This window comes from Bubalus kerabau, chromosome X (assembly GCF_029407905.1).
Source record: "Bubalus kerabau isolate K-KA32 ecotype Philippines breed swamp buffalo chromosome X, PCC_UOA_SB_1v2, whole genome shotgun sequence".
In the NCBI taxonomy this organism is placed as follows: Eukaryota; Metazoa; Chordata; class Mammalia; order Artiodactyla; family Bovidae; genus Bubalus; species Bubalus kerabau.
Genome location: NC_073647.1, coordinates 93,996,778 through 94,238,424, shown reverse-complemented (window position 1 = coordinate 94,238,424; position 241,647 = coordinate 93,996,778). Strand labels below are relative to the sequence as shown.

At 40.4% G+C, this 241,647-nt stretch overlaps 5 protein-coding genes, 1 long non-coding RNA gene, 1 other non-coding gene and 1 pseudogene across 17 annotated transcripts; 6 read left to right on the top strand and 2 right to left on the bottom strand.

Annotated features, from left to right (window-relative positions):
- The first annotated feature begins 4,246 nt into the window (after positions 1-4,246).
- On the top strand, positions 4,247-14,638 carry LOC129639430 (rho-related GTP-binding protein RhoG-like). Its single transcript, XM_055564588.1, has 4 exons — positions 4,247-4,369; positions 5,037-5,132; positions 9,469-9,569; positions 9,745-14,638. The coding sequence occupies exons 3-4, from the start codon at positions 9,558-9,560 to the stop codon at positions 10,333-10,335; spliced, it is 603 nt and encodes a 200-aa protein (XP_055420563.1). The 5' UTR covers positions 4,247-4,369; positions 5,037-5,132; positions 9,469-9,557; the 3' UTR covers positions 10,336-14,638.
- Positions 14,639-21,778: 7,140 nt separating this feature from the next.
- On the top strand, positions 21,779-130,075 carry TAF1 (TATA-box binding protein associated factor 1). Of its 8 annotated transcripts, none has more exons than XM_055565223.1 (39): positions 21,779-21,994; positions 23,013-23,127; positions 23,272-23,388; positions 27,735-27,854; positions 28,961-29,202; positions 29,596-29,814; positions 30,203-30,433; positions 30,785-30,992; positions 32,190-32,366; positions 32,726-32,853; positions 32,951-33,058; positions 33,179-33,352; positions 34,098-34,271; positions 34,505-34,609; positions 36,122-36,322; positions 36,492-36,633; positions 37,006-37,136; positions 37,804-37,884; positions 42,049-42,198; positions 42,374-42,493; positions 43,020-43,195; positions 43,962-44,140; positions 45,752-45,965; positions 46,399-46,564; positions 47,870-48,081; positions 51,261-51,369; positions 51,569-51,667; positions 54,461-54,638; positions 57,665-57,732; positions 59,047-59,169; positions 59,970-60,062; positions 60,147-60,231; positions 81,970-82,037; positions 82,585-82,701; positions 86,454-86,579; positions 87,359-87,460; positions 87,716-87,872; positions 88,420-88,597; positions 128,491-130,075. In XM_055565223.1, the coding sequence occupies exons 1-39, from the start codon at positions 21,875-21,877 to the stop codon at positions 128,639-128,641; spliced, it is 5,664 nt and encodes a 1,887-aa protein (XP_055421198.1). In that variant the 5' UTR covers positions 21,779-21,874; the 3' UTR covers positions 128,642-130,075. The 8 variants fall into 8 exon arrangements, with proteins under 8 accessions (XP_055421198.1, XP_055421197.1, XP_055421196.1 ...); XM_055565222.1 differs by lacking the exon at positions 128,491-130,075 and adding an exon at positions 91,837-93,197 and having other exon boundaries at positions 29,024-29,202; XM_055565221.1 differs by lacking the exon at positions 128,491-130,075 and adding an exon at positions 91,837-93,197 and having other exon boundaries at positions 45,755-45,965.
- On the top strand, positions 39,581-39,652 carry TRNAS-GGA (transfer RNA serine (anticodon GGA)). The gene has a single exon. It is a non-coding gene; the product is annotated as a tRNA-Ser (tRNA).
- An 820-nt stretch (positions 130,076-130,895) lies between the features above and the next one.
- On the top strand, positions 130,896-135,368 carry LOC129639281 (uncharacterized). 2 transcript variants are annotated; one of them, XR_008708323.1, is made up of 3 exons: positions 130,896-131,056; positions 132,821-132,941; positions 134,808-135,368. It is a non-coding gene; the product is annotated as an uncharacterized LOC129639281 (long non-coding RNA). The 2 variants fall into 2 exon arrangements; XR_008708322.1 differs by having other exon boundaries at positions 132,793-132,994.
- A 22,496-nt stretch (positions 135,369-157,864) lies between these two features.
- LOC129640103 (suppressor of cytokine signaling 6-like) lies at positions 157,865-162,864 on the bottom strand (annotated as a pseudogene).
- On the top strand, positions 162,817-206,735 carry OGT (O-linked N-acetylglucosamine (GlcNAc) transferase). 3 transcript variants are annotated; one of them, XM_055565163.1, is made up of 22 exons: positions 162,817-163,092; positions 166,505-166,655; positions 167,525-167,768; positions 177,405-177,473; positions 180,748-180,864; positions 183,649-183,728; positions 184,204-184,399; positions 184,688-184,828; positions 185,411-185,511; positions 185,670-185,823; positions 185,927-186,028; positions 186,227-186,406; positions 187,267-187,425; positions 187,542-187,631; positions 189,535-189,660; positions 190,054-190,224; positions 190,355-190,471; positions 190,564-190,734; positions 192,110-192,262; positions 194,867-195,119; positions 195,362-195,485; positions 206,003-206,735. In XM_055565163.1, exons 1-22 carry the CDS (start codon positions 163,056-163,058, stop codon positions 206,175-206,177), a joined length of 3,111 nt encoding a protein of 1,036 aa, XP_055421138.1. In that variant the 5' UTR covers positions 162,817-163,055; the 3' UTR covers positions 206,178-206,735. The 3 variants fall into 3 exon arrangements, with proteins under 3 accessions (XP_055421138.1, XP_055421137.1, XP_055421139.1); XM_055565162.1 differs by having other exon boundaries at positions 162,818-163,092; positions 166,475-166,655; XM_055565164.1 differs by lacking the exon at positions 162,817-163,092 and adding an exon at positions 165,163-165,186 and having other exon boundaries at positions 166,475-166,655.
- Positions 206,736-208,513: 1,778 nt separating this feature from the next.
- GCNA (germ cell nuclear acidic peptidase) lies at positions 208,514-236,429 on the top strand. Its single transcript, XM_055565339.1, has 13 exons — positions 208,514-208,517; positions 208,598-208,694; positions 211,540-211,646; positions 212,249-212,303; positions 220,157-220,203; positions 220,611-220,647; positions 223,083-223,165; positions 225,596-225,949; positions 228,100-228,175; positions 231,400-231,544; positions 233,991-234,129; positions 235,104-235,308; positions 235,608-236,429. The coding sequence occupies exons 1-13, from the start codon at positions 208,514-208,516 to the stop codon at positions 235,855-235,857; spliced, it is 1,599 nt and encodes a 532-aa protein (XP_055421314.1). The 3' UTR covers positions 235,858-236,429.
- Positions 236,430-239,077: 2,648 nt separating this feature from the next.
- CXCR3 (C-X-C motif chemokine receptor 3) lies at positions 239,078-241,369 on the bottom strand. The gene is made up of 2 exons (XM_055565338.1): positions 241,358-241,369; positions 239,078-240,211 (listed from the first exon to the last, which is right to left on the bottom strand). Exons 1-2 carry the CDS (start codon positions 241,367-241,369, stop codon positions 239,078-239,080), a joined length of 1,146 nt encoding a protein of 381 aa, XP_055421313.1.
- Between the last annotated feature and the right edge of the window lie 278 nt (positions 241,370-241,647).

The following is a 241,647-nucleotide window of genomic DNA, read 5'->3' as shown; positions in this document are numbered from 1 at the left end:
CCACACCAGGCTTCCCTGTCCTTCGCCATCTCCCAGTGCTTGTTCAAACTCATGTCCATTGAGTCAGTGATGCCATCCAACCATCTCATCCTAAGTCACCCCCTTCTCCTCCTGCCTTCCATATTTCCCAGCATCAGGGTCTTTTCCAATGAATTTGCTCCTTGCATCAGGTGGCCAAGTACCAGAGGTACCAGAGCTTCAGCATCAGTCTTTCCAATGAATATTCAGGGTTGATTTCCTTTAGGATAAACTGGTTTGAACTCCTTGCAGTCCAACGGACTCTCAAGAGTCTTCTCCAACACCACAGTTCAAAGGCATCAATTCTTTGGCGCTCAGCCTTGTTTATGGTCCAACTTACACATCCATACATCACTACTGGAAAAACCATAGGTTTGACTAGACAGACCTTTGTCAGCAAAGTAATGTCTCTGTTTTTTAATATGCTGTCTAGGTTGGTTATAGCTTTTCTTCCAAGTCTTTTAATTTTATGGCTTTTCTTCCCAATCTTCTAATTTCATGGCTGCAGTCATCATCTGCAATGATTTTGGGGCCCCCCAAAAATAAAGTCTGTCACTGTTTCCATTGTTTCCCCATCTATTTGCCATGAAGTGATGGGACCAGATGCCATGGTCTTAGTTTTTTGAATGTTGAGTTTTAAGCCAACATTTTCACTCTCCTCTTACACTTTCATCAAGAGGCTGTTTAGTTCTTCTTAGATTTATGCCACAAGGGTGCTGTCATCTGCATATCAGAGGTTATTGGTATTTCTCCCGGCAATCTTGATTCTAGCTTGTGCTTCATCCAGCCTTGCATTTCGCATGATGTACTTCAGCATATAAGGTAAATAAGCAGGGTGACACTATACAGCCTTGACGTACTCCTTTCCCAATTTGGAACCAGTCCATTGTTCCATGTCTGGTTCTAACTGTTGCTTCCTCGCCAGCATAAAGGTTTTGCAGGAGGTAGGTCTGATGATCTGGTATTCACATCTCTTGAAAAATTTTCCACAGTTGGTTGTGATCTACCCAATCAAAGGCTTTAGCATAGACAGTGAATGAGAGGTAGATGTTTTTCTGAAATTCTCTAGCTTTTTAAATGATCCAATAGATGTTGGCAGTTTGATCTCTGGTTTCTCTGCCTTTTCTAAATCCACCATGTATATCTGGAAGTTCTCAGTTCACGTACTGTTGAAGCCTTGCTTGAATGATTTTGAGAATTACTTTCCTAGCAGGTGAAATGAGTGCAATTGTGTGGTAGTTTGAACATTCTTTGGTATTGCCCTTCTTTGGAATTGGAATGAAAACTGACCTTTTCCAGTCTTGTGCCATTGCTGAGTTTTCCAAATTTGCTGGCATATTGAGTGCAGCACTTTCACAGCATCATCTTTTAGGATTTGAAATAGCTCAACTGGCATTCCATCACCTCCACTAGCTTTGTTCGTAGTGATGTTTTCTAAGGCCCCCTAGTCTCCATACTCCAGGATGTCTGGCTCTAGGTCAGTGATCACACCATCATGGTTATCTGGGTCATTAAGACCTTTTTTGTATTCTTGGCACCTCTTTATATCTTCTGCTTCTGTTAGGTCTATACCGTTTCTGTCCTTTATTGTGTCCGTCTTTGCAAGAAATATTCCCTTGGTATCTCTAATTTTCTTGACGAGATCTCTAGTCTTTCCCATTCTATTGTTTTCTCCTATTTCTTTGCATTGTTCACTTAGGAAGGCTTTCTTATCTCTCCTTGCTATTCTTTGGAATTCTCATTCAGATGGGTGTATCTTTCCTTTTCTTCTTTGCCTCTTGCTTCTCTTCCTTCCTCAGCTATTCGTAAGGCCTCCTCAGACAATCATTTTGCTTTTTTTTTTTTCTTTTTCTTGGGTATGGTTTTGATCACTGCCTCCTGTACAATGTTACGAACCTCCATCCATAGTTCTTCAGCCACTCTGTCTATCAAATCTAATCCTGTGAGTCTATTTGTCACTTTCACTGTATAATTGTAAGGGATTTGATTTAGGTCATACTTAAATGGCCTAGTGGTTTCCCTACTTTATGCAATTTAAGTCTGAATTTAACAATAAGGAGTCCATGATCTGAGCCACAGTCAGCTACCAGTCTTGTTTTTGCTGACTGTATAGAGCTTCTTTATCTTCAGCTGCAATGAATATAATCAATCTTATTTCAGTATTGATCATCTGGTGACATCCATGTGTATAGTCATCTCTTGTGTTGTTGGAAGAGGGTGTTTACTAGACCAGTGCATTCTCTTGGCAAAACTCTGTTAGCCTTTGCTGTGCTTCATTTTATACTCCAAGGCCAAACTTGCCTGTTACTCCAAGTATCTCTTGATGTCCTACTTATTCATTCCAGTCCCCTATGATGAAAAGGACATCTTTTTTGGTGTTAGTTCTAGAAGATCTTGTAGGTCTTAATAGAACTGTCCAGCTTCTTTCGGCATGCCAATGTTTATCGCAGCATTATTCACAATAGTCAAGTTTGGAAATGACCCAAATGTCCATCAGTAGATAAATAGCAGCCAGAAAAGTTCAATCCATGGAGAGAGAAAGCAGATTATAGGATGACTTACCGGGGCTGTGGGAAGAGGGGAATGAGAAGCTATTGCTTAGTGGGTAAAGAGTTTCTGTTTGGAGTTGTTAGGTAGTTAAAATACGAAAAAGGAGTCCAGAATGGCGGTGGCTAAAAGATAAGGAAGGGAAAAGCCTGGGAAAATAGAACAAAGCAAGGCCCAAGGACCGGAGTGAGGACCTCAGGTAAAACAAACAGCACTCCTGGCTAGCCCAATTTACATAGGGCAGGCCCAGGGGGAAGAGAAAAAACATATAAAAAGAGGAGCCAAAACTGGGCCAGGGGCCTCTCTTCTCTTGGAGTCTTTTGGGTAGGCATGCCCTCATGCCTTGAGGATGTATTTTTCCTTTACTTTCTAAATAAAACTGAGTTGTAACATGGAACTGTAACACTAGTCCATCCGAGAGCTGTAACACTGGTCCATCTAAGAGCTGGTCTGTCCGTCACTTCAAATTTTTGTTGCAATGAGACAGAACAGAGGAAATTACAAACTCCCTGACATTGTGACAAAAAAGTTTCAGAAATAGACAATCCTGATGGTTGCACACATTGTGAATGTACCAAATGCCACTGGAATTGTACACTTTAAAGTGGCAAATTTTGTGTTATATATATTTACTACAATTAAAAAAATTAATGATGTAGTATATCAAAAACTATCTAATTGTACAATTTAAATTGAAGGAGGAAACAGACAGAACAGGCTCCATCTTGAAAGCAGGACTCCATCTTGGGCCGGACTGTGGACTTTGAGCTATATGCCCAGTATCTATGGAAACAACATACCAATGGAAAACCAGACCCCCTGGATGAAGGAGCCTCAGGACTTGTACCTAGATGCTCCATCACCTAAAAGAATATACTAATTATCTCTGTAATGGAACAGGAACAAAGTCGTAAATCCCATTATGCTTAATAGGGGTATGACCATAGGCCTATTGATAAATGTCCACTGTTTAACTATCTAGGCTCATGACAGATGAGTCATGGGTTAACTTTGATCATATCTCTCTTTTACCTTGTCCAGACTAGTTTCAGGGAATTTGGGGAGGTGGGTTTGAGCACATACACTTAAGGTATATAAGGTTTTCACAAAAACTGGTCGGGGTCCTTGGCTAAGAGGAGACTCTGCCTTGGGCCCCATGGTGTAACAAACTGCACTCCAGTATCTGCATTGTCTTTCTGAGTGAGTTTGTTTCCTGGAATGCGTGGCTACAAAAAAATGAGTGAGCTGTATGGTATATGAATTTATATCTCAATAAAGCTGTTAAAAAAAGAGTCTATAGTTTATGATTTCATTTATATAAAACTCTAAAAAATACAAACTTATATATGGTGACAGCTGCCTTAATTCACTACCACATTTTCTTTTACTGCTTCCATTTTTCCTAACACTTTTTCAATTCCCTGATTGCCTCTTTATGTTAATATTTGTCTTGAGAAAACACGGGTCTGCGGAGGAGAAAGTGGTCTCATTTTGCCACAGGAAATGTGAAACTTGGGGGCTTCCGAACCGAGGAACTGGTATTGGGGTCCACATCACAGTGATCCTTGATTACCCAGAAGTGTAGTTTAAAAGCCAGTGGCTTGCAGACCACGTAGAGGGCGCTAGAACTCCATTTCCCAGGAGGTCTCAGGGCACAGGGTGGAGACTGCGTCTGACGACAGGGGTGGGACTCGGTCGCTGCCGGAATGATGCCCGGATCCCGCCTTGTTCGCTCAGCCATGAGAAACCTGGGAGGCTATGTGAGCTGCCGTTGAACGGCGCTGGAAGACGACCGCTTTGCCAGGTAATCCTTATCGAGAACCACCCGCTAGGCGGGCCCCTTGTTCGCTGTTTTCTCATTGAGTCTCCCCATCTCCAGGACGGTTGCCTTAGTGATCCACTTCCTTGGATGGAAGGGATTTGAGAATGAGATGAATTGTATATATTCGGGGGAGACTGAGCCTGCCCTTCCTATTGGGAAGCCGACGTTAGGCACTTATCTGTCCCAGGATCACGAGTCCAACCGAAGTTCCAGAACCAAGTACCCCTGGTGGAAAGGCTGCGAAGGAAGTGCCGAGCGGGCTTTGGTGGCTATGGATGGGTCACTACAATTGCCTCTCTGGTTTAAGTTTCCAGGCACAGGATAGTCTCCCCTGGCTCCAAGTTGGGGAGTGTTCACATGGCTTCCTTCGTCCCCGAGATTCTCGAAGTTGTCTTTGACTGGACTTGAACCAAAAGAATCACTCTTAAACGTGAAAAAGCTTCCTGGACTTAGATAACTAAGTTGCAGAAAGTAATAAATAAAAATGAGGGTCTTCTGAATTGTTTTGTTTCAGAAAGTTGCAGAGTGATTTAAAGTGAGTTAGACTTCTAGAAAGGGGGAGACTTGGGGGAGAATGTGCTAGAAATAGTAATACTTTGAACTGCATTTTTGTCCTTACTGTGTCTTTTATGTTGTGTGTCTAACCTAGGAGAAAATTGACTGCTGAGCAGTGTACATCTGAAGAAGGATGCTTTGTCAGATGAGATTGGAAGATTTAGAAGAAACTATAATTCCAAGGTTAAAAGTGAGTGCCTTCTGAGATGTTGGTCTCTGCAGATTGAGGCCACTTTTAGTTTCCAATCCTAGAGACATACTTAATGATCTCTGAACTGAGCTGGTATCTACTTCACAGTGCTACTATGAAGCTTAAATAAGATATGTGAAAGTATTTTACACAATGCCTATAACAGCCTCTCAGTTTTTATTTTCCACTTGCTTCCTCATAGCAACTATTTCCTCTGGGCCATGCATTACTGTGTATTATTGTTTACCTTTTTATAAAAGTCCTGCCTTTACCATAAAACTATAAGCTTCTATCATCATTTGTTGCTTTTAACCCTTTTTTGAGTCCCTCCTAGCAGTACATTGTGCATAGTAGTACCAGGGAGAGTGGGTGGATAGTGGTGGTGATGAGAGGAAAGCTATCATCTGTAAGGAGAAAGCATTGTGCTGGATGCTGGAGCTGAAAGAAACAAGCTTTCTCCTAACAGTGATAAACAGAATATTTGCCTTTCTCTTGTAACTCCCAGCCTTTTCTCAGAGCTCCCAGCCCTTTAAAAAGTATTGTTTTTATTTTCAGTATTTTTAACCATTTTAAAGTGTACATTAACTATATGCACATTTTTGTGCAACAGATCTTTAAAATTTTTTCATCCTGAAAAATTGAAACTCTATACCCCTTAAACAGCTCCCTATTTCCCCTTCCCCCAGCCCCTGGCAACTACTATTCTACTTTCTATGAGTTTGAGTATTCTAGATACTTCATATAAGTGAAATCATGCAATATTTGGCTTTTTGTGACTTTACTTCACTTAGCATAATGTCCTCAAGGTTCATCCATGTTGTAGTGTATGAAAAGATTTCCTTTTCTTTTGAAGGCTGATCTATGTGTGTGTGTGTGTGTGTGTGTGTGTGTGTATTTCTTTATATGTTATCCATCGATGTACATTTAGGTTGCTTCCACCTCTTAGCTATTGTGAATAATGATGCAATGAACATGGATGTGAAATTATCTTTTTGAGATCCTATCTTCATTTCTCTTGGATTATATTTTTTAGTATTATTTTTAAACTTGTTGACTATGGAGAAGTTCAAATATACACACAAGTAGAGAAAAATCGTATAATGAATATGTGGGCTGGATAAATGAATCAGCTGTACAAAGCACCTCCCTCCTTTTGCTGAACCCCTCCCTTTCATTGAGAGTTTGCACCAGGTGATTATGTTTTGTTTTGTTCAGACCTGCGATGTTCTAGGTACATTTCATCATCTAGGCCCGCCGTCAGTGACTTGAGTGCCTATCTGCAGATCATTTTATTATAGATACCAGAAGTACTGGTAGATGTAAACTAGTAGAAAAGAGTATAGTTGACTTTTCCTAGTTACAGAGATGAGGAGCTAAACTTAGGGTGCAAAGTGGTCTTTGTGCCTCAGAGTTTTTCTCTGGTTCAGTAGCCACCAACCCCCCACCCCCCCATCAGATGCACTATTGTCCTTAAAGCAGTCACTCTGAATGGTATCTAGAGGAGTCTGGGAAGATGAGTCATACAGGCAGTAATTGCTATCAGATGCAAAAGAAATTAATCCAAACTGGGAAAGCCAAGGAAGTTTATTTTCAAGGAATGCGGTGGTGACTTTGCCCTATTTCTACTGTTGTTGTTCAGTTGCTAAGTGTCCAACTCTTCACAACCCCATGGACTGTAGCACGCCAGGCTTCCCTGTCCCACTATCTCCTAGAGTTTGCTCAAATTCATGTCCATTGAGTTGGTGATGCTATCCAACCATCTCATCTTTTGTTGTCCCCTTCTTTTGCTTTCAGTCTTTCCCAGCATCAGGGCCTTATCTAATGAGTTTGCTCTTCACATCAGGTGGCCAAATTATTTCCATTGACTTTGTATGTTTGATCCTCATGTCTGTTCCTAGATGGAAAAAGACAGAGCTGATGGTCAGTGAATACTCTGGGATGGTTGCCTACTAGGCTCTGGACTTTTAGCTGTGGGACCTGTGCCAAGGAAAGGAAGACTTCTAGGGGGAATACCTCACTGGTCAGAATTGGCTGTGTGAGCAGAAAGCTATTCCTAGTGGGCCTGTGCAAAGCATACTGAGAGGGCCAACTTTTCTTTAAAGGAAAGTGAATTCGCTCAGTCATGTCCGAATCTTTGCAACCCCATGGACTATAGCCTACCAGGCTCCTCCATCCATGGGATTTTCCAGGCAAGAATACTGGAGTGGGTTGCATTGCCTTCTCCAGGGGATCTTCCCGACTCAGGGCTCGAACCCGGGTCTCCTGCATTGCAGGCAGATGCTTTACCCTCTAAACCATCAGGGAAGCTAAGTTTTCTTTACCTTGACCCAAAATGAAGTGTTTGGTTTGGTTTAGTTTTTGGCTATGATATGGGCCTAATAAGACAACAGGATGGAGGATATATCTATTCCTCTGAATTCCCAAGGTGAGAAACTGATTCTCAATTTTTTTTCCTGTGATCAAATACATATGATAATGTATCCCCTTTCCTCCATGTTCTGATACTTGAAGTTAATGCTATGAGGATCAGGTATGAAATTAGGGCAGTAGTTAAGAAGCTAAAGAAAATGGAGTGCTATGGGGGCACTGACACAGCAGGACACTGACTGGATATTAATATGGGGGTGTAAACATGGACGTGTGCATGCTAAGTCGCTTCAGTCATGTCTGACTCTTTGCGACCCTACGGACTGTTGCCCGTCAGGCTCTTCTGTCCATGAGATTCTCTAGGCAAGAATACTAGAGGGCTTGCCATGCCCTCCTCCAGGGTATATTCCCAACCCAGGGGTCGAACCCACATCTCCTACGTCTCCTGCACTGGCAGGTGGGTTCATTAACACTGGCACCACCTGGGAACATGGGAGCTCATAGTAAACATGTTCCTTGGAGATCATCTGTGTTTCATCATTAACTTGCAAGTACTCGATTCATGAAGAAATGGACTAGAATATAGTGGTGTTATGAACTGTAGTTTTACTCAGATACGGACAAAAGGGATGAGACAGAAGGGTTTGTCTAGCATTGTAATCACATTATAGAACTTTTGCCTTCCCCAGCAGAATAGTAATTTTTGTGAAGTCATAATAGCTTCTAACACTTTAATGAGTACTTCCTATGTGGCAGGCACTAATGATTACAGCACATGCATTCTTTCATTTAAGCTTCAGGTTAAAAAACTTGTCCAAGTTCACAGAGCTTAGGAAGAGAGAGGACTGGTTTTCGACTCCAGGCGATCTGACTTCAGAGTCTGCACTCTTAGCCACTTCTCTATATGGCTGAAGCTGACTGGCCTACTTTTCTCTCCAGTATTTTGATGCCACTATGGTTTTTGCAGTAGTCATGTACAGATGTGAGAGTTGGACCATAAAGAAGGCTGAGCGCTGAAGAATTAGTGCTTTTGAATTGTGGTGCTAGAGAAGACTCTTGAGAGTCCCTTGGACTGTAAGGAGATCAAACCCATCAATCCTAAAGGAAATCAGCCTTGAATTTTCATTGGCAGGACCGATGCTGAAGCTGAAGCTCCAATACTTTGGCCACCTGATGCGAAGAGCTGACTCACTGGAAAAGACCCTGATGCTGGGAAAGATTGAAGGTGGGAGGAGAAGGGGTAACAGAGGATGAGATGGTTAGATATCATTGATGGACATGAGTTTGAGCAAACTCCTGGAGATGGTGAAGGATAGGGAAGCCTGTGGAGAAGGCAATGGCACCCCACTCCAGTACTCTTGCCTGGAAAATCCCATGGATGGAGGAGCCTGGAAGGCTGCAGTCCATGGGGTCGCTGAGGGTCGGACATGACTGAGCGACTTCACTTTCACTTTTCACTTTCATGCATTGGAGAAGGAAATGGCAACCCACTCCAGTGTTCTTGCCTGGAGAATCCCAGGGACGGGGGAGCCTGGTGGGCTGCTGTCTGTGGGGTTACACAGAGTCGGACACGACTGAAGTGACTTAGCAGTAGCAGCAGCAGCAGGGAAGCCTGGTGTGCTGCAGTCCATGGGGTCGCAAAGAGTCAGACATGACGGAGTGACTGAACAATAACAAACAACAGTGTTTTAGGAACAGAGTGTATCTTTGCTGAGACTGTAGCCACAGATCTGAAGTCAGAGCTATCTTTCCTATTGTTTCAACTTTGGGAAACAAAGGTTTCTTCTTTCTACACCAATTTTAAAAAATTAGTTAACATTTATTTAGTATCTATAATATTTTAGTAGCTTTGATACAGTGTATGTGAGGCCTTATGACAATATTGTAACCTTTGTATATAATAGTTTTTAATCTTGTGGGGCTCACAGTCCTTTTTGAGTCTGATGACAGTTTTGGATCTTCTTTCCAGAAAAATTTACCTACGCACATACACATAATATTGTGCACAACTGCAGAGGTGGCTTCTAGAATCTTCTGAAGCCTATCTTCTAGCAGGCCATGGACTCCATGGTAAGAACTCTTGCTCCATACAACCTTTCCCAGCTTCTGTGGTGTCAGGAGGCCAGGTAGTGGGTGGGGGGAGGGCCTTACCTCCTTTCTTATCAGAGAGAAATGTTTATATAGCTCAGGCTCCCTAGATTAACCAAACGTCTATGAACATTCTTTCCTTCTCTTTTATACATAGGACTCCAAGGGAAGAATGCAGACGATCAAATGTGTGATTGTGGGAGATGGGGCTGTAGGTAAGACCTGCCTCCTCATCAGTTACACAACAAATGCCTTTCCTGAGGAGTATATCCCCACTGTCTTTGACAACTATAGTGCCCAGACATCTGTGGATGGCCAGATTGTCATCCTGAACCTGTGGGACACAGCTGGCCAAGAAGAGTATGACCGACTGCGAACACTGTCCTACCCCCAGACCAGTATCTTCATCATTTGCTTTTCCATTAGCAACCCATCTTCTTATGCCAATGTGAGGCATAAGTGGTACCCCGAGGTGTCCCATCATTGCCCCAATGTACCTGTTTTGCTGGTAGGCACCAAGAGGGACCTGCGAAGTGACCTTGAGACAGTGAAGAAGCTAAAGGAACAGAGCCTAGTGCCCACAAGTCCTCAGCAAGGCACTTCCCTGGCTAAGCAGGTGGGGGCTGTGAAATATCTGGAATGTTCAGCCCTGATGCATGATGGGGTCCGTGAGGTATTTTTGGAAGCCATCCGGGCTGTGCTTTACCCTGCCACAAAGAAGAACACCAAAAAGTGTGTCCTCTTATAGCTTTTGGGATGATGGTTGGGGACTGCACCCACAGAGAAAAAAGGGGAAATTCCCTTGATAGCATTTAGCATTGCCAGCGTGAGCCACTTATCTCTTCTCCTAGAAACCCTAGGCTCCAGGTTATTTGGCTTTTGGAGGAATGAAGAGAGGCTAGTTTGTACTTGGCTGCTTTGAAATTCAGTCTGAACCTTTTAGAGAAAGTTTGAGAGTGAGAGAGTGTGTGTCTCTCCTGTCAAAGTGATGAGAGGAGACGTCACCAGATGTTCTTTTCGGCACTGGCCAGGCCACAACTAAGCAGATCAGCCTAGTACTGTTCTTTGTAGGCTTTTGCTTGACTGTTTGAAATCTAATTTCAGCTTTCCTGGATGTATTTATCATTGAGCTAGTACCTCACAGAAGGACAGGGTTCTCCGTTTTCAAATCATTACCTGAAGCTTTCTGATATACTAATTTTTGGAAACCATTTTAGGTGTGATTCCTGGGTGTTCCCAGTGTTGACATTTTCTTTCCATTCTTGAGATGAGACATTTTTGCAATAATGGTTAAGCTGCATTTCTAGAGTTCTGTGAGATCGTAACAGATGTTTCTTAAAAGCGTTCTATGGGCCTCTGGCCTTTTGAGATGGCTCACACTCCATCTGTGGAGTGTGTTTCTCTCTTAATAAGTCTGCTTGTTACCTAAAACAAAAAATGGTTCTGTGGTCAAATAAGGCAAGAATCATTGATTTAAATAATGCCAAATAGTTTCTTTTACTGCAGGAAGTTTTATAACTTTTAATAAGTATGCAATATTTCCCAAACTTATTTCACTGAACTTTTGTTTTTTGGTCCCATGCAGCACCTATTAATATCTCTGGGAACACAGTTTCAGAGATGCTGGGTTACTGGGGACTGGGTATTCCCATGGTGGAGACTTAAAAAAGCATAACGTGGTCCTATTCTTTGTGATGTTTCCTTCTCTGTGCCTTTGAAAGGAATGTTTACCAGCCATGGCCTTGTTATTGATTCCTCTTCCAATCCTCAGGAGGTGGGTTTGGCACTTAGTCATAACAGTACATTGTCTGTGGGATCTGATGTTCAGATTTGCTTTCTGATTCTGCTAGCATTCTGGGCCCTGTGAAGGGAAAAACTGTGTCTCTGAGGCTTCTGTGTGGCCCTTCTCACATCACCCTTCCACTGTAAGGAAAGACCACTGAAGATTAACCCTCTAAATGAAAGCAATGAAACAACCAAACAAGTAAGATGTCCTGCCAGTCAAGGGGTTCTGTGATTCCCTCTGAGACTTCTCTTCTGCTGTCATTCCTCTGAGCCATTATAAAGGCTACTCTGCTCTTTTCCTGTTCCTCCTCTGTATGTCTCTCTGTTTGTGTGTGTTCATCCCTGTGTGCCTTTTGAGTTTGCTTCAAGAGTGTTGGAGTATGTTGGGTTTCCAGGCCGAAGGGGCTATCCTCACCCTTGTGGCAGTTTTGTTGGCTTTCCTCAGTTTGCTCTGGGGCGAGATGAGTTGACTTCTGTCTCCCCGTGGACCTGCTGATCCTTCCCCCAGCTGTATTTTTGACCTTCTTCATTTGATATGGAAGGAAAACTTCTCTACCTGACAGATAGTGGTCAGCAACTTCACCATGCACATGTCCTCTCATCCTGCCAGAATAGCATGGGATTTTTGAGAATTTGGGAAATGGAGCTAAAAGGATCTCATACCTCCCCTTGGGGTGAGTGAAGTGCCTGTGCTTTGCTCTGTGATTGTCTTGTTGTTGCTCTTTGACAGGATAAGATCAGAGTAACCTCAAGCTGACTGAACTTCCTGGATAGGGTTGCCAGATAAAATAATTTTTTTAACCAATTTTTTAGTGTAAGTGTGTACCTTGTAATATCTGGGACATGCTTAACACCAAAAAGATTATTTTCTGTTTATCTGAGATTCAAAGTTAATGGAGCATCCTGTATTTTTATTTGCTAAATCTGTTAACTCTACTCTTTGAGAATCTGGAACCTGGAGGTCAAGCAAATATCAAGTATTGATAGAACATAAAAGGTTATATAAATACTCTGTTCTTCCTCCCTTTCTTCTGGTTTCCCTTTTCCCTCACAGTGCACTAAAGTGCTTTTTCTTTTTCCTTCATCACTGTACTCGCCACTTCATGCAATATTCCATTGGTGTGTATGTCTACAATGTTAATTGTCTGAAGCTGTGGAGGATCCAGGATGAATACTGTTGTCCAGCACTTGCCTTCTCAGTTCCAATGTACTGTATCTATTTTCCAGCATGCAACTCAGGGTCTCCTGAGGCTGGCAGGGATTCCGTATGAGCAGTGTGTTAACTTGAAGAGGGTGAACGTGGCCCTCCTCAAGCCAAGGCTCAATCAGATCAGATCAGTTGCTCAGTCGTGTCTGACTCTTTGCGACCCCATTAATCGCAGCAAGCCAGGCCTCCCTGTCCATCACCAACTCCCGGAGTTCACTGGGACTCACATCCATCGAGTCAGTGATGCCATCCAGCCATCTCATCCTCTGTTGTCCCCTTCTCCTCTTGCCCCCAATCCCTCCCAGCATCAGAGTCTTTTCCAATGAGTCAACTCTTCACATGAGGTGGCCAAAGTACTGGAGTTTCAGCTTTAGCATCATTCCTTCCAAAGAAATCCCAGGGCTGATCTCCTTCAGAATGGACTGGTTGGATCTCCTTGCAGTCCAAGGGACTCTCAAGAGTCTTCTCCAACACCACAGTTCAAAAGCATCAATTCTTCGGTGCTCAGCCTTCTTCACAGGCAAAACTCTCACATCCATACATGACCACAGGAAAAACCATAGCTTTGACTAGATGGACCTTTGTTGGCAAAGTAATGTCTCTGCTTTTGAATATGCTATCTAGGTTGGTCATAACTTTCCTTCCAAGGAGTAAGCGTCTTCTAATTTCATGGCTGCAATCACCATCTGCAGTGATTTTGGAGCCCAGAAAAATAAAGTCTGACGCTGTTTCCACTGTTTCCCCATCTATTTCCCATGAAGTGATGGGACCAGATGCCATGATCTTCGTTTTCTGAATGTTGAGCTTTAAGCCAACTTGTTCACTCTCAACTTTCACTTTCATCAAGAGGCTTTTTAGTTTCTCTTCACTTTCTGCCATAAGGGTGGTGTCATCTGCATAAATGAGGTTATTTATATTTCTCCAGGCAATCTTGATTCCAGCTTGTGTTTCTTCCAGTCCAGCGTTTCTCATGATGTACTCTGCATATAAGTTACATAAGCAGGGTGACAATATACAGCCTTGATGTACTCCTTTTCCTATTTGGAACCAGTCTGTTGTTCCATGTCCAGTTCTAACTGTTGCTTCCTGACCTGCATACAGGTTTCTCAGGAGGCAGGTCAGGTGGTCTGATATTCCCATCTCTTTCAGAATTTCCCACAGTTTATTGTGATCCACACAGTCAAAGGCTTTGGCATAGTCCATAAAGCAGAAATAGATGTTTTTCTGGAACTCTCTTGCTTTTTCAATGATCCAGTGGATGTTGGCAATTTGATCTCTGGTTCCTCTGGCTTTTCTAAAACCAGCTTGAACATCAGGAAGTTCACGATTCACATATTGCTGAAGCCTGGCTTGGAGAATTTTGAGCATTACTTTACTAGCATGTGAGATGAGTGCAATTGTGTGGTAGCTACAGCATTCTTTGGCATTGCACTTTGGAAAGTGGGGCTGTTATCGTAATGTGGCCACTGTGGAAGTCAACTGGCTTCTGGGCACTGGGCCCACTGCCCTTGTGTAAAGTCACTGGGTTTTTCCAAAGACAGTCAAATGGAAGTGTATTCCAGTCTCACGATGTTCTGATTGATGCCACCTTGGGTGCTCACAGGACTTTATGGTTGAAAGGGGCTAGACACATGGCTGTCATCTGGGTCTCTGGGAACTTTCTATTTAGCTACTGACATCTTTTAAATTAGCTTTTAATTTAATAGTGCCTCCTGCTCCTCTTTTGCCTGTCAAATTCACAAATGTAAGCCTGGGTTTGGTTTGGGCAAACTTGTGTTCTCTAATAAATGGAGGTGTGATCCACAAGTCTGAGTGAGTGGTTTTGTTTTGCTCTGATTTAATAGTCTTATGTATACACTGACATCTTGGTTTTTATATTTAATTTATATGAAGACTAACTGCTACTATCACTTTTAAATTTTTCACAAGGAATGCTAATAAACTTTTCTGATTTTACTGGGTCTGTTGCTTTCTAAAAATCCAAGCAATTCCTCACCACCACCCCTTTGTCTTGTGTGTGTGTTAATTGCTATCTTGTCCAACTCTGCAACCCCATGGACTGTAGCCCACCAGGCTCCTCTGTCCATAGAATTCTCTAGACAAGAATACTGGAATGGGTTGCCATGCCCTTCTCCAGGGGATGTTCCCAGCCCAGGGATTGAACCCGGGTCTCCTGCCTTGGCAGGTGGATTCTTTACTGTCTGAGCCACCAGGGAAAGTGAATGGTTTCTAAATGCTTTTCAGCAAAAGAAGAAATAACTATAACTGTCATATTGCACATGGTGCCTATGTGTAACTGTACTTATTTTTCTACATCACATAATCAGCATAAGGAATTGTCTGTCCTGCTAACACTGATTCTCTAGTTCCTGCCCACCCCTCACCTATTCATCTCCAGGATTTAGCTTCATATCCTGGTTTTCAATAATGATGGACCAGTGAGTTGCCTGTTGGTGATTTTTCTCACTTATTACACGACATTCAGTAAACAATTCTCAAGCTCTTATTGTGTTACAGGCTTGACTGTGCCAGGGGTAGGAAAGATTCTGCATTTAATGTCTTTTGCCTCTTCCACTTAGCTCAGGAAAATCTCCTCCTGTTTGTTTTAAAAATGAACTAAGGAATTCCCTGGTGGTCCAGTGGTTAAGACTGCTTTCGCTACTGAGGGCACGGGTTTGATCCTCCCTCCTCCCCCCAAAATACCTAATCTTGGCTGGCAACTGTAAATAATGCTGGTATACTAGTAAGTGCACAGGAAGAGCAAAACCATGTTTTTTGTTTTTAAAAACCACTTTATTGAGGTATAATTTACATACTGTACAATTCACCCATTTTAAGTGTACAATGTAACAATTTTGAGTAAAGTTACTGAGTCATGCAACCATTACCAAAATTCAGTTTGACAATATTTCCATCACTGCAAAGAGACCCCTCATGTGGTTAATCCCATTCCCATCCCCAGCCCTTCATATAAATGGAATCAAATATGTGGCCACTTGAAACTCTTCTTTCATTTAGCAAAATCTTCTCAAGGTTCATCCATTTTGTAGCAAATATGGGTAGTCATTTCATTACTGAATAATATTCTACTGTATGGGGTACACCATATTTTATCTACTCATAGTTGAGGGACGTTTGGATTGTTTCTACCCTTTGGCTGTTACAAATAATGCTGCTGTGAACCTTCATATAGGTTTTGTGTGGGTGTGTTTTCCACTGTCTTGTGTATATACCTGGGAGTGGAATTGCTGGGTCATATAGTTCAGTTCAGTTCAGTCGCTCAGTAGTGTCCTACTGTTTGCAACCCCATGAACTGCAGCATGCCAGGCCTCCCTGTCCATCACCAACTCCTGGAGTCCACCCAAACCCATGTCCATTGAGTTGGGGATGCCATCCAACCATCTCATTCTCTGTCATCCCCTTCTCCTGCCCTCAATCTTTCCCAGCATCAGGGTCTTTTCAAATGAGTCAGCTCTTTGCATCAGGTGGCCAAAGTATTGGAGTTTCAGCTTCAACATCAGTCCTTCCAATGAACACCCAGGACTGATCTCCTTTATGATGGACTGGTTGGATCTCCTTGCAGTCCAACAGACTCTCAAGAGTCTTCTCCAACACCACAGTTCAAAAGCATCAATTTTTCGGCTCTCAGCCTTCTTTATAGTCCAACTCTCACATCCATACATGACCACTGGAAAAACCATATGAGAAATGCTGGACTGGATGAAGCACAAGCTAGAAATCAAGATTGCCGGGAGAAATATCAATAACCTCAGATATGCAGATGACACCACACTTACGGCAGAAAGTGAAGAGGAACTAAAAAGCCTCTTGATGAAAGTGAAAGAGGAGAGTGAAAAAGTTGGCTTAAAGCTCAACATTCAGAAAACGAAGATCATGGCATCTCGTCCTATCACTTTATGGCAAATAGATGGGGAAACAATGGAAACAGTGACAGACTTTATTTTTGGGGGCTTCAAAATCACTGAAGATGGTGACTGCAGCCATGAAATTAAAAGATGCTTGCTCCCTGGAAGAAAAGTTATGACTAACCTAGACAGCATATTAAAAAGCAGAGACATTACTTTGACAACAAAGGTCCACCTAGTCAAAGCTATGGTTTATCCAGTAGTCATGTATGGATGTGAGAGTTGGACTATAAAAAAAGCTGAGTGCCGAAGAATTGATAGTTTTGAACCGTGGTGTTGGAGAAGACTCTTGCGAGTCCCTCGGACAGCAAGGAGATCCACCCAGTCCATCCTAAAGGAAATCAGTCCTGAATATTCATTGGAAGGACTGATGCTGAAAACTGACTCATTTGAAAAGACCCTGATGTTTGGAAAGACTGACGGTGGGAGAAGGGAACGACAGAGGATGAGATGGTTGAATGGCATCACTGACTCAATGGACATGAGTTTGAGTAAACTCTGGGAGTTGGTGATGGACAGGGAAGCCTGGCGTGGTGCAGTTCGTGGTGTCACAAAGAGTCGGACACGACTGAGCGACTGAACTGAACTGACTGAAGGGAAAAAGGAAGTAAGTCTGAACTTACTGGTGGCTGTTCTCTGAATGGGCAAATAAAGTGATGAATACAGAAAGTGAAAGAAAGTTTTGTGAGAAGTGGACCCCGAGAAGAGAGTTTTGTGCATGGTACAAGTTTCTTAAGACATTAAACTGCCTTTGAAATCTTTTATTGTTACTGTGCCTAAGTGAATAACTATTGTTTCACAGTGAATATAAGCTGGTGCCAAACTGGAATTTGGTTTCTCTCCTTGTTAAATGAATAAAGTTTTCTTAGAATGCAGCTTTTTGATAACAGACTATGTAAATTCCCTTGCCTTTAAGTGATTTATATTTGTTTTTAAAATCTTTTGTTACTTTGGTAAACTATTATTTCACAATGATCTATGAAGACTATGGCACACATAGACAAAGCTCATTCCACTTCTACAAAAATTAATCCCTCATTGACTCCTAAATTAGGGAATTTAAAATGGATAAACAACGGCCATAAATCAGAGTTATGGGAAATCTGCTTGGCTTTTCCTGGCTCCCTGACAAACCTCACTTTTATTTGATGGGATAAAGTCTTTCCTAACTTCAGGGTTAATGCTCTCTCAACAGAGGAAAAAGTGTTTAAAAATGTGCTTTGCACTTTGGGTATACTTTCTACAATCTCCAGTGATCAAGGCACACACTTCACTGGACAAATCATACCATCATTAACAAAAACTTTTCAAACTTCTGAAAACTATCACTGTCACTATCAACCTCAGTCATTAGGCAAGGACAACAGAAGAAAAACTAATTACATGGGATTAAATAAACTGCTAAATATGATTACAATTTTCATGACTTTTTGTCTGACATATTACTAGCTTCTGATCTTTGTTTCAGATATCAAGAAACTTTTCTCCTCAAGCTACTTATGGTTTAAAACAATTTGGTAATCTACACCTGTGGGTAAAATTAAAACATTTTTCTTTTCTCTCTGCCTTGTCCCTCTAGAAATTGGAGACACTTGAGTTCTGAATAGATTTATCAGGTAAATAAAAAGATTGTCTCCTGACAAATATAGACATCTCAAAGTATAGTGGGGACCTCTAGAAGAAAAAACTCCAACTCGACAAAAACTGATGACAGGCCTGTGGCATCTGTAGTCAATGGACCAAATTTATTTTAAAAACAAATTAGTTTTGGCTGTGTTTAAAAAAAATGGGAATAATTTTAGAAAAAAAAATATTTCACTGAATATTAAATTCTAGTTTTTTTAGTTAAGGTCTGTGTTTACTGAAGATTCACTTCTCATTTAGTCCCTTGCTGTTATGTTATACTGTTACAAGATAAAAATCAGATGCTTCATGATCTACAACCAGGAGATTAACATCAGACTAAGTCAGACAACATGGTATATACTGGACTACACCTAAAAAAAGTTCTTAAATTCTTACTTGTGAACTTACTATTACTGCAAACTATATTATTTTCTATATTGCCAGTTTTATAAGACTATTCTCTTACATTACCAAATGTGTGACTGAGCCTCTAATAAAATAATGATACATAGTTCCATATGAAATCAATGATTGTAATAATGTAACTCTAGATGGGAAGAAGTAACAAGAGGGAGTATTTTCCTGGACTATAAGAGACTATTAGTAACACAGATAAGGTCCAGGACTTTTGCTACTTTCATGGCCTAGTCCAGTAACAGAACATTGAGTGGCCAATCAAAATGTCTTCACTAGACTTGGGAATGAGCCTTCCTAGCAACGTGGGACAAAATGATCATAAAATGCCCCTAAACCAGTGGTCAAATTTAAGGCAATGAAGGGGCCCTGCCAACTGAAAACTGGCACTTGCCATCTGCCTCTACAAAGAGTAAATCAGGAGCCACTCCAGTTGCTGACTTTCAACACCCGCTGAAAGGAGTTCAGGGTAGAAATCATGAATGAGGCATTCTGTGCTCTGGGGAAAACTGGCAGAACAGGCCTCAGATTGTTATATATTTTCAAGAAAAGATTTTCATGAGCCCAAATTCTTGCATCTTCTCATACCTAGAGAAATACCAACATCACAAGCCAACATCTAGCCCTGGTTCTCCTGGCTAGCCCCTCTTCTAGGCCCCTTAGCAGCTTTTCTACTTCTATTCATCTTGGGGCTATGTATCTCTAACTTCCTGTTAAGTTTGTTTCTTCTAAAATACGGTACATAAATCTCCAGATGGTACTACAAGGATATAAGCTGGCTGACATATGGATTATGTTGGAACAAGTGGTCTTGTCATTCCATGGACATCTTCCTCCATATGCGCACCCTGACAGAGAGTGGGCATCAGGACCCAGACCCCATGATGCCCGTCCAGCAGGAAGAAGCCAGAGCAGTCTCCGCCCCTTTCCCCAATGACCTGTGTCCCTATGTCCTGCGGAGATAGGCAGGTAGTTAGACATGAGCAGGGTGTTAAGCGGCCAAAGATTTGGCCCATTAATAAGAAGGGGGGGGGGGGAAATGCAGAATCCTGCCCTAGGCCATAGGTATGAGGTATGAGGCCTTGCACCAAGGCCTCAGAAGCAGAGCCCAGAACCAGTCACCTCTGAAGCTGACTGAGCCCCTTTGTAACCTTGCCAAAAGCCCCCTGATCATCAGTAACAAGCTTCCTGACTCCCAATTAAGCAAAGATGCCCACTCCAGTAAATACCCTATAGCATCCCAGCCAATCACCTAACATCAACCTTCCAGCCAGAATTTTGTCTTAAGGCTATATAAATTGGTTATTAACCCATGAACACCGTCAACTCTCCTTGGTCTCTGTCAGGAGGTTGGCCTGCTTCACTCATAGTGCCCACTTTTATCTCTCTTTGTTCTTAATAAATTCACTCCCTTCATAAATGCTTTGTCTGGAAATTCTCTTCCAACTGTGTTCCAACTGCCTGAACACTCTCCTAATATAATTGATTCAGGAAAGGATCATCGACAGATGCTACAACCTTTGGGTGTAAGGACAATGGGGAACAGAATGTTCATACAGTTTCAAAGTATCACCCCCATAGATTATTTACTAATTACAAAAGGCAAAATGTCCCATTGCAATGGAGAGATCTGTTGGGCACCACTTTCTTGAAGTGCTCAAATTTAGCATTATCAACATTGGGACAACCTGACATTGTGCCTTCTGATAGCCAGTAAGATATTTAACCAGAATCACTTGGAAGAAAAGACTACATGAATTCATAGTATAGCATATTTTCAAGACAATTTCCCTGGATTCTTTCAAATAGGTAGTGTCATGCAATACAAAGAAAAATGCTGGTGGATTCTGAATTCAGAGGCTAAAGAAAGATAAATGCAATGCATGAACCTTGAGTTGATCTCGGATTGAAATGTAAAATGCTCCGGTTAAGACAACTGAGGAAATTTAAATGTGGATTGTATGTTAAATGATATTGACTTAACGTTAAGTTTTAAAGATGTGCTAATAGTATTATGGTTAATGACAGAGGATGAGATGGCTGGATGGCATTACCAACTCGAAGGACATGAGTTTGAGTGAACTCCGGGAGTTGGTGATGGACAGGGAGGCCTGGCGTGCTGTGATGGGGTCGCAAAGACCCGGACACGACTGAGCAACTAAACTGAACTGAACTATGTAGAAAAGTGTTAGTCACTCAGTCAAGTCCGACTCTGCAAGCCCATGGATTGGGACCCACCAGTCTTCTCCATTTATGGGATTTTCCAGGCAAGAATACTGGAGTGGGTTACCGTTCCTTTCTCCAGGGGAACCTTCCCGACCCAGGGATCAAAACCTGGTCTTCCGCACTGCAGACAGACTCTTTACCGTCTGAGCCACTAGGGAAGACTATTTTTAGGGGTGAAGAATCACAGTATCTGTAACCCAGATTCAAATGGTTCAGGAGAAAAAAAAAAAACTAGCAAAATATTAAAATTGTGAATCTAGGTGAAGGTTCGGCTGTTAATTTTTCTCATCTCTTACCATCTTTTTTTCCAAAAAAGGAGAGAAGGAAATCTATTTTTATAAGGGAATGTCAATTCAAAACAACTAATTTGCACTAGTGCCTTCGGCACAGTGCGATACACGGCCAGTTTCTCTTTGGGACGGTGCAATAAAGGCGCCGACAGCGCAGACGGGAAGAACGTGAACGTGCGTGCTCAGTCGTGTCCGACTCTGCAAATTCTATGGGCTGTATCCCGCCAGGCTCTTCTGTTCATTCCAAGCAAGTATACTGGAGCGGGTTACCGTTTCCTCCCCCAGGGAATCTTCCCAACCCGGGGATCGAACCCACGTTTCCTGTGTCTCTGCACTGCAGTCAGAACATTATTTACCACTTGAGCCATCCCAGAAGCCCACAGAACCGAAGAAACGGTTCTAATGCTCATTTCCGTGGCAACGAGGAAGTGGGTCACGTGATCCACGAATCGCCTTCTGATTGGAGGAAGATCCGTCGCTCTTCCCCAAGGTACTGAGACAGCGCCTGCGCAGATTAGCAGAGGGGGGGAGGGGCCAAACAGTCTCTTCGACCAACGGTTTTTCACAGATCCAGCCTCCTGATCGCGTATTGTCCAATCAAAAGCCCTTAGTAACGTAGTGTTACCAATTCTCCTTTTCTCTTAGGACGGGCGGTCTTTCCGGTTCCTTATTCCGCTTCCGGTGGGAGCTTATCTTATCCAGGAACTTAGTGAATTACTTCTGGGCGAATGGTTTTTATTTCCGGGCTATAGGACAAGACAGAGCCGTTTAGCCTCCTGTAGGCGCTGAGGCAGCGCTGCCGCCGCCGCCATCATGTCAGACACGGATAGCGATGAAGATTCCGCTGGAGGCGGCCCATTTTCTTTAACTGGTTTCCTTTTCGGCAACATCAATGGAGCCGGGCAGTTGGAGGGAGAAAGCGTCTTGGACGATGTGAGGGGTTGGGCGTGGGCATAGAGTTAGAGGGTACATCGGCTGAGGGAAAGGGGACGTGAGGAGAGTTTAGGATGCTTGGAGAGTTGAGAGTGCTTAGGAAACTAGAAGAGAGGAAGATGTGGCCCTCCCTGACTGAGAGGGCGCACTTAACGTACGCGAAGAGAGAAGCGGTTGCCTTGCTAGTAGGTTGTGTAGTAACAATCTACTAGCAAGAGAGCGAGGGGGCTCAGTTCTGGGCGAGGGTGGGGACAAGAGGTGAACGGTAAGCCAAGCGGCGCTGATATGGGTGGCTTTGGCGGAAAAATAGCCTAAGCTACTGAGATTACTTTCAAATCGTTGCTATGAGAACCTTGGAGATTCTTGAAACCGTCTGCATTTGTGACATCACTGACTGGAGATGGCTCTAATTAGCTAGATCGAGAGGGCAGACCGGCGCCAAATCCTGTGGTTCGGGCCCCAGTTGTTAAAACAGCCAATGTTAAGACCATCCATTGCAGGCCTCTTCTGGTCCCAGTGCACACTTGCTTACATAGTTTTTCCACCATTCACTGACATTCATGAAATTGTTTCCTGTGCCCAGTCGACTCTTAAACCTATCTTTATTTAAAGTTCATTTTCTCAAGGAGAAAATACTGACCAGTATTCCTCCTTCGCTGCAACACACAGTAAAGATAACAATAAAGTTCTTGATTTGTTTTCTCTAGTGGGAATTACCTGTTTTCTTAGACTTTATTCACGGATCTGCTATTTAATTTAGTCTTGGTGGTGTTCCTTGAATAATTTTTCCTTACGTTACTTTAAAGGATGGTGATGAAATTGAATATGATGTGTTATATCTGATCAATGTGGACGTGGAAGATGTACTTCACAGTTCTCAAATGTGATGCTTCTTTTAGCATGCTGTGGAGTCATTTATATGGGTTTAAACTTTGTTGTGGATCTGGAAATAAACCTTGTGGTGTGGGAAACTTAGGTTTAGTTATTGTCTTTGACTCTGGTGCTGTCCCTTTTTCAGGAGTGTAAGAAGCACTTGGCAGGCTTGGGGGCTTTGGGGCTGGGCAGCCTGATAACTGAACTCACAGCAAATGAAGAATTGACTGGTACTGATGCTGCCCTGGTAAATGATGAAGGTGAAGTCTGGGTCATGGGGAGTATGGTGGGCGAGGAAGCTAGCCACTTACTGTACATGCGCTTTTCAGTGGGAATTATCTAAGGGAGTGAGAGTTCCTGGCACTTTATTTAGATCTACCCCCCCCCCCCACTTTTATTTATAGGATGGGTCAGGAGTACAGAAGATGCTGTAGACTATTCAGACATCAACGAGGTAGCAGAAGATGAAAGCCGAAGATACCAGCAGACAATGGGGAGCTTGCAGCCTCTTTGCCATGCAGGTGATTCTTCAGTGCCATTAATAAGAGCATTCTAGTACTTTTTTTTCTTTTAAAAAAAAAAAAGATTTATTTATTTATTATTTTTTGTCTGTGCTGCATCTTCGTTGCTGCATACTTTCTTTGGTTGTGGTCAACAGTGGCTACTCTTAGTTATGGTGCGCCAGCTTCTCATTGTGGTGGCTTCTCCTGTTGCAGAACACAGGCTCTAGTCACAGGCTTCAGTAGTTGTGGTGCATGGGCTCAATAATTGCGGCTCACGGGCTCTAGAGCAAGGGCTCAGTAGTTGTGGCACACAGGCTTAGTTGCTCTGAGGCATATGGAATCTTCCCAGACCGGGGATTCAACTTGAGTCCCCTGCGTTGGCAGACGGATTCTTAACCACTGGACTACCAGGGAAGCCCCTAGTACATTTTCTTGCTGTGTAGTTCAGTTTGTTTTTATCCAAGCTTTCTGTCATTGTTCCTGCTTTTTATGTCTTTGCTTCTCTCCCTTTGTCAGCTTAGTTCCAAGTAGCTGCTATCCTTTTTTGTGTTCTGGGGCGGCATTTTTATACTTAGGCTTTTATTCCTCATACTGGTTAGTCCCAAATTCTTGGTGAATGCCAAGTAAGAATGATAATGCTTTCCTCCTTATCATCTGGTATTTGAGTTCCTGTGGGGTTCACAGTACTAATTTAGATGCTATTTGAACTCAGTCTTTGCCCTCAAGGAATTGGTAGTTCAAGAAAAATTAAGTATCCAGTTCATATATAAATGAGCACATGTATTTATTGGTTCAGCTTCTGTTGATCACTCACTACCTGTATGTTAACACAGTGCACTTAATGCATGCTCACAACATTGGTTTTCCTTCCTGGTATAAGGTGCTACATTATAGAATCAGAATGTTAGAGCTCGAAGGGGTTTTAGTGATTATTTATTCTTAACCTCATCATAGATAGACTTGAACTTCAGAGAACTTTAATAAAATGTGAAACTTTATTAAAAGTTCTATAATTAGCTAGTGGCAGGCCTTGACTAATTAAACATTTCAGTTCATTAAACATTGAGCAACCGTTATATGCTATAAACTGTAATAGTATTGTACAAAGATAATAAAATCCATTTTCTGATTTTTGAGGAGCTCCGTTCTGGTCATAGTTCATTCTTTCCACTGCCCTATACCATCTTGGGACTTTTGTATGAAGTTGTTCATTGTTTATTCATTATCCATTTTTTTGAATTAGATTTCAGCTTGTGGAGAAATGTAGGTAAAACCTTGGTAAATAGCTGAACCTAAGTTTCTTCAGAGTCAGTTAATGGATTTGAGTGCTTCTTTTTTTTTAATATATTTATTTTTATTTACTTATTTGACTGCCAGATCTTAGTTGCAGCACTTGAGATCTTCAGTCTTTGTTGAAGCATGCAAGATTTTTAGTTGATATTTAGTTGCAGCACGTAGGATCTAGTTCCCTAACCAGGGATCAAACCTGGGCCCCCTAAATTGGGAGCACAGAGTCTTCGCCACTGGACCACCAGGGAAGTCCCTGGGTGCTTCTTATATAAAGAGATTAACTACACTGTATACACAAGAAGTAACTTAGAAAAACAGAAAATACAAGCTTTACTTTCAGGGATATTATTATCATTTGGCAAAGGCAAAATAAACGAATGCTAAACAAATCTCAAAATTTGTATGGAGACATTAAAGACCCTGAATAGCTAAAGGAATCTTGAAAAAGAAAAAGGGAGCTGGAGAAGTCAGACTCCCTGACTTCAGACTGTACTACAGAGCTACAGTCATCAGTATAGTATGGTACCAACACAAAAATAAAAGTATAGATCAATGGATCAGGACAGAAAATCCAGAAATAAGTCCATGCACCATAGAATCCACCTTCCAATGCAGGGAAGTGGGTTCAAGCCCTGGTCAGGGAACTAAGATCCCACATGCCACAGAGCAACTAAGCCTATGCACCACAACTAAGACCTGATACAGCTAAAAATAAATAAATAAATACCAAAAAAAAAAAAGAAAATCTGCTGGCCAATTACCTTCACACTACTTATTTCTATCTCCAAACCTTTACGAAGCCATGTTACCAAACCAAAATGTCATGCTGCTCCTGCTGCTCCTCTCTGTCAAACCTTTTCAAAATTCACCTCCATGAAGCCTCTAGAATGCCTTATACCTACTTCTAATTATTCCAAAGAAACACCCTTGTAAATCAAGCTGTGTGAAGGGGCCAATGCCAGGGAAGGAGGAAGCTAAGGGCATAGATGAAGGTACCCTCAGAAGACAAGATAACTTGGAAATGAGCTTCCAGAGTACCAACACTATCAAATATAGCATCCTCCTTTTCCAGGAAGTCAATTCATAGAATCCAATTAAGAACCCCCTATCTAGCTTCTTCCTTACTATTCCTAGCCATGACAACAAATCCAAATTTGAAAATTATAACATTCCCTGAAAATCGGAGCTGAAGTCAGGCAGGTTGATTCCTCCAGTTCCATTCTTTCTCAAGATTGCTTTGGCTATTCGAGTTTTTTTGTATTTCCATTCAAATTGTGAAATTATTTGATCTAGTTCTGTGAAAAATACCAGTGGTAGCTTGATAGGGATTGCATTGAATCTATAGATTGCTTTGGGTAGTATACTCATTTTCACTATATTGAATCTTCTGATCTAGGAAGGCAGGTTTCTTAACCACTGTACCACCAGGGAAGTCGCCCATAGAGCAGTTAGACAGCACCTTTATGTACACATTACTTGGAGTTTCATGCTGTAATAATCCCTCAATTTTCTTGTCTGTTTATGTGTGTTAATATTTACCTCATTAATAAGACTTTGGTGGGAATTTAAGTTCATTATCACATGGTATGAAATCACCTACATAGAACAGTGTCATGGTAGGAGCTCCTTAAATGTTGCTTGTCTTCCCTTCCTAAATGAAAATGAAAAGGGATACTTGTTGCTTTGGGATTTTGATTAGGAAAAGGGTAGAGGGGGACTTCCCTGGTGGTTCAGCAATGAAGAATCCACCTGCCAATTCAGGGAACATGGGTTTGATCCCTAGTCAGGGAACTAAGATCCCGCATGCCTTGGGGCAAGTAAGCCCACATGCCACAGCTATTGAAGCCCTCTTTCTCTGGAGCCTGCATGCCTAGAGCCTGCTTCAGGATGAGAAAAGCTACCACAGTGATAAGCCCGTGTGCTGCAACTAGAGAAGGCCCACACAAACATCAGACTCTGCAGCCGAAAATAATAAAGGAAAAGGATAAAGAGGCCAACTAACTGAGAGACTGTTTTTGTGAGCTAGATGTAAAGTTACCAAAAGTTACCAAGGTCTGGAGTAGGGTGACAGTTGTGGAAAATGATAGGCAGGGTCAGACTTTAGAGTTGCTGATAAAACATCAGTAGGACTTGGTAAGTGAGGAAGTGTGTTGGAAAGACACTGTTGTTAAACCAGGCTTAAATTCTGACTTTGTCACTTAAAATTATATGACCCTAAGGAAGTCACTTAACTTCTGTAGCTCAGAATAATTTCTGCTTTGTAGCATTACTGGGAGGATTATAGATAAATAACTAAGAATACCTGGCACATAATACCTGGAGCTCAATGAATAGAAGTTGCCTAATGACTGTTATTAATGATTTATTGGAAAAGATGTGTTGGGTGTAAGAGATTGATGAAGGAGACAGGAGGCTAAAATCATAAGCTGGGAAAATGAGGATGGAGGTGGTATTGATAGTAACAAAAGGGAATTTAAAAGAGTTGAAGGATATTTCAGTGTGATAGTGAAGTATAATTGTTGAATAGCTGAATGGAAAACCTTTAGGCAGCAGAACATGCAGTACAATTGTAGAGAGGCTAAGTCAGGGCAAGGCATAGAGGTTTGGATTTAGTCTAGATAAAGGCAATTCTTGAGAAAGGGAATGAAGAATTCAGTGGTTGAAGGTTAGTGGAAGGAATAACAGGCTACAGAAGTCAGACAGAAAAAGTGTCAAAGACTAGGAAGATGAGAAGAAAGTCCAGTTTTAAACTGACAGAGAAAGAAGATTGTTAAATTTAATTATGAGGTTGAGCAGGTTGAAAAGAAACAGGGTTTGACCAGGAGAAAGAGCAGAGGTTTTATTAATAAACAGTTCTTGGGGGCTCCCTAAATTCCTGTATGAGATATACATAGTGTTACAGCATTTGGCGATACATTGTCATCTCTTTCTGAAGGCAGAAGCTGTACCTCTTGTGTGTTCTCAAGGAATCTGCATAGTTCTTCATATGATGCTTTAAAATATTGAGTGACAAGGGAGCTCAAGGTTGTTGTGTGACATTCTGGATATTGAACTCACTTTCTTGGTTTTATTAGATTATGATGAGGATGACTATGATGCTGATTGTGAAGACATTGATTGCAAGTTGATGCCTCCTCCACCTCCACCTCCAGGACCAGTGAAAAAGGATAAGGACCAGGATGCAATTGCTGGTGGTAAGTAGAGACTTACTTACTTTTATCTAAGGAGCAAGTTCTATTTCTGGTCCAGATTTTTGGCATGCTCATAGGGGGCTATTCAGATTAAGCCGCTAGGAAATGATACAACTTCTATAAGCGATTCATACAATTTTTAAATTTCAGTGTTAAAGGTAAAATTTAAAACATTTGACAACAGTATTTTAACATGGGCTCAAGAAAAAGTAGTTTAGGTTGATGTGGTTCTCAAATCTGACTGCCCATCATAGTCACCTCAAGTCTTCAAAAAATTGCAGGTTTCTGGCTCTCACCCCTGGAGAATCTATCTGATCCAGAAGATCTGGGGTAGAGCCCAGGGATTTCACAGAATTTCCTCAAGTAATTTCTGATGCAACTGATGTGTACTGGTATTTGGAAACTACCTGTCTAGATGGTTCTCTTTAAAAAAATGATTAAATGAGAAGGTACCTAGAATGGGTATAAATCATTTACAGCCAGCTGTCAGATTCAGAGATTTCAAAGTCAGGGACTTATCTCACCTATTCCTATGTCTGCAACTGTGGTAAGTCATCCTGTTCTAGGCTAGAAGGTTGGGGAAGAGCAGTGTCTTTGATCTCTAGTGTTTTGAGGCTTATGTCAACCTACATGTCTCCTAGTAGAGTTTTAAGCCCTTTCCTTTTTAGTCTGCAGGCTAAATAGCATTTGGTAACTTTGTGTCTTAGATCTTGTTTTATGCTAAATAATTTCATGGTTACCCTGTGGGCTTAAATGTTTCCAGTTTATGGGTTCCTGAATCGGGCATGAAAAGGCCTGATTGGTATAAAAGTGTTATGTAATTTTTCTATTGGTCACATTTCTTTAACCTAATATAGAAAGTAGTAAATGTAGTAATAGTGTTTGTTTTCTCTCATCACAACCCCAGGGTACCAGGTACAAGGTGAGTTGTGGATGGTGGGAGATAATGAGTTGGAATGAGTTTTCCGGGTTGCATACCTAGTAATCTGGGTGCTTAGAACTGTATCCCCTGCCATTGAGCCATGCTTAAGCCTAGAGTGGGTGTTGGCTGAATTTGAGGAAATATGCTCACAGTTACATGCCAAAGGGGTTTCTCTTCCTTGTTGCAGTGTCTGAAGATGGAGAAGGCATCATCTTGCCCTCCATCATTGCCCCTTCCTCTTTGGCCTCAGAGAAAGTGGACTTCAGTAGTTCCTCTGACTCAGAATCTGAGATGGGACCTCAGGAAGCAGCACAGACAGAATCTGAGGATGGAAAGCTGACCCTACCATTGGCTGGGATTATGCAGCACGATGCCACCAAGCTGTTGCCGAGTGTCACGGAACTTTTCCCAGAATTTCGTCCTGGGAAGGTACTTTTGGTGGAGAATGCCTGCATTCCAAACCACTGCCCTCTTGTAAATACTGAGTTTTGTTGAGATATTGAATATAGAATGAGCAGAAAGTAAAGGTTTCCTTATTCAGTGATATTGTATTGGGTCTTTTTTTAAGTTTTATGCCTTGATCATATTAATACATGTGATTTATATAGTTCTCATTAGGAATTGTCCTTTCCCTCTTAAAAGAACTAGTCCAAATTATTAAGGAATACTTTACTTTCTTGGTTGGTGTTGTAAATCTGAGTTCGGCATTTCTTGATCCCTCCCTCACAGTTGAGTAGACTTCTCAAAGGAGTTCTAGCTCAGAGCTACTGTCTTCTTATCTGACATTGGGTCTCTTACATAGAAACATGTTTTGTGTTCTAGGTGTTACGCTTCCTACGTCTTTTTGGACCAGGAAAGAATGTCCCATCTGTTTGGCGCAGTGCTCGGAGAAAGAGGAAGAAGAAACACCGTGAACTGATACAGGAAGAGCAGATCCAGGAGACGGAGTGCTCAGTAGAATCAGAAGTCAACCAGAAATCTTTGTGGAACTATGACTATGCCCCACCACCACCTCCAGAGCAGTGTCTCTCTGATGATGAAGTAGGCAAAATAGAGATCTGGAATTAAGACCCAGGAGGGCAACAAATGAGTTCTTCCTAGCTTATGTCTAAATTGAAAGTAACACCTTAGTGTCCTGTGCCTGTTATCATTAAGTAGTCATGATTTCAGTCCCAGTAGCTATCCCTTCCCTGTTGTAATAGAGAAGTATTTTGGGCAGGCAGATGGTGATATACTGGTGAATAGGAAAGTTGAATGATAGGCAGAGTGTGCCATGATACACCTCCATTGTTTGCATTTAACCCCAGTCCTGTTCAAGAATCATCCTTATGGATTCTCTAAGTTCCCCCTCCTGCCCATTAACTCCCTATAGCCTTAGGGCATCTGGGATCAGGATGTCTACCTCCCCTTCTACTTTGTTCTGTTACAGATCACAATGATGGCACCTGTGGAATCCAAGTTTTCCCAGTCAACTGGGGATACAGATAAAGTGACAGACACCAAACCAAGAGTGGCTGAGTGGCGTTATGGGCCTGCTCGACTGTGGTATGATATGCTGGGTGTCCCTGAAGATGGCAGTGGGTTTGACTATGGCTTCAAACTAAGAAAGATGGAACAGGAACCTGTGATGAAATGTAGAATGGCGGATGTAAGCAACACGGTATGTAAGAAAGGAATCACTGTGCCCAGAGCCCTATCAGTATTACTTTACTTTTCAATTGGGGAGACACTGAGTAGGGTTTCTTTGGTGGGAGATTGAGGTGTCAAAACCTTTTGTTTGGTGCGGTATATCGCCCTGGCAACTTGGCCCTATTGCAAGGATTCTTGTTTGTGAAATGAGTGTTGTGCCAGACTAGGAGTGGGAGGAGGCAGGTATTCCTTCATTATCAGGTGTGTGTCTCTCAAGTCAGGACCACATTTGATGTATCTGATTTATCTGCTGTGGGATTTGAAGTGGGAACTCTGGCCAGTGACCATTCAGAGATTTGTTGTTCTTCCCCTACTTCTGTAGGAATACAGGATACCTGAGGAAAGCAGTGGCACCGATCTTCTGGCTGATGAAAACTTCCTAATGGTGACACAGCTGCATTGGGAGGATGATATCATCTGGGATGGGGAGGATGTTAAACACAAGGGGACAAAACCACAGCGTGCTAGCCTGGCAGGCTGGCTTCCTTCCAGCATGACTAGGAATGCCATGGCTTACAATGTTCAACAAGGTTTGCATCTGTGCCCACTGTGTCCAGCACCCTGCCCTTCACCTCAGTCATTCTAAGTAAGCTTAGCTGTGATCTTTGCTGCTGAGGGACAGTGAAATGTTTTAGATCTGAGCCCTGATTCTAGTCTGTAATTTTTTTTACACTGTTAATGAGCTAGGATGGACTCTGATTTCTCATTAAAAAAATGTGAAAAGTACTTTAAAGTTAAAAATATTTCTGAGATATAATAATGCTTTTAACTTTATAGTCTACTTTTGTTTCCAAAGGCCCCTTTATCATTCTAGAATTTGCTTTTTCGCTCCTTAAATACATACGCACACACAAAAAAAGGTATGCTATGCTTAATGTAGAAAACTTTGAAAATACAATGCAGTGTCAAAAATAACTGGTAATTCTAGAGACTATCAGCTCTACCTTTTTGGTGTACTATGCTTTCAGTGTTCTATCCTGTATGTGTATGTAGCTGAGCTTATTCCTAGAGGTACAGTTTTATGTGTTGTGCTTTTTACTTAATGTTATTTTATGTTATTTAAAATTCTTCATAAAAATGTTAAATGACATGGGAAACTCATTTTAAATGGAAAAAAAAAGCCTAGATATGCACACTATATAAACAGAAAATTTCCTGAAAGGGAAAATACCATGAGATTCACAGTGGTTCTTTCTAGTTTGTAAGATCACAGATAGCTGTGCGGTTTTCTTTATATCTTTTCTGTCTTTTCCAAATTTTCTTGTGTTAATGTGGATTTCTTTTGTAATTCAGTGGAAAACCAAAAATGTCTTATTTTTTAAATATAACAAATAATTTTTTTCTTTTTTCCTTCCATTCTATGTAGAAACACTGTTGGTTACATAGTAGTCATATATGGATATCTTCATAATTTTTAGTTACTATTGTATTTTAAATATACTTCATCACATTTATTGTTAGCATATCTTATCGTATTATTTATTACCATAATTTGTTTAATCAGTCCTATGTTAAATATTTGGTTGTTTAAATTTTGACTATTATAAAAAATACTGCAGTGAACATTGTTGTCTGCAACATTTTTTAACAGTGAGAAATACATTGTTTCCAATAGGTTCTTTTTCAGTAGCTACATGAGTAACTACTAGCGTTTACTCCTTTTCCCTTTGCTAGAATTGAAGGGAGCATGAAATGTTTTGTTTATTCTTTCCTCGTGTTTTGACTAGGTTTTGCAGCAACGCTGGATGATGACAAGCCTTGGTACTCCATTTTTCCCATTGACAATGAGGAGCTGGTATATGGACGTTGGGAGGACAATATCATTTGGGATGCTCAGGCCATGCCCCGGTTCTTGGAGCCTCCTATTTTGACACTTGATCCCAATGATGAGAACCTCATTTTGGGTATGGTACTGGTTGGGTCAGTGTTCCTTCTCCATAACTGATAGCTTGCTGTCCTAATGTCAGCGGGCAAGAGGCAATCAGAAGGGTTGGGAAGGTCAAGACTGGAAGCTTCTAGATAGCAGTTTGAGACAGCAAAGTTGTGGCTGTCAGTTTCTAATATTGTGTATTGTTTTAGGGAAAACTCATAATGTAGAAATGTTGGAAAGTAGTACCTTGGAGATGTCAGGAGTGTAGTTTGATTGGTTGGACTAGAAGTGGTCTTGGGGGAGATGAAAATCTGGTTAGGAATTGTAAAGGTGTCAGTAGGAAAGTTGAATCTTCAGGGATAACAACTCCAGGGTGACTTGTTTCCTCCTTAGAAATTCCGGATGAGAAGGAAGAGGCTACTTCTAACTCTCCCTCCAAGGAGAGTAAGAAGGAATCATCTCTGAAGAAGAGTCGAATTCTGTTAGGGAAAACAGGAGTCATCAAGGAGGAACCACAGCAGGTCTGTGAAGGGAAAAGGGATTTGGTGTTTAGAAGAACAAAGAAAGGTAATGAAGAAGGGTAGTCTGACTAAGGTTTATTTGATAACTTGTCATTAGAACATGTCTCAACCAGAAGTGAAAGATCCATGGAATCTCTCCAATGATGAATATTACTACCCTAAGCAACAGGGTCTTCGAGGCACCTTTGGAGGAAATATTATTCAGGTAAAAGTAGTGTTTTTTTTTTTCTGTGGTGAATGTGAACCACTGCTTTGTTTTGGTGTAGACATGAGTAAATCTTTCTTTGACTGGAGTTCAATTTGAACCCTTATATTTCTATCTTAGCATTCAATTCCTGCTGTGGAATTACGGCAACCCTTCTTTCCTACCCACATGGGGCCCATCAAACTCCGGCAGTTCCATCGCCCACCTCTGAAGAAGTACTCTTTTGGGGCACTATCTCAGCCAGGTCCCCACTCAGTCCAACCCTTGCTAAAGCACATCAAAAAGAAGGCAAAGGTATGATTGAATCTTGGTTAGGAAAAAAAAAAGAGCTATAAAAGGCATTGGAATACAAATGGGGGAGATGGACTGGATATTAGATGCTTTTAGGAAATTGTCTATCTTCTTAGAAGTGATAAAATATTATTGTGGTTATTTAGGAGAATGTCCTTATTCTTGGGAGATGCATGGCATGTGAAAATAAAGTAAAATGTCATGATAACTTCAACTTTAAAAAATGGTTCATGGACTACCCTGATGGCCCAGTAGTTGAGAATCCACCTGCCAATGCAGGGGACATGGGTTGAATCCCTGGTCTGGAAAGATACCATATCCCACAGAGTTGCTAAGCCTGTGCAGAACTACTGAAGCCTGCATGTTCTAGGGCCAGTGTTCTGCAACAAGAGAAGTCACCCACAATGAGAAGCCCACACACCACAGTGAAGGAGTAGTCCCCACTCACTGTAGCTAGAGAAAGCCTGTGCACAGCAACCAAGACCCAGCTTAGCCAAAAAGAAAAAAAGGAAAAAGGTTTCAGCAAAATCTATTGATAGTTATAGCTAAAACAAATATGGTAAAATATAAAGTAATATATAAGTGGTGGGATAATAAGTGTTCATAGTTTTGACTTTATGCATAAACATTTTTGCAATAAAATAGGAAAAAAAAGCAAGTAAAGTTTTTGATGTCTCAATGAACAATATCACTGTGTGTAATTATTGTCCTGTCAGTAGCTGTACCATATTCTCCTTGTTCTCGGCAGATGAGAGAACAAGAGAGGCAAGCTTCAGGTGGTGGAGAGATGTTTTTCATGCGCACACCTCAGGACCTCACAGGCAAAGATGGAGATCTTATTCTTGCAGAATATAGTGAGGAAAACGGACCATTAATGATGCAAGTTGGCATGGCAACCAAGATAAAAAACTACTATAAGCGGGTGAGTCTTCTCAGAAAAATCTTTGTTGTTAATAAATAATTGTAGTTAAATATTCAGCAACCATATGTGAACATACATATATTTTTTTTAATACTAGAAATTTATTGGGAGAAAGGAATGGTATATGTTTTGCAGTTAGTAATATTAGTAGAATGCTGTGCTCATGGAATGTTTTATTTAGGCTTATTGATTATGTTCTGGGATAGTAACTGGGTCTGTTGCATTCCTTATAGAAACCCGGAAAAGATCCCGGAGCCCCAGATTGTAAATATGGAGAAACTGTTTACTGCCATACATCTCCTTTTCTAGGCTCACTCCATCCTGGACAATTGCTGCAGGTGAGGAATTATTTCCTGCTATAACTTTTTCCTAAGGAAATTGGCAGATGAGCTAGTCAGCCCAGAAAGAACCAATTCTGTTTGATTGAGACACTGTTTAACTAAAGTATGGGAAAGAACAATATAAGCTAAAAATTATTATAATCCAAAAATTTGTTTTTGCATCTTTTTATTAAAACTGGCTCCTTATTATGTTATTCTATAAGTTAAATTTTAAATAGTCTTTTGGAAATACATAGTGGTAAGAAGTCCAAAAACATCTGGGTAGCATAGGGAAGTCAACTGGATTAATAATTTACTATAGTTAATTTATGAATGTTTAATTTGTATGTGTAAGATTGGTGTGTTTTGAGTATTGAACCACACCCCAGCTATAGTGAAATGGTTTTTCCCCTCTCTGTTCTGATGGGTATAGAAATGCCTTCTGGTAACCTAGCTTTTACATACTTTGTTAAGGGAGGGTATAGAGGTCCACGAATGATGTGAGGAAATCTTTAGCACTCTACTACCTTGTTTCCCCCTCACTCCCTCCCCAGTTTATTTCCCTTGGCAATCTTAACCAATTTAACTGTTCTTATACCTACTTTATCCCATTGTTTCTATTGCTTACTCTCTTAAAGCATCTACAAAGCACATTTTTTTAATCCTTTGCATCTATAGTCCATTTCCACCAGATTTTGAGTATCACCTTACACTGTTGCTAGAGTTCCTGTCCCTATAACTTTCTGTTGAAGTTTTCTACCAGTTCCTACCCTTTTGTGGCTACTTTTGTAGTCTCTCAGATATCCTTTTTCATCTTCCCCCGTGACTCTTTTTCCACATTTAGAATTTTCTTTCCACACCTACGTATTGGATCCTCCCTCTTTCTGTCTACTTTTCTGATTTTTTTGAGAAGTCTTTCTTTAGAATCTTAACGACAGGTTCTTAATGACAGTTTGATCCTCATCCGGCTGCCACTTAAACAAGCTCAAATGTTTCTGTCCTGCATCTTTAGTTTGTCTTTTTTAAGCATAGTTTCTAATTCATTAGTTGTTTTTTAAATTAATTTATTTAACAAATGTTTTGATTTCACATATTATGTCAGGGGCTCTGCTGGGATCTAGGATAAGCAGTATGGTACTTTTTAGATTATAAAGTGATTTTCAGATGTAATCTTCATAGTAATCCTGTGAGTATAGGAGTTTTAAGTATCTCCATTTTGTAGATGAGGAAAATTGAGCTCATAGATATTAAGTAACTTATCTGACATCATACAATGAGCTAGCACAGCCAGTGTCATCTATAGTGTCAAATCCTATAGTTTCCCCACTACTGAATCTTAAAGGTGACCAATGGGTAAAAAATTATCTGTCTAATCCCATTTGATATTCCATATTTTAATTTATGTTACTCAGTAGACCTTAGATGGCATAATGGGGATGGAGAGCCAACAAGCTTGATTTTCCATTCTCATGAGTTTACTAAATTTCCAGGGCTTCTCTTATATTACTTTTGTGTTTTTATTTTTGTTAGGCATTTGAGAACAACCTTTTTCGTGCTCCAATTTATCTTCATAAGATGCCAGAAACTGACTTCCTTATCATTCGCACAAGACAAGGTTACTATATTCGAGAATTAGTGGATATTTTTGTGGTTGGCCAGCAGTGCCCTTTGTTTGAAGTTCCTGGGCCCAACTCCAAAAGGGCCAATACTCATATTCGAGACTTTCTCCAGGTAAGAATGAGAGGATACGGAGGGGGTCTAGATGTACATAAAAGGATATTTGGATTTGGGGTCATATCAGGGAAGATAAAACATATTATGGGCTTAGCAGGGGAAGGGACCCTGGTGAGGAATTTTATCCTTATTTTGCCAAATAAAAAAAATTTGGTATGTTGAGCAGGTTTTTATTTATCGCCTGTTCTGGAAGAGTAAAGATCGCCCACGACGGATCCGAATGGAAGATATAAAAAAAGCCTTTCCTTCTCACTCAGAAAGCAGCATTCGGAAGAGGCTAAAGCTCTGCGCTGACTTCAAACGCACAGGTCCTCAGTTGACTGATTATGTTTCTCTGCCTCTTTCCAAGAAAGGATTAAGGCTTCCAGTTAAAGGAAAAGCATACAACTAATAAAATAGAAAAAAAAATTGAAGTCATCAAAAGGAGGTAGCAAATCTTCTAATTATGGAGGCTCTGATTGGTAATTTAATTTTGCCAGTCAGGAAATTGAGTTTGATTGTTGATGTCTTAGATGCAGGAAACCTAGCAGCAGGGCTTTTCTTGGCCAGACATTCAGACTGGCTAAGTCTGATACCTTCTGGGACATTGCCTGGTTCAGTCTTGGTTTGGTATCCCTGTTAATGGCAATGAAAGGGCCTTTGGAGTTCCGAATGGTCTCATTTTCTCTTATCTGTTCTAGGCATGGATTCAAACTGGTGGGTGCTGAAGTCTGATTTTCGTTTACCAACTGAAGAGGAGATCAGGGCTATGGTGTCTCCAGAGCAGTGCTGTGCTTATTACAGCATGATAGCTGCAGAGCAGCGACTGAAGGTGAACACTTTCCTTTTAGGCACCACCTATGCCTGTGGGTGTTTTTCAGAGAGATGAGGGTGAAGAACTTTTCTCACTAGCTTAGGAATGATGCATACTAGATTATTACTAATTATTTCAAAAGTCAAACTGTATAAGGTACTCCATGTATACCAGTTCTGGGGTAAACTACATTGTAGATAAATACCAGGGGGAAGGCTTAGTGAGGGACTTAGTGTTTTGCTTTGAAAATGGTTGCTCATTCATTTGGGTGATGGCTTTAATCTCTATTCTTTGTAAGACAGGTGTATAAGCAAGGAAAGTGCTTCTTAGTTGTTTTCCATAGCCTTCCAGGTGGGCAGAGATGCTGATGGTGCTGGACATGTAGTTTGGAGAAGGATAATGTCCTTATTAGGCCAAAATAGGAAAGATCTAGCTGGGGTGGGACAGCACAGTTGTGTCCCACGGAGTTAATGAACATCTCTATTCAGCTTCCTCATGGGGCCTTAACTATCCACATATGTTAGCTTAAGGGTGTAGAGTGGTGATAGGTATACCTAAGACTTTACAGACTCCATTTTCTATGCAAAACTGTGCATTGGTGTTCTGTACTTGGTATTTGGTGAAACTTGTGCTTTGCATTTTCCAATTTATCGATTGACTTACACACGGATTTGTCCTCTTCCAGGATGCTGGCTATGGTGAGAAATCCTTTTTTGCTCCAGAAGAGGAAAATGAGGAAGATTTCCAGATGAAGATTGATGATGAGGTGAGATTTTAATCTTTATTAGTACATCCCATTTATCCTTAAAAAAAACAGGCTTATTGAGATGATTGACATACAGTAAATGGCACATGTTTAAAGTGTACTATTTGGTGCGTTTTGATGCATGTTTATACCTGTGAAATTGTCATGACAAGATAATGAGTGTATCTGTCACCTCCACAAGTTTGTGCCTCTTTAAAATCCCTTTCTCCCCTCTCCTCCTTTCTCGCTAACTCTCCCTGTCCCCTGACACCCATTGATCTGCTTTCTGTCACAGATTAGTTTGTATTTTTTAGTGTTTTAGATAAATGGAATCATACAGTTATATTATGTACTCTTTTTTTAATTGTGGTAAAATACATGTAACATAAAATTTATCATCAAACCTTTATGTGTGTAGTCAATAGTGTTAAAGTACATTCACACTATTCAGCCAATTTCCAGAACTCTTTTCATCTTGCAAAACTGAAACTTGATTACTCATTAAATAGTAATTCCCCCTTTTTCCCTCCCCCAACCCCCTGCAACCACCATTCTACTTTCTGTCCCTATGAATTTTACTACTCTAGGTACTTCGCCTAAGTGGAATCATACAGTATTTGTTTTTATGTCACTGATTTATTTCATTTGGCATAATATTCTTAATACTCATTCATGTTGTAGCATATATCAGAATTTCTTTCCTCTTTTATGCTGAGTAATATTCTCTGGTATATATGTACACACACACAAACCATGGAATATTGTTTTGGTTATCCATTTGTCCATTGATGGACATTTGTATTATTTCCACATCTTGGCTGTTGTGAATAGTGCTGCTGTGAACAAGGGCATGCAAGTATCTCTTCAAGACCCTGCTTTCAATTCTTTTGCATATGTACCCAGAAATGGAATTACTAGATCATATGGTGGTTCTATTTTCAGTGTTTCGAGGAGCCTCCATAATGTTTTCCAAAGCATCTGCACTGTTTTACATCTTGTCAATGATGTATAAGGGTTCCAGTTTTCTCACACTTTAAGCAGCATTTGTTATTTATTGTTTTTTTTTGAAAAGTACTCATCTCAATGGGTGTGAGGTAGTATCTTGGTGGTGTTTCAGTTTGCATTTCCCTGATAGAATCTTTTCATGTGCTTGTTGGCAGTTTGTATGTCTTATTTTGAGAAACGTGTATTCAAGTCCTTTGCTCATTTTTGAATTGGGTTGTTTGGTTTTTGTGATTGAGTTAGTTGTAGGAGTTACATATTCTAGATGTTAACATCTTTTCAGGTGTATGTTATACAAATATTTTCTCTCATTGTGTAGGTTGCCTTTCACTTTGTCATGTCCTTTGATGCAGAGAAATTTTACATTTTGATGTAGTCTAGTTCAGTTTACCTAATTTTACTTTTGTCCCTATGCTCTTGGTTCCACATCTAAGAAATCACTGCCAAATCCAGCGTCAGGAAGCTTTTTCTCTGTTTTTTTTTTTTTTTTCTTCTAAGAGTTTTACATTTTTAGTTCTTACATTTCGGTCTTTGACTCATTTTGAATTAATTTTTGTATATGGTGTAAAGTAAAGGTTCATCTTTATTATTTTGTATGTGAGTATTCTGTTTTCCCAGTACCATTTGTTAAAAGTGTACATTCTTTCTTGTCTGTGTTCTTCACTCTAATTATGCTGAGATTCATCCAGGTGGTTGTGTGTATTAAAGCTGGGCTTCCCTGGTGGCTCAGAGGTTAAAGCGTCTGCCTGGAATGCAGGAGACCCAGGTTCGATCCCTGGATTGGGAAGATCCCCTGGAGAAGGAAATGGCAACCCACTCCAGTACTCTTGCCTGGAGAATCCCATGGAGGGAGGAGCCTGGTAGACTACAGTCCATGGGGTCGCAAAGAGCCGGACACGACTTCACTTTCACTTTCACTCTTATTGCTGTATAATATTCCATAGTATGGATGTACCACAGTTTGTTTGATCACCTGTCAAAGGACATTTTGGTTGTTCCCAGATTTTGGCTATTGTGAATAAAACTGCTATGAATATCCATGTATATATCTTTATATGGACATATGTTGTTTTTTTTTTTTCCTTGGGTAAATATTTAGAAGTGGAATTGCTGGATTGTATGGTAGCTCTGTTTTACCTTTGGAGGAACTGCCAGACTTTTCCACAGTGGCTACACCATTTACATTCCTACTAGCAGTGTATGAGCATTCCAGTTTTTCCACATCCTTGTCGACATTTGTTATTTCCCATTTATTATATTATTGCCCACCTATAGTGGGTGTGTCATTGCAGTTTTAATTTGCATTTCCAAATAGCTAAAGATGTTGAGCATCTTTCTATGTGCTTATCATCCAGTAATCTTCTTTGGTTGAGGATCTATTTATCTCTTGCCCATTCTTATTTTTAATTAGTTACTTGTTTTCTTCTTGAATTTTGAGAGTTCTTTATATATTCTGGGTCCCAGTCCTTTATCAGGTATATGATTTACAAAGATTTTCTCCCAATCTAAGGCTTGTCTTTTAATTATCTTAGCAGTGTCTTATGAAGAGCAGAAGTCTAACTTGTAAACCTTCTCCTTTGATGCTTACGGATTTTGTGTCAGGTCAAAAATTTTATCTAATTCAAAGTTGCAAAGATTTATTCTTATTTTCTTCTAAAGGTTTTACTGTTTTAGATTTTAGGTTTAGATCCATTTTGAGTTAATTTTTGTTTAGGGTGCAAGATGTTTAGATTAAGGTTCATCTTTTTGCATAGGAATGTCCAGTTATTCTAGTACTGTTTGTCAAAAAATTAATTGATCTTTTAAAACAAAAGTTTGATCATATCACTCTTGCTCAAGGACTTCCTGTGGGTCCTCATTTGTTTTAGGAAGTAATCCGTAACATGATTCACAAGGCTCTGTGTGATTTTGGTCTTGTAATATAGCTCTCATCTCCTCTCATCTGTCACTGACCATCTTATACTCTTAAGCTCCAAACATACTAAAGTTCATTCAGTTCCCTAAATTTATTTCTGCTGCTTTCTAGGCTTTTGCAACTGTTATTCCCTCTGCCTAGAATATTTTCCTCTCCCCTCCTCTATCATCTGACCTTCATCTGCAAGTTATATTCTTTTGGAAGCTTTCCCTGACTCTTGCCCTCACTCCCACCCTTCATTCAGATTGGATCACCATCCTTTCCTTCTTTGTATACATATAGCACTTTTTACTTTCCTATCATGGCACTGATCATGCAGTATTGAATTTGGTTGGTTTATTTGTCTTTCCCTCACTGACATTAGGCCCTTGAGAAAGTAGTGCTTGATGTGTAGATATTCAATAAATATTTGTTAAATGAGTGAATGCTTGTCAGTGAGGTCAGGCAGAGTGAGTAAAGAATCATTGTTGTATGTACTGTACTTTTGAGGTTGGAGTGAACAATAAGTGGATGTCAGAATTTCCGAAATGAAAGATTCTTTTGAACGGCCTTCAAGATTGAATCTCGAATAGAGAATTGGCCACTTTATAGCTAAGCTATATATATATATATATATATATATATATATATATATATATATATATATATATATAACATATACCTTTTCTTGTCTGTTTAGACAAGCACATTCCCCTTTTCTTAATTGCCTGCTTATTTTATTTGATCAGTAAACACCATTTAGGGTTCTAGGAGAGGACAGGTCTTTTTGACCAAACCTGTGGCAGAGGTGGAATACACTTTGGTTTATTGCTACTGAGACTGGGGCCAGTACTTTGTAGAGCATGTTTATCATCTAATTGGGAGAGTATGTATATGGGTCATTCTAAAGAAGGCGTTTGAGCAATAAGACAATCAAATGTGGTCATCAGTCTAACTTAACTCTTTGAAAATCATGAGGGTGGGGACAACACTGTCTTTGAGAACTCTCAGTCAAACCCAAGTGATGTGGAGCTAAAGAGGGGGTACCACTTTTCCATGTATTCCTACTTAGACTGACTGAGACTTTGGCCTCTTACTTATTATCATGATTTAAGTACCATAGAAAAGAACAGGCTGTGTCCTGGGCAGCTTTATGTAGCTATTGATCTCTGTGAACAGTTTAAGAAAGCATCAGATTGTACATTATTGTTATTATCCCCGCCTTCTAAGTGTGGCTAGACATAGAGCAAATGTTTTTCACCACCCCCTGAATCTTTTTCATACTTCAGGTTCGCACTGCTCCTTGGAACACCACACGGGCTTTCATTGCTGCCATGAAGGGCAAGTGTCTCCTGGAGGTGACTGGGGTGGCAGATCCCACAGGGTGTGGTGAAGGATTCTCCTATGTGAAGATTCCAAACAAACCAACACAGCAGAAGGTGAGACTGAATATCTGGAAGGTGAAAAATCAGGGGAGGAAGAAATAGAGGTTAAAGAATGGAGATGAATGGATGGGGATCTGGGAAGCCATGGAAATGTTAACAGTATATCTTAGGTGCCTACTATAAAGAGTTCAGCTTACTAGGATTCTTTCTTGTTTTGTTTCTGAGGTAGGATGATAAAGAGCCTCAGCCAGTGAAGAAGACAGTGACAGGAACAGACGCAGACCTCCGTCGCCTTTCACTGAAAAATGCCAAGCAACTTCTACGTAAATTTGGTGTGCCTGAGGAAGAGGTGGGCATGGAAGAGAAAAACTTAGAGGCTCCCTGGGGCTCTTTATAGAGAGGGGAAAGCTTAGAGGCAGATATTAAGAACTATCTGGAGGATTTTGTCGTTTAGGTTGTGATAGACTGAATCTTAGAGACTTCTTCAGGAGTTAGCTTTCTCAAAGCTTTCTGTCTAACCTGCTTGGGTGATTTTTTTTTTTTTTTCTGATTTCTCTTCAGTTATATTTTTATTTTTTTTTCTGATATGGTTAGTTTTTTTTTTTTTTATTTTATAACTTTACAATATTGTATTGGTTTTGCCATATATCAAAATGAATCCGCCACAGGTATACATGTGTTCCCCATCCTGAACCCTCCTCCCTCCTCCTCCTCCCCATATCATCCCTCTGGGTTGTCCCAGAGCACCAGCCCCAAGCATCCAGTATCGTGCATCGAACCTGGACTGGCGACTCATTTCATATATGATTTCTAACCATGTGCACTGGTTTTTTCCTTTGAAATCTCCAAATGATTTGTGTGTGTGTCTCTCGTAGATTAAGAAGTTGTCCCGCTGGGAAGTGATCGATGTAGTACGCACAATGTCAACAGAACAAGCTCGCTCTGGAGAGGGACCCATGAGTAAATTTGCCCGTGGATCAAGGTTTTCTGTGGCTGAGCATCAAGAGCGTTACAAAGAGGAATGTCAGCGCATCTTTGACCTGCAGAACAAGTGTGTTGTTTTAGTACTGCAGAAGATCTAAGCTGGAAAGGGGAGGGGATCTCAGACATTATTTTATAGGGGAGAGAAGGTCACCTAAAAATGTGACTAGGTGGTCAGGTATCTGAGATTTCAGGTGATATCTATTCATGATAATGCTGTGGTACCTACTCCCTTCAAAACAATAGGCAAAGTTTTTGTTTTTTTGTTTGTTTTGCTTTTTTAAATTTTGTATTGGGATATAGCTAATTAACAATGTTGTGATAGTTTCAGGTGAACAGCAAAAGGACTCAGCCATACATATACATGTATCCATTCTTCCCCAAACTCCATTCCCATCCAGGCCTGGCAGAGGTTTTCAGTGGCAAGAAGTGTTAGGTTCCATGGCAAATCTTGTGGCCTGCTTGAGCCTGGCAGCCATTACAGTGGTAAAAGGGGATTGTGGGGGTTTTTTGGAGGCTAAGTGTTTAGAGGATGATAATGCCCTATTAAAAATGACTACTATGCTGATTTGTTGTTTCTCAGGCTTTTTCCAAGAATTCTGAAAGAGGTTGCTATACTATTTCATATTTTGAACTTGCCTCGTTGACTGAATTTCTAGGAAAACTTGTAGAGCTTTTCTGTTCAGGGTTCCATGTTTTAGTGGATTTTGAATATTTCTCTTTTAAGGTTGATTTCTCAATTTCCTACTCTTGCCTAAACTAAAATTGTTTTTTCAGCTTTTTTTAAAACTTATGTTTCCCCTCCTTTTTAATTTAACATTATTTTGTCTTTTTAGGGTTTTATCATCAACTGAAATCTTATCAACTGACACAGATAGCAGCTCAGCTGAAGACAGTGATTTTGAGGAAATGGGAAAAAACATAGAGAACATGTTGCAGAATAAGAAAACCAGCTCTCAGCTGTCACGTGAACGGGAGGAGCAGGAACGGAAGGAGCTACAGAGGATGATACTGGGTGAGGGTAGTGACTTTACAGATACACAGACAAAAAAAAGAAAGATCAAAAAATTGTAAATAACTGCTCACTGATAACTAAGGTAAAGATGGAGGCAGGAGAAGTAGGACATGAGTATAGAAAAGCCCATAGATGAATTAGAGAGATTCTGCAAACTGGACTCTAGGTATGTCTGTGGGGCACAAATTGAAGAGATGCTGCCAGTCTGCTACTGCCTTTGTTTGTATCAGGCCTGGCCAAACCAGGGCTATCAGTGCTCTACATCACTTGAGCTTTCTGGGCATTCATCCTAGAGGGTAAGAGTTTTTAATACAAAATCCGTGGATGAATTTGGGGGTTGTTCGTGAACCCTCTGAAATCACATGTAGAAGTCTGTACAGGTGTACTTTTTCTGAGGAGAAGATCCATGGCTTTTGGAAGATTCTCAGAGGAGTCTTGGATTCTAAAAAGAGTTTAAACTCACCAACCCTAAATTGCATAAATTGAGGGTGGGGATGATGAAGGCCTGAACTGGTTTGTCTTTTTTTTTTTTTTTTCTGTTAAACAATGATTTTATTGCTTTAGTACAATACACAAATTTATGCAACCAGGGCAGAGGCTGTGGATGACTCGTATTTCCAATTAGGGGGTAGGACTCGTTTGGTCTTGTAGTCTGAACTGGTTTGAGATGTGGTCATTGGGAATGAAAAAAGGAGAGAGATCAAAGTTAAGGTTTCACTCTGGCTTGCTGTAAAGATGGTGGTACCATTGATTAGGGTAGTACATTTCAGAAAAAGAAGCAGGTTTAAGAAGGAAAGGTATAATATGTGGATTTTGAGGTCCTTATGACACTCCCCAGTATAGATGTCAAACAGGCAATTGAGAACTTGGATGTAGATACTGAGAGAGGATAAAGGCTGAAGATGAATGCTTTAAATGACTACACTCACAGTAGTCTTTCCTTTGTTTTCCCTTTGTAAAAGCTTTGTGTGATTTGGTTGTTCTGACTACTTTGTAAAAATATGATAAAGCCTTTCCTCGAATGTGGTCTTGAACCAGCAATGTCTACATCATGTGGAAGCTTGTTAGAAATGCAGTATCAGGTTTCACTCCAAAATACAGAATTAGAATCTGTATTTTAACATGATCCTCAGATGATTCCTGTTCGTTCATATTAAAGTTTGAGAAGCATACTCTAGGCCTTAAGACCCTGGAGTTTTTCTGTGGTGTCATTTCTGCCTGCCACACCCTAGCCCCCACCCCCGTCATCCCCAGTGCTTGGGTGCTTTTCTATAGTGTGATCATCAAGTACTTCCTACTTGGACTTTCCATTTGTGCATTGGTTCAAAGAAATCAGAATACAGCTACTGCTCTGCTGTCCTCCATATGACAAACGTGTTTCTTTGAGATCCTCTCAGAACTTTCTGTACTTATAAAAATGGGAACATTGACAGTGATAAAATGAAGTCAGGAAAGGACAACTAGTGTATCCTTGGGGCTGGTGGTGACTTTGATGCTTTCTATAGAACAATAGTTCTGTGGCATGTTGAGTTTTTGGGTCTCCACTCAACCCCAAGAAAATAGCCATTTTGGTGGTAGGGGGACTGTGTGGAAATCTTTTTCTCCTTGCAGCAGCAGGCTCAGCAGCATCAGGAAACAATCACAGAGATGATGACACTGCTTCTGTGACAAGCCTTAATTCTTCTGCCACTGGCCGTTGTCTCAAGATTTATCGCACGTTTCGAGATGAGGAGGGGAAAGAATATGTTCGCTGTGAGACGGTCCGAAAGCCAGCTGTCATTGATGCCTATGTGCGCATACGGACCACAAAAGACGAGGAATTCATGTGAGTTTGACTCCCCACTTGCCAGTGTGATAAGGAGAATGATAATGATGGGGAAGTGGGTGAGGACGGATACTTGAATTTTAGTGACAGGATTCTGCACAGCTGTCCCTGGAAATCTGTGTTAATTGAGAACCATCTTGCCTTTAGAACTTTGGGTTTGAACAGAGCCAGATCACAGGGAGAATCCCCAGTTTGCTGGGTCCTTTGTGTTTTTGTTTGTTGGTTGGCAAAAATCTTAGGGACTCCTCAGGGCTCCTCATTCTGAGAGAGGTACCCCTCTGCACATGGAAGACTGATGAGCAGGGTAAGTAGGAATACAATGTAGCCCCTTTTGTTTCAGTATTACTTTAGTTCTGAGATGTTTGTTATCAGTACAGTCTTCTTGGTTTTAAGTTCGCTTATGGATCCGTGAATTTTTTTCCCCTTTATATAGTCGAAAATTTGCCCTTTTTGATGAACAACATCGAGAAGAGATGCGAAAAGAACGGCGGAGGATTCAAGAGCAACTGAGACGACTTAAGCGAAACCAGGAAAAGGAGAAGCTTAAGGGTCCTCCTGAGAAGAAGCCCAAAAAAATGAAGGAGCGTCCTGACCTAAAAGTAAGTATAGTGTAACGTGATCATAACTAACAAAGCAGAGAAAGAAAGCATACCTTTTCCTTTAGCTTTTGGCATCCTCCCTTACTGGGAATGAAGGCAGTATTATGGAAAGCTAGTTTGAACTGATGTGGCCACTTGGGTGTTATAAATGCTATTACAACTGGAACTGACAATACCAGATTTAATCTGGTGTCATTGGGTGTCATTTTATGCTTCATCCATTGAAAATATTTTCTGTGAGTTGAGACAGGTGTGGTGGATTTTTTTGACATGTATATTTATGTACATATGTAGACACATCTTGTTTTTAAATTGCATGTGTTAAAAGCAGTGACTGAGAAAACATACAATACAGGTTGCTTTGCATAGTTTAGGTATCACTGTGCAATGTAACGTGCAGCACAAAATGGGGCAACTGTGGTTCAGTGGAAAGAGCCGTGGACTTGGAAACAGAAGATCTGGGTTCAGGTTCTTGTTCTGCCATTTAGTAACTGTGACCATAGCCTCTCCAACCTGTTTTTTCTTTTTTAAAATGATACCTATATCACAGTGGTATTGTATTAAGGAATGTAATACATGGGAAGCACTTTATACCTGGTAAAATTCTCAACAAATGTGAACTGTTAACATGTACTGAGCTCATTAAGTATTCTAATGTTTCTTGTATGTGATATTATATGATACAGTATTGATTCCATTTTACAGATGACAGTGAGGGCAATTGCACAACTAAGATGGAGACTTGTTTTGTTGTTGTTTTGGCTGTTTTGTGTGTGGAGTGTTTTTTTTTTTTTTTTTTTTTTGGCTGCACTACACTCACTGCCTGTGGGATCTTAGTTCCCTGACCAGGGATTGAACCCAGGCTCTCTGCAGTGAGAACACAGAGTCCTAACCACTGACTGCCAGAGAATTTCAAGAGACTTAGTATTATTAAGCCTTTTCCTTGAGACTGAGAATATACTCATTCTGGCTACCTGTGCTGCTGAATGCAACCTTGGGCTTTCAATAGCCTTTCTTCTGCATTTTTAATGTTTTCATAGTTTACAACTTAAGTTGGGTTAAAAATCCTCTGCCTTTTCTTCCTCACTTGATTTTTAAAGTAATGTTCAGTCTCTGGATTTCATTTTGTTTTTAATGTGTCATTTCCATACATATACTTTTGTTCGGTCGCTTCTGGTTGAAAGGTGTGTGAGAATAAAAGTTCTGGGCCTGCCTTTGTTTCTCTTCTGCCTTCTGTGTTATTTCTTAAAGCTAACATGGAGAAGCCTGCTTACCTCTGACATGTTGATACTTTTCCTTTTACAGCTGAAATGTGGGGCTTGTGGTGCCATTGGGCACATGAGAACAAACAAATTCTGCCCTCTTTATTATCAAACAAATGCTCCCCCTTCCAACCCTGTTGCCATGACAGAGGAGCAGGAGGAGGAGTTGGAAAAGACAGTCATTCATAATGATAATGAGGAACTTATCAAGGTTGAAGGGACCAAGATTGTCCTAGGGAAACAGCTAATTGAGAGGTAAGAGCGGTGGGAGAGATCTGTTGGAGGTTGGCAATATTGGTGGGGGGCAGGGGTGGATGTGACGTGTTCTCTGAAGTGGAACTGAGGACATAGGAACTTTAATGGACTTTCCTCAGTAATTGTTGCCAGTAATGGAAATTACAGTCTTGTAAAGCACTCATTAGGCTCCACCACCTACTTGCCCTTGGGCATGCTACTCAACTTTTCTGAGTCTTAGTTGCCTTATTTACAAAATAAAATCACCCTTTCAAGGGTAACTATGAAGATAAAATGAAGGAGACTATATAAAGCAAGTAGTACAGTACCTGGTATATACTAGATGCTCTTCCTGTTCTAATTCCAGGCACTTGTAATATTTGTAAGGTCCCTGGTCTCAGATGTTTTGATAATGGACCAGCCAAAAAGATTGAGGAGACAGACTATACTTATACTTACCTAGCCCTTGTCGTCAGAGAATTTGATAATCAAGTAGAAAAGTTTTTATTTTTTTTAATTCATTTTTTACAATGTTGTATTGGTTTCTGTTGTACAATGAGAAAAGTTTTTAAATTAAAAAAAAATCCTCCCAACTTTTTTTTTTCCAGGCATTTTATTTTATTTTTTTATGACCCCCAACTTTTTAGTTTGAAAATTGCAAACCTACAGAAAAGCTGAAGTAATAATATAGTATGTTTTTTCTCTAAATTCACCAACCATTAACATTTGTCACATTTGTTTCATCTTTATATATCAAAAACATTTTCTTTTTTGCTGAAACATTTGGAAGTTGTAGGGATCATGACATTGCTCTCAAATTCTTTAGCACACATCTCCAAAGTATAAGGACATAACAAACATGATACTTGGAGAAGGAAATGACAACCCATTCCAATATTCTTGCCTGGAAAATCCCATAGATAGTAGAGCCTGGCAGGCTGTAGTCCATGGGGTCACAAAGAGTCAGACATGACTGAAGTGACCTAGCATGCATAAACATGATACTACACCTAAGAAATTTAACATTAATTCAGTAGTATCTAATATTCAGTCCTTATTCAAATTTCCCCAGTTGTCTCAATGTTATTTATTGCCTACACCCTACTTCCATTCAGGATCCAATTCCAGTTCAAACATTAAGTATTTTGAATCTCTCTTAATGTAGAACTGTCTTCCCCACGTTGTTTTTCATGACATTGAATTTTTTGAAGAGTCCAGGTCAATGGTCTCATAAAATATTCCACATTCTAGATATGTCTGTTTTTGTATTGATTATATTTGGCAGGATTACAGCAGAAGTAATATTATGCATTTACTGCACCACATGAGAAAGCATATAATGTCAGGTTTCCTCAGTATTTTAATCATTTCATTAAAGTGGTAATACTCAGATTCCTCTATAATAAAGATTTTTTTTCCCATTGTAATTAATTTGTGGGTGAATATCCTGTTCTCTTACAATATTTCTCTCAATAGTTTTAACATCCATTGATGATCATTACCTAACTCAGTTATTACATAGGGGGTTGCTTAATTGTTTTTCTAATTCTATCATTCTTTATACTAACTGACATTCTGTAAAGCAGGACTTCTCCCTCTTTTTTTGAATATTACTATGGATTCTGAAATTCTTCGTTTTGTAAACTATAATATATTAAAATTTGTTAACATCATTATTAATTTGAATGCCCAAATTGTCCCAGATTTGATTCCTTCAAGCCAGAACCTGTGTCCTTTTGAAATGAACCTATAAATTTTGCAAACTTCTTTGCTTTCTGGCACTAGATGTCAGGCTTTCCTTGAAATTTCTCTGTCCCAAACCCAGAATCAGCCCTTTCTCAGAGAGTCCTGGTTCCTTTTATTGGGGAATAGTATTTTGGAACCAATATCTAGGTGTTAGGTATGCTCATTGGCACTGAGATGTCGCTGCTTCTAGGTTCTTAGTAGATAGAACTAGGAAATATATAAATATTGTAAGTCACAACCTCATTTAATACTTCCAATACAAATTATATCTATAGATTCTTTGTCTTTTTCTGCTTTTTAGCTATAGTTTGCATTTTATTTTTAGCTCACACTTTTTAGGTTCTTGATTTAATTAAAATCAATGAAAACATTATATCACCTCTATTTGTACATCATTAAGTTTTATTCTTTTTCTGTTTTATATTTATATCCTGTTTGGTTCCCAGCATCAGTGTATTTATACATTTGCCCATCCTGTGATATGTGCAACATAATTTGAGAATTTGGAGAAGGAAATGGCAATCTACTCCAGTATTCTTGCTTGGAAAATCCCATGCACAGAGCAGCCTGGCGGGCTACGGTTCATGGGGTCGCAAAGAGTCAGACATGACTGAGCAACTGAGCACGCATACTACTACCAATAACAAACATGTAAAGTAGATTCAAGATATTTTCTGTAATTTGTTGTCCTTGGATTATATGCCACTGACGTTGTACAGTCAGGGTATTACATTCAAAATATATTTATTTTTTGAGTATGTAATTTTTAATTTAATATGTGATTATACTCATTTATTCTGTTTAGATTTGAGAGTTTTTTCCTATCCTTGTTAATTTATCAACATCTATAGTAATGTTTTGAAGCACATTAGAAAAAGAAAATATAGTATCTTGATATATGATTAAAGGGAAGTAGGTAGTTGGGCTTTTAATAATTGAGGGAAACTCAAACTAGTTTTTTCTCTTCTTTTCGGCCACTCCGTGTGGCATCCAGGATCCTAGTTCCCCAACCAAGGATTGAACCCATGCCTCCTGCAGTGAAAGCATGGAGTCCTAACCACTGGACCATTAAGGAAGTCCCTAGTTTTTCTTTTCAAACAAGCTTTAATGTCTTCCCTTGTTTCTATTCTGAATAAGTTAAATTTCCTAGCCCTTTTATCCTGAGATAGAATGTTCGAGATAGAAAGATTTTTGAAATTCCTTTAGCCTAGTTCCTTTATCTTCCAAGTAGGAAACTGAGGTGAACTTGTTGCTTGCCTAGTTCTTTATTAATTTGGAGATACTATGAGGTCTTGCCCAATCTGAGCCTTAGGATGTGGATGTCTGGCATTTAGTTTGGCTTTTTACTCCCCAGGCTCATGCTCAGGTACTTTGGGCTTTTTCTTTGTGGTTGATTTTTTTCTGGGGGCTAGAAATATGGACTGCATGCTATGAAAGTGTTATGATTATTACAGTGCAGATGAGGTTCGCAGAAAATCTCTGGTTCTCAAATTCCCTAAGCAGCAACTTCCTCCCAAGAAGAAACGGCGAGTTGGAACTACTGTTCACTGTGACTATCTGAATGTGAGTATCTGCATTGCTGCTTTCTGACTAGATGGGATTCTCATTAATTCCCCCTGTCCTCTAAGCTATGGCCCTGATACAGCCTTAAATTCTCACTGTGGCGTTGCTCTGAGAATTACATGTACTGCTCATTACAAGGTTTCCAAATGTATTCTTTCTTTAATTTAAAGAAGCATTCTGATATTTTGTTTCTCCTTAGAGACCTCATAAGTCCATTCACCGGCGCCGGACAGACCCCATGGTGACATTGTCATCCATTTTGGAGTCTATCATCAATGACATGAGAGATCTTCCGAATGTGAGTTCACTGCATTCAGGTCTGCAGTATGGATTGCAAGGCCCTTTGTTCTGTCTGATTTCAGATAGAGGGCGGTATAGTCCTCAGTTCAGTTCAGTTCAGTTGCTCAGTCGTGTCTGACTCTTTGCGACCCCATTAATCGCAGCACGCCACGCCTCCCTGTCCATCACCAACTCCTGGAGTTTACTCAGACTCACGTCCATCGAGTCAGTGATGCCATCCAGCCATCTCATCCTCTGCCATCCCCTTCTCCTCCTGCCCCCAATCCCTCCCATCATCAGAGTCTTTTCCAGTGAGTCAACTCTTCGCATGAGGTGGCCAAAGTACTGGAGTTTCAGCTTTAGCGTCATTCCTTCCAAAGAAATCCCAGGGCTGATCTCCTTCAGAATGGACTGGTTGGATCTCCTTACAGTCCAAGGGACTCTCAAGAGTCTTCTCCAACACCACAGTTCAAAAGCATCAATTCTTCGGTGCTCAGCCTTCTTCACAGTCCAACTCTCACATCCATACATGACCGCTGGAAAAACCATAGCCTTGACTAGACGGACCTTTGTTGGCAAAGTAATGTCTCTGGTTTTGAATATGCTATCTAGATTGGTCATAACTTTCCTTCCAAGGAGTAAGCATCTTTTAATTTCATGGCTGCAGTCACCATCTGCAGTGATTTTGGAGCCCCCAAAAATAAAGTCAGCCAATGTTTCCACTGTTTCCCCATCTATTTGCCATGAAATGATGGGACCAGATGCCATGATCTTCGTTTTCTGAATGTTGAGCTTTAAGCCAACTTTTTCACTCTCCTCTTTCACTTTCATCAGGAGGCTTTTTAGTTCCTCTTCACTTTCTGCCATAAGGGTGATGTCATCTGCGTATCTGAGGTTATTGATATTTCTCCCAGCAATCTTGATTCCAGCTTGTGCTTCTTCCAACCCAGCGTCTCTCATGATGTACTCTGCATATAAGTTAAATAAGCAAGGTGACAATACAACCTTGACATACTCCTTTTCCTATTTGGAACCAGTCTGTTTTTCCATGTCCAGTTCTAACTGTTGCTTCCTGACCTGCATACAGATTTCTCAAGAGGCAGGTCAGGTGGTCTGGTATTCCCATCTCTTTCAGAATTTTCCACAGTTTATTGTGATCCACACAGTCAAAGGCTTTGGCATAGTCAATAAAGCAGAAATAGATGTTTTTCTGGAACTCTCTTGCTTTTTCCATGATCCAGTGGATGTTGGCAATTTGATCTCTGGTTCCTCTGCCTTTCCTAAAACCAGCTTGAACATCAGGAAGTTCACAGTTCACATATTGCTGAAGCCTGGCTTGGAGAATTTTGAGCATTACTTTACTAGCGTGTGAGATGAGTGCAATTGTGCGGTAGTTTGAGCATTCTTTGGCATTGCCTTTCTTTGGGATTGGAATGAAAACTGACCTTTTCCGGTCCTGTGGCCACTGCTGAGTTTTCCAAATTTGCTGGCATACTGAGTGCAGCACTTTGAGGCCCACTTGACTTCACATTCCAGGATGTCTGGCTCTAGGTGAGTGATCATACCATCGTGATTATCTGGGTCGTGAAGATCTTTTTTGTACAGCTCTTCTGTGTATTCTTGCCACCTCTTCTTAATATCTTCTGCTTCTGTTAGGTCCATACCATTTCTGTCCTTTATCAAGCCCATCTTTGCATGAAATGTTCCCTTGGTATCTCTAATTTTCTTGACGAGATCTCTAGTCTTTCCCATTCTTTTGTTTTCCTCTATTTCTTTGTATTGATCGCTGAGGAAGGCTTTCTTATCTCTTCTTGCTATTCTTTGGAACTCTGCATTTAAATGCTTATATCTTTCCTTTTCTCCTTTGCTTTTTGCTTCTCTTCTTTTCACAGCTATTTGTAAGGCCTCTTCAGACAGCCATTTTGCTTTTTTGCATTTCTTTTCCATGGGGATGGTCTTGATCCCTGTCTCCTGTACAATGTCATGAACCTCCGTCCATAGTTCATCAGGCACTCTATCTATCAGATCTAGGCCCTTAAATCTATTTCTCACTTCCACTGTATAATCATAAGGGATTTGATTTAGGTCATACCTGAATGGTCTAGTGGTTTTCCCTACTTTCTTCAATTTCAGTCTGAATTTGGCAATAAGGAGTTCATGATCTGAGCCACAGTCAGCTCCTGGTCTTGTTTTTGCTGACTGTATAGAGCTTCTTCATCTTTGGCTGCAAAGAATATAATCAATCTGATTTTGGTATTGACCATCTGGTGATGTCCATGTGTAGAGTCTTCTCGTGTGTTCTTGGAAGAGGGTGTTTGCTATGACCAGTGTGTTCTCTTGGCAAAGCTCTATTAGCATTTGCCCTGCTTCATTCTGTGTTCCAAGGCCAAATTTGCCTGTTACTCCAGGTGTTTCTTGACTTCCTACTTTTGCATTCCAGTCCCCTATAGTGAAAAGGACATCTTTTTTGGGTGTTAGTTCTAAAAGGTCTTGTAGGTCTTCATAGAACCGTTCAACTTCAGCTTCTTCAGCATTACTGGTTGGCTCATAGACTTGGATTACTGTGATATTGAGTGGTTTGCCTTGGAAACGAACAGAGATCATAAGAACCTCAAACTTCTTATTCTTTGGAATATGGTTTTTTATTTATTTTTTAACAGTTAGTAGAGGAAACAGTCAGACCTGCTCCATCTAGAGAGATTCCTTTGAGAGTTGATGGCCAGATAGACAGGTAAGATGTGAGAGAGTCTTGAGGAATTGGTTATGGCAAATGTTCTTTGCTCATGGATGGTGCTGGCTCTTGTTTGCACAGACATACCCTTTCCACACTCCAGTCAATGCAAAGGTTGTAAAGGACTACTACAAGATCATTACCCGGCCAATGGACTTACAGACACTCCGTGAAAATGTGCGTAAACGCCTCTACCCATCTCGGGAAGAGTTCAGGGAGCATTTGGAGCTAATTGTGAAAAATAGTGCAACCTACAATGGTAAGAATCACCTGTCTTTGACTGCAAAGGTGACCTTTCAGATCCTTACTTAATTCCTTACTAGTCCTAAATTCAAACTAGATTGGACTGATGGAAAGGACCTACAATGTATTAGTGAATTTGAGGGTTATGAAAGTCAGGTAACGTATGTTTTTAGTCATTTAATAGATATTGCTGCTTTTTATTCCCACTTTTTAATGTATCCTCTGGAGAATTTGGAGTCTATCTGTTGAAATGAAACAATTGGATGGCGAGTATGGGAGGAAGAAGTGAGCCTAGGTAAATAGAAGAGGCATTCGCTGTGGATGGAACCCCCACAGAGCATGTGCTTGTGACTGTATTTGTCTTTAATTTGATCTACAAATATGTTATAGGGGCTGTTATATTTCCACTTTGCTCAAAAACTGAAAAGACAAGGAGGAAGAAATCTGTTTTCTGAGTCTTAAAGAGTTCAAGATATAGTACATACAGCTTTTGCATGTAAAGGATAAAATTTTCTGATTTCCAGTTGTATCCTTGAGCACAGATTCGTCTCTAAGTATAGAGATTAAGGGTACAGATTAACCATGGCACTTAATAATTGAATTACCTTAGATGACTTGTTTAGCATCTTACAACCTTTTCCGTTTTCTCACCTGTACGCATGGGACAATAGTTGTACCTAGATTTTAATACCTTTCACAAGCAGGCCTGACCCGTTTATCTAGTCTCATTTCCAGTGACTGGCTCCCATACCTACTATAGATATAGATTCCTGCCACACTCAGCATTGTATTTCACTAAATATCCTATCCCATGTCTTCATTCCTTTGCACAGTCTTTGCCCTTTGTAAGGAATGCCCTTTATTCTCTTTCCATTCATATTCCAGACCAGCTCATATCCTCGCTTCATGAAGATGTATTCACATTGCTCACAGTACCCATTTTTCAATCATCTGTGCCCCTTAGCACAATTAAATCAACTTTTATAGCTCTTATTATGTTACATGTAATTGATTATATATTTGATTTTCCTACCACTTTGTGACCTCCTAGAGAGACTATTCATCTTTCTGTTCCAAGGGCCTAGCAGAGTACCAGACACATACATACAAAGGAAGAATAAATTTGTTAGGTCCAACTATCATTTAAGTTGGCAAGCATAATTGCATAAAAAAAAAAATGGGTAGGTAAGAGCTGACATTGAAAATGCAGAGCTTGAGGTACCTGTGGGTCATTTAGGGGCAATGTTAGTAAAAATTTGGAAATGATTTTCTCCTTACATCCCCCTCTAGCTCAATCTTCTTTCTTCCTTATACCCAAATGATGATAATAGTAATGATACCACCATCAGTGGTATTACTATCCTTCCAGTTATACAACCTAGAAATATTAGTCATCGTTGATTCACTCTCCCTCTCCCGCACTCATAGATCACTAAGTTCCATAAATTGTACCTTCTAAATTTTGCTAGAACAAATTCCCTTCCTTTTGGTCTCCATTGCAACTGTCTTAGTTGAAGCCCTTGTCATCTCTTCTTTGACCTCTTGCAATTGCTTCCAGACTTTCTCTCTGCTGCTTGCCTTAATTCTTCATACTGTTGACAGGGTATTTTTTTCTGATATACAAGTTTGAAAAATTACTCTCTAGCTTAAAATCTTCAGTGCCTTTGTATCTCCTATGAGGCCACTGTAATATGTCCCATCCAGCCTTTCCAAGTTCCATTTCTGGTTTCTCTTCCTCACACATACCTGTATTCCAGTTGTATAGAACTACTTGTGATTCCTGTTGTGAAATGTGTTGCTTCGTGTTTCCATGAATTTGCTTACTTAAATGTTTTTGCACAATTCTTCTTCCCTCTGGAATGTTTTTCTACAATGCTATCTACCTGGTGGACTTCTCTTCATTAATGACATTGCTCAAGTATCAGTCACAACAAGCCTTTCCTGTTCCTGGTACTCAGATTTAATTGTTTTAAAACTGTTGCAAACCCTCCACAGTTCATAGTAATCAGTATATTCCTCTATTTGCACTTACACTCACTTTTTAAAAACTTTAATTATGGAAATTGTTAGGCATATACAGAAGTAGAAAGTAAATAAACTTCAGTACACCTATTCACCCAGTTCAGGACTTACCAGCATATGGCCAGTCTTGTTCATTATTTATATTTCCAGATATCATATCATTTCACTCATAGATATTTCAAGCACTTATACCTTGTTGTATAGCAATTTATTTTCATGTCATTTTCTTTGACTAAACCAAGAACTTTCTAAGGTAGGACTTGTGTCTTATTTTCCCTTTAATCTCATCATTGAATATATCACAGTCATTAAAAAATTGCTGAATGAACAAATAAATGCCAGCTAATTAATTAATAAGTAGTTGAGAATAGAGCTAAGGTTTAGGCTCTGGGGAGCACTTACTTTAAAAGAATTGACAGGAAGATAAACAAAGGATACTGCAAGGAAATAGAATTACTGTTTAGAAGAAAATGTTTTGACTATCCCTATGATGAGCTTAAACTAGGGTAGCCATAAGCAGGGAATGTAGGTGATAGTTGGAGGATTTTGTGAAACTCTTGTTAGGGACTTCAGGGAAACTAAAGTAGTAGTCTGAGCTAGGATGGAGATTGTTTTCTGACGAAGGCTTTGGATTAGCCATGTGTTGGGCGGACATCACAAACCATGAGTTCTGCAAATGAAAATTGCAGTCACAAATTTTGAATGCTAAAGATGATCTCCTTAGTCATCCTTAAATAAATTGTCCTTCCCCTATCCATAGTATTATTTTCAAGGTATTAAAGGCAGCAGTATCAAAGGTAGTCTGCTGTGTGTGGATATACACAACTAAGGGAGAGAATTAAAATTAGTGTGTTCATCCATATTATTCATCTGGTATGTGTTAGGCACTGAAAAATGGAGGTAAGACTGAACATCTGTCTGACTCAGCAGCTAGGTTGGTGCAAGTCTGGAGAGGTGTTGGTACTCTTGCCTCCTGTGTCCGTGGTCTCATCTCTTCCTGTTTGTTTCTCTGTAATCTAGGGCCAAAGCACTCACTGACCCAGATCTCTCAATCAATGCTGGATCTCTGTGATGAAAAACTTAAAGAGGTAAGACATTTAAAATGAGAGAAGGGCGGTAGAATTTGAAGCTGGCAGGTACCAGAATTGAGGAAGTAGGGAATGTAACAGAAGATTAGAGAAATGAGGGAGAAGCAGGTCTTTCGTACATTAGAGTCTGGAAGGGACCTTAGAAATCATATAGTCTAATTACCTCCCTTTTGTTGATGGAAAAACTGAGGTCCATAGGAGAAACTAACTTGTCTTGGGCATCGTGGCTGTTAAATAGTAGAGCTAGGATTAAAATCTAAAATCCACATAACACTTTAGAAAGGGCTAAGGAAATTGACTTCCTGGAAAGCCAGCTGAAGCTAAGAGACTGTTTTGGCAGGGATAAATTTTAATTTTTAAAAGATAATCTGTATTTTATCTTCTTAACAACAACAAAATATGGCAGCTGTACAGGCCTAAAAAATATAAATGTGATGATGTTAATATTGAAGTAGAAATTTCATAAAAGAAGATTGCCAAATGGCCAATAAACATGAAAAGATTATAAGTTTGGTTGATCATTGTGGAAATAAAAATTTAAACCAGTTAAACCAGTTAATACTTCATACCCACTTAGAAAGGCTAAAAAAAAAAAAAAAAACAAACTTAAACAAAAGACATGGTCTTCCCTGGTGGTCCAGTGGTTAAGAATCCAACTGTCAATGCAGGGGACACAGGTTCGATCCCTAGTGGGGTAAGATTCCACATGCCACAGGGCAACTAAGCCCATGTACCTCAGCTGCTGAGCCCAAGCTCTAGAGCCCGTGCTCCACAACAGGAGAAGCCATTGCAGTGAGAAGCCCATGCACAGCAACAGAGACCCAGTGCAGCCAAAAATAATTTTTAAGAAGATTTTTAGTGGGTTAAGACATGGAGCAATTGATATACAGACTTTTTCGTAGTATAGTCTAAAATGAATTTATTGGGTTAGATTCCCTTGTATAAAAGTTACTAATCAACAATAATGTGTTCAGTGTTTTCAGTGATAGTTTTACAGAAAAAACAGTGTGATATTAAAACTTAATTTGGTGAAGATGTTTTTGTTGTGGGAACTAAGCTGTTGTTGCCCAAGGGTGTATATTTTTGATGATCTACAAGACTAGAAGATAGAATACCTATAAGAATGGTTGACACATCTCTTTTGATCCTTTTACTGGAGTATTATTTCTTATCTGAATTTTTGTCTGGAACAGATGAGTTTACAATTCAAAGTTAGACTTTTTGGGACAAGAGAAATATTAATTGTCCTTAATACTCTATGATGATTATACCTCAGGGAAGCCTTTATGTTTCCTTTGCTTTGTTTCATGTCAGAAAGAAGATAAATTGGCTCGTTTAGAGAAAGCAATCAACCCCTTGCTGGATGATGATGACCAAGTGGCATTTTCTTTTATTCTGGACAACATTGTCACCCAGAAAATGATGGCAGTTCCAGATGTAAGTGGTCTGTATGTTGAATATTGTGAAGATAGTACAAAGGAAAGAAAAGGACAAAAGAGTGTCTGCATGTGTGTGTATCACTGGGGAGTTTGGAGTGTGGTGTTTGTCAATTCAAACTGGTATGTAATTTTTTTCTTTTTTTCAAACTGGTATATAATTTTAAAAAGAAACCTTTTTGCTATATGAGTGCATTATCATTGAAATCAAAGAGGCCAGGAATCTGTGATATAGAGAGGGTCTTTATTCCTGTTGTTGACATTCAGTATTTAATGCTCCTGAGTAGCTCAGGAGAGAAATTAGGATGCCAGGTAATATGGGAGGCTTTGGATTTAGAGGTGCTTCTTAACAAAGCAGAGTTTGATAATTACCCAGCATTTGTTGTCTTTTGTTTCAGTTTTTCCCTTTTGCAACTTTATGACAGGGCTACCATGTTGGGTCTCTGTATCATTTTGTTATAATGATCTTCCCTAGGGAATTCTGAACTGAGTTTCCTTTTGTGTTATAGGCATATGTTGTGTATGCAATAATGCTGTGAACCCTCTGCAATGGGACTAGGGGATGCGAGATTTTCATTGTGAATATAGGGCAGGGGTCCTTACCCTGTCAGGGCACATGAACTCTTAAAAGAATCCGTGAACCCCTTAAATTATATGCAAAGTTTTGTATGATTATGTGTCTTTCTGGGAAAAGGGTCCATAGCTTTTGTCAGGGTCTTAACATTATGACCCAGTGAAGGTTGAGAAGCTCTGGTATAAAGAATGGTTTCCATTTAATTTCTCATGCTTTCTTTTTACTAGTCTTGGCCGTTTCATCACCCAGTTAATAAGAAGTTTGTTCCAGATTATTACAAAGTAATTGTCAGTCCAATGGATTTAGAGACCATACGTAAAGTGAGTGATTTGGTCTAAAATATCTTTTTGGAAGCAAGTAACTTTATATGTGTATCTGAGTCCCTTGATTTCTTTTAATCACAGAATATCTCCAAGCACAAGTATCAGAGTCGGGAGAGCTTTCTAGACGATGTCAACCTTATTCTGGCCAACAGTGTTAAATACAATGGTGAGTATGTCTCCTTTTTTTCTCTTTCCATCAGTATATCCACCCAACATTAGTTAGCATTATTAAAATTTTGTTAAGTGCATAAAGCAGGCTTGAGCTGTGATAGTCAGCAGAGTCAATCAAGTGACTTAACTGCATTTTTTTAAAAAGACATATTTTAGTGTGTTCTGTAAAGTTTGCTAATAATGTTTAATGATGACAAAGCAATGTACATTTATTTTCTAAACTTCAAAAGCACAGACAAATGAAATGAGAATAAAAATCAAATGGATGTCACTTTGGGCCATCACTACTTTCCATGAGTTGTGAAAGCTTACCTAGTCCCCAGGCCCTTTGATGGAACTTAGGGAAATGTGTTAACATAACATAGACTATGGTGTGCTTCCTCAGAGCATGGAATTCCTGCTCAGTATATGAACTGATTGAATGATATGTGTCAGGTTCTGTGCTAGCTACTCCCGTCTACTGATGGGAAAGACATCACTGTCCTCATGTAATTCACAGTCCAGTCAGTGAAGAGAAACAGTTAAAATGCAGCTTATCAGGGGCTATATTAGAAGGATGTACAAAGTGCCCTAGAGGAGATGAAGGAGCACCTTCACCTAAGGGTTAGGAAGGCTTTGTAAACAAGTTAATCAAGTTCAGTTTTGAACAACTCACTTGTTAAATAAACATCTATTGAGCACCTAGTATGTGCTGGCACTGATAGATATTACAAATATAAAATCAAATTAGATATGTTCTCTGCCCCCAAATTGGCTATAGTTTAGTTGGGAAAACAAAAGAAAAATCACAGAACTTGTTGTAATGCTAGATGCACGCACAGAGTGCCAAAGTAAAACAGAAACTGAATATCTTAATCAGAGTGGGATGAGAGGAAGCTTCTTATAATAGAATTTTCTTAAGCTGAGTTCTAAAGGATCAGTGGAGTTTACTAAGCAAAGGATGTAGAGGAGACAGCATTATAGGCAGAGAGAATAGCATATGTGAAGGCACAGAAGCCTGAAATTACATCTTGGGTTCAAGAAATGAGTTATTGGGGTTGCAGTTAAGTGTAGAGTTAAATGTAGTGAATGACTGGTTATATGTAGAGAAGTAGATGTCAAATCATAAAAGGACCTGCTGCTGCTGCTGCTAAGTCGCTTCAGTCGTGTCCGACTCTGTGCGACCCCGTAGACAGCAGCCCAATAGGCTCCTCTGTCCCTGGGATTCTCCAGGCAAGAACACTGGAGTGGGTTGCCATTTCCCTCTCCAGTGCGTGAAAATGAAAAGTGAAAGTGAAGTCGCTCAGTCGTGCCTGACTCTTAGCGATCCCATGGACTGCAGCCTATCAGGCTCCTCCGTCCATGGGGTTTTCCAGGCAAGAGTATTGGAGTGGGTTGCCATTGCCTTCTCCGTAAGAGGACCTAGTGTATGCCATATGCCATATGCCATGCTTAAGAGTTTTTCAGGGACTTCTCTGGTGGTCCAGTGGTTAAGACTCCACACTTCTAATGCAGGGAGCAGGGGTTCAATCCCTGGTCAGGGAATTAAGATCCCACATGGTACAGCCAAAAAAAAAAAAAGTTTTTCAGTTCAGTCGCTCAGTCATATCTGACTGTTTGCAGCCCCATGGACTGCAGCATGCCAGGCTTCCCTGTCCATCACCAACTCACAGAGCTTCTCAAACTCATGTCCATTGAGTCGGTGATGCCATCCAGCCATCTCACCGTCTGTGTCCCCTTCTCCTCCTGCCTTCAGTCTTGCCCAGCATCAGGGTCTTTTCCAGTGAGTCAGCTTCTTGGCATCAGATGGCTAAAGTATTGGAGCTTCAGCTTCAGCATCAGTCTTTCCAATGAATATTCAGAACTGATTTCCTTTACTTTATCCTAAATGGAAGAACACTGAAAGAATTAAGCAGCAAAATGACAATCCCATGTAGCTCGTGAAGCAAAAAAGAAGAGGGAGCTAAGGGAATTTAAGAGCATTGCCTAGCATACTGAGGTCTCAACTAAAAATCTACATGTCTATATGACTTTTCTCCTACAGTATTCAGCAGCCCAAGTAGTGTGGCTGTTAAGTTCATCAGAAGGGACAGAGAATTGGGAGGAGGAGGTGAAGGAGGGGACAACCGGAAAGACAGATGAGAAAATGGGTATTCTGGGTATAGAGGATAGAATATCATGGAGGAATGAAAGAACAGGGCAAGTTCAGGGAACTGTACTTGGCTAGAACCTATATATTTCATTAAGAGAAGTGGTAGGAGATGAGATGAGCCTTCTAGTTTATTCCATCTAGGTTGGGTTAAAAGAATCTACTTTGTCCCTTGTATCCTTCTTCTTGCTGATTGTAAAGTGGAAATGCAGGTCATTTATCTTTCCATTATTGTTTCCTGAAAATACCTAAAGCTAATCAGCCCAAATTCTGGTAATAGAAGTTAGCAGCCTCACAGGTGTCTTAAAATGAATATAACAAGTAATAAGCAAGCAGGAATGTTACAGAGATGATGTTTGGCCTGGGGATAGCTGCCTTAAGATAGAGGGTAGGTTTATGAGGAGCTTAGGTAAGGCAATAAGGAGAAAAACCCAGAAGATGGTAATTGGAATGAGCAGAGGGCAGTAGACAAATCACAAGACAAAAATCAAATGCAAAATGAAAATGAATAAATATTCAGTTGTATCTGGTAATCAAAGAAATAAAAATTGAAGCAGATAAACCATCTTTTTTTTTGCCTATTAGATGAGCTTGGTTTCCTTTTTAATGGAAGTATTCAAAATGCTAGTGAGGTAGGTACTCTTACATATGCAGTATAAAATTACGAGACATTTCTAGAAAGCTCTTTGATAGCACTGAGACTTAAAAATAGTTAAGTGAACAGATCTTATAGTCAGGTAGACTTGAATTTGAATATTGCCCCCCCCCCCACTTCATAGCAGTATGACTTTGGACAAGCAACTTAGACTCTGCTTTCTCATCTGTAAAATGGGGGAAATAATAATACCCTCCTCAGATGGCTATTGTGAGTATTACAGGAAATAATGAATGTAAGTGCTTAGCATGTAGTAAGATAATCTGTCCTAATCAGAGATACAGAAAAAGCTATTCACAATAATGTCATTTATATTAATGAGAAATAACTTTGGAACGGTTAATGTAAAGGGAATGACTAGTTAGTGTGCCACCTGCATGATAGATTATTGTGTAAAGATTGAAAGCTTATTCTAAAAAACTAATGACAAAAGTGCTTAGAATGTTAAGTGAGAAAAGTAAAACACATAACTTTAATTTCATCTCAGTTATGCTTTTTATGAAAAGATACATACATTAAAAAAAAAGTGATGATAATAGTGGTTATTTCTGAGATGTAAGGTTAGGATTATCTTCATGTTCATCTTTTGTAGTTTTCCAAGTTTTCTACTGGTATGGAAATCAGGAAACTCTTTCAAGAGGATGTAGTTTTTGAGCTAAAATTTAAAGGATGATGATTATTGCAGCTAATTCTTTATTGAGCACCTGCTGTGCTGAGCAGATAGTCAAGTGGAGAAAGGTAGGGAAGAAGTTCCAGATAGAGAGTGCAAATGCTAGAAAGATGAGAGCACCTTGGACAGGGAAGTGCAAACAGTTGAGTTTGGCTATGGTGCAGAGTGGGAGCTAGTTTTGGTGTTAATAAAGGAGTTTTTAAAGTTCAGTTCAGTTCAGTCGTGTCCGACTCTTTGCGACCCCATGCATCACAGCACGCCAGGCCTCCCTGTCCATCACCAACTTCCGGAGTCTATTCAAACTCCTGTCCATCGAGTCGGTGATGCCATCCAGCCATCTCATCCTCTGTCATCCCCTTCTCTTGCCCCCAATCCCTCCCAGCATCAGGGTCTTTTCCAATGAGTCAGCTCTTCGCATCAGGTGGCCAAAGTATTGGAGTTTCAGCTTTAGCATCAATCCTTCCAATGAAGTTCAGATCAGATCAGTCGCTCAGTCGTGTCCGACTCTTTGCGACCCTATGAATCGCAGCACGCCAGGCCTCCCTGTCCATCACCAACTCCCGGAGTTCACTCAGACTCACGTCCATCGAGTCAGTGATGCCATCCAGCCATCTCATCCTCTGTCGTCCTCTTCTCCTCCTGCCCCCAATCCCTCCCAGCATCCAATGAAGTTAGGTGGGCCCAAATCATGAAAGGCACCTAGTATGTCTTACTAAGCCTTTAAAAGGACAAATCACCAATAAAGAAACTATTAACAACCATCCAAGTTAAAGCACTGAGAGTTTGAACTAAGTTACGAAGCAATAAAAATGGAAAGATGGGGACAGATGGTAGAGATGTTGAGGAAGTAGAATTGATAACCTTCATAAATGGCTAGAAATTGAGGGTATAGGTAAAGGACTACTGCTAAGTCACTTCAGTCGTGTCCGACTCTGTGCGACCCCATAGACGGCAGCCCACCAGGCTCCCCTGTCCCTGGGATTCTCCAGGCAAGAACACTGGAGTGGGTTGCCATTTCCTTCTCCAATGCATGAAAGTGAAAAGTGAAAGTGAAGTCGCTCAGTCGTGTCCGACTCTTCGCGACCCCATGGACTGCACTCTACCAGGCTCCTCCGTCCATGGAATTTTCCAGGCAAGAGTACTGGAGTGGGGTGCCATCGCCTTCTCCAAGGTAAAGGACAGGGAGAATTAAAAATGATGCCAAGTACTCCTGTTCTCTTGGTGAAAACATAAATTGGTACAAACTTTTTAGAGGACTATAAATGTGTATTCCCTTTGACTAAGTAAGCAAGTTCATCTCAAAGGAATATTCCATACAAGTTTGCAAAGGCATATGTGCAAATGTACATATGTTTGTAATTGCAACTTTGTAATTAAGGAAACAGCATTCTAAAATATCCAACAATAAGAAATTATTAATAGTTAAACTATGGTACATCTATATGATGGAATACTGTTTAGCCATCAGAATGGTAGATTAGCTAACAAATAAAGCTGTATCTTGTATATGCTGATACCCAAATATATCCAAGATATGTATTGATGAAAACTAGATCACTCAACAGTATATACAGAAGGATTTGTACATTTAGATCCTATGGAGGCCAGACAGGTAACATAAATGAGTTGAAATGGGCTCAGTAGTAATGATGAACTGAAGAGCCCATCTAAAGGGCTCAGTCACTAGTTCAATTGTCATAAGGAAGAATTACTAAAGGGAGAGGTGGAGGATAATCTTCACTTTATGCTTTTTTGTACTTAGATGTTTGAATTTTTTTAATTGAGCATGAAGTACTTTTGTTAATTTAAAAAATCTGGTTTTTGGAAGGGTGGATAAGCCAGATGACATTCAGAATTCTGACTTGGGCAAACTGGTGGTATCATTGACTAATACAGTCATCCCTCGATGTCCACAACTCCCAGGAATACCAAATCTGTAGATGCTCAAGTCACTTGTAAAATGGCATAGTATCTGCATCTAATTGTCACACATTCTCCCATATACTTTAAATCATCTCTAGATTACTTACAATACCTATACAATGTAAATGGTATGTAAATAGTTATAAATACAATGTAAATAGTTTCCAGTGTGCAGAAAAATCAAGTTTTGCAATTTGGAACTTTCTGAAATTTTTTTCACAAATGTTTTTGCCCAATGATTCCATCATTGTGGAACCCATGGATACAGAGGGCTGACTATAATAGGAAATAAAGGAGGAGTAGTTTTGGAGGAAAAGTGGTAGAGTTCAATTTGGGCTGTGTTGTATTGAGGTAGGATATCCAAGTAAAGACTTTGAGTAGATAATAGAGGTACAGAGCTCAAAAGAGAAGTCTGTACTGTTTGTATATATGGATATTTTTTCAAATCATCAGCATATAAAAATATAAGTGGATGAGTTCAAATAGGGAGTCAGGTACATTCCTTGAACCCTCTGATGCTATAGCTGAAATACGCTTGTATGTTTTTCTGGGTAGAAAGACCATAGCTTTATCAGATTATCAAAGTTATATGTGACCCAAAAAGGTTAAGAACCACTGTTAAGAGAGAATGTAGGATGAGAATATATTTGACAGATACCAAACCAGCATTTAAGGGATAGGGTGGAGAATACTGGGGAGTGACCAGGATGAAAAAAAGGAAAACCAGAAGAGAGTAATGCTCTAGAAACCTAGAGAATAGGAAAATGGCCAGCAGATCAAGTGCTACAGAGAAGACCAAAGAGAATGGTCATTAGAAGAGCTAGTTCAGTGCAGTGGTAGAATCAAAAGCCAGACTACAGAGGATATGAGTGAATGAGAATTTAAAAAGTGGAGGCTGAAATTTGCCTAAGAAGGGAAGAAGGAAGACTAATCAATGTGTTAGAAGTGATGAGTCAGTTGGACAGAGGGGATCTTTGTATAGATGAAAGAGAAGAAAATAAAGAATATGAGATAAGATCCCTGTGAGAATGGGAATATAAACATTGAGAATGTTTCTGCCCAGTAGCCTCTCATTTTCTCTGCAAAATAGCAAACAGGGCCTTTTGCTAAGAATGAGTGAGGTGGTGGGAGAGAGAATTTGAAGAGAAATGTAGATAAAGGTTTGAATTAATACAAACTTTGTATTAGGGAAAATCTGTTTATAGTTTAACATGTTTCAAATTTCTTACCAAGTTATTTTAAATCCCCCCACCCCCACCTCCTGATGAAGAAAGATAAATAACAGCAGTCCTATAGCTTACTTTGGTATACTGCTGTACATTGCCTTAGTTTTTGAACTAAAGTTAGGAGAGGCCTGATAGAGACAGGATTTAATGGGGGTGCAAGTTTCCTTTGGATGAAGAGACTGGACAGATACAAGGCTGTGATAAGGAAATGTAGGATATTGGAATTGAAACTTTCAGAGGTTAAGCAGTAAAATCTGCTTAACAGTTAGCAGTAAAAGACAGCATTCTAGATATAGCCATGGATATGTTTGGCTGGAATGGAGGTGCAAACCATTGGCATGAAGATTTACAAGGATTTTGGATAGGTGGTACATATGAACATTAGAGTAACCCATCATAGTGGAGAGGGATTTGGGGCCAAGAAGATTGTGCCAGGTGTGTAAGTCCTTGGTGAATGTGAGTTAGTTAATGATGGTGAGTAAAAGTGAAGAGCAGAGATCTCAAACTCAAGTGGCCTATAGGGGCCAGGCTAGTAATGTAAATGAGTTGAGGTGGGCCAAGTGTGGATTGAACTCTGAAAGCCAAATAAAAACATCTGTCTGCCGGCCAAATCTAGCTCCAAGGCAGCTCGTTTTCAACCTCTGGCATGGTAGAGAACAAGCCTCAAAGTAGGAGGAATTTTTTTTTCCCCAAGGGGAAGTAAATAATAATTTGGTAGCAGCAGTAGACAGCCTAGAAGGCTGTCGTCCCCTCATCCTTAATCTGTGGGTGAGAGTATAAGAAACCTCTGAATAGGGCAGAAAGGGTTAGTGGTGTCATGAGATAAGAAATGTGATCTTTTTTTGTGCTAAAAGGATATCCATTATGGAGTTGAAGGCACATATGAGATGTTTCCTACCATCAGGTACTATATACAAAGTAATACTTTTATTTGAAACTGTGTTGGTTTGGCCAGATATGAACCTGCCTCTATTTCTAATTAATAGTAATAAAGTCCATGTGGAATCTATTCCCTGCTTTAACATTTTTATTTCAAAAAAATTTTCTAGCAAAGTTAGTAGAATGGTATCTCTGATTAACATTATTTTGACCCTTTCCATTCAAATTCTTCACACATATCACACTGCATATGGCATATTTCTATAGCATTTTACATACTTTCATTATCATGTATGTAACATATGAGCTAAGTTGTACATAGCTAGAATGCTTAGCACTAAGGTTAGGATCATTGGGCAACAAGTGAAAGATAAGTAATACTTACCTAGAAGTATGCAGTATACGTTGGAGGACTCAGGTCTTGTACTAGAGGTGGTGGTGATAGACTGCACGCTAGTGTTCAAGCCTCTAGGTCTGTTCAGCTACCACATAGGTGCTGAATCAATTGCAGAGCCTCTGTTCATGTTCAGATTACATTTGAAGGAACATTAATAATCAGAGAAACCCAAAACTTGGGATTAGAACTATTTGCAATAGTCTTAAAAGTCACATAACATTCCATGTCAGTGAGAATGATACAGATAAAGAAATCCTGTCTGAAAAACACAACCCAAACTTTATACCAGTCTTAGCAAAACCATAAAGTAGTTGGCAGAGGCCTTAATACTTAATGTTTGATTAAATTTAAGATAAACTGCATAGTCTGTGGGCTTCCCAGGTGGCTCAGTGGTAAAGAATCCACCTGCCAATGCAGGAGACAGGAGACACAAGTTTGATCCTTGGGTTGGGAAGATCCCCTGGAGGAGGGCATGGCAACCCACTCCAATATCCTTGCCTGGAGAATCCCATGGACAGAGGAGCCTGGCGGACTACAGTCAATGGGATTTCAGAGACTTGGACATGACTGAGCATGCACACATGCCCGCATAGTCTGTACCAATAGATGATGCCAAACTATTCGTGATGAAACCCCTTTTCCCAAAGAATTTCCTAACAAGTTCCTCCTCCAGTGTTCTTCAAACCAAAAATTAATAAGAAGCCATCTTACCTATGATAAGTAGATCACATATCATAAAATCTCAGTGCCTGAAGTTTTAGAATGCTCAGCAGGACCCTACAATCTAGATTAGATAAAACAATAAATTTCCCAAAAAATCTCCAGGGAAGTTTTTTCTACACTTTTGTTTGAGTAACTCCCAACCCTGTGTGATCTCTAATAGTTCTGTGTATAGGACTCTTTTGTGGAGCTCATCATATACACATGTGCAGCTTAGCATTCAGCTGAAGATTTAAGAGAGCTTTTCTGCAGATCTTAGATTGTCTGTGGAGTTCCAGCCTCTCCAGTTCTGTCCTGCAATTTCTAACTGTTGTAGCCTCTTCAGACTCCAGTATCTGTTTCTATGGCTTAGTCAGACTGCTGTGCTTTTGTTGGATTCAGCAGAAAGCCAAGGACAATTGTAGGGCTCACTTCCTTTATTTCCTTTCTCTCAAGAATGACAGTCCTATACTTCCTGGTTGGAAACAGTTGTTTCATTTGTTTTTTTGCAGTTTTCTGGTTACAGTGGGAAGACTAATTCAATAGCAATTACTCTATTGTGCCCAAGAAGGTCTTTAGGTTTATTGTATTTTCTGACATAGAAATTTCATTTTTATGTAGTTATATTTATCAGTCTTTGCTGTTTAGATTTCTGTATAATTGTTTAAAAGACCTTCCCTACTCTGAGATAGCCAACTATATTTTCTTCTAATATGTATAGTATTTAAACATTTACTGATTTTTAAAAATAGAATCTAAGATATAAGGTAAATATCTAACTTATTTTCTCTTCCAAAGAATTAGCCAAAGTGTCCAAGTTGTACTTATGGAATGGTCTGTCCTTTTGTACATTAGTACAAAATGCTACCTTTATCATGTAGTAGATTCTTATATATTCTTTAACCTATTTTGGAGCTTTCTGTTTTATTTATTTGTTTATCTAATCTGTACTGTTATCACCAGATAGTGTCTCTGATTATCATTCAGACTTTATAATTTTAAATTCCTCTGATGTGACTATCTTTCCTCTATTAGCCTAAATAAACTCTAGGATCATTTTTGTTAAATTCTAACTTGCCAGTGACAGATAATTTTGAAATCTTATTTTAATTTATGGATTAATTTGAAGAGAATGTATATCTTTGTAATATGTTTCTCCATCTAGAAGCTCATGTTTCTTCATTTATTCACATGTTCTTTTACCTTTGTCAATAAAGACTTTTAGGTTATGTTGAATAATTTCTAGGCATCTTTTGTTTATTTCTATTTATAGTTTTTATTGCTATTGAGCATCTACTTTTTTTGTTGTTGAGTTTATTCCTGGCTAATTTAAAAGTTTTGCTACTATTGTACATGTGCTGCCCTCCTGCAAAGTGGTTATTAAATCTAAAGGTTTCAATCAGTTTGAAGAATAGTATTGTTAACAGGTTAATATAATGCTTAAAGTATTTTTGTATACTAGTTTCTAAGTCTGTAAGTTTGGCCATTAATAAATATTAAGGTTCTTTTTTTCTGTTAATAACTTTCCTTGGATTGGGGCCAAGGTATAAGTATTCCTACATAGAGGTTAAGTCTCACATCATTAAAGAGAATAAAATCTCTTTTGATATCGCTTCAGCCCCTTGCTGCCATCCATTCTTTTCATAGCTGACTTTTTGTTTGTTTTTATTATGGTAAAATATACATGAAATAAAAATTTACCTTTTCAACCATTTTTAAGTTTACAGTTCACTGGCATTAAGTACATTCATAATGTTGTGCAGCCATTACCACTATCGGTTCCCAGAACCATTTCTTTATCCCAAACAGAAACTCAGTATCCCCATTCTCCCATTCCCCCAGTTCTTGGTAAACTCTATTCTACTTTCTTTCAATGAATTTGCCTCTTCTAGGTACCTCATATGAGTAGACTCATATATAGAATATTTGTCCTTTTGTATCTGGCTTTTATTTCACTTTGCATAATGCTTCCAAGGTTCAGCCATCCATGTTGTAGCATGGGTCAGAATTTCTTTTTTCTTTTTTAATGAACATGTAATTTGTCTCTCCTATTCTTTACCTGCCATTCATGTCTCACTCAGCTTTAGTTTCTACCCTGCCAAGCATACCAAGTGAACAGGATCACATAATTGCCAGGTATAGTGGGCACTTTTCAGTCCTTATCTTTACCTCATCCCACTCTTTGACATCATTGAGCATTTCTTCCTTGAAATTATAGTATGATTGGCTTCATGACAACTTTCAGCTCTTACTTTCCTCTTACCTCTTAGACCATTACTTTTCAGTCTCCTTTACTGAATGTTATTCTGCCTGTTACTACAAGTTTAACCACCACCTCTTTCTGATGACTCTCAACTCTATTCTGGGCAAAGATCTATATATATCCCAACCACCTGCTGAACATTCCCTCTTGGATGTCCCAGTGGAACTTGAAACATGCTTCAAACTGAATATTCTACTATCCTTTTCTATTCCAACTTTCTCCCTCTGTCCTTTACTTGACTCACTCCTTTACTGTTTCCAGTCTGGATTTAATGGGTTACTAGCATCTTGCCGGGAGAAATATCAATAACCTCAGATATGCAGATGACACCACCCTTACGGCAGAAAGTGAAGAGGAACTAAAAAGCTTCTTGATGAAAGTGAAAGAGGAGAGTGACAAAGTTGGCTTAAAGCTCAACATTCAGAAAACTAAGATCATGGCATCTGGTCCCATCACTTCATGGCAAATAGATGGGGAAACAGTGGAAACATTGGCTGACTTTATTTTTTGGGGCTCCAAAATCACTGCAGATGGTGACTGCAGCCATGAAATTAAAAGACCCTTGCTCCTTGGAAGTAAAGTTATGACCAACCTAGACAGCATATTAAAAAGCAGAGAGATTACTTTGCCAACAAAGGTCCATCTAGTCGAGGCTGTGGTTTTTCCAGTGGTCATGTATGGATGCGAGAGTTGGACTATAAAGAAAGCTGAACGCAGAAGAATTGATGCTTTTGAACTGTGGTGTTGGAGAAGACTCTTGAGAGTCGCTTGGACTGGAAGGCGATCCAACCAGTCCATTCTAAAGGAGATCAGTCCTGGGTGTTCATTGGAAGGACTGATGCTAAAGCTGAAACTCCAGTACTTTGGCCACCTCATGCGAAGAGTTGACTCATTGGAAAAGACTCTGATGCTGGGAGAGATTGTGGGCAGGAAGAGAAGAGGACGACAGAGGATGAGATGGCTGGATGGCATCACCGACCGATGGACATGAGTTTGGGTGAGTTGGTGATCACAGGGAAGCCTGGCGTGCTGCAGTCCATGGGGTCGCAAAGAGTCAGACACGACTGAGCGACTGAACTGAACTGAACTGAGCATCACTGAGTAGCAGCTGGAAACCTCACAGTTATTTTTGATTCTTCCTGTTGAATAAATCCCTGACTTCCAGCATATCACTAAAACCCTCATTATATTTTGCCTAAATTATTACAATAAATAGTCACCTGGCCAATATCCCAGCCTAGACTTCTAGACTTATCTCTTTCTCACCTATTATTTGCATTTTTGTCAGATAGACCTCTTTAATTGGAGAGGGAAATGGCAACCCACTCCAGTATTCTTTCCTGGAAAATCCCATGGACAGAGGAGCCTGGTGGATGGTCCATGGGGTCATGAAGAGCTGGAATGACTGAACGACTAAACAACAGACTTCTTTAATAATTCATACTTCTTATAAAAAAGGTCAAATGATACAGAAATAGATAGAATTAAATATTAAAACTTCCGGAGACACTGCTTTGGGAAAGATCCCTAGTGTTCTTACTTGCTGCAAGTAATAAATCTTTCCTTCTCCTGAAAAAGAAGAGAAAAGCTTCTTCCTACCCGCACACTCCTATTTCTATGGTTTTATTCCCTGGAGGTAACAGTTTGGTGTATATCCTTTTATACTTTTTTCTGTACTTGACTCAAAACATGGTAAATAATTACACATTAGTTTTTAACTTTTTGTCTTTTTTTTTCTTTTGGCAACAATGGACATTTTTATATATAATTATTCTGTAATTTGCTCTCTTTGTTCATGAATATATCCTGATCCTCTTTTTTTAAGCTTCTATTTTGATATAATTTTTTATGCAGTTTTATGCCATCACCTAACCACCACAATCAAGGTTTAGAACTGGTCTGTCATCACAAAAGAACTCCCTGATGATACCTCTTTGTATTCCTGTCCCTCCACGTGCATGCACCTTTCTCCTTGTTCCCTGGCAACCACCTAGCTGTTCTCCATCTCTGTACTTTTGATACTTGAGCATCTTATACAAAGAATAGTACAATATTTTTGAGATTGACTTTTTTTTTCACTAAGCATAATTCTCGAGATCCATTCAAATTATTGTATGTGTCAGTAGTTCTTGTTTTAAGTTGTTGAGTAGTGTTCATCGTACCAGAAGTTTGTTCAGCCGTTCAGTCATTGAAAAATATTCAGTTCTCCAATATTTTGCCATTGTGAATAAAGCTGGTATGAACATTCGTGTATAAGATTTTGTATGAATGTAAATTTTCCTTTCTCTGAGATAAATGCCCAAGAATGAGATGGTAGATATATGTGTAGTTTTGTGAGAAACTGCTATACTCTTTTCCAGAATGCCTGTACCATTTTGCATTTCCTCCAGCAATGAACTAAATCATACAGTTTCTCTGCAGTATTTAGTATTACCGCTATTTAAATAAATTGTATCTGTTCATCTTTTTCATTGTGTTTTTACTTTGCATTCCCCTAATGGCTATTGATATTAAATATCTTTTCATGTGCATATTTACCACCCATGTATTTTCTTCGGTGAAGTGTCTGTTTCTTTGCCCCAGGTTTTTTTTTTTTTGGCTGTACTGGGTCTTTGTTGCTGCTCAGGCTTTTTTCCAGTTATGGCGAGTGGGGGCCACTGTCTAGTTGTGGTGTGCAGGCTTCTCATTGTGGTGGCTTCTCTTGTGGAGCACAGGCTCTGGAGTGTGTGGGCTTCTGTAGTTTCAGCACGTGGGCTCAGTAGTTACGGTGTATTGGCTTAGTTGCTCCACTGCATGTGAGATCTTCTGGGACTTGGGATCAAACACATGTCTCCTGCATTGGCAGGTGGATTCTTTACCACTGAGCCACAAGAGAAGTCCTGCCCCAGTTTTAATTGCATTGTTTTCTTATGATTAATGAGTTTTAAGGTTTCTTTATGTATTTTAGGTACACTTCCTTTATTAGATATATGATTTACAAAGAATTTTTCTAGTCTGTATCTTTTCAGTCTTTGGACAGTATTTTTGGAAGAACAGAAATGCTTAATTTTGATGAAATCCAGTTTATCAGGTCTTTCTTTTTGCATTGTACTCTTGGTACGTCTCTAAGGAGTTGTTGCTTTACCCAGGATCACAAAGGTTTTGTCTTATATTTTCTTTTTTAAAAAAAAATTATTATTTATTTACTTATTTATTTCTGGCTCTGCTAGGTCTTCGTTGCTGTGTAGGCTTTTCTCTAGTTGTGGCTAGTGGGGGCAGCTCTCTAGTTGCAGTGTGCAAGCTTCTCATTGTGGTGGCTTCTCTTGTTGCAGAGCAAAGGCTCTGGGGCTCTTGGGCTTCAGTAGTTGCAGCACATGGGCTCTGTAGTTGGGGTTCCCAGACTCGAGAGCACAGGCTCAGTAGTTGGGGTACATGGGCTTAGCTGCTCGGCAGCATGTGGGATCTTCCCAGATTGGGGATCGAACCCTTGTCTCCTGCATTGGCAGGTGGATTATTTACCCCTGAGCCACCAGGGAAGCCCTCTTATATTTTCTTTTCTAAAAGTTTATAGTTTTAGTGTTGTACATTTAAATCCATGATCCATTTTGAATTTATATACAATATGAGATTTAGATTGAGGTTTGTTTTCTTTTTGCCAATGGATGTTCTACTGTTCCATTGCTGTTTGTTGAGAAGACTGTTCTTCCTTCAGTAAATTGTTCTGAGCATCTTTGTGAAAAATCAGCTAAGTGCATGGGTCTGTTTCTGGGTTTATTTTGTTCCACTGACCTATCCCTCTGCACACTGCCGTGATTACTGTAGCTAAGCTACTGTAAGTGTTATCATCAGGTAGCGTGAGTCCTCTCACTTTATTCTTTTTATAAATTGTGTTCTTTTGCCTTTCCACATAAATTTTAGAAGTATTTTGTCTATGTCTATAAAAAAAAGTCTTGCTGGAATTTTAATAGGAATTGCGTTAACCCTATAGATCAATTTAGAGAAAATTAACATCTTTACTGATCCTGTCTTATTGTTGGTACATAGAAATCTCTATCATTCTTTTTAATGTATTCCATAGCATGTATATTTGTATCATAATTGATATCCTTGTACATTTGTAGGAAATTTTGATAGATGTTCTAACATTGTATTCTAAGAGGGTTGTACCTGTTTATAATAAAAACAACAGTGAAGGAGAATGTCTGTTTCCCTACAACCTCTCCAACTCTGGGATTATCAGTGTTTTAAAGTCTTTGCCAAATTATGTCTGTAAAATTCAAGTATATAACTTAAACTGAAATTTTCCATCGTAAAAAGTTGCATGCGCATTAAAAAAATCAAACCATCTAAAATTGTATATAAAGTGAAAAGGAAAAATCTCCCTGTCCTTCCCCTTTTCCCATCCTGCTCTCCAGAGTACCATTGGGTTTGGTGTGAAGTATCTGGGCCTTTTTTATACATACCATATATTTTTTCTTTTTCTTTTTTTTTTCTTTTACAAATGAAAGCATATATTTGGTTATACAGTTTTCACCTGACATTGTTATGGACAATTTTTCATTCATCTAAGTATGTGATATTGTTTAAGTAAATTCTGTTTCTGTATGACTCAAAAAGGCAAAAGAATGAACTGTACAGCATTATGAATGCTTCAGAAAAAAATTGAATTTCTACTTTGTTTTTAAAACTGCTGTGGCTGTTGATTATGGATAACAGTATGGAGATTCCTTAAAAACTAAAAATAAACCTGTTTGCAAAGCAGAAATAGAAACACAGACTTAGAGAACAAACATGGATACCAGAGGGGAATGGGGGGAAGGGCGAGGTGGGATGAATTGGGAGATTGGGATTGACATATATACAGTATTGGTACTATGTATAAAATAACTAATGAGAACCTGTATAGCACAGGGAATTCTACTCAATGTTCAGTGGTGACCTTAAATGGGAAGGAAATCCAAAAAAGAGGACATATATGTATACATATAGCTGATTCATTTTGTTGTACAGCAGAAACTAACACAACATTGTAAAGCAGCTATACTCCAATAAAATTTTTTTAAAAAAAAAAGAAAAAAGAAATAAGAATAGAGTTACCATATGATCCAGCAGTTGTACCATATGATCCAGTAGGCATTTGTCTGGAAAAGGTGAAAACTCTAATTCAAAAAGATATATGCACCCCAGTGTTTATAGTAGCACTGTTTACAACAGCCAAGATATGGAAGCAACCGAAATGTCCATCAACAGATGAATGAATAAAAAAAGAATGTACACACACACGCACAATGGAATATCACTCAACCATAAAAAAGAATCTTATGATACTACTTTATGTGAAATCTAAAGTGATACAAAAGAACTTATTTACAAAATAGAAATAGACTCACAGACATAGAAAACAAACTTACAGGGCTTCCCTGGTAGCCCAGTGGTTAAGAATCAGCCTGCCAATGCAGGGCACACGAGTTCAATCCCTGGTCCAGGAAGATCCTACATGCCGTGGGGCAACTAAGCCTGTGCACCACAACTACCGAGGCTGCATGCTCTGGACCCTGTGCTCTGCAATAAAGAACCCACCACAACGAGAAGCCCATGCACCATGAATAGAGAAAGCCTCTCGCAGCAGCAAAGACTCAGCGCAGTCAATAAATAAATAAAACATTGAAAAAAGAAAACAAACTTACAATTACCAAAGGGGAAAGGTGGAAGAAGGGATAAATTAGGTGTTGAAATTGATACACATTGCTATATGTAAAATAGCTAAATATCGGAAACTATTAATATATTCAATATCTTATAAAAACCAATAATGAAAAAGAACCTGAAAAAGAATGTATATTAATAAATGAATCACTTTGCTGTATACCTAAAACTATCACAATGTTGTAAATCAACTATACTTCAATTAAACAAATACTGTGGCTTCTACTATGTATAAAAAAGGTACAAGGATATGTTGTATAGCACAGGGAATATTAGCCAGTATTTTATAACTAAAGGGAATACAATGTATAAAAATTTTGAATTACTATGTTGTACACTTGAAACTGATATAAATCAACTATGCCTCAATAAAAAATATGAGTGTCTATATATATATTAAATCTGGCACTGATTTTTTTAAAGCTTTCTACTGCTACTGAGATTTTATTTTTTAATTTTAATGCTATTTTTTCTCTGAAACCTTTTAGATAGCAGTAATACTTGTTTGCTGTCTCACTACTAGAACTACAAAGCTTGTAGCTTTCCTTTCTTCTCCTGACATTACTAAAGAGCGAAATTAACTTAGAAATGACAAAAGGAGTTTTCTTTGATTTTAGTAAAGTATCAACTTTCCAAAGCTGTCACTAAAATTATCACTATTTAGGGATATTTGAATTTGAATTACATATGATTCTGTAGGCCACTGCCAGTCCTTATGAATGAGGCAAAGTATAAATATAAATATATATTTTTTTACATTTGCAGCTGCTTTGCCATGATTTACTAAATAAGGAGAGAGAAGAAAAACAAAACTTTTCTTTTTTGCAAACAAAAACATTTCTTTTTTGCAAATGGGTCACTTGTTCTCTTGTAAGGCACAGTGGTAATTCATAGACAGCCTTATCTTTCATATTCATTTTCATGCCGTTCCGGAAATTATTCTTGCTAAATTCTGATTTTCTGTATAGTAATTCTTTAGAGACTGGGAAATTGAAACTTAGTTTCTATTTACTCTCTTCTCCCCCACAATAGCCCCAGCTTCTTTATTATTCCCACAGAGGCCTTGTTGTCTGTGTATGTCTTCACTGGATGACTCTTTTCTTCCTTAGCTGTGAAACCTAAAGCTGATCATCCTACTTTGAGTAAGCACCTGATTACTGCAGAATATAGAGCACAATTTTTAGCTTTATGGAGGTGGTTATGGACCCCTTTGAGAATCTGATGGAAAAGCGTGGATCTTCTACTCAAAAAAATACATATTACATACAAAATTCTGTTTGCAGTTTCAGGAGGTTCATGGATCTCTCATTACCACCCCATTCAAGAATTTCTGGTATAGGTATAGATATCTGGGTATTTTTATCCTTTTTCAGTGGTGTTAACAGTGGTTTGCCAACTCCGCCACCATCTTTCATCAGAAATACTTCAGTGCTGTGGAGCTCTGCTCAATGTTACCTGGCAGCCTGGATGGGAGGGAAGTTTGGGGGAGAATGGATACATGTATATGTATGACTGGATCCCTTCAGTGTTCACCTGAAACTATCACAATATTGCTAATTGGCTATACACCAATACAAAATAAAAGGTTACAATAAAAGGATACCAAAAAAAAAATTAAAAAAATACTTCAGTGTTACTTTTCATATATGTAGAGTTAAGTAGCTGAAACACTTGTAACTCCTGAGAGCATGGACTGTCAAAAACTGAGAACAGACACAGCTAGTAATCAAAACACATAGAGAATTGTATTTGCTATATAAATAAGTATATTTTTTATATTCTGGAGTATTATTGGTGGATATTTCTTTGGAGTTATGTGTTGCAAAGAAAATGGGGAATGAAGAGGACACATCTTTTTTTAAATTTTTATTATTATTATTATTATTTTTACAATATTGTATTGGTAAAATGGTTTAAGGGAGAAAACTTTGCAAATGTATAAAATTAATTTTCCCTTGCATTATAAATGAGAAGATTGAGATATTGAAAGGGTTGGTTTATGTTTCAGTTTCAGAACTGAAGAGCTGAATTCTTAATCTGTAGGCTGGAATTTTAGCGATGAGTCAGGTTCTTGTAGGTGTATGAGCCAGGATACTGCCATAAGCTGCTGATGTACTTGCTCAGTAAAGGAAGCCTGTGACTTGTATGCAACCTATTTTCTCTAGCATCATGCATTTCTAATCAGCATGAAACCTTGTATGATAACTTTTGCAGTCTGTCTCCATCAGTACTTTGAGGACCAACCTCCTGGTGGCTTTAGGAGATTAGAACTCAGAAACTTCAGCTGTGGACGCCTATCTCTCAAAACTGTTCCTGACTGTGAGCCAGCTCTGGCTGTCTTTATGTCCTGAATATCTTTTAGTTGACTTAAGTTTTCCTTCTGGTTTGGCACAGGCAGCTTGTGTGAGGACACAACTTAATTTTACATCTTTTATGAAGAATAGATGGACCTATGCTTGTGAAAAATTTAATCTGAAGTGAACTTATTTGTTTGTATAAAAAGTATAAAGTGTTAGTCGCTCAGTCATGTCCAGCTCTTTGCAACTCCGTGGACTGTAGCCCACTATGCACTTCTGTCCATGGGATTCTCCAGGCAAGAATACTGGAGTGGGTTGCCATTTCATTCTCCAGGGGATCTTCCCAATCCAGGGATCGAACCTGGGTCTTCCTCATTCATTGCAAGCATATTCTTTACCAGCTGAGCCACCAGGGAAGAATAGCTTAATAACAATACTCAGAGTAGTTATGTAGTTATGGCACGAAAATGTCACATGGGGTATATTTTTTATACTTTACATCCTGATAAATAGTAGGTTTAATTCAAGGATCACCTCCTCTATGAAGCCTTTCCTAATTCTTCTTTCCCTCTTCCATCCCAGCAGTGGTCACTTCCTCCTCTATGCCTCTACTAAACCCTCTTATGTATTTTTTCACTGCATTGTATCACCTCATTTGTTTATAGTCTGTCTCACTGGGCTCTCTGGTAGCTCAGACAGTAAAGAATCTGTCTTCATTTCAGGAGACCTGGGTTTGATCCCTGGCTTGGGAAGATCTCCTGAAGAATTCCATGGATAGAGGAGCCTGGCAGGGTGACAGTCCATGGGGTTGCAAAGAGTTGGACACGACTGAGTGACTAACACATACACTGTGCTAAGACCATAAGCTTCTTGAGGATATAGTCTGTATCTTACTCATGTCTGTGTATTATGCCTGGCACCTAGAGGTACTCAAAAATGTTTTACAAATGAGGAGGTGAATAATTAGTATATTAAAGAATATTATAAAGCACTTAACAACTCAGTTAAGTTGGAAATAACAACTCAGATGCTTTCAGGCTCCAGGCATAAACAAGCAGACCTGGTAGGGACTGTGTGAAACACATGCCTTATCTAAAAGGGGCAGCTGCTACTCAGATCCAGCCCATTGGTGCTTCGTGAGAATGCTGACCGTGTGTTGCCACCTTTTAATTTTTTGAGAGAAGCCGGACATTTGGGTTTTTATATGAAATCTCTTGATTGTTAAATGTTGCCAGTTAACTAATTAAGCTCTTTTTAAGCTTTTAATTGAGGTGTAATTTACATACAGAAGTGTATGAGTACACAGCTCAATCCGTTTTCACAGACTGAAGTGATTTTTAAATTGAAGTATAATTGACCTACAACAATATATTATATATATACATATATATACACTGTATATAATATATATATATAACTATGTATATATGTGTGTGTGTGTGTATATATATATATAATATATATATATATACAGTTCCAGGTATATAATACAATAATTTGATATTTCTTCACATCACAAACTGATCACCACCTGAACTGATTTTTTGTGAGCCAAATAAAACTGATTGACCTGCAAGCCACCAATTTACAACTTATAACAAAATCTATATGGGGAACTGTGTAGTTTGGTTAAGAATCACCCTATAGGTTAACTATCTTAAAGAGACACATCTGTCAAATGCAGTGTGTGGACCTTATTTGGATTATAATTCCCCCCCCCCCAAAAAAAATCAAATGTAAAAGAGCATTTATAAAAAAATTGGGGAAATGTGAATGTTGACTGGCCATTTAATAATATTAAAGAATTATTGTTAGCTACCTTAGGTGTAATATGGTTTTTTTTTTAATTAAAAAAAAAAACATTTATTTATTTATTTGGCTGCACTGGGTCTTAGTTGTGGCATGCAGGCTCTTTGTTGCAGCACGTGGGGTCTAGTTCCCTGACCAGGGATCAAACCCAGGCCCCATGCTTTGGGAACATGGAGTCTTAACCGCTGGACTACCAGGGAAATCCTCAGTAGTTGTTTTTTTAATAGTTGTTACTGTGTTTTATTTTTTAGAGCAGTTAGAGCAAAATTGAACAGAAGGTACAGAGTATTCCCATGAACCCTGTGCCCCTACACATGCACAGCCTCCCCTGTTATCCACATCCCCCACTAGAGGGACACATTTGTTGCAACTGATGAATCTACATCATTAGCACCCAAAGTCCATAGTTTGCATTAGAGTTCACTCTGGGTATTGTACATTTTATGGGTTTGAAATCCTCAGTAGTTGTTTTTTTAATAGTTGTTACTGTGTTTTATTTTTTAGAGCAGTTAGAGCAAAATTGAACAGAAGGTACAGAGTATTCCCATGAACCCTGTGCCCCTACACATGCACAGCCTCCCCTGTTATCCACATCCCCCACTAGAGGGATACATTTGTTGCAACTGATGAATCTACATCATTAGCACCCAAAGTCCATAGTTTGCATTAGAGTTCAGTCTGGGTATTGTACATTTTATGGGTTTGACAGATGTTTAATGACATGTATCTACCGTTATACAATTGTCCATGTTCATTTCTTTTAAAGAGTCCTTTAAGACACATAGTGAACAATTTATGGATGAAATGCTAGAATTTGCTTCAGAATAATTTGGGAAGAGTGTGAAAGTTGGTGTGTAAATGAAACAGGATTGACCATTTATTGATAATCGTTAAAGATGGGTAAGAGGTACATGGGAGTTCATTATGTTAGTGTCTCTGGTTTTGTATGTGTTTGAAATTTTCCCCCTCCAAAGTTAGAGCACGAGTCCAAGTTAAAGCTGAAGCATGATTTTTTGGACCTAGGACAAGAGGACACCACTGCTGGTGACAGAAAGTGCATTTCTGGAGCTGAAGCAATGGCATTCTCTTTTTTCATTTATAGGGCCTGAAAGTCAGTATACTAAAACTGCTCAGGAGATTGTGAACATCTGTTACCAGACACTGACTGAAGTAAGTGAAAAAGAGGACGTCCTGTAGGATCTAACTTTTTGGAATCCTTTTGTTCCCTAGGGCTGAGGGAGGCCTTCTCTGCCTATCCTTTTTTAAAATGTAATATCCCACCCCAACCCTCAACCCACACTCTGTATTCTTCCCTTCTTTATTTTCTTACCCAGCACTAAATGTTTTTAATAAGCTGTATAATTATTTACTTTATTACCATATGTATCCTTGTATCCTGCCACAAGAATACAAGCTTCATGAAGACAGGGATTTTTTTCACAGGCTGACATCACTTTAGTAAGTTCATCAGAAAGTGGTTTTTATAAACTTATTTTTCTGTGCTCATCTTTTAGCTTTTTAAATTATATTTATCTTTAATTGACTGATGATTACTTTATAATATTGGTTTGATTTCTGCCATACATCAACATGAATTAGCCATAGATGTACATGGTCCCCTCCCTCTTGAACCTCCCTCCCACGAAGACAGGGATTTTTGTTTGCTTCTCAATGTCTAAAATACATGTTGAATGAATTCAATGCTTTTCTTCCTCAGTATGATGAGCATTTGACTCAACTTGAGAAGGATATTTGTACAGCTAAAGAAGCAGCTTTGGAGGAAGCAGAATTAGAAAGCTTGGACCCAATGACCCCAGGGCCTTACACACCTCAGGTAAGTCTGAGGACTAGAAACTTCCTCTTACAGTTTTCTTATTGATTTTGGAAATTGGGAGCATGTTAACAGATGTATTTACTGAGATACCCTTCTTCTCTGTCCTTCCTCTTCATATGCCTTTCGTGTGCTTTCTTGTCTTCTCAAAGGCTAAGGTGAGTGAGGGCCATGGGTCTTGGTAGCCTTGTTGGATCCAAAAGAGACAGGCGTGGGATGTATGAATGGGGTGGGGTCTTAGTCGTTTAGGCAGTACTTAGGAGTACCAGACTCCTGACTACCATGGCCAAAGGCATCCTCTTGAATCCCTGGAGTTCCTTTGTCCCCAGCATTGGGGTTCTGTGTATGCTGTGCTAAGTCGCTTTAGTCGTGTCCAACTCTTTGCGAACCTTTGGACTGTAACCCGCCAGGCTCTTCTATCCGTGGGATTCTCCAGGCAGGAATACTGGAGTGGGTAGCTATTTCCTCCTCCAGGGGATCTTTCTGACCCAGGTATCGAACCCGCATCTCTACATCTCCTGTGTTGCCAGGCGGTTCTTTACCACTAGCACCACCTGGGAAGCCCCATTAGGGTTCTGTGACATCCCAAGAGTATAGACATGGGCCACATTATTCCCTCTGAATTATCTTAGTGTAGCTCAGACGTCACCCATTTTCCTGGATTGACTTTCTCTCCCTGTAAATGAAGAAGGTAATGTTTATAATGTTCTTAAATTTCCATGTCAAAGACTAGAGAGCAAGATTAATAAGAAATTTTTAGTCTTTCTGATCTGACCCTTGAATATACTGAGAGTATTTCATCTATACTGTACTCTTAGAGGGCCAGCATATTTGAAGACTAGGACTTAACCAGACTATAACTGTTGGAGGCACTGTGGTAAAGTGGAAAATACATGAAGTTTGGTATAAAACAGTCCTGGCTTTGAGTCTTGGCTTTGAGTCTTATCTCTGCTGCTATCTAGCTTTGTGAACTTGGGAAGTTGACCCCTCTAATCCAGTTTCCATTTCTCTAAAATGTACTTTTCAAGATTATTGTAAACATTAAATGAGGCCATTTGCCTAGCACACAGTAGACATTCAGTAAATGTTTATTTCCTTATGTGTATGAAAGTCATCTACAGGGTTCTCAGAGGTTCTTTCAAATTTAACCAAATATTCTAATACAAGTTTCTCCCAATTCCCACTGGAAAACTTTTTCATTCTGCTCAGGTTTCACTCTGAACTAATAAATGCAGCCTTTGTGATCTCTGTTGGATAATTGCTGTCTGTATCTCATTCATACAGTCTCCCTATCTATCTTTTACTCTCTCTTTTACCCTAAAACCTAGGTCACTGAGGGGCCAAATACAAAGAGCCCTAAGATACTTCCTCCAGGCCCAGAACAAGGAAAAGCTCTAGGAGTATGTGGGCAGATTGGGTCAAGGGGGCTTGGGTGAGTGATGTTCCCCAGGAAGGTCCTATTTGCTAATAGGCCCAACAGCTTCCACAGACCCTTTCTGGTAAGTTAAAGCCTGGGTTTTAGCCATCATTCCTCAGGAGAGTCTAACTACTGAGTGGCACATGGTTTGCTCTGGTCTATGACAGCATCAGTCTAGCACTGTGGTGAGTCCTTCCCCTCCAATGCTGTCTCAAAAATAGCTGAGGAAAACCTGGCAACTGTGCTCCCTCCTGAGCAGTAGCTGTTTGGTGCAGTTAGAGGATCTCCTGGTAAGAGTAGGGTGTAGGTATTGCCTCTTCATTATTCCAGTTCACTGTCTTATCATTGCCTTCACTCATATATACACATTTAGTAAGCCCAGTTCATTACCTCTGAACCTGAGGAAGATACATGTGAGTGATTGTCCTTACTTAATATTACTCTCAAACCCAAATGCTATTAAATACTAAAAAGTGTGTAAGTTTCCCTGGTAGCTCAGACGGTAAAGCGTCTGTCTGCAATGCGGGAGACCTGGGTTCAATCCCTGGGTTGGGAAGATCTCCTGGAGAAGGCAATGGCACCCCACTCCAGTACTCTTGCCTGGAGAATCCCACGGACGGAGGAGCCTGGTAGGCTACAGTCCACGGGGTCGCAAAGAGTCAGACACGACTGAGCGAGTGCTTTGCTTTTGCCTTTTTAATACAATTTTGTTGTGTAGAAATATGACAGTAATCATACTGTACTGCCACCTCTAAATGGGTGGTAATCAATGTATTTTCACTCAACTATTTCTACCCAGCTTATATTGCACTATACATTCAGCTTGACATGTTATCTAAAATTGCTTGCTTTATATTTTTCCACATAGTGTTTCATTCCCTAATTTTCTCTTCTTTTGTTCCACAACTGCTTTATCTGCACTTGTAATCCTTTTGAACTCAGTTTTTCCTTTCTCCAGAACCCTGTTCCCACTCAGCCTTGTTTGTTTGCTTTAAAAACAAAACCAACAGCAAAGTAACACATATGTGGGTTCTTTGTTGATAAAAGTACATGTTCATTGTGACAAATTGGGAAACATACAGAATAAATAAATTACTTAAAAATCAAGTCCACCACTGAGAAAGAACCAAACCACTGTGAACATTTTGGTGTGTTTCTTCAAACCTGTAATGTGCGTGTGTGTGCATTTATAACGTGAAATTGGTCATTATTATTTTGTGTCTTGTTTTCACTTCACATTATATTATGAGCATTTTATTTCATTAAATGGTCTTTGAAGACATTTTTAATAACTGTGTGATATTTATACCCTCAGCCAACTTTTTAGAGAGCCCTTTCCTAAATGAGCAGGCTTTGCTAGCCTGTTAATTTTTAGTCCCTCCTGCCCTCCTTTCCCAGGTGGTGCTAGTGGTAAAGAACCCACCTGTCAATGTAGGAGACATAAGAGACTCGGGTTCAGTCCCTGTATCAGGAAGATCCCCTGGAGGAGGGCATGGCAACCAACTCCAGTATTCTTGCCTGGAGAATCCCTATGGACAGAGTAGGATCTCAAAGAGTCAGACACGACTGAAGCTACTTTGCACACCCTCCTTTCACTGAATAGTCCATTTGCTAAATCCCTCTTCACTTTAGGAGAAGGAAGAGGGAAGGGAGCTATAATTTTTTGACTGCCAGGCATGGGGTAAGGAGCATGTATACACATCTCTTAATTTTCCCAACAACCATTTGAGGTAGACATTACCATCCATGTTTTAAAGTTGAAACTAAGACTTAGAGACATTAAGTTATTTGTTTAAGTTACTCAGCTAGCAAATGGTGGAGCCAGGACTCAAACTTAGGGCAGTTTACTCCAAAGTCCGTGGTTTTTCACCATGCTATTTTGCCTCATATTATCCTCTAGTGAGCTCATAAGCTATTACCCCTTTCCATGTTCTGGTTGGAATTGACATTTCTTTATCCCATTTTAGATGTCTCTACACCAAAACAGACAGAATAGCAGTGGTGTGGAGCCCTGGGCCTAAAAGCAATAAGACCACACTTAGAAGAAATTAGGTTATTGACCAGAGAGGCTATTAGGACATAGAATTGTCCCATAGCTTGGATGCTTTTCTGCTTCAGGCTTCTGATCATATACATCGGATGCCTCTTTGATAGAATGAGCAATATTTGTGAGAGCCCCCAAAACTTGCCCATAAAGCTGTGTCAAAACTATGTTTTTTTTTCCTTAAATGGATTGTTCTGCATGACCTTTTCTTCAGTGAATGCACTAAAGGGGAGTTCTCTGAATTTTTTACTCCCTTTACTAAATAGAAGCTAAGTTGTATGATTTGTGCCACAGCCTCCTGATTTGTATGATACCAACACATCCCTCAGTATGTCTCGAGATGCCTCTGTATTTCAAGATGAGAGCAATATGTCTGTCCTGGATATTCCCACTGCCACTCCAGAAAAGCAGGTGACACAGGTAGGATAGTCTTTTTCTCTTAGTGAGATTGGTAGTATGCTTAGGGGTAGGGGATGGGTGAGTAATGGTGGTGATATATGACATGTGTCAAGGATGATGATCAGACCCCTTGGCCCTGGGAGTGAAAGCCTGGAAATGTGATTTCAAGGTGGGATGGTGGCAGGTCACGTGACTGGCTTGTCTTCTGTCACGATGGGCAGAGTCAGGCACAGCAGAACTTAAGACACAAGTGTGAAAAGTGTGTGAGGCATCAGAGTATCCTGACTGGAAAGACCAGCTGCATTCAGAGACATAGTTCAAAATAATTGCCCTGCTACCTTACTGTACATGTGTTATCAAAGTTGTTTTTAAAATTAAGTTTTTTAAATTGGCCTTTTCTAGAGGTATCAGCAGATACTCCTGATCTGAAGCCAGAAATCTTATCAGCTGATCTCGGTCAAGGTTCCACTGGCGAGTGCAAAATCCAGGAGGGTTTTTCTGTCCCAAAGAGTCCAACACAAGCTAGGAAAAGCTTGTTTAGAAAGGAAGTCTCCTTGTGATGCTATACTAATAACAGACCAAGGACCTTCCTATTCTTTGGGTTTAATTTTTACCCTACCTGTGATTTCCAAAGAATGAATGGGGGAAAATGCACATGCTTTGAGCTGTGTAACAGCCCCCACTAGCTGTGGGGTTGGCCGGGATATCAGGGAGGAGCATCTGTCCTGGGTGAGAGCCCCTGGTTAACTCCTCCTACCGGCATGTCCCTCAATGATGTACTATTTGTGTTCCTTACTCAGATGCACCAGGGCCGAGGTAGGCTGGGCGAGGAAGACTCTGATGTAGATATTGAAGGGTATGATGATGAGGAGGAGGATGGGAAACCTAAGACACCAGCCCCAGTGAGTATGCTTACAGAAAGCTTATGGTTTCATTATACCTTTATATGGTAGGTGCCCCAGAAGTACAGGACAGGCCAAGTCCCCAGGCGATACCATAGGGTCTCTATAGTGAGGCCCAGTATGACTTTAATCCTTGGAACCAGCTGACCAAATCTATCCACCAAAATTATATCTTGTAAGGCAGCAAGGGGGCGGCTGGTGGTGGCTTCTGGTCTCTTAGTTGGTCAGTTAATGGTCTCAACTGGTCTCCTTTAGGAAGGTGAAGATGCAGATGGTGATCTTGCAGATGAAGAGGAAGGAACTGTGCAACAGCCTCAAGCCAGTGTCCTGTATGAGGATTTGCTTATGTCTGAAGGAGAAGATGATGAGGAAGATGCTGGGAGTGATGAAGAAGGAGATAATCCTTTCTCTGGTACATAGCTCACCATAGCACACTCAGGGCTCAGAGGAAGCTCTGGGCCACATATGCTGTTAAAAAGCTGTTCTTTTATTGAAGTCCCATTAATAGACCTCAGGGTGCTGAGCATTCACTCATAGGATGATTAAATTCATTGGTCTTAGAAGAGGTGAAAAAATACAGCATAGGTAGAAAAAGATGATAGTCAGAAAAGCAATGCCAAAGCAGCGTTTGATTTGAATACTTGGATAAAAATGAGAAAGATGTGTTATATGTGGCAATAGGGAAAGAAAATTAAGAAAAAGAGATGTTTGTGAATTAATCGCAGTGGTAGGGGAAGAATATAGAAGGAGATGATGGGGAAAAAAAACAGATTGCACTGAAATGGTTTTTTAATTCATTTTCCAAACTATAAATCTTGTCAATGTTGACCCTAGGCAGTCCTCTGAGGTGGAGGGTCCAGGCAAGATACCTGTGTAGATGCATGGGATTAACTGTTCTGGAAGACTAAGCCAAAGATGTTAATTCTGTCAAGCTTATCTCAGGATTTCTCTTTTCATAGCTATCCAGCTGAGTGAAAGTGGAAGTGACTCGGATGTAGGATCTGGTGGAATAAGACCCAAACAGCCCCGCATGCTTCAAGAAAACACAAGGATGGGCATGGAAAATGAAGAAAGCATGATGTCCTATGAGGGAGACGGTGGGGAGGCTTCTCATGGTTTGGAGGATAGCAATATCAGGTAATTGATAGCAACATGCTACGTACGGGGGCTGTGGCATCAGTGCGCAGCTATGATGTCAGAGGGCCCAGCATCATATTACTTTCATCCATCAAACATTGCTTGAGCACCTACTAGGGCCAGGCACTATGCTAGGCCCTTGGGAATACACAAAGGAGCAAGACATATCCTGCCCTTGAGGAGCTCACAGTCTAGTGGAAGAGACTGATACAAAATCATTGCAATACAGTGTGAGAAGAGCTATGTAGCATAAGTTTAGTACAAAGTGCCAAGTCACACTCAGGAGGAGGAAGTGTCTCACTCTGCTTGGAGTAATCAGGGAGTATCACAAATGAGGGGACATTTGAACTGGGCCTTACAGGATGAATAGAAGTCTACTAAGTATATAAGTGGCAGCAGGTGAGGAGATCCTTAGAGGTGAAACAGTATGTTCAAAGGCACAGAAATATAGCAAAGAAATTCCAGACCAAAGGGAAGTTGTTGGGAGTTGTGACTCTAGAAGCAGCAAGGGATTATGTTGTTAGAGGACCTTAAATGGCGTGCTAAGACATGTGGATTGTGGTTAATGAGAATCATCACTTTAAGGAAAAGAAAGTAACATCAAGTTTATGTGTTAAATAACTCTAGGGCAATGATTGGGCTTCCCTAATAGCTCAGTTGGTAAAGAATTCACCTGCAATGCAGGAGACCCTGGTTCAATTCCTGGGTTCGGAAGATCCGCTGGAGAAGGGATAGGATACCCATTCCACTATTCTTGGGCTTCCCTTATGGCTCAGTTGGTAAAGAATCCTCCTGCAATGTGGGAGACCTGGGTTTGATCCCTGGGTTGGAACGATCCCCTGGAGAAGGAAAAGGCTAACCACTTCAGTATTCTGGCCTAGAGAATGCCATGGACTTCATGGGGTCACAAAGAGTCAGACATGACTGAGCAGCCTTCGCTTTCACTTTCAGGGCAATAATAAGAAATTCAACTAGGATCTGTGAGGAGTGGAGGAAAGGGAAGGGACATATTTAAGAGCTGTTTAGAGGACAGATCATTTGGATTTAAGAGGTAAGGAGATTAGATACGTAATGAATGGGAATGTCACTGACATAAGAAAGAGGGAAAACAGGTATTAGATGGAGTGGGAAAGGAGGCAAAAAATGAATTTGTCTTTGGATATGTTAAGATACATATGATACATCTAAGCCAAAGGTATCCAGCAAGCCACCAACAAGCCTGGTGGCTCAGATGGTAAAGAATCCACCTGCAATGAGGGAGACCCAGGGTTCAATCCCTGGGTTGGGAAGAGCCTCTGGAGGAGGGCATGGCAGCCCACTCCAGTATTCTTGCCTGGAGAATGGACAGAGGAGCCTGGCGGGCTACAGTTCATGGAGTCACAAAGAGTCAGACATGACTGAGTGACTAAGCACACATCGGGCAAGCAGTTAAGAGCCTTAATTCATCGAGCAAATATTTGTCACAAGTACAAAAGCAACTAGGATGTTATCCCTTCCTTCAGGGAGTTCAGTTTAGTGGGAAGTCTAAAACAGGCAAACAGATGATGATCACAGTGTAACATGAAAAGTGCTGTGATAGGAAACCACGGGATTTTTCTGGGGCTTGGGTAGGAGTGGAGTAGGGGAGCTGGTTAGAGAAACTGAGCTGAATCAGAGTAGGAATTAGCTAAATGAAGAAGAAAGGGAAGGGCATTCCAGAGACCAAGAAGAGCATATATGAACACATAGAGACATGAAACACTTCTCAAGAATACAAGTAGCTCAGTGTAGTTGGTGCTTTTCATCATGATCCGTGTAATAGAGACAGTTTAAAGAGGTAGGTAAGTAAGGACCAAATCATGAAGGGCCTGAGAATTTTGGGCAGACATTGAATGAGAGTAGTATGATCAGATCTGTATTTTAAAAAGATTGCTCTGTACCCCAGAAGAAGGATGGGCAGAAGCCATGAATTAATTCACAGAAGAAATGCAAATGGCCAATAAATTATGAAAACTCAGCTTCCCTAAGAATCAAAGAAATGCAATAAAACAACCAAATGCAATTTTTTTCCTATCAGATGGGCAAAGATTAAAATGAATAATAATGCCCAGTGTTGGAAAAGACGTGCATAAAAGGACATTCAGAAACCACTGGTTGGTAATAGAAATTGAAAAAATGGGGTAGGTGAGAGAGGTATAGCAATTTATCTTACAAATCAGAAACTTAAAAAATGTATATCCTCTTTGGCCTCCCAATTCCATATCTAGGGAGTTATTCCATGGGAATAATAAAATAACCTTCATCAAGATGTTTGTACAAAGATGTTCATCACAGCATTGTTTCTAATAGTGGAATAATTGAAGACAGGTTAAATGTTCTAGTGAGAGACTGTGAAATAAATCATGTTACAGCCACACAGTGGAATACCACACAGCTGTTAAAATGGTGCTATCGATGTATGTTTATTGACATGGAAAGATGTTCATTATAAACGTTAGTGAAAAAGCAGATTCCTGAAGAGTATATAGAGCATTCCAATTTTGTAAATTAAAAAAAAATGTTTAAGCATCAAAGTAAACTGCATAGAAAAAAATTTGGAAGGTCATATACTGAAAGAGTATCTCTGGGTAGTAGAGTTATTGGTGATTTTTTCCTTTTTTTTCTGCTGTATATTCTAATTTTTTTAAACCAGTAAACGTGCATTACTTGTGTGATTTTTTTTTAAGTAAAATTAAGAATAAACAAACAAACAAAAATAAAGAGCACTCTGGCAGAAATGTGAAGAAATTAATTGGGGAGAGCAAGACTGGAAGAAGACTGATTGCAGTGGTGCAGGCCAGAGATCTCAAAGAATGAAGCCAGAGCAGGCAGAATAGGGCTGGAAAGATGGGGATAGAAGTGAGATATATTGAAGAGGTAGAATCTTTAGGACTGTTGACTAATTGGATATGTAGATGAGTGAGGCTATAAGTGGTCGACAAACCTACAAGGCTTATCAGAGCATTTATGGTCACGTAAGCTAGCAGTGTGTTGTTCAGGTGTAGGGGAGTTTCATTCAGATTCTTGCGTATATGAAGTTGGCAAGTTGATGTTTTAGAATAGGATCATTTTTCTCTCAGGTACCCGTAGAATAGTCCAGAGCCATCATTTTAGTGGCCAGGGGAGGTGAGATGGGCTGATTCCTTGGTGGCACTGAGAACGGGACTGGTCAGCTAGAGGATGGTGTCCGAGCTTGAGAGATGACATGTTTCTTTTCTCAGTTATGGGAGCTATGAGGAGCCTGATCCCAAGTCGAACACCCAAGACACGAGCTTCAGCAGCATCGGTGGGTATGAGGTATCAGAGGAGGAAGAAGATGAGGAGGAAGAGCAACGCTCTGGGCCGAGCGTACTAAGCCAGGTCCAGCTGTCAGAGGACGAGGAGGACAGTGAGGATTTCCACTCCATTGCTGGGGACAGTGACTTGGACTCTGATGAATGAGGCTTCCTTTCGGCCTCCTTGGTCCGCCTTCCCTGTTCTCCAGCCTAGCTCACCTTTCCCCCATTTGTTTATATTTTTTGTTACAGTGTCTGATCCTGAAACTACCAAATTAATGAATACTGTAGCTTTTTAAAAAATAATAAGTAAATGATAATAAATTAACTCTTCTGATTTTTCTGAGGCAGTGCCACCCTTTGATTTAAAACCAGGCAACCCCCTTTCCCCATCACTAACAAAAAGAGAGCACTCTCCTCCTTCTGCAGTACTCTCCTTAACTCTATTAATTGCTTTTGGTATCATTTTGTTCCTGGGGAAGGAAGAGAAATTATGAAATAGCTAATAACTTTATGTCCTCTTGATGTATTAGAAAATTTCCAAGCATGATATCACCTCAGTTTTCTAATTTGCAGGCTGTAACCATTGACAGCCCCCTGTTGGGACAGAGAATTGCGTTCTGGTGGACTCTGTGCCACACTAAAACCATAAAGCTATTGGACAAACTGAACTGCCCGTTATTTATTATTTATTTGATTATACAATGCCTTGTTCCTAAGTGGATTGGAGGCAAATAAATTATAAATCTTTGAAACAGCATATTTGTCAGAAATGATATGTCGCCATGTAAATGTGTTCTGTCCTTCCCCCACCCCCAGGGGAAATGGTAGGGAAATGGTAAGTTCTTTAGGGCAAAGACTGTGTCTTCTGTTTCTTTTCATGCTTAGGATATGGTTCTGTGCAGAATAGGTACTCAGTAAATGTTCCTAGAATCATAAAATCCTCAACAGATTTGTTATTAAGCATCTGCTCCATGATAAGCATTCTATCAGCTCCTTGGGATGCAAACTTAAATAAGACACATTCCTTTTATTGAAAGAGCTCACCATTAAGTTGGGGGAGGGGGAGGGAAATTCAAAACATGTTAATAAATCGTTACAGTACTGTAAGATAAGTGCAATTAAGCTAGGTATAAAACATAGGAGAAAATAGAGGAGCAGTCATGTCTGAAAAAGTCAGGGAAGTATTCTTAGAGATAATTTTTAAGCTGACTGTTGAAGAATTAGTAGGAGCTTGCCAGATGGAAAAGTCTAGGCAGAGTGTCACATGAAATGAAAAGGCCAAACTCCAGAAATGGCAAATAGCAGAGTGTGTTCCTTGTTTGTTTGTTTGTTTGTTTGTACCTGCCTTGTTCCAGAAAGGATTTAAGGTGGTTTATGTTCCAGTCCCTCCATGCTGGAATGGCTCTAGGTGAGACTGAAAGATGGACAGGAAGCATATCATCAAGAGCTTTGAATTGATGCTAATGAATGTGAATTTTATATTAATTAGAAATGAAATGTGCTAGTGGAGTGATAAAATATGATTTGTGTTTTAGAAATTCTCAGTATATTGAATGAAGAAATAAATTGAAGAGTCATGTGTAACAAGTGTGATCCCATTTTTGTAAATGATAAAACCACATGTATATATTTATATGTGTTTACATATACTTGTATATGCAAAGGAAAAAGTCTGAAAGGATTTACACAAAATGGTTGACAGTGATAACCTCTGGGCAATGAGATTGGAGGGGAAGGGGCTATATGTTTATTTGTATACTGGGTGGGGCATTGTGCTTTTATTTCTGTATTTGAATTTTTATAAGAACATATTATTTTTGTAATAAAAATTAAAAAAAAATAATTCCAGTGGTAGTGTGGAGAATGGTTTGGAGGGTGGCAAATACAGTTGAACTAGGACTGTGGCATTAGGATAGGGAGGAAGGGGGTGAATTTGAGAGATATTTAGGGGACAGATCAACAGGACTTGGTGACCAGTTGGCATTTGGGAGTGGAGAAGGAAAAATGGAAGATGACTTCCAGAATTTTGGTTTAGGAGATTAGATGGATACATGGTATTCATTCATTCATTCATTCAGCATTTATTGAGCCACCGGGCTTCCCAGGTGGCGCTAGTGATAAAGAACCTGCCTGTCAATTCAGGAGACATAAGAAACCCACAGGTTTGGTCCCTGGGTCAGGAAGATCCCCAGGAGGAGGACATGGCAATCCACTCCAGTATTCTTGCCTGGAGAATCTCATGGACAGAGGAGCCTGGCAGGCTACAGTCCATGGTATTGCAAAGAGTCTGGCACAACTGAGCCACTGAGCACACATGAAGGTCACAGAGAGCTCTGTATGCAAAAGAATCTGGACTTAATCCTAAAGGCAGTAAGAATCTATTGAACGATTTGGATAATTTTAGCAGCAGTTTGGGCTATGGACTATAGAATAGGACTGCATATGGTTGTTAGTCATTTAAGCAAAGTATGAGTCAGTTGTTCTTATGCAAGAACAGGCAAAGATTTGAGAGAATTGAGGGGAGGTAAAATCTACAAGTGATTAAATGTGAGGGATATTTCAGTTAATTAGTGAAGAAACATTGATTGAGCCTAGTGAGTACCAGGCATTATTGTTGGTGCTCTGAATATAGCAGTGAATAACACATACCCCCTTCCCTCATAGAGTTCAGGATCTAGTGGGAGAGGAAGACAGATAAGTGAATGAGAGTGAGAGAAGTACTCTGAAGACAAAGTGATATGAGAGGGTTTGGGGTGAGGGTTCTAATTTAATGGTCAAGGAAGACCTTGCTGAGTAGCTGTCATCAGTGTATAAATAAGCATGTGTTGCTGTGATAAAATATTTTTTAAAAGTCTGAAAAAGGAAGCAATGAAAGAACCAAGAAAGTTACTTTGAAAGACTGGCCAGAAGTATGAGGAAACCAGGATACACTGTTTTTGTTGTTGTTCAGTTGCTAAGGTGTGTCCAGCTCTTTGTGACCTAATGGACTGCAGCACACCAGGCTTCCCTGTCCTTCACTATCTCCCAGAGTTTGCTCAAACTCATGTCCATTGAGTCAGTAATGTCATTCAACCGTCTCATCCTCTGTCTCCCCCTTACTTGCAGAAAGGTCAATCAAATAAAGACTGAAATTTGTCATTTGGACTTGGCAGTTGGTGAGCCTTGTGAAAATAGTTTCCTTGTAATGGTGGGTACAAAAACCAGATGGCAGGTGGGTTGAAGAACTCAATGTGAAGAAGTAGAAACAGAGCTTGGTTTGATTAAATAATTGCTGCCGTTCACTTTGCCAGCTTCTGTACAGAGAGCTCTTACCTGATCTCATTTGATCCTGAACCATCTGAGATAGGTGTTACTATTTCTGTTTTACTAATGGGGAAACTGGACTGGAGAAGGGTCACCTTTAAGACCAGAAGGATGAGTATTGGATAGAGAAGCAACTAAGAAGGAAACCATACCTCTCGGCATTTGTAGACGCTGGTAAGAAGTTTTGTCTATATCCTGAAAGTAGTGGGAAATTTTTCAGTGGGACTAGGATTGAGCTTGAAAAGGTGACCTCAGGATTGTGTTTCCAAAACATGAGCTCCATATCAGTGTAAAAATAGCCAATCTTTTCCTATTGATAGTTTAGTTACACTTCTTTGGCAACTCCAGGGTTTTAGGAATTATGTTGCAAATATTTGCTGAATATAATCTAATATTACCCCCTGACTTTGAAGATAAATCACTGGTGTGCTTCAGGAACACTGATTCCTAGGCCCCAGTTAAACCTTCTTGAGTCACAATGCCTAGGGAAGATTGGTGGTCTGTATATTTTACAGATACCCCAAGTGATTCTTTTCTTTCCAAGTGATTTTTTCCCCCACACCACGTGGCTTGAGAGATCTTAGTTCCCTGTCATTGAGTCGCTAAGTCATGTACGACTTTTTGTGACCCCAGGGACTGTAGCATGCCAGGGTTCCCTGTCCTTCACTATCTCCCAGTTTGCTCAAACTCATGTCCATTATGTTAGAGATGCCATCCAACCATCTCATACTCTCTGTCGCCCCCTTCTCCTGCCTTCAATCTTTCCCAGTATCAGGGTCTTTTCCATAAGTCAGCTCTTTGCATCAGGTGGCCAAAGTATTGGAGCTTCAGCTTCAGCATCAGTCCTTCCAGTGAATATTCAGGACTGATTTCCTTTAGGACTGACTGATTTGATCTCCTTGCAATCCAAGGGACAAACTCTCAAGAGTCTTCTCCAATACCACAGTTTAAAAGCATCAATTCTTCAGTGCTCAGCTTTCTTTATGGTCCAACTCTCCCATCCATACATGACAGCTGGAGAAACCATACCTTTGACTAGATGGACCTTTGTCAGCAAAGTGAAGTCTCTGCTTTTTAATACGTTGCTAGGTTTGTCATAGCTTTTCTTCCAGGGAGCAAGTGTCTTTCAATTTTGTGACTTGGATCCCAAGAAAACAAAATCTGCCACTGTTTCCACTTTATCCCCATCTATTTGCCATGAACTGATGGGACCAGATGCCATGTTCTTAGTTTTCTGAATGTTCAGTTTTAAGCCAGCTTTTTCACTTTCCTCTTTTACCTTCAACAAGAGGCTCTTGAGTTCTTCTTCACTTTCTGCCATTAGAGTGATGTCGTCTGTATATCTGAGGTTGTTGATATTTCTCCCGGCAGTCTTCATTCCATCTAGTGATTCATCCAGCCCAGCATTTCGCATGATGTACTCTGCATATAAGTTAAATAAGCAGCAACATTCCCAAATTAATGCTATCCTCTGTATCAGCTGTTTTTAAAACAAGTGTTACATCAATATGGAAATAGGGGTTGCTTATTGTAAATTTAAATTCCTGGGCTTGAAATGTGCATTTTTAATATGCATACCTATAATTCTGATGCACATAGTCCTTGTAACAGTATTCACAATGATCCTTTGGTAAACATAAGCGCTTTAGAAAAAATATAGAATTGCAAATTTTTAATTATCAGGATATTGGAGAAGTGAATGGCAAACCGCTTCAGTATTCTTGCCTTGAGAACCCCATGAACAGTATGAAAAGGCAAAAAAATAGGATACTGAGAGATGAACTCCCCAGGTCAGTAGGTACCCAGTATGCTACTGGAGATCAGCGGAGAAATAACTCCAGAAAGAATGAATGGACGGAGCCAAAGCAAAAACAACACCAAGTTGTGGATGTGACTGGTGATAGAAGCAAGGTCCGATGCTGTAAAGAGCAATATTGCATAGGAACCTGGAATGTCAGGTCCATGAATCAAGGCAAATTGGAAGTGGTCAAACAGGAGATGGCAAGAGTAAAAGTCGACATTTTAGGAATCAGCAAACTAAAATGGACTGGAATGGGTGAATTTAACTCAGATGACCATTATGTCTACTACTGTGGGCAAGAAACCATTAGAAGAAATGGAGTAGCCTTCATAGTCAACAAAAGAGTCGGAAATGCAGTACTTAGATGCAGTCTCAAAAACAACAAAATGATCTCTTTGTTTCCAAGGCAAACCATTCAATATCATGATAATCCAAGTCTATTCCCTGACCAGTACTGCTGAAGAAGCTGAAGTTGAACGGTTCTGTGAAGACCTTCAAGACCTTTTAGAATTAATACCCAAAAACGATGTCCTTTACATTATAGGGAACTGGAATGCAAAAGTAGGAAGTTAAGAAGCACCTGGAGTAACAGGCAAATTTGGCCTTAGAGTACAGAATGAAGCAGAGCAAAGGCTAATAGAGTTTTGCCAAGAGAACGCACTGGTCACAGCAAACACCCTCTTCCAGCAACACAAGAGAAGACCCTACACATGGACATTACCAGATGGTCAATACCGAAATCAGACTGATTATATTCTTTGCAGCCAAAGATGGAGAAACTCTATACAGTCAGCAAAAACAAGACCAGGAGCTGACTATGGCTCAGATCACGAATTCCTTATTGCCAAATTCGGACTTAAATTGAAGAAAGTAGGGAAATAGACCATTCAGGTATGACCTAAATCAAATCCCTTACAATTACACAGTGGAAGTGACAAATAGATTTAAGGGACTAGATGTGATAGACAGTGCCTGATGAAATATGGATGGAGGTTTGTGACATTGTAGAGGAGACAGGGATCAAGACCATCCCCAAGAAAAAGAAATGCAAAAAAGCAAAATGGCTGTCTGAGGAGGCCTTACAAATATCTGTGAAAAGAAGAGAAGCGAAAAGGAAAGATATACCCATTTGAATGCAGAGTTCCAAGAACTCTTGGAGAGATAAGAAAGCCTTCCTCAGTGATCAATGCAAGAAATAGAGGAAAACAATAGAATGGGAAAGAATAGAAATCACTTCAAGAAAATTGGAGATACCAAGGGAACATTTCATGCAAAGATGGGCACAATAAAGGACAGAAATGATATGGACCTAACAGAAGTAGAAGATATTAAGAAGAGGTGGCCAGAATACACAGAACTATACAAAAAAGATCTTCATGACCCAGATGATCACAATGGTGTGATCACTTACCTAGAGCCAGACATCCTGGAATGTCAAGTCAAGTGGGCCTTAGGAAGCATGTCTATGAACAAAGCTAGTGGAGGTGATGAAATTCCAGTTGAGCTATTTCAAATCTTAAAAGATGATGCTGTGAAAGTGCTGCACTCAGTATGCCAGCAAATTTGGAAAACTCAGCAGTAGCCACAGGACTGGAAAAGGTCAGTTTTCATTCCAGTCCCAAAGAAAGGCAATGCCAAAGAATGCTCAAACTTCCACACAGTTGCACTCATCTCACACACCAGTAAAGTAATGCTGAAAATTCTCCAAGCCAGGCTTCAACAATATGTGAACCATGAACTTCCTGATGTTCAAGCTGGATTTAGAAAAGGCAGAGGAACCAGAGATCAAATTGCCAACATCCATTGGATCATCGAAAAAGCATGAGAATTCCAGAAAAACATCTATTTCTGCTTTATGGACTATGCCAAAGCCTTTGACTGTGTGGATCACAATAAACTGTGGAAAATTCTGAAAGAGATGAGAATAGCAGACCACCTGACCTGCCTCTTGAGAAACCTATATGCAGGTCAGGAAGCAAGAGTTAGAACTGGACATGGAACAACAGACTGGTTCCAAATAGGAAAAGGAGTACATCAAGGCTGTATATTGTCACCCTGCTTATTTAACTTATATGCAGAGTCCATCATGAGAAACACTGGGCTGGATGAGGTACAAGCTGGAATCAAGATTGCCAGGAGAAATATCAATAACCTCAGATATGCAGGTGACACCACCCTTATGGCAGAAAGCGAAGAAGAACTAAAGAGCCTCTTGATGAAAGTGAAAGAGGAGAGTGAAAAAGTTGGCTTAAAACTCAACATTCAGAAAACTAAGATCATGGCATCTGGTCCCATCACTTCATGGCAAATAGATGGGGAAAAAATGGAAACAGTGACAGACTTTATTTTTGGGGCCTTCAAAATCACTGCAGATGGTAACTGCAGCCATGAAATTAAAAGACGCTTGCTCCCTGGATGAAAAGTTATGACCAACTTAGCATATTAAAAAGCAGAGACAAAAAAAAAAAAAAAAAGCAGAGACATTACTTTGCCAACAAAGGTGCATCCAGTCAAGGCTATGGTTTTTCCAGTAGTCATGTATGCATGTGAGAGTTGGACTATAAAAAAAGCTGAGTACCGAAGAATTGATGGTTTTGAACTGTGGTATTGGAGAAGACTCTTGAGAATCCCTTGGACTGCAAGGAGATCCAACCAGTCCATCCTAAAGGAAATCAGTCCTGAATATTCATTGGAAGGACTGATGTTGAAGCTGAAACTCAAATACTTTGGCCACCTGATGCGAAGAGCTGACTAATTTAAAAAGACCCTGATGCTGGGAAACATTGAAGGCAGGAGGAGAAGGGGATGACAGAGGATGAGATGGTTCAATGGCATCACCGATATGATGGACATGAGTTTGAGTAGGCTGTGAGAGTTGGTGATGGACAGGGAGGCCTGGTGTGCTGTAGTCCATAGGGTTGCAAAGAGTTGGACATGACTGAATGACTGAACTGAACTAAACTGAATTATCAGGTACATAGTATTACAAATTTGCTTTTTGGTTCATAATAACTTAATATTCAAGGTTTTTTAAAAATAGTAAATTACCCTTAATGGTATGCATTCAATCTATCATTTATAAACGTCATGCATAAAGTGACAGTTTATATTACATATAAATTATAAATTCTGCAAGTTGGTTTAAATAGATGTGAGACTTTCAAAATCATTTCTTTAAAATTTTGCCTGTATAGGTTTGGATTTTCCACATTTGGGGATCTCGAAGTACTGTATTTTTCAATCAACTCTATATTACAGCTTTTAAATATCCATTCATCCTGATTTATAGAACAGAAATGTACGATTATATCCTGTCCTTGTGACTCTGTCACTTACGTAGTACAAATAAGACCTTGTATCAACCAAAATTTTGACTCAGTTATCTTTAAAAGTGGTCAAATAACAGAATAAGCAGAATTAAATCACATTTTAGTAGGCAGAGGGTATGTCATATTAATGATTGCAAAACTATTCACTTTTTGCGTGCTTCCTTCTTTTGAAATCAAGAATACTTTAAAGGGAGGAAATGGTTATGTGGGAAAGCTGGGAGCAAATAAATGCTCAAAACTGGAGAAATAGTTAAATACTTAGAAAAGAAAAAGAATTTGTCAATGAGAAGTGAAGGTTGGTTGGGTGCCAGATACATTTTGCTTCAGTTTTGACAACTGTATCTGTAGAAAGTATATTAGAAACTTTATTTTAGACAACTCACTTCCTAAATTTCTTTATGCCAAATTATGACAGTCTGCCTGTCTTTGAAAATAACATCAGTTTAGTGCTGGGCACATATGACCCTGAAGACAAGAGTTTAAACCAGTCTTTTTGTTTCTTTGTTTCTTCCTCAAATATAGTGGGAGTTAAGATAAGCTTTTATTTGGAAAACTCAGCAGTGGCCACAGGACTGGAAAAGGTCAGTTTTCATTCCAGTCCCAAAGAAAGGCAATGCCAAAGAATGCTCAAACTTCCATACAGTTGCACTCATCTCACACACCAGTAAAGTAATGCTGAAAATTCTCCAAGCCAGGCTTCAACAATACGTGAACCATGAACTTCCTGATGTTCAAGCTGGATTTAGAAAAGGCAGAGGAACCAGAGATCAAATTGCCAACATCTGCTGGATCATCGAAAAAGCATGAGAATTCCAGAAAAACATCTATTTCTGCTTTATGGACTATGCCAAAGCCTTTGACTGTGTGGATCACAATAAACTGTGGAAAATTCTGAAAGAGATGGGAATAGCAGACCACCTGACCTGCCTCTTGAGAAACCTATATGCAGGTCAGGAAGCAAGAGTTAGAACTGGACATGGAACAACAGACTGGTTCCAAATAGGAAAAGGAGTACATCAAGGCTGTATATTGTCACCCTGCTTATTTAACTTATATGCAGAGTCCATCATGAGAAACACTGGGCTGGAAGAAGCACAAGCTGGAATCAAGATTGCTGGGAGAAATATCAATAACCTCAGATATGCAGATGACACCACCCTTATGGCAGAAAGTGAAGAGGAACTCAAAAGCCTCTTGATGAAAGTGAAAATGGAGAGTGAAAAAGTTGGCTTAAAACTCAACATTCAGAAAACAAAGATCATGGCATCTGGTCCCATCACTTCATGGCAAATAGATGGGGAAACAGTGGAAACAGTGTCAGACATTATTTTTTGGGGCTCCAAAATCACTGCAAATGGTGATTGCAGCCATAAAATTAAAAGACACTTACTCCTTGGAAGGAAAGTTACGACCAACCTAGATAGCATATTGAAAAGCAGAGATATTACTTTGCCAACAAAGGTCCGTCTAGTCAAGGCTGTGGTTTTTCCAGTGTTCATGTATGGATGTGAGAGTTGGACGTAAAGAAAGCTGAGCGCCGAAGAATTGATGCTTTTTGAACTGTGGTGTTGGAGAAGACTCTTGAGAGTCCCTTGGACTGCAAGGAGACCCAAACAGTCCATCCTAAAGGAGATCAGTCCTGGGTGTTCATTGGAAGGACTAATGCTGAAGCTGAAACTCCAGTACTTTGGCCACCTCATGGGAAGAGTTGACTCATTGGAAAAGACGCTGATGCTGGGAGAGATTGGGGGCAGGAGGAGAAGGGGACGACAGAGGATGAGATGGCTGGATGGCATCACCGACTTGATGGACATGAGTTTGAGTGAACTCCGGGAGTTGGTGATGGACAGGGAGGCCTGGCGTGCTCTGATTCATGGGGTCGCAAAGAGTTGGACACGACTGAGCGACTGAACTGAACTGAACTAAGATAAACTTTTATTAGTAAACAAAGGTTCTAGATTCTGGGAGGGGTGTGTGAGGTAACTCCTAGGTATGTAGTGGTGAAGCTCACCAGTCTAGGAGAATTTTTTTTTTAAAGCCTCCCAGGTGGGCTTCCCTGGTTGCTCAGTGGTAAAGAATCTGCCTGCCAATGCAGGAGACATGGGTTTGATCCTGGGTCAGGAATATCTCCTGGAGAAGGAAATGGCAACCCACTCCAGTATTCTTGCCTGGAAAATCCCATGGACAGAGGAGCCTGGCAGGCTACAGTCCATGGGATCACAAAGAGTTGGACATCACTTAATCAAAAAAACAAGTGATAGGGAGACTTGTTCCAACCCCCCGCCCCATCCTTCTCTAATCCCTGATTTAGATAATTTGATAAAGCTTTCCCAATATTACTGATACATTACAAAAATTCCTAGGCCTCAATATGTAAACTTAAAACTAATTAATTTCTTATCAGTAAGGAATTTTCGGCCTTTTTCCGTTGTTCTCTATCAAACAATGGTTAAAACAATGGATCTTACCCAGTTTTTGGAGTATGGACAATTTTGAAAATAGGGTAAAAACTGAATTTTCCCCCCACAAAAAATATGACTACGCAAAAAGTTTTTTTATTTAAAGAATTTTTAAAGTTTTATATTGGAATATGTTAACAGTGTTGCGTTAGTTTCAGTTGTGCAACATAGTGGTCCAGTTATACATATGTATGTTTCCTTTTTCAAATTCTTTTCCCATTTAGGTGAGCAGAGTTCACTGTGCTGTACTATAGGTTCTTGTCAGTTATTTTAAATATAGCAGTGTGCGTGTAAGTTTTGTGTATATCAGGTGCTTCTTAGACTCCTGGTTAAGAAACTAAAAAGAGGTGTAGTCTGAGATTTCATGTAATTTACTCTCCAAAAGTATCTAAGTTGCAAATCATAAGCTAGTTATAGGCTGGATGGCCAATTTACAATAGAAAAATTGGGGCAATGCATTTTCATTCTCTTAAGGGAAATTTACGTGTCATTTCACTTCCTGCAACTTTCTAATTGCCAGCTGTAACTCCAGATTCCTGTAGAATTTCTTTGTGGACTACAAGGAAGAAAAAAAAAATTCAACAAAATCCCACATTTCAGATCCAAGTGTCTTAGAAATAGTGTTTGTAGTGGTTTGAAATACAGTCTTTTGTGTGTGTGTGTGTGTGTATGTGGCTTCCACAGCTTACTAGCAATTAAGTAACATTCAGTTTCCTAAGGTTGTGGTGATAGTTAAATGAGATAGTGCTGATGAAGTGCTCAGCACAGTGCCTGGCACATGGTTCACACCCAGTAAGTATTAGCTGTGGTTATTATCTCTTCTGAATAGACAGTAGTTCACACATTTAGACCAATTTAAATTATTTTAGCTACTTAAAGTGAAATCTTGATCTTAATGTGAAATTGCAAACACCAGTTAGTCATATTCCAGACTAACTAGAAATACTCTGGAGAGGAGGGCTTGTTAGAATTGCTTGAGGCATTTTCAAACTCCCATTCCCTGTTAGTCTTCTCCCCCCACATGGAGAGTTACTTTCACTCACACCTACAGTTTTATTATCCCCTTGGCTGAAAATCAGTGCCTTGGTGAGTCACTGTTAGATAAGAATATACACCGACAGAGGGGAAAGCTTCAGAACCATGTATTGACTTCATCTCTCTTTCTGGCAGGGTCAGAAAACAACATTTCAGTTTACTTGACTCTCCTTTATTTCAAATAAACAACTCTTAATGACGCAGTCAAATAAAAGTAAAATACAAGGGACTTCCCTGGTGGTTCAGTGGCTAAGACTCCATGCTCCCAATGCAGGGGGCATGGATTCAACCCCTGGTCAGGAAACTGAGATTCCACATGTGTAACTAAGACCCAGCACAGCCAAATCAATAAATATATTTAAAGTAAAACAAATACCTGATGGCTCTAGACTAGGGGTCCCCAACCTTTTTGGCACTAGGGACCAGTTTCATGAAAGAAAAATTGTCCATGGAATAGGGCAGGGTCGGGGGATGGTTTCAGGATGATTCTTATAAGGAGTATGCAACCTAGATCACTCACATGCACAGTTCACTGTAGGGTTCATGCTTCTATGAGAATCTAATGTCATTGATCTAACAGGAGGCGGAGCTCAGGCAGTAATGTCAGCAATAGGGAGCAGCCGTAAATACAGATGAAGCTCTTCTTGCTTGTCTGCCATTCACCTCCTGCTGTGCAGCCCAATTCCTAACAGGTCACAGACCACTACTGATCCAGTGTTGGGGACCCCTGCTCTATAGACAGCTCCAGTACTATAATAAAGCCAAAGTATTGGAAATATGAAAAAAGCATAAGAATTTATTCACCACTATCTTTAGTAATTTAAATATTATTTTAGCTTTTCTTCTAAGTTTCTGGATGTGTTTCAGAAATTCAAGTTTAGAATAAAAATTTACACTTGTTTTTTCTTTTTTTGGCCATGAGGCTTGCAAAATCTTAATTCTCCCACCAGGGATTGAACTTGGGCAGCAGCAATGAAAACACTGAATCCTAACCACTGACCACCAGGGAATTCCCAAAACTTGGGGTTTTAAAACTTCTGCTTCTCATTTCATTTTCTCTTCTTATGACTTCATTTTTTTTTTTTTTACTTTAGAATCAAACTATAAGTAATCATATTTAACTCTCAGGTCAGCAAGTAAGTATGGCTTCTCCTAACTGTAAGCAGTAAATATCAGACTGGGCAGAATTTGCCAGAAAATATAAATTCTTAAAAAAGCTGAGGGTTACTCTACCAGATCAACTTACCCAAACTAAAATCCAACTGCCTTCATATTAAAATGTATAACTGAACAATAAAGTGCAAAAATAAATAAATATAAAAGGCAAACAATTAAAAAAAAGTGAGATGAGAAATTTCTTGCAACTAAATGAGAAGTTCCCTTTAACTCCATCCTAGCATGATGATTTTAAAATTATTATTTCAAAGTAAGTTACACAGTAATACATCCACTCAGTTTATACACATTTTACATACCAGTTTAGTCAATTAATTTCTAGTTTCAAGGGCTCTTCATTTTATAACATACAAATTCTAAGCTTTTCCATGCAAACCTCTAATTATTCAAATTTCAAGCAATTAAACTGCTTTTGATTCAGTGGAAGCTGTGTAAAGAGGACAGCCTGGCACTTTCCCTAGGTGTCATGTCCTACCACAGATAGTGCCCAAGACTTAGAAGACAGTTTCTCAGTATACAGATAGATTGAGGCTATACTGCCCTGTCCCCTTCCCTCAGTACTCATTACAAAATAATAACTGAATTTCCATTAACTCTTCTGTTCTCCAACATATACTACCCTTGTGCATTTTGCCAGGGAGATATTTACTTGCTGAGTCTCTGTGATATGGTTCTTCAGAGCCTCGAGATAATAGAGAGACATTCCTGGATGTGATTTACAAAGTAAACCAGATGACTTCAGCATTGTTTTCAGATGAAGATAACATGTTCTAGTGCTTTTAAGTTAAACTCATATGGCTCTTTAGGCAATGGGCCTGGGCCTTAGTTTCCTCATTTGTAAATGCAGGATAGAAGGATAATCCTAAAGATTAAATGAAAAATACGTTGTGAAGTGCTTTGAATAATGTCTGCTGCTGCTAAGTCGCTTCAGTCATGTCCGACTCTGTGCGACCCCATAGACGGCAGCCCACCAGGCCCCGCCATCCCTGGGATTCTCCAGGCAAGAACACTGGAGTGGGTTGCCATTTCCTCCTCCAATGCATGAAAGTGAAAAGTGAAAGTGAAGTCGCTCAGTCGTGTCCAACTCTTAGCGACCCCATGGACTGCAGCCTACAAGGCTCCTCCGTCCATGGGATTTTCCAGGCAAGAGTACGTATATGTTAACTCTTAACTCTTATTTTATTATTATAAATAATAATGATGAGTAGAAGAGAGGTGGACCTTCCCTTGTTCTAATTCTACAGTTCATCAATTCCTAAATCACCATCTACCAGTGTTGCAGTTCAAGTAGGAAAGCAAGACATGTTGGTAAAACAGTGAATGTAGAACTGTTGGGAGGTAATATGTCCACTCAAGGAAGACCAATTGGCTACCCAATGAGCTGACCACTGGTAGCATTCATTCTAGCCCATGGTCTCTGCCTCACCAATCAGAAGCTGTGTCTAAACCTTAAATCCAACTAATATGTAAACATTTATTAATTTATCAACCAGCAATGAGAAATTTAACAAATAGGTAAGTACTCATATTTGCTAATTAGTACGTTCTCTACTAGTTGACAAGTCTGCATCAGAAGATACTGTATTAAGAATATTGCTCAGTGAGGAGACAATCAGAACCAGGGCAGTAAGTTGGATTTTACCTTTAAATTTTTACTATGGAAATTTTCTAACATACCTAAAAGTAGAAAGAGGAGTATAATGAACTCTCATGAACCCTTCCTCTAGCTTTAACAATTATCAACATCTTGCCAGTCTTCTTTCATCTAATCCTCCTTTTCTTGGAGAGGTTCTTAGTGTGTGTTTGTTAGTCGTTCAGTCGTGTCCAACTCTTTGTGACCCCATGGACTGTAGCCCACAAGTCTCCTCTGTCCATGGGATTTTCCAGGCAAGAATACTGGAATGTATTGCCATTTCCTTCTCCAAGGGATCTTCCCAACCAAGGGCTCGAACCCAGGTCTCCTGTATTGCAGGTGGATTCTTCCTGTTTGAACCACCAAGGGAGCCCTGGAGGGGTGCTGCAGTATTTTAAAACATATCCCAGATATTGTATTTTGCCAGAAAATTCTCCAATTTGCATCTCTTATGGATAAAAACTTTAAGAACTCCCCTACCTTTATATCAAAAATAACAGTAATCCCCCCAAACTATCTGATACCCCACCTGTGTTCAAATGTCCCCATTTGTCGCCAAAAAAAGGTATACATTTGGCTTGTTGAAGTCAGTATTCAAATATTGTATTTGGCTCACATGCCTTTTTTAATACATAAATTTATTTATTTGTGGGTCTTCTGTGCTGCACGGGCTTTTCTCTAGTTGCCGTGAGTTGGGGTTACTCTTTGTTGCTGTGCTTGGGCTTCTCATCACAGTGGCTTCTCTTATTGTAGAGCCCGGGCTCTGGGGCACATGGGCTTCAGTAGTTGCCGTCCCTGGGCACAAGCTTAGTTGTTCCACGGCATGTGGAATCTTCCTAGATCAGGGATCGAACCCATGTCTCCTGGATTGGCAGGCAAATTCTTTACCACTGAGCCACCAGGAAAACCCTCATAGGGCTTTTAAGTTGTTTCTAAGCGTTAACAGTTCCACCTCTTTTTAAAAAAATGGCATTTGTTTGTTTAGAAAACCAGTTGCTCTTACTTTCTTCCAGTGTGGCTGATTGCACCCCCAACAATCTCCTATTCCCTGTATATCCTGTTAATATATCGTGGGCAATTAGACCAGGAGGTTTAGTTAGTCAAGTTCAAAATACTTTTATTTTCGAAGGAGAGGGAGGAACAAGATGTTTCATAAGTGATGGTGTGTGCTTCCTATTGCATCACATCAGGAAGCAATCTGGTAACAAATCTGGTTGTTACATGGGCCGATCTGAGTGACTGGGATCAAGCTTGATAACCTCATGCACCCATCTTCTGTATAGGAATGGATTTGATACCAGAACATCCCCCTACACAGTGCTGGAGAGTATTGATAACTTTGGCCTCTACCTTGGACTGTCTTATCTGATGACTTGCAGACTATCTTTATTTGTTAGTGTCTCATTTCATCAGATGGAGCTCAGTATATTTGCTAAAATAAAAGGTTCTTACCTACAGAAACAGTCCATCCTGTGCTTTTCCCAAATCAACTTTATTGAATCTGTAGTATTAAAAAATTTTTATATGCTGGACTTCCCTGGTGGCTCGGTAGTAAAAAAAAAAAAAAAATCCTCCTGCCAATGCAGGAGACATAGGTTAAATCCCTGATCTGGGAAGATCCCACAGGCTGTGGAGCAACTAAGCCTGTGCACCACAACTACTGAGCCTGTTGCTCTAGAGCCTGGGAACCACAGATACTGAGCAGTGAGGCAACTGCTGAAGCCTGCGCTTTGCAACAAGAGAAGCCACTGCAGTGAGAAGCATGCATGCTGCAATTAGAGTAGCCCCCTGCTCACTGCAACTACAGAAAAGCCCGAACAGCAACAAAGATCCAGAAGACCCAGCACAGCCAAATCAAATTATTAAAAATTTTTTTCATATATCCCTTTCACAGATGGCTTATTTTAGACCCCTTACATTTTTCCTTTATTGGTTTTTAAATTATGAAATAGTTCATGTGTATAAAAATATAATGGAGAGTGGGGAGAGATGGATTGCAAGTTTGGGATTAGCAGATGCAAACTATTATATAGAGAATGGATGAAAAAGGTCCTACTTATAGCACAGGGAACTATATTCAGTATCCTGTGATAAACCATAATGGAAAAGAATATTAAAAAGAATGTATATATCTCTATAGCTGAATAACTTTGCTGTAAAGCAGAAATAACACAACATTGTAAATCGACTATACTTAAAAAAAGAATATAATGGATATATTAGATATAAAGAATAGTAAAGCCATTAAATGTGTACTAACCACATTAGAAGGGCTTCCCTGGTGGCTCAGTGGTAAAGAATCTGCCTGCAACGCAGGAGACATGGGTTCGATCCCTGGGTGGGGATAATCCCCTGGAGAAGGAAATAGCAACCCACTTCAGTATTTTTGCCTGGAAAATTTCATGGACAGAAGAGCCTGGAGGGCTATAGTCTATGGGGTCACAAAGAATTGGACATGACTGAGCGACTGAGCATGTACCACATAAGAAATTATATTTTTTCTTCAACAGTTTTAAGTTAAAATAACTTTGGATTAACAGTAGAGTTTCAAATATAGTACAAAGAGTCCCCCCCATATCTTTACCTGATTTCCTCTAACGTTAACATCTTACCCTGGTACATTTATTAAAACTAAGAAATCAGCATAGGTACAGTTCTATTAACCAAACTAGTGACTCCACTCAAATTTTACTAGCTTTTTCACTTACGCCCTTTTTCTTTTCTAGGATCCAATCCAGGATACCACATTGCAGTTAATAATTGTGTCTCTTTAGTTTCCTTCAGTCTGTAAAAATTGCTTGGTCTTTTCTTGTCTTTTATGATCTTGATGCTTTGGAAAAGTACTGGTCCAGTATTTTCTAAAATGGCTTTCAATTTGGGTTAGTCTGATATTTTTCTCATTATCCTGCTGTTATGCATGTGGAGGAAGAAAGCCACACCAGTGACGTGCATGTCTCGTCACGTCATACCAGGTGGTGCACAGAATATCAAGATTTATCAGTGATGTAAAAGCTCAATCACTTGGTTAAAGAACTGTCTGCCAGGTTTCTCCACTATAAAATTACTAGTTCTTTCCCACATACTGCTCCTTAGAAGCAAGTTACTAAGTCTAGTTCACACTCAAGGTGAGGGGAAATTAAGTTCCACCTCCTATGGGGAGAAATAACAAGGAAGTTGTGAACCTGTGATAGATTTCTTACTTTTTTCTTTTTTACCAGAAATAAGAGTTTATTTAGGAGTGGCAGAGGAATGGTAAATAAGGACATGCAAACTATAGCAAACCAGAAACCAAGGAGAGGAATATTACTTTTCAAAAAAAAGGGAAGTTGGGAAAGGCTGCTTTGTATGAAAGTCCACTGAAGGTGTTGACCTTAAAAATAAAACAGCCGGTTATTTTACCAGAAAAATGGATTCATTCAGGAATAGCAGAGAATTGCAATTTGAGATAACTGCTATAGAACTACAGGCAATTCTGCCAGACTCCTTACATTTCAACTCCTCTTAATTTTATTATTACTACCAGTATTACCTACACTATCCACCAACCACTTCCTTATTCTTCACCCAGGAGTTAATTATGAATTTGTTATTGCCTTCTTGAAAGCTACAGGTATTTGTACAGCAGTTTCCTAGACTTGTCTGATTATCATAATGCCCTGGGGTGCTTGTTTAACAAGTTTCCCAGCCCCTCCTCCACAGTATGGTTCAGTTTGACTAGGATGTGGGCTTGGAAACAAGCTTTAAAGCGTCCCACGTGATTCTTATTATGAGACCAAGTCTGAGAAACCTTGACTTACACTATTTCTCCCTTCTCCCTGTTTTGCAATAGCTAAACATCGACTCAGAACGTTATTCTTTATGTTTATAGCTTACTTGTTTATATAGTTTGTTTCCTCATTTCCCTTTTTCAAATTTAGGAAATTTGTATTTTCCCATCTTTCACAAAGTAAGGACATTTGAATGTAAATGACGCGAAATATTTCCAGTTGGGAAAGGGTAGGTGGTCTCCCCACTCTTTCCCTCTAGTTTTAGTCTCTTTTTCCCGTTTTCCCTTTTGTTGTTGGAGCCTCTATTGCTTTTGCAAAAAGGCCAGAAGTTTTTCTTTAGGAGTTTATCTCTGCTTATTTCTTCTAAGGCTGGGGTGTGGCGGGTGGGAGGGTGGGAGGGTAGGGAGATAGGGGGGTGGGCAACACTTAGTAAGGATGCCATTCATTTTTGTTATCCTATTTCTGTAATAATAATTTCAGTAACTATCATTTATTGATCACATAATATGCCAAATAGCATATTTTATGTATTAGACTGAACTATGGGAAAAACATTTTTGTAGGTCAAAAGGATTGAATGTTGGTGATTTAATATGTTTCAGCCTAATACATTATCTTCTTTATTATTTTTTTTTTTTACATTATCTTCTTTAATCCTCACAATACAGGGTTGGTGATAGTAAACCCATATTTACAGATGAGAAAACTGAAGATCAGAATAATTAGGTGACCTTTTGAAGTCACATATTTATAAATGGTAGAGCCAGGATTTGGATACAGGACTATCTGTTTCTGAAACCCATGTTTTTGAACACAATACTGCTTTAAAGAAAATGTTACAATGAAGATATGATAAAGCAGGCCTTGACACACTGTGTGTGGGAGTATAACTTAGTTCAATTTGGCTGAAAGCTATTTGACACTGCACCATGAGCCTTAAGAATTTTCATCCCTTTGCACCAAGTGCTGCTGCTGCTGCTAAGTCACTTCAGTCGTGTCCGACTCTGGGTGACCCCATAGACGGCAGCCACCAGGCTCCCCCGTCCCTGGGATTCTCCAGGCAAGAACACTGGAGTGGGTTGCCATTTCCTTCTCCAATGCATGAAAGTGAAAAGTGAAAGTAAAGTCGCTCAGTCGTGTCCTACCCTCAGCGACCCCATGGACTGCAGCCTTCCAGGCTCCTCCATCCACGGGATTCTCCAGGCAGGAGTACCGGAGTGGGGTGCCATTGCCTTCTCCTTGCACCGAGTAACTCCAGTTTAAAAACATTATCTTAAGGAAATAATCAGAGATGAACACGAAGATTTATGTAAAAAATGCTCATCAAAGCATTCTATTTTTAATATTAAAAATTGGAACATTCTATTTTTAATATTAAAAACTGGTGGCCTAGTGATTAAGATTCTGGGCTTTTACTGCTGTGGCCTGGGTTCAGTCCCTGGTTGATGAACAGAGATGAACTGAGATTTCACAAGCTGCACAGCATGGTGAAAAAAAAAAGGAAACCATGAGTGTTCAACAATAAGGAATTAAATTAAGATACAGCCACAAGATGGACAGGGGCAGTGGGAAAATGTTTGTGCTACAATGTCAAGTGAGACAAGCAGTATACAAAATTAAGTATGACCATATTTTTTTGTTAAAAAAATAAGTATAGAAAGACTCTGGAAAGAAATACAACTATACACTTTAATTTTTAAAAATCTTATAATAAAATATAATGTAAAAGATCTGAGTAAGTATATATATATTCAGTTATGCATATATATTCAGTTATGTATATATACATATATATGTATTGTTTTATATATATATTCATTTATATGTATAACTGAATCACTTTGCTGTACACCAGAAACTAAAACAACATTGCAAACCAACTATACTTCGATTTTTAAAAAATGATGTCTTTTGATGAACAGAAGTTTGACTTTTAACAATGTTAAATATATCAAACTTTTCTTCTATGGTTTGTGCTTCCTATGTTTTGTCTAAGAAATCCTTCCCCATACTAAGGTTATAGAAATGATCTCTTATATTTTCTTGTAAAAAGTTGAAAAATTTTGCCTTGCACATCTAAGTCCTTAATGCATCCAGAATTGCAGCTCTCTTTTCTGTTCTTTTGTCACATTTGCCTATTCCTGTGCGTATTTCAAAATCTCTTAATTATTGCTTTATAATGCATCTTGATATAGGAAAGGGAAAGTTTCAATTCCCTCACATTCCATTAGTCTACTGATGGCAGATGAAATGATGGAAATGAGATCAGGGCCAAAGGCAGAACTTTGGGGAAAAGATCCAATATTTAATGCGTGTAGGGGAGTCAGCAAGGTGATTGCAAAAGAACAGTGAGCAAATGTGTAAAAGAAGTCAAGTAAGAACTAAAAAGCACCCATTGAATTTGGCAGAGTGCCAATTTGGAGTGGTAGGAGTAGGAAGTACTAGATTTTTACTGACTCAAATAATTATTGGACAGAAATATAATTATAATATATATATATATACCACTTAAAATAACAAAAATAATAAGATGCCCAGGAATAATTTTAAATAAAAGGTTTCTAAGACCTTTATGAAGAAAATAATGAAATTTTACTAAAAGATATTAAAGACTTAAATAAATAGACACCCGATTCATGAAGAGGAAGATCCAATATTGTAAATGTGTGAAGATGTCCTAAATTGATTTATGGATTCCAATTTCCATCAAAATTCTAGAAGGGTTTTTCATAGAACTTGACAAAATAATTCTAAACTTTGTATGGAAGAGGAATAGACTGAAAATAGCCAAAAAGACAAAGAAGATGAGTGAATCTGAACTTTCATATATCAAAATGCATTATAAAGCAATAATTAAGAGATTTTGAAATTGACACAGGAATCAGCAGTGTGACAATAGAACAGAAAAGAGAGCCTAGAAGATAGAAGTGGCATTGTAGATCAGCAGGGAAAGGATGGACTGTTTGATGAACAGCTTTGGAACAGTTGCTTATTTATATAGGAAAAAGAAAATGAAATGATATCACTACTTCATACCTCAAGCAAAAAACAATTCTGGATGGATTAAGGACCTAGATGTACAAGGCAAAATTTTGCAACTTTTTACAAGAAAATATAAGAGAATATTTCTGTAACCTTGGTATGAGGAAGTATTTCTTAAAACATAGGAAGCACAAACCATGAAAGAAAAGTTTGATATATTTAACATTGTTAAGACAAACTTCTGTTCATCAAAAGACATAATTTTTTAAAAAATCGAAGTATAGTTGGTTTACAATGTTGTTTTAGTTTCTGGTGTACAGCAAAGTGATTCAGTTATATATAACTGAATATATCTATATAACTGAATATGTATATAACTGGATATATATATATATAACAATATATATGTATAAATGGATATATATGTACTTTTTTAGATTATTTTCCATTATACTTTATTACAAGATATATAGCATAGTTCCCTGTGCTCTACAGTAGGACCTTGTTGTTTATCTATTTTATATATAGTAGTTTGTATCTGTTAATCCCAAAATCTTAACTATTCTCCCCCCCCACTTTTCCCCTTTGGTAACCGTATGTCTGTGAATCTGTTTCTGGTTTGTAAATAAGTTCATTTGAAACATGTTTTTTCAATTCTACATATATGTGGTATCATATGATATTTGTCTGACTTAGTACATAAAGTATAATAATCTCTAGGCCCATCCATGTTGCTGTGAATGGCATTATTTCATTTCATTCTTTTTTAATCACTGAGTAATATTCTATTGGGTGTGTATATGTGTATACACACACACACACACACACACACACATATATATATATGCTGCATCTTTATTCATTTATCTGTTGATGGAAATCTAGGTTGCTTCCATGTCTTGGCTGTTGTAAATACTGCTGCTCTGAACATTGGGGTGCAGGTGTCTTTGCAAATTAGAGTTTTCTCCAGATATTTGCCCATGAGTATGATTGCTGGATCATATGGTAACTCTATTTTTAGTTTTTTAAGGAACCACCATATTGTTTTCCATAGTGATTGCACCAGTTTACATTCCCATCAACATTGTAAGAGGGTTCCTTTTTTTCCACACCCTCTCCAGAATTTTATTTGTAGACTTTTTGATGATGGCCACTCTGACAGGTGTGAGGTGATACCTCAAGGTAGTTTTGATTTACGTTTCTTAATAACTAGTGATGTTGAGCATCTTTTCATGTGCCTGTTAGAGAAATGTCATCTTTGAAAAAATGTCAGTTTAGGTCTTCTGCCCATTTTTGGATTGAATTTTGTTGTTGTTATTGAGTTGTATGAGCTATTTGTATATTTTGAAAATTAAGCCCTTGTTGGTTGCATCATTTGCAGAGTATTTTCTCCCATTCCATGGATTATCTTTTTATGTAAATGGTTTCCTTTGCTCTGCAAAAGCTTTTAAGTTTGATTAGGTCCCATTTGTGTATTTTTGCTTTTATTTCTATTGTCTTGGGAGACTGATCTAAGAAAACATTGGTATGATTTATGTCAGAGAATATTTTGTCTATGGTCTCTTCTAGGAGTTTTATGGTGGCATGTACTTTTTTTTTTTTGGCTGCACCCCACAGCATGTGGGATCTTAGTTCCTCAACCAGGGATCAAACTCATGCCCGCTGCTTTGGAAGGCAGAGTCTTAACCACTGGACCACTGGGGAAGTCTGTGTCATATCTTATATTTAAATTTCTAAGCCATTTTTAGTTTATTTTTGTGTATGGTGTGACAGAATATTCTAACTTCATTGATAACTTCAAGGATAACTATCCCGAATATATATATAAAGAATATGTAAAATGTGTGTGTATATATATATATATAAAGAATATGTAAAATATATATATATATATAGGATGTATGAAATGTATATTTAACTACCATATATCAATAAGAAAAAAACAAGCCACACAATAGAAAACTGACCAAAAGACATGAATAAGCATTTCACAGAAAAATAAGGAATGACAAACAATGAAAAGATGAACTAGTTCATCAGTAATCAGCGAAATTCAAAATTTAACCACAAAGAGATTCATTTTATACCCATCAAACTGACAAATGTTTAAAAAGTCTGATAATATCACCATAGTCAAGGAGGTTGTGCAATGGAAATCCAATTAATACAATCACTTTGGATATATTTTGACATTGAGTATATCTGAAAATGATCATGCTCTCTGACTCAGCAACTCTACTCCTAGCTATGAGCACTAGAAAAATTCTTGCATTGAAGTTCCAGAAAACATGTACAAGAGTTCAAGAGTGTTCATGACAGCAGTGATCTTAATAGCAAAAAGCTGGAAACAATTCAAATGTCCCTCAGCAGGATATTTGGCTTCATAAATTGCAGTATAATCATAAAATGGAAAACTACACATTGGTGAAAATGAATACTTACTACAGCTACAATATCAACATGGATAAATCCCACAAACACATCCTACAGAAAAGTCAGGTTCAAAAAAATTCATACAGAATGATTCCATGTATGTAAAACTCAAAACCATAGGTGAGAAAGCAATCAAGAAAAACAAAATTCCTGCAGGGCAGTTCTGTCTTGCGGGGAAGGAGAAGAGTGCAATGCAGAAGGGCATACAGAGGGCTTAAAAATCTCAGGCAGTGTTCTGTTTCTCAAGCTGATTGGTGGGTTACATGGGTATTCATTTTATTATTCTTTAAATCACATACATATATGATTTTATTATTCTTCACATATATGATTTAAATAATTAAATCATATGAATATATATGTATATATTGTTTTGTATTTGTGATATGTTTCAAAAAAATTTTAAGCTGGGACTTCCCTGGTAGTCCAGTGGCTAAGACTCTGCACTCCCAATGCAGGAGGCTGGGTTTCCATCCCTGATCAGGGAACTAGATCCCACATGCTGCTACTAAAAAAAAAAAAAAAGATCCCACAAGCTGAAATAAAGATTGAAGATCTCATGTGCTGCAACTGAAATCTGGCATAGCCAAATAAATAAAAATATGTATTTTAAAAAAGTTTTAGGGTAAGAAATGATCATTGGAAGGCTGTGAAGGGAAGGAGAATAATAGTAATAACTAGAGGGAGAAATGGGATCATCATCAGATTTTTTAAAATACTTATAGCATGTTTATAGACTTTTTTCATTTATTCAACAAAAGTTTGTTGATACCATCTAGGTATAGGGTACTAGGCTGGGCCCTGGGGTATAGAGATACATTTATTTAATTATGTAGTTACTTCCTATTCTAAGAGCTGCTGCTGCTGCTGCTGCTAAGTTGCTTCAATCGTGTCCGACCCTGTGCGACCCCATAGATGGCAGCCCACCAGGCTCCCCCGTCCCTGGGATTCTCCAGGCAAGAACACTGGAGTGGGTTGCCATTTCCTTCTCCAATGCATGAAAGTAAAAAGTGAAAGTGAAGTCGCTCAGTCTAGAAATCATTAATTGATTTATTCATTCAACAAATATTTATTGAGTGAATACTCTGCCAGGCTGTGATCTCAGTGCTGGGAATATAGCACGGAACAAAATAAAATCCCTTTTTTTCCTGAGGGGAGAGAGACAATAAATAAATACTGTTGGCCCTCCACATCTGCGGGTGTTAAATCCATGGATTTAACCAACCATGGCTTGAAAATATTTGAGGGGAAAACTTTAGAGTTTCCAAAAGCAATACATGAACTTGGTACATGCTGGCAACTATTTACATAGCATTACATTGTACCAGGTATTACAAATGGGCTTCCCAGGTGGCTCAGCAGGTAAAGAATCCGCCTTCAATGCAGGAGCCAAAGGAGAGGTGGGCTCGATCCCTGGGTTGGGAAGATCTCCTGGAGGAAGAAATGGTAACCCACTCCAGTATTCTTGCCTGGAGAATCCCATGGACAGAGGAACCTGGCAGGCTACAGTCCATAAGGGTTGCAAAGAGTCGGACATGACTGAAGTGACTGAGCACACACACAGGTATTACAAATCATCTAGAGATGACTTAAAACATATGGAAGGATGTGCATAGGTTATATGCAATTAAAAGACTCGAGCATCCGGGGATTTTGGTGTTGGAGAGGTTGTCCTGGAATCAATCCCCTCCCCCAGGACTGAGGGATGACTGTATATGGAGGGTGGTGATAAGTACTATGAAAAAACTGAAGTCAAGTAAGGGTATAGAGAGTGTGTGTGGAGGGGAGTGAGTTGCTATTTTAGACAGAGTGTTCAGGGAAGGCCTTTCTGAGAGGGTGATATTTGAGCAGAGAACTTAATGAACTGAAAAGATAAATCATGTGGATATCTGGGGGAAGATCATCCCAGGCAGAGAGAACAGCAAGTACAAGGACACTGAGATAGTTGAGGTGCTTGGCGTGTTAAAGGAACAGCTAGGAGGCCATCTTGTCTGCTATAGTGTAAACACGGGGAGAGAGAGGAAGGGGATGAAGTCAGAGAGGTTTCCAGGTGTCAGATTATGTAAGTTCATGTGGCATGGGAAGCTGTTAGAAGGTTATAGGTATGGAGTGACATGATTTTTATTTTTATTTTTTAAAGGGATCTCTCAGGCTTTGGGCTTCCCTGATAGCTCAGTTGGTGAATCTGCCTGCAATGCAGGAGACCCCAGTTCAATTCCTGGGTTGGAAAGGAATCTTGGATTTCTGGAGAATGGAAAGGCTACCCATTCCAGTATTCTGGCCTGGAGAATTCCATGGACTGTATAGTCCATGGGGTTGCAAAGAGTCGAACCTGACTGAGCAACTTTCACTTTCACTTTCACTTTAAGCTTTGTGGTAAATATTAGGGGACAATGGCAGAAGCAGGGAGACTAGTTAGTAGGCAGTTGTAGTAATCCAGGCAAGAGATGATGGTAGCTTGGATGAGGTTGGTAGTAATGGAGATGGTGAGAAAGGATTAGAGTGGGGATGTGTTCTGAAGATAGAACCAACAGGATTTGCTGATGGATTGGATGTGAGGTATGAAAGAAAGAAGTCAGGAGTGACTCCCAGGCCTAAGAGACTGGAAGGCTGGAGATCCTATTTAGTGAAGTGGAGAACACTAAGGTAAAAGAAGGTTTGGAGGGGAAAATAGAGTTCCATTTTTGACATATTAGTCTTCTCTAGTGGCTCAGATGGTAAAGAGTCTGCCTTCAATGAGGGAGACCTGGGTTTGATCCCTGGGTCAGGAAGATCCCCTGGAGAAGGGAATGGCTACCCATTCTAGTATTCTTGCCTGGAAAATCCCATGGATGGAGGAGCCTGCCGGGCCCCAATCCATGGGGTCGGACACAACTGAGCAACTAACACCCTTTGACATATTAGGTTGAGATGTCATTAATTTTTAAATTTAACTTCTGTATTTATTTCTTTTTTCATTAGGGGATAATTGCTTTACAGTGTTGTGTTGCTTTCCGCCATACAACAATGCGCTTTAGTCATAATTATATATATGTGTGTATATATATATATGTATATATATATATATATATATATATAATCCCAGAGAAGGCAATGGCAACCCACTCCAGTACTCTTGCCTAGAAAATCCCATGGACAGAGGAGCCTGGTAGGCAGCAGTCCATGGGGTCGCGAAGAGTCGGACATGACTGAGCAACTTCCCTTTCACTTTAAACTTTCATGCATTGGAGAAGGAAATGGCAGCCCACTCCAGTGTTCTTGCCTGGAGAATCCCAGGGACTGGGGAGCCTGGTTGGGCTGCCATCTATGGGGTCGCACAGAGTCGGCTGAAGCGACTTAGCAGCGTATATAGTCCCACCCCTCTTGAGCCTCCCTCCCCAGTGAGATGCCATTTAGACACCCAAGTGGAGATGAATAAGAAATTGGCTCTATGAGTCTGGGGTTGAAGGGAGTGGTTGGGGCTAGAGATATGCATCTGGGAATCATCACTATGTAGATGGTATTTAAAGCCATAGAGTTAGGAGAGATTGATGCCTGAGAATTGAATGCAAAGAAGAGAAGTGGTTAAAGGACTGAATCTTGAGGTCCTCTGACAATAGAGAGTCCAGGAAGATGCAGAGGACTCATTAAAGGAAGTCAAGAAGGAACAGACTGTGAAGTAAAAAGAAAACTAGGAGGTGGGAGTACAATTTCTAGAAGCCAAGTGAAAAGAATTTTAAAAAGGAAGTCATCTAGAGATTATCATAATACATAATGCAGGTCAGACAGAGAAAAATGAATATCATGATATCACTTATATGTGGAATCTAAAAAATTGATGCAAACAAACTTACTCACAAAACAGAAATAGACTCACGGACAGAGAAAGCAGATTTATAGTTACCAAAAGGGAAAGAGGGCGAGGGATAAATTAGGAGTTTGAGATTAGCAGATACAGACTACAATGTACAAAATAGATAAACAACAAAGACGTATAGCACAGTAAATTATATTCAGTATCTTATAATAAGCCATAATGGGAAATAATAAGAAAAAGAGTATGTGTATATATATATGTATATATACACATTGCTGTATAGTAGAAACTAACACAACATTGTGAATCAACTATACTTCAGTTAGAAAAAAAGGAAGTCATGATCAACTATATAAAATGCTGCTCAGAGGTCCAGTAAGATGCTGTCTGAGAACTGAGGAAAAATGGATTTGAATAAATGAAGGTAACTGTATTATTGACAAGAACCGTTTCCATGCAGCAGTGGTAGTGAAAGCCTAGTTAAAGTTGTTTTAAGAGAGAAGTGGCAACAGTGAGTAATAGACACTTGAGTTTTGCTATTAAGGGGAGCAGAGAAGGGAGATAGTATCTCAAGGGGGATGTGAGGATCTAGAAGTCATATATGTGTGTGTATGTGTTAGATGAGAGGTATACTTTTTAAAAAATACATTGATTTTTGGCTTCTCTGAGTCTTTGTTGCTATTCATGGGCGGCAAGCAGGGGCTACTCTCTAGTTGTGGTGTGCAGGCTTCTCATTGCGTTGACTTCTCTTGTGGCTGGAGCCCGTGCTTCAGTAGTTGTGGTGCCCAGGCTTAGTTGCCCCCTGGCATGTGGAATCTTCCCAGACCAGGGATCAAACCTATGTCCCCTGCAGTGGCAGGTGGATTCCTAACCACTGGCAAGTCTGAAAGGTATACTTTCTTTTTACACTTAATATATTGTGAATGTATCTCACTCTCTCTCTCTCCACACACATACACACACCTCATTCATATTTTTTTTTTTGGCTGTGCCACACAGCCATTCTTTTTTAATTGAAGTTTTCATTGAGGTAAATGTAAAAAATAACAGTGATCTCTTGTACAGTTTGCTAAACTAGTATGGTATCACAACCAGGGTATTGACAGTAATACAACCCACTAATCATTTTCAGATTTCTCCAGTTTTCCTCATTATTTTTTAATAACCTATTGATAGACATTTAATTTTCCAATTTTTTGCTCGAGTCTCTTGGACTCTATTCCATTCTGTTTAATCTTCTTGTTTATTTCTAGACCACCATAAAACTTTTAATTACTATGCACTTAATTTTATCTGAGGGGTCAAATGACCTTATTATTCATCCTTCAAATTATTTTCTTTGGCTACTGTGGAGCATTGATGGCTTCCAATGATCCTCTCCTCCTAGTATTCATGCGTTTGTATAATCCCCTCCTCTTGAGCGTGGCCTGGACCTTGTGACTTAACAGAATACAGCAAAGGTGATGGGATGTTGCTTCCAGGACTGAAATACAAAAGGCATGACTTGCGTCTTGCTGGCACTGTCTTGCTTGCTTGCTTTGAGGAAGCCAGCTGCCATGTTGTGAGCTTCCCAGCAGAGAGGCCAAAATGGCAAGTAACTGAGACCCTCAGTCCAACAGCCCACAAGGAACTGAATCCTGCTAACAACCACAGAGTGAACGTGAAAGTAGATCTTGAAATGAAGACAGTCCTGGCTGACACTTTGATCAAAGCCTTCTGAGAGACCCTGAGCTGTAGAACTTAGGTAAGCAGTGCCCAGTTTCCTGACCCATGAGAAATGGTGAGAGGATAAATGTACAGTTTAGGGATTTTTTTCTTTTTTTTTAACTTAATTTTTTTTGCTTTCTTTGTTTTTAAATATATGGTTTTGTTTTAACTTCTTAATTTGAGGTAAGTATAGATTCACAGACAGTTGTTAAAAAAAAAAAAAAAGTAATACAGAGATCCCAACACCCTTCACGCAGTTTCTCCCAGTGGTAACATGTTGCATAACTATGGTGTACTGCACAACCAGGAAACTGACATAGATCCATAAACCTTATCATAGTGCACCAGCTTTCCGTATGCTCATCTGGGCATGTGTTTGTATGTGTGTTTAGTTCTATGCAATTTTATCACATGTATTTTACAGTTACCAATCTGTTTTTATTTTATTGAGGTATACTTGATTTACAATGTTCTGTTCCTGTCTGCTGTACAGCAAAGTGATTCAGATATACACATATATGTTCTTTTTTATATTCTTTTCCATTATGGTTTATTGCAGGGTACTGAATATAGTTCCCTGTGTTATACAGTAGGACTTGCTGTTTATCCATCCTGTATAAACTAGTTTGTATCTGCTAGTTTGGGATTAGCAAATGCAAACCAATGCTTTCTTTTTTTAATTATCTTTTAATTGGAGTATAATTGCTTAACAGTGTTGTGTTAGTTTCTGCTGTACAACAGTGTGAATCACCCATAAGTATACATATATTCCCCTCCCTTCTGAGCCTTCCTCCCCACTCCCCCATCCAGCCCCTCTATGTCCTTGCAGAGCACAGGGCTGAGATCCCTGTGTTATGCAGCAGTTTCCCACTAGCTGTTTTACATGTGGTAGTGTATATGTCAATGCTGTTCTCTCAGTTTGTCCCGCCCTCTCCTTCCCCCACTCACACGTGTAGTTTTGTGCCACTACCACCACTGTCAAAATATAGAGCAGTTCCAGCTCAACACGGCTCATGCTACCCTCCCCCCACCTTTTTTTCTTTTTTTTTTGGCTGTGCTGGGTCTTCATTGCTCCGAGGGCTTTTCTTTAGTTGTGGGGATCAGGGGCTACTCTATTGTTGCAGTGAGTTGGCTTCTCATTGCTGTGGCTTCTCTTGTTGTGGAGCAAGAACTCTAGGATGCTTGGACTTCAGTGGTTGCCGCTCTTGGGCTCTAGAGCACAGGCTCAGTAGTTGTGGCGCTCAGACTTAAGTTGCTCCGCTGCATGTGGGATCTTCCTAGATCAGGGATCGAACCTGTGTCTCCTGCATTGGCAGGCAGATTCTTTACCACTGAGCCACCAGGGAAGCCCTCATGCTACCCCTTTATAGTCCCTGAGCATAGAACTTTTAAGTTAGCAACATTTTTTTTCTTTCAGTACTTTAAAGATGTTGCTCTGCTGAATGCTGGTTTACATCTAGTTTATATTTCTCACGAGAAACCTGTTGTCATTTTTATCTTTATTTCTCTGTACATATATTTTTTCCTCTGGCTGCTTTTAAGATTTTTTCTTTATCACCAGTTGTAAACAATGTCATTATGATGTGCTGTGGTGTGTATGTGTGTGTATTTTAAATAATGGTAAATATACATAAAATTTGCTGTTTTAACCATTTTAAGTGTATAGTTGAGTGGCATTAACTACATTCACAATGTTGTGCTTCCATCACTACTATTTCTGACACCCTTTATCACCCAAACAGAAACTTTGTACCCATTCAGCAATAACTCCCTATTCCCTCTTGCCCCTAGCCCCTAGTTACCTCTATTCTACTTTTTGACTCTATGAATTTAACTACTCTAAGTATTTCATATGAATGGAATCATACAGTATTTTTCCAGTTTTGACTGGCTTCTCTCACTTGGCATAATGTCTTCAAGATTCATCCATGTTGTAGCATGTATCAGAACTTCATTCTTTTCTTGTGGTTGAAAAATATTCCATTGTATGTATATATCACATATTACTTACTAACCATTCTTCTACTGATGGACACGTGGTTTGTTTCCACCTTTTGGCTATTGTGAATAATGCTGCGAATAATACTTGTGTACAAGTTATCTATTTCAGTCCTTGTTTCCAATTCATTTGAGTGTATACCTAGGAATGGAATTTCTGGATCATATGGTAATTCTATGTTTAACTTTTCGAGGAACTGCCAAACTATTTTCCATAGCAGCTGCACAATTTTGCACTCCCACCAGCAATGCATGAGGGTTCTAATTTCTCCACATTTTCAACCATGCTTGTTAGTTTCATATATATAAATATATATATATATATATATATATATATATATATATATATTAGCCTTCCTAATGGATGTGAAGTAGTATCTCATTGTTATTTGGATTTTAATTTCTCTTGTGGGTAGTGCTGTTGAGCAAAATCTCATGTGTTTGTTGGCCATTTTTATATATTCTTTAGAGAAATGCCTATTTGAGTCCTTTACCAATTTTTGAATTTGCTGTTGTTGTTATTAGCTTCTAAGGGTTTTATAGTTTAGGTATTTGATCCATTTTGAGTTACTTTTTGTATATAGTGTAAGGTAAGGGTCTAACGTCATTCTTTTGTATGTGAATAACCAGTTGTTCCATCAGACTTCAGCTGAGGATGGAGAACAGGGGAGTGGCCACCCCTGAAGTCATCTTCCCAGGGAGGAACCAGCTCTGGGAGAAAACCAACACTATTTCTTAATGAGACTGTCCTTTCCCAATAAATGGTCTTGGCATCCTTGTCAAAAATCAACTGATCATATATGTGAGGGGTTTGGGGGGGCTCTCTACTCTGTTCCATTGGTCTATGTCTGTCCTTACACAGTGCCACAATGTTTTGATTCCTGTATAGCTTTGTAGTGAATTTTGAAACCAGGAAGTGTGAGACCTCCAGGTTTGTTAATTTTCAAGATTATTTTCACTCTTTGGGAGTTCCTTGAGATTTAATGAGAGACTTTATTTTGGGGGGCTCCAAAATCACTGCAGATGGTGACTGCAGCCATGAAATTAAAAAATGCTTGCTCCTTGGAAGAAAAGCTATGACCAACCTAGACAGCATATTAAGGCCCATCTAGTCAAAGCTATGGTTTTTCAGTAGTCATGTATGGATGTGAGAGTTGGACTATAAAGAAAGCTGAGCACCAAAGAATTGATGCTTTTGAAGTGTGGTGTTGGAGGAGACTCTTGAGAGTCTGTTGGACTGCAAGGAGATCAAACTAGTCAATCTTAAAGGAAATCAGTCCTGAATATTCATTGGAAGGACTGATGCTGAAGCTGAAGCTCCGATACTTTGACCACCTGATGCGAAGAACTGACTCATTGGAAAAGACCTTGTTGCTGGGAAAGATTGAAGACAGGAGGAGAAGGGGACGACAGAGGATGAGATGGTTGAATGGCATCACTGATGCGATAGACATGAGTTTGAGTAAGCTCTGGGAGTTGGTGATGGACAGGGAAGCCTGGTGTGCTGCAGTCCATGGGATCACAAAGAGTCAGACATGACTAAGTGACTGAACTATACTGACATTCAATATGAATTTCACTATTTAATTCAATATGAATTTCAGGGTGACTTTTTCTATTCTATTCAATATGAACTTCAGGGTGAGGTTTTTTTTTTATTTCTGCAAAATCTCCACTGGTATTTTCTTTTGTTGTTTGTTTGTTTTTTGACTGTGTGGCATGCAAGATCTTAGTTCCCTGACCACGGATCAAACCCACACCCCTTGTAGTGGAAACTGGGAGTCTCAGCCACTGGACCACCAGGAAAGTACTTCCACTGGCATTTTGATAGAGATTAAATTGACCTGTAGATTGCATTGGGGAGTATTGTTGTCCTAACCATACTGGATGCCAGATGTGAAATTTACCTTGTTCAGTGCTGGATGTTCTTATACTACTATAGTTAAGTGAGTGAGTTAAGTGAAGTCGCTCAGTCGTGTCTGACTATTTGCGACCCCATGGGCTGTAGCCTACCAGGCTCCTCTGTCCATGGGATTTACCAGGCAATAGTCCTAGAGTGGATTGCCATTTCCTTCTCCAGGGGACCTTCCCAACCCAGGGATCGAACCCAGGTCTCCCACATTGTAGACAGACGCTTTACCGTCTGAGCCACCAGGGGTTTTATAGATGTGCTTAAAGTCTTGTTCTGGGAAGTTCAGTTCAGTTCAGTCGCTCAGTTGTGTCCGACTCTTTGCCACCCCATAAATCACAGCACGCCAGGCCTCCTTGTCCATCACCAATTCCTGGAGTTTACCCAAACTCATGTCCATTGAGTCGGTGATGCCATCCAGCCATCTCATCCTCTATCATCCCCTTCTCCTCCTGCCCCCAATCCCTCCCAACATCAGGGTCTTTTCCAATGAGTCAACTCTTTGCATGAGGTGGCCAAAGTATTGGAGTTTCAGCTTCAGTGTCAGTCCTTCCAATGAACACCCAGGACTGATCTCCTTTAGAATGAACTGGTTGGATCCCCTTGCAGTTCAAGGGACTCTCAAGAGTCTTCTCCAACACCACAGTTCAAAAGCATCAATTCTTTGGTGTTCAGCTTTCTTCACAGTCCAACTCTCACATCCATACATGACCACTGGAAAAACCATAGCCTTGACTAGACGGACCTTTGTTGGCAAAGTAATGTCTCTGCTTTTGAATATGCTATCTAGGTTGGACATAACTTTCCTTCCAAGGAGTAAGCGTCTTTTAATTTCATGGCTGCAGTCACCATCTGCAGTGATTTTGGAGTCCAGAAAAATAAAGTCTGACACTGTTTCCACTGTTTCCCCATCTATTTTCCATGAAGTGATGGGACCAGATGCCATGATCTTCATTTTCTGAATGTTGAGCTTTAAGCCAACGTTTTCACTCTCCTCTTTCACTTTCATCAAGAGGCTTTTTAATTCCTCTTCACTTTCTGCCATAAGGGTGGTGTCATCTGCATATCTGAGGTTATTGATATTTCTCCCGGCAATCTTGATTCCAGTTTGTGCTCCTTCCAGCCCAGCATTTCTCATGATATACTCTGCATATAAGTTACATAACCAGGGTGACAATATACAGCCTTGACGTACTCCTTTTCCTATTTGGAACCAGTCTGTTGTTCCATGTCCAGTTCTAACTCTTGCTTCCTGACCTGCATATAGGTTTCTCAAGAGGCAGGTCAGGTGGTCTGCTATTCCCATCTCTTTCAGAATTTTCCACAGTTTATTGTGATCCACACAGGCAAAGGCTTTGGCATAGTCCATAAAGCAGAAATAGATGTTTTTCTGGAATTCTCATGCTTTTTCTATGATCCAATGGATGTTGGCAATTTGATCTCTGGTTCCTCTGCCTTTTCTAAATCCAGCTTGAACATCAGGAAGTTCATGGTTCACGTATTGTTGAAGCCTGGCTTGGAGAATTTTCAGCATTACTTTACTGGTGTGTGAGATGAGTGCAATTGTGTGGAAGTTTGAGCATTCCTTGGCATTGCCTTTCTTTGGGATTGGAATGAAAACTGACCTTTTCCAGTCCTGTGGCCACTGCTGAGTTTTCCAAATTTGCTGGCATATTGAGTGCAGCACTTTCACAGCATCATCTTTCAGGATTTGAAATTGCTCCACTGGAATTCCATCACCTCCACTAGCTTTGTTTGTAGTGATGCTTCCTAAAGCCCACTTGACTTCACATTCCAGGATGTCTGGCTCTAGGTAGTGATCCACCATCGTGATTATCTGGGTCATGAAGATAAGTTTTGTACAGTTCTGTGTATTCTTGACACCTCTTCTTAATATCTTCTGCTTCTGTTAGGTCCATACCATTTCTGTCCTTTATCGAGTCCATCTTTGCATGAGATGTTCCCTTGGTATCTCTAATTTTCTTGAAGAGATCTCTAGTCTTCCCCATTCTGTTGTTTTCCTCTATTTCTTTGCATTGATCACTGAGGAAGGCTTTCTTATCTCTCCTTGTTATTCTTTGGAACTCTGCATTCAGATGCTTATATCTTTCCTTTTCTCCTTTGCTTTTTGCTTCTCTTCTTTTCACAGCTATTTGTAAGGCCTCCTCAGACAGCCATTTTGCTTTTTTGCATTTCTTTTCCATGGGGATGGTCTTGATCCCTGTCTCCTGTACAATGTCATGAACCTCCATCCATAGTTCATCAGGCACTCTGTCTGTCAGATCTAGTCCCTTAAATCTATTTCTCACTTCCACTGTATAATCATAAGGGATTTGATTTAGGTCATACCTGAATGGTCTAGTGGTTTTCCTTGCTTTCTTCAATTTCAGTCTGAATTTGGCAATAAGGAGTTCATGATCTGAGCCACAGTCAGCTCCTGGTCTTGTTTTTGCTGACTGTATAGAGCTTCTCCATCTTTGGCTGCAAAGAATACAATCAATCTGATTTCTGTGTTGACCATCTGGTGATGTTCATGTGTAGAGTCTTCTCTTGTGTTCTTGGAAGAGGGTGTTTGCTATGACCAGTGTGTTCTCTTGGCAAAGCTCTATTAGCATTTGCCCTGCTTCATTCTGTGTTCCAAGGCCAAATTTGCCTGTTACTCCAGGTGTTTCTTGACTTCCTACTTTTGCATTCCAGTCCCCTATAATGAAAAGGACATCTTTTTTGGGTGTTAGTTCTAAAAGGTCTTGTAGGTCTTCATAGAACTGTTAGGTAGAATAGGGAAAAGGAGCCCAAAATGGTGGTGGCTAAAAGACAAGGAAGGGAAAAGCCCGCGAAAAAAGAACAAAGGAAGGTCTGAGGACCGGAGTGAGGACCTCAGGTAAAACAAACAACACTCCTGGTTGGCCCAATTTACATAGGACAGGCCCAGGGAGAGAAAAACATATAAAAAGAGGAGCCAAAGCTAGCTCTCTCTGTCTCTCTCCCCCACGTGCTGGGGCGCTCTTCTCTTTGCATCTTTGGATTGACGTGCCCTCACGCCTCGAAGATGGGTTTTCCTGATATCTTCTATATAAAATAGAGCTGTAAGTAACACTGAGCTGTAACACTGATTTGTCTAAGAGCTATAACACGGTCCGTTTGAGACATGAGAGCTATAACACGGTCTGTCCAAGACCCAAGAGCTGTGACATGCCTAGAGGGCTTTAATGTCTGTCACTCCAAATTTTTGTTGTGATGAGACAAAAACAGAGTCGTCTGACATCTAGGTGCTATGACTCGGGTTTAACCTCCACGCGGAAGAGGCCAAGCACAGCAGGAGCCCAACTCAGCGAAGCTCCTGTGGTACACGCTGAACGCGAAGAAAACCCAGCGCAGGGGAAGGCCCATCATGCTGGAAACGGGGACAGTGAAAAATGAACTCAGCAGAAAGCTCACGCGGCTCAGTCTCAGATTCTAGAAGACCTCCGGTTAAGGTAGGAGGTCCTCGCTCCTATGGCTGGAGGGACATGCCTAACAAAATCTTAATTCCTTTACAATCTTTCGTTTCTTGTTTCCTCGAATCTCTCGTGAACAGGCGGGCAGCAGTGGGCACAATTGAGGGACTCTGGAGAGGCTACTCCTCAGCATGTCCTAAAGGCGCTATCTGCTGAGCCCCAGTAGCTGTTACACAAGCCGGTGGGGGTTCTTCTGTCCTTACTTTTCTTTGTGCCAAGGATCAGACCAATGAAAACTGTGAGCACCGGTCAGATATTCAGCAAAATTTCCCACACACTATGAAGGGGATCCCTTGGCATGTTTTTCCCACTGCTTTTTTTCCCTCCTGTCCTTCAGCTCTCTTTCCCAGGACTTGAGCCCTACCAAAACCCAGGATGCCCGGCTTCAGGACCTAATGAAGCTCAGGCTCTGATGTTTCATTGCAAAAATTCAGTTTGAGACAAAGCGATAGGTAAAGAGTTGGACTTGTTAAGATTCAGAGAGAAGCGCCCACTCTACAGGGTACTGGCCATGGAATGCGGCCTGGCTAGGTTTTGCGAGGGGGATGAATTCATATGCTAATGAGTGGGAAGATCATCCCAGCCATTGGGGAACCACCCACACTCCTCCATCTTTTGACAGTGCCTTGAAGCTGTCCTGCCATCTCTGGGTGTGTCTGTTGGCTTATAGATTGGGGATTAAGGTTTACTTGAATTTGACCTGTCATCTTGGACCCAGTTGATTTTAATTGGTTTACGTTATACCCTTGTGTTATGTCATTCTTTCAAAGGTTGTGCTCTGCCCCCCTTCCTTCCTGTTTCATGCTCTTTTCCTGAGCCCCATCCAGGCCCACAAGGTTGCCTCTACAATCTTCTGGAGCTGGCCTTGGGAGGGAAATACTGTGTAATATCCAACCCCCTAATCCTACCCAGTACTGGTCACACTGGAGATCTTGGGGATGCCCAACTCCAGTCTGGGAGTCCCAGGAGGTCATCACGCCTTGACCTGCCTAGGGATCTGGTCCTCAAAAGGTTGTCATGCCTCAACCTGCTCTGGGATCCGCTAATCCCAGGGTTCCCAGGAAGTCGTCACGCCTCAACCTCCCCAGGGACCCAATTCTCGGGAGGCTGTCACGCCTCGACCTGCCCGGAGATTCAATCTCTAGGAGGCTGTCATGCCTCAGCTTGCCTGGGAATCTGCACCCTGACCCAAGGACGCCTGTCTCTCAAGTTGCAACAGTACTAGGTAGGATGAGCTTACATCATGATATCTATTCCCGTCCACAGTGGGCAAGCTAGCAATGAGTTATAAACCCCTTAATTCTACCCAGCAGTGGTCATGCTGGAGACTTTGGGGATGCCCAAACTCCAGTCTGGGGGTCCCAGGAGGTCATCACGCCTTGACCTGCCTAGGGATCTGGTCCTCGAAAGGTTGTCACACTTCAACCTGCTCGGGGATCCACCAGTCCCAGGGGTCCCAGGAGGTCGTCACGCCTTGACCTCCCCGGGGACCCAATTCTCGGGAGGCCGTCACGCCTTGACCTGCCCGGGGATTCAGGAAGCTGTCATGCCTCAGCCTGCCTGGGGATCTGCACCCTGACCCGGCGACGCCTGGCTCTCAGGTTGCAACAGTTCTGAGTAGGATAAGCTTCAGAAAGATTCACCCCTAAGCAAGTCCACCCATGGAATCAGAAGGAAGCCTATTATTTGTGGGACTGTGCCCAGTCTCAGCAATAACTCAGGGGCCCAATGAAAACCCCATTGTCTTTCTGGAAAGGTTAAAAGAGGCCCTCCAAAAGTTTACCAATCTGGACTCAGACTCTTACGAGGGACAGGTGATTTTAAAGGACAAATTCCTGTCCCAATGTGCATCAGATATCAGAATTAAGTTACAACAGCTACAGCAGCAGGACCTTGCTTCCTCTTAGAAGAAATGGTCCAGACAGCCACCAATACCTTTTATAACAGAGAACAGGAGAAGGAGGCCAAGGCCCAGGAGAGGGAGAGAAAGAAAGAGACAAGGCATGCCCAGATGCTGGCCGCCCTCCAGAGAAGCCCTATGGCAAACCCTGAGTCCTTGAAGGACAAGGCACTAGGCAAATGCCTAATCTGTAGACAGGCGGGGCATTGGGCCAAAGAGTGTCCAAACCGTGACAAGTCTCCTAAAATGGATTGCCACAAATGCCATCAACTGGGACATTGGGTGGCACTCTGCCCTCAGGACCCAAGAGCCTCAAGGTCAAGCACCAAGCCTACCCTCACGATGGTTCAAGAGGACTGAAGCGGCCCACTCCAGCCAGCCGCCTGTCACAGATAACCATCACGGGGCTGGAGTCAAGGGTGCAACTGGATGTGGCAGGTAGGCCCCAAAATTTCTTGGTTGACACAGGGGCTACCTACTCTGTCTTGATCTCCTACTCCAGAGCCTTCTCCTCCCAAACCTGTACCATTTTGAGTGCTAAAGGAAAAAACAACTACTAAAAGATTCGCCCAAGCACTTCTTTGTTGCTGGGATGGACAAGTATTTTCCCACCAGTTTCTGGTGGTCCCTGAGTGTCCTACTCCATTATTGGGAAGAGATATACTCACTAAATTGGGGACCACCCTTGTGATGGGGATTTTTTCAGCCCCTAGAGCTCTACAGCTCCTGGTTACTACTGAAGAACCCATTACACCTTCTTCAATAGAGAGGGACCAAAAACTATGGGAAGACAAAATTAACCCCCAGGTGTAGGACTAGGGAATTCCTGGATGAGCCCACCAAGCTGAACCGGTCATCATTGTCCTCTGAGATCCCACTCGGTTTCCTAACCAGAAACAATATCCCCTCAAAAGAAAGGCTCGGGAGGGACTACAGCCTTTAATAAATGAATTCCTTGCTTGTGGGCTATTGGTCCCCACTAATAGTTCACCATGTAACACCACAATCCTCTCAGTAAAGAAAAAGGATGGAACCTGGCGAATGGTTCAAGATCTCCGGATCATAGATGAAGCTGTAGTCCCCCCCATCCCACGTACCCAATCCCTATGTAATTTTAGAAGAAATCCCACCCAGTGCCAAGTGGTTTACAGTCTTGGATCTCAAAAATGCATTTTTTTGTATGCCACTGGCTAAAGAATCCCAATATCTTTTTGCTTTTGAGTGGGGGGCCCCAGGAGAAAAACACAAATAGATGACTTGGACAGTATTACCTCAGGGATTCAGAGATAGCCCCCACCTGTTTGGACAGGCCCTTAGCCGGGACCTCCTAAATCTGGACCTGGGACCTAATGGGAAAATATCACAATACGTAGATGACCTACTAATCTGCTCTCCAGATGAGAAAAGTGCCCAACAACATGCAATTCAGGTTCTAAACTTCTTGGCAGAAAGGGGATATAAAGTCTCCCATGCTAAGGCACAGATGGTCAAGACAAAGGTCACTAACTTTGGAGTTCAGATTACACACGGGTCCAAGAGGCTGTCCTCTGATCGGGTACAAGGAATCCTCCAGTTGCCCTCCCCCACGACTCGAAAACAATTGCGAGCTTTCCTGGGGCTAACTGGCTATTGTAGAATCGGGATACCCAACTATGGTCTAATTGCCCAGCCCTTATATGAAAGTTTAAAGGGAGATGATTCAATCCCACTAATGTGGGAAACTCCTCAAAAGAAGACAGAGGCTACACTAAAACAGGCCTTAACTCAGGCACCTGCCTTGAGGTTGCCAGACCCAGAAAAAGCATTCCAACTTTATGTCCATGAAAGAGAGGGAATAGCCTTGGGAGTGTTAACTCAAAGGTTGGGATCTGAGCCCCAGCCTGTAGCTTACTTATCCAAGAGGCTCGATACAACTGCTCGAGGCTGGCCCCCTGCCTTCGAAATCTTGCAGCTATTGCAATCATGATAGAAAATGCTTTAAAACTCTCCTTTGGGGGCAAACTAACTATTTTTACCAGCCACCGAGTAAAACAACTTCTAAGTCAGAGAGGCCATTTATGGATGTCTGATCAAAGAATCCTCAAATATCAAGTAATGCTGATGGAAAATCCAGGCCTCACTATATATCGCCTTGTGAGGTTCTTAACCCAGCCACCCTCCTGCCTACCCTCGAGGGCTCTCTCCCCTTTCACTCTTGTCTAGAAACCTTGGACCACTGGACAAAACCCCAAGAGGGATTGTCAGAAGATCCTGTGACCAATCCTGAGGAAATCTGATACACTGATGGAAGCAGCTTTATCTTGGATGGAAAAAGAAGAGCCGGGTATGCAGTAGTCTCCAATTTTGAGACCATAGAGGCTAAGCCTCTGCCACAAGGTACTTCAGCCCAATTAGCTGAGCTCATAGCCCTGACTTGAGCTTTAGAGCTAGGAAAAGGAAAAAGAATAGCCATTTACACTGACTCCAAGTATGCCTTTCTGGTGCTATATGAACATGCTGCTATTTGGAAAGAAAAGGACCACTTGACCACCCGAGGGTCCCCAATCTAATATGGTGATCAAATTCTTAGACTCTTGGAGGCAGTCCATCTGCCCACTGAGGTTTCAGTCTCCCATTGTAAAGGACACCAAAAAGAGAGCACGGAAGTGGCAAGAGGAAACCAAGCAACTGATCAGGCAGCTAAGAGAGCAGCATTACAAAACCATGACCTAATAGGGGTTGCCACCTTAATTCCACAGACTAATTTGCCAGAGACTCCTTCACATACTGAAGGTGAGACTCTTAAAGCTAAGAGTGAGGGCTTTCAAGAAGATCATATGGGGTGGTTCCAAAAGGAGGGACTCCTTTTTCTGCCTGGGAACCTCCAATGGAAGTTGGTTAACTCCTTACATGCCACCACTCATTTAGGAGAAAAGGCCCTCCAAAGATTACTAGAAAGGTCCTTCAGAGGAACAGGCCTCCAAACAACTATAAGACAGGCGGTCTCCTCTTGTCTCACTTGCCAATTAAACAACCCCCAAGGAGCTCGAAGACCCCAGCTGGCCCAGCCTGTCCAGCGACATGGGGCCTGCCCAGGAGAGGACTGGCAGATGGACTTCACCCAGATGCCAGTTTCTCAAGGGTATAAATACCTATTAGTCGTGATAGATATATTCACAGGATGGATTGAAGGCTTTCCCACTCGGACTGAGAATGCTGAGGAGGTGGTAAAAAAAACTGCTCCATGAAATCATGCCAAGATTTGGTCTGCCCAGGTCATTACAAAGTGACAATGGGACATCATTTACTTCTAAGGTCACCCAAGGGGTCTCAAGAGCATTGGGCATTACTTATTATCTCCGTTGTGCCTGGAGGCCTCAATCTTCAGGAAAAGTAGAAAGAGCCAATCAATTCTTAAAATCAGCGATAAAAAAGATAACCCAGGAGACCTCCCTAGGATGGAAGGAGGCTTTACCAATAGCTCTCCTCCGCACCCATATTGTCCCTAAGGAACAGGTTGGTCTTAGTCCTTATGAGATGGTATATGGGAGACCTTTTGTTTATGTCAATGACCTCTTCCTAGATCCAGAGGCTGAGACCCTCCAATCTTACACCATGGCCATTGGGCAGTTCCAACAGGATATACGCTTGTGGGGTATGAACCAGGACCCAAAAGATTCTAAGGAGTCACCACTGTATGCTCCAGGGACTCAAGTCCTAATTAAAGTCTGGAAAGATGGGTCCCCAAAGGCTCAACTCCAGCCCACATGGAAGGGCCCCTACCCTGTAATACTTTCTACCCCCACAACAGTCAAGATACCAGGACATGACTCCTGGATTCACTACTCACGAGTCAAGCCGTGGAAGAAAACAGGACACTCAATACACCTGTGAGCCCCTGGGAGATCTCAGATACCTATTCAGAACTACCAATGAGTACCATTCTAATGAACACCCCCAAAATCTGGTTTCTGGGGGTAAGATTTCTCAGAATAGCTCTAAAGAGCCAACACAGCTTGGTAGGGACTGTACTCCAAAACAGACAGGAGATAGATCTTCTGATCCCTGAACAAGGAGGGACTTGAGCCATCCTGGCAATGTGAATTTAAAATTGGCTAATGCCCCTACTAGTCCTTGTTATAATATATTGATGATGCTTATGATTATTCCGTGTACTGTCAATTGTCTAACCTGTTTTGTCTCTGCCCAGGTCAACAAGCTACAACATGCAGTGCCAGTTCAACAAAGATATAAAACTACAGCCGAACATGGAAAATATCACACACCGTTATATGGACACTGCTATAAGGACTCTGAGGCTTGAGACTAGCAAGAGAGGGAGGCCCAATACCCCTAGCCATTCCAGTTCGGCAGGAAGTAGCCAGAAAGACCTCAATGCTCCTATTCCCAAAGAATTGGGCCTCCCATCTCTTGAGGGGGGGAATGTTAGGTAGGTAGAATAGGGAAAAGGAGCCCAAAATGGCGGTGGCTAAAAGACAAGGAAGGGAAAAGCCCATGAAAATAGAACAAAAGAAGGTCCAAGGACCGGAGTGAGGACCTCAGCTAAAACAAACAACACTCCTGGCTGGCCCAATTTACATAGGACAGGCCCAGGGAGAGAAAAACATATAAAAAGAGGAGCCAAAGCTAGCTCTCTGTGTCTCTCTCCCCCGTGTGCTGGGGCGCTCTTCTGTTCACGTCTTTGGATCGACGTGCCCTCACGCCTCGAAGATGGGTTTTCCTGATATCTTCTAAATAAAATAGAGCTGTAAGTAACACTGAGCTGTAACACTGATTTGTCTAAGAGCTATAACATGGTCCTTTCGAGACCTGAGAGCTATAACACTGTTCAAGACCCGAGAGCTGTGACACGCCTAGGGGGCTTTAATGTCCGTCACTCCAAATTTTTGTTGTGATGAGACAAAAACCGAGGAGCATACACTCGTCTGACAGAACCGTTCAACTTCAGCTTCTCCAGCATTACTGGTTGGGGCATAGGCTTGGATTACCATGATATTGAATGGTTTGCCTTGGAAACGAACAGAGATCATTCTGTCGTTTTTGAGATTCCATCCAAGTACTGTATTTTGGACTCTCGTTGACCATGATGGCTGCTCCATTTCTTCTAAGGGATTCCTGCCCACAGTAGTAGATATAATGGTTATCTGAGTTAAATTCACCCATTCCAGTCCATTTTAGTTCGCTGATTCCTAGATGTCAACGTTTACTCTTGCCATCTCCTGTTTGACCACTTCCAATTTGCCTTGATTCATGGACCTAACATTCCAGGTTCCTATGCAATATTGCTCTTTACAGCATTGGACCTTGCTTCTATCACCAGTCACATCCACAACTGGGTATTGTTTTTGCTTTGGCTCCATCCCTTCATTCTTTCTGGAGTTCTTTCTCCACTGATCTCCAGTAGCATATTGGGCACCTACCGACCTGGGGAGTTCCTCTTTCAGTATCCTCTGGGGAGTCCCTCTTTCAATATCCTATCATTTTGCCTTTTCATACTGTTCATGGGGTTCTCAAGACAAGAATACTGAAGTGGTTTGCCATTCCCTTCCCCAGTGGACCACATTCTGTCAGACCTCTCCACCATGACCCGCCAGTCTTGGGTGGCCCCACACGGCATGGCTTAGTTTCATTGAGTTAGACAAGGCTGTGGTCTGTGTGATTAGATTGGATCGTTTTCTGTGAGTATGGTTTCAGTGTGTCTGCCCTCTGATGCCCTCTCGCAACACCTACCGTCTTACTTGTGTTTCTCTTACCTTGGACGTGGGGTATCTCTTCACAGCTGCTCCAGCAAAGCGCAGCCGCTGCTCCTTACCTTGGACGAGGGGTATCTCCTCACCACCGCCCCTCCTGACCTTGAACATGCAGTATCTCCTCTTGGCCCTCCTGTGCCTGCGCAGCCACCGCTCCTTGGACGTGGGGTTGCTCCTCTCAGCTGCCGCCCCTGACCTCGGACGTGGGGGTAGCTTCTCTCAGCCACTTGGCAACAATTTGATCTTTTTGAGAATTGTTTTTCAGTTTTTTCCCCCCTGCTAAATCCAGAATCAAAGCAGCCTTTTAGTCTTGGGCTAATTTTGCTCTACTACTGAGGCAAAACTCATCAATATTTTTATCCTGTGTCTTGTGACGTTTTCCCACGCAGGATGTGGGAATACAAACGATCTGGTCCTTTTGTGAGCTTTGAATATTTCCCCCTCTAATCCTTTCAGGTGGTTCTTTCTCCAGCTTTAGGTAGTTTCTTTACATGTATTCACTAACCAGTCCTCAGCTGGAAGACTCAAGGAGGATCCTCTGCAGATATCCAGAGCTTTCTCTATATGCAGCCCTCTTCTCTCTAGTACTTTGTCCTGTGAATTTTAGCTGTCTTGTCCTCCCTGGACACCCAGCTCTCTCTTCTCAGCTCACAGAAGCTGCTAGGCTCTGCTTAGATTCCACCTCTCTGCACAGTAGCCTAGAAACTCTCTAACGGTAGTATGCTAGATCAGTCATAAGACTCAGCTTGTTTGTTTCTCCTCTTTCTGTGATCATTATCATGTCCTGCCTGAGGTCCAATACCTGAAAACTTGTTTAATAGTCTGTCTATTTGTCTTTGCAGCAGCAGGGTAAATTATTCTATCTTGGCCACAAGTAGAAATCCCTTCTGGCTTTTTGTGAGACTGTGGCATGAGATTTCAGAAGTCTTATTTTTCTGAGCAATGAAGAAGCCCAGGATGTGGCTCTGAGAGTGGAGGCTGAAAGGGGATGGAGATCAAAGTTCCTAGAGTAAAGGCAGAATAGGAACTGGAAGGCTGGATTGTTAAATGAGTCATTCATATGGATGCTCAAGTGGCAAACTAAGTGGGGGTGGAACTGGCATTACAGACAGAAGGAGGAAGATGGCAAAGGGCCTGGAGGAATAAATTAGCAGTAGCTTCAGAGAACTGTAAAATATTTCTTATAGCTGGAATATAAAGTACCCAAGAAGCCATACCAGGAAATAAAGTAGACTGATGACTATATTTGAAGGATGCTGTCTGTTATACTAAGGAATTTGGATATTTTCTTGAAGGCAATTGAGAAAGGAAATTGGGAAGCCAGGGAATCAGATGATCATCCAGATTAATTCTGGAGTCGTCTAGCTGATGACAGGACATGAGGTAGAGAGGAAAACTGAAAGCTGGATTCATTCTTACTGAATAAACGAGGGTGGGATCATAGGCTTCCACCGTGGCTCAGTGGTAAAGAATCCACATGCAGTGCAGGAGTCGGAGGAGGAGCAGGCTGGATCCCTGGGTCAGGAAGATCCCCTGGAGGAGGGCATGGCAACCCACTCCAGAATTCTTGCATGGAAAATCCCATGGACAGAGGAGCCTGGTGGGCTACAGTCCACAGAGTTGCACAGAGTCAACTGAAGCGACTTAGCATGTATGCACGCTGCTGCTGCTGCTGCTAAGTCTCTTCAGTCGTGTCCGACTCTGTGCGACCCCTTAGACGGCAGCCCAACAGGCTCCCCCCGTCCCTGGGATTCTCCAGGCAAGAACACTGGAGTGGGTTGCCATTTCCTTCTCCAATGCATGAAAGTGAAAAGTGAAATTGAAGTCACTCAGTCGTGTCTGACTCTTCGCGACCCCATGGACTGCAGCCTACCAGGCTCCTCCGTCCATGGGATTTATCCAGATACAGCCTCAAAGGAACAGAAATGGTTCACCCATGAGTGGTGGACTTGACAACAGAGAGCAAGGAGAAAGCTTCCCTCATTTGCCCTACTCCTCCTCACCTTTGTGGTAATCAGAGTGTGAGAGAAGAAGCAGCCTCCTTCTGGAGAGGAAAGCAGGAGCCTCAGGAGACAACCCCAGATCAGTTAAGACAAGGACTGAAAGGAAGAGCTCAGCAGAGAAAGCCAATGTGTAGGGCAGTTAGTTTCTAATGGAATAGGAGCTCCAGAGGGCACAGTGGAAAGGGCTCTCAGAAATCAAATAGTGGCAAAAACATGTTGTGGGTGTATGTGGAGGAAACAGCATCTGGGGCTCTAATATCAGTCTTCACCTCTTTTCCAATCTTGCAAAGGTGGTAACACCTCCTCTACTGTCATTTGTTTTTAATGCCCTTCTTAATGTGCTCCATTATAACCAATTTTAGTTTCACTTGAACATATTTCTAACTCTTACTTTGCTTTCTGTTTAAAATTCATATGATCAGATTGGTGTATTTCCAAGGAAATACTTTCTCTAGCCCTCATGAAATGTGCTCTCTCTGTAGCAAAAACCTTGTCATTCTGATATCTTAAGTCTTGGTCCAAAAGGCCCAATTGCTTTCTCTGACCCTGAGAATTTGATATCCTCCCCGCTCTTCCCAGAGCCCTTCTTTTAGTGAATGAAGAAATGGCAGTGCCCCCTTTCACTCCCAAGATCTTCAGCTTTTGCCCAAGCGTCCTTCCACAGAACTGCTTTGCAAGTTATTTGTAGATGTGCCCTTCAGCCCTGTTGGAGGTACCAGGAGCAGATAGAAGTCAGAAAGTGAGGTGGATGCTATGACATACTCCATATTCATAGTGGGAAGATGGCACTGCTTTCAACATTACTTGACATACAATATTAATTTTTGTATACCTAATGATAGTACAAAATTAAAATCTCCAAAAATGTATTTGGTAAAGAGTAAGTTTGACTTCTTTCTGTATCCCCAATTCACTTCCCCTCCCTGGAGATAACTACAGTGATCAGTTTCTTGAATATGCTTCCAGAAATATTCTATACATTATCAACTTATTTCCTCTTTAAAAGCCACAGATTGTAGCATCATATACCCACAGTTTTGCTTTTTTCACTTAAAACTATATCCTGAAGATCTTTCTAGGTCAGTCCCTATAGAGCTGCTCGTTGTGCGACTGTGTAGTATTGCACTGCTAGTTATACCCTGGTTCATTTAACCAGTTTCCCACTGGCAGTCTTTAGGCTACTTCCAATTTTTTGCTCTTGCAAGCAGTGTTTCAGTGAATATTTTTGTAAATGTGTCATTTCAAACATACAGTTGTAGAGTATATACAGATTAAATATGTAGGTTATATATAGAATACATCCCTTGAAGTGGATTTTCTAGATCAGACTATGGCACTATTGCTTTTGATTGGCCCCTGAGGAAGCTTTATCCAGTGATCTCTTGAACATGATGGCAGCAAGCCATCCACTTCCACAGTCTCCCTTACTGCTGCCAAGGGCAACTCTTTCCACTTTTTGTTTCCACTTACAGAATCCTCCCTCTTCTTCTGTGGAGAATGTGATAAAACATCTTGTCTAGTGAGTGTGCAAAGCCTTCACGGAGAATGCTCTGTTTCTGTGGTGTAATGTGGCTGGTTCAACTTGTTTTTCTTTTCACATTTTTCTACTTATCATCATAAACTTGGTTATGAAACCCTCTTCTGACCTCCTGGTGTCTTCCTTCTCCTTTTCCTCTTTTTCCTACACCTCTTTCTCCCCTCCCCCTTTCTCTCCCTCCTCTTTGTTCTCCTTTTCCTTCTTCTTTTTCTCTTCCACTTCTCCCCTCTTCCTCCTCCTCCTTTGTGATGGTTTTTGATGGGTCAAGTTGCTAGGCTACAGTCCCCAGTTATTGAATCAAAATAATCTTGCTGTTTGCAGATGTGAAGTCCATAAGTAGTTGGATTTAAGTAAAGATTATCCTAGATAATCTGGGTGGGCCTCATTTAATCAGTTCAAAGGCCTTAAGCTGGGGCTTCCCTGATGAAGAAATTCTTCCTGTGAGCAGCAGTTCCAGCCTGCCTTTCTTGACCTACTGTCCTACAGGTTTTGGACTTGCCTAAGCAGCCCTTATAACTGTGTAAGCTTGTTTCTTGCAATAAATCTCTTAATATATATCTTCTACTGGTTCAGTTTCTCTGGTTGAACTCTGACTGATGCATCCTTCAAAGTATTTTCTCCATCCAGTCTGGGAAGTCCTCATTTCATTGACAAGTGTAAGAAGGTACTCCTCAAACTCTTTTATCTGTTCCTCAGGGTGGAAGATGAACTTCAGTAAGTACTTACCGAGGGCCATCATTGCCTGTGATTGGAAGGAAACCATTCTTCAGGTCCCAGGAAAGGTTCCCCAGCATCAGGAACAATGTGCTTGGGTTGTCTTATTGGTTGATTGGTTGATGTCAGATCACTGTTAATTGCATTAAGAAGAAAGTAAAAATTATTGAACAAAAAAAATGAGAATGGGCAAAGTATAAAATAAATATCTCTGTGTCCATACTGATATAAATAAGTGATTGACTGAATAAACAGATAAATAAATGGAAGAGGCAAATCTCCCAGGCAGAAGAATTTCAAATAATTTACATAGGTAATCTGCCCTCAAGGAGGTGGATCATTACTTTCTATTTCCTAAGATTGGGTGGGCATAGTGACTTTCTTTCAAAAAGTACACTGTGGAAAGAGGGAGGGAAGACTGACTCTATAGTGTAGAAATCTGACAAATGCTACCTCAGTCAGGCTATCAAGTTCAACATCAGTTGTGCAAAGTCATGTTGATACTACATATCACAGCTATGATGCAATGAAAAGGCACTTTACCTCTGTGGTCTTCTCCCTCAAACCCATAATCCTAGTCTACTCATGAGAAAAACGTCAGAAAAATCCAAGTTGAGGGACATTTTGCTAAGTAGTTGACCAGCACTTCTCAGAACTGTCAAGGTCATCAAAAACAAGAAAAGTCTGAGAAACTATCATGATCAAGGAAGAGCCGAAGATAAGACATGATGACTAAATGTGATGTGGGGTCGCGGATGGGATTTTGGAACAGAAAAAGGACATTAAGTAAAAACTAAGTAAGATTGAACAAAGTGTGGGCTTTTATTAATGATGATGTATCAATATTGGTCCATTAATTATAACATGTGTCACACTAATGTAGGATGTTAATAATAGGGATGGATGGATGTTGGGCATATGAGAGTTCTCTGTATTATCTTCTCAGTTTTGCTACAAGTGTAAAACTGCTCTAAAAAATAAAATTTATCTCTGGAGACAATAAAAATATCAGTGATTGCCAGAGGTTCTGGGAAAGAAGGAAGAGAGGGTTGATACAGGCAGAGTGCAGGGGCGTGTAAGGCAGTGAAATAAAACTGCATGATACTGCAATGGTGGATAAGTGTCATACACATTTGTCAATGCCCACAGAATGTGCAACAAAAGAGTGAACCCTACTGTAAACTATTAACTTTAGACTTTGTAACAGTGTATCAACATGGGTTCCTTAACTGTTGCAAATGTACTACACTGTTCCAAAATGTTCATAATTGGGAAAATTGTGCATGCCAGAGTTGGAGTGTTCGGAGAAGGAGAGGTGGGTGGGGTGAGGATACAGAACTCTATGTAATATCTGCCTAATTATTCTGTAAACCTAAAAACTGTACTAAAACACTGTCTACTAAAATAAATGAAGAAAGAACTTGACTACCATTTCTCCAAAGAAGATATACAAATGACCAACAAACACATGAAAAGGTGTTCAATGTCACTAGTCATTAGGGAAATGCAGCTCAAACCTACAGTGAGATACCACTTCGCACCCACTAGGATGGCTATAATTTTTTAAAAGTAAAATAACAAGTGTTGGTAAGAATGTGGTAAAATCGGAACTCTTGTGCATTGCTGGTGGGAATGTAAAATTGTGCAGCCACTGTGGAAAACGGTTTGACAGTTCCACAAAAATCTTTTTTAAAGATAGAATTACTGTGAAAAGTGAAAGTGAAGTCGCTCAGTCGTGTCCGACTCTTTGAGACCCCATGGACTGTAGCCTACCAGGCTCCTCCCTCCATGGGATTCTCCAGGCTAGAGTACTGGAGTGGGGTGCCATTGCCTTCTCCAGGGGATCTTCCCGACCCAGGGATCGAACCCGGGTGTCCTGCATCCCAGGCGGACGCTTTAACCTCTGAGCCACCACAGCAATTCCACTCCTAGGTATTAAAATAATTGAAAACAGGTATTTAAACCATAACTTACCAAAACTTGTACACAATTGTACCTATTTCAGTATTCACAATAGCCAAAGAGTGGAAATAATTGAACTGTCCATCAATGGATGAATAAATAAATAAAATGTGATATAGCCATACAATTAAATTTTACTTCATCATAAAAAGGAATGAATTACTGATGTATGGTACATAGATGAAGCTCGAAAACATTATGCTATGTGAAAAAAGAAAGACATAAAAGGTCATATATTGTATGATTCCATTTTTATTAAATATCCAGAATAGATAAATCCATAGAGATAGAATGAAGATTAGTGGTTGCCAGAGGCTGGGGGGCACTGGAGGAATGGGAAGTGACTGCTTAATGGGTATGGGGTTTCCCACTGGGATGATGAAAATGTTTTGGAACTAGACAGAAGTGATGGTTACACAACATTTTGAATATAGTATATGCCACTGAATAGCACACTTTAAACTGGTTAATTTAATGTTATGTGAATTTTACCTCGATTTAAAACCCAAGGAATGTACAAAGTACATAGAGAAGGAAACCACTAGCTGCTTTAGGAGAGGTCAGAAGATGGGAGGATGGGAAGGTTTAAAGCAGCTTTCAAGAAAGTATTGTTTGAATTGAGTTGAGTCAATCAATGTATGAATCAACTATCAAACATTTATTGTGTGCATGCAAATGCCAAGCACTAAGGCATTGAGGATATATCTATATATATGAATGAATATGAATTCAGGTCTCATTTGCCCCCTCAGGGAGCTCATAATCTGGTTGGGAGAGACAGACACATAAATAGGCAATTGCAGGGCCTTGTAGTAAGTGCAGTGATAGATGTGTGCACAAGGTATTGTTGAAACACATCCTTGGAGTGTTTGAAAGGATAGGTAGGTAGTGTGAGTGAAGAGGGAGAAGGAAAGTAATTTTAGTAGAGGGAACATAACAAGCAAAGGCATGGAACCAAGATAGAAAGGGTGTGTGTGTGTGTGCGCGCGCATGCGTGTGTGCATGTGTGTGTGTGTATAGGGAGTAATTACAAGTGGTTCCATGTTGTAATAGCAAAAATTTTCAAAACAGGAAGTGGCAAATGAGGTTCAAAGCAAGAGGATGACAATCGGGCTTATATTTTAGATAAATCCCTCTGTTAACAGTGGAGACTGGGATTGGAAGGGCATGAGACTAGAGGCAGGCAGACTAGTAGGAGGCTGTTGCCATAAGTCTGGTTGAGAAATTATCTGGGCCTGAGCCAGGGAAGTGGTAATTGGGATAAAGAGGAAAGATCGGAACCAAGAAATGCTTAGGAGATAAAATGAACAAGACTTGAGGATTGAGTGGATGTTGGTGGTGAGGGAGAATTAAGAACAACTCTAGGCTTCTGTTTTGTGTGATGGTATGATATTTGTCAGAGGTATTAGTTGATAGCTAATAGAGGCTGACTCCAGTTGACTAAAGAGAAAAGTCAGTTTTTAAACGAAAGAGTATTGAGGTGCTCCCACAAGTGTTGGGAGGGTTGGAGCTTGAAGGCTAAGCTTCCAGGAACAATGCCCCAAACCATTGCAGAAGCAGTCAGATGATACAGGTAATACACGTAGAGCCCAAAAGGAAACTGCTACTGATGCTGCTGCAAGAAGTCAATCCTGAAAACACTGGGAAATCTCTGATAGCAAAACTGGAAGCTGTGCGTAGAGCTGGTTTCCCCATGGTGCTCAGTTCTGAATCAGTCTCATGCAGATGCTTCTGAGTGGAGAAGTGAGGGGGGCCAGCAGGTAGTCCTGACTCTTACACAAGGGAGGCAGAGCTCATAACGTGCAAATACTTCCATATGTAAAAAGGTATTCCAACAATGAGGACAGCCACAAGTATAATACACATGGTGCTGCTGTCAACTCATGTCGAGGATGCAAGAGTTTGAGATTTCCCCTACGGTCCAGTGGTTAAGACTCTGCCTTCCAATGCAGGGGGCATGGGTTCAGTCCCTGTTGGGGAACTAAGGTCCCACATGCTGTGATGCGCAGCCAAAACTTTTTTTAAAAAGTTTTTGGGGATGAGGGTAATGAGTTCCATCTCAAACTTGAGTAGTTAGAACACTCAGCTACAGATGTCTAGAAGGTGGTTGGGGTATTTGAAGGTCCCAGCATAGAGGTAGCAGTTAAAATAACCAAAGAGGTGGGATGGTCCAGGGAGAGCATGTAGAGTGAGATGAGAAGACAGAGGATAGAATCCTAGAGTGGGAAAGAAAACTTGCCAGGATTTCTCAGTGCCCCTGTAAAAAGCCTGTAACACAGGAATGTATACAATGTAAAGACGGAGAATGTTTGCTCTCACTTCCCCTGCATTTCACTTTTTACATACCTTGAGGATATTTCTAGTCATTTGTCTAGCTCACTGCTGTGATCCAAAAGGATGATAAAACTTCTCTTATCTCTCCAAGAGCTCCAAGCAGTGACAGCCTGGACCAGGTCCCCAGGTGAAGTGCCCAAGATTCCAGGAAGACTGAGCACTATTTCCCTAAGTATTAACACTTCAAAAGGGATAAAGCCCAGACTTTGGAGATGTCTCTAGGCTGTAAAAGCTGGAGACACAGGACTTATCTGGCTTTTGGAAGGACATGCTAACCTTACAAAAGATTGGTGTAAGAACGAGGACTCTTTCCAGCTCCTCTCCCAGGAACAAAGGGTTTTCTCTTTCCTTTTGGAGGGGAGCAGGATGGCTGTCTCTTTCCCATATATAAATGGAGAAAATCCACTGTTCTCTATCCCTTATCTTGGGGGTGAATCCACCATTCACATAGAAAGTTTCCATCAGTTCTCACCCTGTTGCCTATGGATCTGGGTGTGGTGGATTGACATGGTAATATTACTCTGGCTGTTGACCTGGTTGTGAGTATTAAAACAAACAAACAAACAAACAAACAAACTTATCCCTGATCCAGGTGTATCCTGCTTCTTTAGTATCCATACATATATATAATGTACATAACTGTGTAAGTGGGGTAACACCTCAGAACCCTTGACAAAAGTTCTTGGCAAAACATTGGGAAACATAAGCATTTAAATGGTGGAAGGAGGAAGAGATTTTAAAAAGAGAGTACAAATGAAATAATGCCATTTGCAGCAAAATGGATGGACCTAGAGATAATTATACTAAGTGAAGTTAGAGAAAGACAAATATCATATGATATTACTTATATTTAAGACCTTAAAAATGATACAGGTGCTTATTTACAAAGCAAAAATGGATTCACAGATATAGAAAACAAATTTATTGGGGACTTCCCTGTCAGTCCAGTGGTTAAGATTCCATGCTTCCCATTCAGGGGCCATGGGTTCAATCCCTGGTTGGGGAACTAAGATCTCAGATGCTGTACAGACCAAAAAGAAAAAAAAAAGTTTATGATCACCAAAGGGGAAAGGAGGGGGGATAAATTAGGAGTTTGAAATGAACAGATACACACTACTATATATAAAATAAACAACAAGGATCTACTGTGTGGCACAGGGAACTACATTCAATATCTTATAATAACCTATAATGGAAAAGAAACTGAAAAAGAACATATATGTGTGTGTGTGAATCACTTTGCTATGTACCTGAAACTATCAGTTCAGTTTAGCTGCTCAGTCATGTCCGACTTTGCAACCCCATGGACTGCAGCATGCCAGGCTTCCCTGTCCATCACCAACTCCCGGAGCTTGCTCAAACTCATGTCCATCGAGTCGGTGAGGCCATCCAGCCATCTCATGCTCTGTCGTCCTCTTCTCCTCCCGCCTTCAATCTTTCTCAGCATCAGGGTTTTCCAATGAGTCAGTTCTTTGCATCAGGTGGCCAAAGTATTGGAGCTTCAGCTTCAGCATCAGTCCTTCCAATGAATATTCAGGACTGATTTCCTTTAGGATTGACTGGTTTGATCTCCTTGTAGTTCAACGGACTCTCGAGTATTCTCCAACACCACAGTTCAAAAGCATCAGTTCTTCAGTGCTCAGCTTTCTTCCATCATAGCTCAGTTGGTAAATAATCTGTCTGCAATTTAGGAGACTCTGGTTTGATTCCTGGGTCAGGAAGATCCGCCTGGAGAAGGGATAGGCTACCCACTCAAGTATTCTTGGGCTTCCCTGGTGGCTCAGCTGGTAAAGAATCTGCCTGCAATGCAGGAGACCTGGGTTCAGTCCCTGGGTTGGGAAGAGTCCCTGGAGAAGGGAAAGACTACCCACTCCAGTATTCTGGCCTGGAGAATTCCATGGACTGTATAGTCTATGGGGTCGCAAATAGTCAGACACAACTGAGCTTCACTTTCACTTTTCAGCTTTCTTTATGGTCCAATTCTCACATCCATACATGACAACTGGAAAAACCATAGCTTTGACTATGTGGACCTTTGTTGGCAGGATAACAACCTCGTTATCCTCAATGAGACTATGAGCCATGCCGTGTAGGGCCACCCAAGATGGACAGGTCATGGTGGACAGTTCTGACAAAACATGATCCACTGGAGAAGGGAATGGCAAACCACTTCAGTATTCTTGCCTCAAGAACCCCAGAACAGTATGAAAAGGCAAAAAGATGTGACACTTGGAACTGTCACAACATTGTAAATCAACTACACTTCAATAAAAAGTAAATAAAAGAAAATGCCTGAAAATAAAATTAATATTACCTACAAAACCAACAAGGATCTACTGTATAGCACAGGGAACGATACTCAGTATTTTGTGATTATCTAGACAGGAAAAGAATCTGAAAAGGAATATATACACACACACACACACACACACACACATATTTATAACTGAATCACTGTGTTGTATACTTGAAACTAACACAATATGGTAAATCAACTATACTTTGATTAATAAATAAAAATAAATTTTAAAAAAGAAAGAGGGACTTCCCTGGTGGTCCAGTGGTTAAGACTTCATGCTTCCACTGCAGCAGGCATGGGTTTGATCCCCGGTTGGGGAATTAAGATCCCATATGCTATGCACAGTGTGGCAAAAAAAAAATAAGGAATGCCCAGATAAGTATACAATAACCAGGCAACTGAATGAATTCCATGTGATGGACACCTAAGAACAAGAACGTTTTGGGGGGGGGGCAATTATATGCACTGTCAAATGCATAGAGAGGTTCGATAACATCAAGACTGAAAAGCTTTGGCAGTTTGGAAGTCACTGGTGACTTTTGCCAAAAGAAAATTCAATAGAAACATTTTTCAGTAGTTTGAGGCATGAATGAATTTGAGGAAGTAGAGGCAGAAAACATAGGCTACTACTATTTGGAGAGGCTTAACCTGAGAAGGTAAGGAGAGTAAGTGGCATCTCATGAAGATTTCGGGTCAGGAAACAGTTGTTTTTTTGTTTGTTTGTTTTTTGTTTTTTTTTAACAGGAGAGACCCAAGCAGGTTTAAGGATAAGAAAAGGTACTATAGATAGAAATCAGAGACAGAAGGGATAATTGATGGGGCATATTGCTAAAGGAGGTTGAAAAAGATGGCACATAGGGCCCAAGTGGGTGAGTGGATCTTGAACAGGAAGGTGGGATGGAGACAAGGATGGGTGAGAATGTAGGTTTGTCTGTAGAAGAGATTAGACAATGAATTTAATAACTAGGTGGAGGAGAGAAGGGTGGTTGGTAGAACTGACACAGAGTGAGAAGTTTGTGGGGCTGGTTTGGCAGACAGGGAAAGGGAACTGAGGCTGCTGGTGAGAGAGTAGTTCAGGTGATCAAGCATGACATTAAGAAAGGTTGGGAAGAGAAGGAAAGGAGGCCAGGAGGGGCTGGGAGATTGGGAGAAAAAATGGAGGGTGCAAAGGACTAAAGGGGTAAAAGAGGTATATGAGGTAAAAGAACAAGTGTCCTGTGAGACCCTTACTCCTGAGGGATCAGGTGGAGAAGAGATTGTCTCAGAATGGAAAAGTGAAGGGTTCAATGTTAGAGGTGAGCAATTCTAGGCCACAGTAAAGTTCAAGATGCCGTGCTTTGGGTGCAGGTGGCTGAAGTGGAATGGGGAAGGTAATTGAGAGGGCCAAGGGACCCAGAGGTTGCTGGTTGTGTCATCTCCATGGACAATGAGATTTCCTAGTATGAGTACCAGGAATTAGGGTGGAGTGGGAGGTCATGGGCGAGGCACCAGTCTCCTTATTTAAGAAGGGAGGAGTGAAGGATACCTAAGAATTTTCTCAGCAGACTGAGATGGAGAGGATGACCAGTCTAGATAGAACAGATTAAGAAAAGGCATGGCTGGAAGTGTGAAACAGCCTGATATTTTCAGGGAACTGAAACCAGTACGAGTGTGAGCACAGAAATGTGGCAGCAGATGAGGCTGGATTAGCAAGTGGGGCTGACATTGGAGGCACAGCCACCGAGAGGTCTTCAGCAGAGCATTGACATCATTCTGATTTGTGTTTTAGATTTTCTAAGGTGAAGTGTGGAAAACTAGAGTCAGGTAGGGTTAGAAACCAGTTAGATATAGTAGTGTGCTATTTATAAAATAGATGGCTAATAAAGACCTACTGTATAGCACAGGGAACTCTACTCACTATAATTGCCTATATGGGAAAATAATCTAAAAAAGAAGGGATGTACGTATACATATAGCTGTTTCACTTTGCTGATTTCCTAGGCAAGAATACTGGAGTGGGTTCCCATTTCCTTCTCCAGGGAATTTCTCCGACCCAGGGATCAAACCCATGTCTCCTACATTGCAGGCAGATTCTTAACCATCTAAGCCATCAGGGAAGACCCATGTGCCATGTCACTTCTATATGGGAAAAGAATCTGAAAAAGAAGGGATATATGTATACATATAACTGTTTCACTTTGCTGTACAGTAGAAACTAACACAGTATTGTAAATCAACTATATTCGAATAAAAATTTGAAAGAAAGAAAGAAACCAGTTAGAGGGCTCTGGCAATTGCCTGGGCCAGTACCAGGGAAATGGCACTGACAGAGGAGGTGGAAGATGAATTTCAGAGCTATTTTGATATCACATTTGTGTTTTTGCAGCTCTGCACCCTTTCACCTATTTTCGGCATATGCAGTATGAAGCCTGCTAGGTTTATCCTTTCAGTTTATGTATTTTATGGTCCAGCTCTTCATCATAGAAGCTTTGATATTATCAGTAATGTCTCCATTTTGTCCTCTGTATAGGACAGGGTATGCACTTATCAAAGGATTTTGGTCTCAATGAATTTACTTGTCTTTGCTTTCCCCACCCACTACCAAATCCTTCAGTTAATCTGAGGCTAGAATTTGATATCTTGAACATTATGGGATTGGGCTGTTTCCCTCTTTTGTGCTCTATTGCCTGGAGCTCACATGTGGAAATACGAAGGGCTAGTATGGTATATGAGAGTTGAACTCAGTATGTGAAACTGACAGCCTCCAGTTAGCACTTTGTCTCCTTTTCCAGGGCTACTCTGCCATTTGTGGCAGGTAGGACTCTAATGTGGTCCCCAGGATTCCTGCCCTCCTGGTGAATACACACTTTCTCCCAGATCTTTGCTCAAAAACTAATCTAGGTGCCTCTGTGAAGGGATTATGCAGATGTCATTCAGATCCCAAATCATCTAACTTAAAAAATAAAACAAACAAAAAAAAAAACCCTAGATTATCCTAAGTGTGCTGACCTAACCAACTGGTCTTTCTTTAGTCACAGAAGACAAATACTGTATGATTTCACTCACATTAATGTAGTCAAATTCATAGAAACAGAAAGTAAAATGGTGGTTTCCAGGGGCTGGGGAAGGGGGAAATGGGGAGTTGTTTAATGAAACTAGAGTTTCAGTTTTGGAAAATTAAAAAGTTATAGAGATCTGTTGCACAACAGTGTGAATATACTTAGCTAGCACTACTGAACTGTACATTTAAAATGGTTAAGATGGTACATTTTGTTATTTTTTATCACAATTTTTAAAAAGTGGGAGAGATGGGGCTCTTTCTGGTGAGTTTCAAAGTGCAAGAGGAATTTGACCTGAGGGAGATTCTCCATTGCTGACTTTGAAGATGGAGGGGACCACGTTGCAAGGAATCTGGGTTGCCTCTACCAGCTGAGAGTAGCTTCCAAGATGGCTACCATCAAAGATGTGGAAACTGTGGTCCTATGACTACGAGGAACTAAAATTCTGCCACAACCACATAAGTTTGGAAGAACATCTGAAGTCTCAGATGAGCCTACAGCCTGACATCTTTATTTCAGCTGATGAGACCCTAAGCAGAGGACCCAGTTAACCTGTGCCTGGATTTCTTTCTTTCTCTCTCTTTAAAAAAAAAGTATTTATTTATTTGGCTGCACCAGGTCTTCATTGTGGCGTGTGGGATCTATTTCCCTGACCAGGAATCAAACCCGGGCCTCCTGCATTGGGAGCACGGAGTCTTAGCCACTGGACCACTAAGCAAGTCCCTGTGCCTGGATTTCTGATCCATGGAAACTGAAAAAATAAATGTGTGTGTTGTGTGTGTGTTTGGTATATGTTTTTAAATGAAAATTTTATTTATACACTGTATATAGAAGTAGATACATAAATTCTTGTACAATTTATTTCCAAAAGTGTGCAAGAAATTGCTATTATTTATTTACAAACCAAACCACATATTGCAGTCAGTGGACTTGGGATGATAAGTGAGGTACTAAATATGAATGGTTTTACACACCTGATTTGAAACAGAGAAAAAGTATAAACTACAGCAGTCCGGTTTGCAAGTATTAATCTCATGACACACCATGATTATAAAATTTCTAACCCAACATGTGTACTTATCACAAATTCCATAAGGATTTTTCATCATTTCTAGATGTAGAGTTTGTAACACTTTTCAGAAACAGCAACTAAACATTTTGTCATGTCATAATTGATTAATAAAGGGTGATTATAAAAAAAAACTTTCTCTACCAGATTAAAAAAGTACTAAAAGAAACGAAATTTGTGATTACTAGCATATCAACACTTTATTTTAGAAATGCAAAGTTATTTATGGAGCTGGCAATTGTTCTTTATTGGAGTATTCAACAGAACTGTCTACTGCTGATAGTATGATTTCATTTTTCAAAGTAAGAGTTCACATTTGAAAACCAAGGACCTACTGTATACCATAGGAAACTATATTCAATATCTTGTAATAACTTACAATGGAAAAAACCTGAAAAAGAATATATATATATGTATGTATAACTGAATCACTTTGCTGTACACCTGAAACTAACACAACACTGTAAATCAACTACATTTCAATTAAAAAAAAAGAGAATTCACAGAGTCCCCTGGTGGCCTAATGGTTAGGAGTCTGAGCTTTCACTGCCGTAGCCTGGGTTCAATCTGTGGTCAGAGAACTGAGATCCCACAAGTGGAGCAGTGCAACCAAAAAAGAAAAAAAAAGTTGATGAAAAGCCATTACAATATCCTGCTGCTGCTGCTAAGTCGCTTCAGTCGTGTCTGACTCTGTGCGACCCCATAGATGGCAGCCCACCAGGCTCCCCCATCCCTGGGATTCTCCAGGCAAGAACACTGGAGTGAGTTGCCATTTTCTTCTCCAATGCATGAAAGTGAGAAGTGAAAGTGAAGTCGCCCAGTCATGTCCGACTCCTAGTGACCCCATGGACTGCAGCCCACCAGGCTCCTCTGCCCATGGGATTTTCCAGGCAAGAGTACTGGAGTGGGTTGCCATTGCCTTCTCCGCATTACAATATATATGTATAAATACCTATTATTGAATCATTCATAAAGCAATATCTCTCACAACATGAAATGTACAATAATTAAAACTGCAATTTCTGAAGGCATTTATATATATATAGTTTATATTTATTTATTTGGCTGCATTGGATTTTAGTTGCAGCACACAGGATCTTTGCTGCCTCACGTGGAATAGAACCCTAATTCTCTAGCTGTGGCACGCTCAGGCCCCTGAGTACCCAGGCTCAGTTGCTCTGTGGTGTGGGGGATCTTACTTCCCCAACCAGTAATCAAACCCGTGTCCCCTGCATTGCAAGGCAGATTCTTAACTACTAGACCACCAGGGAAGTCCCTCTGAAGCCATTTTATAGAGGAAATTATTGTTTTGATTAATTTATTTATTATTTTTGGCTGCCTTAGGTCTTCGTTGCTTTTGTGCTGACTTTCTCTAGCTGCAGTGCACAGACTTCTCATTGTGGTGGCTTCTCTGGTTGCAGAGCACAGGCTCCAGCATCTGCGGGCTTCAGCAGTTGCCCCATGCATGCTCTAGAGTGAGGGCTCAGTAATTGTGGTGCATGGGCTTAGTTACTCCACTGCATGTGGGATCTTCCTGGACCAGGGATTGAACCCTTGTCCCCTGCATTGGCAGGTGGATTCCCAGGGAAGTCCTCTGAAGGCATTTTAAACAAAATGTTTGAACTTTTACCTCTAGCAGAGACATTGCACATAATCTATTTAAGATTTTAGTAACTTTTATCTTTTTATCCAGTTTCAATAATACTGGCCCAGAAATTATATACATACATACATACACACACACACACACACACACACACACACATATATATATATATATATATATATATACTCTTTTTTTTTTTTTTTTTTACTTGTTTTGGTCACGTAGCTTGCAGGATCTTAGTTCCCTTACCAGGGATTGAATCTGGGCCTTTGGCAGTGAGAGTGCAGACCACTGGACCACCAGGGAGTGCTCACTTCAGCAGCACATATACTAAAATTGGACCACCATGAAATTCCTTCCCTTCCATTTTTAACTAGACTCTTTGAGTATCATGAAAAATTAACCTTTTACATTCTGTTGTACTACCTATGTCTTCAGTTCAGATCAGTCGCTCAGTCGTGTCCGACTCTTTGCGACCCCATGAATCAGAGCACGCCAGTCCTCCCTGTCCATCACCAACTACTGGAGTTCACTCAGACTCACGCCCATCGAGTCAGTGATGCCATCCAGCCATCTCATCCTCTGTCGTCCCCTTGTCCTCCTGCCCCCAATCCCTCCCAGCATCAGGGTCTTCTCCAATGAGTCAGCTCTTCACATGAGGTGATCAAAGTACTGGAGTTTCAGATTTAGCATCATTCCTTCCAAAGAAATCCCAGGGCTGATCTCCTTCAGAATGGACTGGTTGGATCTTCTTGCAGTCCAAGGGACTCTCAAGAGTCTCCTCCAACACCACAGTTCAAAAGCATCAATTCTTCGGCGCTCAGCCTTCTTCACAGTCCAACTCTCACATCCATACATGACCACAGGAAAAACCATAGCCTTGACTAGACGGACCGTTGTTGGAAAAGTAATGTCTCTGCTTTTGAATATGCTATCTAGGTTGGACATAACTTTCCTTCCAAGGAGCAAGCGTCTTTTAATTTCATGGCTGCAATTACCATCTGCAGTGATTTTGGAGCCCAGAAAAATAAAGTCTGACACTGTTTCCACTGTTTCCTCATCTATTTGCCATGAAGTGATGGGACCAGATGCCATGATCTTTGTTTTCTGAATGTTGAGCTTTAAGCCAACTTTTTCACTCTCCACTTGCACTTTCATCAAGAGGCTTTTTAGTTCCTCTTCACTTTCTGCCATAAGTGTGGTGTCATCTGCATAACTGAGGTTATTGATATTTCTCCCGGCAATCTTGATTCCAGCTTGTGCTTCTTCCAGCCTGGCGTTTCTCATGATGTACTCTGCATAGAATTTAAATAAGCAGGGTGACAATATACAGCCTTGACGTACTCCTTTTCCTATTTGGAACCAGTCTGTTGTTCCATGTCCAGTTCTAACTTTTGCTTCCTGACTTGCATACAGATTTCTCAAGAGGCAGGTCAGGTGGTCTGGTATTCCCATCTCTTTCAGAATTTCCCACAGTTTATTGTGATCCACACAGTCAAAGGCTTTGGCATAGTCCATGAAGCAGAAATAGATGTTTTTCTGGAACTCTCTTGCTTTTTCCATGATCCAGCAGATGTTGGCAATTTGATCTCTGGTTCCTCTGCCTTTCCTAAAACAAGCTTGAACATCAGGAAGTTCACGGTTCACATATTGCTGAAGTCTGGCTTGGAGAATTTTAAGCATTACTTTACTAGTGTGTGAGATGAGTGCAATTGTGCGGTAGTTTGAGCATTTTTTGGCATTGCCTTTCTTTGGGACTGGAATGAAAACGGACCTTTTCCAGTCCTGTGGCCACTGCTGAGTTTTCCAAATTGGCTGGCATATTGAGTGCAGCACTTTCACAGCATCATCTTTCAGGATTTGAAATTGCTCCACTGGAATTCCATCACCTCCACTAGCTTTGTTCTCCATGATTTCTAAGGCCCACTTCACTTATATATTAGAACCTAATAATTTCAGATTGCATTATAACAGGGCATATTTCTTTAAAGTATTTTATAATACAGCTTCACAAAGACACATTAAAAATTGTCTTTCTGAATAGAACAGTATTGACATTTTCCCTCTAAAACAACACAAAATTAAAAAAAAATTAAACATTTAACCAAATAATCCATTTAAAAAATGGGCAGGTGACCTGGACAGACATTTTTCCAAAGAAGACATATGAACAGGCACATGAAAAGATGCTCAACATTGTTAATCATCAGGGAAATGCAAATTAAAACTACAGTGAGAATCACCTCACACCTGTCATAGTGGCTGTCATCAAAAAGAACACAAATGTTGGCAAGGATGTGGAGAAAAGGAAACCCTCATACACTGTTGGTGGGGAGAGGGGAGGGGAGAGGCAAGAGGTAGGGGATTAAAAGGTACAAACTACTATGCATAAGATAAATAAGCTACAAGGATATATTGTACAGCACAGGGAATACAGTCAATATTATATAATAACTATAAATGGAATATAAACCTTTAAAAATTGTCACTATATTGTACACCTAAAACCCTATATAATATTGTACATCAACTATGCTGCTGCTGCTAAGTCGCTTCAGTCGTGTCCGACTCAGTGCGACCCCAGAGACAGCAGCCCACCAGGCTCCCCTGTCCCTGGGATTCTCCAGGCAAGAACACTGGAGTGGGTTGCCATTTCCTTCTCCAATGCATGAAAGTGAAAAGTGAAAGTGAAGTCGCTCAGTCATGTCCGACTCCTAGCGACCCCATGAACTGCAGCCCACCAGGCTCCTCCGTCCATGGGATTTTCCAGAGAAGAGAACTGGAGTGGGGTGCCATTGCCTTCTCCCACATCAACTATACCTCAATAAAAAAATAGTAAAGTAAAATAAAAATGTGTTTCAGGGAAGTCCAAAAACTTCTGTGCACCATGGTTTCACACAAAGCACATGTAAATGCTTCTAGAACATGGAAAAGTCATTCCAACAGTTACTATTAATATACACTGGCTCTCTGACAACACTTGCCATCTAATATAGATGCACAAGATTTTTAACTCACTCTAGATACATTTTAAATTGTTTAAAAATAAATAACTTTCCAAAAGAATGGTTTAAATGTATTACACTAATTTGATAACAAGCTTACAACTGTGTAATAATTCTTAATATGAATAGCTTATAGTGAACACAAGTGGTATTATTATAATAGTCTCCATCTTCTTATTAGGTGAAAACATATCAGAAAATGAGAGACAAGTTTCCACAATAAGGTATAATCAGCATCTGCCAAAACTCAGTATTTTCCTCTCAAGTCAAAAGAAATAGTGCCATGATATTATGGCTTTGTGCCATTTCTTGGTAATAGCTCAATTCTGACCTTAAAGAACAAATAGAGAAAAAAGTAGGGATACAGATATGTTTGAATGACAAAGCAAATAAATTTGACTTAAGACTTTTACCCTTGTGGTTAAATGAGGCTAGGGAAAACTTAGTGACAAAGGAAGAAACATCTTGAATTACATGTGTCATCTTAGATAGAAACATTTTTCTTGTGCAAATGGAAACAGGGCAGTTCTAGACAGGGCAATATCAAAACACTATGCTGCAGCATTGTGCAATGAATAAACACTCTGCATTTCAAAATAAAAAAATATTAGGGATAATCACCCCCATGACTACTGAATCAGAGGTAAAATGTTTAATGATTCCAAATTACTCAAGACTTGGCTAAATTTAAAATAAACAAGTAAAACACTTTCAAAAATGGCAGTACATATGATAGGCAATAAGACTTCCATATATCTTATATGGTTTAATATTTTTCTTACACAATGCTTCAGAATTTCCACACTTTTTTCCACTAGAGTCTTTGGTGGGGGCAGAGGTCAAATCTAGCACATTTTACTAGTGACTACATTAAGGAGAAATATAAGTCCAACTGCAAAACAATGTTTTCTTTTTATCTAAGTCAATTCCAATCCTAATGTAAACTTCAATATTGCAAGAGAATCTGCCAATCCATTTATGCAAATTAGTGGTACAATCAAGTTCTACCAAGAAAATGTTGACTAAACTGAAGAAATTGAGATAAAGCATTCACCAGAGGAAAGTACAGATGTAAAAAATTGCTACCATAGGAATCTAAATTCATGTAATATTTATTTAATAATAGTTCTAGTTCCATAGGTCTTTATATGTTATGTCAATTTGTATCACTGTTTATAAAGACAGAAAAGGCAACAATTTCTAAATTGGCGGGCTACATTTCTTCAAGATTTTTAAATGCAAGGCCATTTTTATAAAATATAGAAATCATTGGATGAAAATGAAGGCAACAGAAAAACTGAACTTTCATAACCAAAAAATTAGCACAACCTTAAAAACAATCTTGAAAAAAATTGTCATAAAAGATAAATCGCAGATCTTCATTTTAGTACCCAATCTATGTCAATTCACAATTCTAAATCTTTCTACAGTATAAGATTAAAGATCTTTTTAAGTGTATATGTAAATTCTGCATTTTATCACATGGGTATGTTTCTTCAACACTATCTTTTGAAAACAGGCCACTTAAATAGACCACAATTTTTATTCTAAAAATTTCTTTCAGCTTAACTTCAGGTTGCACACAGGTGAAATGTGTTCTCAACGCATAAAAATCACAACGGATAGCAGCAAAGGACTTGGGGGGGGCATAGATTAAAGAGAATCTGATAATTTACATTGTCATTATTTTGCATATGATAGAAGACAACTCACACTTCTTAAACCTTTTGGTTCTTTTTAAAGAACCAAAAATAAACTCAAGACATGTTGACAATACTTCCTCACCCCTAAACAAATTGGCTATTCTTTTCACTTTAATCTTGAACAGGTATGGCAGCGAAAGATTTTGATAGTAATGTAAGTTTATAAACTATAGTCCAGTTTCATTTCTGGAACCCAAAGTGCAAGATGGAGGGTTCTCCTAATCTTTCAATAATCCTTCATTTTGTTTGGCAAAAGCAGTTTTTAAAATAAATCTATTCTGATATGCTGACATAAAACAGTACAAAGAATGCACCTGCAGGAATCTTGATACTGATTGGTCAGTCTGACAGGGTAAACTGCATATCCAGGTAACGGAGACCTTAAATAACAAAAAGCTCTATTTTCCCAGTCTCTGGCTGAATGTTTAATTAGATCAGCAAATTGTCCATCCACATCTGGTTGTTCATAAAAGCAAAACCTAACATTTGAGCGCTCATTTCTAGTGTAAAGTGTTTTACTATGGGAGCGAAAGCTGGAGCTTAAAAGATAATGGTCATCAGAACTAGCTGGAGCAAGAAAAGAACCATCTGGCATTTTTGCTCGATTTCCTTCCTTCTCCCAGCATGTGATTGGTCCCCAGCACTATCCTTATTTCGCAAGTTTTTTCAACTCCTCTGTAAAGCTTGTCACAACCATAAGACCACTACTTTCCATTGAGTCATAACTCTTGCAACCACAGGAGCAGAGTCAGGATCAAAATTCATATGATGGCACACATACTTTCAGACACATGGACATCTGTGCTGGTAAGTCCACCGATGTTCATTTGGATTTGATTATTCTGTAATGGTGAGTGTGGAGGGACATCATCATGACTCACTCTTGGGCTTTGCAACGTGACACCTGTGGTGTCAGTGAACAATATACACAGACGGATCCACAAAGTTCTCTAGGGCAACAACTAGGTCCTTGTCTTCCGGATTTTCATTTTGGCAGAAAGAGCTCTCTCTGGGTTGAGAAGGAACTGCAGAAACTTACATGGGAGAACTATCCAGACAATAGCTAGGCAATCCTTCCAAATCATACATTACCTCATTTCTAGGCACAGAATATCAAACGCAGTATTTTTTAAAATAATTTGCTTATTTATTTTTGGTTGTGCTGGGTTTTCATTGCTGCCGAGAGGGCTTTCTCTAGTCGTGGCAAGTAGGGACTGTAGGGTAAGGGAGTCAGAGAAGGTGAGGTTCGGAAAAAGAACAAGACCTGCACTTTACAGGAACAGATCACTTTTAATGAGGAGAGAAGGGGCAGTAGTCACATTAGTGAGCTGCTGCACTAACCCAAGAAAAGAGTAAGTATATATAGGCATATATGTGGAAATCTATTGTCTTAAGGGGGCCTGTTCTTCTCCAAGGTTGTTCAGATTAGTTCTCTCTTAAACGGCTGGGACAAGGAATTTGGAGATCCGCCCGAGGCTGGGCCGGGCTGGGAGCTGGGCGTAATCAACCTTAATGTCCATTTTTTTCTTCAGGTGAGAGAGAGTTCTTTGTTTTGCATAGAATGGTGGGGAGGCCCGGAGGGGATTTTGAGCCGTGTCACTTTCCTTCAAGGACTACCCTCCATTGTGGTGCGCTAGGTTCTCATTGCTTCTCTAGTCGAGGAGCACAGGGCTCTAGGTGCATCCGCTCAGTTGCTCGGAGGCAAGTGAAATCTTCCCAGGTCAGGGATCAAACCTGTGTCCCCTGCACTGGCAGGCAAATTCCTAGGCCCTGTACCAGGAGGGAAGTCCCAAGCGCAGCCTTGAGGCATAAGTCCAATAACTACAGGTTCGTGTTCATTGAGGGAAGATGCAAATCTCCATTCTGAGATTCTGAACTCTTCGATTATTTTGTTCTCAGCACACAGTTTCAGTCTGAAGACTGAAAATATTTTCAGACATCATTCTGTGTTGGATCTGGATTGGAAGAATGAACCAAGACTTTGAATCTTACTTCCTCCATTTTGATACAGGCCTCCTCAGAGTTTGCCAGTCAAGAGGCTAAGGGGTAGGACTATAGTGATGATTGCTAAGGGAAGTGGACCTTATTGATCTTTCAGAAGTCACATCTTTAAAAACTACTGGTGCTGAGGAGAGGAAACCGCATCCTCATCTGGCAGAGCTCCCAGAGGATGTGATCCTCTTGCCTTTTTGCTTTTGTTCTGCAGAAAGCCGCCTTTTTAAGGTACCCATTAGGCTTTCACTCTTTGATCTATTTTGTTCTACCTTTTTCATCTTCCCTGTTGCTATCCCAGCTGGCCATGTCTTTACCATAGCAGCTACCAAATAAGGAATCATGTTTTCCAAACTCACTGGCTAGTGATGGTTGCTGTGCTACCATGAAATCAGTATCATCCTTTTATTCAGGTTCAACGATTTCCCGAAAGTTTTAAAACAACTTTTCTTCGTTATGACTGGTTAGCTAATCTGAGAGGTGGAGGCCAATCTCTCTCTGGAACAGTATCCACAAACATCTGATGAGCCTGCGGTGCTACATCTGTGTATTCTTCCAGCTTCATTGAACCGTTTGGCGGCGGCCAGAGCGTGTCTCAGGCTCCCTCACCGATTGCTGGCGCAACTGCTGCGAAATATGTATTTGTTTCAAGCCGCTAAATTGGTGGTAATTTGCGAGACAGTAACAGAAAACTAATACACCATTAGCGGTGTTATTAGGGTGGCAAAGTTTGGGATTGCGGTGGAAGAAGCATCTGGTTTGTTTTAGATGATTCTGAATTTTGAATTGCTACCCATAAAAGGGAGAAAACAAAACAAAACACTAAACAGAAATCGGTGTGAAAGAGAACGCACAAAAGCACCCCCTTCAATGCCTAGGTCAGGCCTTCTTGGTCACCCTTCTCTGGTCAGCCTGAAGTGACTGTTCCCTCCTCAGATATTTACAGACACTGATGTATTTTATCACCTTTATAATGCTCTTCTTTTTTATGCTCTAGTGGCTGTCTGTGTCTAACTAACTGGGCTTCAATTTCCTTGAGGGCAAAGATCTTCTCTTGTTGATTTTTCCATCTCCCACAGTGCCTTGCACAGACTCTAGTAAATGTTACTTGATTGGCCAAAGAAGATGGTTTTATCTGATAAGTCCTTCAAACTAAACCCTCCAGGTGCTACTCCTGGAAAGCACCTGGAGGGGGTTCTTGAGATTCCAACGGGGGAGGGGGGGGTGTTTCCTTATTGATTCACAGTGAGCCCCACCACCCAGCTTTCCCCAGCAGCATCCCTTGACTCCTTTCTCAGGAGAGGGAAACTTAGAGACAAGTATGGATGGGCCAAATAGCTGGCCCAGCTGGCAACATAACCTACTTAATTAGCTAAGCACCCTCTAATCAGGAAGGCCTAAACATCTGCCAGTGGAATTTGAGAAGTCTGTTATAAAAGTTGAAAAGCTGATTTTATTCACCACAGATCAAACACTCGTAGTGAGGGCTGGGGCACCAGGGGGGAGTGGGGAGTGGGGGGAAGGTTTTACCAGTTAAATCAAATTAAGAGAAGCTGGTACCCAATTTCCAGGAGAGTTTGTGTAGTGAACTTTTTCACTGCACCTGACTTTTAATTATGGATATAATAGAAGAAACTATCAATATTACACATTTCTTCTGCACTCATATCCATAATTAACAGTATGTGAACTGTCTCAAAGAAATTAAAGCAAAATTCGAGGACCTAAGTTTTTTAAAAAAATAAGTGTGGTCAGATGACTAGGTAGTAGAAACATTTTGAATAAACTCACGGATTTGTTGTCTTAGATCAAGGACTATTTTTTTTGGAAATAAAAAGGCTCTGAGAGACCCAGCTTCTTGCCTTCATTGGTTTGTAATTTCTTGCTAATGTGGCAAGCTACTTTAATCCTTTCTGGAACAAGGGATGCAATATAAATTAATACCTTTCTGGAATAAGGGATGCAATATAAATTAATACCAATGTGACAAAACGTCTGAACAGTGGACTTGAAACTGCAGGAGGATCATAAAGAACTGATTTGTTCAAGGAAGCGGAGCAGTTTAGTCTCTATTTAGATGTGTGGTTTAGGTAGATGGCAAATGATAATCAATTTATCATTGTTGAGCTGCCTTGAGTTAAATGGTATCACTGATTTTAACAATTTGCAAAGCAATGTGGTGGAAATGAAGTCACTTCGGAAGGGTCATGGATTTCGAAGAATATGAATCTTTAACATTTTTATGGCTGTTGCCTTTGCAGTGCAAACTGTCAGCATGTCCCTGAGTTGTGAAGCATTTGCCATAATACTGGGGGAAAAATTATCGTGAATATCAAGAGGATTTGGAACTTTCGGGCTATATGGCCAAAATCTGAGATGCTTGGGTTCATTTGGCCCTGAGAAACTCAATCCTTTTAATCAAAGCGCTTAAACCAATGGCTGGAATCAGAACTAAGACGTGTTCGAATTGGAACTCTCCGCTGTTTTGAATTCTAGCCTTTGAAATATAACCATTTAAATTTACTTGCTCAGAATTGATTCATCATCTTGCGACTATACGAATGAAGTTGATGAAACTTGTATACCCCTTTGGCATTCCTATTAAAATCTATGCTCTTTGCTAGGTAGTAGACTATACTACGGAGAAGGCAATAGCAACCCACTCCAGTACTCTTGCCTGGAAAAATCCCATGGACGGAGGAGCCTGGTGGGCTGCAGTCCACGGGGTCCCTGGGAGTCGGACACGACTGAGCTACTTCACTTTCACTTTTCATTTTCATGCATTGGAGAAGGAAATGGCAAGCCACTCCAGTGTTCTTGCCTGGAGAATCCCAGGGACGGGGGAGCCTAGTGGGCTGCCGTCTCTGGGGTCGCACGGAGTCGGACACGGCTGAAGCGACTTAGCAGCAGCAGCAGCAGACTATATCACTGGCAAAAGTATTATTCAAGTGTACAGTTTCTTTTAAACCATCCGCTTCGCTAGTAAAAAAAACCTTGGTGGCTCCTGTCCCAGACAGTGCCCTAACAGCCAGTCGGGCTGACACGGCTGCTCGCATGCGCTCTCAACATAATCGTGTTTGTCGCAATGGGCCCTGCGCGGAAGGTTACATAGGAGCGATTGACTTTGATTACAGTCATTTTGTTGGTATCACTGGTTACCGCGCTACTTCCGCGCTGGTACTTGATTATAACAGAAAGTAGTTCCGGTCCGTGTTGTTTCGGCCGAGGAGCCATCGCCGCCATTTCAAGACCTTGAGAGGTAGATGGCCAACCAGAGTTCTAGGGTTCGAAAGCTGTAACTGTTGCTGCTGCTTAAGCCTGCCAAAGGGCTGCTGCCTTCGTGCTACTACCTCTAGAAACATTGCCAGTAGTGGCGGCTGCAGGATTCAATCACCCACTTCTTGCACTCGCTCTAGAAGCTCCAGATGGCGTCTTCCGTGGGCAACGTGGCCGACAGCACAGGTACCGGTGTCTGTTCTACTTTGGCAGACGCCCCCTTGGGGTCTCGCGCCGTCTTCTGCCTCTCATCACTCCCTCCCCTCTGGCCATCCCCATTGCATCAGTGGCATCGCTAAGCTTTTCGGCGTCTAGCGGCATCTGATCTGGGTTTTCTGCTGTCGTCCGTTCCTAAAACATTTTCTTTCGCTTGCTTGCTTTTTGCTTCCTTTCTTGCTTTGTAATCCTATACATTTTCTAGCCTTCTGTCTCTCGGGACCCTTCTACACCTGTGCGCTTAGACTGTCTCAGAATGGACTGCATTGGAATCCCTGCCCTTCTCGCTGCCTTTCATTCTCCTTCGCAGTCGTTTTCTCCCCAGTTCAGCTCACCGCCCCCTTCTCTTCCCCCTCCACCCCGCTCCCCTTAGCCCGATTTGGTGGTCCTCTGTCAATCGAGGGCGGAGGTGTCGTTCCAGTGTAATCGTATCCTCACTTTGCATCACCCCAAGGACGAGCGCAAGCTCCTGGGTGCGCTCCGAGTCACCTCTCCAACGGTGGATTTTCAGCAGCACCGCGCCTGGCAGCGCCTGTGTGCTGTGCCTTGGGTTGAGCGGCCCCGGTTTCGATTGGAAATTTCCAGGGGTTCTTTTTGCCATCGCCCAATTCCACTCGCTGCCCCCAGCCTGGATTACCCACCCTGTCCTCCTCCCTCCGCTCCCGCGGGGAGCCACACCCTTTCCTTCGCGAGGTTGCCAGCCCTGCGGTCCGTTTCCTACCCTCGGGGAGAAACCACTCTAGTGCAGGGGCTTCGGCGTTGACCACCCTGCCCGCCAGATTCTCGCTTTGTGTTACTTTGTCCTTGTATTCCTCCGCCGCCGTCTCTGGGTCTTCCATCCCCATTCTTTAGCCCGGTATTTCTTTATTCATAGAGGGTATATTTTTTTGAGTTTTCATCCCTGCTTGAAGAGTTTGTAAAGCAACTGGAGTGTAGCTGCACAAGTGCAAGGCGGTTGCCCTTTTAGACAATTAGTCTGAGAGCATTTAGTACTAAAAATAAGAAAACTCCAAATTATAGGAGTGTCCTTCAGCTGCCTTTCCGTATTGAGGCTATTTGGGGCGGGAGGGAGGGGGGGATTGGGCTGCGGTTCTACGGTTTCCCACGAGGTTATTTTTTTGTTGGTTTCTCAGTTGAGATGTCAAGGGTTTTATTGTTCTTGGACATTGTGCACTAAGAGATGAATCTTCAATTGTATCTTATATTTTGACTGTAGGTAGTGAGATTGGTAGTGTTCCCCTCTCGCTCAGGGATTTTTTTTTTTAAAAGATTTAAGAGTCTGTCCTAGATTCTCTTGTTCTAGCTTGCCCTTTTCTTTATTTTTTGGCCGTACCATGCGGCTTGCGGGATCTTAGTTCCCCGGACGGCATGGAACCTGTGCTCCCTCCATTGGGAGCGCAGTCTTAACCGCTGGACTACCAATGAAGTCCCTGCTTGCCCTTTTCTGCCTGTTATTTTATTTGAGAAAGTTGTCATTTCTAGTGTTAAAATAGCAGATAGGCGGCTTTTGAAAAGTTGTAAAGTATGGGTTAAAAATAAAGAGCAAGGAAGGGAGTTCTAGAGACCTGTTTAAAATGTGATTTTCTAGTTTCTATAAGAGGTATAGTGAATAGTGAAGTCGCTCAGTCAGTCGTGTCCGACTCTTTGCGACCCCATGGACTGTAGCCTATCAAGCTCCTCCGTCCATGGGATTTTCCAGGCAAGAGTGCTGGAGTGGATTGCCATTTCCTTCTCCAGGGGATCTTCCCGACCCAGGAATCGAGCTCGGGTCTCCCTCATTGCAGGCAGACGCTTTACCCTCTGAGCTATCAGGGAAGCCCCAAAATAAATGGAACCAAATTGAACAGGAGCAGAGTGAGCTGGGGAACAATAGCAGTCTGGAATTCTCCAGGCCAGAATACTGGAGTGGGTAGCCTTTCCCTTCCCCAGGGGATCTTCCGAACCCAGGGACCGAACCCAGGTTCCCCACATTGCAGGCGGATTCTTTACCAGCTGAGCCACAAGGGAAGCCCATAAGAGGTGTAACAGTCCACAAATGTGGATGCAGGTCTCTCTGCTCTTAAGGTTAGTGGTCAGCTAGCTGTGCCTTGTTAGGAAATTGACTTTGCTTTCCTGAGTATACAGTTCATTTGCCAGGTCTAATGAGTGAGGGTCTGGGCTCAATATGAGCTTCTCACTTGGACCTTGGTAGAATTTAAGTATTTAATTTGTAGGAAGTTTCTTACTCTGTCTCGTGAAAGTACTGTGGTCAAATTCCCAAGTAATGTATCATTGTTTAAGTATTTACACTTGAGACTTATGCAATCTTGTTGTTGTTTTCCATCTCTGGGCTTTAGCTGTATAGTCTTTATCTTTTTGTATCTGAACAAAGTTACACACAACAAAGTGCATTCATTTATTATTAATTTAGTTGCACTGTATCAAATGGTTTTATATTTTAGCATTTCCCCATTCTTTAAAAAATTCATTGCAGTTGTAGGTAACTGCTTAGTTTATACAGGGTTGTTTGCAATGTTTTAGTCCCTTTAGTCAGTATCAGAGCTCTTCGGAAAATGCTAGTGTTAAACCAGCGTGGGTGGGATTTAGCTAATGTGGTCTCAGTGTGAGTTTGGAATGGTACAGGAACAATATAATACAATCTTGGGTTTTGACTTAAAATGTTTGACCGCTTTAAATATTTTGGCTCTTGACAGATGAATTCATCTTGTTTATCAGCTGTTTTAAAAATAGCACCTTGACTTTTAGTTTTTTCTCCTTATGCCTGTTTCTAGTGTCACCCTTTAAATAATTTAAAAATTAAGTTGTGAAATAATACAAAAGCATGAATATAATTTGAAGAGTTAACCACACATCTGGTGTCCCCACCCAGGTTAAGAGGTAGATTGTTACCAGTACCCCCCCTCCCCGCCAAATCCAACCTAAAACATGGGACAAAGTATTAAGTTTCCCAGGAGGTTATTCTGACATTATTACATCTATGTGACCTCGCAAATCACATGTTTTATATTTCGTTTTTCTATGTTAACTGAAGTATAAGGAATAATGTTTAGTAGTGAATCTTTAGATGCTACATCTGATTTGTAATTTAAAATACCAAGTATTTTTGGTCATAAAATATAATCTCATTTGCAAGTAAATATTTCTGTCTAGGCGGGGAATTCTAAAAATGCCAATTCTGCACCTGCTGTTAACTTGGGGGTATCGATAATGTGCAGAACATTCTAGTGCTTTACATAGTTTCAAGCGTTTTCATCTTTAAGTTTAATATACCATATTTTTACATTTTTTTGTTTGCATTTCTAACTTTTTGTTTTCCCCCCTCCTTCCCTCAAATGTTTTGATGATTCTCCAGAACCAACGAAACGTATGCTTTCCTTCCAAGGGTTAGCTGAGTTGGCACATCGTGAATATCAGGCAGGAGATTTTGAGGCAGCTGAGAGACACTGCATGCAGCTCTGGAGACAAGAGCCAGACAATACTGGTGTGCTTTTATTACTTTCATCTATACACTTCCAGTGTCGAAGGCTGGACAGGTAGGAGATGTGGGGGTGATGCTGGTGATTGCTGCCTCTGAGTGCTGAGCTTGAAAAATGTTACTTAAATATCTGAACTTGAAATTTTTCCAGTTCTGGGTTTCACCTGGAGCCACCAACGCACATCTGCTCTCTTGCCCACTTGTGATAGGCCCAGCTGCCAGTTTTCCTCCCTTCTTTTGTGGTGGTGGTTGTATTATTGGTATAACTAGAGACCTTTTCTAGATTTTTCCACCCACGTCAGCTGCTTTTTTAGAACTCTTTTTCAGGTGATAAATTATTCTTAGTCTACATCTGAGCGTCCAGTCTCAGCTTTGTAAGATGTGTCACCTTGAGGGACAGAAGTGTTTAGAGATAATAGTGTGTATGTTGTGGTAGGAGGCGCATATGTAGTTCGAGTTGCAAATGCCATCATTAAATCATTATGATGTACTACTTTTAGCTAATCAGTTGAATTAATCAAAAGGGAAGAATCTGTGTTCTTGGCCTTTTAATAAATTGTCACTGGCTTATTTAGACATTTAAAGATGTGCATCATTGAATCTTATCAGCAAATGGAAAATGAGACTCATGCACATAGCATTTTCATTCTTGATCTTATTGATCATTGTTTATAATGAGGCAGTTTGGTAATGAGACTAGTTAAGAATTTTATCTCTTAAGAAAAAAGTGTTCCGATTTGAACTCCGAATGCCTCCACGTCTGAAAAACTTTGATTTCCACAATTTTTCCTTCTATGAGCTAGTTAAAAGATAATATATTATTATATAATGAGCAATACACAGGATCTTCAAAAACTGTTGCATAAGGGCCATACCTTCTTTCTGTAACATGCATACCCATGCATCAACACTTTTCCCCTTTTCCAGATCTGCCCACTTTAGTACTCTGGCAATTAAACAGAACCCCCTTCTGGCAGAAGCCTATTCAAATTTGGGGAATGTGTACAAGGAAAGAGGGCAGTTGCAGGAAGCAATTGAGCATTACCGGCATGCATTGCGTCTCAAACCAGATTTCATCGATGGTTATATTAACCTGGCAGCTGCTTTGGTAGCAGCAGGCGACATGGAAGGGGCAGTACAAGCTTACGTCTCTGCTCTTCAGTACAATCCTGTAAGTATAATTTTAATGGTTATTTATTTTCTTTCCTTTCACAAAAGCCTAGAAAGAAACATACTTTAGACACTAAAATAGGTTTTTTTGCGTGGAATAAAGTCAAGAGTTTGGAAATGTTTACTTAAAATGATGAAATTGCTTTGACCCAGACCTGCGTTGTTGTGTTTAAAAAATTCATTTTATCTAGCAAGTTATTAGCGTAAAAATTACCTTACTGCAAGAGAGTCTTACATCTATTTTTAGAATGCCTGTAAAAGTACAGAACACATGATATTGTTTCTTTGGGCTCTTTTGATTAAATTTGGATACTTTCTGCTATAATGTATTCAACAGGTAATTGACTTTCAAGAAATAGTGGTAGCAGGGCCTTAATCTGTAATATAGACTAGTTAAAATGAGATGTCAATATATGGATCCATAACATGAAAACTAGGCTGCAAATTTTTTCCCTCAATATCCTATTCTCTCTTCTTTCAGCATAATCAGAAGTGGTAAAATAGAGGTACTAGTATGCACACAAGGCTTTTGATTAGTTCTTAAAAATTTTTTTAATCTAAATTGCAGATGTTTTCTGGGAAGCAAGTGAGGCCCAGTTGGCGGACACGTTCAGTGTGTTAGGGTCTCTGAAAGGTACACAGAAAAAGTAAGACTTGCCCTTAGAACTTTTGATGTAGTTAAGGAAATAAGACAGATATAAATTTAAGAGGAAAGTGATAGATGATAGGAATCCATAAAAAAATTTAGGAATATGTTTCTAAGCTATGTCCTCAACTTTTAGCTTTGCAGCAACCCAGGAAGTGGTAAATAGTTAGCTATTATGGCTACCTTTTATTTAAAGTCTTCTGTATGCTCAGACACTGTGCCAGTCAGACATTGGTCTTTCTTAATGCTCACAATGATCTTTCAAAGTAGATGGTATTCCAATTTTATCACTTAAAAGTAATGGAGGGGTTATGTAACTTGGGAGCAAACAGAATGATGAAGTGGATATTGAAACCTGAGTCTGAATATCTTGAAAACAAACATTGAAGAGAGAAGAAAGACAAGATAAAAAGGGGAAGAGGTGCTCAGAGGGCACTCATTCCTCAAGATAGCCCTTGAGCACAGTGTGAAAACCATTCTGCTGCTGCTGCTAAGTCGCTTCAGTCGTGTCCGACTCCGTGCGACCCCATAGACAGCAGCCCACCAGGCTCCCCCATCCCTGGGATTCTCCAGGCAAGAACACTGGAGTGGCTTGCCATTTCCTTCTCCAATGCATGAAAGTGAAAGGTGAAAGTGAAGTCGCTCAGTCATGTCCGACTCTTAGCGACCCCGTGGACTGCAGCCTTACCAGGCTCCTCCGTCCATAGGATTTTCCAGGCAAGAGTACTGGAGTGGGGTGCCATTGCCTTCTCTGAAAACCATTCTGCTATCCCTTAATCCTTATTTTACAGGTAGGAGACTGAAGCTTAATTTAGTAGTTTATGCAAAGATCTGAAATCACTTTTTATCAGGACATCTATTAACAGTTGATTTTTTTTTTGAGTTAATTTTGAGTGTAAAATTTTAAACTTTATTGTTTTTTGTATGAACACCATGTATCCTTGGAGGTAGCTGATACTAGTTTCTTAGGTATCCTTTCAGAGATACTCAATGGATATATATGTAAAGTTAAAAGACTTCTTGTAATTTTTATTGCAGTACTATCTAGCTAGTTACAGAAAGTTTTAGGTACCCCTGTATGTGCTGCTGCTGGGGCTTGGACCTTGTTCTTGCCAAGGTTCAGGGCTCACTTGTGCATCTAATTGTGATAGTAAGTTCTTTCCCTTTATTAATTAGGTTGGTCCCATCCTTCACTTGTTGATTGCATACACATTCATTTGTGTCCTCTTGCCTAGCCGTGGGCCCAAACGCCTTGAACTCTGATCCCCTTTGCTCAGGTTTCCACATGTGTGGCAGAGCAGTCATTGCTGCTGACAGTATACCAGACTGCAGGAGTATGATGAGAAAGGAAAACTAAAGTGGGAGACGGAACCATGTATTTCAGTATCTAACCTGTTAACAGAAAGCTTATCATTGTGCCCTACCAAAGAAGTAAGATAATATGAAAATAAGTCATGGGACTACCCTTGAAGGTATTGAACAGTTATGCATTCCCTGGTTTTGTTTCTACTAGTGAAAGGTGCTGCTTTATTTCTCTGTCTTTACCAATGAGAATGAGAAAGAGATTGTGCCTACTGCCTTGATTTCACCTAAATATAAGTGATCATGCTTTAATTCATTTCAGGGTATCTTGTCTTAACTAGGTTTAAGAGCTTCCCAATGCACTCTGGGCGTGCTCAGTTGTGTCCGACTCTTGTGATACTATGAACAGCCTGGAGGCCACTCAGGCTTCTCTGCCCATGGGATTTTCCAGGCAAGAATACTGGAGTGGGTTACCATTTCCTCCTCGAGGGGAATCTTCCCAACCTAGGGATTGACCCTGCATCTCCTGTGTCTCCTGCATTGGCAGGCAGATTCTTTACCACTGTGCCACCTGGGAAGCTCCTAACTAGATTAAAGCTTACTGTCAAATGTCTTTGTCAATTCAGGACTGACAGAGAAACTTGAGTCTGTTCCTAAATTGTTCTTCTATGGCAGTGCATTGCTGGCCTGAATCAGAGTTGTAGTTGGCCTTCTATGAGAAATAGTTAAACTCAGGTTATTTTGGTTTTGCCGTAGTGAAAAAGTAAAATGTTATGGTGGTGGTCTTGGCAATGTGTTTTCTCTTTTTCGTTTGTCTCTTTAGGTTAATGGTATGTCAATTTGGAAGTTATTCTCTGACTTGGTTATAGAAATTACTTTTAAGACATAGAGCTGTTTCATATTTTTACATTCTGAATTGGCTTCCATTATGTTGGATGATTTAATAATTTCACTAAAATTTTAGTCCATCGTATTTGAATGTGCTATTGCAGCTGGTAATCTTCACATGATGACTCACAGAGTTGCTCATACTTGACAATCCCTTTTATGAATTATGTATAAAATGTTCTTTGTAAAATGGCTGTAACCCTGAGTTGCTATAAGGAGCCCTGTTTCTGATTCTGTGGGTTGTACTTCTGTTTTGATTGTGGATGCATAGCACTGAGATCTGCCATCCTGACCATCAAGTGTTACTGTCTATTGTTATCTGTTACTGTTGCAAGCCTCACTCATACAGCTAAACTGTAGAAAAACTTATGCAGTCATCCCTTGGTATCCATGAGGGATTGGTTCCAGAGTCTGTGGGTGCTCAAGCCCTTTGTATGTACCTTACCACTTATATAAAGTGGTGTAGTATAGTTGGCTCTTCGTGTCCATGGCTTCCTCACCTGAAGATGCGGAGGGTTGATTGTATTTCTGTCCCTCTCTGCTTTGCTTTTTTTTAAGTTTGCTGTGCATATGTCACATTTAAATATTTGAGTACTTATTGTATGTACAATACTTTGTTAGGAATTGGGGAGATGTGTTGAGGGGGATTGTGGATTATAGCATGAGCAGGACCTGACCCATAAAGGAAAAAAGTTGTAAGTTCCTCAGATGATTATTATTAGAGTATTAATCATGAAGTTTTCTCGAGTGGATGCTTATAACCTAAGCATTCTGTAGGAAGGTAAATAGCAAGTAGACTTCTTGTCTGAAGTGGTGAGTCAAGTAGTAACAAGAAGTAAGCGTAGTAGAGGAGAGTCAACTGGAAGATTTAGAAAGAACAGAGAGGCTGAGGAGTTTGAATTTAATTTGAGAGGCAATTGAGAACTACTGTAGGCTTTTATCCGGAGAAGGCAATGGCACCCCACTCCAGTACTCTTGCCTGGAAAATCCCATGGATGGAGGAGCCTGGTGGGCTGCAGTCCATGGGGTCGCAGAGAGTCGGACATGACTGAGCTACTTCACTTTGACTTTTCACTTTCATGCACTGGAGAAGGAAATGGCAAGCCACTCCAGTGTTCTTGCCTGGAGAATCCCAGGGACGGGGAAGCCTGGTGGGCTGCCGTCTATGGGGTCGCACAGAGTCGGATATGACTGAAGCAATTTAGCAGCAGCAGCAGTAGGCTTTTATCAACCCGATTTTATTTCCCATCTATATAGATGTTGGGTGTCGGGGGTGGGAGGCTCTAGGAGGATAGGTGGGAAATAGATGCTATCTTAGGAAGGGTTGTTGTCCAGGAAATTCTTACTCATTTCCATCTTACCTTTATTCATACTATTTTCCCTTGTCTACAATGCCCTCCTCTTTTGTCTGTTAAAACCCTACTCTTCCTTTAAGGCCCAGCTTTTAATTTCTCCTTTGAGTTTATTTACTTCTCTAAAATTCTTTACAGTTATGTGGCTGGTTAATATGTATGGGTTTAGTGTTGCATGGGTTTAAGTGTTGCATGAACAAAAGTTTACTATAAGAAACATACCAGATTAACCATCATTAGCATTTGTATCTACTTTGTGTTTAAAAATCAGTTGGTAATTCTGAAACACTGTAGAATAGATAAAAATTATTTTGTGATCATAACTCTTTGTTGAACTAGACTATTTTTGCAGCATTCCCTGTAATCAGAAATACTGTTAAAAGTTTAAAACTAGAAGCAGCAGAAAAGTAGCTTGTAAAATTTATCCAAGTAGAGTGAAGGGTTAGACTGTCTTGGGGAAATAAAAGTAAAACTCAGAGCAAGGGCTTCCCTGGTGGCTCAGTGGTAAAGAATCTGCCTGCTAATGCAGGAGACACGAGTTCAGTCCCTGATTTGGGAAGATCCCACGTGCTGAGGAGCAACTAAAGCCCGTGCACCACACCTATTGAGCCTGTGCTCTAGAGCCTGGCAGCTGCAACTACTGAGCCCACGTGAGGCAACTGCTGAAGCCCGCGCACCTTAGAGCCTGTGCTGCGCAACAAGAGAAGTCACTGCAATGAGAAGCGCATGCGCCGCAACTAGAGCGTAGCCCGTTCTTCACAACTAGAGAAAAACCCGTGCTGCAGTGAAGACCCAGCACGGCCAAAAATAAATAAAATTAAAAAAAGCAATGTTTTACATGGGAAAAAATATGTATGTGTTTGTCTTTCCACATAGATTGTAGGCCCTTTGAAGATAAGGATTCTATTATTTCCCCACAGTTTCAGGCATATTGTTGAATTGAATAAAGGTTTGCATAAAAGATATTAAGTTGGTGCAAAAGTGTGGTTTTTCCATTGTTGAAATTTGCTGTTTGATATTGGAATACATTCTAAATAAATGTGGTTATGTTATATACATCATTTTAATGCACATTTCTTGCATTAATTTTTTTTTTGCTAATGACTTGTTAGGTTGGTGAAAAAGTAATTGTGGTTTCAGACCACGGTTTTAAATCATAACTAGGCTCAAACACATTTTTGTTAATCAAAATAAGAACAATTACAATCAACACATTTTTGCTAACGAGATATATGTTTATTCCTGTAGCATAAAAATCCATGCTTTGGGCTTCAGCGAACTCTTGGAAAGCATTTTCTGCATTTTGCTGGTCATGGAAGCATTTTTCCCTGCAAAAAGTTGTCAAGATGCTTGAAGTGGTAGTCAGTTGGTGAGAGGTCAGGTGAATATAGCAGGTGAGGCAAAAGTTTGTAGCCCAGTTCGTTCAACTTTTGAAGCATTGGTTGTGCGATTTGTGGTTGGGCGTGGTTGTGGAGAAGAATTGGGGCCTTTTTGTTCACCAGTGCTGGCTGCAGGCATTGCAGTTTTCAGTGCATCTCATCGATTTGCTGAGCATACTTCTCAGGTGTAATGGTTTTGCCAGGATTCAGAAGGCTGTAGTGGCTCAGAGGGGCAGCAGACCACCAAACAGTGACCATGACCTTTTCTGGTGCAAGTTTCGCTTTGGGAAGTGCTTTGGAGCTGCTTCTCGGTCCAGCCACTGAGCTGGTTATTGCCGGTTGTCATATAAATTCCACTTTTCAGCACACGTTGCAATCTGATTGAGAAATGGTTTGTTGTTGTTGCCTAGAATAAGAGAAGACAACACTAAAAAATGACGATTTTTTCAGTCAACTCATGAGTGACCCACTTAATTGAGCCTTTTCACCTTTCCAATTTGCTTCAAATGCCAAACAACCGTAGAATGGTCAAGATTGAGTTGTTCAAAACTTCTTGAACAACTACTGCTCTGTACATTTGTTAGGTGATCCTGGGCCAAACGCATTGTTGATGTAGTAACTTGTCTCTTCTTTATGATCCATTTTGTAGTTGAGTAAGAAAATTGCTTGAATTTGCTTTTTGTCTAACATCATTTCCTTAGTCTAAAATAAGTAAAAAATACACAGCAAGTAATAAGTTATTAGCAAAAAACATAAATCAGGAAACACATTAAAATGATGTGTAACAAAAAAAAATGATGTATAACATAACCAGATTTATTTAAGAATGTATTCCAATATTGAATAGCAAAGTTCAACAATGCAAAGCCACAATTACTTTTGCACCAACCTAATACTTACTGTTTATTTAATATTTATATTTATTATATACTTACAATTATGGAACTGATGTTAGAAAGCATATTAGAGTGATTTTCTTATTTGAGTTCAAAATGGGTTGTAAAGCAGTGGAGACAACTCAAAACATCAACAAGACATTTGCCCAGAAATAGCAGTGCAGTGGTGATTCAAGAAGTTTTGCAAAGGAGACAAGAGCCTTGAAGAGGAGGAGCACAGTGGTCAGCAATCGGAAGGTGACAATGACCAATCGAGAACCATTGTCGAAGCTGATCCTCTTAACAACTACACGAGAAGTTGCTGAAGAACTCAACATCGATCATTCTATGGTCATTTGGCATTTGAAGCAGATTGGAAAGGTGAAAAAGCTCAGTTAAGTGAGTCCCTCGTAAGATGACTGAAAATCAAAAAAATTATCATTTTGAAGTGTTGTCTTCTCTTATTCTATGCAACAACAACAAACCATTTCTCAATCAGATTACAACGTGTGCTGAAAAGTGGAATTTCTATGACAACCGGCAATAACCAGCTCAGTGGTTGGACCGAGAAGCAGCTCCAAAGCACTTCCCAAAGTGAAACTTGCACCAGAAAAGGTCATGGTCACTGTTTGGTGGTCTGCTGCCCATCTGAGCCACTACAGCCTTCTGAATCCTGGCAAAACCATTACACCTGAGAAGTATGCTCAGCAAATCGATGAGATGCACTGAAGATGCAGTGTCTGCAGCCAGCACTGGTGAACTGAAAGGGCCCAATTCTTCCAGGCCACAGTGCCTGAGCACACATCACACAACTTATGCTTCAGAAGTTGAGCGAATTTGGATACTTTTGCCTCACCGGCTATATTCACCTGACCTCTCGCCAACCACCTACCACTTCTTCAAGCACCTCAATAACTTTTTGCAGGGAAAATGCTTCCACAACCAGCAGGATGCAGAAAATGCTTTCCAAGAGTTCATCAAATTCTGAAGCACAGATTTTTATGCTACAGGAATAAATAAACTTATTTCTCATTGGCAAAAATGTGTTGATTGTAATGGTTCCTATTAATAAAGATGCTTTTGAGCCAAGTTATAATGATTTAAAATTCATAGTCTGAAACTGCAATTACTTTTGTACCAACCTAATATTAACCTAGGAATGGATACAATGGGCCAGGTTTGAAAAATGTGATTCTTCTAGTAGATATTTTTTTGATATGACGAATGGAGCAGAATTGATGTCTTAGGTTTTGAACTTTGGGGGAGAACAGTGGTATCCTTGAATTTTGAATTTTCTAGAAATTAGTTATTCATGCATGAACGTTTGAATTTCCAATGGGAGAATTGGATTTCACTATGATATTTGATATATGTTTTACCTTCTAAAATTGCTTTATTATTTTATAGTGATCTTGAAGATAATCTATTTTAAACTATGGGCACTGTGTTAACTTGATTTAGCATGTTGTAATGGATCTAAATGATGTAGCTAAATATTTACATACACTGGGATGTAACTAAATATGACATACACTGTCAGTACTTGGATGGCATCCATCCAAGAGTTTATAGAAACTGGAGGGTAAAATTATGCAACAGTTGGCCAAGATGTATAGCCCACTAGGGTCATTGTTGAAGTATTGCAAGACTTCTGATTACTATGTCTCAGAAAAGGCATAGGAATTGGTAAAAGTCCAAAGATGTATAACCACAGTAATCAGATGTAGTAGAAGGAGTTTGTATGAATAGATTGGATTGTTCAGTAATGGTCTGCCAAAACAGAAGGGTAACCCTTAAAGTTTAGGGGAAAAAAGTCATAGAAAGAAGATAGCAAGGTTATATAATTCATTACTTCTCAGAGTGTAAATAGGGTTAAAAAGTACTTAGACTCATTAGAGGAGGAGAAGTCTGTAATAAGATTAATGATACCTATGAGGATTAGTGTTAGCCTTTTGTGCTTGAGGTCACAGGAGACAACCTTTCTCCCCCAAAACACCAGTCATTGTTCAATGGACAGACATACCACGTAGCTCATGGAAGTGACCCAGAATGGCCAACCATAAGGGTTTTCTGTGGCAGCCTATTCTTTGCTGGCTGACTTTTGGTTCACCTGATGGATAATAATATACAGTCACAAAAGCTCTTTATCAGTTAAATTAATCACCTGATTCTGGAAACCATGATATAGTTGTATATAGAATAATATATATGATTATACTTTGGCACAGTTGACTGAATTTCACTTTCTAGGCCTTACTGTAAGGCTCTTAGACCCATGAAACAATTTAGAATGATAAGCTTACTCCCTATTGCCATTGCCATTGCTTGTTGACTGACAAGGCAAACAAGAACAAATAAAAATTTAAGCTCACTGTCCTGACGTGTCTTTCATACTGATGAACAGACTGGTGAGTCAGATGACTAGTAACACAATTGTGCTGCTAATAAAAAGTGGAGTCAACTGCTTTTCATGATTTGCCCACTCAACTCTAATGGCACTTAATACTAATGAGTAATCTAGTGCCAGGTGCCAGGATTAAAGCTTTGGTTGGATGGTAATCCGTTGGTCTATAATAGTGAAATGAAGTCACCAAATAAGTTTCTAAATGTGTCTGACAGCCTTAGGGTCAGGTTTGCTGATAACTAATCACAGCTAAATATTTTTTTCCACTATGGAAAATGTTTGACCCTTGATACAGTAGTGGTTCATAATAACCTTGAACAAAATAGTTGAACAAACACTTGATGCTTTTTTTAAACATGACTACCATTTGGGGAGAGGAGAACTATAGCAAGGCCCATAGTTTTATCTGAAACCGCTGGGATCTTACAGTTCAGAATTTTTAGGACTTTAGAAAGATGATAATACCATATATAACCCCCAGGTGAGTCTGGAGCAGCACCGTCTAGTACAACACACATTTCTGCAGCAAAAGGTATGAGTATTCATACTGAGTGGGACCAGTAAGCTCTGTAAATAATTTCATGCCAGTTCAAGTCAGATTTAATCATCAAATGCGTTTTTTAAATTTTTGGAATTGAGGATGAGGGATTGTGGTTCTGTACTGAAATTTGTCAAGCAGCATCTCTAATTGACACACAAAAAATGGAGCTAGATGAATAAAAGTAATTTCAAGATATCTTTGGTTGATGAAGCAGAGTGTAATTAATGCCAGAATATCTCTGGGTTTCTAGGATTTGTACTGTGTTCGCAGTGACCTGGGGAACCTGCTCAAAGCCCTGGGTCGCTTGGAAGAAGCCAAGGTAGGTGTTTGATAGAACACATTTAAACATCAGTGTTATGGAAACTTGTACTTTTGCCAAGTCTTCAACTCTTCATTGAGCTATCTTCACAAAACAGTCCTATGAAACTGAGGAAAACTGACGGCATGAATCGCCTCAGACTAGAGCAGGGCCAGGCTTTGGCATTTCTGTTCTAAATCTGGGGGTAAAGCAAGAACCTGAACATTTTGGAGCCTTTCTGCTGACTAGATCATCTTTATAACAATGGGCTCCGTCATGATCTTATGTGGGAATAAATAACATTCCATTAAATCTGAGGCTTGCCTGCTGGTGACAAGCAGAGCGCCTGTGATTTGGCTCAAGACTCCTATATGATGCAGGTGCCATTGAAAATGCTGCTCTTCTAAGTCCTTTGTGGCTTGTAAGTGGAGAAGAATTTCATCCAAATGTTACCCTATAATACTGGCATTTAAAGTTCTTATTTAACCTTCCTCCCTTCATCTTCCTCACCCTTTTTACAGTGGAAGAAAGGCTGTTAAATGATTACAAATTAATAATTGGAACATCCTCCCCCTTCTTGTTCCCACTCCCTCCCCCAAGTTCCTTTTTCCTCTTTTCCAATCCTAGTTGTTTACCTTCTTTTCTTCCTTACTTCCTTCTTTTATTCTTCCCACCCCACCTCCTTAAAAAAAAAAGTCAGAAGGACAAAGCTGGTTTGTTTGAGAAATGGACTGATCGAAAGAAAACTTGCCAAAGTGGAAAGGTGGCTTTTAGCATTGTGTTTCCAAATAATGAATTTGAACACCAGGTTGGGTTATTAAAGCTTTTGGTATAATTTTAAATTAAATTTGTAAATGAAATTGTCTTGTTACAAGCCACCTTACGCAACCGCGCTGCAGGGGTGAGGAGTGGGGAGAAACCAGAATGCTTCTGAAACTCCCACCTGTTGCTCTGAGCCCCACGCGCATGCTAATACGTGGAGTGTATGCGCAGCGTAGCTGTCTGTTTGCTTCATCCAGGGAGGGACAAGGCTTTTCAGCACTATCTAATGTTAAAAGGCACTAGTTTTAAGTGCATAGCTCATAAATTCTGCTGACACTTTGGATTAACCTTATGTAGGTTTCCAGCTAATGAATTGTAATTGATTTCAGTCTTAGTTGATAAATCTAATTGGTAATTTATAGAACAAATATTTGATAAGCTTCTATTAATTGTCACCCCACCAAGCGGACAGCTAACATGAATTGCACTTCACTGCAGCTTTAGAGATCGGTTTAGGCTGAGACATTGCGCCTGCCTTAGGTTGCTGACTTCTTTATTTCAGAGCTCTGGAGACACCTAGTTTGAAAAATGTTACTCTGTTTTTTTGTGAGAATTTAGTGAACAAGAAAATACTCTTGAGTGAAATGCAATGTATTTCTTTTGTAATCAGTGCATTTGAAAATTCAAGCCAGCATATTCCTAGTAGATGGAAGCAAAATTCAGTTGTCTTTGTAGAAAATAAAGAGCCTTTCTTCCAGCAAAATCCCTGCTGTATGCAATAGCCCTGATTAACCCTCTCCCTTCTGCATGTTTCCCATATTACAGACTTGAGACTGTCCTCATTCCCATATGTAATAGACATCCAAAGAATTTCAATTGCTTTGTTGAACTTTTACTAATGATCTTGTTTTTATTTTCTCTCTTGTTTTTGGTTTTTCACCATTGATATTGTATTTAGAAGGTTTCAGGTGGGTGAAACCTCCTATTCCATGCGTAAGGTGCCTCGCTGAAGGGAGCTCGAGGCCTGGATCTAGGGCAGACACACACCTCCTCCTCTTCCAGCAAGGAACGCACCGAAAAGTCACATGATGAGAAATATGGTAACGGGTTTGTAACTGCCACAGCAAAACAATTTGCCTCCATGCCTGAATCTTCTGTCTTGTGGCTTCAGAAACAGCTTAAAATAATTTTAATACAAGCAAGTTATGTAAGAAAATGTTTTATACTGTAGCCACAATTCTGTCAAAGATAAGTAAAAGTTAATTGATATTAAAATTATTAGAGATAATTTACTAGTAAAAGCTTCTAACTCTTCTTGTTGTTCATTTTTTCCTTTTTTCTTCTTTGTTTGGATTGCAGCATTCTGCTCTTCTGATGATGCGCTGTGACCCTGCAGTAGCGCAAAGGCTGCGCAGCGTTAATGCGCAATGCGTGCAAATGAGCCCCTGTGAACGGTTGACTAGATGAGTAATCTGATTGACTGGCTCCCTCAGTCCTATTCTGTAGCCTTTTTGGATAAAATTGGGTTTTAACATACCTTGAGTCCAACTAATCTCATTAAGAAAATATTCTCTATGGGCCTGTCTAGTAGATTAATGGATCTGGTTGGCCGTTTGCTGCGTCTAGGGGTGTTCTATGTAGCGCAGCAGTTCGCAGCGATTGCGCAGTGCGATGCTGTTAGGTTGCGCAAGCGATGTTTGCGCTCGCATTACAGGGACCTCAACCTAGGTGCAATCCTGTCATATGAGGTTTCAGCTTCAGTCCCCCTTGGAGACAAGGGCATTGTGAGGATGTGACTGACAGCTTGGCCTTAATATTTGCCTTGGCAGAAAAACATTTTCCTCCTCAGCATAGTTTGATGTTAGTGAGGAGCAGTATTGTTTGTTTAGAGCAGCATTTCCCAAAATGTGTTTTATAAGTATTATCATGAAATGTCCAATAAAAGAGGAATTCCATGATCAACTAAGTCTAGGGAACCCTCTGTATACTGTTAAAGGCTTAGGGAAGTCCTATAGTCAAGAAACCTATTTTCTGTTTTCTTATTTGATCATGAAATCTTTTTTTCCTGGTAATAACTATTATCACCTTGTAGAACACACTTTGGGAAACTTGGGTAGGGAAGATAGGTGGGAAGAATTTACCCTTAAGTTGTACCTTCTAGATACCATTTGAAAACAGTAGCAGGAGCCCTTGGGTGTTCAGATAAGAGAAGTCTGGCATAGCGTCTTAAGGCAGCTGACTTCCTGGTTAAGTCCCAGTGTAAGGGTTGCTTATCGGTTGGCAGAACTGAACATGGTGGTTTGCACCTGGGTTCTGGTGGCGCAAGCGCAGGAGCAGCCAGCTGTGGCAGCGCATTAGTTTTGGCGCAAGCGAGCCTATGCTGCAGGGTCACTTTTGGCTGGTCAGAGAAGGAATAATGATATCACCTTCTTCCCCCTCCCCCAATCTTTTTTTTTTTTCCCCTTTACAAATTTTCCCCTTTCCCTTTACCTCCTTCCCCTCCCATCTTCTTCTTTCATTAACCCCTCCTAAGGCATGTTATTTGAAAGCAATTGAGACGCAACCGAACTTTGCAGTAGCTTGGAGTAATCTTGGCTGTGTTTTTAATGCACAAGGGGAGATTTGGCTTGCAATCCATCACTTTGAAAAGGTTAGTCATTAAATTAATAATTGGTATTTATGAAATACTTATGTATGCAGGGTGTTTCTATTAGAACTGAATAATAGTCCTTTACTTAAGTAGACACGTAATATCTTTCTTTGACAGTATTATAGCATTTGCTGGATGGTATATGGCAGTTTCCAGTTTTGCATTGAAAATGTACTTTAGTAATTAAAAATTGCTTTTTTAAACTGGCAGCTTGAAAAGAAGCAGGGTTGTAAAGAAGCAGGGTTTCTTGGTGAAAAGACTGATTGCAGATCTGGGGCAGGAAATGTACAAAATTAATCTGGCGTGCCAGAGTCTGTCATAGCAGAAAGCAAGGAAGTGTTGATATATTTATGTCAAAAGTACTCAAAAGGAAACTGGAAGAGACTTCCACTGTCTAAAAATGGGTGTTGAGCATCAGTGGGAATAATAATTGAAATATTATTGAAACTTATCAAATACTTTAAATTCATGAGTTCATAATTATTCTAAGAAGAAATGCATGGCTCATCTTCAGAAGATAAGGACCAACTCATTATGAAAACTGGTTAAAAAATTGTGCTCTCCTGTGAACTGGACATCAGGGTAACCCAAGAGTTGATAGGAGAAAGTTTCTCTTTATACAAGTGTTCCAGTTAATAAATGAAGTAGGTTAAATGATAGAATCTGAGTATCACCAGTAATAAATTTAGGCATTTATCAATGGCAAAAAAGAGACCCAACCAAACATTTTGTACCTTGTGATAGAAGTAAGTATTGATACTTGCACTAGCGAAGTAGCCTTTCAAAAAGAGAAAAGAACCCAAATCTGATTAGGCTTGTAGTTCCACCAATTTATAGGAAGTAACATGAGATGGAAGCATAAACATGTTAAAGACACCATAGGAGTGCAGTCAGCAAATTCAAACTATGGGAAGCTGTATAGAACAATGATCTGATCTCTTCAACAAATTGCAGAAATAAAAATGGAGATTTAAGCTTTTAATTTAAAAGATTAAACTCACATGTTAATTGTATGGGTCTTATTTGGATCCTGAATCAAAGCTAATCAGAAATTGGACCACTCAATGGATACTTGATATTAAGGAATTGCTGTCATTTTTTAGGTATGATATTGGTATTGTGGTTATGCTAGGAAAAAATATTCCTGTATTGTCCCTGAAATAGATTTTGAAATGTTTTTGAGAGCACTGAAAATTAGCTTCAAAATGATCTGGGAAGAGGTCAAGTTAGGCTGGAATATAGATTAAATATGATTGAACATGATTTTTTAATTGTTGAATCTGGGTAATGGAGACTTGGGGGTTTATTATAGTCCTCTGCTTTTGTATATATTTGAAATTTTCCATAATAAAAAGTTAGTGGGTGGACATCTATCACTATATATAATCTAACAAGTGCAACAAAGTTGTCATCTATGAAGAGGAAGTATTCTTAATGAATCTTAAATATATTCACAGTTACTTATTACCTTTACCTTTTCAGTGTTTCAGTTCAGGTTTCTACTTTTTACACTATAAGAGTACCTACTGGGACTTCCATGGTGGTCTAATGGCTAAGACTCTGGTCCCAGTACAAGGGACCTAGCTTTGATTCCTGGTCAGTGAACTAGATTCCACGTGGCTCAACTAAATATCCTGCATGCTGCCTAAGATCAAAGATCCTGACTGCTGCAACTAAGACCTGGTACAGCAAGATAAATAAAGTTAAAAAGAAAAAAAAGAGTACCTACTCTTACTCAGTGGTTCTCTTTGGTTGCACGTGAGGAGCTTGTAAAAGTTATGGATGTCCTGGCCCCATTTTCATTTTTAAAATTTTTATTTTATTTTACTTTTTGGCTGCACCCCAAGACATGTGGGATCTTAGTTCCCTTATCAGGGATTGAACTGTACTCCCTGCATTGGAAGGCAGAGTCTTAACCACTAGACCTCTGTGGAAAGTCCCCCAGCCCCGTTTTCAGAGAATCTGATTTAATTGCCCTGTGATAGAACTCAGGCACCATTTAGGAAGTGTTAGTCACTCCAGTCGTGTCTGACTCTTTGTGACCCCATGGGCTGTCTGTCCATGGAATTCTCCAGGCCAGAATACTGGAGTGGGTTGCCATTTCCTTCTCTAGGGGATCTTCCCGGCCCAGGGATTAAACCTTGGTCTCCGACATTGCAGGGAGACTTTTTACCAACTGAGCCACCACGGAAGTCCTACCATTTAGGAGGTAAATTCTGATACACTGCCAGGGTTGAGAATTACTTCTGTGGATATATCTGCTTGTATGTTAAGATAGCTTCAGAACTATTTGGATGAGACCATTTAATGGTTAGCATCCCATTGTAGTAATGTATCTTACTGAGTATATGGCTCTAATTACATATGTTACTAATGTCTGAGTATACAGTTGTAGTTATTGAAGTATATATTTCCTTTCTCAGAGTTTGCTGCTTCTTCCTGCCATTATTTTTTTTTAGAAAACCTAGGCTTCATTAACTCAGAATAAAATAGGGTCAGCTATTAGAAGTATTGAGCTCAATAAAATTAGAGCAGACCCAGTTTAAAATTTTTTCCTTCAGGACACATTTTACTCATATTACATAGGAAGTTATTTTGATAATATTGAGGTTTGTGAATAATGAATGTACTGAAATAATTGGGTTTTAAAAATGAAAGAAATAATATTGAATTATACTAGAAAATGTAATGGGAGATCTAAAATTATGTCAGAATTAAGAATTGTAATTGGGAAGTGAGTCTGAAATTCTAACTTCCGCTAAGTAACTATCTTGCAATTTTTAGGCTGTCACGCTTGACCCCAATTTTCTGGATGCTTATATCAATTTAGGAAATGTCTTGAAAGAGGCACGGATTTTTGACAGGTGAGAGAATGTTCTATTTGGAGTCTGTTGTATCAACACTTGAGAGTTTGGACTGAAATTATTACAATGGTTTGTTGAAATGCACTCCTTTTCTACAGTGTTGCTTTCCCTCATCAGGTCTGCTGTGTTACCTTTTATTATTGCCTGACTTTGCATTGTTGGCTTTTCACAAAGTCACTGTCTGTCTCACTGGTTTAGTTGAAATTTCCTTTATTGTAAAACTATTGAAATGGTTATCTTTTAGACAAAATTATTCCTTCTGAATGGTTCAAAAGGTAAAGTAAATCCTGAATTTTAACTTTGTGTTGTTTTCAAAGGAAAGCCTGTTTCTTACGTGGGTATAGAAAAGTTTTCAGTGTAAAAATACATTTTATAAAGGTGCAATATTGATTTTTGAGATTAAGTATAGTATGGCATGAATAACAAAGCATCCACTAAAGGTTAGCTATATTGTGTGTGTGTTTTTTATTTACAGAGCTGTGGCAGCTTACCTTCGTGCCCTAAGCTTGAGTCCAAATCATGCAGTGGTACACGGCAACCTGGCTTGTGTGTACTATGAGCAAGGACTGATAGATCTAGCAATAGACACCTACAGGCGAGCTATTGAACTGCAACCACATTTCCCTGATGCTTACTGCAACCTAGCCAATGCTCTCAAAGAGAAGGGCAGTGTAAGGATTTTTATTCACTTTTTCTTTGTCACCTGGTGGGATTTTTTAAAAAGTCATTTTTGTATTTATTGTCCTATATTAAATATTGAAGCGTCCGACTTCAATATTTTGTTTGACTTCAATACTTTGTTTGACTTCGGAGTTTCGGTTGAGAGGAAGAATAGAAAAAATACCTGTTTCTGGAATATTACCAGCCACTAGGCTTAACTAAGCAATTGTTAGAATAATATCACTGGTGGCTCTTTGATTCCTCTGTATAGGGTTTGAATAGTTTGTTTTGTTTTTTAGGTTGCCGAAGCAGAAGATTGTTACAACACAGCTCTCCGACTGTGTCCCACCCATGCAGACTCTCTGAACAACCTAGCCAATATCAAACGGGAACAGGGAAACATTGAAGAGGCAGTTCGCTTGTATCGTAAAGCATTAGAAGTATGTTGAGTGTGGTGTGACTGGGTATTTTGTGTGATAGTAGAGGGAAGGCAATTAAATCTGCCATGTCATCTACCTCTTTTGTAAGAATAAATAGTGGTTGAATCATTCATTGAACCAATTAATTGAGTACCTAAAGTATGAGTGAGGTCCTGTGTAACATTCAAGAAAGTCCTTAACATTGCGTTTGTTATTTTATATGTGGGTAAGATCTGCATAAAAATTTAAACAGTAAGCGACAGTTCAAGAGGAGTTATCAGTAAGTATATAATTTCAGTGCCTGATGGCTATAATGTTGGTTGGTTAGATGTGGTAGCAATTTCAAAGTGAGAGATGCTAGAGTTACCAGCATAAATTAAGATGAGGAGAGGTCTACCTCATTATGTTTTGAAACATGGAGAGGTATAAAATAAAGAGGTAGAATTTGAGCTCTTTGGCCTTGAAGAATGCATAGACTTGGAGAAGGTAGAGAGAAGTATAGGGAATAAAGGTGCTTGAGCCAAGTTCTTGTTGTAAGTTATTACTGCTATTTTAGCTAAAGTTGTTTTTTTAAACCTCAGTTATCATTTTTAATCTTCATAGGTCTTCCCAGAGTTTGCTGCTGCCCATTCAAATTTAGCAAGTGTATTACAGCAGCAGGGAAAACTGCAGGAAGCTCTGATGCATTATAAGGAGGCGATTCGGTAAGAGACTCCCAGCCTTATTTTTTTTTCAAGGTTTTAAATGCTTGGTGTTTGGCACATTTGATATATGGCACTTTTAGTAACAGCAGACTAAATTAACATTACAGGGGTTAAAGGTTTTAGTACTGGAGAAATAAAATCTTTGTCCTGTCCTTTAGAATCAGTCCTACCTTTGCTGATGCTTACTCTAATATGGGAAACACTCTAAAGGAGATGCAGGATGTTCAGGGAGCCTTGCAGTGTTACACTCGTGCCATTCAGATTAACCCTGCATTTGCAGATGCCCACAGTAATCTGGCTTCCATTCACAAGGTACTGTTCTTTTATATGTATTTTATTATAATATGTGCATCTTAGTAGGTAATGTTTTTAATTTTAGGGAACATTTTAACCATCCCACTTTATTTACTTCCAGGATTCAGGGAATATTCCAGAAGCAATTGCTTCTTATCGCACTGCTCTGAAGCTTAAACCTGATTTTCCTGACGCTTACTGTAATTTGGCTCATTGCTTGCAGGTAAAGAATAATGGGCCAGTAACTGGCTTTCAGGGTTGTAATCTCTTTTTTAATTGTTATGTGCCATATTAATCCAAGCTTGGTTGGAGACAGTGTTCTCTAATGGGTTATCTGACATTACTTTAGGCCAAAGACACATAAAATGTTAAGTCTTGGAATACGATTTTCTGGATAATATCTTCTTTTTGCCTTCTCTAGATTGTCTGTGACTGGACAGACTATGATGAGCGAATGAAGAAGTTGGTTAGCATTGTGGCTGACCAGTTAGAGAAGAATAGGTTGCCTTCTGTGCATCCTCATCATAGTATGCTATATCCTCTTTCTCATGGCTTCAGGAAAGCTATTGCTGAGAGGCATGGGAACCTCTGCTTGGATAAGGTGCAAGTCTTTTGTTTTAATCTTTTTGTTGTAAAGTAAGACACAGATACAAAAAACTGTGAATCAGATTTATGGCTTAGTGAGTTATCATAAGGTGAACACCACCCAAGTTGAGAAATGAAGCTTTGTGAGTGAGCCCAGAAGCTCCTTCCATTGTGTCCTGTCTTGTATTTTTATATTTAGCTGTACCAGGTCTTAGTTGTGGCATGCAGGATCTTCAGTCTTCATTGTGGCATATGCAATCTTTAGTTGCAGTACGCAGGATCTAGTTCCCTGACCAAGGATCAAACCCAGGCCTTTGCATTGAGAGCGTGGAGTCTTAGGCACTGGACCACCAAGGAAGTCCCTGTCCTATCTTGATCATAATCCCTTCCATTCTATAAGGCAGAATCCTTAACTGAAATACTAGCAGTGGACTGATGTTTCTTTAGTTTTAAAATCATAGTTTTTAGTAATGTATTTTATACGTACTTTTGAGAATTAGAGCACTACTTGATAAAAGGTGGGAATTTCCTTAGCAGAATAGAGTGGAGTGCTAGGTCTAATTCTGTTTTTTTGAAAATGTTCCCCTACAGAATTTTCTTCTAAAATGTAGGGTTTGTCATACTCTGTCCACTTTGCTTTCTTCCTATAACTTTTAGACTTGCTTGGGCTATTCATTGGCCTCAGAAACAGGTCACAGTATGAACCATATTATATAAGTTGCTAAGGTTGCATTGAACTGGCTATATGAATTAAAGAAGTATTCTGGGCACAAAACCATTCCCAATAGGCGTGAGTTGTGTTTTTAGTCAGTTTTCCTAGGTGAAAGTTTACGTATAGACTCAACTTTACTAACAAGCCTTGAATTCCATTGTTAGATTAATGTCCTTCATAAACCACCATATGAGCATCCAAAAGACTTGAAGCTCAGTGATGGTCGACTGCGTGTAGGATACGTGAGTTCTGACTTTGGGAATCATCCTACTTCTCATCTTATGCAGTCTATTCCAGGCATGCACAATCCTGATAAATTTGAGGTAAGACTAGTGTTTCCCTAGAGCCGCTATTGTCACCATTAGGTGTTAAGCCCAGTGTCTTTTTAGGAAAGATATGAGCCAAGGTTATTAAATATATATTATGTGCTACCTTTCAGGTATTCTGTTATGCCTTGAGCCCAGATGACGGCACAAACTTCCGAGTGAAGGTGATGGCAGAAGCCAATCATTTCATTGATCTTTCTCAGGTAGGTGTAACTCTTACACTTCAGCTTTATAATTCGAGCAAATAGTGAATAAAACTGTTGACGTCTAGCTTGTATTTTTCCTGACAAATATTTAACATCAGCTGTTTCATGCCTTTCCTGGAAAAGGAAATAGCAACCCACTCCAGTATTCTTGCCTGGAGAATACCATGGATAGAGGAGCCTGGTGGGTTTGCCCATGGGGTCGCAAAGAGTCGGAAATGACTGAGCGACTAACACACACGCACGCACATGCATACATGTATGCCTTTGGGCAATTGCTTTGACCTTATTTCCTTGATTGTTTACATTTATTACATTTATAATCATCATGGATTTTGCTGAGGTTGCAAATTAAATAGAAATATGATATATCTCTGCTTGGACATAGAACTTCTCTGGGGATTGAGCTAGCACTTGTGACAGTAGATATCTAATATTACATGAATAAGTTGAACAAGATGGTGGCTTGGAAGAAGAACAAACAGGTCATTTAAAGGACCTTTGCCTTTAAATCTTTATTTTTATACTTGGCTCCATTGCTATTTTCTCTAGGAGCTAAAGTTTTATGATAAATTAAGATGGAAACCTGTGAGGGAATGTTGCTGAAGGTATGGACTAGAGTTTTTTCTTACAGGCTCTTTTGGCCACTTTGGTGACTAACAGAGGTATGTATGGTATATCTAGTAATTCATATAGATGAATCATTGAAGTCCTAGTAGGAGAATTGCAAGACTCTTGTCATTTCATAAATAATTTGTACCCAACATCTTTTGCATTATAGCTATTGCTTTGGAAGTACACCTTACCATTTTTGGTGTAGGGTTGGACTCTTCTGTGACCAAGCAGCATATGACCCTCCATCCCTTGAGACCTTTCAGGATTCACTGCTTATTGACTGAAGTCTAAACTCTTTAAAATATATATATATCTTTTATACATATATATTAATTGAAGCATAGTTGACATACAATATTAGTTTCAGGTGTGTGTACACTCACTAAGTTGCTTTAGTTGTGTCTGACTCTTTGAACCCCATGGACTGTAGCCCCCCAGGCTCCTCTGTCCATGGGATTCTCCAGGCAAGAATACTGGAGTGGGTTGCCATTCCCTTCTCCAGGGGATCTTTGCAACCCAGGGATCAAACCTGTGTCTCTTGCATTTCCTACATTGGCAGGCGGGTTCTTTACCACTAGCGCCACCTGGGAAAATTTCAGGTGTACTACATAGTTAGTTGACATTTGCACATATTATGAAATCACCATGAAAAGTGTGGTAATCATCTGTCTCCATACAAAGTTACTACAGTATTATGACCATATTCCTCATGTCATATGTTATATCCCTGTGGCTTGTTTTATACCTGGAGGGTTTTTTTAATCTTCATATATGTAAACTTCATATATGAAGTCCAGACTCGTCAGAATGGCCTTCACAACCTTTCTGAGTTTGACTGCAACCTTGTTTGCCAGTGCTTTTCACCCCCCATTAGCCTTCAGTTATACCCTATAGCAAACAGAAGTGATCTACCCAGTTTTTTCAACCTACTGTGCACTTCACTCTGGTTCCTTATTCATACAGTTCTCTGTGAGATTATTATTCTTCCAACTCCCTCAAACTCCTATCCATCTTTGGACACCCATTTCAAATACCATCTCTGCCATGAAGCCTAGTTGTTCATACATTCAATGTAGAATTAAACTCTCCTTCCTCTGTATCCTGTTTCTGTGATACTGTGGGCCCATTTTAATGGCACTTAACCATATTTTTACTCTACATTAATGTATTCTTAATTTGTGTTCTTGTATTTTTGCGTCTGGGAATTTGAATTCTGTTTAATATCATTAAGGCTAATTGCATCAGTCTGAGATTGTATATAATAAATTTTTATTTTTTTATTCTGTAGATTCCATGCAATGGAAAAGCAGCTGATCGCATCCATCAAGATGGTATACACATCCTTGTAAATATGAATGGTTATACCAAGGGTGCTCGAAATGAGCTCTTTGCTCTCAGGCCAGCTCCTATTCAGGTAAAGGAAATAATAACAACAACATTCATTATGTTTATTGGGCTAAAAAGACAGTGATATGTTTTTCCCCCTCTGGTTAACTGTCCTTTGACACAATAGGATAGATGTGCCTAACTTATGAAAAAAGTGTAGTTCTTGAAAATGCATAGGGACAAAGAATTATAGGTAAGGATACAATGCCCACAGGTACATGTTTATGGAGACATGCAGTTTGTAGTTGATGTAAACAGTTGTTCTGTGTTATAAATTGGAAAAACTGTTGAGCACTTGGAAGTTTAGTTTGAAATAGTACTTGATTGGCTAAAGAAGTCCACCCTCGTTTGTTTACTTATTTAATTTTAGACCCTTTTGATGAAGGTTCTTAGTTTTTCATATGATTTTTTTTTCTTCTAGGCAATGTGGCTGGGGTATCCTGGGACTAGTGGCGCACTTTTCATGGATTATATCATCACTGATCAGGAAACTTCACCTGCTGAAGTTGCTGAGCAATATTCTGAGAAGCTGGCTTATATGCCTCATACTTTCTTTATTGGTGATCATGCTAATATGTTCCCTCACCTGAAGGTAGGTAGAAAAACAGTGCTATAGGGGTAGAAAAACAGTGCTATAGGGGAATTGCAAAGAACTGTAGTCATTTATTTCTTACTACTGTTCCTGTGCATTCTAACAGATATGTTTGAAACTTTTTTATTAGAAAAAAGCAGTTATCGATTTTAAGTCCAATGGACACATTTATGACAATCGGATTGTGCTGAATGGCATCGACCTCAAAGCATTTCTTGATAGTCTACCAGATGTGAAAATTGTCAAGGTCAGAACCTGGTCAATATTGTAATTGAAATAAAGTTATCTGCATTCGGGATCTTTTCCCTAATGATGTATTTTGTGTGTAATTATTTTAAGATGAAATGTCCTGATGGAGGAGACAATGTGGACAGCAGTAATACAGCTCTTAATATGCCTGTCATTCCTATGAATACTATTGCAGAAGCAGTTATTGAAATGATTAACAGAGGACAAATTCAGATAACAATTAATGGATTCAGTATTAGCAATGGACTGGCAACTACCCAGGTAAGAAGAGAATAATAGAATGTACTGTGTACCACCAAGTATACATTTATCTTTTTCAAATCTTGTAACTCTAGGAGGTAAACATCGTTACTCCTGTTTTATAGATGAGGAAATGAATTTGGGGAAAACTGGCATCTTATATAGGTTTGTTTGATTTTAAAAGTCACTTGTATTCAGCCAGCAGATTACTGAATGAGAGTCTTCTGTGTTAATACCTTGTTATTCTCTGCCTCTGTGGCTTTACTCTTATCAATGGTGAAATATCTGTAGACATCATACAGTTTCTTGCTTCTATAACTCATCCTTTCCCCAGTTAAAAAATCTTACTCATCTTTAAGACTTTCAGTTCAGACAGCTCCTCCGACAATCCGTTTCTGTCCGTATCTGTAACCTCTCCTTCCCTGCTCCATTGGTACCTGTATTCTCTGCTTCTGAAATATTTGGGATGTATCTTTACATCCAGCACAACACATTCTAAGTCCTGGGTTTGAATGCATTTGCCACTGAATTGAATTACTTTAGAGCCTGTGTCTTAGCCTCTGTAATGTAGTATGTGCTCAGTAAATATATATTGCTTGTGTGCTTGAATAAGTGAATGTGTAGCTCTGTCAAGAGATCATAAGGCAAGGATCTTTGACCTCTTAGGAGTTAAAAGTTTTAGTGGTATAGCAATTTATACAAGAGGGCGCTTGAAGTGAATTCAGGTTAGGGAATTAATCACCCATAATGTGCATTGGGCTGAAAAGACAGTGATGTGTTTTTCCCCCCCTTCTGGTTAACTGTCCTTTGAAACAATAGAGCAGACACGCTTGACTTAAGGAAAAAAAAGTGTAATTCTTGAAGTGTACAAAGACAAAGAATTTTGAATGTAGAACACAATGCCCATTTGTATGAGACGTCCATCACACCTGGAATAGTTACATAACAATGTAAGGTAGTCCCCAGATATGTGGGAATTGCAAGATAAGACTATAATTATGTATATAGATGCTCAGAAATAGTGGTGAGGCGAGGCGCTCTTACAGAGATTGTTTGGTAACTGAAGTTTAGTCCTGAAAGGTGGATGTGACTTAGAAAAGGACATTTCATTTATGAAGAAAAGAGTGAGAAGAAGCTTGCTGTTGGATTTATAGGATTTTGAAGAGAACTTTTTGGCTAGAGTGAGATGTTTCATAGTGCAGTCCACCCCAAATTAAGATAGTGCCCTAACTTTTTTCCTTTAACTTAATGCGTCACAAATACTTTCCCATTGTAGTTTAGTTATATGACTTTTAATGGTTATACCACTTTGCATCATAAGGATTCTTTATTGATTGAAAAATATTGGAGTATGTTGACTTTAAGTATAATCATCACATTCTTTTTCTTGTTGTAGATCAACAATAAGGCTGCCACTGGAGAAGAGGTTCCTCGTACCATTATTGTAACCACACGTTCTCAGTATGGGTTACCGGAAGATGCCATTGTGTACTGTAACTTTAATCAGTTATATAAAATTGACCCTTCCACTTTGCAGATGTGGGCAAATGTGAGTATGTGTAGATTCATTATTAATGTCTAGAGATTCTAGAAAAGATTCTGTATATAGGCCGTCTTGCTGAGGCTGCCTGCCCCTCCCCCACCCCCATTCAGGAACTATTGTGCTCATGTCTAATTTTCAAAAGAGCTGTAGATTTCAGCAGTTTTTAATTTTCTTTCATGTGTCTAAATATCACATTATGAACTTTTAAAATTTATGTCTTTAAAAGCAAACTTCTTCAGGCCAAGTGGTAAATTTTTTTGGTTTCTCAGTCCGTACTGTCTGTCATATCTACTCAGTTCTGCCATTGTAACAGGAAAACACCATGCTTATGTAAATGAATGAGCGTAGGTATGTTCCAATAAATTTTTATTTACAAAAGTGAGCAATACGTGAGATATGTCCGATTTGGCTCATAGGCTATATTTGCCAACTCATGGTCTAAGTTGATAGTAAAGCTATTAATGTATATTCATCCATGTTTAGTAGCATTCTTGCAATATTGTAGAATTAAAACTAGGAAGGAATTGGTTTATGCCATTACCTATCAGTCATTTCATCGTACCACTTCGTGTAAGCAGGACTTCTAAAGGTTCTAAACTTTGCTATCCATATCTGGCTTTTATTCCATAGAGCTAAAATGGAGATAATTCTTGGTTGACTCTTTTTCTGATCAATATCTGGGTTTTTTGGTCTGTTTTGTTTTTTTTTAAAGGAGGAGGGAGGCTGGAGGAGAAGAGGAAGCAGATGAGTTCAGGTTTACTATCCCTTAGTCTTCACTTCCCCATTTCAAAAAACCTGAAAACCAAAAACATGTTCATAAGTTTGCGGTAATTTATTTGGTAGCAAAACTGCCTGAAATGATGTTAAGCTATGATTCTTTATTTTATTCCATTTAGTATGAATATTCCTACATCTTGATGGAAAGATATTAATGTTTGTTTACAGGAAGTTGCTGCTGAGTACATTATGTAATTTTTTTTGTTTTTTTTTAGGTTGTTTTTTTTTTTACAATTTTTTTTTAAATTTTATTTTAAAACTTTACAATATTGTATTAGTTTTGCCAAATATCAAAATGAGTCTGCTACAGGTATACATGTGTTCCCCATCCTGAACCCTCCTCCCTCCTCCCTCCCCGTACTATCCCTCTGGGTGGTCCCAGTGCACCAGCCCCAAGCATCCAGTATCGTGCATCGAACCTGGACTGGCGACTCGTTTCATACGTGATATTTTACATGTTTCTATGCCATTCTCCCAAATCTTCCCACCCTCTCCCTCTCCCACAGAGTCCAAAAGACTCTTCTATACATCAGTGTCTCTTTTGCTGTCTCGTACACAGGGTTATTGTTACCATCTTTCTAAATTCCATATATATGCGTTAGTATACTGTATTGGTGTTTTTCTTTCTGGCTTACTTCACTCTGTATAATAGGCTCCAGTTTCATCCACCTCATTAGAACTGATTCCAGTGTATTCTTTTTAATGGCTGTAATACTCCATTGTGTATATGTACCACAGCTTTCTTATCCATTCATCTGCTGATGGACATCTAGGTTGCTTGCATGTCCTGGCTATTATAAACAGTGCTGCGATGAACATTGGGGTACACGTGTCTCTTTCCCTTCTGGTTTCCTCGGTGTGTATGCCCAGCAGTGGGATTGCTGGATCATAAGGCAGTTCTATTTCCAGTTTCTTAAGGAATCTCCACACTATACTTACTGTACTACTTTTTAAAAATCTGAAATACTCTAAATTCTGAAATCTGTCTGTTCTCATGACTTTCAGTGAAGGGATGGTGAACTTAATTGAATAGATGTAGATCTAAATCAGGTTGACAAACTGTGGCCTGTGGGCCAAATCCAGTCCTCTGCTTGTTCTTGTTTTGTTTGTTTGGTTTTTTGGTTTGTTTTTGGTCACAATGTGAGGCATGTCAGATTTTAGTTCCCCAATCAGGGATCAAACACACACCCCCTATGGTAGAAGCAGTCTTAACCACTGGACTGCCAGGAAAGTCCCAACTGCTTGTTTTTGTAAATAAAATTTTATTGACACACAGCTATGCCTACTAATTTACATATTGTCTGTGGCTGCTTTCCAGTGATGAGGGCAGAATTGAATAGTTGTGACAGAGTCCATGCTGGCATCAAAAGCAAAAATATTTGCTCTCTGATCCTTGACAGAAAAAAATCTGCCGACCCCTGATCTAGATTGTGCAAATAAAGTTTGGCAAATGTGAGCTAACTTTGTTTGTTGTACCATGCTGGGGAATTTGAAAGTTGAAATGGAAAATTCCTATCTTGTGGACAAAAACCACTCCTAGTATCAGTTCCCACAGGACATAGCTGCCTCAGATTATTCCAATTAGTTATTTGTTTTGTGTTTCTTGCATCAGTCTCCTGTTTCTTTGAACTGTGTTTGGGGACAGCTAAGCAGAACACTATAACCCAGTTGATCTAATTCATCTATGGGAAAGAAAAACTTAAGTTCACAGTAGGCTGCTTTCTGGGTGAAAAGCATAGAGTACGGTATATGGTAGAATTACTAGAAATTTATGGGAGCCTTTCTTGAGAAGGGCAGAGCTATTAATACTTGTTCTTATTTTCCCTGTTTTAGATTCTGAAGCGTGTTCCCAATAGTGTACTGTGGCTGTTACGTTTTCCAGCAGTAGGAGAACCTAATATTCAGCAGTATGCACAGAATATGGGACTTCCTCAGAACCGTATCATTTTTTCACCTGTTGCTCCTAAAGAGGAACATGTCCGGAGAGGCCAGCTGGCTGATGTCTGTCTAGACACTCCCCTTTGTAATGGGCACACCACAGGGATGGATGTTCTCTGGGCAGGGACACCCATGGTGACTATGCCAGGTGAGTTGCTTCCTTATTCTTTTTAAAATCTCCTTGGAAGAAACACTTCCAGGTGAAATCATATGTACTAGAAGCAATATTTAGGGCAAAATGATAGAAAATGAGACTTGTTCAGGTCTGAACATGCCTCATCTGCATTGTGTGGATATTTATTTTTTTTGGATATTTAAACATAAATAACATTAATAACTGTGTGCTATTTGCGTTCTCAGATGTGCAATTATTATCTTTTTTTACTGCAGGAGAGACTCTTGCTTCTCGAGTTGCGGCTTCCCAGCTCACTTGTTTAGGTTGTCTTGAGCTTATTGCTAAAAATAGACAAGAATATGAAGACATAGCTGTGAAGCTGGGGACTGATCTAGAATAGTAAGTAAACTTTTCCATGAAAAATTATATGGTATAGTGAAGGAAATAAGGAAAATTTAGAGAGAATTTAGGTGTGAAATCATAAAATAAGGGTAATATAAAATACGTGAATTAGTTGTATGCTCTCTGGATGAGACAAGAACTTTTTATTTTTTATTTAATTTATTTATTTTGGTTGTGCTGTGAGGAATGCCTTGCCCCCTGCAGTGGAAGTGTGGAGTCTTAACCACTGGATTGCCAAAATATAAAGACTGAAGAATATTTACATTTTATATCCCTTAATAGGAAAGTAAACAAGGAAATGACAACTGACCAAAGTAGAAAATCAAATATGTTAACAGGAAAAAGTTTCAGCCTCTGTCGTAGAAATAAATATTTATGTATATATTAATTTATTGGCTGTGCCATGCTGCTTGCAGGATCTTAGTTCCCTGGCCAGGAACTGAACCCATGCCCTTGGGCAGGGTAAGTGCAGGGGCCTAACCACTGAACTACAAGGGAATTCCCTAGTAGAAATAAAATAACACTGAGGTATACACATTATTTGGCTATAAAGTGAAAGACTTAATATGATACAAATGATGAGGAAGCATTGAGGTGCTGGCCTTTTCATACATTGGTAAATAAATTGGTGCAATCGTTTTAAAGCTTTACAAAAAAAAGCTGAATCTTTGACCCTAATAATATCCAGGTACAACTTAAATGCTTAGATACATGATGCTTTATCCATACAATAAAATAGTGTATTACTTAAATGAGATTTTTCTTTGGGTATTATGGGTGATTTTTTTTTTCTTTTTGTTTTTCTGAGAAGTAGCATATTATGTAGAAGCTTAAAGAAGCACCCTCTTTGAGTTAGACTTCCTGGGTTTGAATCCAGGCTCTCATAATTTTTGTGACTTTGGACAAGTTAGTCTTTATGTGCCTTGGTTTTTCCATCTGCAAAATGGGGATGAATGATAGTACCTACCCTGCAGAGATGTGAGGATTTTAAAAAGGTCTTCCATGTGAAGCACTTACAACAGTTCTTGGTACATAGTAAGCATTCAACAGATGTATGTTAAGTATTTATTTATTTTCAAAATTTTCTCCATTGAACATCACATACAGCTAAGAAAAATAAGTGAAAAATTTGAGACCGGGCATTAAATATGAAGCTTCAGGTCCATCATCCCAGAGATAACTACAGTAAATAATTTAGTGTATTTTTTTTTTTTTTTTTACATTTTTGGAACTTGGCTGACTTCATATAAATAATGCTTTTCCCCAAGATTTTGTTGTGAAAAATTTCAGTTTTATAATAAACACATACTTACCACCTAGCTTCCACCACTAATATTCTTCTATACTTTTACCACATTTATTTCATCTATTTATATTTCATCTATTTATTTCTATCCCCATTTAGTAATCCATCTTATTTGAAGTAAATTATAGACATCAGTGTTTTTACTTCAGAATGGACATCATTAAGAGTTTAATATTTGCTTCTCTTTTGAGGTAAAATTTAAATACAGTGGAATGCACAAATCTTTTTTTTTTTTTTTTTTTTATTTTATTTTTAAACTTTACATAATTGTATTAGTTTTGCCAAACATCAAAATGAATCCGCCCCAGGTATACATGTGTTCCCCATCCTGAACCCTCCTCCCTCCTCCCTCCCCATACCATCCCTCTGGGTGGTCCCAGTGCACCAGCCCCAAGCATCCAGTATCGTGCATCGAACCTGGACTGGCGACTCGTTTCATACGTGATATTTTACATGTTTCTATGCCATTCTCCCAAATCTTCCCACCCTTTCCCTCTCCCACAGAGTCCATAAGACTGTTCTATACATCAGTGTCTCTTTTGCTGTCTCGTACACAGGGTTATTGTTACCATCTTTCTAAATTCCATATATATGCGTTAGTATACTGTATTGGTGTTTTTCTTTCTGGCTTACTTCACTCTGTATAATAGGCTCCAGTTTCATCCACCTCATTAGAACTGATTCCAATGTATTCTTTTTAATGGCTGAGTAATACTCCATTGTGTATATGTACCACAGCTTTCTTATCCATTCATCTGCTGATGGACATCTAGGTTGCTTGCATGTCCTGGCTATTATAAACAGTGCTGCGATGAACATTGGGGTACACGTGTCTCTTTCCCTTCTGGTTTCCTCAGTGTGTATGCCCAGCAGTGGGATTGCTGGATCATAAGGCAGTTCTAGTTCCAGTTTTTTAAGGAATCTCCACACTGTTCTCCATAGTGGCTCTACTAGTTTGCATTCCCACCAACAGTGTAAGAGGGTTCCCTTTTCTCCACACCCTCTCCAGCATTTATTACTTGTAGACTTTTGCATCGCAGCCATTCTGACTGGTGTGAAATGGTACCTCATAGTGGTTTTGATTTGCATTTCTCTGATAATGAGTGATGTTGAGCATCTTTTCATGTGTTTGTTAGCCATCTGTATGTCTTCTTTGGAGAAATGTCTATTTAGTTCTTTGGCCCATTTTTTGATTGGGTCATTGATTTTTCTGGAGTTGAGCTGTAGGAGTTGCTTGTATATTCTCGAGATTAGTTGTTTGTCAGTTGCTTCATTTGCTATTATCTTCTCCCATTCTGAAGGCTGTCTTTTCACCTTGCTAATAGTTTCCTTTGATGTGCAGAAGCTTTTAAGGTTAATTAGGTCCCATTTGTTTATTTTTGCTTTTATTTCCAATATTCTGGGAGGTGGGTCATAGAGGATCCTGCTGTGATATATGTCAGAGAGTGTTTTGCCTATGTTCTCCTCTAGGAGTTTTATAGTTTCTGGTCTTACGTTTAGATCTTTAATCCATTTTGAGTTTATTTTTGTGTATGGTGTTAGAAAGTGTTCTAGTTTCATTCTTTTACAAGTGGTTGACCAGATTTCCCAGCACCACTTGTTAAAGAGATTGTCTTTAATCCATTGTATATTCTTGCCTCCTTTGTCAAAGATAAGGTGTCCATATGTGCGTGGATTTATCTCTGGACTTTCTATTTTGTTCCATTGATCTATATTTCTGTCTTTGTGCCAGTACCATACTATCTTGATAACTGTGGCTTTGTAGTAGAGCCTGAAGTCAGGCAGGTTGATTCCTCCAGTTCCATTCTTCTTTCTCAAGATCGCTTTGGCTATTCGAGGTTTTTTGTATTTCCATACAAATTGTGAAATTATTTGTTCTAGCTCTGTGAGGAATACTGTTGGTAGCTTGATAGGGATTGCATTGAATCTATACATTGCTTTGGGTAGTATACTCATTTTCACTACATTGATTCTTCCAATCCATGAACATGGTATATTTCTCCATCTGTTAGTGTCCTCTTTGATTTCTTTCACAAGTGTTTTATAGTTTTCTATATATATGTCTTTGGTTTCTTTAGGTAGATATATTCCTAAGTATTTTATTCTTTCCGTTGCAATGGTGAATGAAATTGTTTCCTTAATTTCTCTTTCTGTTTTCTCATTATTAGTGTATAGGAATGCAAGGGATTTCTGGGTGTTGATTTTATATCCTGCAACTTTACTATAGTCATTGATTAGTTCTAGTAATTTTCTGGTGGAGTCTTTAGGGTTTTCTATGTAGAGGATCACGTCATCTGCAAATAGTGAGAGCTTTACTTCTTCTTTTCCAATTTGGATTCCTTTTATTTCTTTTTCTGCTCTGATTGCTGTGGCCAAAACTTCCAAAACTGTTGAATAGTAATGATGAAAGAGGGCACCCTTGTCTTGTTCCTGACTTTAGAGGAAATGCTTTCAATTTTTCACCATTGAGGATAATGTTTGCTGTGGGTTTGTCATATATAGCTTTTATTATGTTGAAGTATGTTCCTTCTATTCCTGCTTTCTGGAGAGTTTTTATCATAAATGGATGTTGAATTTTGTCAAAGGCTTTCTCTGCATCTATTGAGATAATCATATGGTTTTTATTTTTCAATTTGTTAATGTGGTGTATTACATTGATTGATTTGCGGATATTGAAGAATCCTTGCATCCCTGGGATAAAGCCCACTCGGTCATGGTGTATGATCTTTTTAATGTGTTGTTGGATTCTGATTGCTAGAATTTTGTTAAGGATTTTTGCATCTATGTTCATCAGTGATATTGGCCTGTAGTTTTCTTTTTTGTGGGATCTTTGTCAGGTTTTGGTATTAGGGTGATGGTGGCCTCATAGAATGAGTTTGGAAGTTTACCATCCTCTGCAATTTTCTGGAAGAGTTTGAGCAGGATAGGTGTTAGCTCTTCTCTAAATTTTTGGTAGAATTCAGCTGTGAAGCCATCTGGACCTGGGCTTTTGTTTGCTGGAAGATTTTTGATTACAGTTTCAATTTCCGTGCTTGTGATGGGTCTGTTAAGATTTTCTATTTCTTCCTGATCGAGTTTTGGAAAGTTGTACTTTTCTAAGAATTTGTCCATTTCTTCCACGTTGTCCATTTTATTGGCATATAATTGTTGATAGTACTCTCTTATGATCCTTTGTATTTCTGTATTGTCTGTTGTGATCTCTCCATTTTCATTTCTAATTTTATTGATTTGATTTTTCTCCCTTTGTTTCTTGATGAGTCTGGCTAATGGTTTGTCAATTTTATTTATCCTTTCAAAGAACCAGCTTTTGGTTTTGTTGATTTTTGCTATGATCTCTTTTGTTTCTTTTGCATTTATTTCTGCTCTAAGTTTTAAGATTTCTTTCCTTCTACTAACCCTGGGGTTCTTCATTTCTTCCTTTTCTAGTTGCTTTAGGTGTAGAGTTAGGTTATTTATTTGACTTTTTTCTTGTTTCTTGAGGTGTGCACAAATCTTTTTTTAATTAATTTTGTTAATTGAAGTGTAGTTGATTTACAATATTGTGTTTCCGGTGTATAGCAGAATTGATTCAGTTATACACACACACACGTTTTTCATTTTCTTTTCCATTATGGTTTATTATGGGATTTTGAATATAGTTCCTTGTGCTATAAAGTAGAACCTTGTTTATTTTATATATACTATATACATGTGTGTGTATGTATATGCTATGTATAGTATCTGCTAATCCCAATTGGAATACACAAATCTGAAGTGAGTTTTGAGAAATACCTTTATAAGCCAAACCTCCAACAAGATACAGCATATTACCATCACTCCAGATGGTTGCTTCATACCCCTTCTCAGTTGGTCCACCTCACCAGCTCTGAGATAACCACTATTTTGAATTTTTTTCCACTGTAGTTTATTTGGGGCTTACCTGGTGGCACTAGTGGTGAAGGACCTGCCTGTAATGCAGGATATGTAAGAGATGCAGGTCTGATCCCTGGCTTGGGAAGATCCCCTGGAGGAGGGCATGACAACCTACTGCAGTATTCTTACCCGGAGAATCCCATGGACAGAGGAGCCTACAGTCCATGGGGTCGCAGAGTCGGACATGACTGAAGCAACTTACCACGCACACATGCGTGCACATAATTTACTTAGTCTTATTAGAACCTCATACAAATGGAATCATACATTATGTACTCTGAAGGCTTCTTTCACTCAGGATAATGTTTTGAGATTCATCCATGTTGTTGGCTGATATCAGTAACTTTGCTGAGTAATATTTCAGTGTATGGATGCAGCACAGTTTAACCATTCTGCTGAGATTCAGAATTTTATTTGGAAGATAACATTAATATGGTTATGGTTGGTTTGAGGCCAATGGATATGCATAGCCATTTTACTAGTTTCTGGCACAGCAAACAATAAGATAACATTTTAATTAATTAAAAAAAACTCTTCAGGAGTATTCCAGCTTCTGGTTTTAAAGTAATAATTGTCTATATAAGAATAGTTTCATGACAAATGATATATTCAGAACAAGAGTCGAGAGAGAATTCTTTCCTGTGTTCCCAGAAGAATTGATTTTTTTTCCTGTTTCTGAACAAGTGATATTAGGAACACTTTTTTAAAAAATTAATTTATTTTAATTGGAGGATAATTACTTTACACTATTGTGATTTCTGCCATACATTGACATGAATCAGCCATGGGTGCACATGTGTCCTCCCATCCTGAGCCCCCCTCCCATCTCCCTTACCACCCCATCCCTCTGGGTTGTCCCAGAGCACCAGCTTTGAGTGCCCTGCTTCATGCATCAAACTTGCATTGGTCATCTATTTTACATGTAGTAGTATACATATTTCAATGCTATTCTCTCAAATCATCCCACACTCACCTTCTCCCACACAGTGCAAAAGTCCTTGAATATAGGATTGTCATTACTGTCTTTCTAAATTCCATATATATATATATATATGTATATATATAAATACACTGTATTGAAGTTTCTCTTTCTGACTTCACTCTGTATGATAGGCTCCAGTTTCATCCACCTCATTAGAACAGACTCAAATACATTCTTTTTCATAGCTGAGTAATATTCCATTGTGTATATGTACAACTTCCTAATCTATTCACATGCTGATGAACATCTAGGTTGCTTCCATGTGCTAGCTATTATGAACAGTGCTGCAATGAACATAGGGGTACATGTGTGTTTCAGTTGTGGTTTTCTTGGTGTGTATGCCCAGTAGTAGGATTTCTGGGTCGGATGGCAGGTCTAATTGCTGTTTTTTAAGGAATCTCCACACTGTTCTCCATAGTGGCTGTTACCAGTTTGCCTTACCACCAGCAGTGTAAGAGGGTTCCCTTTTCTCCACACCCTCTCCAGCATTTATTGTTTGTAGACTTTGATGGCAGCCATTCTGACTGGCGTGAGATGATACCTCATTGTGGTTTTGATTTGCATTTCTCTAGTAATGAGTGATGTTGAGCACCTTTTGATGTATTATTAGCCATCTGTATGTCTTCATTGGAGAAATGTCTGTTTAGTTCTTTGGCCCACATTTTGATTGGGTTGCTCATTTTTCTGGTATTGAGCTTCATGAGCTACTTATGTATTTTGGAGATTAATTCTTTGGCAGTTGTTTCATTTTGCTTCATTCTGAAGATGCCTTTTCACCTTGCTTACAGTTTCCTTTATTGTGCAAAAGCTTTTAAGTTTAATTAGGTCCCATACTGTTTATTTTTGTTTTTATTTCCATTACTCTGGGAAGTGGGTCATAGAGGCTCTTGCCGTGACTTATGTCAGAGTGTTCTGCCTATGTTTTACTCTTAAGAATTTTACAGTTTCTGGTCTTACATTTAGACCTTTAATTCATTTTGTTTTTGCATATGGTGTTAGAAAGTGTTCTAATTTCATTCTTTTACACATGGTTGACCAGTTTTCCCAGCACCACTTGATAAAGAGATTGTCTTTTCTCCACTGTATATTTTTGCCTCCTTTGTCAAAGATAAGGTGTCCATAGGTACATGGTTTTCTCTCTGGGCTTTCTATTTTGTTCCATTGATCTATATGTCCGTCTTTATGCCAGTACCATACTGTCCTGATGACTGTAGTTTTGTAGTATAGTCTGAAGTCAGGAAGGTTGATTCCTCCGGTTCCATTCTTCTTTCCCAAGATTGCTTTGGCTATTTGAGACTTTTTGTGTTTCCATACAAACTGAAATTATTTGTTCTAGTTCTATGAAAAATACCATTGGTAGCTTGATAGGGATTGCATTGAATTTATAGATTACTTTGAGTAGTATAATCGTTTTCACTATATTGATTCTTCTAATCCATGAATGTGGTATATTTCTCCATCTATTTGTGTCATCTTTGATTTCTTTCATCAGTGTTTTATAGTTTTCTACATATAGGTCTTTTGTTTATTTAGTAAAATTTATTCTTAAGTATTTTACTCTTTTCTTTGTAGTGGAGAATGGGGTTGTTTCCTTAATTTCTCTCTTTTTTCATATACGTTGCAGTGTATACGAATGCAAGGGATTTCTTTGTATTAATTTTATATCCTGCAACTTTAATTCATTGATTAATTCTAGTAATTTTCTGGTGGTATCTTTAGGGTTTTCTATGTAGAGTATCATGTTATCTGCAAACAGAGTTTTACTTCTTTTCCAGTCTGGATTCCTTTTATTTCTTTTCTTTGGTTGCTGTGGCTAGGACTTCCAAAACTATGTTGAATAGTAGTGGTGAGAGTGGGCACCCTTGTCTTGTTCCTAATTTTAGAGGGAATGCTTTTCAATTTTTCGCTGTTGAGAATAATGTTTGCTGTGGGTTTGTTGTATATGGCTTTTATTATGTTGAGGTATGTTCCTTCTGTGCCTGGTTTTTGGAGCGTTTTTATCATAAATGGGTGTTGAATTTTGTCAAAGGCTTTCTCTGCATCTGTTGAGATAATCATATGGTTTTTATCTTTCAATTTGTTAATATGGTGTATCATATTGATTGATTTGCGAATATTGAAGAGTCCTTGCATCTCTGGATAAAGCCCACTTAGTCATGATGTGTGATCTTTTTAATATGTTGTTGGATTCTATTAGCTAGAATTTTGTTGAGTATTTTTGCATTTATGTTCATCAGTGATATTGGCTTGTAGTTTTTTTTGTGGCATCTTTGTCTGGTTGTGTTAGATTAGGGTGATGGTAGCCTCATAGAATGAGTTTGGGAGTTTACCTTCCTCTGCAATTTTCTGGAAGAGTTTGAGTAGGATAGGTGTTAGCTCTTCTCTAAATTTTTGGTAGAATTCAGCTGTGAAGCCGTCTGGTCCTGGGCTTTTGTTTGCTGAAAGATTTCTGATTACATTTTCGATTTCCATGCTTGTGATGGGTCTGTTAAGATTTTCTATTTCTTCCTGGTTCAGTTTTGGAAAGTTGTGCTTTTCTAAGAATTTGTCCATTTCTTCCAAGTTGTCCATTTTATTGGCATATAGTTGCTGATAGTAGTCTTTTCTGATTCTTTGTATTTCTGTGTTGTCTGTTGTGATTTCTCCATTTTCATTTCTGATTTTGTTGATTTGATTCTTCTCCCTTTTTTCCTTGATGTGTCTGGCTAACGGTTTGTCTATTTTATTTATCTTCTCAAAGAACCAGCTTTTAGTTTTGTTGATCTTTGCTATAGTCTCATTCATTAATTTTTCACTTATTTCTTCTCTGTTTTTTTTTTTTTTTTCTAAGTTGGTCAGTCGTGTCCAACTCTTTGCGACCCCATGGACTGTAGCCTACCAGGCTTCTCCGTCCATGGGATTTTCCAGGCAGGAATACTGGAGTGGGTTATCATTTCCTTCTCCAGGGGATCTTCCCAACCCAGGGATCAATCCCGGGTCTCCCGCATTGGAAGCAGACGCTTTAACCTCTGAGCCACCAGGGAAGCCCTCTTCTCTGGTTTTTATGATTTCTTTCCTTCTGCTAACTTTGGGGTTGTTCTTTTCTTTTTCTAGTTGCTTTAGGTGTAAAGTTAGGTTGTTTATTTGATGTTTTTCTTCTTTCTTGAGGTAGGCTTGTATTGCTATGAACCTCCCTCTTATCACGGATTTTACTGAATCCCATACATTTTTGGTTGTCTTGATTTCATTTTCATTTGTTTCTATGCATATTTTGATTTCCTTTTTGTTTTCTTCCATGATCTGTTGATTATTCAGAAGCATGTTGTGTAGTCTCCATATGTTTGTTTTTTATAGTTTTTTTCCCCTGTAGTTGGTATGTACATTGTGATCAGAAAAAGAAACTTGAAATGATTTCAATTTTTAAAAATTTGCCAAGGCTACATTTTTGGCCCAGGATGTGATCTGTCTTGGAGAATGTTCCATGTGCACTTGAGAAAAAGGTGAAATCCAATATTTTGGGGTGAAATACCCTGTAAATAGCAATTAGGTCTAACTCGTCCATTGTATAGTTTAAAGCTTGTGTTTCCTTACTAATTTTGTTTGGTTGATCTACCCATAGAAGTGAGTGGGGTATTAAATCCCCCACTATTATTGGGAACACTTTTTTTTGTATCTAAATAACCAACTCAGTTCATGTACAAGGGGAAAATTATAGCAGTAGACATTGCATTTTCCCCCTGGAGTGTTTTCCTATTTCATTAAAATATTCATAAAATGAATACTTCCATCTGTTTGTGCCTTAGCTATTGTGAATGGTGCTTCAGTGAACATCTTTGCATGGCCAGATGTGTCTGCATCTCTGATGATTTCTTTTGAATAGATTTAAAAGGTTATTGATAGGTCATAATGGTTATGAACATTTATGGTTCTAACAGACACATTGCTAAATTGCTTATTGAAAGAGTAAAGCAGTTTACATTCTAACTAGTAGTACATAGGAATAGATATGTGTCCTTGCCAAGAATTGTTTTTATTTTAAAGGTAGGAATAAGATGAATGGAGAAAGCATGGTATCTCTTGGATATACTTGTTTAGGAAAGAATTAAATTTTTTCACAGAATGTGGGGGGTGAACTCCATTATAGGTGTTTAACATTTTGTTATTCGTGACCTTTCACTTTTTTAGCATTGAGGTAATGGTGGGCCAGTCAGAAGAGAAAATCTTATAAAAATAAGTTTGGCCATGTAATTTACCACAGAGGTGTTTAGGTATTTATGGGAGCTAGTTCTGAGTTTCTGTTGTGATTTATAAACTTGGCTCCTTTTTATTATCCAGCTTGAAGAAAATTCGTGGCAAAGTCTGGAAGCAGAGAATATCTAGCCCCCTGTTCAACACCAAACAATACACAATGGAACTAGAGAGGCTGTATCTACAGATGTGGGAGCATTATGCAGCTGGCAACAAACCTGATCACATGATTAAGCCTGTTGAAGTCACTGAGTCTGCCTAAATAAAGACACCATGTACACAGGAGAATTACCCCTATACCTGAGCCTCAACCTTCTGGTGAAAGGGAACTAGATATGTACTTTTTACTTATCTGTATGGTATCATGTTGCAGATGGGTGACAAATAATGATAATACAATAGCACAGCCAGACTTGCTTCCTGCATGATAGGGAGAGACACAGGAGATGGGAAACTGTTATTCCACAAGGAGTCTCCATAGGATTTTGCAGCAACCAGGTGGTGCATAGGTCTGGAAGGTCTGATCTCCCTTGGTCTTCCATGGGATGGATAGTGTGGAGGGGAGAGAGAGATTGTCCAGCCGTTTTGTGATTCCATGGATTGATGAGTCTTCTGAATTAATTTTTTTCTTTATATTTTGGGTATTGGAGCTTTTAAAAATGTTTGGTTTCAGGTATTTTTATTCATGTGAAGTGTATATGATTCTCTTGAAATAAGGTTTTAAGCTAAATTTTCCTTGTTTTAGTTTCTGAACTCTATGGATTAATGGGAACTTTGCTGGTGTAGTCTTTTTATAGGTTTTATAAACCACTTGAGCCTATATCAGTCGTTTTAGTGTCTGACATAATGTCTGGAGCTATCAGTGCTTTGTTGGTTTAGATGATGATGACAATGACGATGATGATGATGACTTAATATTTTTCCTGGTCTGTTTCCTAGTTCCTTCTTCCCCTCCCCCGACTTTAAAATTTTTCCTGTAACTTGGCTAACAAAACCAAGTCTGATTCAGAACCTCCCAGAGTGTTTCTCTTAAACATATCATCTGGTGCCAAATGAAAATTCTTAGGAGTGATTATTAATTATGAAGGGCACAGTTGTGGTACTGTCATTGATGATAATAATATAGGTTTTCTTGGCCTAGAGTCTTGACCTATTTCACCAGTGTTTTACCTTTGACTGTCCCTCTATGCTGCTTCCAAAAGTGATAATGTGTGATAATATTTTTACCTTCATTTCTGAAGTTTGTTTTTTTAAAGTGAGTCCTGTTCTTCCTATTTCTTTCAGCAGAAATGAAATCCCAGGTAAGTATTCAAATATTTGATCAGTAAGTCACAGTTATCTCTGATACATTAAATAACTTTCATCAAAAACATGTTATAGGAAAAAAGCTCGAAAGGACCAGATAATGTATATGAGTAATTATTTTTCAGACCTTCTAGGGTATCATGTGTTGTTAACTGTCTTCTGGACTTGATCCTGAAGTCTTTTCGGACTCAGCCTCAGTAGTAGCAAACTGCACTGCTACTTGATTCGGAGTACAAATTAGACTTTAGCTCTCCTGGAGCTTGAGTTTTTTGGTATTAAAAAACCATAGGAATAAAATTATTGAATTTCAACAAAGGATCGAGAGCTTGAGGCTTAAATAAGCCAACATATGAATATATGTTTTTGTCTTGCTGTACTGCACATATGCTATCCAGTAACAGGTAATATTTTGTCTGCTAGTAGTGTTCTAGATTATAATGTCTTTCCAAAGTGCTGAGGCAGTGCACCTATTTTGTAGTTGCAGCTGATGCCTGAATGTATCCTAGCTGACAAATTATTGATTAATAAGAACTTTCTGAAATTTCTGAAAGATTCATACTATTAACCAAAATCTGAGCAGAGAGTCTCAAGTGTAATTCTAACCAGAATTACATGTTAATGAACTTGTGTACCTTTTAACAATGTAAATGAAAGAACATCAGTTTAGGGATTTCTTAATTTATTTTTTATCTAATTAAGATACCAGTTAAAGGTTGCCAGCTTGGTTGCAGATAAATTGATGTTTGAAATTCACCAAGCTACTTAATGTGGAATAGGATAATATACTTCCAGTGCCCTCAAGGCTGTGACCTTACAGCCATTTTACATAGCACATCATTCCTCCTATAGGGATGAACCTTTTCCTGGCACGAAAAGTAGCCGCTCTGGTTGAAGCTTTGCTTATCGTAACAGGCTTTTGTTTCCAGGTAACATGTCTGTGGAGGACTTATTTCTGAATAGAGATATAGATATTACTGGAAACTACTTGTTTTTTTCTATTATACTCTGCTTTATCAAAGAAGTAAAACATTTAAATTGTGCTACAGAAATTCAGATGTTGTCTTGCAATCTTTAAACAATAAATGAATGATTTGCCCTTAATATGGCTGATGTATTTTGTGTTCTGTTAAATTGAGCGTTGGATGGAATAATAGGGTCCTCCTATTATGGGGTCCTCCTAATATGATGAAATCTATATTTCAACAGTTCCCAGCAACAACAGGACCAAATTTCTTTATAGTGCACCTATGATAGTAAGAATTATTTCATATTCTCAGCCATGTGTGGTGGAGCATGGGTGAGGTTGGTGTATAATCTATTAAGACTTGAGAAAGCCAGAGACTCTCAACGCACTCACTTGTGCTTGTTCCTGTTTAGCTTATAACCATTCTGGCTTCTTCATCTACCCTTGTAGTCTCATTCTTTATGTGGACTGTTCCTTCCCACTTTGTATGGTGGTTGAACTCAACCACAGGTATGAGGAAGGAGGATATCCATGTATCAGGGACCAGAACAGGCTGTTCAGGTGCCTGTTTTCACAGAGATATAAACAAGAATTTGTTTCCAATAAAATATCTGGTGCTTTACCTCCTAAGTTCTGTGGACTGTAACCCTCAAAGCCCTAATATAGGTTGGTGTTTGTTTCTTGGAAGATGGAACAAGAAAGGTATCCAGTAACTTAGTCATAAATACCTACCACCACCCTCTTGACTATTTATCAGGAATCTGCATCAGTTATTTTCAGTCTGCTTCAGCTCCTTCTGCCTCCAGTCTAAAGGAGTTTATGTACCTTGAATAAACTTGTGTAACTTGTCGTTTGATTCCAGTCCTAAATCCACTCTTTACTTGAAGCACATGCCTTTTAATATTAACTACAGCTGATGTTCAGATTCTTTCCCCAAACCTCTGAGGCACACAGTTATGTAAGCCTCATTTTATGGAAGCAGCTTATAGAGGTAAATTGAAAGTTTCTTATAAGAGATAAGGTTATAATGATAAACCTTTTTTAACCCAATTTCTTATCAACTCAGAAAGTACCTTTATATATGTAGATAGGCAGTTTGGTGCTTCAGACTAATTAGTGCTACTGGAATTTGAATTCTAGCTCCGTGCCACTTTTTAGCCACTGATTGCTGTAAAATGAGAGTACTAACATTGCTTTTTAAAAGTGTCTGTAAGGATTAAATCCAAATAAAACGTTTGGAACCGTGTCTAACATGAGATAAACTCGTTATTAATATTTTTAAATGTCAAGGACATTTTGTTTGTATTCTGTTGGCCAAATGCTTAAATTATGGGATGTGTGGGGTTTTGCCAGAGAATCGGGCACAATATAGAAGGCATTTGCTTACCTCTGTGTGTGTTTTTTTTTTTAATCTACCCCTGTTTGTTTTTCTTGGTGTCAGGAGTGAGTGCCAAAAAGCTTCAAGTTCACTCCTCTATATCTGCAGAATTCGGGGGGTTCTGGAAGCGGGCATCACAGTTCAATGTTGCCAGGCACTTTTGGGTTGCTGCGTCACTCTTATCTAGGGGTTTGGCCCCCGTGCCCCGCGGCCCCCCCCACACGGGCCCCCGCACCTCCCGCCCCCGCGCCTCCCGCCCCCGTGCTCCCCCGCGCCTCCCGCCTCCAAAGACCCCCACCCCGCGCCCCCCCCACGCCTCCCGCCCTGCGCCCGACCCCCCCCCGTGCCTCCCGCCCCGCGCCCGACCCCCCCCCCCCGTGCCTCCCGCCCCGCGCCCGACCCCCCCCCCCCCCGTGCCTCCCGCCCCCGCGCCTCCCCACGTCCCGTGCCCCCCGCCCCTGCATTCCCACGCCCGTGCCCCTGTGCCTGCGCCCCTGTGCCCGCACCTGTGCCCCCACCCCTACGCCCCTATTCCTCAACTTCATGCGTGATTGAGGGAGGCGAAGGAACCTAGAGGCATGGGCAATTCAAGCAAGAAACAGGGCTCGCTTATTCAAATGCTCGCAAATGATGAAACTGTTCTGGAGGATTTGGCTCGGTTTTTCCCTGTTGCCCCCCAAAATGAAGGATCGCTAAACTACGTTCTCTGTGTGAAATGGCGCATTCACTGTAGAAGTAATGCACGTGATTCCGGAAGCACTGTTCCAGGGCGCCAAATTCATAACGGCAAAAATTTGAATCTGCCTGGTGAACACACTGATAGGTGGGTACAGGGAGGGCGGGAATACGTCAGTTCCTACGAACTGCTGAGCCCGGGCTCTATAAAAGGGCTTGCGCTTGGCGTCTGTTACAGTTGCTCGGGACCTTGCACGCCATCCACTTGTCTGAGGAGAGCAGCGATTGACTAGGCCAGAGGCTGCAGAAGCAGGTAGGTTAACCGAGGGTACCAAAGCGAGAGCAAATCTTAAAATTTGTTGCGGTTGAGCAGACTTCATTAAAGTGAGGACCACCGTAAGCCCTGGACACTGATTGTCCATGAATCTTGAGACTGAGATTTTGGCAAAATATTTTGCCTGTTTGCACCTAATGCTTTTGTAAGAAGGAATTTTTGTGCATGTATTAGTAATATTAACTCCGCTAAAGATGGGGGATGGGCAAGCAGATATATTAGTAATATTAACTCCGCTAAAGATGGGGGATGGGCAAGCAGATATATTAGTAATATTAACTCCGCTAAAGATGGGGGATGGGCAAGCAGATATATTAGTAATATTAACTCCGCTGAAGATGGGGGATGGGCAAGCAGATATATTAGTAATATTAACTCCGCTAAAGATGGGGGATGGGCAAGCAGATATACCAGTTTGGGGCATAAGGAAATAGAGGCCTGGGAGGTGGCATGCAACTGCAGCAGGGTGGAAGGCTGACTGGATGGAGGTTGGAGTACGGAGGTAGGGGCGGGTGGAGGCTGGGTAGGGGTGCATGTGCGTTCCTGGGGGTAGGGTGGGGGAGGGGTGGGGTGGCGGAGGGGTGGGGTGGGGGAGGGGTGGGGTGGGGTGGGGGAGGGAGGCAGGGGCATCGATGCCTGATCAGCTAGGGGTGAGAGGCAAGTGTGGGAGGGGGGAATGGAGGAGTCGAGGCCCAACTGGTGCAAGACTCACTGCGGGCACTGGGAGGTGAGATGGGGGAGGGGTCTAGGTCCCTGGGGAAGAGGAGGTGGGAGTGGAGGCCTGATTGGTGCAAGGCTGGCTCCAGGCAGCAGCAGGAGAAGGGTCTAGACCTGTTTTTGAAGGACCTCCTGGGGAGAAGAGGCAGAAACAAGGTGAGTGGAAGTGTGCGTGAGGGGTGGTGGAGGTGTCGAGGTCTTATTGGTTCAAGACTGGAGGGAGGAGGAGTCTAGGCTTGATTGGTGCAAAGGTGGCGGGAGGGGGAGGCAAAGGACGGGGAGAGGAGGCGCTATGTTGAGTATGATGGTGAACAGAAGGTTCGAGGCCTGATGAGTGCAAGACTGGCTGAGGGAGAAGGTGAGAGTAGGAAGATGGAGGTGTGGGGGGAGGGTGACCTGATCCTCTGTGGGAGGAGGGGGTTGGGGAATTTGTGAGTTGGATTGAGGTATGTGGGGATGTGTGGCCTGGTCTGTGTAAGTCTAGCTCTGAGCAGAAGTAGGGAGGTGGTGAAGGTGGGGTGTGAAAGCCTGATGGAAGACTTTATTGGGGTGTGAGGTAGAAGTAGGTGAAACAAAGATGTGGGAAGAGGGGAGAGGGTGGTGATGTGTGTGTGGGTTAGGAATACATTTAAGGGTAAAAGAGCATTGGGCCAGGGACCAAGTAGCGCATGCTAAAGCCATATAACAGAGAGAAAATTGATCTGGAGGCTGATGAATGAGTGCTCTCGCCTATTTCTGTAATAGGTGGCGGTTGATGTGACATAACATCAGGAGCCCCCATGTGCTTTGGGCATTCTGACTGACCTTGGTGGGGCAAGGTGGGAGAAAGGTCGACAATAAACAAATTTAAATACTTCTTATTTCATGGAGTGAAGTTTTGGTTTTAAGTTACAGTGAAGAAGCTGCTTAAAGGCAAATGCAGAGTGTAGAAACATCTAATTGGTTTTGGTTTCTTAACAGATGTGGACATGTCCAAAGAAGGGGTTGACGATGTGAAGACCGAGGATGATAAATGGTGAGATTTGAAAAAAATTGTTTTCAAACCGATTTTCTTAAAAAGTATACATTTATGTCATTTAGAGTCTACATAATGTATAATTTGGTTAGTCATAAAATGAGAATTGTGAAAAGAGATCTTAGAATCATGGGAGTCCAGTCTCCTATCCAATGCATAAACCCTCTATATAAGAGCTCTTTTAGCGACCAGGAGTATACAACTCCATGAAGCAACTTAATGCATTGTTGAACATAATTTCTAGAAAGCTCGTCATTCTGATGACCATCAAGTCTGTCCTTTTGTTATTCGCACCCCATTGTTCTCAGTACTCCCCTCTAGAAGTGCACGGATGAAGTATTTTTCTTCTCCGTGATAGGTATTTTAAAATAGTCTCATCTCTTAAGTCTTCATTTTCCTGAAAGGTTGCTCTCTTTTTCTTCTTTCTAGGTAAGATAAGCATACAGATAAGTGTATGGTGTGGAAGAAAGTAGAAACCATAGACTAGAGAGTCTAGAAATTGACCCAAATGCATATGAAAATTTAATTCATGATGGGAAAAAAAGACATTTCAAATCAGTGGGGAAAAGATAGATTCACTGACAAATAATTTGAAGATAATTGGTTGACCATTTGGAAAACAGCAAGAATTGGATTCTTACCTCATCACTCCTTATAGCAAAATAAATTACACATGGATAAAATACTTCAAAATTAGAAGTGAAACCATTAAAAATGCTAGAAAATATAGCTGGATTTTATTTCCAATAATTTTGAAGTGAGGAATGTCTTTCTAAATTTAATATCTTAACAAAAACATAAAAATGAACAAACTGACAAAATATTTGTATTACTTATGATAAAAGTCTATCTTCCTTAGTCTATAAAGAAAAAAGTTAACAATTAGGGAGTTCCCTGGTGGCCTAGTGGTTAGGATTCTAGGCTTTCACTAGTGGCCTGGGTTCATTCCCTGATTGGGGAACTGAGATCTCACAAGCCATGTGGCATGGCCAAAAAATAAATAAATAAAAGCAACAATTAAAAGGTGAACAAAGAGAAAATGGGCAAAAGTTTTAGAAGGTAGTTATCTGGGAAAAAATACAAATGGCCTATAGTCATTAAAATTTATTCAAATTTTAATTTTATTATTTAAAGAAATTTTAAACAAGTTACCATTTTTCATATATCAGATTAGCAAAGATTTAAAAAATTTTGATAATACCCAGTGTTGGCAAATCCATAGGGAAATTTCATGCCGTCATGGTGGGACTATAAATTGGTACAACCTTTATGGAGTGCAGTCTGGCAATATGAAAATTTTAAATGTCCATGTCCTTTGAGCCAGTAATTCGACTACAAGGACTTTTTCTTTTTAAAAACAAGTGGTTGTTTCATACATGTTCTTTTTGTAGTTCACTCTTACTTTCTCTTGACTTCTTCCCCCTACTTCTCCCATGTCCCTTCTCCCTGTAACTCATGCTCATTGGATCACATACAAACATACACAGACTGTTTTGGTCTTTGTTCAGTTCTGTGGATGAAGGACGTATGATTAATTACTAGTGCACTGAGAACTACATACAAGGATGTTTACTGCAGCATTGTTTGTAATAACACAAATTTGGAAGGAGTTTATATATCCTAAGGGTGTACTTGAAATAAATTATGGATCATCCAAAAAAAAAGTGATAAGAACTATATATGCTGATAGTAGAAGTACTAAGATCTATAAAGTCAAAAATTGTAAGCTGCAGAATAATTCATAAAGCATAATACTATTTATAAGAAAAAAGTTTTGTGCACTTGACTTGTAGGGGTATGTGCTTATGCTTGAGAACTTTTCTAAAAGAATAAGAAACATGATTTATATCTGGGAAGTGGGACTGTTGGAAGAACAGGGACAAAGTGTTTTTCTACTCCTGTGTATTTATCAGTCACAAAACTGTCTGGTAAACACTTTTTCTTGATAGCCTTTAAAATGGGGAGGATTAATAAAAGAATGCAGCAAACAAACATTTGGAAACATATCTTAAGAATTAATAGAAAGAAATGCTAATTTAAAATTATTTACTGCTTAAATTAGCAAATTTACTGCTTAAATTAGAAAATTTTAAATATTTAGTCTTATTATAGTAATATTCCTGACACCGTAAACTAGTACGACCCTTTGGAAACAAATAAGGAAATGTACCTAGAGCTATAAAATTGGTCCTACTTTAGACTGAGTAATTTGACTTCTGGAACTCAATCCTAGAAAAATCCAATTTATGAAAGTAATTAAATGCACAAAGATGCTAGTTGCGGCATTCAACTAAAGAATCAAAGTAATGTGTGTGTGTGATCAAAAATGCACAAGGTAAAGTCCCGGCTCTCTCCATGACCCTCAGTAACATGCCCCAAATAGGGAATTCCCAGGGCAGGCACTTGGTTGTCATTAGTTCTCCCCTAAGAAGCAAGCAAGTATATTCTGCTTTATAAATCAGCCCCTTGAAAACTTGGTTAACAGGAATCACTCCTCTAGCATTTGATGAAAAATTGAGAAACCTGAATTCCTGAAGCTATAGATGCAAAGGCCAGATGCTGGACTTCTGCTTGGAGATTGCTCTTGAGGCTGGACAGCAGCCTGCCAGGCTCTCCACCTGCCCCCGCTGCAAGTTAGGACCATTATGTCTCAGTATCTGGGCACTGTATTTTCATTAATGCAGGTGATATTGTTAGTTGTTTGTTTATTTTTGCTTTAGGCTGACTCTGTACTTCAGGTTGTCTCATAGATGGGCGTATATATGTAATTAATTTTTTTTATTTGGGAAAAATTTTTTTATTGATAAATCTTGAGACAGTATTGAGTAGATATTTTAAAAGGCCCCCCATTTAAAAATTTATTTATTTTTAATTGAAGGATAGTTATAATATTGTGTTGGTTTTTGCAATACATCAGCATGAATCAGCCATAGGTATACATATGTCCCCTCCCTCTTGAGCCTCACACCCCTCTAGGTTGTCACAGAGCCTCAGTTTGAGTCCCCTGAGTCACATAGCAAATTCCCACTGGCTATCTATTTCATATTTGTTAGTGTATATGTTTCCATGCTACTCTCCCCATTTGTCCCACCCTCTCCTTCCTACCCCTCCCCCCGTCCATAAGTCTGTTCTCTATGTCTGCGTCTCCATTGCTGCCCTGCAAATAGGTTCATCAATACTGTCTTTCTTGATTCCATATATATGTGTTAATATATGATAATTTATTTTTCTCTTTCTGACTTACTTCACTCTATATAATAGGCTCTAGGTTCATCCACCTCATTAGCACTGACTGAAATGTGATCCTTTTTATGGCTGAGTAATATTCCATTGTATATACTTATCACAGCTTCTTAATCCATTCATCTGTCAATGACATCTAGGTTGCTTCCATGTCCTAGCTATTGTAAACAGTGCTGCAATGAAATCTGGAGTACATGTGTCTTGTTCAATTTTGGTTTCCTCAGGGTATATGCCTAGTAGTGGGATTGCTGGGTCATATGGTGATTTTATTCCTAGTTTTTTTATGGAGTCTCCATACTGTTTTCCATAGTGGCTGTATCAATTTACATTCCCACCAACAGTGCAAGAGGATTCCCTCTCTAGCATTTATTGTTTGTAGATTTTTTGATGATGGTCATTCTGACTGGTGTGAGGCGATATCTCATTGTAGTTTTGATTTGTGTTTCTTGATGTTGAGCATCTTTTTGTGTGTTTACTAGCCATCTGTATGTCTTCTTTGGAGAAATGTCTGTTTAGGTCTTTTTCCCACTTTCCCCCCCCACTTTTTGATTGGGTTGTTTGTTTTTCTGTTATTGAGTTGCATAAGCTTCTTGTATATTTTGGAAATTAATCCTTTGTTATTTCATTTGCTATTATTTTCTTCTATTCTAAGGGTTGAGTTTTCATATATGTAATTAAATTTTTAAGTGGAAAAATATTACTTAATGAGATCTAATAGACAAAAAATCCTTTAAAAATGAGGTTCAATGGGGATGTGGGTGGGAGGATGGAAAATAATGAAAGGGATCTTTGGAACCACTTTTTGAGATTCATTCATTTATTCAGCAAATATTTATTGAGTACTGACTTTGTACTTAACAGTATGAAACAGACACACTTCGAGATCCATGTACAGGTTACTGTCTGAAATGGGAGATAGATGCATGTAAACAGGCAATAAACAGTATAGTGTGGTAAATGCCGTGAATGGGGGAGAAGTACATGACCCTATAAGATCTTGTTTAATTTTCATAGTAGCCCTCTGAGATAAATGGTTCTTTTACAACTGAGGCCCAGGTTTGATTTACAGAAATCTAGGTGAGCGGTAATGATGGTTTAGAGTAGGGTAGGGTGGTGATAGTGAAGTTGGAGAGATTTGGATAAGTATAGAATATATTATCGTTCAGTTCAGAGACTTTCCCCACATCTTAACATTTCTGAGGCTGGGATGCTTCATACATTTGATAGCATGTCATCATTTGATAGTGTTTTTTCCTTTCTTAGAGGTACATATAATAATGTATTAGATTAGATGAAATACACTCTAGAAGTAGAGCCAACAGGTCTTGCTGATGGATTGGATATGAGAGGTAAGAGAGCAAAATCAAGGATGACTCCTAAATTTTTGGTTTGCATTACTGGTTTAATGGTAGTGCCATTGACTGAGATGAATAAAACTGTAAAGGAACAGAATGGAAGGACAAAATTAAAAAAAAAATCTGTGTTGGCCATGTCACACTTTAAATATGTAGTAAATATCCAAGATATCACATAGATAGGTGGAGATTCAGTGGAGAGTTCACGCTAGAAATATAAGATTGGAGGACATGGGGTCTAGGGATAGTAGAATGAATGACCCAGGAGAGGGGTCAGTCCTGCAGCACAGCATGGAAGATGGCAGGAAGCAATTCCTTGAGAAGGCTGCAGGGGAGAGATCCAAGGAATAAAGGAGGGTATGGCCTTAGATAGTGGAGGGGACACTGCGGTCCTTGTTAAGGCAGAGTCGGTTATAGTTACAGACAGGTCAGTAGATTTGTTGGTGGGAGGATGAGGGTGTTCCTGCATGATTACCTCTTATTTTCCCAGTGATTTATGGGACAAGGTCGTTGAGGAGGTTTTGGCACTCTGACGGCAGAAATGCTACTGAGATACATAATACAAAGAGTAGGGGACTGGTTTTCACTGAGCAATCAAAGCCTAATTCATACTCTCTGGTGCTCACTGAATAGTTTTTGTTTTTTTGTTTTTAAGCACAAGATTCTTTGTTTTGTTAATGACTACCACACAATAAGCATGCAGAAATCCCATATTGTAAAAATTGCCCTGTTAGACTCACTTTAAAAATAATTGGATCAGAAAAGCAAATGGGTCACCTAGTGGGCTGGCTATTATAGATGCTAAATAAATGGCTGAATCAATGAATGAATGAACCATAGATGTACCCATCCTTTGTAATTATTCCATAGTTATTCAGAAATTACCAATAGAATACAGGCCCATGTTAAAAATAAACAATACAGAAACATCTAAAGTAAAAAGTGAGAGTCAACCTCACATGTACACACCCTCCCATTCTTTTGAAGTAATAATTACTAATAACTTGATATTTATTCTTTTATATCTTTTTCTGTAGTTATAGAAAAGCATAATCTGTGTGGTTTATGGCTTCAGTTTTAAAGGGAAGATCTCTGGGTACTTAAAAGTTTTCAAGGGCTTTTATTTGATGTATCTTCAAAGCTTTCTAATATGATTTCTTAGTCTTTCCATGGTAGAGTTCTGAGTAAGCCAAATGGCTTTTCTTAGGTGCATATATTTTCTAATACGCACCTAGTGACATGAGTCTTGAAACACTTTCTAGGGGTACTCCTGGTCATAAATTTTACTGAAAAGGGTACTACATTCTACTTTTTTGACCACTTATTTCTTCCTTAGTGCTGTCCTCAGACCTTTTTACTTTTCCTGTTGGTTACCTGCCAACCCAGAATTCGATGTTTTCTCTTTGGGGATTAGAGTGGAATCTGTTGTATAACTTTTTGTGTCCTGTTTCTGATCCCTGATTCCTTTTGTTTGACCTCTAAAGAAAATGCACATGTGTGTGTGTAACACAGAAGTGTGTGAAAAGATAGATGATGTATGAATCACATTTTAGTTTATATGTAGTGATGTATATTGATAATAGATTTCATATAACCAAAGTCACGTTTTGACCCATACCTAGGAAATCAAGAGATTTCATTCTTGATTGAACAAAAATGACCTGAAGCCTAGTATTGAATAAGTCCAGTGTGCAATGACCAATAAATGAATAGAAAACTTAATCAAGGGGGTGAGTCAACATGTGTGTTTAAAAGGTATATAATCAGTCCAGTAATCAATCTCAAGGCCAAAATAAAAGTCTACAAGAAGTGGTTAAGGCTGATTTTTATATGTAAAACCTTATAAATATTTTATAAAACTTAATAAATATGTAAAGGAATATAAATATATGTTAAACCTTAGAGCTGTGATGCCCAATTTTTCAGCACTTTACTTTCCTCTGTTAGCTGTATGTCACAATAGTTCATGATAAGATTACCCATGAGTAGGTCCTAGAATTGGAACCTGGCTCCAGCATGGAAGTATGGCTTTTCTGAGCTGGATTTTGAGACTCTCCAAATCATCATGAGTGGCTGATTTAGGGGATGTCCAGTCACTTGCTATTTGGTGAGCTAAAGAACCCCCTGCTGGAATGTGCTTTGGTGTCACCTCAGATGGTACAGTTGTCCCTCAGTATCTGGGGTAGGTGGGGGATTGCTTCCAGGGCTCCTCTTGGATACCCAAATCCTTGGATGCTTAAGTCTCTTACATAAAACTGTGTGATAATTGCATATGTTGTATGCACATCCTCCCGTACACTTTAAATCATCTCTAGATGACTTATAATACCTACTATGATGTAAATGCTACATAAATAATTGCCATCATGTAGCATATTCAAGTTTTGCTTTTTGGAACTTGCTGGCATATTTTTTGAGTGTTTTCCATCTGAGGTTGATTGAATCAGCAGATGTGGAACCCTTCAATACAGAGGGCTGACTGTAATGTGAAGCTCGAACAACCAGCCAAGCAGCCTGCTGCTAGCTGGGGTAGAATGAGTGCTAGGGCCTCTGGCAAATTGTGAGGCAGGGAAGCAATGGACCCAATGTCATGGTTCACCACAGGAAGCAGTTGCAGGTTTGAAATCACCCTGTGTTTTCTCCCCAAGAAATGTACTTCAGCATTTGTGCATTTACAAGCAGCAAAGCCCCAAAAGGTGTCCCCCTTGCTCTTTTGCCCTTTTGATTTTTAACTGTAATCTCTGTATCCTCAAGTCCTTTTCCCTGTGGTCCCTTTCTTGGAATTCACTTTCATATCTCTATTTTTATTTTTAACTTTATTTTTTACTTTTTGGCCCTACCTCATAGCATGTGGACTTAGTTCCCCAACCAGGATTTGAACTTGCTTCCCGTGCATTAGAATGTGGAGTCTTAACCACTGGACCACCAGGGAAGTCCTCATATCTTTAAATAGAAATATACCACTGGGCAGAAAACAGGCTTCTCACTGATAGCTAATGATACTCAACTAACATTCTTTCCCTGACTTTGTGCAGTAGAGCACAAAGCAACTTTGAGCAGCTTGTGGCTTCTAATTTTTCTTCTCCTCCACTACTGTGATCTTCATTTCATAAGCCCTTAAAAGCCTTTTTACATTTCAGAAACTCAGATTGGTGGTTCTTTTCATATGAGATTTTTGACCTTTGGTAGCTTTCCTTTAAAACAGAACGTATGTTAGTAGCTTTCCTTTAAAACAGAACATATTTTATTTTGCAGTCCCGTTGTTACTGTGGACTCAAACAGTGAAGAAGATCCTGACTGCTGTAAGTAGTCTCCTCAAAATAGTAATTAACAATCTAAAGCGTAATTTAGCCATGTCTTCATAGAGATGACTGAAATGTGATTTTGGACATTTAGTATAAGCTGTTCTAGCTTTGTTTCTTTTAGGGCTCTCTAGATTGGTGAAACAAAGTTTATTTCCCTACTGTGAGGAGCAGAGGACGTCCTCTGCGCTTCTTTTCCAATTTGCTTCCTGTCCTTTTTTTTCATTATAGATCTCTGTACTTTTATCTCCTCTCTGTCTGTTGTGGGAGATGACTTAAAGAGTCCACCATAAATTTTAACCAAGTCTAATTTATGGACTTTGGTTTTAGGGAGTTAAAGACATAGGTAATCAGATTTGACCATGCTTCACATGCTTACTAATGCCCTCTTTCTTTGTCTGATTCAGATATAACTGGAGTGGAGATGAAGAACAACAAAGTCAGGTGGGTAGGAGAATTGGTGAAAGTTGACTTTTAAAGGAATAATGTTTGGGTAAGATGATTTCAGAATAAACATCACATTTTCTCTGTGAATCCTATGTTCAGGGTTATAATGGGTGTTGGATCTCACAACTGGGTTCAAAATACTAGACTCCTTATCACTGGCCCATTATCTAATTGGTCAGTTTCTTCTTCATAATGTCTCTCTGAACCATCCCTTAACTTCTAGTCTCCACTACTAAGGCCTTTATCAGTTTTTACCCTTGTATTCATGCAAGAGCTTCTTAAGTGGGCTCCTCACCCTGATTTATTCCTCCTCTGATCAAGTCTGTATTCTGCTTCCAGATTAATCTCGTGAGACACTGCTTTGATCATATTAATTTTCTATTCAAATTGTCTATCTAAGGGAAATCAAATAGGTAAGCCTAGGAGTTAAAGTCCTCTGTGAATTGGCCATAACCTGTCAGCATTATCTACTACTTTTCCTATTTAGGAGTCCTCTGCTACACTAAGGGGTGTTGCCCAGGTGCCAAACTATAGTGCTAAATTTACTGGAATGAATCTGAAATAACTTGTTTCTATATCAGCTCCTTGAATCCTGTAGGAATGTGAATTGGTCATTTCTGTTTCCCACACGAAGACAAAATAATGCTGTCAAGTGGGAAAAAGTTTTTCTGGCTACTTCTGATTTATATCTGTTGATTATTTTTGCAGCATGCAAGCCACCAAGCCTGACACCAATGTGTGAAGTCAGCAGTTGCAATCAGCTGAAATTCTAGATCTGAATAATGCATTGTATAAAGCTATCTATTGGAAATGATCGGTTTTGTTATTTATATTTTTGAAGTTAGGTCTGTTGAGGTATGATTTACATACAGAAAAACTCACCCTTTTTAGGTATATATATAGTTTGATGAGTTGACAAACGTATATGGTATGTATATGGACTAGGTACTGTAAACCATCACCACAAAGATGCAGAATTTCCATCATTGCCATTTACATTTTGAATGGTATGTCATAGATCCTTAGAAATATCCTGATTTTCAATATTATATGCTATAGAGCCCTTGATTGAAAATAAATTTAAGTATATCCAATTGGTTTCTTCCTGTCTCCACTAGATAGATGTTGAACAAATATGTAAAGAAAATCCATTTCGAGGTGTCTTCCTGGAGTGCCCACAGATGTTGATCCAGTTCTGGGGCCTTCTATCTGTGGGATACTGTAGGAAGGGTGGATTTGGGGAAGAAGGTGATGTGTTCAGTTTTGGGTATGCTGAGATTGAGGGGCCTACAGGCAGGGCTGATATTAAAAGCATTTAACAACCAAGAGATACAGACAGGGATTAGTCAGGATGGCTGCCTGACTGGTTCAAACAGACACCACCAATAAACATTTGGTGAGGCTGTACCTGTGTAGACTGACTAAAAATTGACCCTACCCATAGGACATCCAGGTAGGACATTGGCACTATGGAGCCAGAAGTCAGAAGCAAAGTTGGGCTGGTGGGTAGATAATGTTTACCCAATCCTTAGGGATTGATTGGCTTGGCATGAAAGGGATATGGATAAAACCTGGGGACAAGCGAGGAAGGGAAATGAGTGAGAAGGAGTGGGCAAACAGGTGAGAAGAGAACCAAAATCAAATAGTGTCCCAGGAATCAAGAATTTTAAGGATGGAATGAATGGTGAACAAGAGAACAAAGGTCTATAAACTTGGCAGCTTAAAAGTGGTGAATATGAAGGAAATGGATGAATAGATTTGTGTCTGTAACGAGGGCAGACAAGTTCTCTAGCAGCGTTTTAGGTAGTTTTCTCTCTCATCATAAAGGTATATCACACTTATACACTGTGTAGGAAATAAAGGTGGTGAATTTCAGCCTTCTGGAACATGTGACCCAAATACCTGGGACAGCTGAGAATGACAGTCCCAGAGGTGTGCCCACAACACCCGCATCCTGGGTGTCACAGGGATACTGCTCACTTAGAGAGGTGGTGCTGGCTTTGGGCTGCAAAGAGTAGCACCCGGGAGAAACCTCCCCACCGAGGCTGCCTCTCTGCATCTGTGGTAGGGGGACTCTCAACGTGGATAAAGAGAAATGGCAATTAACTAGACTTTTCCTTAATCATTTTCCCCTCACACCAAAACCATTTGAACACACACCCTCTGACAGCCCACTTCAACTCTCAATACTAGACAGATTCCTCCCTTTGAAAGGATTCAGACAGATGGAAGGGTTTGGTAGGAAGGTAGGAAAGATGGAAAATCAGGAACAATGATTGAGTAGTTCCAGAGGAGGGGAACAGAGTTACTTTGGGAAACCAACAAAATCATTTCAAAGTGATTTTGCTCACTGGACAAAAGTATAATAGAAAATGCAATGAAAAGAAGAATGTTGCTTTCATGCTTTTGTTTTTCTCCATCCCATCACTCAGCTACGTGGTGATTGACTCAGACTCTGATAATGAAGACGTCCCTGTGAAAAAGAAACCTAAGATAGGTGAAATGAGACGCAAAGGCAAGTATACTACTAACTTAGAGAAAGAGCTGTGCAGTGCAGCCTCACCACGCACAGTCATCTCAGGATGAGAGTTGGCAAACATTCTGTTTTGAATCATTCCGTAGTGAGTGCCACTGTTTTTCCTTCCTATGTGCTGGGTGTGGATATGGCTGGGTCCCCTGCACTCCCTGGTTAATTTCCTAACAGAGCAGCAGCTGTTCCTGCTACCATAGAACCCAGGGATCACCCTCTGTAGGGTTCTTACCTACTCAGCATTATATTGCAGGAGCAGAGGAATTTAGGAACTCACCCTGAGCAACATGAATGTTGCCCTGCTCTTCTGCCTTCCACTCTTCATCTCTGTGTGTGGATGACAGGGAGGAGGAAGGGATGCATTCTTTTCAGTCTGATGGAGATTAGGATATGTGAGGCTTACAGGCTAGCTGGCGGTGACTTCTCAGGGGTACATGTGTTTTCTCTGTCTAGCTGTTTGTCTTTGCCTTTTGTTACCCTCTTTATATTTTCTAGAGAGTCCTGTTTTTCTTAGTGTGTATTTGCCATAACATATCCTTGCCTCTGAATTCAGAGGCCCTCATCACCTTCAGGAGGTGTGGAGTTTTACTTGCAATTCAGAACCTGTTCAGTGGGTTTGAGACATAGGAAGACTAGGAGCTTCTTAAACCTTTGGGATAGTATTTTACTGATCTCCGTTTGCTTAGGACCTGACATAGAGCAAGAGACACAGGCACCTGCTTAAAGTACTGGCACCCTTAAAAATTCTGGCTGTTACTTTGGTAACTACCCCCTGAGATAGCATTGGCCAGATTCTGCTAGTTAACCTGGGATATCAGAGCAGGGAAAGGATAGGTGGCTTGGAACCCTCATCTCCTACTGTTTCATCACCTGTCCCATTTGATTTCTTTTTTCCCCTCCTCTCTAGCTCTGAGTGGATTGCCTGAACAGGGCGGAGGTCCAGGTGCAGAGTAGGGGGTGTAATATGACAAGCTTCTGCAATGTACACAGAGCCCCAGGGGAAGTAGCTTTAGCGTAGGGGCCTGAATGACAAAGCAAAGTCAGTTGCTGACTCCTTTAATCAGAAGATCCATAAATCGGGTTGATTTACAATATTTTGTCAGTTTCAGGTGTGTTAGTTACATAGCAAAGTGATTAGGTTATGCACACACACATATATTCCTTTTTTCTATTATTTTCCATTTTAGTTTATTACAAGACATTGAATGTAATTCCCTGTGCTATACAGTAGATCTTTGTTGGTTATCCATTTTACACATTGTAGTGTGTATATGTTAATGCCAAACTCCTAATTTATCTTTCCTCCCTCGCCTACCTTTTTCCCCTTTTGTAACCAGAAGTTTGTTTTCTAGGTCTGTGAGTATTTCTGTTTTATAAATTTGTTCATTTTTGTCCCTACTTTTTAGAATTTAAGTTGCATGTGGGAAATCTTTAAATCTTCTAGGAAGGATGACTTTTTTCCGATAGGAATACCCACTGCTTTTTCCTTCCTTACTGCATATCTGCAGTTCTTTTTTTTTTTTTTAAGTTCTTTGATAATTTAAATCATAGATGAAACTCAAAGTATATTATCCCAAATATGGAATTTTAGGATAAAGAGTTTTTGTACCATAAATACATTTTTATAACTTGTCTGTGCTGTGATTTATATATTTTACATCCAGAATCAAAGAAATCTAGATGCTGAACTCTTGAGCAGAACCCAGACAGCTTGTGTCTTAGGCATACTGCCCCTTGTTTCTAGATGAACGGATGGGTCCTCCGTGAGGCTGGGGACCATCCCAGTGTTCCCAGGGCCTCTCGGTGCTGGCATCAGAACTTCTCTCCTCATTTTCACATCAGTGTTTCTGAGAGCTTTGAACTTATGGACTAGTTTAAGAAAGAAATTTTAGGGGATAACAAAGGATTGCCAATTTTTAATTTGTCTAATGATGGAAATAAACTCCAACTATCATCTGTCATCAGAATTTCATAAAATAAAGAGCACCAAAAGTTTAATGACAACATAATCTCGAAATAAAGTACAGTCCTTTAAGTTACAGAAACCAGGCTTAATTCGCAGGGAGAACCCACTTTATTATTCTCATTTCTTTCTTTTTTTTTTTTTTTTTTTTGGCTTTGGCCCAGTGAAAATATACAAGTTTCAGACCTGTGGGAACCCCTGAGCACCTCCATGGTGCTACTCAGAGAATGTGATTTGAAAATTGCCTCTGGGTTTGAATTGCTATTTTATCTGTCACTGTTCTCGGTAAAATAAAGTAGCAGAGGGAAAACAGTCTAAAATAACTGATTCTTAACTATGATTCATTATACCACAGTTCCTGGCTTGTTTAATTTGTGCTCAATAATCTGAAGTTGAGGGGGGTGTGAGGGTGGGGGGAGTATGTTTATACATGATTGTGTTTCAAATTTCAGGTGAGAGTCAGGAAGTGTCTGATACTAAGAAGCAGCTAACCGAGGAGCCTCCAATAGTTATCAGTGATGATGATGATGATTTGGAGAAACCTGCGGTGATAGATAATTCGTGTGATCAGGACAAAACTGCCAAAATTGAGGAAAAGGATGAGTGTGCCGTCCTCCAGCACAAGTTCTCTTCTGCAGCTGGTAATCAGAGTCTTCAGAAAAATCTCTGCCAGCTGCCAAATGATGATCCTAAAGATAAACTAGAGATTTTAGACGGAAAGTTGTCAACTAATGAAGATCCTATACCTGTGGTGGAACAACCACGGAAAAGGAAAAATAAAACCAAAAACATAACTGTGCCACCTGGTAAGCCAATCAAACCAAGTATGTCTGTCCCACTGACTAAGCCTAGTGCAACAAGTGTGCCAGCCAGGCTCGCTGTTCCCTTTCCCCCAGATATGTCTGTCTTGTAGAGTCTGTCTTGCTTATTAACCCTCTGCCGTGTTTCAGCAGCTCTCTAGTGGCCAAGGGTGGCAGCCATCACAGTGAAAAGGCTCTTTCTGAGGAGGGGGAGGAATGGCCTTGTTGTCCTCATGCTCCCAGGCCTAATTGCCACTTTGCTGTAGGAAGCTGTAAGTCTGAGCTGCTCCTCCCTCCCAGGTTCCCAAAGTTCCCAGACTTCATCAGTAGTAAGAGCACTTACCTAACTGTGTTAAGTATCTTTTCTGAATCTGTCCCCCTAGTCGATGGTGAGCCTTCTTTTCTTTTTTCTTAGCTGCACCTTACTGCATCCAGGGTCTTAGTTACCTGACCAGGGATCAAACCCATGCCCTCTGCAGTGGAAGCACAGAGTCTTAACCACTGGACCATCAGAGAAGTCCCGATAGTGAGCCTCTTGGTGAGAGGGTTCTCACTCATCTTTTAGTCTCTCCCAAAGTCTAGCCTGGTAGTTGGCATGTAATAGATGTTTAATAACTTTTAGATAAATGAATGAAGGGCACTACCTCCTAAATACATGAATTTCTAGCTAGTTCAGTTTAGTCGCTCAGTCGTGTCTGACTCTGTGACCCCATGGACTGCAGCACGCCAGGCTTCCTGTCCATCACCAACTCCTGGAGCTTACCCCAAACTCACGTCCATCATGTCAGTGATGCCATCCAACCATCTCATCCTCTGTTGTCCCCTTCTCCTCCTGCCTTCAATCTTTCCCAGCATCAGGGTCTTTGGCAATGGTCAGATCTTCGTATCAGGTGGCCAAAGTATTGGATCTTCAGCATCAGTCCTTCCAATGAATATTCAGTACTGATTTCCTTTAGGATTGACTGGTTGGATCTCCTTGCAGTCCACGGGACTCTCAAGAGTCTTCTCCAACACCGCAGTTCAAAAGCACCAATTCTTTGGTGCTTAGCTTTCTTTATAGTCCAACTCTCACATCCATACATGACTACTGGAAAAACCATAGCTTTGACCAGATGGACCTTTGCTGGCAAAGTAATGTCTCTGCTTTTTAATATGCTGTCTAAGTTGGTCATAGCTTTTCTTCCAAGGAGCAAGCATCTTAATTTCATGGCTGCAGTCACCATCTGCAGTGATTTTGGAGCCCCAAAAAATAAAGTCTGCCGCTGTTTCCCCATCTATTTGCCATGAAGTGACAGGACCAGATGTCATGATCTTAGTTTTCTGAATGTTTAGTTTTAAGCCAACTTTTTCACTCTCCTCTTTCACTTTCATCAAGAGGCTCTTTAGTTCTTCATTTTCTGCCATAAGGGTGGTGTCATCAGCATATCTGAGATTATTGATGTTTCTCCTGCCAATCTTGATTCCAGCTTGTGCTTCGTCCAGCCCTGCATTTCTCATGATGTATTCTGCATATAAATTAAATAACACGGTGACAATATACACCCTTCACGTACTCCTTGCCTGATTTGGAACCGGTTTGTTGTTCCGTGTCCAGTTCTAACTGTTGCTTCTTGACCTGCATACAGATGTCTCAGAAGGCAGGTCAGGTGGTCTGGTATTCCCATCTCTTTCAGAATTTTCCAGTGATAAATGAATTTCTAGCTGGAGCAACTAGCAGTGTGGGTGCTAGACAAAGGAAGAAAATTTGGCTTGCACACTGGATAAAGGTGCTGCCTAGGATGGGAACCACCCTCCTCAGAGCAAGTGTGTGAGCTATGCCACACCATTTCTTATAGTGCTTGTGCCTCTGTTGTCCCCACAATCTACCCTGTGGTATATTCATGTAGCTTCATAATAGTCCTCAGTGCCTAGGATAGAATCCTGCCCCACTTACTCTGCCTGCAGCTCTGTGACTCATGTAGGTAAAATCTTTCATGCCACCTGATAGAGTAGGATGCATGCTTCAGAGAGAAGCTTTTAGTTTATCCTTTTTAGTTTTTATCAACAGTAAAATGTTACTCTGGGCTTGTCTGTGGGGGCCTCTCCTGGGTTTACCTTCCTGTTAGTTGCCAGTTGGTACCAATTTTCAGGGTATGGATGAACTATTATCTTTTCAGCTGTTAAAGAACGGAAGACGCGTAAGCCTTCAAAGAAGAAACCCAAGACAGTGAAATCTGAAAAACCGGAGCCTGGGTATGTACTGCTCACAGTCGGGGCTCAGGAATTGACTGCACAGTTGTCACATGCGAAGCCATTCACTGGTCACGTGGGAGGGTCTTTGAGGGGGTGAAGAGGTCTGGTGGGCAGTGTGGGACAAGTTTTATATCCCTGAATTGGGAGGATAGACTCAGCAGCATGAGGAAGGTGGGGAGAGGAGGAACCTCTGTGCCCCCTTCTTCCCTGTCCCTAGCAGAGTTGGTGTGGGCACTCCACACAGAACCCAGCAGTTCTGGGCAGACTGGAGTTTTTACCCCCACAGCAGCTCTGGCCTCTGAGATTTCCTTTGTCTTTAAACTTAGATTGTTTAAATGATGTGTAGCCAAACAAGATCATTTTTTTCAGGCTAGATACAGCCTTATGGCCACCAGTTTTCACAGAACTAAAAGGCAGTAGGAATGCTGAGAAGGCAGAATGAATGTGTTCCCATCCATTGGAATTGGGGGGAGGCAGTCAAGATTATCTTCCAGGGTTTCAGATGAACCCTTTAAAAAGTTTTTTTTTTAATTGAAGTTTAGTTGATTTACAATATCATCTCAGTTTCAGGTATACAGCATAGCAATTCAGTGTGTGTGTGTATTTTCAGATTCTTTCCCCTTAGATGTTATATTACATAATATTGAGTATAGTCCCCTGAGTTGTATAGTAGATCCTTGTTGATTATTTATTTTATATGAACCCTTATTCTTACTATCTATATATTCTTGCTAATTTTTATATCTTAAATGTTAGGGTGAAAGGGATTGCTTGCAGTCCATTTATCATTATTAAGCTATATGTTACGTATATATTGATACTGGTATCATATTGTTATATATTATATTGATAGTGAAAACAGCAGTTTTAGAAAACAGTCATTTAGACCAAAGACATATTAATGCTCAAAGGAAGCAAAAAAAAATGCATTTCCTCACTTAGATTTCAAGAACTTCACTTTTTCTCTTAAAAATGTGATAGAGTGAACATACTATTTTTTTTAACTTACATTCAGGAATAATGTATACTTCCACCTGAATTATGTTACAAAAGGAGTATATTTGAAGGACTGTATGTTTCTTTTTTTTCCTGTATTTTAGGGCAATAAATGCATCTTAAGGGGAGAATAAAAATGATATGTCAGGCGTGAGGGCAACAGAGAAACTGGACTTGAGTAGAGAGGCTCTCTGTTTCTGCGTTTCTCTTCAGTTTGGTGTAGCCTTTCTTAGATGGGCCCCCTTTTAGCAAAGCTTCTTCTCTGGATTCTTAGATCCATATTTAAGCTGCTTTGCTTCTAGGGACATGTGTCTTGGGTGGGTCCCAGGTTGCTTTGCTAGAGAATGAGACGAATGAAGGAAGAAGCTGCTCCTTTGTGTCTTTGTCCTCTGCCTCATCCAAAGAAGGCTGGCCTGTATGGACTCTTCACTGTTGCCTTGATGCTTCCTGTTTTAGTCTGTAGGCTTCCTGTTCTCAGCATTGTTCCCATGGAGGCTGATGAGTGGTCATGGTGTCTGATGTACCCGTCTGGGGTCTTGTTGGTTCCTCTGATGTGGAGATGCTCAGCCTGCAGTAGAGCAGCATCACCACTGAAGTGAAGGCTTGCTAAGCCACAAGCTGCTTGACATGAGCACAGATACATGCAGAGGTCATGCTCTCTGCTGAGGTCTGTAGAAGGTTTAGGTTTTTATCTGCCACCTTTTCTGATGCAAATTTGCTTTCAGAGCTAAATAATTGGAGGCAGAAATGTTAGTCACCCATATCAGGTTTTGGGGTGAGTGATTCTTACTTTAGCTGCCTTTGTCTTGTCTGGTACTTTTCCCCCACCTGTAACCTGGGCACCTCTCATAGGGTTTTATTTTGTGACTTAAGGAGTAACAAGTGTCTTGGCAAAATCTCTGTTTCAGGAGTTCTGTTAAGTCAGAAACACTTTCCTATGTTTGCTAGTGGTTTATCTTTTCAGCTCTGTGGGCTGATCTTTTTGGATTTGTGGATTGTCCAAGCCAAGATTAAAATGCTTCAGTTTAAATAAGTAGCTATTACAAGTGTGTGTTTTTATGGGCTCTGCACTATTCTTTTTTTTTTTTTTTTTTGCACTATTCTTTGTGCATTTGAATTATGCCTTGAAAGATGGGACAGCAAAAGTGGTCTAATGGAAAGACCACGAGATTTGGGTTGGTATATTCAGTGTCTCTGAACTTTGGGTAAGTCATTTAACTTCTGAACTTTTGTTTTGTCATGTGCTAAGTGGAAATGGAAAGAATAGTAGTGGCTTCTTTGGAGGATGGTGTGAGGATTAAATATGATGATGTAAAAAAGAAATTCTTGGCAATTGGTGAAGCACTCCACAGAGGGTGGGTCTCCAGAGAAGTGGAAGTGTGACTATTCTAGGCCACGGACAAATAGGTTTTGCCAAGGTATGAATGAACTATGCGAAATGTCAGTCCATGTCCTGGGAACATTTAAGTTGCTCGCTTTGGCCAGAGTGGAAATGGTAGCTGGAAATAGAGGTTGGAACCAGGTTGACCTGGGCCTTAAATGTTAGGCCACACAGTGAAAATGTTAGACCACACAGAGAGGGACATCACTGGAACATGGCCTAGGAAAATTAATCTGAAGGTATATGTGTGTGGTTGGATTAGAAGAAAAAGAGCCTGTAGGTAAGGAACACAGTGGGATGTTGTAGTAGCAAGGCATAGAGAAGAGGACAGGAACTTGACCTAGGGTGATAACAACAGGGTAGAAAGGAGAGGCTGGCGGGAAAAGATGATGTGAAGCAGACAGTGATCTGTCTTTGTGCCTGGTTGAATATGGGGTGAAGGAGAAAATGGATTTTAAAATGTCTCAGGTTTTCAGCCTATTGTAACAAAAGTTGGACAATTAAACACATTTAGCTGGAGACATACTCAGGTTAGTTGGTTGGAAATTTGCACTGGGCACTTGTAAACTCAAAACTAGATCTTAGGAGAGAGGTGGAGACTGCAGATCCAGGTATGGGATCGCTCCTTTTGGGGTTGGAACCATGGGCTTCACATCTCTGACAGTGTGCAGGGAGTGAAGGCAAAAAGGCTATGAATGGAACCTTATAGGAGATGCCCTCGTAGCAGGAGCTGGAAGGAAGAGAGACCAGCGAGTCTTCTAAGTCTTTCTTGATGTGACCTGTATATACGCATTTCTTCTATTGATTTCTTTCGCTCAATAAAACTCAGCTGAATTTACTTTTGCAGGAATTCTCAGTGCAAAATACCTGGATGTTTCTTACATGGCCTTGAAAACTTAAAGGAGTATTCTGGAAGGAATTACAAACGCAATAAGGATGAACTGATTCAGAAAATCTATGCTCTGCTTAACAGATCTGTCTTTGATCAAAAGGTAGAGTCAATGAATAAGCACCTATTGAACACTTGCTGTATGCCCAGCTCTCTTGGGTGCTAGGAGGTGTGCAGATGTACTAACTGTATATTTCCTGCCCTTGAGAAGTGTGAGTTTAGATGGGGAGGGGAGATGAGACATGCATATGTGAAAGAAACGGAATGTTTTGTGGGTTATAGTATGTGGTCCAGACTGTTACTACCACAGGCGATCAGCAGAGGGAGAAATCACTGAGAGCCTGAGCAGTTGGGAAATAGGATTGCCTGGAGGAACTGAGACTTGTTTTGGGTCTTGAAGGATGGTAAGGGGAGAGAACAGCAGTGGTTGGGGAGATGATAAGTGTTGAGGCTTGACTATCTGGAAGAGAGGGTTTGTGTTAAGGATACTAGGAAAGAGCTATGGGAGCTTGGGTATTACTGAACCTCTGTTTGCTCATCTGTAAAGCAGGGGCAGTAGTAGTATACCTCCTACCTACTGCACAGAATTACTGTTAGGCCTGGTAAGTGAATCCCCCTGAAGTACCTAGAACAAGGCCTATGATATGGTGAGCAATACATGTTAGCTTGCTGGGAGCTGGCATATTGCATATTGAGTGAGGATCTGTAATAGCTCAACTGGAATTCTATCACTGCCGGGAGCCAGCGTGAGGCACTCCGCCCATGACAAAGGTCATGAGGAAGGAGGCTCGACATACGCAAAGGCGGGATCGAGCCTCAGGAGTCCCCCTGGAAATTCTCGAGCATCTAGCCCCAAAACCAGAGTCTGCCTACTTTCTGCTTTGTGCTTTCACCTACACCTCTGACTTTACGGGGGGCTGTCCCCCACTACCTCTCTCTGGAAAAAGAGTTAGCTTACAGCTCCAGTTAATAATTCCTGGGTGTGACAGTGTTTAACCTACAAACTCCTTTGGAAATCCTCTAGCCTGCCTGAATAGGTTTTTCCGGCCACATGTGATTGTTCAGAGCCTCCCAACTGTGAGAGGCAGGAGATGTTCTAAACTGCCTAAACACAGATTCCTTTGAGTAGTTAAAAGATTGATTAGAAAATGTATTGGTGAAGGGTTTTTCACTTGTTGGGCCAATGTTTGCTGCTAAGTCTCCATACTCCTTACCTACTGTGTCCTTGGCAGTGTATTGATTGATATAATGGGTGTATAGAAATGTAAAATGCCGCTTTGTCCAATGCTTTTTGGAAGGCTGGCGCCTGACTTTGGAATAATCACCTTTAGAGAAAGATAAGTTTCTTAAAATGTTAACAGGCCTCCGGGCCAGAAGATGATGTCAATCACCTGAACTTTTGCATATGATAAGTTTGCAGGAAGAAAGCCTGGCTTGCTGCATGACTCTACCCCTTCCCCCATTATCCTCTATGCATACCTTAAGGTATAAAAACTACTTTGGAAAATAAAGTGCGGGCCTTGTTCACTGAAACTTGGTCTCCCCATGTCACTCTCTCTCCCAAATTCCAGCTGAGTGTCCATCTGGAGCGCGGATGTCCTCTGCGACCATTTATTTGCCTGGGCTTCTAAGACCCACTCGAGAAGGTGTCTAAGGTGGGGCACCTTCCGCTATTCGAGAGGGCGCCTGCGGCCTCCGTGGTCAGAGCTAACCTGGTGTCACGGGTTATATTGATTTTCCGCGTAAACCAAGCCACTCAGCTTCTTTTCTCCACTGAATTTTCCTACTGAGCTATCCTTATTTCAGCCGCTTTTCTCCACCGAATTTCCTCACTGAGCTATCCTTATTCTATTACTCTTTGTATCCTTAATTAAAGTGTAATTAAGCAGTTATTCCCTGACCCTCGCCTAGCCGTCTCTCCTTCGAATACCCTGGCTCAGCCGGGGCTGGTCCCCGGCATTAGCTGGTGTAGGCCTGGTTAATAGGGGGTCTTGGGAATCAGGTTGGAGGAACTTAAATTGAAATCGGTAGGCACCACTGCCCAGGAATATGATATAACATGGAGTGGCTGCTGAAAGAAATGGTTTTGTCAGTAGCATGGGGGTGTGGACTGGATCGGAGAGAGTCTGGAGGCAGAGAGACCTGTGGTCATTAGGTTTTTCAGACTTTGTTGTCTCTGGTGACAAAACTTTCTGCATAGAAAGTTCTTAGATCTTTCTAAAGGTTCCCCAACCTTTGGAGCCCTTCCTGATGACACTGATATTACATCAGATGACTCTGATGAGTGGAACCTTAGTGTTGTGAGTTGCACGGTCTCTGTCTCCTAGCCCAGCAGAAGTGTCCTTTCCTTGGCTGCCCCTGACTTTTGTCTCCATGCAAGGGAGCAGAGATTCTGCATTCATATTCTTGCAACAATCTTGTCTTTACCTGGGCTTCAGTTTACATTTTATTATCCCCAGAATGTTAGATTTGCAAAACTCTTGAGTGGATATTTTCTGGTCTGCTTAGAACTGCTTTTTGATTTGTTCTTGTTTGCTTTTTGTTCTCAGTTGCCGGAGAAAATCGACATTGTCTGGAATAATAAGATGCTGAGAACTGCTGGCTTATGCACCACTAGCAAGCTTCGATACCCTAAGAGAGAGCGTTATGCTAAGATTCAGATTTCTCTGAAAGTCTGCGACTCTGCAGGTGATGGTGGGAGTAGGGTAGCTCCTCCACCGTGCTTCCTTCCCACACTTGAAGGGTTACTCTTGGGTGCTGGTGTTCTCTGGCTGCCTGTATCACAGTTTTCCCTATCACTCCTGAGTGGACAGGTCTACTGTGTGTTGCTTAGAGGACATTATTATTGGATGTCTCACCACCACTGAGAGTCTAGTTTGTCCATATTTCTGCCGGGCCTAACTTAATGCAGCTCCCCATTGCAGGCGGCAGCATCTCCATTCTCCCAATAACAAGTTCAAGGGTCCCTATATCTAGCCTATCACTGGATGTTCATAATGACTGTCCTATTATCATTCCTTCTCTGTCTTTGCCTTTGCCCAGCTATGGACCCCTATCACCTCATTTTTCTCCCTGCTCTGTGCGATTTCCTGATAGGAAACCTCAGGCTTGCCAATGCCTAGAGTATGGCTTACGAGGCCTTTGTACTTTGCCCTCCTCCATCGGCCAGTCTTGTCTCTCACTATTCCACCTGTGCTTTAGCCAGACTTTCTTCATGCTGGCTTTGAAAATAGACTGCACACTTTCCTGACCCCAACCTTGGCTCACTTTTCCCACCACATCTAGAAAGGCCTTGATAATTTTGCCAATCCAGCCAATTGTTAATTGCCCAACTTTTCCATGGAGCTTCTCCTGACTAAACCCCACTGAAGTTCTTGGAGGGTGGCAACTGGGTCTCAGCTGGATGTATTTGTAGCAGTGTCCCATAAAAAGAGCACACTGGAGCTTTTCTGAATGCACTTGCTCACCTATGGCTCTCTGCCATTAACAAAATTGGGTTGAAGTAGGTTGAGATTTCACTTTCAGAATCCTGAGGAGATAACACTTCTTCCTGCCCACATATGCTTGTGGGTCTGGTCGGGTGGAGAGTCTAGGGGTGGTTGGGTAACAGACCAGGGGTAATTGGTTTAAGGCTCAGGATTTCTTTCCATTCCTCTCCTAAGACCGACTCCGAGACACTTTGATCCATGAGTTATGCCATGCAGCCTCCTGGCTGCTCGATGGCATCTGTGATTCTCATGGTGACATGTGGAGATATTATGCCCGAAAATCAAATATGGTGCACCCGGAGTTGCCCAAGGTCACCCGTTGCCATAACTACAAGATTAACTACAAGATTCATTACGAGTGTACTCAGTGCAAATACAGGTAAGACCCTTCTCCTTAGACTTTTCCAATTATGTTTTTACTGTGGCCTCCACATGGCTCTTCAGAAAGTACATGGCTATCTGACTTGAGGAGTAAAACTTCTCTACGCCTTTCTGTGTCTTCTTTCTCCATTCTCTTCTGCTTTGAGCTGCTGGCCTGACCATAGTCCCTTCCTGGTGTCCCACTTTCTGAGATCCCACAGAAAACGTCTGGCTTTGGACCCAAGGCCAGCAGCTCTGAGAAGATGTGGAGGTACAGTAACTGATTCCTTTGCTGTGTGGTGTCTCTTTCCTCCTTAGGGTCGGGCGCTATAGCAAATCATTGGATACCTCCCGCCTCATCTGTGCCAAGTGCAAGGGCTCTCTGGTCATGTTGCCACTAACTCGGAAAGATGGAACCCCCATTAAGCCCCACGTGAGGCCATTTGCCAAATTTGTACAGGAGAATTACAGAAAGGTCAAGAGGGAGACAGAAGGGATAACTCATGGGGATGTGATGAGAAAGCTCAGCAAGGATTTTTTTGCCAAGAAACAAAGTCAGGGTATTTGACGTTATCTGAGAAGGTATTTGTGTAAGATGAGTCATCTTTGGCTTCATCTATTAGTAAGGAGTTTTAAGAAGATATATTTGATGCTGTGAAACTATGAATATTAGAATTTAAATTCTTTGAAAAACGCTTCCTGTTGTTAATGATGATTGTGCTTCACCAAGGGTTCTGTTGCTAACCATTTTGTGCTGATACTCAAGAGCCCTTTGGATCTACCTTGGGTCTTATATACTATTCTTAACATGTAGAACAAAATGCAAACTTGTAGAACAAAATGCAAAACATGTAGAACGAAATGCAAAAGAGAAATAAGTTTTTGAGAGTGGCAGGTTGAGAGGAGAGACATGCTGCAAAGAGAACATGTTTTAAAGTCAGTATTTCAAAACCAAGGCTTCTGTCTGATGGAACGTGTTACACCTACATAGAAATAAGAGAAATGTGCTTCACAAATTGAGTTGCTCTTGACATTGTATGAAGTCATCTGAACCAATGTATTTGTTCCTAAAATAAAGAAGAAGCCACCTAAGCAGTGTAATTGTTCATGGAATAAAAATAAATGTTTTTTTGCTGTTTACTTGTTAGCAAAGTCTGTTCATTGACAACCCATGTCCAGAGCGGAACAAACCCTTGGGTCTTTTGTCCAAGACCCCTGATTTCATAAGCTTTCCAGGATGTGTCTGGAAGAACAGCCTCCACTTCGGGTTTCTCTTGGATTTTTGTGACTGCCCCTAAGCACTTAAACAACCTCCCCACTTTGGGGAGGTGTCTGGAATATAGACTGGAATCAGTGTTGTACTTTTTTGTTATTTCTGCCAAAACATTACCAGGAGGTTAGTGACTTAACACAAATGTATTATCTTCCATCTCAAGGGGTCAGAAGCCTGGTGTAGACCTCAGACCTCAAGGTGTGGGCAGGGCTGCATTCCTCTCTGGAGCCCCTGGGGGAATCAGTTTCCTTGTCTTCCCAGCATCCAGGGGCTACTTGCATTCCTTGGTTTGTGGCCCTCTTCCTCTGTCTTGAAAGCCAGCAACATCTCTTTCTCTGACTCTCTCTCCTGCCTCCCTCTTTCCCTTTTAAGGACCCTTGTGATAATATTGGGCTCACCCAGATAATCCAGGAAAATCTCGATTTCCTTTTGCCAAATAAGGTAACATACTAACATATTCACAAGTTCTAGGGATTAGACTGTGGACATTTGGGAACTTGCTATTCGGCCTACCCCAAACATCTTTCCTAGTCTAGCATCACTGATACTTTTTATAGGCAGGATGCGTTATTCTGTCATCTTTCCATCTTTCCTTCATCTTTACAGATGCTGAGGGTGTTCTTTCAGTGGCCACAAACTGAAGTCTTAAGCACAAGTCTAGATGGGATTGGGTATATGCACAGGGTAGTGCGAGTTTCCCTAGCTAAATCCTTGGGTCCTTCTCCAGTCCCACCTCCAGCTATATCGGCAGTCTCAGCAAAGGCCCAGCTGGCCTGTGAAACTGGATCATGGCACACTGGTGACTTCATCAGGGAGAACTGACAGTGCAGAGGTTCTACCCCTGCCAAAGAAGGGTCCAAGCCTTTGCTTAACTCAGTAGCCCTGTCATCTGCCTTCCTGGGGAGCCCTGATAGTTTCCTCCACTCCCACCCCAGCTATAGCTACAGGAAGGTGCTCCCTGCAGCCCACACATGTGTTGTTAAGTCATTGCCCTTTTTTTCCCTCCCAATCCCCCTGCTGTTTTTCTTAGTAAAAGCCTGTGTCATCTCTAACATGAATAGCCACTACAGCCTTGTAACCTGTGATGCCATCACCTGGGTCCCAAACTAACTTTCAGTCTTTTCAGTCCTTTCTCTATCTGAACCCTTAATTCTAGCCAGTTTGGACCACTTACCATTCCTCCAATAAGCAGCACTGTTTTTAGCCTTCCCACCTTTGGTATACTACCCTCCCATCTGCCTGGAAATACCATCTTTCCTTCTCTTTGCCCTGGAAATACTACTTGCCCTTTAAGTTCTGCTCATTTCTCTGTCTCCAAGAAGTCTTCCCAAATGGCTCCAGCTACAGTACTCTGAACATGTGCCACACATTAGCCTCGTGGCATAGACTGCTTGGTAGTCACCTACACATCTTCCTTGTCAGTCTAAGCTTCTGGAGTGCGGGGACTCTTACTTATGTCTGAAAGCCCCTTCCCCAAATTATGCCTGCTACTGCTGCTAAGTCCCTTCAGTCGTGTCCGACTCTGTGCGACCCCATAGACGGCAGCCCACCAGGCTCCCCCGTCCCTGGGATTCTCCAGGCAAGAACACTGGAGTGGGTTGCCATTTCCTTCTCCAATGCATGAAAGTGAGAAGTGAAAGTGAGGTCGCTCAGTCGTGTCTGACTCTTCGCGACCCCATGGACTGCAGCCCACCAGGCTCCTCCATCCATGGGATTCTCCAGGCAAGAGTACTGGAGTGGGTTGCCATTTCCTTCTCCAGTGCATGAAAGTGAAAAGTGAAAGTGAAGTCGCTCAGTCGTGTCCGACCCTCCACGACCCCATGGACTGCAGCCTTCCAGGCTCCTCCATCCATGGGATTTTCCAGGCAAGAGTACTGGAGTGGGGTGCCATTGCCTTCTCCAAAATTATGCCTAGACGGTGTCTAGCCAGCTGGTCGACTAACTGCTTACCCTGCACCCACTCACCCTGTGAGTGAGTGGTATACCCAGGAGGTCAGAGGAAGGGAGACAGGCAGCACTGGTTGGCACAAACCCAGGGCCAGACAGGAGAAGCAGGAAGAGCATCCCCAGAGGCTGGGCAGGGCTGGCTGTAAAGATGCACTAACACGGTATGGTCCTGTTTAGCTTGTTTATTGAAAAGTTTGAAGCAGTCTTACATGTAAAAGTCAAAGTGAGCAAATACAGAAGTCTCAGAAACCACTGCCAGTCACTGCGGAGCATTATGCTGTTTGCCTCATGCTCCCTGCATATGGGGAAGGCTGAGGCCTAGTTGACAGAGTTGGGAGGGTGGTGGGGTTCTGTGCAGCCAAGGTAAGAAGGGCCTGAAGGCGGCCACCCCTCAAGCAGTGGGATGGGGCTGGACAGCTAAGGAGCAGTGATGGCAGAACCCTCAGAGCCAGGAGGGCGGCTCCTTGGGAGACTAGGGCCACAGGGGACTCCCAGGAGTGTGTGTTGGGGAAGTGAGTGAGGGAACAGCCTGGAATGTGGCAGGTGGAGAGGGATCCCTATCCCAGCCTCACAGGCCTGAGTAGGAGGCCTCTGTGGTCTCAGACCAGGATGATTCCCGGCGGGAAGCTGACGGCTGCCGCTGGTGGCACCTCTGGTCAGGGCAGCCCAGACGCACGAGTAGCACCCACATCCGCTCTCGGAACTTGACGCCCACAAAGGCGTAGAGCAGTGGGTTGAGGCAGCAGTGCATGTAGCCCATGCCGGACGTGACCGACTTGGCTATGTCCACACTGCTTTCTCTGCCGCAGTTACGGGCTAAGGCCCCCAGGTCCATGAGGGTGTCCACCAGCACCACCAGGTGGTAGGGGGTCCAGCAGAGGGCAAAGGCCACCACCACCACCACCACCAGCCGCATGGCTCTGAGTCGCCGCTGGCCCCTGGAGACCAGCAGCACAGCCAGGATGCGGGCATAGCAATAGGCCATGACCAGCAGGGGCAGCAGGAAGCCTGCCACCAGCTGCAGGATGCGCAGAGCCGTGTGGCCCTCCTGCGGGAAGTTATACTGGCAGTGGGTGGCATTGAGGCGGTTGTCATGGTGGGAGGACAGGAAGATGAAGTCTGGGAGCGCAAAGAGCAGACAGAGCCCCCAGACTGCCACACAGGTGAGGGCCACGCGAGTCGGGGGGCCCCGGCGGTAGAGCTGGGTGGCGTGCACAATGCTCAGGTACCGATCGAAGCTGATGCAGGCCAGCAGGAGGGCCCCCGCGTAGAAGTTGATGTTGAAGAGTGCACCCGCCACTTTGCAGAGGCCAGAGCCAAAGACCCACTGGATGGCTGCATCCACTGCCCAGAGAGGGAGTGTCAGCACCAGCAGTGCATCGGCCACAGCCAAGTGCAGCAGAAAGGTGTCGGTGCTGCTCAGGGCCGCCCTCTGGCTCAGCAGCACGGCTGCCACGATGCCATTACCCAGAAGCCCCAGCACAAAGAGGAGGCTGTAGAGGACGGGCAGGAAGGTGCGGTCGAAGTTGAGGCTGAAGTCCTGCGGGCAGGGTGGGGAAGTACAACAGAAGTAGGTCTCATTTTCTCCGTAGTCATAGGAAGAGTTTTCCAGGAGGTAGGCAAAATCTGAAGCTTGGAACTCTTGGCGTTCACTCATCTGTGGAGGGAGGGCATAGAGCGTGTGAAGGCCTTGGAAGTTATTCTTTTGAGTAGGAATTTGGGATGAACAGATACACACTACTGAATATAAAACAGATAAATAACAGGGGCCTACCACACAGCACAGGGAACTAAGTAGCTTGTAGCTTATCTATAATGGAAAAGAATCTGAGAAAGAATACATATTTATGTCTGCATAACTGAATCACTTTGCTGTATACCTGAAACCTTGTAAATCAACTACCCTTCACTTAAACAAAAGTCACTCCTTGAAGATTTAGTCTGAGGAACCTTTTGTAAAGCAGCTGGGCTTCAGGCTGCCACTGTCCTGCGTTTCCTTCCAAACCCGCCCCCCTGAGCTCCATCTGCCCAGCCTGGGTGCTGGGCTGATAACTTCCCTTCTCAAAGCCTGCTTCTCTCTCTCCCTTCTGGGTCATCCCATCAGCACAGGGATTGTGAACCAGAGGGAGAGCTTCCCTTCTGTCCCGAGCCCTCCCTGCCCCTTCTCTCCTCACCCTTTCTTCATGGCTTATGGTCCTCAGTTCCTGGCCACGCCTAGTTCCACCACCTTCCTCCCCAGGCACCTCCCCACAGTCCCCTCTCCCAGTCACTGGCCCTCCTGTTCCCTCCTCAGCCCTTGCCTGGGGACCCCAACTTCCTGTCTCCCATGGGGCCCCTCTACAAATCACTGCTGCCCCCCAACACAAGTTTCTGCCCCTGTCTTTCCCCTCCCCTACACTGAGGCTTGCCACCCACCAAGTTGGGTGGCTCCCCCACCAAGCTCTAGTAGAAATATTCCTTCTCCCCTTCTCCCACCTCCCTGCAAACCATCCCAGAGCTGTGGGTCTCCCAGGTGCCAATTCAGTCCAGCACGGAAGATCTAAGTTCCAAGTCAGAGCTGAAGGGAGCCTTGGGGGCCGTGAGGGGTGAGCCTCAACCTCATGCATTTTGCAGATGAGGTACCAAAGCCAGAAAGGGGAGGGATGTGCCTGTGGTCATTCGCAAGTCAGTGGCCAAGGTGGTTTCCGAATACCCCATCCTGTGCTGCTTCTATACAGTCCCTGCATTCTGTACCTGTTCACCCAACCCTCTGGTGGCCCTGACTTCTGGGCCAGTCCTGACGGTCCCCTCATGTCCTAGACTCTGCACTCATAGCTATGGTCTGGCCTGGTTGGGCAGCGGCACTTACCTCAGGGACCATGGCTGGGCTGGTACGCTAGCTGCTGGGCCGCGTGCTGCCTGCCCCTCTGCTTTGGTGCTTGTGGTCGGGAACCTGCACTATACAGAGGAAGTGAGGGTTTCACGCGGTTCTCAGCAGCAGCCTCTTCCATGGGGTTATCTACACCAGACCTCCTTAGACCTAAGGCCACAGAGTCCCTACCCCACCACGCCCCTGGCCCAAGGTAGCCGTGCTGGGAGTTGGCCACAAGCCTGGGACCAGAAAGGCTGGGGCAGCGGGGCATGGGCAGGTGCTTTGAA

Excerpts from the sequence above, each read along its gene's own strand:
- GCNA (XM_055565339.1), top strand. Across the intron at positions 225,950-228,099 it reads AAACATAACTGTGCCACCTG|CTGTTAAAGAACGGAAGACG; the intron begins GTAAGCCAATCA and ends TTATCTTTTCAG. Across the intron at positions 228,176-231,399 it reads TCTGAAAAACCGGAGCCTGG|GAATTCTCAGTGCAAAATAC; the intron begins GTATGTACTGCT and ends TTACTTTTGCAG.
- OGT (XM_055565162.1), top strand. The coding sequence starts at position 163,056 with ATGGCGTCTTCCGTGGGCAACGTGGCCGACAGCACAG. Across the intron at positions 190,735-192,109 it reads ATGGACTGGCAACTACCCAG|ATCAACAATAAGGCTGCCAC; the intron begins GTAAGAAGAGAA and ends TTCTTGTTGTAG. Across the intron at positions 195,120-195,361 it reads ACCCATGGTGACTATGCCAG|GAGAGACTCTTGCTTCTCGA; the intron begins GTGAGTTGCTTC and ends TTTTTACTGCAG.
- TAF1 (XM_055565220.1), top strand. The coding sequence starts at position 21,875 with ATGTCAGACACGGATAGCGATGAAGATTCCGCTGGAGGCGGCCCATTT. Across the intron at positions 34,610-36,121 it reads ATCCTGGACAATTGCTGCAG|GCATTTGAGAACAACCTTTT; the intron begins GTGAGGAATTAT and ends TATTTTTGTTAG. Across the intron at positions 42,199-42,373 it reads ACAAACCAACACAGCAGAAG|GATGATAAAGAGCCTCAGCC; the intron begins GTGAGACTGAAT and ends TTTCTGAGGTAG.